Raw genomic sequence first — 244,250 nt, 5'->3', positions numbered from 1 at the left:
TATGGATGAGTTTGTATGCATGTGTGCTGGTGTGCTCCGCTACTTATTTCTCAGAGTTTGAGCCTCTTTTTTTTCGTTTCCATTTTTGGAGGCACACGTGCTAATGTCTGTGCATTAATGCGAGGAGGCTGACTGGAGAGCGTGAGCCAAAGGCATGCTCTTAATGCGCGCTCATTTGTTTATGTGAACGTGCTCAAATGTGTGTACGTCTGGTTTTTGTGCGCCAAATGCATGTCTGAGAGAGTGTGCGTGGGTGGTGTTGGTGTTTGACTGTGGAATATGTGCATTGTGTGTGTGGGTTGATGGATGGGTGGGTGGCTGGTATGTGTGTATGCAGAGATCAGAGAGCTCTGTTTGTTTTTGTCTGACTCCGAGAGGGAGACATACAGTGCAGACGCAAGCAGAGAGGGGAGAGAATGGTGAGGAGATGGATGCTCACACACACACACACACACACACACACACACACACACACTTAAACGCACAACTGGTGCAGTGAGCCATTTCCCAAACGGAGGCATCAAACGGGTACGCTTTGATTAAACAAACATCAGCTCGCATTGAATCCAATCTGGTTTGGCTCCATTGGTTTGGTTTTGTTTTGTCATTGTAGAGTTAAAATGAAATTCAAATTGATTCTTTTTAATGCACATTTCTGGGGTCTCATGTAATAAACTTTATACATGCACAAAAAAATCCATACCCACACATGCCAGTTTATGAGTATAATCAAAAGGTGTCAGATATATATATATATATATATATATATATATAACTATAGATGGAATGCACAAAGCTTTTTATTATGCATAGCCTAATTTGCTTGCAATTTACACATGCATTATCCAGATAATATCTTCCTACTGCATTTAAAGCCGCCATGAAATGACAATTCACCCTATCTATTTTCTAAATGCATATAATATATATTATTGTGTATGATTCATCTAAGCTAGAATGTTAGGTTTTTCTTAAATATCTGTTTGCATGGAAAACATATCATGCACATATCATGCACATTTCAATGCCTATTGAACAGGCCCCTGCTGTTATTGTGAATCATTTTTGTGCAAGTTATTCCAAAATGACAAATGTTTTTTTTCAATGGAATGAAAAAAAAGTTGCTTTGAAATAACTTGCTTTGTTTCCAAATCCAGTCATTTAATGCTAATGCATCCTCTTTACAGTCGACTTCAAAATTGGAGCCAAATGTAAAATTTAAACCTGGTGTAGAACAACCAATTTTAATCATACAATCATATTCAAGTTGTTCAAATCCTGCCCTACATTTTGGTTTCTTATTAAATATTCCAATTCAAACATATTGTGGAATTAAAACGGATTGCGAATGCCATTTTTATATTGACTTTAAGACCAACCAAAATAAATGATATCATCATTTACTCATCCTCAAGTTGTATGGAAGTCAATGGCTACAGTTACCCACATTCTTCAAAATATTGTCTTCTGTGTTTAGCAGAAAAAAGGAAATTTACGACGACTTGAAGGGGAGTAAATAATGAGAGATTACTTTTTTTTGGTGAACTATCCCTTTAAATGTCAAGTGAACACAGCAACATGTTAACACTGTGTGTGTGTGTGTGTGTGTGTGTGTGTACACACAAGTACCATTCCACTGTCCAAAAAAGTGAAAAATATTTGTTAGATGAAAGATTGATGGTGGCTTTGTCTTGGACTGTTCCTCATTTCACCTTTTGAAATACAACGAGAGAGAAAAAGCTAACCGCTGTCGACATCTCTTCATCCTTTTGGAATGTACATATAAGGAGCTGAATCCTCTGATGTACAGCTTGATAAATCTTTTTTTTTTGTATAATGTTGGACACGCAGGGAGGGACCAGGAGTTTTTTTAGGAAGCAGCCAGCATGTGTGTCCACGGTGGCTGGATTTTGTGATGTTTTCGACTCATTAATCACTTCTTAACATGTTCTGCTCAGTGACGCATTGGTGAGATTTGGTACACAGTGTGCGCTGAACTCTGAACCCGATGAACTTGAGTGGAATTACCCTGTGTAGAAGTTTAACCCCTGACCCGCACCCTTTTGTGCAAGATCCTTTTAGTTCTTCAATTAAACTACATGTATTCTGAGTAAGAATCATTGCATTTTATTTTTTATTGCATCATTGCATGCTCTTTTTTTTAATGTTTTTTTTTTTTTTTTGCAAGGCGAACCATGTATATTTGTTTTTCTTATCTTTTCTACTCCATGTTTTGTTCTGCTTTAGAATAGTGCGTGGCCATTGAGATGCTACAATTTTTAACATAGACCGTAGAGTTGTAAAGAAACATTGTGAAATGTACAATAGCTAGGATCAAGAGAAGTGCTGGGAAAGGTTGAGGGCAGCTGAAACTAGCTGAAAGCGTTTTTACTGTTTTGAAATGTCATTTTTAAGGGATGAATGAGTTTGAAGGAGCGTAGATGTAAGGAGTTAGGGTCTTCATGCACTGCAAGCTTTATATTATTATGTTTTCTGTCTTAAAGAAATAATTTGTTACTGAATTAGTTTGCTGGTAAAGATGATCTTTGAATGATGTTGAATGGCACGTGGATGAGCACCACCTGGTGTCAGACTTCATAAATGCTGCAGGTAGAAAAAGAACTGCAATGCAGTTACTTCTCCTGGCCAAAAAGGGACAGCAAAGGATTTAGAAAAAAAACTTGTAATTTGACTTGATGATTTTAATTCTCATTTTTGATGTTTTATTTAATAACCCCTGAACAGGAGAAAATGTACACAGCTGTGTTTAAAATGTTTCTGAACTGCCAAATACAAGGAAATGTTATTGCGTTTATTCCGAACTAAAATAAATTGTTTCAGCGAATTTTACCAATGTGACGATCAAAACAATCAATACATAATATGACACTTTATTAACAAATGACCAATATGGGGAATTGCGAACAGCTATCACAAACTCAGTATTTGACACTGCAATTTTTATGTGAAACTTTTCTTTATAATTAAATTCCTATTAAAATCCTGTTTTTTTTTCTTTTCTGTGGGAATCTGCAGAATGAAATTAAGCATTGAAAAATGTGTTTAGATGGAGCTTAGAGCACTACAAATGTATATTTTTTTGAATATATTAAATTCAGTTGTATTTATTTTACAAGAGAGAGGGAATGTTCATAGTTTGTCTTAGGGGTCTTCAATGGAGGGTCTGCAACCCTGTTTTTATTTTTGTAGTGTTGATTGACTACAAAATAAAAAGCTAAAGATGTTCAGCTAAAATTGTATTTGTTCTCCCACATTAATTTAAATAAAATGGATCTTTTATTTTTAATACAATAATTAATAGTTATTTCTTATTTTAATGTCTTTGCAATATAAGCGTCAGATGTAAATACATTAATATGGTAATATATATATATATATATATATATATATATATATATATATATATATATATGCATGGCCAGGCTTAAAGTGTAAAAACACTCAGTTTTATAAAATATGTAAAGGGGGATCCATTCTCCGTCTTTATGAACAGCAAGGAGTGATTGGTCTGAAAATAATTGAAGACCCCTATTTTCGCACCTTCAGCACCCTCTCTCTACCTCTGATTCGATTGAGAAATGGGGAGTTCCCAATCTTTTTTTTTTCTTCTTTTTTTTTTATTCTGAGTTTTAGGGCTGGTTCACACAGAACACATTTTTGCATTTGATGTGAATCATTTTGAGAAAATAGCCCTTACAGGTATGTATTGTAATTGAAATCTACAAACACAGCTAGATAAAGAGTAATAAAATGTGTATTTTGGAAAATTTCTTTTTTACTTGTCCAAAAGATGTTATGGAAGCCCAAAATGTGCATGAAAAAAACGGATTTCCCTTGTAGTATATTAACTTAAAAACACGTCTCAATGTGTTTTTAGGTGCAAGAAAGCATTCTGTGTGAATGACTTAACCTATACAGTGTGTGTGTATATACAGTATATATACACACACTCCACCTCAGTTATGTGGAAAAAGTAGAGGCATGTACACAGGAAAAACAATGAAAGATGCAATCAAAAGCCTCGGATGAAGACATACCTCTCTTAAACTGTTATCTTATACATTTTATGTCTATCAACCTGTTAATCTCATTTCACCTTTCCAGTGTTCTCTTCCCCCAGTATAAACATACCTCTATGCCTCTGTCCCTCTGCTCCATGTACATTTACTTCACCCTTCTGTGCGCTTCTGCGCTGCCGGCAACCTCAAAGACTTTACAGATTTCAAACATATTGCTCTTTGTATGTCCCTGCCCACCAGAGACCAATACATGTGCGTGGATCTACCTCCCGACACCTTCAGCCATACCTCCCTGGCCCCTGTGCCCTAAAACAGGTCATGTGATGCAGGAGACGCCTCGACGTGCTGCTGTTCAGATTTGTCTGAACGGTGTTACAGGAACTAGATGTAAATGGTAGATTCATACCTCACCAGGGGCCGGGAGCTCCGACCGTCAGCATGGCTCCGGAGAGCATGTCTCTGGTGTGGCCGCAGGGATCCTGCAGCTTTTTTATTTTCCAGTATAGATATATGAATATACATATATAAATACAAATCTATATATACTGTACATAGAAACACTAATGAAGTTTGATTGTTAGTTGTGCACTCACAGCATGAGATGTTATTCCCCAGAAACCTTTTTGGAAACAAATGCAGTAGCGTCTACTGATATCAAAATACCCGTCACCCCACCCCGAGTACATGCCAGTGTTTTCCTGTGTTCCAAGTGCCAATAACTTTGTGTATTCCTTAACTGTGACCCAACGAGAAAGAAAATTGCACATTAACTACTGTAAAAAAGAAAAGATAAACAAGAAAATACATCTTAATAAAAAAGGTTTGTAACAAAGAAAATTGTGTTTGACTTTTGTTTTAATGTGTGACTTGGTCGTTTTAAAGCAGTTACAGATGACCTTTTTCACATTTCCGGTTCTCAGAAACAGAAGTCCTATGAGGGTCCGTTTTCAACTAAAAACGGACTTATGCGTTTTTGGCCGTTCATTTACACGGCAACGGCGTTTTGGGCGCCTGAAAAGTAAACTTTAGAAATCGGGGTTCAAAGTTCAAGTTTTTGAAAATGATACCGTCTCCATGTAAACTACAAAAATGTGAATTTGCGCATCATTTTTCGTCAGAGTAACATCGCTAATTTCTGGCGGCATTATACAGTTTTTAATCATTTTCGTGGATCCGTGAAAAACGTTTCTGCTTTAAGTAGCTACATCGTTTCCATGACTTTCCCAAAGAGGGGGGAAAAAAATTAAGGGATTAGAGTAGTCAGACGAGAGAACGATGTCAAAGTTGGTGTCACTCTCTCAGCCGTTCTGTAAGAAACCCTGTAGCTACAGCTTAAAATGTTTAAATTAAAGTGTTTTTTAAACGAAAATATTAAAAACTTTACTGGACTTGAGACATTGATAAAAGTGGAAAAGCGTCATCGCAGTCTGAAAAGGGTCCATTGGATTTTATATTGCGTGATATTTATCGTTATTGTGGAAGAAACTAGTATCGTGATACATTTCCCTGCTATTAAGTTATTCCATAATGTGGTGCATGTAATTTAAAAAAATGACCTGGAAAAAATGAATGGCATGTCAAAGTCATAAACTTTATTCAGGGACCATTTGAATTTATCAAGATGCCAAAATAAAGGCAAAATTTGTATACAATACAAATGCTTACAAAACAAGTGACAAGGGCATTAGACTTTTGAAATGCAATTATTTGTATGCAGGCAGCACTGAAAGACATTACTTTGCAAATAAAAGACAATCAAATGTGTTCCAAATCTCCCTAAAAGGGCATATAAGAGGTAATAAGTTTTAGTTCATTGTTCCACATTTTTAATAGCAGTGAGTACTAAAATATGTTAAGGCTTAGAATTTTCAAAAAAATCTTACGTTTGAAGTTGGATCTGATTTTATTTACTTAATCATATTACAAGAAACAAGAGAATACTGAAATGTGTCATATTCAGAGAGGAAAGCATTTACACTGAACATAATACATTCACCCACAGGCACACGTAGTGTCTCAGATCAGAGGGCACACTGGAAACAACTCATTGGCACGGAGGATAGCAGTACAAAATGTTCATTAGCACACCCACAGAAGGGCACAATCTGAGCTCAAGTTCAGGAATAGAAATATCAAGTGATGATCCTAACTGGGGGGTCCGATCAGCTCTTTTAGGGATGTTGTCAGTTAATATAGCTGACTTTCAGTACATGCATCTCGCTGCAATTAAAAGAGCAGTTAACAGCATTTTCCTTTGAAAAATTGAAAAATGACAAATATATTTATATATAATTATTATTGGAGTAATGAGTTTTGGAATATCACTTTGGCATGCAGTGAAGGATTAACCCACACCATCAACTGAGACAAAGAATGTCTATATGTCCAAATGATTCTATACACATCTCCACAGTAATATGAAACTTCACAGTCCTATGTATAGTAATCTCAAAAACAATGCATAAAATTCTATTTTAAAATATGGGGAAACTCAAATATTACAATAACCAAATCATAGTCTAAAATATGGGAATGCCCATAAAAGCAGCACATCCATGAAGATTCATGAAAAGTGCAGGCAAATTAGATTATTTTTCTGTAAGCAATTTTCCATAAGCTCAGTCAAATAATGCAATAAAGTGTCAGATTTATCCATAAAGGAAAAGCAAACAAACATGTAAAATGCAAATGTTAAATAAAGGTGTGACTGTGCTTTAAAACAATTTAAATAACCCTACATTTCTTGCTATAATTTCCTTTTCCAATTGACAAACAATTTCCAAAGTACACCATCATAGGTTGTTTGATGATGGTTATTTGATGACTTCAGAAACCTTTCTATCATGACAATACAAATCTAGAGGGCGCTATGAGCCAGCATTACTCATTGTGCTTGAAATCTGAATCAACCAATAACAACATTTAAATTGTTACATAATTGGTAAACATATTTATGGTCAACCTCTTTCACTGGCATTTATAATATACACAATTACTATGCTGCTGTAAGAATCAAACATATAAAAATATAATAAGGCAATATCAAATTCCTCATCCCCACTTATACTCTGTACCACAATAAAACATAAGAAATATAATAACTGTTAACTTCCATCTCAGCACTAGTGAAATTCTGGAAAAGACCTTCCAGTCAACAATAAGTCCGATCCAAAAGCAGCGGGAGAGAGTGAAATGCTGAGAGCCAGAAGACATATGGATTAGATGAAGACGAGAAACGACTATGAAAAATAACTGGGATCTCTTTCTCACAAAGCTTCATGGATGCTGAGGTGGAAGAATCATTGTAAAATTCTTCTGTAAGCTTTTGGCATGATGGAGGGCCAAACCGAAGAAGAATCTGGTTTAAATGGCGAAGAACAAAATGAGCACCATGATCAGTATGATTACAAGAACTCCGATAGCACACCACTGTCTCCGACCTGCAACACACAAAACACATGATCCAAGTCAAAATCTCACACCTATCTCATGCTCGTTTCTCAAGCATAGCAAAATTAAGATAATTAAAGATATAAAGCTTGAAAAAAATCGAATGCTTCCTTTTAGGTCAGTAAGATGTTTTCGTTAACATGTTTTATTCAGATAAGATATTAAAATCAAAAATGGCACTAAACAGTTTTGCACTGTTACAAAAAAAAATCTATTTTTAAAAAATGCTGTTCTTTTGAATATTTTTATTCGTAAAAAAAATCCTGAAAAAATGTATCACTGTTTTCACAAAAATATTAAGCAGCACAAATATTTTCAACATTGATAATAATAAGAAACACACTAAAGACTGGAGTAATGATGCTCAACAGGAATAAATTACATTTAATTGTTTTTGTTTTTTATTGTAATCATATTTCACAATATTCCTGTTTTTACTGTATTTTTGAACAAATAAATGCAGCTTTGGTGAGCACAACATCTTTCAAACCTTTGAATGATAAATATAACAACATTTTAGGCTGAAATTACATACATTTGCTGTGAATGATATAAAAACGTGAGAAGTAGAAGAAGACAGAATAAGGAGTAAAAGCACTCACTGCTGGTCATGTGTGAAACCTTCTCCATTTTCTTCAACACTGAGTCCATTCTAGAACCGGTCTGGTCCATCTCCTCACTAAACTCCCCGAGCATACTAGGACAAAAAGCACACATGCCAATAAAAATAGACATTGAGTATTCGAAAAATCAACATGCTAGTGTTTCTGTTTATTCTTCAATATCCTACACTGCCTGATCATCCAGCTCATCTCCTATCCTGCTGGACATGTCCTTCAGGACACGGATACTGCCAGTGACCAGCTCCAAGTGCTCATCCTGGTCCTGCATGATCAGCTGCACAGAAAGACAAGTCGGGAAAGTTATAACGTGAAACGAATTGTGGTATTTTAGTTGCCATGAAATCAAAATGGACAATTCTTGTTTTTTAATGGAAAACTGCAGTTTTCAAAATCTTTTTATTCATGTGCCCTTGTGATCTTTAATAAAAATAACTCTTGCAGCAACATCTCCTCTCTGATGACATGTTTACTGGTGCGAGGGCGGGGCAACCTGTCACTCACATGAGATCAACCAATAGCAAACCACAACGATCCAACCATCCAATCAATTCCCCGATTGACAAAATCAAGTCCTGCCCTACATTTTTCTTGTCCAAGAAGCCGTTTCACTCTGATATACGTCACAAAAGAGAAGAAAATACTATCACAACTTCCAATTCATGCCATTACAAAGCTGAAAAGAGCCAGGATATTTTTTTTTTTTTAAATGACTCAAGATTGTGTTTGGCAGAAAGAAGAAAGTCATATTCACCTAGGATGGCTTGAGGCCGAGTAATCTATGGGATCTTTTTTATTTTTAGGTGAACTATTCCTTTAAGTATCTGAACTACTTGGCACTATAAGGTCACATTTCCTTGTTTTCGGTGAAGCTTATAAGATGCTCTTTGGAATATTGTCAAGTAATGCTGGATAAGAAAATAATATTTTCACAGATAAAAAATGATTTTACCTGCTGCTGTTCCTGTTGCTCCTCAATGTATCTGGAGTTTGCAGACACCAGGTGAGGCTCCAGACCGGCGTAACGATCCTTTGCTGTGGCCCCCAGCAGAGCCTGTCAGACACGGATGCAAACATGACCATATGAATCCATTCAGAGTCCTTTTAGTGAAATAGTGAATGAATCACTCACCTGTCTGTTTTTCTTCTCTGCTTGGGCCACAGCTGAGGGACTAGAGAGCTGCTCCTTCATCAGCTACACACAAAAACACACTCATGTACATGACAAAAACTAAGACTACACCATATAATTATATATATAGAATAGGGGAGTGATTGACACCTGCACAGAATTCCGTGTTCGCTCCACAAAGTCCTGCCTCTCCTGGAGTTCATGTTCCCCTAAACGGAACTTTCCAGGGTTTGCCTCCACAATACCTGATACTGTCAAGAATTATAACGAGTTCTGCTTATACATTACCGTTGAAAAGTTTGAGATCAGTAGAATATTAAAGTATTTTCTTTTTGAAAACTATACAGGCTTTTAGCACCTTAATCTCCCTTTTGCTAAATTGAGGTATAAAGGCACACAGTATTTGTGTAACATTCCGTCTACTAAGGTGTCGTCATTCTGATATTTGAAGGCATCATTGGGCTTGGGTTTATGGCAGGATACTGATGGTTTCATGCAGGTCCTCTAGGTCCCAGTCGATGGCCCTCAGGCAGTTTCGGAGTTCATTGGTGCTCCAGTCCAGCTCATCGCGACTGACGGGTGTTTCTTCCTGCAGCAGCTCCTCCCAGCGCTCAAACAGCCCCTGTGCTTTAGACAAGGCCTTCTGCACCTCCCTGCCAGAAAGAGGATTAAACTGTCAAACCCTTTCTACTTCAAAGGATTGAAAGGTGTTTATCAGAAGCAAACAACTTTTACAGAAGCACTACGCCGGTGGTAACGTAGTTAGGCTACTATCATGTTGGGGTGATGTATATGATTACTTTGTGGTTTGTATCTGTAACTTACATTAAATGAATGACAGAGCAACACAAACACATGCAACATAAATCAGTGTGTTTAGCCTACACTCCAGTCAACACAAGCCATTACTATGAAATGTCTCTGGCTTCTTTAGACATAATTCAACCTTCCTGATCACTAAAACTCAACTAAAAACACTCCTATGTTTTGTTTATTAGGGAAGTTTATAAGTAAAATCACATGGAAACATTAATGAGGTGACAATAACTGGTAGTGATGAAGATGCTTCACTAACACTTAAATTAACCTGTCAAAATCAAACTCGTGTCATTTAGACAAAGACGGAAGACAGACATTAAGGCAGGGAAGAGGAAGAAAACTTTTCTTACCCTTTAACCACGAAAAAAGGATCCTCCATCGACATATTAGCCCCTCTGTTTTAGGAGCTGCGTGAAGTCAACGGCAAGATGGATTGTATACGCACGCATTGGTTTTCAAAATAAAAGCCCTTAAACTCTAATCAAACACGTTCCACTTCCGATATTAACACTTTGACCTTTTTCACAGACTGTGATGATGCATTTTAACGGTCATCAGCATCGTAAATTATGCAAAGTTTCTGAAAAAATATTTTCCTTCTAAAAAATGTATGTACATTTATAACACTATTCTTTGTATTATATTACCTTTGCACAGAGGTGGACAAAGTAGCCTACACAACTTCCTTACTTGAGTGAAAGTACATTTTTACTTCGGTAAAAGGGCAGAAGTACTCGTTTTTAAAAGTACTTAAGTATAAAAATAAAAAGTCTGTCAATGCTTTGTTTTATTATTGTTACATTACTGTATGTAATACTTACAGTATTATGCCTCTGATATGCCTGCTTACCTACCCTCATATCAATATCAAATTTATTTCTAGAACACAGTTCCAGTTGTGGGATTGAATGTGAGATTGTGCACTCAATTTAGCTAAACAAAACTGTCAAACAGTTTAAAGAAATACAATTATAATGAATTAAAATGATCATGTAAAATAATTAAACTGCATTCATTGTAAGTAGTCATTCATTAACCAGCAACTAATTATGCTTTATATTTCATAATATATTATAGTAAATTTAGACTAAAGCACACTGGTTCTGACCAAAATTATTCATAGTACTAGTCAAACTCTAAATGTCCTATTTTTATGTTAAAGAAAATATCAAAAGCTTAAGTCATCTTAATTCATAAGCACAAGTTTCCAAAATACTAATTTTCCTCATTTATGTAAAATAAAATGAATGCAATTTGTTTTGAGTATGTTATCAGTCCATCCTAACAATAATAATAAAAATTCTAAATATAAAAATTATATATGCCTTGCCTTTGGCAAGCACCACTAATAAGTAATAACAATCTGTAATTTTGCACAGAATTAAAGCACTAATGTCTTTGAATAGCCTACTTGATTGAGAAAACAATGCTTTTCCTGTTTGGATCAGTTGCACGATGCATTACCTCATCTGTGGCTAAGCAGAAATGGCATATTTTTAGCATTGTTTGTCACTTATTTCCAAAACAGGGTTGTTAGTACACCTATGTTGCAGTCCTGACCTGATTCATAATTAATTTGGTTATATAACTGGCCTGGATGTGCTTGACGCTCAAGGCAGTAAATATGCTAGGCTAAAGACGGGTGGTGGGTGACATACATTTTTGCAAGAGATGTGTTAAAGGATTTCCATATGGTTTTTAATGCCAGCTATAGGGTTAAATCCCTGACGTCTGTCCCCTCTCCTCTCCTCTCCTCCCTTTCCTTTTAGCAACACTATTCTCCTTCAATTCCTCCCCCACCTCTTAAACAGTCACCCTTTCCTTCCTGTCTCCTGCCTTCCTCTCTCTCCACACACTGTTTCCTGTTTCACACACACACTCCACCTCCTGTGAAAAGCGTAAAGGTTGGTTGTATTTGTCAGGGCCACATTTGTGAGCAGTAAGACAAGGTGAAAACTGACTTTAGAGGACATCTCAAATAGTTTTGTCTATTTGAAAGACAGATTAGGCTGAAAAGATGTTTTGCGTTAAATGTCAACGTTTATTTCAGGGTTGGGGCTTAGCAAATATCATTATGTACATATTAAAACCATTGGGTCAACGTGGTTCACATAAACCCAATGGTTTTCATGTGGAAATGATGATATTTGCTAAACCTCAACCTTACCCCTTAAATAAACCTGTTGACAATATTGTGGTGCCCTCATTTATGTAATGAAACCAGTGTGATCTCAGGTGCAAAGAGCGCTCGAGGGAAGAAAACAAGGGTGGACCTAAATGGAGCCTGATCACATGGAATGCAGTTTGTCAGAGAACTGTAATAAGGGAGCTATTTTTAAAACGCGGTAGCTTGAAGGTCCTCATGATTAGTCACTCTGTTTACAAAACTGGTTTGTAATGTGATGCCCTAGTGTTTTAATAAAATAATATTTCCTCCCTCTTCTATTTCTCTGTAAACACATACACAAAAAAGACTATCACCCATGCTGAGCAATAAATCAAAATAATCCGAATGAGATTTGTTGCCAGAAATGCTTACACACACAAGGAATTTACAGCAGGCACACACACACACACACACACACACACACACACACACACACACACACACACACACACACACACACACACACACACACACACTCGACTTGACAAATGTTTTTTCAAGCATATCATTTAAAAGTAATTCTCTGTACAAAAAGTCTGCACACCAACAACATCTTTTGATTTCGACATAGCCAGCAGGTAGTCCTTTTTCTATAAATAGAACACGCATTTGCTGTGAATAACAGCTGCATTCTGACCTCAATCGCTTTGCTTCCTAGTTACGCTCATGTGAGCAGAAGGGGGGGGGGGGGGGGGGGGGGGCTGTTGGACCGGTGACAAGTCCAAATATGGTGCGCGGTGACATCATCACTGCCTTTGCTGAGGCTGCGGGAAGCTGCGGCACGTCACGGCTTTTCCACTGCGAGTGCGCGCTCCCCGGAGTAACGACGGATCTGCCAAATATGGCAATAGAACGTGACGTCGAGCAAAGTGAAAAAAGTGAACTGTAAACACTGGGGGCAGATTGATAAAAACTCTCAACATGAATGTTTCAACAAGAAAGGCGAGCCTGTTAGGCAATTTCAAATTGAAAATACCACATAAAATAAATAGCCTAGATAATACACTATAAAAAGAATAATACAAAACAAAAGCCAGTTAATCAGGAAAATGATGCACTTAGTTATCATTTCCCCTACACTTAATAAATATTTCATGTATTCATTCACATGCCATTAGTATAATTACATGAGATCAATAAGTAATGATTATTTGAAAAACAGATACCTGAGGTCATGAAGCAGCTTTTTTTTATTTATTGTACTGGCAGACATCTGATACAGTGCAATAATGACATGATGTTTGTGATGACACTTTGTAGAGCAGAGCTATTAAGACCCATGTTGCCAGATCTCATTAGAGCCCCCCCCCCCTCCCCCCACAAATTCATTTTTACAAAACAAGCCCAAAATAATTGTTTCCAGCTTTTGGCTACAAGACAAAACGTTTTTTTTATTTGGATTTTTTAAACATCACATTCATAAATGTTTTTTATTTTACTAATGAAAAACGTTTACGTTTTGTTGACTGAAGTAAGGCTGTAATGTAGACAGTATTAAAGACTCTTTAAATAAGAAAGCTAAAGGGTTTAAGATATAAATATTTTTAATATTTCTAAACACCATTATTCTGATTTTAATATTACTACACAACAACCCACCCCCCCTAAGGATTTTTTTGTTCTTTTTTTCTGCTTTATGGTTGCATGTAAAATTGTATATTGTTCAATATTTGCATTTGAACGAAAGTACATGTATAATTATGTTAATGTTCATTCAATAAAACAAGTTTGTTTTGTGCTTCATGGTGCAGGCTGTGTTTATCAGTGAAAATGTCTTTATTTAATCATTCTGATTTATTGCTGCACAATCACATTTAGCTGCAAAGACAATATATTAGCTAAATAATTAAAATAGCCTACTTAACAAATGTATCTTCCCCCTCACACCCACACCAGGGTTATTATATTAAAAACTAAAACATTTTATTAATTATTATTAATTGAAATGAACCTAAAATAAAAAAAATGTAAATACTAAATGTAACATAAATGTTGCATTGGCAAATAATTGTAATAAGTTTAAGTTTTTAGTACATAATACTAAAACAGCACTGATCCACACTGCCACAATATAATGCATGTATTAGGCCCTACCTTACTCTTCCAAGCTTAAAGTTGCGTATAACAAGCGGACATGGCAACACAAAGCATATGTTGACTTGATACCTCAGTGCTGTGCCAATATGACGTATGTTGACAAGACGGGAGGGCGTGTTTTTTACACCCAGGGGAATGGAAACTCTTTACGTCACCTAAGCGCAGATAAAACACCGCCCTGAGAGGAGAAAACTTTTAGTTTTACAATCCACCGCGAAGACCTGAAAGCGCAGACGTTTAAAAATAGAAAACAAGTCTAGAACTAAAATATCCTGATACATTGTAAACACAATGGACGTCGAGGCAAAGAGGATCATGGCTCTTTCTATTAGTAAACTGTATTCATTGAGAACCCAGCGCGGGGGATTGAGACTTCACCGGAGTCTCCTGCTCTCCATGACCATGAGAGCCGCAAGGGACATCTACCACACCGCGCAGCAGCTCAGAGACGCGGAGGAGGATCAGGTCGTCCCGTGCACCCCGGAGGAACCCATGGAGATTACTAAAGAATCTTCTCAGACTCCTATTGAGGTCGCAATGAAGCCTCAGGAACCCAAAGACACTCTAGCAGAGGACAAAGAGAACCTGTGCGCTTCTGAACGGCACTCCAGGAAGCGCCGCGGTAAGACGGCGCTCGAGCCTGACTTTCTACCTCTGAAGAAGGCAAGAATGGACACGGATGAGGAGAAGGAAAATCTCCAAAGCGAGGTTTTGAGGACTAATAATGGAAACAGCTGTCGCCAGGCTGAAACCCTGACAGCGTTCACAACAAATCGAGCCATCGGGGCGTGTTGAGCAAGGCGCACTTTGGATCATTCCGAGAATCGATCTCCCTTGAGGGGAATTTCGTGGACAAACTGGTTCATAACCAACTGGTTATGCAGCCTGACACCTGTGCGGTCGGCTCAGCTCGCCATAAGAGCTCCGAGAGAGGCCAGGATCAGCAGGAATACAGGACAGGTGGTGGATACTATGATCCCAATCGCATTGGAATCACCCGAGCTGCTTCATTGTTCAGTGAGAGGAGTCAGATGACTCTGTTGAATCACGTATGAACTGGGCTCTGATGTCTTCTATCCAGCCTATGAACTTTACAACCTCAAATAAGATCTCTGACGGTGTATGACAGAACACAAGATGTTTATCCGAGTTTGATACTTGAAAATGTCTTAAATGCCAAAACGTGTTAAATGTCACTGTTGCACTTATCAATTGCACAGAAGAATATGTATTGATAATTCTAATATAAGAAGGGCATGATGGACTGATACCATATGATGTTGATTTCAGTGTTTACTGTTTGCAATAAACATGCAAATGTTTAAAAATCATCATGTTGTACAGATTTCATTTTGAAGAGCTCAGAAACATCTAAACAGACTCTTGATGGCTGAAGTTTATGCTAGTATTTTTGGATTAAATTAAGAAGTTATATTATATTTTCCCCCACACATTTTAACAAAAGAACCATGATTCTCCAGCTTTTTACTTTAGGATTAACAAATATATATATTATAGAGATCACACCCACAGAAAAGCTAGCCAATAGACCATAACTAGAAAAAAGCTGATAAAGTATAGAATTCTTGTTTAAAAATACTTGTATTCATTTATTTTATAGTCTATATTTATAGATTAATTAGACTTTTCCGGACCTGGAAATCACAATTTTTAGACACTATTTCCTTGATATTTTCCAAGTCCTACGGTTATGAATTAGTTAAGGTTTTTTAAACAGATCATCTCAGAAATATGTGACTATAACTCACACAATATTTCATCATGAGGTTTAATGCTTATCTCACTGATCCTAAACCAAATCTTTTGATAAAACATACAGCTCATCATCTGTCACTCTTGTGTGGGCGATAAAAAGGCAACAGCTGGAAATACTACAGTAAAGTGTAATTTCCCTTCATTAGTCAGCAAGATATGTCCGAACATGTCCATGAGTCATGAAATTCACTTTTCCCTTGAACACACAGATAAACATGTTTGACTAGTGGCCAGTGTCAAGACTATATAATTGTCGAGCTTGAAGTCCCAGTTCAACTGGCATTACAACATCCGAAACTGACATCAGTAGAGCACAATGAGAAATAATTAATGCAAGAGAGTGAAACTAGAGTCCACAGGCCTAAGAGCATGAATTTTAATCACTTCTTTATGTGTTAACACTGTTGTGTCTTAAGCTCTGGGTGGATATACCTTTAATAAAATGTTTCAAACTTAATTTTTTTTTTTTTTAAGATTTAGCGTGACACAAAAGCATGCGATTAGGATCTAAATTCATATGAATATGAGTAATTGCTCTGAATATGTGGGTTGTGGGGGTGGATCTGAATAGGTGTGCATGTAATTTCAGGTAGGACGTTTTGGCACCACAAGCGTGATGAGCAGACACGAAGTGAAATTTTCAGGTGGAGATCATTTGAATTCTCTGCTGGGTAACTGCAGTGAGATAATTGCTCAGGATGATTAATAACTGAAACTCATTTTATGATGAATCACTGAAACCTAGTTCAATTCAGATTGTGTGAAACCTAAATGAATCTGTTTGATGTGGTCATGTGTGGACTAGGTGGATACCTCAAACAGGTTTCTGATGCACTAGTTTCCTCCAGGGTGGTCTTGATGTGGGTCTTTGACCTGACAAATGAGGTGGAGGGGGAAATTATGGAAATGGTGATTTTGGCCTGTCGAAATTATATTAAAAATCATAAAGCAGTGTCATAATGATGGACTGATATTAAAAGTATGCTTAACAGTTAACTTTCAATAAACAACATAAAACGTTCATCAAGCCTTTCTTAAGATCAACCATTTAACCCTGATAAAGAAATAAGAGAAATATTATTTTTAATTTATAAGATACATCATATTTCTAACATAATTTTTTTATAAGACGTACACATTTATTACTTATAATAACACTACATATATATATATATATACAACGATCAGGAGTTGTATCTGTTAATGCACTGTGAACTAACATGAACATTGTATTAACTAACATTAACAAAGCTATAAATGCTGTGATGATCATTGTTAGTTTATGCCTTAACTAATAGTAAAAAAGAGAGATTATTGTAAAGTATTACTAATTGAAGCAGAGAAGGGCAAATCTTTTTTAAACATGCGTATATATATATATATATATATATATATACATATTTAATATTTATATTATTTATAAATAGAAAAAATATTTGCTCTTCTCTGCTTCATGGTGACTAACAGTTAAATTAAAGAGGAAGTATGAGGGTGTTTAGATGCACAGTCACCAATTCTTCGCTTCCTGGGACACTCGTACTTGATATTTAACATGGAGTCATTGGGTTAACAGCCCAGATCCTTAATAATCTGGCTATCAACACTTCCTGAACAGCTGTCAATGTGTGGCATCATTTCCCCCAGCTGAAACCTGATTGAATCCTTTTCAGATTCTCATGTAGGTGTGAACGCACTATCAAAGAGAGGCTTTTGTCTTCTACAAACATTCATCAATTGTTGTGTACAAAGACACACGTTCACACACAAACTACAGCCGTGCATCTGAAGACAAGAGATGGGTTTAGAATGCATTCTCTCTGTTTTTTATTCAGGTTCTTTAGGAAGAGGTCTGTTCGGAATTACAAAATGCACTGGTAGAAATAGCAGAGAGATACAGAGACAGAGGAAGAGAGAGAAAAAAGGGTGATTTTTCATAGCCAGAATAAATGTGTAACATCACCAGGTTCAGGCAGCCTCTTTCACAGCTCAACATCAGCAAAAAGGGTTTTGGAGTTCTTCTTAAATCAGAGTGATGTGCAGTCCCTCACACTGAGAGTTACTGAATATCTTTTAACCTTTTTTTTTTTTTTTTTACCTTTTTTTTATTCTGTAATACATTTCCACAGCATGTAGTGTGCTCACCTCACCCACGATTCTCAGAGAACAGTTGGCAATAGAAACAAACAAACATTCTATGAGTATTTATCATTTATCGTCTCTTGTATTATTTTTTTCCCCTCTTGGTGCTCTTTTTTGTCTTTTTAATTTTTAAAAATAGAAGAAAAAAGGAACACATTGCTCATAAAAACATCTAACTATATTTATATATTTATACATATATATACTCTTTTTCTTTATATTTCTTTTTATATTTTAGAATTCCTGAAGTTGACTTTTTAACCCACATAGTGGCATGCACATTGCACATGCAAATCAGTAATTAAATACCTCTCTTTATCATGGCCTTTTTTTTCTCTTTAAACTTCCTCTTTTGCTTTTAAATGGTTCAGGTCAATAGTGATATGGATGGCGGGTGGGATATGAGTGATTCAGGAGAGATGGGACGGGTTTGCGGGTGTCATGGTGACAGTGGCTGCGCGCTCGCAGGAACTCATCACTCGCACATTCACACCACACGCTTATTTCCCCTTCGACACATACGAGCGCTGTGAAGAAGCACACTCCGGCTGACGGTGGTAAAAACACACTTCCTGTCTTGTGAGACGCTTCCTTTTAGAGAACCCCAACATTAGTTTCTCTTTTAAGTGAAATCTGTTCGTTTATTTGCTACATGTTTTTTAGCATCTATTCTGTCTTAGGCAGAACAATTAGTGCACTTAAAGGGATCGTTCAGCCAAAAATGAATATTCTGTCATCTTTTACTATTACTATGTTTCTTCAGTGGAACACAGAAGAAGACATTTCAAAGAAACACAAAATAACATTGGACCCCATTGACTTTCATTATCTTCTTTTGTGTTCCTGCGGAACACAATGTCAGACAGATTTGCAACTACATTTAATAAGTAAATGATGACCTTTTTCACTTTTGGGTGGACTGTCCTTTTAAATGTGTAATAAGTATGATTTATGTTTTAATTAATGTAACTATGAGCATTACTAATAATACATTTATATGCAAAAAATATTTCTTACATATTATCAATATGATATCAAATCAGCAATGTGTTTGAATGAAGAAACCATGACATGCATAAAGAACGAGAGGAAATGAAACAGTAAGGAACATGGAAATGCTGAAGAAAGAGGATGAACACACACTGTTGCAGGAAGTTTATGAATGAGATATACAAGAGTTACAGAAGAGAAAGAGATAGATAGGCCCAACAAAAAAAAGTTAGATAGACAAGGACAGACAGTGGAGGTACAAACATGATGACTCTCTTCGCTTTCGCCGTGGCTTTGTTTCTACGGTCATGTAACGGCGATGGGAAACTGTTCATTGTAAGGCACTAAAAAACGACTTGCCTTCAAATCAGCTCACGGACAAACGCGCACACACTCGCAGTCGACCGTCCCACTGTCACATGGATGAACCCAACCCTTCCGATCTTCTGGAAAAAGTGGCAATGGATCCATGCCCAATCTCGGATTGGGATCAGATGAGGATGATAATGAAGTATGCCATGGTAAATGCTGAGCAGAAATGGATTGGCAAACCCAGCACTAAATTACCCAAGGTGCACAATATCATTAGTATCCCTTTCTGATGTTTTTTTTTGTTTTTTTTTTGGCATGCACAATGCCTGTGCTGGCCACAGCTGTGCCTCAAGTTCTCACTCTCATACATACAGGGAAAAAAACTACGTTACCCATCACCCCCCTCCCTTTTCTCCGGTTCCCCCACACATTAGCATGCACACACATGTAATTCTGTTCTGTACAAAGGGAGACCACAGGAAGTGGTGTAGCTACATAGAGGGTGACTTGTTTTGGCAGCACTCAACCATTGAAGGAAAGCCCTTATTTCGTATGAAACAGAAAGAAAATACAGCTTTGTTCCACTAGGACGACACAAAACAAAAAACACATGCTCAAATGCAAGTGTGTTGTGTATCTACGATGGATCACTTGTGTGTTGCAAACTGAAAATGGCTTTCTGTTGGGACAGAAAATGAAGATGCGAGTCAAAACATAAAGCAATAAAGGCATTGACACTGAGAGCAAAAGAGGGTCAGAACCAAACTGATGAACAAGCAGAGCCAAAGAATGATGCACCAGTCTTAGTTACATGCATAAACCTTTAGAGGGACAGCTCACCCAAGAATGAAATTTCCGACATAATTTATTCACTCTCATTTATTTAAACCATTATGACTTTATTTCTTCTGTGAAACACAGCAGGAGAAATTTTTCGAGGTACAAAAAGGATGCAATATATTTAACATCACCAAACAGAAGCTGTTTCACTGGATATACACCAAAATAGAAAAGATGACTGCAATTTCTACATGAAAGCTGTAAAGTCTTTAAGCCCTTTAGGTAACTGGATCAGTTCAATTTGTGAATAAACCATTCTGACAGGTTTGTGAACTGGATCAACTGATTCATTGAAAAGATCTAAATCATTAAGGTGGATTTTAAGATATTGAGCGAATAATAACTTGTATTTCAGTCTGTTTTTTACACAAACCTATTGTATGGCTTATAAAAATGAGAACACTGTCCCAATTTTATATTTTATGGTGCTTTTGTGTCCTTTTAGAAGCTTAAAAGCCTCCGTCCTCATTTATTTTAAGTGCATAGAATAGAGTAACCAGAATAATTATTTAACATTTCTCCTTTTCTGTTATACAGAAGAAAGAAGGCCATAATAGTAAAGAATGAGATGAGAGAGTAAATCATGTCAGAAGTTTCATTTTTGAGTGAACTGTTCTTTTAAAAACCACAACCTTCTGCTATCTCTTTTTAATCAATAAAAAAATCAAATCCTATTAATAAACTATCGATCCACATCTTGAGCTAAAATGGAGCCGCATTTCAAGTGTTTTCAGCAAAAGAATTCAAGACCAAGATAAATTCTAAATGGGCTTTATATTAACCATGCAAAAGGTCTAACTAACATTCATGCCTGACAAAAATAAGCCTTCCTGTCCTTTTGCTAAAGACCTGAGAAGTAGAACAATCCCTCCGATGTTCGATGCAACTCTCTAAACGAGCAAGGTGAGACAAATTAAAAAATGGTTGCCATCCACTTGAGGAAGCATTGCTAAGAGAGACAGAGAGCCGAGATGGACACCCTGACAGAACTCGGTTGTCATTTTCCTTCATTACTCTCAGAGTAACTGGGATCTTCCCCCATCATATAACCGTGCCTCCCTGTCTTTAAAAAGCCCAGCAGACAGCGCAGACATGGGAACTTGTTAAGGCGTATTGTGACTGAGTCCATCACATTAAGAGAGAGATAGAGGGTAGAGGGAAGAGAGGCAGGGGAAGGGTTAGTGTGCGACACTAGAACAGAAGGCACTGTGGCTCTGCAGGTTCATCTGGACCCATGGGCATCAAACCTGTGGCTAATTGGGGGCCAGCTGTGGGTAAATGTGGGCCGAACATCAACAAACACCCAGAAAACAGTGGTTCCCTCCCTAAAAGTCTAGGATATGGGTTGGCAAGGAGAAGGGATTAAACAAGAAGACACTTTTGATGTTTTTAAACTTTTTTAAAGAAAAGAAAAAGTCCCTTGTACTGCGGATTTCATATGATTCTGGGACAGAAGATGAGACAATACAGAACCGCCCAACTGACTTCAAGATTAGATGAATGAGGTGAACTATTCTGAGACACTTTGATATTTTTATCTGAATAAAGTGAGATTATGAGACCAACTGAATCCTTACGGTTTCATATGCTTACTGCTTTAAGAGAAACTTCTGCATCTTTTTAAGCAAAATTACAGTCAGGGTTTCTGATCTTAAACATTCCATAAAGTAAAATTATAAATGAGATCTCTTCAATTCTTACTCCTAAACAGCAATGAGATAAAATTGAGACTTTTGGAGTTTTTCTCCTGAGAAAAAGATCTCACATGCGTCTCCTCTAGAGTTACAGAAAAACGATTTCAGAGGATGCTACCCACATTTATTTTATAGCTCTATATTCATACAGCACAGCAACAATTGTCTCATTTGTGATTTTTTTTCTAGATTTTTGGAGAAACATCTGAGACAAAGTTGATACTTAAACAAAACTGAGAAATACACGGCTCCTGAGCTATAAAAGTGTAGCCTATGCACAATAAAATCCTTATCTGCAGGGGAAAAAAACCCTGTTGTAATGGGATATTTAATAAACATTTGGTCTTTTCTGATGTTTTTAGATGGTTGGATGGGTGTGGGTCAGCTGGACAGATTAAATGACAGTAGGGGAGGCTGAAAAGGCCGCACCTCTACACCCCTGTGAGATATACGTTTGGCTGTATCGTTGTATCCTGAGCAGAAGGGGGAGGGTCTCAGATTGAGCAGGCAGCCAAAGATATGACAAACTGCCCATGGCAGGGAACAGGAAGGCAGGGTGGAAGAATCGTTTCCAGTTACGTGATCAAAGACTATCCAGGTCAAAATCCTCAAAAAACGACTGTCGAAGGCGAGCTCCGACAGACCTGCTACGTCACCTACTGTCTGGGAACAGTTTTGCAAATGTAATAGCGCCCTCTGGCGACTGTATTTTCATAAGGGATCGTTTGACCATAGTCTAGCCTGGCTAAAGCTGTGTAACAGCACCACAACATGGACAAAAAGTAAACAACAACAACAACAACATCATCGCCCAAAATATTAACTTGCACTTACTCTACATTAGCTGTGAAATAATTTAAGGGGTACAAATCTGACCTTCTATAAAACAATTTCTCCTGATCACACTGTTGTGTGACCATCTTTTTCTGTCAAAAAATAAATATGAAATGGACCCTGAATTTGTCTGAAAAACTCTGACACGAAAACTGTCCGAGGGTCTCCTGAATGGCCTGACTCTCTCTTTTAAAACATTCATGAGCTCTGACCAAAACTATTCACTACTGATAGGAATATTCTACTCAGCTGAGGTCACAAGTACGTAAACTTCAGGATGCTATCAGGAGCGCACGCTTATAGACTTCAATCTGTGGTGAACAGAACCAAAAACAAACACAAAGAATTCGAAACAAGATGGCCACAACAGACAAAACTCTTGAAAACAAGACAACAAAGTCACATGACCACTTCTATCTTCATCAGCATCACCGTCATCTACATCAATTGCATTAAGATAGTTTTCATCATTATAAGACTATTGTTATTGACAATAGCAAATTAAGCCTTTAGAAAGGAGAACATCTCTCACCCCGTTTCTCTTTGTTCACAACCATGGCTGACAGAGCTGTAATGAGGGAGGTTTCACCATTCAGGCTAGTTTTTAGTGCAATCCAAAGTAATTATAAACAGTGCAGAACATCATCTGGGATCTTCAGATGGAAATAACACCTTCAGATCTGTCTCGCTATCTATAAAGGTCTGCTTTAACGTCTATCTATAAACTCCATCTGCACATAAAGGTCTGTAGACATGGCAAGAGCAACAGGGAGAAAACGAGAGAAAGAACTTCCTTAAACTTAATGGAAAAAAGAGAGCTATCACCCCTCCTTCCCACAGTAAATCTTCTGTCTGATATATATATATATATATATTTTTTAAATCATTCATGCAAGTTTCCATCAGATTTTAGTCCAAAAATATCAAAGAAAGCTGAGCAAATGCAACAGAATAACCAAGCTCCAAATGTTAAAAAAGAAGAAGTAATCAATTGAAGACATTCTGAAGAGGAAATAGTCTTTCCGTCCCTCCCTCATCTGCCGTTTCATTCTTTTTCCGCTGTCTTTTCCTTTATCATTGAGTGGCAGTTTTATGGGCGGGGTTTCGGTGGGCCACACCAACCCGCCTCCTCCCGCCTGCACTGAGTCCTTTCGTATGCCACGCCTCTTCGACAGTTAACCCCTCCCCCAGGTGATGAGGTCACTCAGCGTCTTGAGTTGGTAACAGTAAACGTAGATGATAAAACTCATCGATATTGGCCAGCACATGGGGCTGGTTTTGCAGTAGGTAGAGCTCTTGTTCACAAGAAAACTTGCTTTTTCTTCAACAATGTCTATTTTTTTTCTTCCCTTTTTATTTTTTTTGGGTCTTTTCAAGAGGCATAGATGTGAGGGGAAAAAAGAGGGTTCTGGCTTGATTTTCAAACTTCATTTTTTCTTTTCTTTTTTTTCATTGACAGATGATGTTGCTCATTTTTTCCATCGTGCAAGAAGCAATTTGTCTTGCTCAGTCTGGAGTGGAGCGTTCAAACACAACGACTCTGATCTTTAAAGTTCAGTCCATCTAAACGCAACCACCCCATTTATCTCTCGTATGCTCCCATTCCCTTGCTTGCTGAGCAGCATGGGCAACATAGTCTAGAGAGCAGGAGAAAGCAATAGAGAGAGAGAGAGAGTAGGGAAGCTTGATGTGCCACTCCAAGGTTTAGAGTCTCACGATGGCGCAAAAGCACCACTTGCTTTTCCTCTTCCGTCCCCTCTCTCCCTGCTGCGGTGCATAAACATCTCGGTTTGAGTTGAGCGGCGCCCCCTCCTGGTCACCCTGCGCACTAACACCAATCATCCTCGTCCGTCTCGCTATATTGTTCGTGCAACCCCTTCCGGGGCCCACGGCCATTTGGCGGCCGGTGTGGGCCTGGGTGGGGGTCACGCCGGTGCGGGGAGGGCGAGGAGGAATGGTAGCCGTTCGGCACACGGCGGGGGTGTGAGGGAGCCCCGTGACGAGCAGTCCTTGGGGACCGGGGGTGCGGGTGAGAATGAGGGTGGGGGTTGCCCTGCGATAGACTCTGCTCGTAGGCAGGTGGCTCGTGGTGCCGCTCGTACTCATAGTCCTTATCATAGAATGGTCCATCACCCTCCATGCTGTCCAGCGGCGGGCCCCAGCGGCCGTGACGTGGGGACCTGGGTGACGCATGCCTGGGGGAGCGCGGGGAGGCGTGCCGGGGCGAGTCGTGCTGGGGCGAGGCATGGCGGGAGGATGGACGGTGGTAGGGCGGTTCGTGATCTGGTGGAGAGAAGTGTCGCGGGGAAGGGGAGCGGAGTCGACCCTGGCCCGGGGAGCCGTATGGAGGCTTGCGGACGGCTGGGGAGTAGGTGACATGAGGACGAGGTGTGGATGGGGTCTGAGGCAACTGCCGACGGCCACGCCGGGGGGTGCTGGTCCCCGACGTCGAGGGAACGGGGCTTCCGCTCACAGAACTACTGCCCTACATGAAAATTAAAACAAGGCAAATAAAAAAACACCACAAAATTAACGTCAAACAAAAGAGAGGAGCACACACCGGCAAGAGGTGGAGGAGGAGGAGGAGAAAAAGAGAGAGAGACAAGGAAGAGGAAGCAAGAGAAAGAGAGAGAAAAAGGTGTGTGGAAACAACAACAACATCAATAAAATCAGAAAGAAACAAACCGGCAATGAGGCAAAACAGCAGACACAGAGAAGCCACGAGTCACATCGAGAAAAATGGACATAAACCACAGTGATAAAAGAAGATAAACAAAAAAATAACACAAGAAAGAGAAACTGATTTCAGTAAGCAGTCATGATAAGGTCACAGGTGAGCATATGCTGTCTGGTTACTGTCCACATGGACCCACACCCGTGTATTCTAGATACTCTAAGTTTCATTCCTCTGGCTTCTCATGGCAGATTACTGTAAAGATCTAAACCACGAACATATATACATGAAAGTTCAAAATGACTACTCATGGTTATGACTTTAAAGGGGTCACATCATCAAATATCTAATTTTCCTTTACTTTTTTATAAAAAAAAATAAGGATGTCGATCGATTAAGAAAACGAATTAATCGCACGGGTTTCAGAAATTAATCACGATTAAACTGCACCTATGATTAAAATGTGTAATAATTGTAAATATATTTTTTTACAAATTAATGGTGAAATAACATAAAGACAGTATTTAAAATATTCAATATTTAAAACATTAATGGCATTTAATGGCATATTTTTACTAAGTACTATGAATAAAGGTCAGTATCACTGATATCAATAATAATACTGATGCCTCTTGTTTAAAGTTTGCGTTCAACAGCCTTATTTTTTCCACCCAAAAAAAAAATAAAAATAGTTTGACAAGTTATATAAACATACTTTAGCTCTCAGAGCGCAAAACTTCCTCCAGTCCAAAAAAAAAACTATGTACCGAAAATAAACTGCAGCAACTTGTTTCAAAATGCTTTAGTACATGGCTGTGTTTAGCTCTCCTTAAGGATCCCAATATAAGGAAACAGAGAATTTTTTATTTTTTTATTTTAACTGTTTAGGTGGCACATTTCAGCACAGATTGTTTTGTGAACCTGATGCAATGTGCAAAGTGGCTGTTATTGAAGAACAGAGCGGTGCAAAATATATTGGACCTGACAGCAAATCTGCAACTCATAAGTGCTGTTGCTTAATTTCTAAAGATCAATATGACATGGCCCCTTTAAGTAGTATAGTGAAATAAGTCAAAAATATCAAGTTGAATTTGTGTGTAAATATACGAGTGGTATTTTAGCGAGTGTGTGCACCCCACCTGTCTGTGCCCTCTCCCCTCACTCGGTGAGCGGGACCATTGGCGATCAGATCTGTCTTGAGGATGACGGTGGTAGTCACGCTCATGACCGTAATGCTCTTTATCCACCGAGCTGTGGTGGTGATGATGATGATGATGATGATGGGGGTGGCGACGGTCTTTTGCTCGACCCCGTTCTCGTTCTCTCTCTTTAGGTGGAAGGTCAACTGACTGTGTAGTGGTACTAAGATCTGTGCCCAGTCCTGCAAAAGACAACACAGAGAAATGAGACGAGATGTGTAAGAACACAAACCCTCGATATGAGTCGCTGTCATTTATTAGGGATTATAAGGTGGTTTCAAATGACATGAGGGTGAGTAAATGATTATTTATTTTTGGGTGAACTATCCCTATTGGTCCTGTAAAGCAAACTTTTATTCATTTGTTTTTTTGGCTATTTTTGTATAATTAGAGCAACAGAATGTTTACAAAAAACCCAAAACAAAGTAAAAAAATTTCAATGAATGAAATAATTGATTTTTAAATTACATTATTCATCAGAAAAGTACATAGACCCTAAAAGGAACATGGTGATTGGAAATAAATATGAGATGGGCGGGAATGTCAATGCTTTACGCAGTCATTAAAATACGCTGTTATTACTTTTTAGCTTATACATTGTATTGTGTATATACTGTATATACTGTTATTATAGGTTATTTTCTTTTTTATTTTATTTGTATTTATTGATTTATTGTATTTATTTTTTATATTTTTATTTCGTAATTTTTGCTGCTGTAACACAGAAATTTCCCCACTGTGGGACGAATAAAGGTTTATTTATCTATCTATCTATTTTGTGTTCTCTCGCAAATGTTTTGTGTTCCACGTGAAACTCTGCATTCATAAAAGATCTCAAATGTTTTGTAAGAAAACGCAATGTTTCTAGAGGGACGCAAAACTTTTGTAAGTGAACGCAAAAGCTTTGAAATATATTTGTTACTCCCATCTCCTATTTTTTCCATCACCATGTCCGTTTAGAGGCTCTGTAGAAAAGTGAGATAAAACTGAAAGAAAAAGCCAGTTCTAAAGCCATAGAACTAATTCAATAAAAAAACAAGAATTGCAGTGACTTTGTTTAATTGCTTATTTATTAAAAATTTTAAGAGACTTTGGACAAAATAATCAGCTAAAGTAATACATTTAAATAATGTAAATATTGTCAATAAAGAGAGATGGGTTGTGCATGACCTGTGTCTGCATCTGTATAGCGAGCGAGGGATCTCTCTGAGGTGCGGTGACTGCGGTCTCTCTCCCGGTCTCTCCTTCGCGGACCGTGTCGGTGATCCTCTTCTGACACCACCCTCTCCAAAGAATAATCGTCCAATCGTACGCCTCGACCAGAACGTCCGTGGACCAGTGAGGATGTAGAACGGCGTATTGGACTTGTGTCGGTGATGGTCTACAGAGAAAGAAAAACAAAAGATAGACAGAGAAAAGGAAGAAAAAATGGGAAAGGACAGAAGTTTACATTGATATGGGTTTTCGTAGAAAAACTTAATTAAATGCAGTTTAATTGAGTGGAAACATCTGAATGTAACCAGATTAACACTCAGTACATTCCACACCCACAGAAAAAAACAAACAAAGCACAGGTATATCTGTCATGCTCAACAAAGACAGAAACAGAAATAGAGATCAACAGGAAAAGCGAAGGAGATCTAGATAGAAATACAGAGATAAATGGATATTCTGTGATTGACAGGGAGTAAAAGAGAAAGATAAATAAGCAGACAGACAGCCAGAAATAAAAACATACAGATAGTTAGATAAATAGATAAATAGACAGACAGATAGATAGATTGACAGATATAGATAGATAGATAGATAGATAGATAGATAGATAGATAGATAGATAGATAGATAGATAGATCATGCCTTACATGCACTGCAGCCTTTCTAATACAAGCGGAAACATTAAATACTCAATGCCTTTCTCTGCAATCGCTGAGCACACAGAAGAACCCGATCCAGCCAAATAAAGTTCAGCACATTCATCAATGCACACACCCTAAGGCATGATGGTCAACATGACAGTCGGTAGCACGTGTGGACGCAGTCATACTTTGGAACGTTACGCTCTTATGCGTCTAAACATGATCTGAAAACTGAAATAACCCTTTACGCTCTTCTTTTCACTCACACACGTAATGCTTGATGCCATGCACCTTACTGAAACATGCTAACAACATGACCGTTATTAGCAGCAGCTTTTTTTCTGTTTGAAATCCATGCGTCAAGAACTACGAGACAGCAAAAGCTCCCCATGTCCACAGGACCAGAAATACAGAGATGAGATACAAACAGACACAAACACACACACACACGCGCACACACACGCACGCTTACACGCACACACACGCACGCACACGCGCACACATAAACACACACACACACACAGGGATACAGGGCTGCATAAGTGGACACGATAAAGGTATAGAGACACAAACACACACACACACACACACACACACACACACACACACACACACACACACACACACACACACACACACACACACACACACACACACACACACACACACACACACACACACACACACACACACACACACACAGGGATACAGGGCTGCATAAGTGGACACGATAAAGGTATAGAGAGAGAAAGGTACAGCAACGGGTAGAATATACAGAGGGAAAACAGGATGGCATGAAAGAGTTCAGTGTGACATCAAGACGTAAAGAGAGACGCAGACTTCTTAAACAGACAAAATGAAAGAGGGAACAAGGGAAAGCATGGAGAAGATAGAGAGAGAGGCAGAAAGCCAGAGACGGTACATACACTGAGGTTACTTCCTCGCAGCCTGTGTCTCCGTCGCTGTTGAATAGCACACAGACGATGTGCAGAACAGGACACACGCATGAGACCACAGGGACGATACACACAGAGCACAGCAGAGAAAGTGTGTGAGGAAAAAGAGAGAGAGAGGGGAAGGTAAAGGAAGAAAAGAGGAAATGGAACAAGGAAGGAAGGAAGGAAGGAAGCAATTGGGCAGGAGGAAACCATGGGGTTATGGGTAAAAATGAAGACAAATTCAATGTGCAACATGACAGAAGAGACGAGAAAGATCCCAGGAATGAGACATTGTCAAAACAAAAGGAAAGGGATCGATGGAGTTTGTAAGAAATTAAAAAGATTATTGAAAAAAAAAAAAAAAAAGAGTGTGCCACAGGAAGTCCATAAAAAAAGGAGTGAGACCAAAACAAAGGAAGTAATAAAAACCAAACAGGGAAATAAAGAGAGAACAAGAGCAAGTAAAACCAATAAAAAGAATAGAAAATATAAGAGGAAATGGTTGAAAATGGAAGCAAGGAAAAGGGAAATAGGAAACCCAGAGGCATTATGGGTATAAAAAGGAGACAGAAAAAACAAGGATTGAGGAGAGATTAAAAGCAAAGTGGAGAAGAGAGCAGAGTAAGAGAGAGAAATCGTGATCCCCATTTTAATTTAGAGCAAAGAAACACAGGCATTGACAGGAATGGGTTGGGGAAGGGGGAGGGGGAAGAGGAGGAAAAGGAAAGAGAAAAAAGACAAAAATTGAGCGAGTGTAGAGGAAGATAGGAAGCACACTAACACACTTACCGCAGCAGAATGCACACTCTGTGGGGCAGAGCAGTGTTAGACAAGAGTGAGTCACAAGAACAAGAACCACATCTATGTTACAGCTTACACGGAACGCACAAACACAGACTTTGGATCCTCACACTTCCTGGTGTGCACTGAATGCATCACACTTCCAACACACAAGTGAACATATATATATATATTATTACTAGTTTGTGAGGTTTCTACGCTTAGCTCACCTTCACACACACATTTTGGAACACATGCGGGGACACACGGCTCCCTCACACTTAGACAAAAGATCTGATACACACTTGGACAAAATGCTCAATCCAGACACATCTCCAGAGGATAGTCAACCAAGAGATCATGGGGTTTATGTAAGGGTGAGAAATGCTGTGTATATTTATGCATTTTATCACAATAGTAGTGTAATTGCTTCTATGTGATGTGTTTTGGGTGTATGTTTGCACAATCATATGTTGTGAGTGTGTTACTGCCTCCAGAGGTTGATTTGTGCTAGTGTTTCAAAAGGATCGGCTGAAATATATCTGTCCGGTCAGGAGGTCACAGGAGATCGGCGTTAAGTGTGCAATCCAGTGCATATGTTGCACATCACATTTTTGCACCTTTTTGCATCAATGGGGTGTCTCTTAAATTCAGTCGATTGGTTGCTTCCATATGTGAACTGTCCTATGGCATATTTTAACTATGGATTTAAAAAAGCCTTTGTAAGTTAAAAAGTTATTAAAAGCTGCATTTGTCTAACATTTTAAACATGAATTAAATCAACAGTTTTAAATATTTAAACGTTAAAAAAATAGCAATATTGAATTAAATTGATCAAAAGTGACAGTAAAAACTTCTATAAATATTAAAAGAGATTTATTTTTCAAAAAAATACTGTTCTTTTGAACTAATAATCAAAGAATTCTTAAAAAAGTATCACCGTTTCCAAAAAAAAAAAAAAACTCTTTTTAACATTGATAATAATTGCATATTCAAATGATTTCTGAAGGATCATGTGACACTGCCGACTGAAGTAAGGATGCAGAAAATTCAGCTTTTCCATCACAGGAATAAATTATATTTTAAAACATAATAAAACAGAAAATAGTTTTTTAAATTGTAATAATATTTCACAGTATTGCTGTTTTTATTATAATAATTTTTAATTCATCAATTATTCATCATTCAATTTCTTAATTTATCATATAATTACTTTTTAAAGCTAGAGGTATCCATTTTATAATTATGCACAAACAGGGCTGTTTTCTTATGAGTTGACCTATTTCTGTCTGACGTGTCACTACCTCAAATCCAGCTCTGGCAGCAGCACACACCACCAGACACACCAAGGTTTTCCTGAAAGGGAGCTAGGGTGGTATGATGATGCTGAGAACACACTCTCTCTCTCTCTCTCTCTCTCTCTCTCTCTCTCTCTCTCTCTCTCTCTCTCTCTCTCTCTCTCACACACACACGCATACATGCATTCACACAGCCATGCAAGTAAGTGAAGGTAAGGGTGTGAGCCACTTATCCATGTGCCCTTTGACTCTTGACAAAGACATGCTAGCATTTATTGACATGTTAGCATCACAGCACACCAAACTATTTGAAGTTTGGTTCCCCCCACCAAAGCGGTCAAAGGCTGTAAGCTGGATAACTGACTAATGACGGATGTCGGGAATGGATGATAACAGATAAAAGGTGGAAGGATGAAATGGGTGAAAGGATGGATGAAAGGATGAAGGTGCTCACTTGGTTGTCTGCTGAGAGGCGTGGCATGGAGATGGTCCGCCCACGCCCTTCCATTGGGTGATAGGGCTCAGTGTCCGAGTAACCGTCCCCAACAGGGTCAATCTCTCTCATTTCTACCGTCTGCAAAACAGAGCAACAGCATGTGGGCCGGGCTGATGCCTGCTTCACCGGCCTACAGCTCTATCGGGTGTGAAACTGGACCCATGAGGGATTAAACCAGTAGAGGGCGATGTCATGTGCAAAAGTGCTTTGAACTAAAGATTAGCACACTTGAAGTAGAGTCATTATTAGCCATTACCAAATGAGGCATATCACCAACAGAGTAAAATAAAGGAACAGCTTCACACTAGTCTCTGATTATCGGCCCATATTACAACTTATTCCGGCCAATTTAGGCAGGAAGGGAGTCTGACTGATATATAAAGTGACAAACCAATGTTTGCTTATTGAATATAATGTTTAAGGACAGGTAAATCTGAAATAAGATAAAAGCATGAAAGTAAAGCACAAAGATATCACATTTATTTACTACTAAGCATGCCAAAAAAATTAAAAAAAATAAATATATATATATATATATATATATATATATATATATATATATATATATATATATATATATATATGTTTGTAAAAAACAAAGCGCCTGTTCTGGTTTATATAACAAATTAATTTTACAAACATTTTAATATAACCTATTTTTGAGGAAAGAAAAAGAAATTGGGTGATTTCAAATTTGGTCTATAAAAAAGAAATGTAAAATAAAAGAAGACAAATAAAACATCAAACTTTACGCATTACGCTTTACAAATATTTTAACATCACTTATTTTGCATACATATGCAAAACAATGAGAGAAAATAAAAAGAGATTCTGTTGTCAGGATTGGTATATAAAATAAATACATGAAATATATATATATATATATATATATATATATATATATATATATATATTATTCATAATAATATATTATCCATAATATTATTAAAAAATAAAATAATTTTTTAAAATAAATTGAAATAAAAGAGAATAATTATAGATTTGGGGTTTTAATTAATGGAAAAACAAATTAACATTACATATAAATTAACCTGTTTTGCATATATATCCAAAGTGATAAAAAGACATAGATTGACTTTTTGGTCTTAAAATTTCACAGTAAAAAGGTCACAGCTCTCGTTTATAGACTTCTTGTAGACTGAGACTAGGTGCACTAACCCTGTCTGATTGCCCACTACTGGTTTAAGAGCTTTCCAACATGCTCTTCAAGCCTACAGCCGTTTATTCAGAATCTCCTTTGCTTCATAGTACTAGGATGAGTGACTAGTGCAGGGAAACATCATGGTCGGATGACTGCTGAGCTACAGAGAAGAGTCACACTGAAGGAGAGATGAGAGTCTGGAGGGGGTTTGGTACGATCCAGCAGACAGTGAAGCAGCAGCAAGCAGTGAATCACCCCCGCAGTCTGGCAGAGGTGGGAGGGTCTATACAAATGTATACGATGGGCAGTAAAGTTCAGCAGAAATATTTATCAGATAGATAAAGAAGTGAGCTAGAGACTGACAGAGACAGAAGAGGTAGAAAGAGTGATAATATGAATGAAAAGTGTGCCCTAAAGCACCGAAAAAGACAATGGTTGGGAAGACAGTGATTGGCTGAAGCACACGGTTCTTGGAATACCGAAGGCTGAGAAAAGGCCAGAAACCGATTCTGCTGATATAGTCACAGCCACTTTGTCGAGTTTCAATCGGCCAGATAAACTCCTGCTAAAAATTCAGATTCAGATCTAAACAAGACAAAATCACCTTTCTGATTGGAGGATCTCCGGTATTACCTGTGGATTATGGCGGCTGTTGTGATGGTCATCAGGATACGATGGCCTGTCAGGGTTCCAGTTTTCCGGAACAGACTTCTGGAACATTTCCTGGGCATGGGATGTCACCCAAGATTGGCTCTCAGTCATTTCACCCTCTGGAGGCCTGGACCAGAGATAGGTGTTGGTTGGCTAATTCTCTCACTCACTCTCACACACTTACATAAAAGCAATTTTGTACATACAAAATATCTTTTGCAGACAAAAATAGTGCAGAAACACTATTACAAATGTATATATGTATTTACAGCAGAATTAACATAAAAGCCGATAGACGTATATCGTAGAATTGAAACATAATGTGAACAAAGACAGCTGAGAGAAGGTAAAACAAAGAAAGAGCAGAAGTGCAGCCTATAAGGAGAAGAACAAAGACAACAATTAAAGCAAAGCTAAGAAGTGAAGAAAGAGACAAAGAGTACCAGTCGACACAAGTGAATCTCAAAAAACTTGCCAGGTTTTAGTAATATTTTACCCTAAAATTATAATTAAAACTAAAAAATATATTTTGAATACCAAAATCAAAGTCTATTTTTGTACAATAATAATTGTAGAACTTTGACATTATTTTCATGACTATTTAACATTTAATTTAATTCTAATATATTTATATATAACTGTTGTTCTGGTTTATATAACAAATTAATTTTACAAATATTTTAATATAAACTATTTTTAAGGAAATAAAAAGAGATTAAGTGATTTCAGATTTGTTCTATTCAAAAGTAATGTAAAATAAAATTAAGAAACATTACAAATATAACATCAAGCTTTACACTACAAATTAACAAAACAAATATTTTAACAAACTTATTTTGCATAAATATGCAAAACAATAAGAGGAAATAAAAAGATCAACTTTTGTATGATTTGAACTTATCAACTTATGCAGACTTGGCATTCAGGTTTGGTATATAAAATAAACAAATATATAAAAAAAATTGTATATATAAATATAAAAAAATATTTTATTTTATATATGTATATGTTGTGATTTCTTGGATGCTTTTGAATTTAGAATTTTGTATAACAGAAAATGTTTTTTTATTTAAAAAAGAATTAATAATTATTTTTTTTGATTTCAGTATTTTTATTTACTGCAATACAATTATTTATTGTATACATTTTTTTTACAATGAATTTTAGATTATTTGTATAAAATTAATTGCTTTAAAAAAACATGACTTATAAAAAGAGTAATCAAGATGCTACTCACAGGCTATTGACAGGTTCCTGCGGCAACTCTGGGAGACCGTTCACCCCCGGTCCCCCTTCCTGGTTCGGGGATGGCTCCAAGCGCTGAAACATTAATGGCGTTCGGTTCTGTGTGAGATACGAACATGGCCTGCAGCTGGGATCAGACACACTTATGGGATATGGGGTAACACACACAAGCCACCGTGCATTACACAGGTGGTGGGGTACCAGACAGCAGAGGTCACCCAGAGGGCACCATGGGAAATGGATTTCTCCTGTTCCCTCGTCAACCTGAATGGAGTAGCCCATTGGGGCTGTGCTGTCTAGGTAGATGCTGATGGCTCAATGCATTTCCATCCAACCCACCAAAAGATATGGGTGGTAGTAACAGTTTGGGCGTGCTACAGTGAAGATCTAAGGTTCATACTTACAGAACTACAGGTTCTGGGTGGATGATACATAAACTATGAACACTAGAAATCTCAGAGACCGTGGTAGCCCAAAGGTTACACCAAGAACCTCCCCTCAACATCCATTAATGAACAAATCGGCTGAACAAACGTGTCCACACGGAGGGAGAAAAGATTCCATGTTAGTGACTGATAAATCAACCTAACCGATCAACGGATGGAGGAAAACAAGACAAAACAGAAGATTACACACACACACACACACAAAAAAAGAGACCAACAGTGGATCCAAAATGTCAAAACGAATAAAAATAAAAAGGAATTTTTGAATTGAAAAGAATTAGACAGAAGGAGGACAGTTAAAATACAAACAGGTTTACAGACAGGCATATAGAGACATCAGTGATGGATATAGAAAGTGAGACAGCCACAAACGCGCTGCTGATGTTGAGAGGGCGGTGCTGAGGTACAAGTGCAGACAGGTAAAGAGACAGACAGGGATTCAGGTGAGGCAGGATACAAACATATATTAAGACCATTCCCTGATGCCAGCAGAGTGTCCATGCTCCAAGTATCACTAATTCAATTTCTATATGGACAATGATAGGCAGAAACAATGGACACTGTGCCTGATCGGGATGGGACCATTTCCGGGGAACGGGGCAGGAGTGACACTGACAAAAGGCCATGTTGTATCATTCATCATTGCAAAATTACTTAATGTGTTTTTAAGCATGCTCTAACTCTGTAAATAAAATGTGAAATGATCATCCAGATCTACTGTGTAACCAGTTTGACTGTTTTCATGCCCTAAAAGCACTGAAATATTAGGGGAGTTTGCATGAAACTCTTAGTGCTCCATGTGGGAAGTGACATAAACTGTGTATACTGGGTCGGCAAGATTTTTAAAGAAATTAATATTTTTATGTAAAGTTAATGTTACAAAAGTTTTTTATTTCAAATAAATACTTCTCTTTTGAACTTTCTATTGATCCAAGAATCCTGAAAAAATGTATCACAAAAAGTTTAAGCAGCACAACTGTATTCAAAATATATAATTATAAGCAAAAAATCTGTATATTAGAATGATTTATGAAGGATCATGCTAGTACTGAAGACTGGAGTAATGATGCTGTAAGCTTTTCAATCACAGGAATAAATTACATTGTAAAATATATTACAATAGAAAACAGTTATTTTAAATTGTAATAGCATTTCACAATATTACTGTTTTTACCATGGTTTCGGTCAAATAAATTGACATTGTTGAGCATAAGAGCATATTCTTTTTAAATAATTTTTTAAAAATCTTACCAGCCCAAACTTTGGAATGTGTACATATCTAAGGGCTAATTTCAGCTTAAAATGTGTGAAGTGTGAAGGATGCATTGGCTGTGTCTGAAACTGCAGGCACCTGCCTATCTGTGAACAGTTTTCAACCATGTATTTTGATGCATATTCTAAGATCACATAAAAACTGCTGCATGGAAGCACCAATATGCAAATAAAATTTCCAAAATGTGCATAAAAACGGCAATGCTCACTTCAAAAAATTAGAACTTATAAGTTAAAAAATCATATAAAGCCAATAAGTAAGAAGGTAGCCATATTTAAGATACTTGTGTGTGGACAGGCAGGAATTTAAAAAAAAGTGCGGTTACCAATGTTGATTAGCAAAGTGAGGAAGTTTCCTCTGCAATGTTAATTAGTGAAGCTAATCAACTGCAAACTTGGCTTAATAGACTACATGATTGATTAGCTCGGAGAAGAGTAGCAAAAGGTTGAGAAACCAGAGCAGACTTGGCATTTGTTTGTTTGTCTGAGGTGGTACCTGCTCCTCACGAAGCGCCTGCAGCTTTTTGGCCTTGCTCTGCCGGTAGTACTCCATTATCATCATGGCGGCGTAGATCTTGCCCACTGTCAGGTCTGTCGCTGCTGAGAGGATGAAAAAGTTAACCTGCACAATTAGACCGGGTTGGAATGGGACCCTGAGCCGAGGGGGGAATGGGAGTTGGAGACAAGACATGCCACAAAAACTAAGGTCTAGTCTCTCAGACCCATACAAAACTCATCCACGACCTAAACGTAAATGAACCAATAGAAGTTCTTCAGTCTCAATCTGGGTCTGAGAATCTAGACAACAGGTATACAACAAAACTTATACATATATAATGCCCCCAAAAAAGCACTTGTGCACACTAGTCACAGTTAAACATGTATGAATATTACTGCATTGGCAACAAACTGTCAAAGCAAGTGGCATTTGCAAACAAATGATGCTAGAGATTTTCCCAGAACTCATTTCCAAACCAATTTTTGTTTACTTTTTGCAAAATATTTTGTTCAAAGACCATGCTTTGCGTTATCTTTCTTCAAAATAAATGCCACCTGTTGTTTTGTTATCAAATGCAATGAAGTTATTACATGTTTAGTGTGGCTTAATAGTCCAAATACTTTTTTGGGGCTACTGTATATACTGTGTACTGTATATACACAATTTACATTATACACAATATACACTATACAAAGTACACTGTCAAATACAAAACACCACTGAGCTGATAGTCTTTTCACAGTCAGATCCTCATTAATGAAATAACCTCTCATTTTACTCAAGGACCTTTTACTGCTTCACATTTCTAGGCTGTATTATGTTCCTACAGGGGACTCAAGAGCCATTTTACTATGAATAGATGCCATGAATGAGGCAAAATTAACAGTACCTTAAGAGTAAAATATTTTGCAAGGAGCTCAAATTTTTCATCAATACTCTGCAGTGGCATCCAGAGGTTGAATGAGACATATAACATACATTTGAAAATATTTGAGCTGCCACAAATGACAAAAAAGCAATCCCTTCACATCAAACAATTTCTTGTTAGGTCAATTTCATAGTAAAATGGCATGAAACACCCAAATGATTGACAATAAAATATATAAATAAATTTAAAACATGCTAAATTTTCAAAAGAAAACATACCAAAAGAAAGCATACAAAAGCATTTCCAGGCTACTTATTTATTATCTACTTTCTATAGATTATACAAACAGATTTTCATACTGTAGTATATTCTGGTCATCATATCAAACTCTAAAGTACCTAACATCTTTTAACACAATCAGATATGAGGTACTAACTCGGGCTAGTTTAAGAGGCTCTGTGATTTGGAGGTTTAGCCCAGCTTTGTGCTTTACACATGCTGGAGTGAAAAGACTTCTATAGAGGATCCATCTATAGCGATGCACCCCCTGATAACAGGCAATTAAGACAGAAGATAGGAGAAAGGAAGAGAGAGAAAAAGAAAGAGGTTGGGGAAGGAGAGGATATGTTATGTAGAAGTGGGATGACTATGTAGAAGGCCTAAATTTGGATAGCGAAATGGATGTATACTATTCTAAACAAACTACTCGAGTCACATTGAATATCTGATGTGAAAAAAATAAACTTTATGAGCAATAAATCTAGCTAGGAAGCAGGATGGTTTTAAATAGAAATAATATGGAAAAGCATGGTATTCCTGATCTAATAACCAGTGTAAGATGTCAGTTTGTCATGTGGGGACGGGAGAAAGATTGTGAGGTTGTTGCCTGATCAGAGGGTGCTGAGCGGTGTGGGCTGAGAGAAGCTGTCCTCTGATGAATTAGTGATCTTTGATTAGTTGTTTTACTCTACAAACCCATCTGCAACTTACACTTGTGTGGCGTTACCAGCAGATCCAGGTTCTTCTGGGAGAGATTTGGCCAAATCGCCATCATTTCCTTACGGAGCTCCGCGTCCATCTGGTGTTTGTCTGCGCCTCCTGAAAGTGTGTGATGTCAGGGCAGTGTACATACACACACAAGCAAACACATACGTATAGATAAACAAAATATGCAAATACACCAAAAGAACAAAAAATACAAAAACATAATTATAATCACATTCATTCAGAAGATGAGGAACATTCAGGAAATGTTGTTTTAGTTAATATTTGTCATACTTGGAATGTTTTTCAAAAGAAACAAAAAAAGAAAATGCATATCTGACTCAAATCAGTTTTAAATGTTTGTACAAATAAAATAAGAAAGTTAATAAAATACAGTATACAAGAAAGAGGGATGTCGTTCTGTACCCTTGGCGATTTTGATGTCCAGAGCTGTGCGTATCAAAGCCATCAGAGTAGAGTTGAAATGCACCGTGTTATCATCAGCAACCGGGAGGTCCATACGTAGCAGTCTCTGTGGAGAGCCAATCAGAGGGGATGAGGGCGGGGGTGTGTAAGTTAAACCTCCAGTCAGATGCTTTGGTGGACTAATAAAAGGCTTGGGGAGCTCAGCAGTCTGTAGCCTAAAAACAAACTTCTAGCCATACAAATTTCAGTAGATTAAGCTGTTAAACAGATAATTTGATTGTAGTTTTGACTTTCTTTTGATGCAGTGGTTGTGTACAAACCATGCATCATGCAATTAATTTTCAGGTGATACTCATACAACCACACACAAAAAAGGGAGATTTCGTTGACATCTGTGAGAGCAGTTTTCTTAGACTGACAAATGATTGACCAATACACATCCTGCAACCTTGTAATGTGTGAATGAACCATTCACACATCTTATAGAACATATACAATACATACACATCAATTAAGTAACTTAATTGGAGCCCTCACAGATAACAGGAGCAGTATCACACAGGATGTAGTTCCTCAGTGTTCCTCTGCCAGTGAAAAATGATCTCAGATCAGGCATAAATATCACTCACATAAGCATCTCTTGTTTGAGAATGCCCCTTGGTTTGATATACTGTATCTAATGCAAATTAATACATTTTAAAGTACTTTTTAGAGCCATTAACAGTAAGTTACTGACCCCGAATCAGCTGGCAAAGGCTGAGGAAACAAATATAAGCTAAATTTGACATTTATTTTAAAAGACTACTGCTAAAGAGCTCCCCCTACCTGTTGGAGGTTGTATATTTTGGACAAACCAATGAATGAAAGGGCACCTAAAAACAGAGGTTTTTAGATGCCTATTTCCATGCATTGGATATACCTTCATGGAATTGGAACACACAAGCACACCACATGGCATTAGTGTGAGAAAGTGAGCATGTGTGAGCCTGTGTATACGCGTGTGCCCATTTCAGACCAGTCCGTCGTTCCTTGGAGGTGTAAATACCAACGAGCATGAGCCGGGTTCCAGTGGTGGGCATGCAGAAGCGCATGCAATGCAGCAGGACCCCAAATAGGAGTTTAGTGGCGATCCGCCCTCCCAAACGGTCCCGGCCCACCCGAACATCAACCCATACTTCATGCAGCATGCAGTGCATGCACCCCCCCCTCCTCCCTCCCCATCCCTCACAGAACAAGAGCAGTGCAGCCGCGCAGAGAGAGTATCATTTCATCTTTTATTGACCACTTGTATTTTTGGGTTAGTTTAGCATCTTTAATTGGGTGATTTCTCATAGGGTTAAGAGATATTTTGCATTATTATTATTTTTTTTTCTGATCTCTCGATGCAAAACGGGTGCAGTTTTTTTTTTTTTTAAGGTCAGATAAGGGGTGGCATTCCCTACAGAGTTAAAGAGGAAAAATGGCTGTGTTGTACACCGAGAGGTGTAGGACTGGATTAGGGGCAACAGGTATAGAGGTTAGTTCACTTCAGACTGGAAAGCTATGAGATATGCACCACATATAAAAATAATGAGAAGGGGGGGAGTGGTGTGCTTGGCAATGGATAGAGAGAAAGTCTGAGAGGAGAAAGAGATGAGGGGAAATCAGAGAGTGAGGAAAGTGAGAGGAAGAGGTAGGAGTGAAGGGAGTCTCAGTAAAGCTTTGAGAGCTTGTAATTAAATTGCACTTCAGAAAATATCTACTACATTAAAACTGTCCATGCTGGCATAGAGGAAGTCCGTTCAGTGGATCTTAGTCAGTGTAGACGCCAGTTGTAATTAGATGTAAATTATAAAAGTGGAAGTACTATCTGTCCAAGTACAACCGTATCGCTGTGTACAGCTGATGAAACATGCAGTGGACAAAAAACTCCAGAAAACTATTACTTGCAAAAATATTGTATGTGAACAGGAAGAAAACGCATGAAATATGATGTTTCCAATCTCTGACTGAATGGTCACATGAGAAATCAAGTAGTTTTTTCCTCACTCTAATTTTAGCTCACTCTGTCCTCAAAAACTTCACTGTTCAAAAGTTTAGTTTTTTCTAAAGAAATTAGTTAATTTTATTAAAAAAAATTAATGATATATACAGTATTATACTGTATATAAAAAATATCCTCAAAAATATTAAGCAGCACAACTGTTTTCAGCATTGATAATAATAACCAACATTCTCTTGAAGACCAAATCAGCAAATTAGAATGATTTCTGAAGGATCATGTGACACTGAAGACTGGAAAATCATATTTTAAAATATCAAAATAAAAAACAGCTATTTTAAATCGTAATAATATCTCACAATATTACTATTCTTATTATATTTTTGATCAAATAAATGCAGCTTTGGTGCATATAAGAGAAAATCTTACCAACCTCAAACTTTTGAACAGTAGTGTACACGACATTCACTATGCAGAAAATAGTGAATGGCGTAAGAGAACAAATTGTTTTTGTACACAGTACAAGCATGAATTGTATTGAAAAGAGACTACACAGATATACATCATGGGACATTAATTACAGTCTCCACCTGCAAAACGACAGAGACAAATAATATTTTGTATGAAAAAAAAAAGCTAACAACATGGCTCTGGTTTCATTCACCTCAAACTAAACATCATCATCTAATCTGACTAAGGTCCATGGCCTATAATAAACATGTAATGACATGTAAAATGGCTGGATGTAACTGTCACATGGATGCATTCAGATTATTACTATTTGCATAATTAAGAAGCATGCTGACTAAAGTGAAGAAGTGAGAGAGAGGGAGAAGGAGACAGGATGTAAAAGAGAGAGAGAGAGAGAGAGAGAGAGAGTAAGAAAGAAAGAGAGAGAGTAAGAAAGAAAGAGAGAGAGAGAGAGAGAGAGAGAGAGAGAGAGAGAGAGCAGGAGAAAGAAAGGAGAAGGATGCAAAGATGTAGTGGCTGAAAATGCAAATTGGTGGAATGTGGGGGGAAAGAAAAGATAGAGTGAGAGACAGTAAGACAGAAAGAGAGAGGGGAACGGAAACAGGTCAGAACTGCATTGACAGAATCAAACGAAGGACAGGTGGGAAAGCTTATCTGTGATTCTAGTGGATTTGCTGTAAAAAATCAAAAGGATAAAGTGGGTCTAAAGACTCCTAAAAGCTTTGTGATCCCACTAGCTGAACCTACTGAAGTGTTATCTGCCGAACTCATGGAAAATATACTGGACATCTGTAGACTTTAGGAATCATCCACTGGAGGGAGAGACGCAGAGGACCAAAGGCACACAATCCTTCCCAGTCCTTCTGTACACGCACACAGTGAAACATGTATATTTCTGTCTATATGATTCATATTTGTATTTAAAGTTTAACACGGGCTCTATTTCTGCAATGAACATGGAAAACATAATGCGAAAATTATACAAGATTCCTTGTTTTCAAGTTAAAGTCAACATGAAACGGCATTCAAAACCCATTTTACTTCTGCAATGTGATATTCATCAGTGAAACTGTATATTCAAAGAGAACAAAAGTTTTAGGCGACTTGATTTTATTCACTAGGAATTCATTTGAGTTGTTGCAGAGGAGGAACTACTAATTAACATTTGATGAAAGATTATGAAGAAAAACTTTTTGGGGTTCGGAATAATACTGCATCAATGAATAAGACCTGGTAAGTGCATTAAGAAACTAAATAGGGTCTATTTCGATTTCATGTTGATTTTAACAAATGTCTAAATTAATAAACACATCATCTCTTACAATAAGACTGCAAAAAAAAGTTAACAGATGCTGTTTTGCAACAAAATCATTTGCATCTGCATGTGAGGGAGTGAGTATTTGAGTACGGTGCAGAAGGGCTGGCAAGGTACCCTCCGTTCCCGCTCTCCAGTGGATGTGTGCGTACGTGTGTGTGTGTCAGCTGGCTAACACTTTCACCGGTACCCCACAATGTAAAAAGAAAGATACAGCAGCTCACCAACACCAACACTAACAGAAAAAAACGGACAGCTTTGATTGGCTGTGGCGCACCCACGGCGGGCTGCTGCCGCTAACCTTGTAGGCGACCCGAGCCGGGCACCTCTTTCCCAGGCCTAGCGGAGGACACATGTGCCTGAGCATCTCATACATATCAGTGTAACTGATTCTGCCGCTGTAAGGGGGAGTGGGGTGGGAGGGGAGGGGTGAGACCCCCAAAAATGAAACGAGGAGAATGGAGGGGGGGGGGGGGGGGGGGGGGGGGTTGGTGGTTGGGATAGGAGGACAACGAAGGACGAATAGAACAATGGACAAGAAGATAAACAATGGAGGGGGACAAACCGGAGGATGGTGGGATTTAAACCAAAAAAGGAGCAAGGAGGAGGAAATAAGAACGGCAAGAAGGAAAAACAAAGACACATAGGTTATTGTTTTGGTCTGGGCGAGGGGCGGGGTTTTGAGAGCGTGAGAGCTCTTGATTGGCTGGAGGTTAAACAGGAGGAGGGGAAGCTGGTTTTTAGTCCTAGTAAAAACACTGTTCTATGCGATCGTAGGACGGTCCCATAGAACTGCAGTGGGGCTTCAAACAGGCAAAGAAAAGCTCCGCTGCTTGGTGGTGAACTATGGCAGTCACGTCAATGCAGTCCTCTGATCCCCAACCCTCACTTCGTCCCCAAACAAGAACAATGCACACTGTTACACCCAGTTTGCCAAGGCATGGTTCAACAGCAAGCAGAAATAAAAAATAAAAAACAAAAGGACTGATTCGTTCGATTGTGTTTTTTTTTTTTTGGCTGTTAAGAGTGATTTATTCCACAGAGAGGTACGTACAGACTTTGCTGTCGATGGCAGTGCATGTCATGCTTCTAAAAAGGTGTCTGCATTGTCCTGCACATTCTCATTTGTCATATCAGAATGCATACAGAGATGGCAAATAAAATAACAAAAATGAATTTCAAGTAAAAGAAGAAAAACTGTGGAGAAGAGTAAAAAAAAAAGAAACTGAAAAAAGAAAACATAAAAAAAGAAAAGCAACATTCATTCCAGTCTTCAATGCGAGCAGGTGCTTAAGTTTTTTGTTTAGTAGGATCCAAACCTTGCAGGCCACCCTATGAGGACATTTCTTGCCTAAGCCCAGTGGGGGGTCGATAACCCGCAATAAACTGTACATATCCTTATAATGAATGCGCCCGCTGCAAGAAGAATACAGGGAGGTTAGAGAGGGGGCAAACACAGGAAAAGAGAGAAAAAAAGAGAGCCAGAGAGCCAAAGAGGAGATGGAGAGGAAGAAGAAAAAAATAGTGAAACAAGAAGAGGAGCACAAAGAACAAGAGAATAAAAGCACACATATCCATTGACAAATCACAGACCAAACCCAGTGAAGTTGTTCCACTGCCTCAAACCAAGAGAAAACCAGATCATTCAAAGGACAGCCCAACCGATTTTAAGCTATAAAAAAGATGTTCAGGTCATACAAAAGACTGTAATCTTCCTGGAATGGACACTTTTCACAAGACTGTGATGATGAATTTCCACACTAATTGATAAATAACAATAATAGATTTGTTAGCAATATTAGCAAAATTAGAAAGGTTAGATTTTTGTGATTGTTTTGATGAAAAATCAAAAGGATAAACAATGTAGATTTATAATCACAGCCTTCTTTGAACATATTTACCAAGGGTGCAAATAATTCAAACCAAATATTATAAACTAAATAAATAAATGCATATAAGCATGCTACAACCATTATAAATAAATAGTCATTTACCTCTTAAGACAGTTCTCATGCTATAGTTTACTTCTGTAATAAAAACCTGGAAATGTGAAAAGGGGCCATTGTCTTGGATAAATTTAAACATGCATGTGAGGGTTACTGTAGCCGAGATTTCAATGCATGTCAAAATCCAGTGCAATAAACCCCAGCTATATGCATGTGAGTGAAATAACCAGAGAAAAACAACAACAAAAAATTGGTACAGCTGTCCTTGAATGATCTTTAGTGCTGTTCTGAATCGTCCCCCTATCACGGTGCGGAGTAAACGAATCCACCGATATGACCGTGCACATGAGAGGCTCACTCATCTTTACGAGTCCAATGACTTAATTGAACTGCATACAGTGACAGCTACGTGGCCTTTACAGGCAAAATACATGAGGTGTATTTTGTTAACGTTTGTATGCAGTGGCAAGTACAGAAATAAGCTGCGACAGCTTGTCTGTGAAGATGTTTGCCATGCACACCAGAGCCATAAAGATGGGAGAATTAAGTCATTGTGAAGTCAGAATCTGCCATGCACAGGGTCTTACGTTCAACTCTCTCTCTCTCTCTCTCTCTCTCTCTCTCTCTCTCTCTCTCTCTCTCTCTCTCTCTCTCTCTCTCTCACTCTCTCTCTCTCTCGCTTATATTCTTTTAAATTACTTCCTCTGATTCTTGCTGTAGTTCTTATACACATATTTTTTTTATTTTTTTTTCTTCTTGAGCTTCTTCAGACCATCTCCATGCGCTCCTGCAGAACAGCACTTGAGAATGAGGCAAGCACTGGGACGGGGGGAAGTGGGAGACACTACTGACTGGCTAGACAGAGTTTGTGCAGTTGGTACAATCAGGCTCATCTACATATGTGACAAGAAATCAGACTGCAGTGGTCACATAAGCCCTAGGAGGGATTTAAAGACAAACATTGGGGCATTTTGAGAGATTGAGATTCACTATTTGTGACAGGGCTTTATCTTGAGTGACCATGGACAGTGTTTTGGGACGTTTTGGGGATGTTTTCAGTAACAAATGACGTAAAAGCTATGGAGAAGAATGGTTAGTTTTTAAGTTAGTTTGTGTGCACATATCTTTGATACAATAATATTTAGAATGTTACAGTGTTTGTTAGCTTGCAGTAAGCATGTTTTTAAAAATTGTTGTTATTATGTGTTGCAATTGATTTAGGATTTATATTATACAATTTAAAGGAAAAATCAATGCTTGCACGTGTGTCTATTAGGCCTGTTTACACCTGGTCACTTCATGCGTTTTCTGTGATCGGATAGCTATCCGATTACGAAAAGACCAGGTGTAAATGTCCTCCGAAATGCATTCGAGACGGATTTAAATCCGATTGCTCAAACCACATCAGGAGGTGGTCTGGGCAGCATTACAGATGAAACTGGACAAATGTAAATGCATCTGATTGTTGAAACCACATATGTAAATTTTACTCCTCCAAACAATGCTAAAAATAAACATGTGAGAGCGTGTTATTGGCTATATGACATGTTATAGCCACATATGACGGCACTACTGCAACACGCATCGCCGCAGATGAGCGGAGTATCACTTTATCAAGCCAACGTGCAAACTACCGCAAATAAAACTGAAAGTAAGTGGCAGACGCTCAACACAATCATCTTCATTAAAAGTAAAGAAACTAAATGATCTTCTGATGTCGCTCTCTCTCTTATTGCAGTCTTTGATTTTTAAATTAGCTTATGATCAATTAAATGCAGCTCATATCTGTTGCTTTCGGTGACGTGAACTCAAAATTAAATCTGCTCAAAGCGAGGGAATTGGAGATCGGATTTATATCCGTTTTGCGAAAACACATTTATGTGGCCAAGTGTAAATGGAATCGTTTTGTTAAATCAGATAGCTATCCGATCAGTAAAAACGCATGAAGTGACCAGGTGTAAACGGCCCTAAAAGAATACGAGCATCTTTAAAATGCGTTTTTGTTAGAAAAGTGTGTGTGAGATAAAAAGTTGTGCGTGCAACTCACCAGGCTGCTGGGTCGTACTCTGCCCATATCCTGACATACTCATCCAAATGATGTGGACCCAGGATGGAGGAGTCCCTGGTCAAGTACTCAAAGTTATCCATGATGACAGCAACGAAGAGATTCAGCATCTAAACACATAAACAGACCGCCCAAAAACATACATTAATCAACTATTAACAGTTTTGAAGCGAAAAATAAAAAACAGATGCATCTCTGAGAGAAAAAGTAAAATGTTAAAAAATCTGATTAAAATGGTCATGAACTGGCTTTTTTATTATTTTGTACTGTTATCTGTGCTCCACTAAAAGCATTAGAAATGTTTTTACCTAAAAAAACATTTTTTTACCTTCTATGATTGCTATTTTCTACCCTGCTTTTGAGCCTCGATCCTGAAACACTGGTTGTGCCGCATGGAAGACTTGGAAGTAACCGCCCACTGCTATTATTAGGTAATAGTTTTGCATATGTAAAATAGATTAAACCAATTAGGTCCCAAAGTTTGAAAGGACAGCTGAGTGCCCACCGATGTGAAAATCTGTGTGTCTGTTTGACAGACTTTATCCTTCATCCATGGACGCTGTTGTAATTTCGGTTAAACGTACACATATTAAGTACATATCAAATGATCTATAACAAAGCAATAGTAAGACAGGATAAACAAAAAATGTTTCACAGATGTGTGTTGAGTTGTTCCTGTCAGATCCAATACAGAAAAGCACAGCTTCTTTTTTAAATTTCAGTCTCTCAGCAAATCCTGCATCGAACTGTGTCTTGATTACAACGAATCCGAAGTAAAATGTAGCGAACAAATGGACAGCTTCTTACTAACGCGATCTGGAACTGTATTAAAGATAAACTTCAACTACGCAATCCTTACGTTGGGATCTGAAGGAAGGAAATGCAACGAATGAGTTTTTCCACAACCTGGCACTGCACAACGTCTTGCCATCCCCGAAGCCATCTTTATCGCTTGTTAGCTCTAGTAACCTAGCGTTAGCGTGTCTCTGTTATTTACCTACTACATGGGATATGGGATTTGTTGGGCAGGGCTAAAAAGTTAACTTTAAAATAAAGTTGTGGATCTTCTTTCACGGCACTATGACGTCATAATTCAACACTTTTCAGATCTTGTCTTTTTCTGACCTTGGTTTCAATAAGCTGTTTTTGGAATAACAAGGACGTTTTTAAACTTACAGGATATTTTTATAGTATAACGACCTCTTAACTGTCAAAAGATCAAGGAAAATTTGAATTCTCAGTTCATGACCCTTTAAGGTAAAGGAAGGAGTAAAGAAACAAGTGGAGGTTGTTCTCACCAGGAAAGAACAGAGGAATATGAAAGAAACAAAGTATACATAGGCAAAGTTGCTGCCGCACTCTGGCCCTTCGTTTCCAGATTTCTCATCACACTTCTTTCCTCCGAGACATGCCAGCATGATGTCATGCCATGCCTCGCCAGTGGCACTCCTGTTACCAAAACACACACATGCATGATATTAAAAAAAGTTTTTGTTAACTGATTAAAAAATATATTATATATACTATTAATAAGAAAACCTTAAAAAAAGTTCTATCTTCAAATTAAAAAACTGAAATGAAAACTAATTAAAGCTAAACAGAAATATTAAAACAATTAAATGACAAAAAGCTGACAAAATTACTAAAACTTAAGCTAAAAGTGAAGGATTTGGTGGGAATTTTTTTGGGCAAATATTTTAAGTCTTGCTCCTAAAAACAAAATAGAAACGTTTAATTGTAAGTACTAAAATTACTAAAATAAAAATAAATTAAATCTAAATAGAAATGTAAAAAAAATGATAAACACCTGACAAAAACACTATAACTTAATGCTAAAATAATAATAATAAAAAACAACAACAAGCTAATTCAAAATAATAAATTCTATAATAGCAATACTAAAATAACACTGGTAAAGACTCTGGATGGACCTGAAGAGGAGCATTAGGGCCATGATGAAGGTTCTGAAGTTGTTGTGTTCGTTGATCGCACTATCTTCCTCTTCTTCAATATTCAAGTTCCCAAACAACTAAATCACATCACAGAGAAGATATAAAACTTGTGCACACATCACGACATTCACAGATGTGATATCCCAGCAACCATATGCCATTTAAATGTGCTGATAGATGGCATATTTAAGTTTTATTTTGTCTTCATTCAGTCCCTCCAGAAAAACGCGCTTATGCGATCACATGATTTAGTGCATAATCAGCTAAAGTACGCATATTTATGCGGGGGCCGCATTTTTTCCAAATACGCCGCACAAATTGCAGATTTCTGCCCAAAATATGCGGGGCTTGCATGATTTCATAATCCCCGCATTTTCGTTGCAAAAAAGTCACATATATCTTAGCAGAAAGTTGAAAAATGTTGCATTTGCTTCACGCAAGAGCAGCCATTTCCCCCTGTTGCCATGGGAACATTATGAAGTGATGTAATTACGCGACGTGAACATCATGGAAAAGCTGTAAAACAGGAGCACACTTTATTTTTTTATATTTTATTTATTCATTTTTACAGAAGTTGTAGCATATTCCTTTTGTAAAGCTACAGAACTTGTTCGACTCATCAATGTTTTGTAAGTTTGATGTTTTTATAAGTCTGAAATAAAACAAGATGAGAAATGAAATATTCCAGCACTTTCTGTGATGAAGTATGCTTGCTTATCATAGGAAGTAATAAGAAATGACTCTTTACATTAAGGTAGTAGCCTAGTGAGAACAGGGTGTTGGGGAATCACTTTTTTTTTCTCTTTTTCATCAAACCGCAGTTTTTGCAAGTTCCCACAGTTTTTGCAAGTTCCCGCGATTTTTGCAAGTTCCCGGAATTTCATCGCATAAAATTGCATAAATATCCTGCATATTCCATTGCATTTTTTAAGAAAACGGGCCGCATAATCAAGGATTTTTGCCCGCAACAATCACAAAACAACTCGTTTTTCTGGAAGGACTGTTCATTTAGTTCTTTAAAAACTCAGTGATGTTAGAGCTCATTTTAAACAGAACAGCTATTACCTGCATGCCAATGATGGCATAGATGAAGAACAGAATTGCAATGAGCAGACACACATATGGCAGAGCCTGTAAAAAGACAAAAGCAGCATGAAAGGTGGAAGAAATTAGACAGAATTTTGATTGTTGGCAAACTGTGAAATAGGTCGAGTGCATTTGTCTCTATGCTTTTATTTAAAAGTTACAAGACCACAAGAATTTATAAAGAAGTATTACTTCTCTACAATCAATACAATGCATCTCTACGATATTGCATTAAATTATGCACTGCAATGATATATTTTTTTTGTTAATATTTGGAGAATTAATTTTAAAAAAATGTTCAATTCAATAAATAAGATCAATTTGTAGAATGTTCAGATGCCAAACAATTAACTACAACATTCAAAATAATTTCAAAGAATTAATTCACTCTTTAAATCCCTTTAAGGCAGGTCAGTTGGTTATGCTTTTTTATGTATAGATAAAAGATCTCTTCTTTTTTTCACTCTTTTGGCATCATAATCGGTGTAAAGGTTTCGGAGTGAAAAATGTTTGCATTTATCTTAAATCTTGTTCCAAAGTCACATTGGATTTGGTTTTGGCATGAGAATTAGTGTGGATATTTTCATACCTTAAATGACTGAACAAAGGTCCAAAGCAGAATGCGAATGGTCTCGCCCTGCCTCAAGAGTTTAATGAGACGTGCTGCTCGGAAGAGTCTCAGAAAACTCAGGTTTATAAAGTTATTCTGGGGAGATTAGATTGAGACAAATGTAGAAACGGAGACAGAGGAGAATGTTCCAGAAGAAAGTGGAGAATGTAAAAGAGACAGACAGAAGATATAGTAGAGAGATGTGAGGTAAAGTGAAGAAAAAAATCACAATCAGTTTACTTAATGATAACAAAACAGTTTTTAGTAAAAACATTTAAATAATAATAATTTAGAAGGAAAGAGTGGGTTAAAGTAATCAATAAACAAATATTTTGCATATAAATGTATATAAATATACATAAAGTAATGTATAAAATAAACTTAAAATGGGATTGACAAAAAAAACGAAACAAAAAAATATCACTAAAAAATTATCTAATTAATTCAGTAGGGGCTAAAAAAACAATCACTAAACTGTAACAGTCATCATCCAATCATATATTAAAGCATAAACTTTTTTTAATCAAATGCACTGATCTGTTGAGACAGGCAAGCCACAGTATGGAAGCAGCCCAATGCACCGTATTATTTAGGCCTTAGCAAGTTCAGGCATAAGGAATAGAATACCAACAACATTAGCCAATGGGGATTAGCTGCGTTGGTCATGTAATTCTCAATGGTCCAATCCACACACAAAGGTCATGCCAACTGTGTTTTCATGGCATTTTAGAAGTACTTAAAAATTCACATTATCAATTTTCAATTTTAACACTTTCCCCGCCACTTATGGAAATTTCTGTAATTTGTGAGGAAACGCTTCCCCGCCATTGACAGGCTTTCCGTGTTTTCACTGTTATACAGTAGGGGGTGCTATTACACCTCTTATGAAAGAGTACTGAATCTCTTGATCAAAACACTCTTGAAGGAGATGCAGAAACAAGCAATCTCATATGTAATCATATGCACATGTAAAATAAAAATGCGATCACCCAAATTAAACGGCATATAAATCAAAACTGCCTAATGATACTGAATGAAATGTTGACCCAGGACGAGCTAGAGGAATGTGCAAGCATTAGGGGAGTTGATGGACTCGATCTACTCCAGCTATGTTTTGATTATTGTTCTGAATCAGATCTGGATGTAGTCCACATGATTTTCTCATCTTTTTGCTCAAAATGTTCCTTTTTTTAAATGACACGTAACCACATTCAAGTGTTGATAAAAAGCTAGGATAAAAAGTTGTTTTTTTGTTTAAAAGCAAAGGGTCAGTTCATTCTTTTGATATACTGCATGTTCAGATATTCATCCAAACAAATAATCTGGGGGCCATGCTATTTTTGTGAAAATTATCAAAACTGCTGGTGGTGGCTAGCAAGGCAGGGAAAGAGTTAAGTACATTTGATATAATCAGTCAGCAAAATGTTGCGTTTAGACTTGGTACAATAAATAATAATTCTCAACTGTGTGGACAGGTTATTGAGGATCAATCCCCCATTCCAGCATACACATATTTCAATGAGTGAGATGCAGAGGAGGAACTACAGTAGAGCAGAACAGGCGGATGAGTCGAGAAAAGGAGGGAAGAAATAAGGTAATGAAAGAAAAGTCATCATGCAGCTTTTGCTAAAGTGCATGGCATTCAGTGATGATATGGCAACGACTGTGACTAACTGTGCAAGTGTAAAGGTATTTTTATGTGTAAAGGCATCTTTATGTAAAAACAAAAACTAGTGCTTTTATTAGTCACTGGATAAACAGGTAGATTAGAACTACAAGGCAATAAGAGCAAGAGTCATCTAAAATGAACTGTCTTTAACCTCTTATAGATACATTTAGGTAAATCAACTTGTCAGTAAAGTTGCTTTAATTTACTAGATACTGTATTTGCCCATACATGGTTAAATATACATATATATATTTTTTTTATTAGGGTGGACAGTATGACCAAACACTTTTATGAGTAATTTTACATCATTATGGTAATAGTACATATAATCACAAAATAGTTATTTAGAGTTATCCCGTTCTGCAAAAACAAAAGCTGTGTGGATAAATGTATCACGATATACATACTGACGAATTTTAACCATCATACCACCCAGTCCTATTTTGTTTGAGCTTTTTTTATTGCTAATAGAGTTTATGAGCATTTATGTGAGCAGCTTTCCAACTGTCAAGCATCTTTGGGGTTGGGGGTCATTATACTGGAAGCACATGCTTTGAGGAAAGAAGGGAAGGAAGAGCGAGGAATTTGGGGTAATGGATGCAATAGTAGCTGAGAATAAATTACAAACCAACCGGATTCTATGTGTTGTTGCAGTAGATGGATGCATTCATGTACAGTGAGTGTGTGAGGGGTTTGGATGCGTACATATGAGATGGAAGATATGAGAGTTTCATAGTGCATTTTTTGTTTGTTTTGGATTGGATGGGTTTATCGCCAACAAATCAGAGGAACAAAGAAAGCATGTAAAAAGATAAAACAGGAATAAGTCGTTATGGATACAGTCAACAGGCTGATTAATCAAACACAGGTACGGTGGGCATTGATTCATTATCAAAGCTGTTCCAGTGGCCGAACCATGTTTTACTGCTTTGACAGGACAGTAAAATATGAGGATTATGACCTAAAAAGCATTTTTTTATGCTAAATACCTCAGGGGCTGTGTTGTTATTGTTAATTAAAATTAAAATTATTTCATTAAAAAGTCTTTTGTGATTGAAATTAAGCTAAAATTATAAAATATTTTATTAAATTATACAACTTTAGACGAAAAACTGAAACCTGAAAAGCGAAAATTATAAATGTTATCTTGGCAACTAACTGAAATATGTTTCAGTTAAAGTACTAACATTATTAAAAATGAAATAAAAAATACAGCTAAATAGAAAAATGACAAGCACATAATAAAATTACTAAAAGTGAAAACGAAAATGAAAATGAAAACTGAAGACAAAATACAATTTATTTCAAAATATGTATAAATACTGTAAAAGTATAAAAATAATACTGCTCAGGGGGAAGTTGGAATAAGAATCCACATTGTGTAATGTGTGGCCACTGGGAGAGCCCACAAACTTCAGTGTAACACATCAGAGTAAAGTGTCTGTCTAGTTTTTATAGACAGAGCACCCAAAAAGCACAGAGAGGAAACAACACCAGCACAAATACACACTCAAACACTGACATTCACACACAAAACCCAGTACAAATACACACAACACTTAACAATAGCATGAATACATGATGTGGAAGACTGAACGGGTAAATATTCAAGTAGACAAAAGTTTTAACATTTTGCTGACAAACAATTTTACAAAATTAAGTTTGAAGTGTTGCATTTAAACCTTCCTCATTAAACGTGTGTAATAATAGGTTGATGTATTAAACATGCTATATATTCAGTACTTAAATATTCATGTGTGTTGGAATGCAACTTTTTACAGTCACAAGAAAGGGAAGTTATTGTAAGAGATACATTAACAGGGATTAAAATGAGTATTTATGTACAAGTGGATAAATTCACATTGTCCATTCAATTCCAACATGAATCAAGATGCAATCTGTATTTGCTTTCTAAACTTGTCTAAAAGTACACTTACCCCAAACTCTGTCACTAAAATATCTGTGATGCTGCCGATAACGGACACAAAATCAAAAATATTCCAAGCGTCTCGGAAATAATTCTGCAGAGAAAAGGAGAGCGTGAGTTAACCAATCATGTCAGAGTTCTCCAGGAGCGAGGACCCATATTTTACCCAATCCTGCAATGACAAGACTATTTAAGAAGTATAGCCAATCAAATGCCTGTCACCATGGAGACAGGCAGACAAGTGCATTAGATGTTTTTTATTCCCCAAACACATTTTTCGAAAGGGGTTAGGGAAAGAAACGTTTCATAAATATCTCAGGTCTAAAAAAGGAACAGGATGTATGAATTAATAATGGGTGATATCTTTAGATTGTGCGATGAGTACTGCTAGGAAGAGCAGGATGTATGAATGTGATCAGTGCGACTTACTTTGATACCAAAGGCAATGATTTTCAGAATACACTCCATGAAGAAGAGTGTCGTGAACACGATATTCAGGTTCTTCAGGACTTTATCATACGCCTCGGAGGCCCCGTCGTACTGGAGACATAGAGTAATGAAAATGTAGACCCTGGATGTACAGACATGATTGATGCTAGGGGAGGAAGAAGAAGCTCGTACCTTCATCATAAGGACAACTGTGTTGAGCGCAATGAGAGCCATGATACTGTACTCAAACGGAGGTGACACCACAAACTGCCACATTCGGTACTGAAAGCTTTGCTTGTTCTGAGGCATGTGGCGCGTTAGAGGTTTGGCATTTATAGCAAAATCAATACAGGCTCTCTAGAAGACACAGAACAACAGAAAACAGTGAAAGAATTATCTGACATATCACGTTGCATGTTTGTTGCAGTGGAAAGACAAGTGAAAAGTAAAACTGTGCAGCAGTAAAACTGACTATTGCTCATAGCTGATTTTTTACATTAGCATGTTGTTAAATATAAGAAATGTGTGTGCACAAATGTAATAATCTCAGTTGAGACGATTATACCCCAGAAACACAGTTTTATTTACATGAATAGAAAAACTAGGTTTTCTGATGATGTAATTATTCATGCCTCATCTATGGAATTTTATCTCAAACTGTAGAAAAGTCCAACAACATCCAGTGAACAGTTCTTCTGCCAAAGCAATTGTCTGTGTCTGTGCTTGAAATGTCTGATGCCCATATGTACAAAAAATATTGTTTATTAAATTATTATTATTATTTTTTGTGTGTGGCTCTCTCTTGCTCGGTCATCTCTTAGGCTCATTCCTAGTTGAAAGCCATTGTGTTTTCATTTTCGCTGTCAATCATCAATAACCTGTGTGAAGTCACTGTTTTCGCTGCTCTTGTTTAGTCTAACCTTTTGCTAGCGTTGTTCTAACTATGACAATCTCGCGTCCCTTTTCATTTGGAATTTTTGACCAGGAAACGATGTATAGAGCCACAAAGGCATAAGTCAAAATTGTACTAAACCGTTCGATTCATATGGATTAGTTTTCACTGTCTTTAAGAACTTTTTGAAGCGTCAAAGTGTTAATTGCATAGACTGCCAATGGAGGGACAGAAATCTCTCAGATTTTATTACAAATACCTTAATTTGTGTTTCGAAGTTGAACAAAAGTCTTACGGTTTTGGAACGACATGAGGGTGATTAATTGATGACAGAATTTTCATTTATGGGTGAACTAACACTTTAAATAATAATAATAATAAAAATAATAGAATATGTTTATATATATTTTTAGCAATCTACTCCTTTTTAGAGTTTGCAATAAAATTGACAATTTCACAGATGAGATTTTCAAAAAACAGAACAGTCAATATTTAAGTTTATAAACACATTTTACACAAATGGCTATTGCAACTTATGACTCAAAATGAGTCTGAAAATGTAGGTTGAAATACCACATTATTTATTACATGACATTATTTACCATTGAACAACTTTTTAGCAATGAATACAACTAAACTCTGTCCACAATCTCAGATATAATTTTTTCTCGGATGCAATTGAAGGATTTATAGGATGTTGCCTGAAATTGTGTTCAAAATTAGGTATGTTAGTTTGGTTTACTCATGTGAATAAAATAGCAATTACCTCATTCTTTTCGAGGCTGTAGTCCTCCATCATCTTGTCTCCTTGCTCCTGGAAAGTGATGATGATGAGAGCTACAAAGATGTTTACGAAGAAGAAGGGGAAGACAACGAAGTACACCACGTAAAAGATGGACATTTCCATCCGGTACCCCGGGCTCGGGCCCTGGTCCTCATAAGTGGAGTCCACAGAATGCTTCAACACTCTGAAAGAGAAAAGAAAGGAAGAGGCGATGACACCAGAGATGACTTTAGCGCTTATTTGTGAGTGAATGCCAACTCACTGCGGCCATCCCTCTCCAGTGGACACAGTAAAGAGAGTAAGCAGGGCCCAAAGCACGTTGTCGTAGTGAAAATCGTACTTCTTCCACTCCCGCTTCTGCGATTTGACCTCGTTATTACGCTCATACACCAAATATTCGCCCCTGAAACACAAATACACATGAAAAACTCAAAAACTCAATTTTTTCACAGTGATGGGTGAGTATAGGGCAGTTCACACCAAGGTATAACTATTACGTTACAACGATAAGTATAACTATTAAGTTTTAGTAATTGTTGTAATTCTATAACGGTTATACAATGGTAACGGCACAGAGGAACGAGAATGAGTTTTTAGAATGAGTTCAAACATTTAAAGTGGCAAATGACAGCACATGCTTATAATAAACAGACTGCTATCATGCAATGGTGTGGATGCTAATATGGTTATCGATAAAGTTCTCTTTATAGTTATCATTGCTTTGAACGGACCTCACGTGTATTACTGTGAACCATGTCGCCAAATTTATGTCACTTTTGGAAAACTGTTGTATGCAAAATTGTGATTTTTGACTAAAATCATCTTTAATTGCAGGTCATCTCTCCTTACCTGCAGTCACGGGCGAACTCTTTGGACTCGTCGGTACAGTAGAAGAATCGTCCCTTAAAGAGCTGCACGGCCACCACAGCGAAAATGAACATGAACAGCATGTAGACAATGAGGATGTTCAACACGTTCTTCAGAGAGTTTACTACACAGTCAAACACCGCCTGGGAGAAAGAGACGTATGAAATTAGCATAGTGCTCTAATTTAGCAAACAAAACAGGGGAAATCAGGATGATGCGATAACATGTATCACAGCTGTGTAGGTGTATGTGTGCGTTTTTGACTGTACTTTTAGTTTAGGAAGACGTTTGATGGTCTTGAGTGGACGTAGCACCCTTAGGACCCTCAGAGACTTGATAACACTGATGTCTTTCCCCTTACTGCTCCCCCTGAGGAGTGGAGGCAAACAACAGGACATTAACATGCTGTACAATGAGACCGAAAGAGTGATAAGGACATTTTGAAAGACCGTCTCCATCTATTTCCATCACATTTTACTTCTAGATCATTCTTTGAGCCTCCATTTTACTCTTAATGTAGAAGATAGTTTAAATATCACCATGCAACAGTTAATACTATTATATATATATATATATATATATATATATATATATATATACTGTATATATATAATATACACTAATTTGTTGTGGAATGCTTATTATCAAAAATCTTTTTCTTTTTTTTTCTTCAGGCAAGTTTTCACAGGCCTTCAGATTCTCAACCATCGATGGTTTTTGGTTTACTTGTCTTCTTCTCTGGACATTCCAAAAGCATAACACATTCAAGTAAGTATCAAAACTGTCAGGCATTTTTGGGTGCAATGCCCAGCCAAACCTCTTTCTTTCTTTCTTATGTTTTTTTAGCTGTGTTAGAGCAGACAAGGGAATGGAGGTCTGGGATATGGAGGCTGTTTGTGTTAATTGTGGGTAACATGACGAGACTGAGGGGTCACTGAGATGCAAAAGGCTAGCGGACTTGAGTCCGACTGTATCTTGTCCCTAGAAGAACTTTAGGAAGCTCAAACGAGGAGACAAAGACAAGTTACAAGGACATTTCATTGCATTCAAACCGATAAGGGAAACAAAAGGAAAAACTGTCAATAAATTTCCTGCCATTTGGATTTTTACAAGAAAATGCTTGCCATTTCGAAGAATTTTTGACCAGGAAACTTGATGTATAGTGCCATAGTCTGTCTACACTGGAAAGCAAAATTGATTATCCATGAACACGGATCAATCAGCTGTAAGATCAAGGTAAAAAAAAAAAATCAGGGGGAATTAAATGGACTTTGCATGGGTTATAAGCAGTATGTATGTATATATATATATATATATATATATATATATATATATATATATATATATATATAAATTACATGAAAATAAATGAATGCTTGGTAAATAAATAAAAACAAACAAATTAAAAATAAATATAATAAGAAAATAATGAGGTTAATAATGGGTTAATGATGAGGTTATTTAAATATATAACTAGCAGGGCCGGCGCTTCGCACACACACATCACGCACTGCGCGTAGGGCACCAAGTGCTTGGGGGGGCATCAAAAAATCTGGGTCGTGAAAAATCATCACAATAGGCTACTAGTATAAATAATAAATAAAATGTCTAAAGCATGTTAATATACAAAAGCAATACAAAAGTAATTTTGAAACTTGGGCTGTTTAAGATGCAGTTAGTTTGTTTGAGAAGAAAAGGAAGACCGCTTAGATACGCTTTTTCGTTGTTGTTCTATGCGAATAATGCGGTCATTTTCAAGAGGTTCATAGGCCAAGGCCCAAGGGCGACATCTGTTGGTGAAACTGCAATTAGGAAAAAAAAAAAACTACATGTCTACATGATATATGTGTGTGTACGGTGCATAATTATTTTGTATATATAAATACACACACATATGCATGTATATATTTAAGAAATATTTGCATGTATATACTGTATATATTTATATATAATTTATATTATATATACATTTAAATATTTTATATATAAATAACAAATATTTCATAAATACATACATGCAAATGTGTATTTATATATATACAAAATAATGATACACAGTACACACACATAAATCATTCATGTAGACACAAACTTTTATTTTGGATGCGATTAATCGCGATCAATCTTTTCCCAGCCCTACAAATTATGTACAGAATTATTATATTGTGCCTCATCGGACCTCTTTTAAAGGTCAAATAGAGTTTTGAATTTTAAATGTTCCAGTGACACATAGGCCTATATAAACCTAACTAAGAACCTAACTAAGAAATTCTAAATGGTTGTTATTCCTCGGGTGAGTGGGTGGGTGAGGGGGTGTCGAGTGGAGAGAGAGGGGGGGGGGGGGGGGGGCACCACCAAGCATTTGTGCTTAGGGCACCCAAATGGCTAGCGCCGGCCCTGATAACTAGTGCTGTCAAATTGTGATTAACCGCATCTAACATAAAAGTTTGCGTTTATATAATATATGTGTGTGTATATATCATATTAAATTTATATATATATAATATATATAAATATGTGTGTGCGTGTCTGTGTGTATATGTATATATATATAGCATATATATGCATCCGTGTATGTACACACAAATATTATATATAACACACAAATAATCACGATTAATCGATTTGGCAGCACTATATATATATATTTATAGTAAAAAAATGACATTTAACATTTTTCAATAAAGTTATTTTATTTTAGACAGATGGTGAAAAAGTGTCTGGAGTAGAAAAAGTACTGGTGTTTCTAGTGTCTATTAAATGATAATGTTAGTGAACTTGCACCCAGTGTAGACATTCTTAGCCATCAAGCATGAATCCTTATTGAGCCAAGCTCAGTCTTATGAATGTGGCAGAGGTATTTTTATTTTTTGTAAGTATATACACAGGTCTCAAACACAAACAGAAGTGAACTCTTCAATCAAGCGGCCAAGACAGCTGTCTTTAACAATGAACTTCCAGGCAAGTCCCAGCTGAAGACCAGCCAGCTCATGACAGATTGATTGAGTCGGAGCATTGGAAAAGGTCCAGGTTACCAATAATCAATAACTCGCTCCTGACTGTGCTCAGAGAAAGGTGTGCAGTACTGTAAGCTGTGTACAAAAGTGCAATCTCTTCTGTAACTTTGTGTTCAGACGTTTAGGTCCACAGATGGACCCGTTATAGCCAATGTAAGTCACGGCAGAATAAAACAAGCAGTGGAATGGAGAGAACCAGAGTGGATGAGCAAAGAGGAAGGGAGGAGGATGGATTGTCAGGAAGGGAAAAAGAAAGAAAGAGAGAGAAGCCATCACGTGAGCTGGACGGTAGCCGTGCGACAATAAGGATGGGAGACTTTACCGAGAGAGGCTCCTGTTGATCACCAAGGCGTAGACATAAGAGAGGTCAGAGACAGACAGCGGAAGAAAGAAAGAGACAGAAAAGAGAGGAATACACACACACAGAAAAAGAGAAAGAGAGACAGAAAAAGAAACAAGATACTGGGAGTGGTTTGCAGAGGAACAACATCAATATGAGAGACAGACAAACAGAGAAAAAGGACCAAACCAAAAAACTACAGCGAATGATTAAAAGAGTTGAAAGCCCCTGTGTTCATATATTTAAAACTAAAGATCAAGTCAAGTCAAACAAAATTAAAGATGCACCAAGCAATGTTTTACACATATAATAGGACTTTTGACACATATGTTAAATCAAATTATTGCAAAATTGATCACGGCTGACAAATTCACCTGAATTGGTAATTAAAAAAAAAAAAAAAACTGCTTTCGTGTGATACAACATCCCCTCCAACATTGGTCAATATTGAAACTTTGCTTAGTGAGTCTTTAAGTAATAACAATTCTATAGACATATAACTGACCCTTTACCAAGCGCTGCCAACTTGGTTACCTTTATTCGCTCACACAAGCTTTACAGAGTTACATAGGAGTGAATTGGAGTTTTTCATGAATTATTTTCATATTTGTTTAATAATGCCTCTAAAATGTTGGGGTAAAACTATATATATATATATATATATATATATATATATATATATATATATATATATATATATATATATAATCCTCCACAGCCGCATATTAGTCAGCAACAGTTGCTAAGGTGAGTTTTGCCAGTAACGCTGGAGGCAGGGATTAGCTAAGGGTCTAGATGAAATCTTTAAAACTTTAGAAAGCTGTTGAGAGATCTGATAAACAAGTAGTGTACAGTTCTAAGATAAGATGATATCTATCTGTTCATTTCACAAACAAGCTCATTATCTGATCAAAGATTTATATATATATATATATATATATATATATATATATATATATATATATATATATATAAACAGCTTTCAGAATCATAATAATACATATATGATCATATTTTATTATGTAATATTATAATATACATATAATAAAATCTAATTATATTATAATAAAATATTATACAAATATTATAATAAAATTAATGTGTACGGACCTGCTAATCAAATTTAGCTGCTTTATTAGTGATTAACTCATGCTCGCAATTGCCCTTACACACACACTGTCTGTTGCTCTTTGCTGTATTGACTCTGACTGAATCATTCTCATACACTAACCCCTGCTAGGTATTTGGCAGGTCTTTACTCTGGGCCTGTTCCCAATCAATAACTAAGGATCCAAACTTGTCACACTTATAGATTAGGACAACCCACTGCAGTAGTAGAGAATCCTCCCTCTGCCATGCCAACTCTGAGAGCAGGGGGAGATTCTCGCCACCTTAGCCCTGAATCAGCACACAGTGTCAGACACTTGAGCCAGAATGGAGGTGGAATCTGTAAATGACTGCAATGGAGCCAAAATGGCCGCCACACCGCTGTCGCCTCAAGGTGGCAGTGTTCGACGGTATTTATTTAAGTAACTTTCAAGCAGCACATACTGTACAGTCCAAAACCCAACACAGACCTAATTTAACAATCCAAACTTCCAGCGCCGATTTGTTTACATGCTTCACAGGTATAGTTAATAACTTCATTCTTTATTCTATGAATGAAGGTGCCAAAAGCATAATCATTTGTTGAGTCATTTTGTTCTTATTGTGAGACTATAACAAATGGGAAAGCCTTTCCTCCACCAAACCAAGGTATTCTGGGTAATCAGAGATGCTTGTGTGTCATATGACCATGCCTATACCCAGAATCCATTCATTTAGAAATATTAAGCAGTGGAGAGAACAAGACTTAAAGCAATAGTTCACTCAAAAATAAAATTTTGTCATTATTTATTCACCCTTATGTTGTATCAAACCTGCAAGATGTTTTTTTTAACCATGGAACACAAAATAACATACAGGTTTGAAACAGCATGACAGTGAGTAAATAATCACAGGTTATAATAAACGATATAACCTTTCATTTCATATGTGCGTGAGTGCGAAAGAGAGAATGAGATGAAGGACAGAAGATGAACAAACGTCAAAAACACCAATTAATGAGAAGCAACTGTCAACCTTGGAGTCTTCTTTTCTTGTGTTCCTTTATTTCCTTTACCATATCCTTTTATATATCTTGTTCTCTCTATCTCTCCACATCTCTTGTGGTCTCTCTTTTTAACTCACTTTGTCAGACTCAACAAATGGAGGCCCAAATGATAAACAGCTTGACAGCTTGAGTCGGTCCAAGGCAGCTTAGTGCTAATGGAGAGGAGGAGAAGAGAGGAGAGGAGAGGAGAGGAAAGGAAATTGGATGGGGAAGAATTGTTTTGAGGAATGATAACGAAAAGACACAGGACAGAAACAGGGTTGAGAGGGTTCATTTAGATTAGGGTCAGGGGAGGGGAATGAAAACTGGGTGTTATGTGTGGAGTGATTTTTAACTCAAAGCAGGATTTAAACATATCGGGCCATGTGTACTCGATCATATTGTACGGCCTGATAGGTTTCACTACAGGCATTCAGCTAACAGTCATTCATATCAGCATACCATGTGAATTCTCTTGGCAAATATTTTAGTACAAACAGGAGAAAACAAATTGGCTACAATTACTCTAGTTACTCAATTACCTTAGTCTTCTTCAGTATCACATGATCCTTCAGAAATCATTCTAATATGCTGATTTGGTGCTCAAGAAATTTCTTATTATTATCAATGATGAAAACAGTTGCACTGCTTATTTTTTTCCAGGATGTTTTTATAAATAGTAAGTTTAAAAAAAAGAAAAGTAAATTACTGATTACAATTTTGAACGGTAGTGTATATATATATATATATATATATATATATATATATATATATATATATATATATATTTTAAATACAATAATTAGCTTAAATCTCAAATCTGCATATTAAATTTGAGGCCAGTGCATGTATGCTGATAGTTTGACTGATGTAAATAATCATGTCCATCTTCCTCAGTCCCTAATTTGTATTGCTTGTTGGGGCCAATGTTGCTTGTAAAGACGTTTCGATAGCAAAGTGTTAACAATGACAAAACAGTATGACAAACAGTGAAGCAAATGACAACTTAAGACTATTTCAAAAGGCTCTTGGTTAGCTAGCAAGTTGCTATTTAGAATGGATTTTTTTAGAATTCATTTTTAGCATGTGATTTGAAGGTGATTATTTATTTTAAGGTCACATGTTATGATGTTGGCTAGCTGGGCAGCTGAAAAAAGAATTTGAACTGAATGCACATGCAATAATGTAAACACGTGCAATCACACATAATAAACAGATAGATACCTATACCACATCAAAAAGGATCTGAAACTATGCATTAGATATTTATTTACTTACCTATTTTATTTTGCTATTATTATTCCAAAGTCTTGTTTAAAAGTGTGCAGATACATTTAATGCCACAAAAAAACAGTGTTATGCCATTTATGAAACCCAGCAAGGGGTGTTCCCTTTCAAGGGAACTCGAGCTGCGTTTGAGACGCGGTGGGAACGCTCTGCGTGATTACGTCGTGAAGCACGTGTAAAATCAGTCCAATGGAAGCCCGCTACGACATAGGTGACGTCATAGACCAGGAAACTATAAAGCAACCCTGAAATCAGACCGCGATAGCTTCTGCACCTTCAGCAAGCGCTCTCTGTATATCTGTCCTTGTCTATTTATTGTTGTCTGTCAAGCCCAATATATCTATCATTATTATGGCAAGCAAGCAAGATTATAGACGGTGTGTTGTTCCCTGCCCTCGTTATATACGGGTGAGGACACACACATCAGCTTTGTGTTGCTTGTTTGGGAGTGGAGCATGCTCAGTCAGTCCTCGAGGGGGCTGATTGTGAGCATTGTATGAGTCTATCTATGAAGACGCTCCGCTCTCGCCGATCGTTCTTTGAGGAGGACGGTACGGTTTGCGCTCCCCGCGCGGGTCCCGCTGTTGCCTAGACACGGCGGCGACTCGCATTTTGGGGTTCGAAGTCGGATCTGACAGCGTGGGTTGGGACGGGCTCCGCCCTATCTCAGCTTTCACCTGCAGATCCAGTGTGCTGCGATTTCCAGTTCTGAGGAATTGGTATCGTTAGTGTTTTGTTAAGAAAAAGTGAACAAAACAAATAAAAATATTAAGAAAAAGGCAGATGTTTGATTTTTCAATAAATAGGCAGCTCATAACTCTGTTGAATAAAGAGGAGCTTTTAAAAGGAGGCTTTTCTAATGCTGTTGCTAGTTAAATATTCACTGGACAGCTGAACATTATGAGAGTGAAAATAAAAAGAGTTTATTAGATGAAATATATCTAAAAAAACAGGAAAACTCTGTATCTCAGCCTCCTCGTCGGGGACTACTGGTTTTTCCCTATCTCCACACTGAGGTGTCGAGATCGTGGAATAAACCGGTTTCTATTTTATGTGTTTAATACCCAAACGTCTAACTAGAGTAATGTTATGGGTATTAAGTATCATGGTATGACAGTGCCTTGGATTATAGAGACGCTTGCGAGCTTTCTCTCTCCCAAGTCGGCGTCATCATTTTTAACCCCGACGTTACCCACCAGCCATCTTTAATAATAAATAAATTTTATTAGGCAGTACTGGTGGGTAAAGTATTTAAGGACATAGATGAATGTGAGGATGTCAGCATTGACTCTATTCGAGAATATATATATATATATATATATATATATATATATATATATATGTTTATATGTATACGTTTTTCTGATAAAAAAATAAAGAAAAAGAAAGATAAAAATGTCTGTTCTTCTGGACGCTCCGCTTTCAAGAAAACTAAACCTTTCAGCGGCGTTCCAGAGGTTTCTTCCTCACCAATCTATGTTCCTGAAACTGGCATAGAGTACAAAGAAGAAGACCTGATGCCGAGGCTATCAGGCTTCTAAGGGTGGTCCCCTCCGGGTTAGGGACGGTTTTGAGAAATCGTTTCTCCTCGGCGCCCTCTGGGGTGCGACTCTCTGAGGAGTGTCGCAGCGCTGCCAGTTCGGTTGTTCCCTGCCGGTTCGCCGTTCAGGGCACCGAGGTGTCAGCGTCCCCATACGATCCTCCGAGGAGGGTCGTAGAGCAGTCAGTTCGGTCTCCCTGCCGGTTCGCCGTTTCAGGGTGCCGAGGTGCCTGCTTTTTCCTAGGATCCTCCGAGGAGGGTCGTAGGAACTAAGCTAGTTAGAGGTAGGCAAGATCTGAGGACTGTCGTCATCTCTAATAAAGCTTAGACAAGAAGTCCTGTCGAATAAAAAAAAAAGAAAAAAAAAGAGGGACGGTTTTGAGAAATCGTTTCTCCTAACGGCGCCCTCTGGGGTACGACTCTCTGAGGAGGGTCGCAGCGCTGCCAGTTTGGTTGTTCCCTGCCGGTTCGCCGCTTCAGGGCGCCGAGGTGTCAGCGTCCCCGTGCAATCCTCTGAGGAGGGTTGTAGAATGGTCAGTTCGGTTGTTCCCTGCCGGTTCGCCGCTTCAGGGCACCGAAATGGTTGTTCAATCAAATCCAGAGGCCAGTCTCGAGAGACTGGTTCTCTTCTCGGAATTTCTGGCAGCGTGGAAACTTCTGCCAAATATTTCTCTATGGGTCCAGCACATAATAGAAAAGGGTTACAGAATTCAGCTCGGTTCTCGTCCGCCCTGATTTCAAGGAGTCCTCCCCACGGTGGTGGACTCACAGCAGGCTCTGGTAATGGAGCAAGAAGTACTGACACTTCTTCGAAAGGGAGCTATAGAAAGGGTTTCTCCTCCCAGCAGAGAGTCAGGGTTTTACAGCCGTTACTTCATTGTTCCAAAGAAGGATGGAGGGTGGCGTCCTATTCTAGACCTGCGGCAGTTAAACAGCAGGGTTCAGAAACTCAAGTTCAGAATGCTTACACTCAAACAGATTGTATCACAGATTCAGTCCGAGGACTGGTTTGTCACAATAGACTTGAAGGACGCGTACTTCCATGTATCTATCCATCCTCATCACAGGAGGTTCCTGAGGTTCGCTTTCGGGGGCGAAGCATACCAATATCGGGTTCTTCCATTTGGCCTAGGTTTATCTCCCCGCACTTTTACAAAATGCGTGGATGCAGCTCTGGCTCCGTTGAGACTCCAGGGCATCCGCGTATTAAATTACATTGACGATTGGTTGATTTTAGCTCAGTCAGAGCAGGTGGCAGTTCAGCATCGAGATGCTGTTCTGTCCCACATAAAGAGTTTGGGGTTGCAGCTAAACACCAAAAAGAGTGTGCTCCTCCCTGCTCAGAGGACCACTTTTCTAGGTGTAATTTGGGATTCGACCACAATGCAGGCACGCCTGTCTCCTGCTCGTATTTCTGCGATTCTCACAGCCGCAAAGAATGTGAAACTAGGCCAGTCACTCACTGTGAAACAGTTTCAGAGACTGTTGGGTCTTATGGCAGCTGCGTCCAACGTTATTACTTTTGGCCTTCTGTACATGAGACCCCTGCAGTGGTGGCTCAGGACCAAGGGGTTTTCTCCGAGGGGAAATCCGTTCCGCAAGATCAAGGTCACGGGGCTATGCCTTCGTGCCTTGGCCTTGTGGAAGAAACCTTGGTTCCTCGCCCAGGGCCCAGAGTTGGGGGCTCCTTGTCGGCGCGTCACGCTTTCGACGGATGCTTCCCTCAAGGGATGGGGGGGCGGTCGTGAGTGGCCGCTCGGCGCAAGGTCTGTGGCAGGACCATCAATGTTCCTGGCACATAAATCGTTTAGAGTTGATGGCGGTATTTCTAGCACTCAAATATTTCCTTCCAGACCTGAGAGGCCATCACGTGTTGGTCCGCACAGACAACACTTCGGTGGTCTCCTATATCAACCATCAGGGGGGTCTTAGGTCACGTCACCTTTGCAATTTGGCCCATCAGATCCTCCTATGGGCCCAGGGGAAGTTACTGTCGCTCAAGGCGGTATATATTCCGGGGCGTCAGAATGTGGGAGCAGATATTCTGTCGAGACAGGGGCTGAGGCCCGGGGAGTGGAGACTTCACCCAGAAGTGGTGGAGTTCCTGTGGGAAAAGTTTGGTCGTGCTCAGGTAGACCTTTTCGCATCATCAGATTCAACCCATTGTCCCATGTGGTTCTCTCTAACGCACCCAGCTCCTCTAGGTCTGGATGCTATGGTGCAGGTGTGGCCGAGGCTGCACCTGTACGCTTTTCCCCCGATATCTTTGCTTCCGGGGGTTCTGGAGAGGGTTCGCCGAGAAGGGGCTCGTCTGCTTCTAGTAGCCCCTTATTGGCCGACCCGAGTTTGGTTCTCGGACTTGGTGTCTCTTCTGGACGGCTCCCCCTTGGAGATCCCAATCAGGGTGGACCTCCTGTCTCAGGCCGGGGGCACGATATTTCACCCTCGGCCGGAGTTGTGGAAACTGTGGGCCTGGCCTCTGAGGGGGCCAGGCTCAGGGAGACCGGTCTTTCGACCGATGTTGTAGAAACCATTCTTCAATCCAGAGCTCCTTCCACGAGAAGGCTGTATGCGCTAAAATGGAAACTTTTCACCACGTGGTGTGTTGAACGTCAGTTAGATCCTGTTAACTGCCCTGTTGGTTCAGTTCTTGATTTTCTGCAAGACCGTTTCTCGGCCAGGTTATCTCCTTCCACCCTAAAGGTTTACGTGGCGGCTATATCTGCCTACCACACCACTCTGGGGGGTACTTCTATTGGGAGAAACCCTCTAATTACTCGCTTTCTCCGTGGTACATTGAGGTTGAGACCTGCACTGCACGCTAGAGCACCGGCTTGGGACTTGGCCATTGTACTCGAGGGTCTGGCTTTAGCTCCCTTCGAGCCTATCGAGGAGGTTTCTGAAAAGTTCCTCACTCTAAAGACTTTATTTCTCCTTGCTATCTCATCTATCAAGAAAATTAGTGATTTTCATGCTTTGTCGGTTGCTCCTTCATGTCTGGAATTTGCACCTGGTATGGTGAAGGCATTTCTCTACCCCAGGCCGGGTTATATTCCTAAGGTCCCACTGAATGTTGGGGGCCCAATAGTGCTGCAGGACTTCTATCCTCCACCCTTTAATACCCCTGACCAGGAACAGCTTAACCTGTTATGTCCAGTCCGGGCTTTAGATGCCTACGTTCACAGAGCTGCCCTGTGGCGTAAATCTGAGCAACTATTTGTTTGTTTTGGGTCACTCAAGAGAGGATGCCCTGCATCTAAGCAGGTTATGAGTAAATGGATAGTCGAGGCTATTTCATTGGCTTATGAAGCGGCCGGACAGCCTTCACCTATGGCTGTGCGGGCCCATTCTACTCGGAGTATGGCGGCCTCTATGGCCTTAATTTCTGGAGTTTCCCTTCTTGACGTGTGTAATGCGGCAGGATGGTCCTCTCCGCATACATTTGTCAGGTTTTATGACCTTGACCTCTCCACTCCTGGGGCGAGGTTGCTTGCTTCTTAGTGTGCGCAGGACCTCACACAGAACGGGCATTTGTCACTATGGCGTAGTGGGTATAGGGTTCCCACCGCGTCTCAAACGCAGCTCGAGTTCCCTTGAAAGGGAACGTCTCAGGTTACGTATGTAACCCTGGTTCCCTGATAGGGAACGAGACGCTGCGTTTGCCTGCCATACTTCCTGCATGCCCTGATCGACTTGCTTCAGGTTTTTCAGAAGCTATCGCGGTCTGATTTCAGTGTTGCTTTATAGTTTCCTGGTCTATGACGTCACCTATGTCGTAGCGGGCTTCCATTGGACTGATTTTACACGTGCTTCACGACGTAATCACGCAGAGCGTTCCCACCGCGTCTCAAACGCAGCGTCTCGTTCCCTATCAGGGAACCAGGGTTACATACGTAACCTGAGACGTTTCTTGTATAAACATATCTGGCCTATGGGGCTGAGGAGGATGTACACATACTAGATCACACATACACAACAGACACTTAAAAGAATAACCAAAAAGGGTTAAACAAGAGTAAAAATCATTCCACGCTCAAAGCCCCATCAGCAGTGTTCATTTGCTCTTCTTTCTTAGTGACAAGCTGATCTTCCCACTCTGGGGTTCAGTTTTATCCTTCAACCACTCTCTTTATATCCCAGGCTGCTCCTCCCCCAGGCCGTGCATAGGAAAGAAACCAGAGTACCTGTGGCAGGATGGGCTCTCGCTGATCCAAACATGGAAACCGCCTGGGCACTAAAGGGCTACAGGTGCCTGGAGACCCCTCACCCCCACAGAGCCCCAAAGGGCACAAAACTACCCTTCTCAGCAGGGGGGAAGTGTGAGGGGACAAAGTTATGGTGAATACTTGGTTGGTGGAGTAATGACAATGGAAAAGAGCCCTGAAACTCCAACAGAACAAACATTTTGCCTATGTTTAACCAATTCTGTAAATTACATATCATGGTAGAGTTTCTATAAAAATCTAATAACCAACTTACTAAATAAATAAATTAGTGTACTAGTAAAAGTTGATTAGATTTATGTATTTATTTAGTTATTTATTTTATTAGATTTAAAAAAAACATAAAATATTTTTTTTAATTTTACATTGGGTCATGGCAGAGTTTCTAAAAGAATAAAATAAAATCAATCAATCAATAAACTTTATTAGATAAAAAATTGATTACATTAATGTAAAAAAAAATTTAGAACGTTTGGAACTCACGTGTGAGATAAGTGGGGACTTTAAGAGAAAATTTTGAGACACATTCAGTATCTGAGATTTGAGCAGAATTCTCCATTTGCTCAATTTGGATCATTTCACTAAGATCCCATTTGTGCATTTGTTGGTTTTGACTGGTGTTGTTTTAGAGAATCTAGTGTTTATGTATTTATTGAAAGTCACGGTTAAAGGAGGAAACAAAGAAAAGTTGTCTTAGCACCAGGAGGAAGGACAGAGTGTGAGATGAGATAAAAGATGAATGGTGAGGGACGAAAGACAGACAAGCAAACAGAAGTGTCGGACACACAGTATAATGGAGGGAAAAAGTTTGTGTGCATCACATAGAACTAATGGTAGGAGTTGAATGGGAAAGAAATAGGGCTGAGGCAAAGAAGAAAGCTGGGGGAGCTCATTGGTCAAAGAGAAATATAGAGACAGACAGGCCAGTCCTGACAGAAAGTGATTGTTTTTTTGAGCGTGAGTGTGTGTAAAGAGAGAAAGACCTTCATCTTCGTGTCTGATTGAGTGAGACAGAATGCAAAGTGACCAAAAGAAAAAAAAATAGAAATAGAGAGCTGAGAAGAAGAGCATGCAGTGCTGACAGGAGAAGAACAGATGAAGAGACCAAGAGAGAAAGAGGCAGAAAGTATTAAAGAGACTCCAAGCTGGCAGTAGGGCAACAGGGTGAGAGAAGAGAATATAAGGGGCAGCAGGCAGCAGTGTGGGGCAGGAAACGGAGGAGCAAAGGGCACTTACGTGAAGGCAAAGGCTACCAGGGCACCACTAACCACTACAAAGTCCAGAAAGTTCCACAGGTCACGAAAATATGAGCCCTCATGCAAAACCAAGCCTAACACCACCATCTGAAACACAGAGCACAGGATTAAAGCAAATAGATAAAATGACACACTAAAAAGCCACCGCACAAATCATCTCGTGCACACTTTACCTTGATGAGCATCTCAAAGGTAAACACACCCGTGAATACATAGTCAAAGTAACGCAAAACCTGGAAAAAAGAAAGCAAATGCATTGAAAATGTTTGCCATCAAACACAGTCTATTCAAGAACAAAACAACCAAAACAAAACACATCAAATCAATTTAAATCTGAGTTTTGTCCAGCTTGTACTAGCTGTTAGGACTAGCTGTTGGTTGCACTTGTTGTCCTGCCCACAGAGAAATCTTATTGGTTCAAAATACTGCAGATGTCAAACATCCAAAATATTTCTGATTGCTGGTTGTAGTTTCAATATGGGCAAAACATTTTTTTTACTTCATACAATTTTTTATTAAAAATATTTATTTGTGAAAGCACAGCTTGAGACAATGTTAAGATCTCATCTAAAACGTATTGGTCTAAATCTCATTGGTCCAAAATACTGCACCACATAGCTGTATGTTGAACGCCTAACATTGTTCTGTTTGGTGGTATTTTCAATTAGGCAGAACATTACTTCTAGAAAGGTTAGAAAGTTTCAACACAAAAAATATTCAGAACATTAGTCTTACGTTGTTTCGAGGTGATTCTGGCGATACGGGATCTTCAGCCGCTAATGCAATACTGCTCATAGCGATGACTGACAGAATACACATCTCGAAATAACGTAGCGTCAGTATGTAGTGACAGCATCTCCGGAACCTGAAAACCCACATTGGTTATGATAAGTAAAATTTCCTTTGCACACATGCACTTACACACTTGAACACACACTTACGGGTTGGTTGTGGATAGAATGAAACAGGAACTGAAAGGGGGAATGGGTTTGGGTCCGTCTTCGTCGCCACCATTGTCTTCTTCCTCTTCTTTCTTCTCTCCTTCCTTAGCCGGCTCTGTATTGGCATTTTTGTTTACTGCACAATGAAGGGAACGTGGGAAGAAAGAAACGCTCAGAAATCCACAAACATATTCAAGTATAAAACAGTCCAACATCAGCTTTTAAACATTTATAATTGTCTGACCATAAATGCATAATGTCACTTATAGATAGGCTTGCACAGAATCTGTGCCCTTAGAATTCTGCAAAAAAAAAAAAAAATATTATTTCATGCTTATTTGTTTTTCCTTATAATAAATATCTAGTTCAGTAATAAAACTCTAGAGGGCGCAGACCAGTGTTGGGAGTAACGCATTACAAAAGTAATGCATTACAGTAACATATTACGTTTTGCTGTAACGCAGTAGTGTAAGGCATTACTAATCAATTTTCAGTAATATTTTACTCGGTACATGTTCGGTAAGGCTTGCGTTACAACAGACTTTTAGTTTTAATTGTAAAACAAACAAACAAAAAAAAACAGCAAGACCGCCAGACATTAACGAATTAAAGATGCAAGTAGGCTAAATTACCTGTTCGTGGTCAGTCAATAGCTGCGTGTGGTGTCCAAGTCTGTAATTAAAGACTAAATGGCAGCGTCTTATATATTTGTATAGCGATTTATTTTTTACAGGAGTGCCGTGAGGTATGATTTCGGCCTCTGTGCTCGCGCTGGCCAGTGGAAAAGCAGCTAATGGTGAAGATGGCATGAAGAAGATTATACATTCGCGAGATGGACGTATGAGCATTAGGCTATTCGTTCTGTGTTTTCTTTCTAAACAGTTAGGCTATGTTTATGTGGTATTTTTCATGTTTTCATCACGCAATCATGTTTTTGATGCCGTGGTGACGCGTTCATGTAAGGGCGGCGGCGCTGCCGATAAAGCACCTAAAAGCTGTCACAAAGAACCGGCAAAAGCAATGATTATGAATATGTCAAATATAGCAAGGAGACCTGTTGATTGTTTATTAATAGAGTCAAGATGAAGTTGACGATGCTGACTCGTGATCTTCGCAGTAAGCTAGTGAATGCACCAGAGAGAAATGAACATTTCATTTCATAAGCAGAGAGCAGTCTGTTTTCTTTCGTTTTGAATTGTTCTGTTTACAAGTAGACATTTCAATATAGATATATTTTTCAGGTCCGTAAAATTAATACAAAACGAAATTCACTTTAAAGAAAGGCTTCGTGTCTTCTGTGTAAGGTGTCTGTGAAAGTTTTAAAGCAGTATTTTAGTGCCGCTTCAGAGCGGTCGCGTCCGTAACGGAGAACTGTCACGTCTGTAACATTGTTTTTTCCTCATAAATGCGAACACGAAAAATAAAATAAAATGAATATTTTATGTTCTGTGGAGAGCCAACCCTTCTTAGTAAGATTTGAACAGTGTAATTCACAGAATTACAACAACAAAAATCGTTGCCTCCTAAAAGTTAAAGATTTTTTTTTGTCACATGACTGTCGATTTCCCTAATATTAAATATAAAACGCATGTGTAGACTGATATTTTTCTAATGTCTGGACTCCTTTCTGGGAGGAGCCTATGGATAAACAGACGTTTCATTTAGGCTAATGCATTTTCTGAGAATTTATATAATTATATAAGTTTTGACTGCAAGTCTGCAAATGTCATGTTCATAATGCTGGAATTCCCAAATTTTAAATAATTTATCCTCAACTAGTTTTGTGGTGTAGGTCTACATATTTTATAATGTTAAGTTAACTTCAAATAATACTAATAGTAACTTAAAGATGCGCTAGCATTGGATCTGGACGGTATGGATAACGCTGGGAGTTGGAAGGGGTGTGTCGCCATTCTGCAGGTTTGTGGATCTGAGTGTCGCGATTTCGGTTTCATATCGCATATCGTTACAGCCCTAGTCATTTTAGAATGTTAAGTTCTACTTCTGTATAGTTATTTTGGTGAAAGTAACTCAAAAGTAATACAGGAGTAATGTAACGCATTACAATTCTGAGACAGTAATATTGTAATGTAATGAATTACTTTTAAATAACAGTAACAAGTAATATATAATGTATTACAGTTTGGAAGTAACTTGCACAACACTGGCGCAGACTGATTGGTCCTTTACCTGCAGTCTGCAAGCAATAACATCTTTGGCCTCTGCCGATCCTGCAGCCAATGAGATTGCTTGCTTAACATTTACAAATTCTGGTCTGGGTCTGTTGTTTGCTCTAAGCTATAGTCCTGCAGCGCACTATCAGAGTTCCTCTAATACCCTCCACCTCCCCCAGCTCCACCTGTCTAGATCTGCTACAGAATTTATGTTTGTCTATTTATGCAGCAGCAGCATATCTTACATCATTACACCAGCGTGTCTGTGTATCTATTAGCAGTACCAAGTCCATACTTGCTCTGCAGCAGCAGCAGATCTAGTACGCCAAGACCAAATACATTAACATTGCTATATTCATGAACATGCTAAAACTATTTCGAGAGTTGTCATGATTGAAATGTAATTTATTTTCTAATTGCAATTTCTATATTTAAAAAATGATTAGTGTATTAGTATATTTCAGCAACCAATGTCAAGCTACATATAACTCATTTGACCACATTTAAAATGTAGTTTTTCTTTTTAAAAACAATACAATAAAATGTGAACAAAGGTGTATAGATTTGGGCCTAAGATTTACTAAGAGATAGTTCACACACAATTTCTTTTTTTAAATGTATTCACCCTCATGTTGTTATAAAACTGTTATAAACTGTTTTTTGTGCATACAATAAAAGCCAATGGGGTCAAAAACAACACTGGACTATTGATTTGTATTGTATAAATATTAAACAAATTTATCAAAATATTATTATTTATCAAAATATCTTCTTTTGTGTTTTACAGAAGAAAAAAGCATATAGGCTTGGAAAGATAAGAGGGCGAGTAAGAAATGATGAGAGTATTTTCATTTTTGGGTAAACCATCCTGTTAAAAGTTTAAAAGTTAATCCTCCAAAAGTTTTCTGTAATCACACATGCACATCCCTCACCTTGTAACTTGGCGTTGAGTGAGGGGTAAATCGGGGGCATATCTATGGCAGTGTGGTCGAGTTTGCTGGGGGTTTTGGTGGAGTCTGTCAGAATGAGACTGCTGTCATGGAGATCTGGTCCACGCAGGTTCAGCAGATTATTAGCCTGCTCTGAGTCACAGTAGGGGTCATAAAGATCAGGATCAGGGTCATGGATGGCCATCTTGCTGCTGTTTCGCAGGTTGTCCAGATCCTCACTGTACTGGCTCTCCGTGTGAGATAGACCTTGCTGGATTGGACGAGCCAACGATAAACTAGCCTCTCTTAAAATAAATAAATAAATAAAAACAGGGGAAGACAGGTTAACAGCTGAAACAACAGTTATACTGTAATTAGCTGCTTAGATTTAGAATTATTTGTATATGCTGAACAGTGTTATTTTAGTATTATTAATATATTATTATAGTTTTTATTAATATTTTGTAGTCATATTTATTTTTATAATTTCTGTTTTCATTTTAGTCAGTATTTTTGTTGCGTGTTTTTGTCATTGTTATTAGTTGTTGTATTTATACATACAGTTGTGGTCAGAATTAATGACACCCTTGGAAAATGATCAAAAATGATCAAAAATGATCAGAAATGATCAAAAATGGCTGAAAAAAATAAATCTGCATTGGTTATACTTTTGATATTTCATTCAAATAATGTGAAAAAATCTAACCTTTCATTGAAGTAAAAGAATTGAAAGTGTGGAAGAAATCACATTATGAAATAAATGTTTTTCTTCAAAACACGTTGGCCACAATTATTGGCACCCCTAGAATTTTTTTACGAGTAAAATATCTCTGAAGTATATTCGCATTAATATTTACCTTTTTTTTTTTTTAGCACACCAGGGTGACTAGGATCATGACATTGTCTAGCTATGACTTCTTGTTTCACAGGAGTTAATATGAGGAAACACAAAGACCAAATTCCCTTAATCATCCATCACAATGAGTAAAACCAAAGAATATAGTTCTGATGTGCATCAAAAGATTGCTGAGTATCACAATGGAACTACAAAAGGGACCGGATTCTGTGGTCAGATGAAACAAAAAAAAGGGCTTTTTAGCAGTAAACCCACCAGATGTGTTTGGTGCCAACAGGGATAAAAAAACAAAAGTATTTAAAAGCAAAAAGTATTTAAAAACAGGGAGCCAATAATTATGGCCAGCATGTTTTGGAGAAAAGCATTTATTTCATAATGTGATTTACCCCCCACTTTCCATTCTTTTACTTCAATGAAAGGTTAGATTTTTGCAATTTTTTACAGACATTTTTGATCATCTTTACCAGGGGTGCCATTAATTCTGACCACAACTGTATATTTATATATATATATATATATATATATATATATATATATATATAAATATATGTGTGTGTGTGTGTGTGTGTGTGTGTATGTGTGTGTGTTTAAATATATGTATATAAAGTTTTATTTCTTTTTATTTCTATTTTAGTTTTATTAATGTTCAAAGATTTATTTAAGTTGATTCACGAATATGATGCTTGTAAATGATTCACTGAACAAAATAATGATTCACTGATTCAATTAAATTCATCAAGTTCCTGTGCAGTTTCAAACGAACACAGATACACAAATTTAGCACACTCACTTTCTAGCTTGATGCTGTCGACTCCGTTCCCTATCCCTCCTTCCATCTCCATCCCCATGGTTTCCATGGCGATGCCTCCTCTGCCTCTTCTCTTGGCCCTCCTCCCCTTCTCCTCCTGTCTCTCCTCTGCTGTGGTGTTCTCTGTGTCTCCTCCCTCTTTCTGCTCCATCTTCATCCCTCCTTCTGTGCTGGTGGTGTCGGGGTCGCCTGTGTTCGCCTGCACCCTCCACGTCCTCGCCTCCTCTCTGGGCATATTCGCACCCTGCCTCTCCCAGCTCTGGGTGGTGTAGGGACTGTCGGCTGGAGTGGGTGTGGTGGTGGTGGTGATGATGATGACTGTGATGATGGTGGTATCGGGGCTGGTGCTGCAAGTATTCTTCACCCCTCTGCTGGTTTAGCTCCTGGGGGTTTGGTTCACCCGGTCGGGGCTTGTTGGTATTGTTGTTGCGGTTCTCCTGAGGATTAACAACTAGTGGGCGGTCCAAGTGGGTCTTCATGTCAGTACGGTTGCGGTAGTTCATCTAGAGATACGAAAAGTAGATTTGATCAATTAAAAAATTTAACTTTCCTATGAAAACGAGTGGTAAACTTACAATCAAAATTGACCGATTTAAAATGTTACAAAACCAGTTTTATTGTGAACTGGGAAAGCACCGATATTAGAATAATGGTCAATATAAAATGATTTACATATAATGTTAAAATTGTATATTATTTTATCTAAATAAGCTGTTTTAACTAAATAAGTTAAATAAAACACTAAAAACCATTTTAAATGCTGCAAATGAATTTAGGGATCACAACATTATAACGTACAGCATGATAAATGGATATTCTGAGATTTGCTAAAGATTACACTTAACTGTGTACTTAACAGTGCTACTGTTCAAAAGTTATGGGTGTCAAGAATTGAAGTTTTATTACAATTTAAAATGACTGTTTTGTATGTTAATATATAATTTTAGCAGTCATTACTCCAGTCTTCAGTGTCATATTATCCTTCAGAAATCATTAAATATGCTGACTTCTTGAAAACTGTTGTGCTGCTTTTGTTGTTGTTGTGGAAACCATAGAACTTTTTTTTTCAGGATGCTTTGATGAATAGAAAGTTCAAAAGAACACTATTTATTTGAAATAGAATTTTGTAACAATGTTAAAGTCTTTACTGTCATTTCAATCAAATGAATGCATCCTTGTTGAATAAAAATGTAATAATTGAATAATGGAATAAAACTCTTTCTTTCTTTCTTTCTTTCTTTCTAAAAACGTCATCATCACAACATCATCCCTCTTCGTTCGCGATCTATGAATTGTCTCTGACCTTCCAGTGATCTTCTGCATCAAGTTCATTGTAAAGTGCCTCTCTGCTGGTCATCAGATTCTGTCTGCGAATCTCGCTTGTGCGCTGCTCCCACACTGACTTAGAACCTTTCGAGTTCTTCTGCTGCTCTTTACTACAGAGTGAAGAAATAGAGACAGACAGAAACAGAGAATGATTTTAACCAAGGGAGGAAGAAAAGCCTAAGATGTCCTCCCCTAAAGCACCTATGAGCAATGACCCAGGGTGGAAGAAAATGATAGTGTTCCTTAGTCCCCAGCAAGAGAACATGGATGGCTCATGAATTCTGTGAGGGGGGGGGGTGACAAACTGAACAATAGCATTGAGCACTGAGACATGTTCAGACAGACAGACTGAGAGAGGGAGGCAGAGATGGATCGAGACCAAAACAGCGATACAAGCAGCTCTGTGCTTGCAGTGCTGCTGTGGAGGAGACAGTGTGTCATCACAGCCAATGATACCTCAGCCTCAGTGTTACAACACAAGACTGCAGCTACAGCAGCAGGTAACATAAAAAACCATACAAAACATGAGGAAGGCAGAAAGCAAAAGAAAAAGGGATACAGAACAAAAAAATGAGTAAGTAAATAAATAAATACCAGTCCAGTAAACTGTCTGTGGCATCGATACGTTCAGATTTTACTGTAACTCTGAGGAGAGGGGGGTGAAACAAGGAACATAAAAACAACGCTGCCACAACTATCACAGAAAACAGCTGACTAAGCGAACAGGCCTCACAGGGTCCCGTTCACTGAAGGTACTGTACCTTGTTTGGTTAGTCAAACATTTTAAGGGATGACTTTCACACTTTTTAAAACAAGATAAATGTAAAACTTCTCAAACCTGCTTGCTGGCAGACTAACTGTTCCAAATTCCAGGTTTGTGTCAAGTTATCCTTAAACTTATCTGACTAACCACAGTCAAGTTATTAACATATTTATTTACTAAACAAAAATATATAGACTAAATGTATATTTTCACTATAAATGTGTAACCATGTCCTAATCAGACACAATAAAGTGATGACAGTAAAATCTCATTGGTCTTAAATCTCCATGTAACGGTGTTAAACATCAAATATGTTATGCTTGATTGTTTTACGATGTTCAACATTTTTTACTTTCAGTGTGGAAAGACAAATGTTATCACTGAAAACTTGTCGCATCATGCCTGGTTAGGTCATAGTGTAAGTGTTAGTTGATTATAACATACACACATACACGCACACACAAAAAAATGAAAACATTATTGACCATTTTTAGTAACTGAATGAAGAATTTAATGAAGAACCAAACACCTTATAGAAAAACCCACGTCACAAACAGATACCACACATACAACTGTAGTTCAACTGCAAATGTAATTTATAATATGTGTTTTGAGGCATGCCTTAAAAAGACTTATATAATCATATGCATTTTCATGGTATTTTTCTAATATTTTGGTCTATTTTGGGGGTTTGGCAGCCACTGTTCACTGTCTGCATTACACACACAAGGAAAATATCTATTTGTTTGTGTTCTTTGCAATAAAACAAAGTCATATGGATTTGGAACAACATAAAGTTGAGTAAATGACAAATATTTCCAATTTTGGGTGAACTATCCCTTAACATTAAAAACAGAAATGGTCCTAAGGGGGTTTCAAACTATATGATCAAGAAGGTTTAAGCAAGTCTGCTGGAAAGTGAATTAGAGTGGATTTACTCAAACAAGATGATAAAGTTAAGCTGACAGGCTAAGCTAAACTCAGCTAAGCTAGGCTTTAAGCACTTAAACTAGCTTATGGTACCAGATCAAATTCCTGTGCCATAAGACAAGGCCTCTTACAGTAATAAAGTTAAAGTGTACTATATTATGTCAGTTTGTGACATTAAAGCTGCTGTAGGTAAATTTTGTAAAAAAAAAATATTTTTTACATATTTGTTAAAACTGTCATTATGTCCTGACAGTAGAATATGAGACAGATAATCTGTGAAAAAAATAAAGCTCCTCTGGCTCCTCCCAGTGGTCCTATTGCCATTTGCAGAAATACACCGCTCCTTGTCAGAAACAACCAATCAGAGCCAGGAGGAATGTCTTAGCAGTGGCAATCACGCGCGTGTACGCGCTGATCACCCCTCTCTTGCACAGCGCGTACCGTCGTTCAAACTCAAGATTGCCGGTGTGCTGCAGCTGTGCCAATGGCGGAGAAACAACCTAAACTTCCAATTTCTCGCTGCTCATAAAACAAAGAGGTAAAAGGAAAAAGACCGATGACGATAAATAAGCGAAAAAGAAAGAATTAGACATAGCCTATAGACTCAGTGTCAAAACTCTAGTAGCATAACATGTAGATAAAATGTCCCGCACTGTGCTAAGCAACAATTGAAACCTTCTAATTCACTGGCTTGTCATGTTGCTGAAATAATGTACTAGCAGACCTTATCTAGCATTACATATCGCTAGAATAATTACTTACATACTGTAACGTTAGTCACCATTATATTAACGTTATCTTACTAGCTATTTATAACTTATAAAAAGAGTGCAACGTTATAAAGTTACATGTATTGTAAAATACATAATGATTTGAGGACCAAGTTTGTAGTCAAAGTATGGGCAGGCCATAGTCAATGTAAAGCATATTGTTGATGTTTCGTCCCTATTAGTGAATGTTCCATAACTGTTTATAATCCGCCGTCATCGGTGGCCCTGCTTACTAGCCTGCGCATTCACGGCAGGCTCCGCTGTGGGGGAGGAGCTGTGGAGGGAGGGCTGTAGCGCAGCAGAGAGCAAGGGGGTAGGACCTGTAAGTTGTGCTTGTTCAAATTTTCAGGCTAAGTCAACGTTTTCTCAAAACTCCCTACTGCAGCTTTAATGTGAAGGTGTATTAGTATAATTTGCATATATATGCATATTCATGGTATTTACGTGTCATTGAGTGTAAGAGGTGTCTTGTAAGAATTTCACCTTTTGATCATGAATATTTATGAAAAACTGGTTATGGCTTCATTGCTATGGTGTGTGTGTATCTCTGACCAAGCTATTACTTTTGGGCACAACATTGGCAAAATTTGTCCCCTGAATTCTGATTGTTCGATCCACGGCAGTCATTATTTTTGCAATTCACCTTTAAGAAAAGTAGAAGTCAAAAGAAACATACCCAAAAAGACAGATAGGTAAATTTGTGTGTGTATCCGTATTTGTAAAGGTGTGGATTTTTAGTCTGTAGAGTAACTCACGCAGAAATAGAGAGGTTGGCAGCAGACAGTGGGCTCACTTCTGCCACTTCTTTTGCTTTCTGGAGAGCAAGCTTTTGTGATGTGGCCTCCTCTTCTTGTTGTTCATCCTAGAAAATAAAAAATAAAATAAAAAAAAGTTCAGTTGTAACAGCCGCTAACCACTGCATGGCATATAAAAATTAGCTAAATGGTTCTGGGGATAAGTTTACATGAATCTGAGACAGAGAAATTGTGTTTAACCTTAGTTAGTTCCTGAGCATTGGCCAGGTTGTCCACAGCGATTGCCAAGAATACATTCAGTAGTGTATCTGAGAGGACAGGGTTAAGAAACAACAGAGAGGACTTGTGTTTTTTGCGTCTTGTCAGATTTCACTTATCATGTGATGAGAGTAAAGAGAGATGACTGACAAGAGGATGGCAGATTTGGTGCGTAACAGATCCTGAGCACCATTGACAAACAGTGTTGGGGAAGTTACTTTTAAAAAGTAGTGTTTGCTCGTTACTCGTTACTTCTTAAAAAAGTAATCCGTTACTTTACTTAGTTACCCCCTTTGGAAAGTAACTTTTTACGTTACTCGTTACTTTTACGTTAATTTTATGTTGCTTGACTTTGGGCAGAATCAAATATCTGTTCCTAAATGTGTAGGCCTACATAAAATTCTACTATGAACTCTACTTAAAATCTAGGAAAAAAAAGTAGAAAAAAGAGAGAAAAAATATATTTTTATTTAAATAACACTTGAAAAACCTGTATAAACTGAACACCAAAGAACAATATTAACTATTGAGCGGTGGTGACGCGTTCATGAAAAATGTCACAAAGAACCGGCAAAAGTAATGATTATGAATATGTCAAATATAGCAAGGAGACATTTCAATTGTTTATTAATAAACAAGTGTTTTCTTTGTAAGTGTCGGCTACAAAGATCAAATTGAGATGCTGACTCGCGATCTTCGCAGTAGTGAACGCGCCAGAGAGAAATGCACATTTCATAAGTATTCCTTTTATATTACATAAGCAGAGAGTAGTCTGTTTTCTTTCGTTTTGAATAGTTTTGTTTTAAGGTACACATTTCAAGCTTTCTATATATTTCTCAGATCTTTGAGGCAAGTAGCTTACACGCCGAGTTTTGGTTAATTTATGAGACGAGCTCAGTTCACGCGCCGGCACGGAGCTCCTGAGAAGTCCTGATTATATTGCCTGCTATATTTACTTCTTATTTATTAAATCCAGACAATTGGTTGATGAAACATTGACTAAAATTAACATACAATTAATACAAAACGAAATTCACTTTAAAGAAAGGCTTTCTACAAAAACAAACTTAATGAAGTGGTCAAAATCATGTCTGCCCACTCCATTTGTCGTCCGATTGCGCATCTTATGATCTTACTCATGCTTTTCACTTTTCATATAATCAACATAGATGAAATTAAACAAAAAAAATTATTTTATTTAAACATAAATATAAAACTGAATAGTTTTCTTTAATGACTAGGCTACAAAACGTAGGCCTATACACAGTACAGAGAAATTTAATATCGGAGCGGGATTTCAGCGAACGCTGTCTTACGGTAAGGCCGTGTGTCCACCAAAGCGTTTTTTCACGCAGCTGGTGTATAATTCCAATTGTTTTCAATGGGAGCGCCACGTTTTTAGAATGCCATGAGCGTAACGAGGCGCTGAGCGTGTATTTAACGCTCAAGCACTCAGCGCCCGGCGTATTTTACTGGTCGCAGAGAGTTGAAAAATGTTCAACTTTGGGTAAAAAGCTGTGCTCATCACTGTCACTTTTTACCCAGCCGTCCAATCACAGTGGAGGAGGGGCGGGACAAATACCACACCGACCAACTGTCACAACATTCTTTCTGTACAACAACGTCAACCAGCAGAGCTAACTGAACAAAATGAATGAAAAATAAATTTTTAATATGAAACAAATTATCTGCGAAATCAGTTACAAGTAAACTGTGCTGCGGATATTCTGTATCATAGCAACGAAGCGTCTCAACTGAAAAAACACTGCGCTACCAAAACGCTCTCAAGCGCCCACAGCTAGGCGTTTTCAGCAGAGCGTCTAGCGATTTCAGCTGTCTAAAAACGCTTTGGTGGACACACGGCTTAAGCATGTGGGGGGAGAGGTACGAATATTATTTTGCTTGATATGCCAATCCTTAATATTTGGTGTTTTAAATACATGTTTAAGGTCTCTGTGAAAGTTTTAAAGCAGTCTTTTGGTGCCACTTTCAGAACGGTCACGTCCGAAGAACTGTTACGTCCATAACATTGTTTCTTTCCTCATAAATGCGAACACGAAACATACAATAAAATGAATATTTTATGTTCTGTGGAGAGCCAACCCTTCTTCATCCGGGGTGTAGTATTAGTTTTGGTTTGCGCAGTGTAATTCACAGAATTGATTGCTGTAAAATCTGTCCCTGGGAAAAGTAACGTTGTGCGGAATTGAAAAAGGAACTACGTTTCGTTACCAAATTTTCAGTAGTAGCGCGTTACATTACTTTTTACCCGAAAAAGTAGTTACGTTACTTTAACGCGTTACACACAATACTGTTGACAAATATCTTATCTTGTGACATCCCAAATCCGAAGTTCAGTTACAGATATTCCACTACAATAACTGCCAATTCATCAGTTCACATCATGTAGTTAGACTTAAAAAAGTCCTATAAATATTTATTTCAAATAATATATTTCAATATTTCAAACTGCTGTTCCAGCACTTTCTACTCACCAAAGATTCCTGAAAATTCTTTATTATGGTAAATAATAAAAGCAGCAAAACTGTTTTTAACATTGATAATAATAAGAAATGTTTCTTGATCACCAAATCAGCATGATTTCTGAAGGATAATGTGACACTGAAGACAGGAGTAATGGCAGCGGAAAATTCAGCTTTGTCATCACAGATATAAATAACATTTTAAAATATATTAAAATAAATTATAATAATTCACACTATTACTGTTTTTACTTTTTTTTTATCAAATAAATGCGTACATGGTGATGACTTTTTTCAAAACATAAAATGTACCAACCCGTTATGTAGTAACGAAAATGCTAGTGTGTTTGTAAGTGAGAAGGATACAGTTGCCAAAGAGTGTGAGGACAATGAAGAATACGGAGAAGATCATTCCTTTGTCCACCCCTCCCTGAGACTCAATGCCATCATACATCACCACGTTCCAATCTTCTCCTGTTAGAATCTATATAAACATATATATATATTATATAAACAGGTGCTCTTGAAACACACAAACATGGTCTATTTTATAACATAAAATGTAAGTTCTTTTAAGAATAATTAGCTATTTTCTTTATCTGTATGTGCCTAAGAATGCTGTATATGTAGGCAGATTGCAAGGTTTTTAAGCTATTGTCAAGCTTACATAACCTACCTGAAACACTGTCATAATGGCAGCAGGAAAAGTATCAAAGTTTGTGGGAGGAGTGCCTTGCTCAAAGTTAAACCTGGCAAAAAATAGAAAAAAACATCAAATGGACTTTTACAATGATAACATGCTATGCATAATAATTGATTGTCTGTATCTAACTGAGAAACTGATTAAGAGATTTGGCAGCGAAATGTATACTGACTGTCCACCGAACAGCTGCATGCCGAGAAGAGCAAAGACCACGATGAAGAGGAAGAGAAGGAAAAGTAAACTGATAATGGACTTCATGGAGTTCAGAAGAGACACTACCAGATTACGCAAAGACGCCCAGTATCTGAAAAAAACAGAGACAGAGGAAGAAATGTTGTAAACACTTAAATTCTAACATAATTTATTCCCCTGCTGTTGCTTCAAACTGAAGATTGATAAATGGCTTAAATTCCAGTATTTTCTTCGGACAAATCCATCATATGGTTTTAGAAGATGTGGAATATAGCATTTGGACTACTGCTTTGGTGCTTGAAAGCCCCAGTTTCCAATGACTTTATGACTTTACAATGAATGTATGGAAAAGAGCATGATCTCTTTTTGTATTCCATGTTGAAAGAAGTTTGGAGACGTGAGGATGATAATTTTTTTTGTGCAATTTTACAACTATTCCTTTAATCTAAACAAACCCCAACTGAAGACATGAAAAATCAGCAGTGTAATCTTGTTCTTGGTTCAAATCTCAAGAGGGGGACAACACAAAAACCAACAAAATGATGGGTGACTCAGAGATTGAATGAAAGCAACAGAACGCACTTGGTGACTTTGAAGATCCTAAGCAGTCGGAGAGCTCGTAACACGCTGATTCCAAAGGACGTCCCTGGCTTTACCATGGCCCAGAACACCTCAAATATGCTGCCAACGATGACCTGAAACACGTACACAGTCAAATCCCAAAACAAATAAGGAATACTCAAAGGACTGGCTAACAAGGACTTAAGTCTGCATCTAATGTAGGTCAGCAGCTTGTGGAGGTTAAAAACAGAGGCAGAGAAAAAAAAAAAAAAAAAAAAGCGAAAGTGAGACTTTAAATGGGCCAAGAGAGAAGGGCACTCACGATACAGTCGAAACAGTTGAATGAGGAGTGGAAATAAGGGCGCGTCCCCAGTCCGTACATCTTAATCAGCATCTCTGACATAAAGAGGCCTAGGAAAATGAACTCAGCATAATCTGGAGAAAAAGAGAAAGAGAGATAAGACAGAAAGTGGGATAAAAGGAAACAGAGGCAAGTGAGAAGTTTATTGACAGCAAAAGTAGAGGAAACTGAAAACTATTTGAGGAGTGAAATGGACAATGGACATAATGCTGGCCAGATTCAAAAATAAGTCTGCCACTATAACAAATGTACAAACAAACAACTCACAGAGGAAGTCTGACAGTTTCTCGGGCTGATCGTAGTGTACGACGGCCACGCACAGTGTGTTGAGTCCCACCAGGCTGAGGACGGTCCAGTAGAACGCCTGAGTCTTTACAATCTTTCGAATGAAGAAGCGAAGACGGCGCTCTTTCTTGTTAAACGGAGTTCCGTCAACCTTCCCGCTCTTTATGCTCGCACGAGCAAAAGGCGACCCTGAGTACATACGCACATAACATTGGGACAACATTCAGATCACTTCCTCTGTGTTACAAATTAAAGAAACATTAAATAATCATAGTTGCTTTCCTATATGATCTGAATGATTCTTACCAACTGCATCTCCCATGTGGTCTTCTCCTTCTTCTGGATTTAAAAGATCAGCTTTGTTTTTCTTTAATGTGGGCCTGCGACGAGATCCTGTGCAAAAACACATTCAGGGAGTGTGAATTATTACTGCATTGTAGGCATTATAGCATGTTTAAATTCTGTGACTTTGTTTAGCATGCACAAAATAGGAATATTCATACTGTCACCGGGGCCATTGTCATCCTCAGCGAGTATGACCTCCTCTGAAAAAAGAGACAGAGAGAGTATTGAAAAATGCTTGATGTATACAAAATTTTAAGTTTCCAGTATTTTTACATGCATTTTCTTTATGCAGAAACACGAACAGGTCCAAACTAGTATACACTAATGGTTACATTCTGCAGATAATTCAGGACATTAATTTACATCTATACATTTGTTTATCTGTTTTATGCACAGACCTGCTTTGCAGATCCATTCCAGATATCCATTGAGTTCTCTCTCTATTTGCTGCTGACGTTTCAGCTTGAGGAACTCGCTCCTGTTCTCCACACGCTCTCTTTCTTTCGCAAACTCGCTGGGGGGAAACCAGAAAAAATAAAAAGAGACAGACAGAAAGATACCTATATAGTTAGCAACTTATTAATCAAAAACAAATATAGGAACAGTTACATTTTATACAAATGACGGATGGAGGAACAATAGATAGAACAGACACGATAGAACAATAAATAGGTAGTATGATTGATAGAACAATAGAACAATACACAGATAGAACGACAGATAGACATGGGTATAAATAGACATACAGATGAATAAAAGAACAATCAATAGACAGATTGACAGGTGACACACAAGACAATAGATAGATCGATAGATAGATATTACCCTGAAAGGACACCCAACACCAGATTAAGCATAAAGAAGGATCCTATGATGATGAGGGGAACATAGTACATCCAGTTCCATGCACTCCCTAAGGCATCATTGCTCTGTAATACACATATATTTATCAGATATATTGTCATCTAGATCCAATTTAAGAAAATGGAATCAGTGTTAAATCATTGGCTTTTACTCTTACGTAATAAAGCATGTCTGTCCAACCCTCCATGGTGATGCACTGGAAAACAGTGAGCACGGCAAAAAGGACATTGTCGAACTGTGTGATGCCATAGTTTGGCCCGATCCAGTATCCCATACAATTCGACCAGTCCGGACAGATTCGAGCACCACAGGGCTGTTCGTCAAAAATCTCAACTGAATAATGTAAATGCACAGGTTTTGGTAAAAGATATACAATTCAAAGGTTAACTGATTTTCTTTTGTCTTTGAGAAAAGCTCACATGTGACATTGTCGTAGCATGTTTCGTGGAATTTGCCCATGTAGAACTCCAGGCCAATAATGGCAAACATAAGGATGGCCACAAATAAGAGCACGCCAATTTGCAAAAGTGGAATCATGGCCTTCATGATGGACTTCAGCACCACCTGCAGGCCTGGAGAGTAATGACATTATTGCATGTTGCACAAAGAGCTTTGTCAGACATTGATCAATTTAGACAGAAAGAACACTCACTTGGAATTCCTGACACCAATTTTAGTGGCCGCAACACTCTGACTGCTCGCAATGTCCGCAGGTCTAATTCTGACCCCACGGAGGACAAGATACTGGAAAATAGAAGAAAAAAAACAGAGAGAAAGGAGACCAAAAAATAAATAAAAAATGAATGTCTGTTCATTAAACCTAACAGCTTTAATCTACTTTATGCTCTTATATTCGTATTCAGTCATCTGTTTATCAGGATGTTTTTTTTTTAATTATGACTTCTTCACATCTCTTTCAAAGGGAAGTTTTGTCATATTATCTCATTTATGGGGAAAAAGTTGGACCCAAACAATAGTACAGTCACATGCATACACACTAACCTGAGAAGAGGTCAATAGCAGGTAAATAATTGATCACACACTACTCTGTTCTCACATCACACACTGGTCTGATCATCTGATCTTTAAAGGCCCACTGAAGTGCCTTGAAATGTGCAGCATTATTCAATGTGTTGATGTAATTTCCACTGAAACAGCATGACAGGGCAGGACATATCGAACAGCTCCTCCCCTTTTTAAAATAGCCAGTAGCGTTTAGTTTATATCACAGATCGGCCAGAGCCGTTGAGCTCGATTAAGCCTTAGTTTCCTCCTAATCTCTAACCGTTTCTCCTCCTAATCTCCTCCATACCTCTTTAAAATATAGCATTCTATGCAGAATTCAAATGGGTCTGATACGTTTTCTGGTATGGGTTGACTCGCGCATATGATCCGCTCTGTGCTATAGTGTCTCTGGACCATAGTGTCTCTGGACCGGAGCAGACTGTGTGCGCACTGTGGCGATTCGATTAACCCTAACATGAAACCATACTTAATTTGCCGCAATGGAAAGCATATTTACACTGTCTGAATAGTTCCATATCCCCAATATAGTGCACTTTCCATTTAGAAAATAGTAAATGTGTGAACAATTGACTGATTTTCACCGCAGCTTCAGCATCTATTTATAATCTAGGGGGCGGGATGCTTTAGATTCTAGAGAACATTTGATTGGACAGAAAATTTTTTGAGAAGCTGAAGTGCAGAGTGATGTCATCAAAATCATTGATCCATATTGATGCAAGTGAGAGACTGTGGGCCCTATCTTGCACCCGGCGCAAATGACTTTGTACACTGACGCATGTATCATTCCTATTTTGCACCCGCGCAAAGCGGACTTTTCCCTCCACAGACACACGTCGGTTAACTAAGAAATACACTTGCGCTCCCCGGGGCGGTTCAGCGCAAAGAGGAGGCGTGTTCCGGCGCAAACTTTCCCTCATGCTATTTTGCTGTTCTATAAAAACAATTGCGCCACTGACCAGAAAAAAACTAGTCTAAAGTCAATGGCGTGTTGGGTGTACATTCAGATGCTATTTTAAGCGCGCATGCTTGGCCATAAAACAGAGTGTGAACAACGCGCATACACTGTAGATGATTCTCTCATCTACACAGATGCATTTAACTTTTTGCAAATGATACATTATTATAAGGAAAGATATTAAAACACGAGGGAAATCATTGTTGTGTCCATGACGATGGGGAAAATAGGCATAAAGCTTACACATTTACCCAAATTATTATATGCATGTTTAACCGAAGCTAATTTGGGTGGGTTTGTCCCAACCCCAATGTCACTCTCTTTCTTTTACGGCCCTGGCGAGAACATCGATCTCCTCGGCTGAGAACCAATTCTGGTAAATGCGTCATTATAATAGTATTGCGCCATGGAACAAGCGCACCTCGTTCATCATGGTCTTAAAGGGAATGTGATATAAAGCTCTTATTGGTTTGTTTCGCGTTACGCCCAAACCACACCTATGAATAATGAAGCTACTTCAGACCAACCCCTTTTAGATTTGCGCCAGGCGCAAGAGGCATTTATCCTGCCGGGAAAATAGCAACAGCGCCGGGATCCGCCCACAAAGTTACTTGCGCTTTGCGCTTTGACACTTGCGTTTCAGATAGTTAAAATAGGGCCCTGTAAGTTTTAAGTGTTTATATCTTCTAAATGCGAATTTTGTTATTGTTTTGGAGCACACTAGCTTATAGGTAACCGCAAGGCTAACATATTCGTTTGTGGGTGGTTTAGTCTGACTTTCTTCCTTTGCTGTAAGCTCCAGATCCGTGCCTTGTCCTAGACACTATTGGCCTGTTGGATGGGAAACAATTTTTCGGAATGCATTTTAACATTGTTTTCATTTAAGAATAGTAAAAATTATTGAAAATTTAGTTGAAAAAGTGTTCTCTGTATTGAGAAATGCATACAAATGGGTTTAAAATTATAGAAAATTACATCTGTAGTCAAAAGAAAAAGTTATAGTTGAGCAATGACACTGAATTCAGGATTTAGCAGGTAGCCCTCCTTTCTTGCTCTTTTTCCAACACCTTTCACTCCCTTCTGCTGTTGCCTATATATGCAGCGATGCCAATGTTGCTAAGAGCTCATTTATTAGTGGTTATGATCTAGAGCGCCAGCCACTGGCTCAGTCAATAGGACGTTAACTGCTCTGCCATCACATGCAGCAAACACCTACGTAAGCTAAAAGAAAAGAGAGAGAATGATTGGATGGATGGACTTAAGCAAGACTGGACAGAATGCAGCAAACTTGTCTCCTGACTCATTCTCTAATGTCTTCTGCTTTTTCAGCTCTTCCTGTTAAGCCATTCCATTGGCAAGAACATTGTGACTAATTCAATCAACGATCTGAATCATATTATTTTGTGATGTCACATGGTGCAATAATGTTTTGAGAATGAAGATGAGATGGCGCCAACCCTATATAATAAGCGTATAGGATCTGTCTCGAATATTCGCAACCAAACCTAAATTGAAAACCTGATCACAGATCAGCAGGCTGTGCCCTCTTTGAGCAAACCCAACTGAGATATTTGGATGAAACGGTCAGTAATTCATTTACATATATCTGCTGTCTCACGTAACAAATAACACCTATTTATGACCCATCTCGTGTGATTCAATAAGCCTGAGACAGATGCAAATCTACATTCAACACTTAAAGAACGGATCTGAGATCAGGACTAAAGTGCTTCGGCTGCTGATATAAGATCAGTTTACATTTTATTTTTGTGGAACAGTGAATACTTAGATGCGGGAAGGAATAAACTGCCTCTGGTCAGGCGGTGAAGAACACTTTATGTACAGTAAGTGCAGTCAGGATAACAGAGCACCGCTGACAGCGCTCATATCCTACTACACACTAAAAGGCCTGCGGTATTTTTGATGGAAGATTGGACTGACGTGTATGTGTGTGTGTGTGTGTGTGTGTGTGTGTGTGTGTGTATTAGAGGGGGGAGTGTGTGCAAGTCTGAGACAGATGGAGAGGGGAAAAGAGTGTGTATATGTGCAAAAGTTTGAAAAGAAAGGCTGTAGCCCCTGCGCTCGGGTTAGAGTAGAAGATAAAAACTCTCTGTTGTGAGCTGTCAAAGAAAGTGCCTTTCATAGGATGTTATTTTGTTATCATGTTATTGTGAACAGAATACTAACACTAACAGGCCAATACTGAAATAGGGACAATTTATGATTGAAAAATAAAAAAAATTGTTAAAATTTTTTTTCTAAAGAACATATGTGAGTATATAGTGGTTGGCCATGGAAAAACATGATTCTAGGGTATTGTGGGTGTGATTGCTAGTATGTTCTGAGTGTTTTTTAGCACATTGCTATTTGGTTGCTAGGTAGATGCTTATTGGCCCAGTCAAAAAAGCCAATGACAACTCATCTCCAGTGATATACAAGGCGGCTAGCTGTAAATGTCAGTTTAACTAACTTAAAGTAACTTACTCAGCAGGATTAGCTTTAAACTGTTGCTCTGAATAACTAGTTACAGCATCCTTTGTGACAGCACTAAAAATGCAACAAACTAGCATTCGAGTTCACTTCAGTGTTATTTTAGTATCATTAAGATACTATTATGGTTTTTGGATAAATTCTTATTTTTATATTCTCATTTTAATTTCAGTTAATGTTTTATTGTGTGTTTTGACATTTTTATTAGTTTAATAAAATTACAGTATGTTTATATAGTTTATGTTTAAGTAGTATGTTTTATTATATATACATTTTATTTTAATTCAGTAAATCTTTTATTTAAAGTATTTTTTTATGGTTTCGGTTAGCTATAATAACCCTGGTTCACGTATTTGAGCATGTTTTCGACCGCTAATAAGCTCAACTTTATTTGAACATTCATTCAGAAAGTTATATTTGGTAAAGTTAAACATAAACTTTAGTGTATTTGGTTTCATTCAGATTACACTTGTGCTCACCTCACAGAACACGTGACTGTGTCCTTCTTAAAATTATTCTACAATATTTATAAATATTTTTAACATGTTAAACTGAAAAAAGTATTGTTAACATTGACAGCACTTTATATATATATATATATATATATATATATATATATATATATATATATTTATATATATATAGTTTTTTTAAATAAAGTAAAATTCCACTTATTTACAATCAGTTATGTGCATTTCCCAATATATCTAATATTGAAAATGTCTGAAAAAGTATTGTACAATATTAAGAAATGCACATAAAATTGTTAAAAAATATATATCTGTAGTCAATAAATAATGAAACAAAACAAAACTTGTTTCTTACCCAGAATTATTCTTATATGTTCATTAAATTAGTAAGGTACATTAGTTACGATACTTTGCAGCCATGAGCCGCTGCCTACAATGGTCTGGATCCTTCAACGTGGAAGCAACTCACTCCCGCTAAACGTTTACTCTTTGAATTCTTGCACCCAGGATCAATACAAGTCGACACCATTATGACTAAAAGTTAGCTAAGAAGTATTTGCTACTAAAGCAATGTGGTGTTTGACTCTGCTCAAGCTTATCCATATCAGACTGGTGGGAGTGGCCATAAAAGACAAAATGCCCAGTGCATTATGGGTGTTGAGGTTTCCCTACTGATTTGGCAAAAGGGAAGACAACAGCATGTTTTCTCTAGTTTGGTAGCACCGATTTCAACATTTTCTTCGCCATTCTACTGTATAGGCAGCCAAGTTTTATTGAAAGCCCATTTTGCCAGAGGTGAACTGCCAAATATTTCTCACAGTGTTTCATGAGGTAGTCACTGCCCTCTCTCTCAACACCAGTGGGAGAGTCTTGTGAAGGGAATAAAGTGTGATTTGGGACACACTGGTGAGAAAAGATTGAAAGACACACAGTTAGCCCTGAGAATGACAGAGCAACAGAGAGAGAGGTAAAGAAAAAGAGAAAGCCTCCCGGCCCCAGGGAGAGGACGATGACAAGGTGAGATGGAGGAAGGGACTGAGGGATTCACAGGAGCGTCAAGGCCTTCGTCTGCTGGGGAAAACCTGACAATCAATCAGAGCACACACATTGAAGAAAGGACTTTCTCTTTTTTACTTTTTCTCCTAACAACAGTTTATCACTCCTTCTCTCCTCTATTGCACTGTAGGTGTTGTGTTTGTAACGTAACTTCCACATAATAATCAGAAAATTAGCACCCTTGAAAGACATATCACAACCCACATATGAAAAATCACTGACAGGAAGGATTTTCTGATTTGGAGAAAGGGCGTGGCTATGTCTGGTAGAAGTTAGTGAAATGGCAAATATTGTTTAGAGTTTATTTGTGTTTGATAGTACATATTACGTTAATATGTGTGTGCTTTAAGAATGTTTCTAGGAATAGATTCTGTGTTGTCTTGCTCATTTACTTAAAAAAAATAATGAAGATGTGGATGACGGTCGTGGAAGTCTCTCTCCAACATCACGCCACCAGGTCTCTCCCCATTCACGGCATCACCATAGCAACCGGCGATTCCTCTTTTACGGAATCTCCACGGTTACCAGCCTTCTCTCATTCATAACCGTTGCCACAGCAACGGGCCCTCTGTCATTGATGGAATCTCTGTATTGCCGCAGCAACCAGGCCAGGAGTGAAAGATAAAGTGTCCCCTTTCGATTGTTCTCCCTTCCCTCCCCCTTTTATATGGTGAGAATTCACTGACTGACCACAATGTCATATTTATCTGCAGTTTAACCATTGACTACATAAAGTCCACCTCATTAGCACGTCCTCTACATGTTGCTGGCACCAGAAAACAGCTGGATCCTGCAACAAAACGGCGCAGGAATCCTCCAGCTTTTCGTTCGTGCTGAATGTAGGTCACCCTGATATGCAGCCGAACTCTACATTATTCAATGCTGTACACTCAGGCCGGGGCATCTGGGAATACAGTGCATTTGTGCGGTATGTGAGGGTGTTTGTTTGGGGAGTGCGACAAGGATCTGGTATCACAATCTATTTTCTTGTACCAAAGTTTGTAAAATAGGCCTCTTGTTAGTAGTGGAATAGGTTTCTTCTTTGTTAACTTCTCATATCGGGCTTCTGTGTGAGAGTGTGATCTGATCAGCATGGCGACAGACTGCTGGAAGAGTCCGTTTTCACCACTGGGAAGATGATATAACTTAATTCTTAAAAATTATCAACCGTTCCTAAATGGTATTCTCCTCCTCCTTGACTTAGCTTTCTTTCTTATAGTCTCTTAGTCCTTGATAATGCTGATATCCCCATTATTATTCCTCACACTTAAGGTTATGGATTTAGATTAGCCCTTAACTCTCAGCATTACACCTGAATGCGTAACTTGAACTGCACTATTTGTGCTACAGACATGAATGATAGCCACAGTCACGTTTACTGGATTACAAAAACAAACGTTAGTGACAGCCCTAGTTTCCACTAAAATTTAAGCAGCAGCACATTTGTTTTCAAAATTGATAATAATAATAAATGTTACTTGAGCTACCATTCAGCATATTAGGATGATTTCTGAAGGATCATCATGGTAATGATGCTGATTCCATCCATTTATTCCATCACAGGAAAAAATTACATTTTAAAAAATATTAAAACAGAAAACAGATCATTTAAATTGTAATAATACAGTGATGTGAATAAGTTAGGACACCCATGCTAAAGTTGCCTAAAAAGAGGAATAAAAAAATCATCTTTTGGAAATTGATCTTAATGCCTTAATTGGAAAAATGAGGAAAAATCCAACCTTTAAGGACACCAATTTTCTTTGTGTATGAATAATGTATCATAAATAAATAAATGTTCTTCCTTAAAATACAGGGTAGAGATTGGCACATGGGGTACTTTCCATAAGATCATCATTCAATGCAAATCAAACCAGCTATTAGGCTAACTGAAATAAAACCATGCCAATCTCTAGGTATGGTGAAGGGTGTGTGATGATGTGGGTCTATTTTAAATTAGTTAAAAGGCCAAGGGAACTTTATCAGGATGCATATTATCCTGGATCCATGAAATAACTGGCCTTTAAAAATAAAAATCTGCCTGTCTCTATGGGAATTTAACATAGGGGTGTCCTGACTTATGCACCCTGTATTTAAAGGAAGAACATTTATTTATTTATGATAGATTATTCATTCACAAAAAAAATGGTGTCCTTAAAGGTTGGATTTTTACTCATTTTTTAAATTAAGGCATTAAGATCAATTTCTAAAAGATGATTTTTTATTCCTCTTTTTAGGCAACTTTAGCATGGGTGTCCTAACTTATTCACATCACTGTAGTTCCTTATTACTGTATTACTTATTACTGTATTATTACTTTTACTGTATTTTTAAATTAAATAATACAGCCTTGGTGACAATAAGATACTTCATTCATTCAAAAACATAAATAAAAGTATTTTATATTACATGCACAAATATTATAATATTTTAAGCATAATATTCTATATTTAGAATGATTAAAAATTATTTTGATGGACTGATTCAATTGAAGTACTTGAGATTTAATGGGAAAACATGTTATGCGTTATTACATAGTTAGAGAGTAAATATCTGAATCTTAGGGGCAAATTAATTATTTATTTTTTGTTAAATTCTGGCACTGGTTGTTACTTTAGGCAAAATATTTTCCAAAGTTTCCAAGATTACTGGAGGTTTACAAGAAAATACTTTCAAAACAATTTCAGTGTTACTTGCCATTTCTTTGTAATTATTTGTGAACTTCACTAGCAATTTCTGAGAGAAAATCCTACATCAAAATTTTTAAGTGAACCCTCAGATTTTCAGCTGACAGACAATATATCCTTAAATATCCATTAGACCTATACTGAAGGGGCGACCAAGTAAAATCTAAGGACTAGAATATATACATGTTTGCTCCTTTTGATCTCAACACAGCTGATGGTCACTCCCTCCCCCTCTTCTCATCCTCTCCGCTCCTTGTTACTAAGCACCCGCGTTTTCTCTGCATTCTCACGTTCCCCCTACCTCTCCCTTACCTCCCTCCTTTTTTCCACGAATGCTTTTTTCCCTAGTCCCCCTCTTGCACTGTTACATTTGTGATGAAAGAAAAATGAGGGTGAGAGAAACATGGAAAACCTCTTTCACCCTTTACAACTACACAGCACACTGATGCAGTCTCTCTCTATTACACACACACACACACACACACACACACACACACACACACACACACACACACACACACACACACACACACACACACACACACACACACACACACACACACACACACACACACACACACACACACACATACACATACACACACACACACACACACCGTCTTTTACTGAGAGCCTTACTTTCTCTCTCTGGCTTTCTTATGTTGTCCTTCCCACCTGTCTTTATGTGGCAACCAGCATGTGTGTGCCCGTCTCAAGGACAAGAGAAAGAGCAACTTCACCAGCACACACAAGCAGAAGGTGTATGTTAATGTGTGCAACATGACGTGTGTGTGGTGAGAGAAAGAGAGATAGAGGGAGGTTTTCTACCTATGTGGATATTGTACCACTGCCATCATTTCCATTATCATTATTGCACTGCAGTCATTGAGAGAAAGACATCCTTCCCTTAACCTCCATATAGGGCTTAACCACACACTCACCCTGAAACACACTTATTCTAACATCAACACACACTCACGCACAAACACACTCCACTCAAAGTGCATCTATTCCTGAAGCACGCTTTTAACCGGGTGTCCGGTCGGCGCAACGGTACCGTTACCACAGACATAAATTCCTGGACATGTTCTCACAAAAGATCGCTACTTTCTGTATATGTTTGAACATATGGAATTTTCATAGAGAAAAAGTTAAGTAGAAGGTAATTTCAGAGGAAGAGCAAGTTATTACTTTATGTTTTAATATTATGGAGGCACATTTTATCTTTGAAATAACATGCACAATTAAGCATAATGCTTAATTTAACACACTTTGATGGGGTTTTGAGTGAGTACACTCACAAAATGGTGACAGTGTGTACTGGATCAAATAGAAACTGGACTAATTGCACACAAACTGCAAATAAATGTTGTCTTTTTTTAACAAATGTTGTCTTTTTTTATCAATTGTGCCAGAATGCTGTTCCATGTTGTTCAACTCAATTTAACCTCTCATCTTGGTCAATATTAATGTTCAAATGTTACTCTTCTCCATCATTTTAAAATAAGCAGTGTAGACACAGGGAGACGGCAATCCAAAAGAGTGTGAGAGAGAACGATAAAGTGAGAAAAGCAGAGAGTGGTGTCGTCTCTGGCCTTCCACGGTTCTCTCTTATTACATAACATTGCTATGGAAACAGCTGCACATGGCAGTGCTAAGGTGTGTCCAGAAACTGAGAAATCTTCTACAGGCTAAACCATGGTGTTATTCTCTTGGTCTCGCTCACTCTCCTGCTCTTTTCCTTTCTGTCTCTCTTCGCTGTGTGTGCCAGTAGTGAAGTCACAGATTGGCACAGAGCAGGCAGCCAATAGCCAGCGCAGTCACGACTCAGGAATCTGCCAAGTACATTGGCAACACGAGCGCAAGCAATGGCAGTGGTAATGGAGATTGTGATAGGGAACTAATAACAGTACTGGTTCAAAATGGAAGTACTACTTAGTAGTACTAAGGCTGGGCGATATGGCCAAAAAAATCATATCTCTGTTTTTTTTTTTGGTTGAATGGCGACATATCTCTGTATTTTATATGTTTTCTACATAGATAAAAATTATTGTATTTATTTAAAAATATGTATATTTCACATCCTACTTAATGTTCTCCAACAAACAATGTTCATATTGAAGGCTATGAACAATAAACAAATATGGTGAATGTAAACATGCAGGCCATGCTATTTAGACTATTATGTGCAAAAAAAGACTAAAAATGAAAATAAATAAAAACAAAAGCACAGACAAATTATATTAGGCTTGATTAACCCATTACAATAGTCACTTTTCAGTTACTGCTATCATAAAAACTCACTTACTTGTAGGTTTAAAATTTCAAATATAGCACATTTATTGTCCAACTACAAATATTTTAGCAATATGTATATTTTAGTCAGAATTATTACTGTTTGGCGCTCGTTCACCAAGTCTGTCCGTTTAGCGGAGATTCAATTGCATAAGGCTTGTCCTCTCCTGACAACAAAATGGAAATATTTGCATGACTTTCTAACATTTACAGAGAGAGAATATACCTGTGGCACTTAAGTTATGCACTGAGGAAAACACCACAACTCAAACGCATTAAAACAGCGCATGTATCTGTCAGAGCATCTAAAGGGGCAAGCTGCTTTAATCTATCCGTGTTAACTATATCTTATGAGTTATTATGAAGCCCTTGATATAAAGCACGGCTCATGTTTAGGACAAAGTGGATTATGCACCTTCCCCGCAGCAGCACACTCTGCATCCTCCGCTATTTTTCAGATTCGCTCATATCAAACTGCAGTACAGAATATAGATATAAGCGCTATTGCCTCATTCCATATTGTTTATAAGAAATATATCATTCAAACTCGTTATACCCCCAGCCATACTAAATGGAGGAGAATTAATTAAGAACTACAATAAAATTCAATTAATAAAACACTATTAATTTATTCATATTATATATGCATATAATATATCATATTTATATTGTAAATTACATATGCATCAATTTTATATTCAAGTCTTTTCATAATGTACCAACACACATTTACTGACTTTTAAAAAGAAGCAAGTTCCTGTCGTTATTTGTCAACTACTCAAATGTAGATTCAACATGAGCTCTTCCAGACTGTCCGCTGTGACCAGTGACCGCTCTGTGACCAGCAGCAAACTCTGCTCAGAGGTCATGAGAGTCTGTCACTCCGCTGTCAAGCTTCATTGACATCTTGATGTAAAATCCACGAGGTGAAACTAAAATGTAGAACTAGAGTTTTTGAGCTGATGGAGAGGCACTCGAGGGAGTACTGCAACCACAGCCCTTGTCAGAAGTAACATCCTTTTTCAACTGACACTAAAGAGCATTTCAGACACTAAAAACGGACGACCACGGGTAAATGTTTAAAGGCACATTGTGTTGGAATTTCTCCCATCTAGCGGTGAAATTGTATTTTACATTCAAATTAATTGTGCTCTCCAGCGCCTCGCTTTTTCAAATGCGTGTTGCATCTACGGTAGCTGTAATGTACCAAAAAGCTAGGACAGGATGTCTCCTAATTGCACTTCGTCGAGTTTTAACGAAAGCCCGTTGTGGAAACGCGTTGGCCTAGTACTTTTTGATCCTCTCTGCTATTATAGTTTTTCAAGATGGCGGAACGACATGGAATCCTCCGTGGACCTACCCGTCACATGTATATAAAGATAATAAATTCTTCGTTTACAAGGATAAGTCAGATAATTGGCAGAGGTATTTGTACACCATTGAGGACATATTTATGAATACAAATATTGATTTTAGATAATAAAATACCTAAAAAACTACACATTGTCCCTTTAAACGTGAGAGGAAACAATGAAATGTAACGACATCAGTGTCTAATATTCTGTTAATAATTTTCAGACTAATTCTAACTGAAGTTCTTATATTTTTATTCAAAGACAAAGCAATTCTGATTTCTGTGCCAGTTGAAATGCTGAAACAACCTCAAACTAATGTAGCAGCTGATAGCAGCCAGGTTTCATTACATCATAGTCATACTACAATCATGTCAACTCTCGGAATAGTTTTAACAAGTTATTGAATATGGAAATGTTAATGTATTTGTGATGCGATCTGGGAAAACCCGTCGGATGTCGTGCTGGTACGTTTTCAGTAAGGTCTAAAAATAGGTTGAATGTCAGATTTTTTTGTCAAAATTGGGTTTTCATTAAAATTATTATTCTATAACATCTTGTCTATCATCTCTGAATATATAATGGCAAAATTCACTAGTTTAGTGCAGAAAATAGCGATTTATAGTGGCAAGCTGAAAAGACTATGTCTTTCTCTAAGAACACGCCTGTCGGTGGAAGTGAAAAAAAAGAAGATTTTTTTTTTTTAAATTCACCACTAAAAAGGCAATTCACTTATCAAAATAAACCACATAACATCTAAAATAAAGGTATATCAATGCGCATTTTCCCACCAGCCCTGTGTAAACTACAACGCCATGCAATTTTTGTTTTGTTTTGTCTTTATCCAACATTATCTTAAGATCCGGAGCGGAGCACAAGAGAACAACGGAGTCTGAAGTAGCTGCTCGCTTAAAAGATCTTGCTAGCAATCGCCCAATTTCAAAATGGTTTATATAAAATGAATTTTTAGTTCGTAAGCTTTTGAATGATACCTAATCTATGATGATTACTAAAATATGTGAAATGAAAAAAAGGCGTTAAAAAAATAGCGCCAATCGTCCTGCTAGCAGGACGTGACAGTTAATTAGACCTGTTTTTCTCAAAATTCCGTCATAGCGATCAGCCGACATCAGATAACCATAAGTTTTGTTACCGACAAATGATGAAATAAATAAAAACAGATTAGGGAAGGGCTTGAAACCAGCTTTAATATGGTATCAAAACCTGTAATAAGTAAAATTTCACCATGTGATGTGTTTTCCCAGATCACATCACATTTGCTCTTCGTAGGACTAGATTTGCTAAGCTACTGCTACTGAGAGGTAGCAGTAGCAATCTTATTGACTGCAGGATCAGCTTGTGACCAATCAGCTTTCATGAATGAACTATTCATTATTTTGTCCTTTTCAGAGCATTATGACTGACATGTCCTCACATTTTTAGAAATAGCTAATCATATTTAAAGAGTTGTGTTTTGCATGGCTGCAGAATAAGGAAAAAAATGGGTCTGTGAAACAACTTTAAGACCAAGAAAAAGCTTCTGCCAGCTGGTAATGTTGGCAGTGGACTGAACAACTGTGCAAGCAGTGAGCAGTAATCCTGCTATGGCTAGCGCCCATTACCTGACTGTCATCAAATGAGGACTACTGAGTAAACATCCCATCACAATATTTATATTAAAATTAAAGTGGAAAGGTATTTCAGACGGTTCCTATGCTGCTGGGTCATGTTCTAAATGTAAATGGTCTAAATGTAAAGGTATGTGCTGGTAAAACATAAATAATGTTAAAAAAAAAAAAGAAAAAAAAAAAATATATATATATATATATATATATATTAATTATATAAAATATTTAAAAGATCTTATTTTAATTAAAAAAAATACAATGAATAAACTATTTTAATAAAATAAAACCATAAAACAAAAATAAAATAAAATAAAATGTTTTCTTGGACAGAAAGAGAAAAAACACACAATCATTTCATCCAAAAGTGACACAACATGAAAGTACGCGTGCGTGTTTGTTACAGTAAGTAAAGGTATGTATGAGTCTGTCTGTAAATAGAAATCAAAGCTACAGGAAGCAGCATGGAGGAGAATGAATTGTATCATCAAAGTGTAGCTCTTTCTCTCTAACACAAACACACACACAGACACACAGACACACACACACACACACACACACACACACACACACACACACACACACACACACACACACACACACACACACACACACACACACACACACACACACTGCTTACATATGTATCCAATATGCACACACAGCAGTCGACGGTGAGTAAAACTGTGTGTATTGAGGATGTAGTTAATGATTAGCCATGTTCAGTTTCACAGCTGCTTGTGTGTGTGAAGATCTGGCTGTGTCTAAAAGCGGGGCTAGTTGATTGATCATCTGCAGTAGTGAAAAGCAGGTTACTGCAGCAGCTAACGAAAACACACACACCCGCTCGCCCTGCTCCATTACGTTCCCTCGTTCTCATTCTCTTCCCTTCCCCCTCCACCCCTATCCTCCATGTTCTAGTTTTTTTTCTCTGCTTCTTACCATCATTTCTTCTTTCACTAGTTTCTGTTGAAAAGACGAGCACTGCTGGTCAACAGTGCATGGTGTGTTTTGGATGCTGGTATATTGGTAATCTTACCAATCTTTTTAAAGGGACAGTTCACTCAAAAGTAATTCCATTATCATTTACTCACCTTCATGTCATTCTCAACCTGCATGACTTCTTACACTTAAAATTTAGTTACACTACCCTTCCAAAGTTTGATGTCGGTAAGATTTTTTAAATGTTTTTGAAGGAAGTCTCTAATGTTCAAAAAGACTGCATTTATTTGATCAAAAACAGTTAAAACAGTAATATTGTAAAATATTATTATAATTTAAAAATAATGTTTTGTATTTTAATATATACTTATAATTTAAATATAATTTAGTCCTAAGATGCAAAGGTGAATTTTCTGCATCATTACTCAAGTATTCAGTGTCACAAGACCATTCAGAAATCCTTCTAATATGCTGATTTGCTGCTCAAGAAAGATTTATTATTACGATCAATGTTGAAAACAGTTGTGCTGCATAATATTTTTGTGGAAACGGTTATACATTTTTTAGAATTCTTTGATGAATAAAAAGTTAAAAAGACCGGCATTTATTTGAAATAGTTTTTTTGACATTATAAATGCATTTACTGTTACCTGTTTGATGTGTCCTTGCGGTGTAATGCGTCCTTGCTGACCCCTTTTGAATGATAGTGTGTATAAATATATATATATTTAATGGAATGTCCATGTAGCTGTTTTATACAAAGTCAGTGGTAATGGGGACAAATTTGTTACCATTCACTTATGGAAAAGAGCAGTTTGGACAAAAACAGTTAGACTTTTGTGTTCCATGTATGAAATTAGGCAATACAGGTAAGGAACGACAAGTAAATGATGACAGAGATTTCATTTTGGGTGAACTAGTCCTTTAGCTTAACCACCAAGCCTCCCTTTGTCAATCATAATGATGATGCTAGTTGACCAGCATTTTGCCAACCAAACCAGCACTAACCAGCATAAATTAGCTTTTCAGGATTTTCACTCCATCGTGGATTCTTCAGCCTCTCATCTCCTCCTCCTCCAGTCCATATATCTTTCCACATCAACCAACACCGAGCTCTCTCTCTCTCTCTCTCCTTCTCTCTCTCTCTCTCTCTCTCTCTCTCTCTCTCTCTCTCTCTCTCTCTCTCTCTCATTCTCTCTCCTCTAATTTTCCAATATTTCAAAGCCCAGGGGAATGGAGTAATGGAGTCACATGACCCTGCCCTTCTTTAGAACTGCAATACTACAACACACCCGTCTGTCTCTCTCTCTGCGCTTCCCTGTGAGGTGACATTTCAGTCGTGCCCTGATGGTTGCTCCCTAAGGTGCTGCTGTGATCTGCCCTGTGTTTGAGAATCCGTGTGTGTGTGTGTGTGTGTCCTCATTAAGGCACGAGGGAGCCAGCGTCCAACCAGACCTCTGCTGTGTATGTAGTGTTGTTTCACACAGATTGCACACTATTTTTCTCTAGGCTAATTTAGGCCATGCGAAAAGTATATATTTTAGCATACATGTTACAAATAATGTGCAGTCAACCAGTCATAAGGCAATCTACAGATAAATCATCTATTTTATATCCAAGTTAAGAGCTTAAAAAGGCCATGAAATGCTTAATAAAACAGACAAAAAGTCTGCTTTGTCATGTCTAACTGCATGTAAAAGTAAAAATAATGAATAGTGTAGTCTGTATCATGAACAAATGACTTTAAATTAATCTATCAAAAAGAGCTACTCCAATTTTAATGTTCAGTACTTCACTAGACATACAAATTATTACACAAAAATAATCAGAACTCCACCATCGACCAAAAGAATCAAGTATTCCAGAGAGTCATCTGTTTATATTGACTCAAATATAAATATAGCAGCTCAAATTATATTTAATTTGGTCTCTGCAGTTTGTATACAAGAGCAATGACATCAGACACCATGCAGTGAGTGTTTTTGTTTAACTCACCCCGTGAGCACCACTACAAAGTCCATCACGTTCCAGCCATTTCTCAGGTAGGAGCCCTTGTGGAAGGCAAATCCCAGCGCAAGAATCTTAATGCCCGATTCAAAACAGAAAATAGCAATGAAATAGGGCTCTGTGTCATCCTGTGAGAGAAAGAAAACACACAGTGCTTGTATTTATTAACAAGTGACTCTCAAATTGTCCTGTGCATACCTGAACAGAAAGGAGCAGATGAAATAATGTTTATATGGCAGCGTTAAACTATTATTTTACTATATGTGTGTGTGTGTGTGTGTGTGTGTGTATCTGATATTCCCTACATTATGGGGACCAAATGCATGGTTTACCCCACAAGGATAGTAATCTAAATGTTACCAGTAAAGTTGACCTTACGGGCACTTTTTTGGTCCCCATGAGGAAAACAGGTTATATATCATACTAAAATAAGTGTTTATCTGAAGTGCACATACTGTGAAGTGCATTTGTAAAAACAGTATAAAAATCAAGTAAATAAAGTTGTAAATATTGTAAAAATGCAATAGAAGTCTATGCAATGTCCCCATTTAGATAGCTAAGTAAATGTGTGCGTGTGTGTGTGTGTGTTGCACTTTACCAGTCGTTCTGACAGTGGAGTTTTGTCTCCATCTGGTAAGTGTTGTTCAAGAGCCAGTACGATGCAGTTGGCAATGATGGTGGTTAAAATCATCCACTCAAACGGAGTAAGAGGCAAAGTTAAGGCTCATATCAAACATATTTATATTTCCAAAGTATTTTTTACGATAATATTAAAATCACCTTGCCACCATAAAAATGTATGAACTTTGCAATGTTACAAAAATAACCAAATATAATGTCAAAATATTATTTTTATTATACTATGATACTATAAATTGTATTAAGGAATTAATATAACAACAACAAATCATACACATAATGTTGTCCGCTTGCAGAGTTTGGATAAACCATGTGCGTTCAAGTGTAAGTGATACGGGGCTGTAGGCCTGGGCTCACACATATACATACAAAAATAAACACACACACGGCTGCAGGGCTGTATAAAACAGATGAGTGTGGACAGATTCAGCCAGGCTGTAATAGAGCACTCATTATCCAGTTACTGTGTGACTCTTTACCAGCTGCCACTGGCACTGATACCACACACACACACACACACACACACACACACACACACACACACACACACACACACACACACACACACACACACACACACACACACACACACACACACACACACACACACACACACACTCTCTCTAGGCACTTGCCATAACCGCTGCATGTCATGTATGTGACATACAGATAAGAACTTATACAAAAACACATGCAGTCTGTGTGATGTCTGCTACTAGGGCTGGACCCGGATATTCGAATATTCGTTCGGTGTGTTGGTGTTCGATTTGAAAATGTGACATTTGAATATTCTTTTTTTTGTTTTTGCACACCTGGCATCCCCCTCGAAACGGTTCTCATTCGCGCTTGAATATGTTTTACACTATAAAATCTGGTGAAATATAATACTTAACATATAACTTCGTTATATCTACTTAATAAATATATTTGCTTCTTCTTGGACTAGTAAATGTTTCCTGCAACGGGAGTATTCTCTGACTAGAGCGCAGAACAGCGGAGTTTGTATGGACAGAAGTGCATGCATGAGCTTGTATTTTGGGTTAAGCTGCGTTGCTTTGACATTGTGGAACATAGAATAATAGAAACAAAATGTATTATCCTTTTTACCCTTATCAATCTAAATTAATCTACAGCTACATATAGGAGACTTTGAGATTTTACTGGGACGTCGCGTTTATTTTTCGTTTTTCTTTATTTAAATTTCGTTTTTCTTTATTTAAGTTTCGTTTTTCTATATTTAAATTCCATTTTATTTATTTAAATTTCATTTTTATTTATATAAAAATCTTTTTTATTTATTTAAATCTACCCTACTTTGTCAGTGAGAAAAATATTATAAGACTATCTTATTAAAAATATTGCTTAAGTTAAAAGAGTAAAAGTAAAAAGTGAAAAAAGTAAAAAGTGTGTGTGTGTGTTTTATATCACTAGCGCAGTGTCCGTTCTCGGAGCATATAAGCCCTGCATGCGTGAGGCGCGCCGCTTCTTTATTTAAATCTACCCTACTTTGTCAGTAATTTGTTAGTGAGAAAAATATTAGACTACATTATTAAAAATATTGCTTAAGTTAACAGACCTGTGTGTGTTTTATATCACTAGTGCAGTGTCCATTCTCGGAGCATATATAAGCTCTGCTCGCGTGAGGCGCGCGCGCGCATCCAGCTCGCGCTGTTCTGTAGTTTATTAAAATTTTATTAATTCTGAACGTGTCGCCTGTCTATCTATATTGGACCAAATACGACACTGCACTCCCTTGTGAAGTCGTTTGGATAAACGGTTCTCGAAATAATCAAAATGCAACGGACAGACAGACATAGGCTAGAGATTCCGAAGCTTCGAATATTCAATGTTCATTTCTACCGAAGCTTCGAAGCTCAAAAAATGGTATTCGGACCAGCCCTAACTGCTACACACTTTGGTAACATTGTAAGATGATTAATTACATGGATAAACATGTTTGCATTAAACTATATGATGACACACATAAATCTACATTCAAACAATTATAAGGTTAATGAAACTATGATACTATATGGACTGTGTATATTTAATATATTTCAATACATTGCAAAAACTTTTTTTAAAAATATCCAAACATATTTTTAAAACAAGATACATGTACTCAAGACGTTTTAGAAGATATATATATATTTTTAAGTATAATTATTAAAAATTACTAATAAACATTTTTCTTAACCTACTGATTATTCTTAAACATAAAACTCAATTTTGTAAGATTTAGGCTAAATATAATATAATATAATATAATATAATATAATATAATACAATATAATATAATATAATATAATATAATATAATATAATATAATATAATATAATATAATATAATAAAAGTGTTTGTTTGCCACCAAGTGTTAGTTTTCCTACATCTTAAAAGTTTTAGATTTACAAATGGGGACAATCTTTTTAGGATGAACAAACAATGTTTTTGGTGATCACATTAAAAATAACATAAAATATAATAAATAAATATTTAAGCTTTGAACTGCTGGGAAAAGTTGTGTGAAGCACTTGAAAGTTTTTAAAACGTGCTTGATTTTCACTCTCAAAAGGCTGTACGAACCCTGAACTGAATAATGTAAAAACAAAATGCTTCCACATTTGGTCACAGTCTGGATATGCCTATGAACATGCCACCAGAATGAACATCAATCTGTATGTATACTGTATGTATATTCTTCAGAAAAGAGCAAACACAGACCTCTTAGGGACAAAACCTCACATCATGACTAAGTCGTTACACACACTCATGCTTATTCAGAGCTCATTGAAATCACCAACAGACAGTTAGCTCAGGGCTAACAAGGTTAGCAGTACAATGCATGCTGGGAGACTTAAAGTGGTATCTATGGCAACCACTCGAGCGCTGAAGTGAGCATGTGCAGAGCGGTTGTTCTGAGAAATGAAATGCGAGCATTTGTGCAAACCCTTCACGGCAGAAACCGCAGACAGAGATGCTGCAGAGTGCTGCACACTAAACTGCTAAACAACTGAAATCGTCCTGTCTCATTTCAACAGGCTTCTTCTCTTGTTCTGTTACTGTAAGGGTGATTGAGAGAGAGAAGGAGAGAAAAATAAGACAGAGAAGGACAACAGTGAAAATGTAGATGTATTTAAATGAGGAGGAAAAGAAAAGGAAAGGCAGGGAGAGCTGGCAACAGAGAAAGAGAGAGAGAAGAGCTGTGAAATGGAGAGTTGGCCAGTATCTGAGAGAGTCTACTGCATCTCTCCATCAGCAGTTTAAATGTGTATTAGACTAATAAGAGGTAGTGATGGTGCCAGGTCCCTCTTTCAATCTCTTTTGCTTTAATTAAAAAGGCTGCGCACAACCAAATATATACAATGTTTTCCTTCTATATTCGGTATATATATTTTGTCTCTTCTTCTCAAAAACATACACGCTTAGTTAGCTACACATTAATAATAATAATCTTTTCATAAAAATAATAAAAATCTTTTTTTTATCTTAATCCTTAAAATTCATCTTAAATTACATTTGGAAAATTTATTCTTGTTTTAAGCAGGAATCTAATTTTTGTCCCCAATGGGAGGCTTTGTTAGATTCAGCTAACCTATAAAAGGCAATTTTTTACTTTAAATATAACTTTTTTTTAAAGTGTCCTTGAAACCTTCCCATGACCAACTCTTCTTGTCCCTACTATCCCATCACGTCACACACACTTACACACTGTACACTCCCTCCCATACACACTGCATTATTAAGCATCAGCATATTAACGCTCGACTGCTCACAACTAAAAACTCCATATTACATTATCAGAAAGCAATCCAGAGGAGAGTAGAGTCGTCTAATACAGTCAGTTAGACCTCCAGGCTTTAGAAACTTTTCATGGGCATCGTTTAAAGGACAACGAGTCACAAGACCTGCATTGTCTGCACCTCCCATTACGTCATTGTGCATTCCTTTATTGAACTCAACTTTGTCATATTTGTAACAACCCTTGTTGCCAAATGAAACTGACAAGGACTGACCTTTAGTTACGCACCTTTAGTTTGTGTGTGCAAATGTTTAATCTGAACAAACCAAGCTCAAATGAACACTTCTGCCACTTCCTGGGAGAAATAACAGTGAGAACTTCATTGTAAATTTGACCTTTGAGTTGACAGCACTTTGTTAGTTAATGACAAGAATTACACATCTTGAAACTGCATGGGTTTGATGGACATATAGGTGTTGGCCAGGGTTTTTCTATTTTGTTTATTTTTGAGGGGTTTCTGCGCTCTAGATTTGAGCTGACTGTGTGCTTTAGGGGGAAACAGAGCTGATGAGATGCAAACAACTCAATTGAAATAAAACAAACAACCTTACAAATTGAATGAAAGAATCCACAAGACTCAGCAAGGGCTCTCGCCAACTCCCATTTTCTTTGGCACACCGTGGTCTTCCTGTCTCCATCTTTGCATTTTCCTTTCCTCTACGATTGCTCAGTTTTTCCTGCAGAGGGACCTGAAGTGAGTGTATGTGATCCATCATGCTAAAAAGCCTTCAGTTATGAATTCCCCCTCCTGTTCCATATACGCTACACTAAAAATAGATACATGACAGATTAAAGAGTCTGCTCCTCTCCTCCTTGAAACCCATTTCTTTCACTCTGACGCTTTCTTTTTCTTTATTTTATTATTTGTGACGTTAAATTCTACAGCATCCTGCTGCGTTCGGGTCTTTAGAGGTCTAAGTGACTCTTGATTCACAGAGATTTGTTCGTTGCTCCACTGTCATAGTGCCCTCTTCTCTCATTTCCACTCTCTCTCACTCTAACGCACTCTCCATAGCTTTCTTCCTCCATCATGGATTCCTTTAATGGTTTTCATTGCGGTAAGCCTGTGTTAGACACTGAGCTGACTGCTGGATGCTAACTGCACGCTCATGAGGGCTGGTTTACTGATGCAATATGCAGAAACATCCTGATTCGGCAGCTGGAGTAACATTACATTCAAAACCAACACACTCATGTAAACAGTCTGCTCTAATACATCTAAAACAGGGATAGTTCAACTAAAATTTAAATGATGTCATTAGTTATTCACACTCATATCATCCCAAACCTCTGTGACATTCTTCTATAGAGCACAAAAGATTTTTTTTTTTAAATGTCCAATGGCCAATGTTGGTTTGGACCCCATTGACTTTCATTTTATCAACAAAAACAATGAATATCCCTTTACGTACTGCTCTAGATTCCACTCTATATTGAACAGAGAGATGGTATCAATACTCATTGACATTAGCAGGTAAAATGTCTTAATTAGTTTACATTTACTGTAAATCTGTTCAAATATGAAATGAAATCAAATTAGAAAATAATCTAATTCAAAATCTAAACTAATTTCCCCAAAGTTCCCAAATTTTAGCATGGTAATTTGTGTGAGCATGTGTGTGTGTGTGTGTGTGTGTCTGTGTATGTATGTATGTATGTATGTATATATATATATATATATATATATATATATATATATATATATGAAATTAATATATAATATATTACATTATAAATATAACTAATATATATGTATGAAATGAACTGCAACCCTGCAACTAAAACAAGCTCAGTTTTATTTTATTATTTTATGAAAACTGACCCAACGCTGTTTGTTGGTCAGATTCCACTGAGTAATCTAAACAGCTGGTGATTTAAACAAACGTGTCTCTGCTTTACATAGAAACAGCAGCACACACCATCCACCTGTGAGATGGGAAACATATATGTGTTTGCTGCCAGTGATCATATTGATCTATTCTGGCTGAGAGTTTGTGTTGTGTTGTGATATCGATATAGATTGTATGGAAAAAAACATTCTTAGGTTTCAACCACAATTGCAAGCTGTACTTCTTTACAGCTATGATCTGTGTGCCTGAAATATTAATATAATGACCTGTTTACTTTCCAGAACCTGCTGGAAATTGAGCAAAAATATGTTGTAATAAATTCTGTACATTCTGTAATAGTGTAAATGAGAACTTCCCTTACTGCTCTCCATCTCTCTCCTGCCTTGTTCTTCGAATTTTTCTATACAAACATTTGTGGTTTTATATTCTTAATCTGTCCTTTATCTCACTAACACCATCTCACCCACTGATTTGTTCAGCATCTCTTGCAGTAGTGCTAAAGGTTAGTTAACAGGATGATTGCAGCTCTAATGTGCAGGGATGTAAAATATGATTCATACTCGATATGAATATAGCAGTGACCGTTTATTTTTAAGCCCAATTTCTGTAAAAGCACATACTTTTTGACTATAAAAAAGTCAAAGATCATTGACCATGAACGGAGATACAGTTTATGGGGAACTATATGGCGTAAGTTGTTACATTGGCTTTCAGCAAAATGTTGATGACAAAACAATTATCAAGAACAAAACAAAATTTAATCAGCAAAAATGTTAAAGGTCATACAAAAAAATTAAACTAATGTTTTAGCTAACAGAAATTGATTAATATTTTTTTTTAAATAAGTCTCTTATGCTCACTAAGGTTAAGGCTTTTACTGTAAACAGTAATATTGTGAAATATAATTGCAATTTAAGACGACCATTTTTTATTTTAATGTATTTTATAGTGGAATTTCTTTTTTGTGATGGTAAAGCTGAATGTTCAGCATGATTACTCCAGGCTTCAGTGTCACATGATCCTTCAGAAATCATTCTAATATGATGATTTGGTGCACAAGACAAATTTCTTACTATCAATGTTGAAAACAGTTGTGCTGCTTTATATTTTTGTGGAAACTGTAAAAATGTTTTTCAGGATTCTTTCACTCTAAAACATGCTGGGTTGATATATATATATATATATATTAATCCCAACAGTTGGGTTTGTCCATATTTGACCCAAACAACCCTCCCATTTTTAGTGTTGATGGATAGAATAGAAATCTTTTGTAACATTATATTCTTACTGCTGAATAAAAGTATTAATTTTCTACAAATCTTACTGACCCTATATTTTTGAAATTTTAAGAAAGTATATAAAACGCATGACAATTTGACAAAAAAAATGACAAGAAATGTGAAAGTTTAGTGTGGAGGACAGAATTTTTTGTGACAACTAGCCCCACTCTCCCCAATTCTCTTCTAGCCTACCCTTGTGTGTGGACAGGAGAATCATGGGTGTAAGTATACAGTACGTTTCAGATATAGCAGACATTCACTCAACATTTCTGTCAAAAGTTTTTTCTCTATTTTCATATTTGCAGTCTGTCCGTCATTTTGATATGCCTCCTTTTCACTCACTCTCTCCATTTTAATTTCTCTTTCATTCCTCCATTCATCCTTCAGTCTTTCTGCATAATCTCAGTAAACACCAAACTCTCCTATTTCTTTCACTTCCTCTTTGTCTCTAGTCTTTAAACGTCAAATCCGGCACCTTTCACACCCTGACATCTGCATGTTTCTCTCTGTCGTTCTGCCCAGTATTGACAAGCTTTTTGTTGCTTATTCCACCCTGTTTTCTCTTCCCTACTCCTCGTCTTATCTTTTATCCTTCCCTTTCAGCCTTCCTTTCCCTCCTGCATTTCATTCTCTCCTTCTTTCGCTCTCGTTTGAGAGTGCTGCACATCAATCATACAATCTTAATTCAGTCAGAGCGCTACTGCCGCCTCAGCATTTCTGCAAAGAGAGAGAGAGAGAGAGCGAGAAGATAGAGAGAAGAAAGAACATAAACAGTGGCAGAACAGACGGAGAGAGCCCCTAGTGAGAGAAACTGAAATGGAGAGTGTGAGAAAGAAAGATGGGTGTATAAACAGAGAAGAGGGAGAATGAGAAAATGGGAAATGCGGAGAGGTGTCGGAACTGAGGGTGGAGGGGGAAGAAGAGATGCAGAATTTTTTTTTCTGCTTGTCCTGTGAGTGGGCTTCAGGAAGTAGATTATCATCAGATGGCTTAAAAACATTCAACCACGAGTGCGATCATGTGTTCGCATATCATACAACAGACATGATAAATACTCATTTTCAGACCACATATTTGTAAAAAAAAAACACACAAAAATTAGGGTGGCCAGACTGAGTGAGTTTTGAGTCTATCTGTTTTTCTATCAAAAATAAATAATAATAAATTAAAATAAATTAAATTAAATTAAATGAATTAAAAAAAATAATAAAACAAAAACAAAACAAAAAACAGGTAATTGTTTGTGGATCCAAACTAGCAACTTGCAAGCGTAAGATGTTTCAATAGGATTTAAACTTTCAAAAAGGCAATAAAAAAAGTTTGATTAACTTCTGTGAATTTAATTTTAGTGTTATTGCTGTCATCACTCAAACATTTACGGAGCCCTGCACATGACATGCAAAGAAAAAAAAAGGTAAATCGTGCGCACAATTTACTATTTTGTTCCCTCGATTTATAAACCATGCGCACGATTAACTCATTTGTTCCATCGATTTACTAATCGTGCGGACGATTTACTAATTTGTTCTCTCAATTTATAAATCGTGCACACGGCAGCAAATCAAGGGAACGAAATAGTAAATTGTGCGCACGGTTTAGGGGTTTAGGGACAGAATAGACAGTTTGTACATCCCTAAATAAATTAGAATTATAAATTAAATCCCTTAAATATTATCAAAAGCCTGTAACATATAGTGTACTTTTGATTTTAGCACCATTTGGCCTTTAGAGCAGACACACTGTATATGCTGTCCATATATTTCCGGCATGAATTCTGTCCACATTGGACTACATGCATTACATTACTGTGGCCAGGCACTGAGAGTTCTTTCTGTTTTATAAAGCTTCTGTATTGATCGTAGCAACAGCAAACGCATAATATGCCACCGAGCACAACCCGCCACATTGTGGCTACATCAGCATTACTTGACTTAAACATATCAACACTTTTCTTCTTTTAAAGAAGCATTTGTGCACTAATTGCATGTTTATTGTACTTTGGAGCTACAGAACTGAATGTGACCTGTATTTGTATTACATATTTCTCCATGTCAATACCCCTGCGTTGTGCGATCGTCAGAGAACACTGTAACATTTTGGCTCCCGGGCTGAAATGAACTCTCTGAGCTTCAGCCAAGTGAAGCAAGTGCTGATGGGATTTGATGGAATGTCAATGGCCCAATGCAATCTGGGAGATCTACTGCTAACCGGTGGGGCGCACCTGCGTATGAATGTGTATGTGTGTAAGACCCGCATGTCAGCAAGGCCAGGCCCTGATAAGAGAGGCTAAAAGCTTGCAGTCTCAGCACTGCAACTTCTAAATTGTCCCATGGGAGATTTAGGACCCCGGGGGGAAAGTCAGAGCTTGCACAACCCAACCTCCGAATGAAAAAACAAAACCTCTCCCCAATCCCCTTCTCATTTAGAGGAGTGAGAAAAATGCTTGGGTCAGAGGGAAAAGGACTCACGGATCAATGAGGGGTATTGATAAGTTAAGACTACAGCGCGTTTGTTGATAAGGTGTATCCGTGTTCTGAACAATCCACTGTGACCCGCAATAACCCCAGTTATGAAGTAAAAAAACAACATCTGTGTCTGATAACAGTAATATTTTAACAGCAATTGTTACAGATTGAACAATTAACGATTAAAAAAAAATTGCATTCATTTTATTAAAAATTACAAAAAATTATCCTGAAAAAATAACTACTCCATTACTACTAATAATATCAAAATTATTATTTTAAATAATATTTTATAATTAATCACAAAATTATTTTTTTATCATAATTTGATAACCAGATTTTATAGAACCATTTTCTATTAAAGGGGTCATAACGATTTCTTCTATTGACCCTGTCTAAAATGATCAGTTTTTAAGGGGCGGCTCCTTTAAGGTGCGAGACAATGGTGGAGGATTTTGGTCTGCAACAGATCCCGAGCGTCATTGACAATTATCTCATCTTGTAAAATATGCAGTCAGTAGCGCGTCTCCCCATATACACAGAGTACGCATGATCATGAATTCGGAAGCAAAAGTAAAAAAGCATGCACACATTCAAATGCGACCCCACCCCCAGTGTTATCGGTAAAACCAGTGCTGCCGCAAGTTTATATACCGGTGTTAAAATTTCCTCACGCGTGGAGTATGTCAGAAACTGAACGCAGATCTGTATACTGTATCAGTGTAGACAGCATCAGTGATTATTAATGGGTTCAATTTGCTTTTGACGTCAAATGTCAGGCGTAAAGCAACTGAATGCCAGTGGGCGGGGCCTATGATGCAATGATAACTATTCGTCGATGTCTTGCTCTGAAGGAAGTCATATGAAAATGCATTTGCCTGTGTGATGTCACAGATCCCGCAATATCCAAACGAGCTGTTTTTGGAGCTCAAGGCAAATGTGATTTTTAATGTCATGACCAGGGTCCGAAATTAACACCCGCCAAGCGCTAAATGTGGGTATATTTTCCGTTTGGCGAGTAAATCTCAAAAGGCTATCCACCACATTGGCAGGTGAATGTTCCGGAAGTTCCGGGAGTCTCTCGCATATTGATAGCGGCTCCATAATGCCCGCAAATCTCCCTGAATGTAGAGCGAGCGAGAAAGAGCGGGCACATACTGAGCTCCAAACCGTGTAGAGCTCGCACGGCAGAGAGGGAGAGAGCGAGAGACCTTGCGTGTGTGTGCGTTCGTGCCTCAAGAAATGTGTGTGAACCTTCTTTACACCTAAAATAGACCTACACTAAATATATTTTTTTAACTTAAATAACTAACAAATTAAAATGACAAAAAGAAAACACTGAATCAGTTTGAAGCTTTGAAAAAACTGCTTTTTTTTCATCAGCTTATGTTTTTTTCGTCAAATAAAAATAGCAGGCCTACCTCAATCCATAGCTTGTCTAGTTTTTACTAACGTTACTTTACTAAAAAGTAACGTCAACATGATGTGGGGTTAGTCTGGGTCTCCGATGGCACAGATGTCCCGGGAATACAGAGATAACGTCTCGCTAGAGTGGCCAACTTCGGAAAGCGCCTTTCATTTGCTTGTGGATGTTTGCTTCGCCAGTGATATTGCATTGTACTTGGACTAGGCCTACTGCTTTATTTTAAAACTGCGTAGCATATTTTGCAAAGTCCCACACAGTAGCTACTTCTTTTTGCTTTCTTCATTTTGCTTGCTCAGCGAAATATGTCTTTCGGCACGTGTGGTTGTGCGTGTCGACGCACCCCGTGATTTAACAAATATAGGCTATATACTGTTTTATTACCATGCAGCAAACAAACAAAAAAGCTATATATATATATATATATATATATATATATATATATATAGTTTTTTTTTACTTTTAAACCGTTTAACTAATAGTATTTATCTGTAAAATATTTTACTTTCGGTAAAGTATCTGATAGTTTTACAAAACCTTCAAATGTACTGTTACGAGCACTAGTTCCATGCTCACATCTTCCATGTCTTACTATTTGTTGCTCTGTTTTGACTTATATGTACTCTTATTCGTTCAACATAATACCTTATCTCAATTAAATGTACTGAAATTAATGTATATGTGACACAAAAAGGCTGTTTATTATTTTGGCCGGTAAAAAATATGCTTGGCTGGTGGATTTTTTCATCTACCAGTCCCCGTGGCAGGTGAGCCAAAAAGTTAATTTCGGACCCTGGTCATGACCCACAAAAATGTGTGAAATCAACACTTATTTAAGGAATCAAATTTCAAAACCAAGATACAATTGAGTACAATTGATGCTAATATGAATTTAAAAACACCAGGTGTTCAGATGTAGAAACAAAGGAAATCTGAAATCCACTCTATATCTATAAATATATATATATATATATATATATATATATATATATATATATATATATATATATATATATATATATATAATATATCTATGTACAATAGATATTGAACACAGATTTTGAACTTGTACATACTGTACGTTCAAAAATATTTTTTTCTTTGATGTTCTGGTTTTAGCGCTCCACATAGAACACAGTGTTGAAATGTCCTTACATTAATATAATCAAATAAAAACAGCTTACAGTGCAACATCAGGCAAAGTCTAGATCTCCTAAAAATAATCAACAGTGCTTAAACAAACCACACACACAGGTGTGGACCAGGCACTGAGTCACCCTTGAATCATGATGGACACAGAATTAGCCACATTAGCTATTTACACTCTGTGCACTATATATGGAACCAGATCATCATCTTGGGGACTTGGTCCTTCCCCTATGAAACCCTGTTTTTCACACAGTGGCCTATTTGCATCTCTGGAAAAAGGAAAGTCATCTGTCAAAGTCAAAGTCATCTCTGTCATCTTTAGGGAAAGACTGTGATACTTGCATGTGATTAGGATGACCACCCGTCCCGCGTTGCGCGTGCGCGCACAGCGTTTGAAGCCCAATTCATTCGTCCCGCAAATTGAGACCGTGTCACGCATAATCAATGCTTGCTCAAAAAAAAAAGTTGGTCGCTCTATATCCTCGAGCCCCAGGCAGTCAAACGAACATTGCTTGACAGTTCAATACGCTACTGTTGCCACACCCACGTGACACACCCCTCAGTTGAACTGCTGACTAGGTTGTAGTCAACTTTTTCGTTGTTGTCATGACAGCTGGGAAGGAACTTTTGGATGCGCGCTTTGCAATTCGAAAAATGGAGAACAAGATTGTACAAGTAAACAAGAAATGCAAGTTCAAGAAGAAACCTGAAGGTAAGAAACCAAGTTATGTAAGACCCCATTTGTCTAAGATGAAGTTTGATTGATTTTGAACATTGTTGGACTATCTACAGGGGTGCAAATGTGTCACTTTTAGGAAACAGTAGCCTTTTAGGTCAAAATATGTCATTGTTTTGCATAGTATTGTATCTTGGCACCTTTTTGTATTATTGTCACCTTGTGATGGTGATGGGTTTGCACTCCTCTGTCTATACTGGAAAACCATTTGGAAGCTTATCATAAAAATGAATGTTGCTTTAATTCTGTCTCTTATCTTTCTTCCTTATTTGATTCAGATGCTGGTGAAAAGGTTTGAGTCCTAAAGGTGTCCCCAGAACATTAAACAGTTTTTTTTTTCTGCGCCTGCATTTACTAACATGAAGGTTTTCCATCCTTCCTCCCCCTTCTCGTTTCGTGAACCTCTGGAGTTGTGAGTTAAGACTTTTTTTTTTAACTGTTCCTGTGGTGTAGAGCAACTACAATTCCTGTTAATCCAATAATTTAATATTATTATTTATTTAAAGTGAATAAATTGTAGTGAAAAATTAATAAAATTAAATAGCTAAAGTAAATCGTAAGTGGAAGTGCATCTGTCAATTCATTGAATGTTCAAAATATTATGAATCTTTATTTAGAAAAAAATACACATTGGTTGGCCTATTCATGAGCATACATCAGCAATTACATAATGTTTAGGGGAATAGGGCATTATTAATATACCATGTAAGGTGGTATGTGCTAGAAATGGGTAAACCACTATCAGTCAGTCTGCCCGTGGGGTGGGGGCACCGCCGCGCCAGGCAGTGTCCCACATTGTCCCTCAGAAACATACCCCTTGTCCCCCCTTGGGCTTATTAGCAGGCAGTCACCCTACATGTGATTGCTAAATGTCATTGAATCAAAGGAGCTTTGCATTAATTAACAACTTTTTCACTGTAAAAAAATTATTTATTACAGTTGTAAAATACTGTTTCAGTTGTTCTACTTCAAAATTTCACATTTAATTAAATGTGTTACTTGCAGTTTTATGTATATATTGTGAAATTTACTAGCAACTTCTAAATAAAAAATGTTTCTACATGAAGTAGTTTTTTTCTTTTTTCTTTTTTTTTACAGGAGTTCAGGAGTTGGCAGCACCTTTGCAGATAGTTTAATGCTGGGAGTAAGATGCTAAGAAGTTGATTAAGTTAATTCAAGTGCCCAGAATGTGAAAAATCATGAAATCATTAGTTTGGCAATACTACAGGATAGGAGTGTAATTAAAGGACTAAGAGATTTCCCAACTGTCAAACGGTTAATTAAATCAGGGCTTGTGTCTTCATGCAGGAGTATAAAAGTAATTAAGAGGACTCCATTTTACAACTTTAGAGATATTTTTTTTTATTACCATAATTCGCTGGATGCCTGAAGCACGGTGACCACAAGCTTGTCCCAGTTACTAGAAATAGAGCCTGACTGAAAAATTAATTAATAATAAAAATAAAAAAAACACTGACGACTGACAGAGAGAAGAGTGTCTGCAAATGAGTTGTAACCCAATTAAACTACATTTTATACTGCAAAATGTCCCGCAACTGATAATCACAGCTGAGATTACTAGAATACGCAACTTGTTTAGTACGAATGCAATTTCAGAATATTAAATCTCAACACATTCATGGAGGGATTAGTGGATTGAAGGTCTGACCTCTGGGATCTCTAAAGACACTTGACACATATTGATGACTGTGACTGTTCCCATCAGAGTATTAGCTGCTGTTAGGGATGTAACGATTCACTCAACTCACGATGCGATACGATTCACGATGCTGGTTTCACGATACGATTTTCTCACGATTTTTTTAACAAGTGATACATTTAAGATACCCTACTATAAATTAAAAAGTTTCCCTTTTATTATTTCTTAGACAAAATGCTGCACATTTCTTTTTCATTTTAAAATATATTTGTCAAATAAAAAAACTACATTGAAATTTAAAAAAAAATCCCTTCAAGGTTGTTTCAACTCAGTCTTTCTGTCTGTCTGGTCAAGAGGGTGGACATTGGCACCTTCGCACACTAAGTAAAAGACTATGTAAAATTAGTACCACATTTAGAGGGGTTTTAATTTTGTTATAATTTGTATCATTACACTAGCAAAAGTTAAAAAAAACCCCACACATTTAGAAAAATATGCCATAGCCATCAATAAATTATATATATATATATATATATATATATATATATATATATATATATATATTTATATTAGGGCTGTCAATCGATTAAAATTTTTTAATCTAATTAATTACATACTCTGTAATTAATTAATCTAAATTAATCGCATACACAATCTTACAATGTTTACATGGTACAATTTCTGGTAAGCTACGTTTTTATTATTATTGCTTGACACAAATTTCACGATTTCAATTTAATTTAATTATTGGGATTTGATGCAATATTGACTCATTTGGATAAATATTAGGTACACAAGATAGGCATTCATTTTTCTCAAGAAAAAAAAAATCTCACCCAATGCTGTAAAAATACAGAGAGCCATATCAGCTGGTAGTATTTAAGGTTAAAAATAGCTCAAATTAAATATAATGTGTGTTTATTACAAATAACACCTTTGATATAAGTAAAAATATAATACATACGTAATATAGTAGTAGGCTACATAAATTTTGAAAAATACTCTCTATAGCTCTTTTTTATAGCCAACTATAACATGCTATATATGGTCATGAAATGGCTTTCCTGAGGTAACTTAGGGCTAAATGTTATGTGACATAATTGTTCTCCAGCTGTTTTATTGACCTCTTTTCGCGGTTGAAAAACACTGATTGATCGAGGAATATACATTTCGGTAAGTTTTAGGCTGCCCTACTGTATCTTTCAACATTGGTCATTCGTGTTTATTTACTATTAGCTAGAGATGATCGGTTCACGTGCCGCTATAGGAATCTGTCATGTCACATTTACAAGCGCCAGAACGGTATTGTTTGATTTTCGTAATAAAATTAACAGAATCTGAGAGCTGAGATTTTTTTAATATCATAAGTAACGTGCTCTGTCTTGTCTGTTTCCGTGTCCTCTCTTTGGTGCGCGATTTTTCTGTGCGTGAGAAAATGGTTGTGTGACGTGAGAGCGCGTGAAAAGTTACAACACACACACACACAAGCGCGCTTTCTCTCAGACACACTCATCGACTCACTCACACACTCCTGGATGCTTTGCATTTAGGTGGTACTTTAGAGTTTGACGAACTCCGTTTGTTATAAGTAAATGTTCCAAACAATGATCCAAGCAGCGCGTTCTTGTCTCCCTCCTTCTTTTTACACGAATGCTAGAACGGCTCCGCAAAGGTCAAAACGGAATGGATTAATCTGCGTTATTTTTTTTAACGCGTTATTTCTTCTCAGATTAATTAATCGAAATTAACGCGTTATTTTGACAGCCCTAATTTATATATATACAAATATATATCCATGTACACATTTAGAGAGATAGTAAAATAAATACAACACCTGGTTGCCACGGAAACACTGATGCACCTTGTGATCTCCGTGGCTCTCGCACTTGTCGTAGGCCTATTAATGCCTTTTACATGAAAACGGAGGTGACTTGTGCTTCTCACGGTGGTGATTATTATTAGTCTACGGAAAGTCAAAATGCCGCCACACCTCCGATTTGAATGAGTCAACATCTACGCTTGCCGTCGCTATGTGTTTGACAGCGCGTGCACACCAGTCTATGGCACACACTGGCGCGGCGCGAGCGGAGCAAACCGAGCGTTTTCAGTTCATTCCTATGGAAATTGAGCCTGGCTCACACAAGCTCAAGTTCCATGAATGAAGTGAAAACACTCGCTAGCTTCACGCCAGTGTGTGCTCGCTGCGTTTGTGCCTGCTGTAAAGTGAGGTTCACAACTTCACAGTAGGCTACAGTAAACGCCCCTGCTGTTTAAAACGTGTATCGCGATTCGTTTAACATTTCAACCGACTTGAATCGTCACACATTTTTATCGATTTTCAACCGGTTGCGAGTGAATCGTTACATACCTAGCTGCTGTCCACAAACATGTGCAACCAATATGTTTCGAAAGAATGCCACAGAGATGATCAACATTATCTTTAAGCTTCTCTACTGCATTTCAATATTTTATTCACATCATCAAGTATTGTGTCTGTTTAAACAAAGTAGTTTTGACAAGAAGATTTTCACAGTGCTCCACAGAGCGAGCATTTTAATTGCATTCTGACTAAAATTAGATCTGTGTGAACTGTAAAATGTATTTAACAGCACGTGTGTGAATAAAAAGTCAGTTTTGTCAAATTTAAGGTCATAATTTATGGGTTACTTATGATAATAACATTTTCAATTATCATTTTAAGAGGTCTTAAATTTGAGGCCAGAAAACGGGAATCGAGATACGGCCTAATGTGATTTTTTACAATGATTTACTTCAATAAATACGAGTGCTGCAGGTTCAAAGTCAAAACGCTGCATGGTTGCTTATTCTACAGACTCGCGGTTTCAGAGCAGTTCGCAATCAATTAATACCATGAATATGATTTAAGGTTAATGAATTTTGAAAATGTGTACTTTGCTTAACTTTTGTATAGTAATATGTTTTAGATGTTTGTAAGCATGCATATTTGATCTCCCTTGTATATTTGAATGAGACGCTGGAAGAAGTAAACACTTGAAAAAATAAAATAAAATAAAATAGTCCCAGTGTATTTTGGCCTTTGTTTATAAATAAAAGTCCTGCATTATGCAGAACATTTTATTGGTATTTTGTTACAAAATAAACTTTATCTGGCAGTTAATTTAATGTTTAGAATATACATCATTTTTATAATTACTAAATAAATACAGTTTGAAGCAGAAATATTTTTTAAAAGTGTCGTTTTTGTATTCAAACTAATTAAACCATTTTGCCAGTAAATGTCTCCTTGTATCTCTTTATAAAAAAAATATTTAATACATTTTCATTGCTCCCCTAAAGTTCTTGATGCGCTCCTTTCTAAAATTAGGAGCACATGTGCTCCTGGGGAAAAAGTATGCGTCAAGCCCTGCTTCAATGTTCAAAACAATCCTGAAAAAAATGTATCACGGTTTCCAAGCATCACAACTGTTTCCAACATTGATAATAATATGAAATATTTCTTGAGCTCTAAATCAGCATATTACAATGATTTCTGAAGAATCATGTGACTGGAGTAATGCCTGCTTTTCAATCACAGGAATAAATTTAATTCTAATTTTATAAATATTACATATACTGTATATACACGTATATATTAAAATATAAAACAGTGATTTTAAATTGTTAAAATGCAGCCTCTGCATTTTTACCTTAAATTGTAAAAATGCAAACTTCTTTACAAAAATGTTTGATTTTCCACCAGATGAAAAAGTCTGATCACTTAGAACAGTAACCGGCGCACACCTCTCCTCACAAGCCACACAATTTGAAGAATAGATTATGTCAATAGCACAAAAAGTATGAGATGAGTTATGCTGAGAAATATAATACTATAAATATTTCACTAATAAACCAGTTTATGGCTTAGATGATATAATGGACAGATATAGTTCAATAGCCTGATCCCAGCATGCTGTGACCCATGAACTGCAGACTTACCAAAATCACTGTCCTCATTACCCCTGTGCCCTCCAGCACAAGACTTAAAGCTCCAGTAGGTCACTTTTGTAAACAAATATTTGTTAAAACTGTCATTATGTCCTGACAGTAGAATATGAGACAGATAATCTGTGGAAAAAATCAAGCTCCTCTGGCTCTTCCCTGTGGTCCTATTGCCATTTGCAGAAATACACCGCTCCCGGTCAGAAACAACCAATCAGAGCCAGAAGGAATGTCTTAGCAGTGTCAATCACTCTCGTGTACGCGCTGATCACCCCTCTCTTGCACAGCGAGAGCGCGTACCGTCGTTCGTGACTCTCCTGTTCAAACTCGTTCATCCAAATGAACGAATCTTTTTTCGAGTCATTTCGTTCATTCAACGAACGAAATGACTCGAAAAAAGATTTGTTCATTTTGAACGAGTCTTTTTTGGAGTAATTTCGTTCATTCAACGATCGAAATGACTCGAAAAAAGATTTGTTCATTTTGATGAACGAGTTCGAACAGGATTACGAACGTGCATCACAGAACAGAGCAAGGCGAGCATTTGTGCTTATAAAACTTAAAGTTTTGTATTTATTTTTGAAATGACCGATCGTTTCGCTAGATAAGACCCTTATTCATCGTCTGGTATCGTTTAAAGCCCTTTGAAGCTGCACTGAAACTGTCATTTGGTCCTTGAAACGTTTGTGTCCTATTGAAGTCCATTATATGGAGAAAACGCCTGGAATGTTTTCATCAAAAATCTTCATTTCTTTTCGACTGAAGAAAGAAAGACATGGACATCTTGGATGACATGGGGGTGAGTAAATTATCAGCAAAAGTTTTTTTAAAAGTGAACTAATCCTTTAACGTTATCTTACTAGCTATTTATAACTTATAGAAAGAGTGCAACGTTATAAAGTTACATGTATTACAAAATACATAATGATTTGAGGAACAAGTTTGTAAGTCAAAGTATGGGCAGGCCATAGTCAATGTAAAGCATATTGTTGATGTTTCGTCCCTATTAGTGAATGTTCCATAACTGTTTATAATCCGCCGTCATCGGTGGTCCTGCTTACTAGCCTGCGCGTTCACGGCAGGCTCCGCTGTGGGGGAGGAGCTGTGGAGGGAGGGCTGTAGCGCAGCAGAGAGCAAGGGGGTTGGACCTGTAAGTTGTGCTTGTTCAAATTTTCAGGCTAAGTCAACGTTTTCTCAAAACTCCCTACTGCAACTTTAATCCCAGGTTACATCAGGAAGACCGATGTAGTAATTAATGTAATGTAAAAACAAAGGTCAAAATATTTGGCCATTTTGAGTCACTTCTTTAAGCATTAATCTAACAATATTTAATAAGATTTAGGTTTCTCAAGTTGCTCAAACTTCACATTTTCCTTTTCAAGTATATTTATCTCACATCAAGGATGCTTAGATATTTTAAATGGAAAACCAGACAGATACTGATTAGGAAAATTAGTTTCTGCCGTGCATTTAACTGATGACTTTTATCCAAACCATCTCCACTTGTAGTTCACTAATTGCAGGGCCACTACTCCTACACTAAGCTGGGGTCATACAACCGACACAAAGGCAGAGCAGTGACCTAACTGTGCAGTTCATGAGCCACTCCTGCTAAGGACTAAACCTGCAATCTTTCTGTTACTGTACCATCTTAAACACTGGCTATCATCCCCTTTATTGTTAAGATGACAGTGGATTATGACCTCTCACCTCTCAGTCAAACACCACATGTACATGAAATCAACTTGCATGTATCATACACATTGCTCCCTGAAGGATACATGGAAAGCTGATGCCGCTCTCTCTCTCTCTCTCTCTCTCTCTCTCTCTCTCTCTCTCTCTCTAACAGACTTCCCCTCTTCACCCCCATCTTTAAAAGGTATTGTATACTGCATTGAGTGTGCTTGCATCCCCTAGACAGTTCCTTCCATCTTCCTCTGTACGTGTATGTGCTGGCTTCGTGTGCTACTGCAGGGGTAGACCCACCGAGTTACCATGGTAACCAAAAACAGCTATTTAAAGTCAGAATCAATAGCAATCATCAGACCATGGTGATTTTTACATCAGACTTGCGGTGTGTGTGTGCGTGTGTGTGTGTGTCTGACTACAAACTACTAGCATGCATCCTAATTCATGTATACATTATACATTCAACCTATTTGTCTCACTGGAAATAAAATCTCCAGCATAGCTCATACAACAATGCATGAATATTATAATTCTTCTTCCACATAAACATGTTGAGGACAGAGGCTATATATTAATATATATATATATATATATATATAGAAGACTGTAAACCCCTTACAGTGATACAAATATAATCATAGATAATATACTAACACTGATCTGTACCAATATTTGATATAGTTATACAGTAAAATATTACTGCATATCTGTACAGTTCCTCTGTTTCTCATTCATTGTCATTTAATGCTTAGATTGCATAATGTGTGTGTATTTTTATGAGGGCAAGAGGACTTACTAGCACACACTTAGCTGTGACTTCTCACTAGTGCACACTTTTATTTCAGAGCTGTTTGATCTATGAGAGGAGGCTGTCGCACCAAATCACATGTTAGCTCTGTCAGAACACACCAACCTGGTCAAACCTGCATGAACACACACAACACTACGCATAAATGGATGACTACAGCATCTGCAGGAAAGGAAAGTCACAACTGAGATCTCTTTAATATCTCAAAATCGCTCTCCTAGAGAACACCAAGATAAAATGGAAAGCAAAGTCTTCTGCTTCTCAATTTTTCTTGAGTATCCTTTAGTTTGACAAGAAATTCTCCGATACTATCTCAAACCATGCTCAGATGTCTACAGGTCAAAAACTCAAACATTTCATATCAAATACTCCAAATTTTATCACACAAAAATTAAAACAATAAAACAAAAGCAAATAAAACAACTCTCACATAGCGTCAAATGCCAAACTGTAATAATAGGTTTTAAGACTAGATTTAAAAGCAGCAAGTGTCTGAGCCTGTCTGATGTACAAGGGCAAATTGTTCGAAAGCTTTGGTCCAGCTACTGCAAATGCTCTAACTATCTATCTATCTATCTGCAAATGCTCTATCTATCTATCTATCTACTGCAAATTAATTGTATAACTTATACTTTTACTTTATATAGACATATGTTCTCATGTGTTTCCAATTTTATTTCTCTAATGGAATTATAAGAAAATTATAAAAAGCTGACACTTTTCTGTTATAACCCATACCTGAGGTACGCTAGAGCAACCACTTGGGGGACTTTATGAATTGCCTCTGTTTGAGCTGCAAATTCAGTTTAAGTCCTGATAATGTTTCAACTTCAAAATACATTCCTTTTCCTTAAAACATACAGAACTGTTCAGAAGATTAGGGTCAGTAAAAGTGTGGTCACATTAGCTGACCACATTAACTGAAAAAGTGTCAATTTTCCCTTGTCCGTAACGTAGAGGTGTTTGAAGCACTTTCAAACCAAGCAACTTTCTGTTGGTCAGTCTGGTTAATTCACAAGAACTTGAACATGAGCACAGTCTACATGGCAAACTTTTTCACCCTCACACGAAATTCCTAATTGTGAAGAGTCTGACTGGAATTAATTTTTGCCGGAGTTTGACACACACACGACATTTGTACTTTTAAGGAATAGAGAATACTCTGAGAATGAGAGAAGGATGTGAGCAAGGATGACAGATAAACATAATAGATACAGACAGACAGACAGACGACCAGACATACAGACAAAATAAAAAAAACATTAATAGAACAAATGATAGAAAAAATGATAGCTAGAATGACATCTGTAAATCATGACATAGAATGATATACAGAAATAACAACGAATTGGAACGATAGATAGATAGATAGATAGATAGATAGATAGATAGATAGATAGATAGATAGATAGATAGATAGATAGATAGATAGATAGATAGATAGGTAGATAAAATTAACAATAGAGCAATAGTAAGGAGGATAAAACTAACTATAGAATGAACGATGCTAAAATGATAGATAGAACGGTTCAACAAATGCAAGCATGATCGATAAATAGAAAGATGAATAGAATGACAACACGAACAGTAGAATGAGAAATAGAATGATAAAATGATAGAATGATGAATGATATAACAAATGATGACAGATGGAATGATAGATAGTACAGAATGGATAGAATAAATGGATGATCGGCTCTATATTAATGCAAACTGATTTGAATACACACACAGTCTCTTCCTTCACCTCAACTAATTTTTCTTTCCCTCCTCACCCTAGCCTCTCCCTTTTTCCCTGCTCTCTCAGTTTCTCCGCCACTGTAATGCCAAATCACACTGTCATCAGAATAATTATTATCATTACCCTCCCTTGCATAAGCACTCCTATTAGTATCCTCTCATTAATGCAGTGTTTTAATCACAAAATAACAATTAGGCTGAATATCTATTTGATCGATTCAGGGCACAGATAAAAACATGGCTCCTGACCAAGTACGGGGGCAATATCACAGTACCTCCAGTCTCATTCAGTCATCAGAGGTGGCGGAGGGTTCGTTTTCTGCCACGTACTGAGATGTTCTTACAGTCGCATGGTTTTATAATGAGAGGAACATTAAGAAGAGGAGAGGAGCCAAAAGCGAACATGACAAAGAATCAGGAAATGCTTCACAGCACACACTGTGATATTTAACAGGACTGCTCATGCCCAGTGGGCAGAGAAACGCCACCGATATAAAACCAGATAAAAAGAATTTATAAAAAGAATGTGGGATACCTGAGGCAAAGGCACTTTTAAATCACATGGAAAAGGGGCATGGGTACAAAACACACATAAGCCTGTAACATGAACAAACTTGCTGCAATCATGGTGCCTGGTTGAAAGGCCAATAAGTATCATAGTTGATAGAACAGAAAAGCACAGAAGAGGCTGTTAAATAAACAAAACAACAAAACCAGCAGCATCTGCTCCCTGTTTTCCTTTCTTCTGTATATCTCTCTCTTTCACTTTGGGGATCTTACCAAAGTGGGCTCACAACATCCCTGTATACCTAAAATACATTAACTAGCTATTTGTCATCGCTAGAGATTACTGCAGCACTGTTCACAACCTCAGAGCCGGAGCTTACTGTTGTTCCCAGATCTTTATAAAATACACATATATATATATATGTAGATCCTGGGAAAAACCCCACTCTTTACGTATCTCACCACACTCGCAGTTTTATGTTTCTGCTTATGTAGAGCTCGTGGAGGTTGTGATGCGTTCTGTGGCCAGACTAAATAAATAAATATATATATATATATATATAAATATAAAATATATCAGCTGGCCACAAAATAAGCAGGATGGTCCCCGTCAAAATGAACTAGACGAGAGATTCCTGCAGCACCGTTCACAACCTCAGAGCCGGGGCTTACTGTTTTTCCCAGATCTTTATAAAAAATATATATGTAGATCCTGGGAAAAAAACCCACTCTTTACATATCTCACCACATTCATTATATGTTTATTCGAATGTGGTGGGTGCGAGAGAGCCGGGTTATGGCAAGATGCCGCAGATTGTGGAGGCTTTAGCGAGCTATCGTTCTCCTGATGCGGCATCTTCGCTTTAAGCCCCGGCGCTGCCCAACAAACCGTGCAGGGACACATCTGCACTGGTTGGCCGGGCTTATATGGTGGCTGGTCAGGCTGGTGCGTGCCTGCACTCTATGGCGATTTTGCAGGCGTACCAGGCTGATCTTCTTAAAGATCTAAATGAGGCAAATATTCCTGTTGGCCGCTCCGCTATCTCCTTCTGGCCTGTTTTCCAACGCTGTCACTACAGTCGTTGACAGGTTTCAGGAAGCGGAAAAAAAACAAAACAGTCGGCGGCATTCCAACGGTATTTCCCTCGCCACTCTAAATCAAAGCATTGCCTCTAGAGCCCCTCTTGCGGGAGCTTGGCAACAGAGGAAGCACTCTCAACCGAAGTCCTCCAGCCAGAAGGGTGACCTGAGGGCCGTCCTTCAGGCGAAGAAGGCTTCGGGAAAGAGGTCCTTAAGGTCCTTCTTTCAAGATTTTCATGTCTCCATCCTCCATGTCACAGGAGGTTCCTGAGGTCGCTTTCGGGGGCGAAGCATACCAATATCGGGTTCTTCCGTTCAGCCTAGCACTCTCTCCCCGCACGTTCACAAAGTGTATGGATGCGGCTCTGGCTCCACTGAGGCTTCAGGGCATCCGTATACTGAATTACATCAACGACTGGCTCATATTGGCACAGTCTCGATAAATGGCAGTTCGGCATCGAGATGTCGTCCTTGGCCACATTCAGAACCTGAGGTTGAGCCTCAACACTAAGAAAAATGTGTTGGACCCAGCTCAGAAGACTACTCTTCTGGGCGTGGTATAGAATTCGGTTACGATGCGTGAACGTATGTCTCCCGCTCGTATCGAATCGATCCTGGCCATGGTGTCCGGGATAAAGCTAGGCCAGGCCATCACTGTAAAGCAATTTCAAAGACTGCTGGGCCTCATAACAGCGGAATCCAACATAATTCCTTTGGGCCTGTTTCACATGAGGCTCCTTCAGTGGTGGCTCAAAGCCAAGGGGTTTTTCCCCAAGGGGAATCCGTTCCGTATAATAAAGGTTACGCGCAGATGCCTTCGTTCCCTATTAATATGGAAGAAACCTTGGTTCTTGTCCCAAGGGCCAGTGTTAGGGGCGTCGTGTCGCCGGGAAACTGTTTCGACAGACGCTTCCCTCGCTGGCTGGGGCGCGGTCTCGGACGGCCGCTTTGCCAAGGGTCTGTGGCAGGACCATCATCATTCTTGGCATATAAATTGCCTAGAGATGTTGGCTGTGTTCAGGGCTCTGAGGAGCTTCCTCACAGACATCAAAGGTTACCACGTCTCAGTGGTAGCTTATCTAAACCGACAAAGGACACTCAGATCGTGCCCTCTATCCAGATTGGCGCATCAGATCATTTTATGGTCCCAAGGGAAAATATTATCTATAAGAGCAATATATGTCCCGGGGGTTCTGAATCAGGGAGCAGACATCCTGTCGAGGCAGGGGCTGAGGCCCGGGGAATGGAGACTCCATCCAGAGGTGGTGGAGTTCATATGGCGAGGTTTGGACCAGTGGAAGTGGATCTGTTTGCGTCTTTAGGGGCGTCCGTCCCACTGTCCACTTTGGTTCTCCCTCACTCATCCAGCCCCGCTGGGGTTGGATGCCATGGTACAGGCCTGGCCAAGGCTTCGCCTGTACGATTTTTCCCCCGATCGCTCTGCTCCCGGGAGTCTTCTTCTGATTGCCACGTTTTGGCCAGCCCGAGTATGGTTTTCAGACTCAATTTCACTCCTGATAGCTCCGCCATGGCAGATTCCTCTGAGGAGGTGTCTGTTGTCTCAGGCGGAGGGCACTATATTCCATCCTCATCCAGAGCTGTGGAAATTGTGGGCCTGGCTTCTGAGGGGGCTCAGTATCTAGATGCTGGTCTATCATCTGGGGTGGTCGAAACCCTACTTATCTGTAGGACTCCGTCTATTAGGAGATTATATGGCCTCAAGTGGAATATTTTTCTACTTGGTGTAGAGAACTTGAGTTAGGCCCAGTTAACTGCCCAATGGCTTCAGTTCTGGAGTTTCTTCAAGATCGTTCTCTGCGAATCTCTCCCCTTCCACACGTAGGGTGTACGTGGCTGCCATTGCGGCGTTCCATGCACCACTAAATGTTGGGCCTTTAGGGAGGCACCAACTGGTCATACTATTTCTCCATGGTATTGGAGGATGAGACCGACAGTCAGGTCCAGGGTTCCTTCCTGGGACCTGGCGGTGGTTCTCGAAGGGCTATCCCTGGCTCCCTTCGAATACCTCCAGTCGGCTTCGCCTAGGACCTCACGTTCAAGATAGCCTTTCTCTTAGCTATTTCTTTAAAGAGACTGGGAGGTCTCCAAGCCCTGGCATTATCGCCAGCTTGCTTGGGGTGTGCCCCCGGCAGAGTTAAGGCCATCCTGCATCCGAGACCCAGCTATGTGCCTTAAGTGCACTTTATCATGGCTAGGTCCATGGTCCTGCAAGTATTTCATCCTCCACCTCATGTGTCGGCAGAAAAGGAGAGGTTCCTTGCTCTGCCAGTCAGAGTTCCTAGTATTACCTTGAGAGGTCCTCTTCTTGGAGGAGGTCGGACCTACTGTGGTGTGTTTTGGATCACCTATTAGGGGCTCCCGGCTATACAAACCATAAGTAAGCCGACAAGGTGCGGAATTTGCCTTCACCATTGACTGTTAGGGCTCATTCTACTAGAGGCATGGCATCCTCTAGGGCCCTCCTTTCGGGAGTTCCCATCAAGGAGATCTGTGAGGCAGCTACCCGGTTGTAGATCGGTTGGGCTACCCCACACACTTTTGTTAGGTTCTATAGTCTGCACCTCCCTAGTACGCCTGGCACACACGTGCTCTCGTCCTAGCTGAGTGCCTGAATCCGTTTCACTCCGGGGCAGGCCTGTTTTCGGTGTGTGGCCTAGTGGGCAATCGTTCCCCAAAGTGTCGATTCTCGACTCAGTGTTGAGTTCCCTCGAAAGGGAACGTCTCGGGGTTATGACTATAAGCCTTGTTCCCTGAGAAGGGAACGAGATACTGCGTCGTTCTGCCACGCCCCTCGAGGCCTTAGAGCGTCTTGCTTCACCGCGGAGCTGATGTGTGTGTGTGTCAGCGTCACTTTTATGCATCCGGTTATGCCGTTACATGTTACGTCACGACGCAACACCAATCAGGATTGGATTAGTTTCATTCTTACTTCAGAGGCGCACGCTAAGGGAGCGTCCCCAAAGTGTCGATTCTCGACGCAGTGTCTCGTTCCCTTCTCAGGGAACAAGGGTTATAGTCATAACCCGAGACGTTTTCCGTTCTTATGCTTGTTGTTGTCATCTGTTGACGTTGTAAAAGCAGAATGTGATGGTTGGTCGGTGTTGTATTTGTCCAGCCCCTTCTCTACTGTGATTGGACGGCTGACAGTGATGCGCGCTGCGTTTTACCCAAAGTTAAACATTTTTCAACTCTCGGAGACCGGTGAAAAAATGGCGATCGTTCAGCGCTTCAGCGTGAAATAGGCGCTCAGTGCAGCGTTACGCTTCAGACGTTTTAAAAACACAGCCTCCCATTGAAAAAAATGGGAAAAATGTGCCAGCCGCGTAAATAAGCGCTTTGGTGGACACATAGCCTAATCTGACGTGCAGGTAAGAATTCATCAGTGAAGAGAAGATATGTCATTACAAGAGGAAGGGGAAGTTATTTTGGTTAAAGATTACGAGAGCAAGTGAATTGAAAAAAATAATGATGTGAACTAATAAATAATTTATAATAAATACTGCAATATTCCACGAAAAAACTGGAATTGTCCATTATGATTTCACGGTGACTTAAACTCTCAAGTCACATTCATGTTCACATCAATTTAAATATTGCACATCATGCAGCAGTCATGCAGTTACAGCAGTGGTACAGTATAGATCACTTGTGTGGAATTGTTTTTGCCCTTTTTGGAGCATAATATCTTCGGATCCTGTTATGAAAAAAAGCATATTTTTGTGTTCAATAAAAGAAGAATGTCAGACAGGTTTCTAACAACATGAAGGTGAGTAAATGATGACAGCACTTTCAGTTTTTTTGTGAACAATCACGTTAAAGCCGTCGATAAAATCTGAACTTTGTCTTTAACAATAAGTAAACTAAAGAGGGAACATGGGAGCTCATAAGGTGAGACTTTCCTTACAGTGACAGCAGTGACACTAAGGCCATACAGCTACTTTGGACAACAGCCAATGGCTCACGTCCAACACATCATGCCAGACAATGGAAAGAACTCTTGAATCTCTCTTTCTCCCTCTGAACGATGAGGGTGATCTGTGCCCACTGAAACACACACACACACACACACACACACACAAGAAAGGAATGTTCCATGTTCAAAGCAGCTATCAACTATGACAATCTGTCAATTACCACGGACCAGAATTTAGACTTTTTTTGTCCATTACTGAGAAGAAACAAACAAAAATTGTTTACAGTGATGCAATTGAAGTCTGCATGTGTCAAGGCGCATATATGCTGTTGCAACCTCTATGCAATACCGTTTGCTCAAAAGATTGGGGTTGGTAAGATGTTTATGTTTTTGAATTAAATCTCATACTCTCAGAAAGGCTGATCAAAAACACAGTAAAAACTGAAATATTGTGAAATGTTACAATTTAATATAACTGTTTAAATCCATTTAATTTGCATATAGCGCAGGAAGATTAGATTTATATTGGTTTTGCGGAGACACATTTATGTTGCCAAGTGTAAATGGAGCAATTTTAACAAAACAGATAGCTATCCGATCAGTAAAAACACAAAAAAGGGCCCATTGGAAACCTGTTCTTCAAAGTCGAATTTAAACCTGAAAAAAACATTCTTGCTTGCATAAAGGATTCTGACAAATTGAAAACAAATTTGATGAAAAATTGCTTTAGAAATATTAAATGGCTCTATACAATGTCTATGTTATCCATTATGAATATTAAAAATATGTTTATGTGTATTAATACATATGGGGGGGGGAGGGGTATGTGGGTTATGGCACAGTGATTAACTCGTAAACTTAAAAATGGTACTTCATGACAAAAAGGTTGCCGATCACTGTTATATAACACAAGGAGATAACTGATAAATACACAATATTAAATTATAAATTAAAAATCATCGCTAAAAACTTCTAATGTAAAGTATAAAATTAATATTACAATTAACAGTATTACTAAATTACATACAATTTAGGCAAAATTAAAAAACCCAAATTTCTAGTATTGTCCGATATGGTACTTGCATATCAAGCATCTCTAGAGAACAATTAACCCTCTGGGGACTAAGCTCTTTATGGTCCGTTTTCTCTATTTTTACATTTGGGCTTATAAACTATATGTTATGGAGATGGAACACTATGTGTTTGGTATCTATGGATTCAGAAGACCCTAAGCTAACATAAGCACACCTGTAATATGTTTATAAAGAAAGTATGAGTGAAAATGTACCATAAACTAGAGAATTTCAAAAACGGAAATTTGATTTTTGGCATTTATTTTTCTGTAAATCACACATCACAACACTAGTGAACAGTATTTGAACAAAAAATATATTTGTCAAAGCCTTTGCTTGACAGATATGTGTAATTGTTAAATAAAATGTGTAAAGAACAATGAAAAATTTAACTTTATTTACAAATAGTCCCAGGCGTTTTTCTTAGGAATGCTTAGAATTTTCTAAGCAATGCTTTCTCCTCGTCACTCTCCAGTAATTGTTCCAGAGCTTGTTCCACCGTAAATCGTTTACTGCTTGCCATCATAAAAGTGCTAAAAAAATAAATAATGCTAATTGTATGTGTATATATTATAATTGTTCTGTCTCTCTCTCTCATATCCCTGTGCGCTCTCGCTCCGTAAAGCCTTGTTTATACTCGACGCGTCCGTTCGCTTTCTGTCGTCTCTGCCACTCAACGCTGTTTGCGTAATAGTATATAGTACCACCTCTTGCAAGGCTACAGAGTCCTCCGATTAGCTAGAATACGTCATGGTAACCTTCCTCTGATTGGGTAAGAAAAATATTCCTCCATCGGCAATTTTTCCATTGGTTGTTGCTCGTGAATCTGCCAAACAACATCGATTTCATTGGCCTTTGATGAAGTGGTATTGCGCAACAAGGAAGTGTGTATACAAGCCGGGTAAGTTTGTTATCACTGTTTTCAGCGGAATCTGAGGAAGACGGCAAAAAAGACCGCACCTCTCTATCATTAATAGTTTTTAAGATAATTACACATTTGTAAAAGTATGTCATTTTGGGCGGTACCGCCCAATCCGTCCCCAGAGGGTTAAACTCTTATATCAAATATCAGTCTCAAATCTACTGAGATCCAATCAACTGCAACCTGGGTCCAGCCAAGCGTCTAAATGTGGTTTAGCAAAGCATTATGGGAGCTGCAAAAAGGTTATGATCTCAAAGCTTTCTTGGACTTACTTCCTTCTAATAGAAGGGCAAATGCATCAGCAGGACAACAAAATTAATAATATTAATAAAAAAAACATTATTTGGTATTCATAAAAAAGACCTTTTACCAGCAGAGGGTACCTAAAGGTTACGGCAATAAGGAAGGAAATGTCCAACTGGGAAGCAAAAAAGAGCATTTCAATATGAATATGTGTGGGAGAGTGTGTCTGTGTGTGTCTAAAAGGGTTACACAATAAACATGGTCATTGTGAAGTGCATTGTGACGTTTTCCTTACTCTTTGAGTAACACTCAGATGCACATTTACACACACAGACCATTAGATGCTTCTTTGCTCAAACTATGTTGTATCCCTTCTAGTCTGCACTGCAGCGGAGAGACAGATTGTGGTCTCAAGCCAGAGAAAAGCAATGGATTTAGTGTCTGGTATCTGGTATGTGTGTGTGGGTGTGCGAGTGTGAGCATGTATCCTTTTCTTGTGTGTCTCTACGATTGCACACTGGAGCGTGAATGTCCCACATGGTGTGTGTGTGTGATGCCATAGGCTGGTGCTGAGTCCTGGCCCGGTTCCTTTTTCCTTTGGTCTCCTGAGGAGATTGATCCTACAGAACAGGTGTCACTGTTTTAGCTGCCTTAGTTCATGTGCGTGTACTTGTGTGTTTGATGCCACAGGCTGTGCCGCCCTACCAAGTCTCCACTCACCCAGCAATGATCCCTCCACTGTGTGTTACTGCTAATGCACAATCTCCATTCAGCTTGGACACGAGGCCAAAGTGTGAAACCAGCCGAAATATTTACAAACCCCTGTTCTTCTGTTATTACACGTCACTGCATCCATCCTTGCAAGGACTGACTATTATATGTGACAATGGCATTGTGTTACTAACATAAGGTAATTGAAGCAAGAAAAAAAAAATGTTTAGGTCCCATTCAGGTTTTTATTTTTTTTATTTAAGGGGACCTATTAGGCCCTTTTACAAAGTCTTAATTTTGTTTTTAATGCTTGAGTGTTCAAAAAACATTATTTTTCACACATTTACATCGTTGCATGCAGCACCTCTCTTACCAGTCTGTCAGTAATACTCGGGGGTGCGTTTCTCAAAAGCATTGTTAGCCAACTATGGTTGCAAGTTCAGTTGAATTGTGTTGATTACAAAGGAACTTGCGACTATAGTTGGTTTCGAGAAACCCCTGTTTAATTCCTGTCTCTGCTCCACCTTCCGAAAAGGGCAATGTGCTCTGATTGGTCAGCTGGATTGGTGTGTTGTGATTGGTTAACTGCTTTGATTGTGTTTCGGAAATGTCACGCCCCTTACCCTAACCCCGAGTTTAAGTACACTACTAAAGCAACTCAATCAGGCGTAGGGCTGTAGCGATACACTAATCTCACGATACGATACTATACACGATATTCAGCTCACGATACGATATATATCACGATATTCAGCTAACGATACGATTCGATACGATTCGATATAATTCGATACACTTACATCATTTTCTGAAAGATTTAAAGGGGACAGAGTGAGTTTGGTGACATCTTGTTAGTGTTCCATTTACTTGGATTGAATTATTTGAACTGAAAACTAAAAACTTGATTGACACAATATATGTCTCTGACTGGACAAGTTTAAGTTATTCGTTCAAGAGCTGTGAGTGATTTTCTCTGCCTTTTGTTGTTTGATTCACATTAATGGCTCAATCGTCAGCAGGTTTATTAGACGCTGCCCCTTTTAGACCGAGTGCAGATCTAATAGGTGAGTGATGCACCATCATTTTATACTAACTATTTAAGTCCATTTAAGAGATAAACTGTTTAAGTGAATAAACTGTGTTTCAGTGAATCTCAGAGCTGGTCATTTTTATATTATTATGTATATTTGATAGTTTAGATGCGCACATGAAGCCCAAAGTTAAGTAGCCTATACTTTTCTTCTCTCGTTGCTGTCCATTTCGGAGCGCCTAGTGAACAACTCTTGCGCAGATGTTTGTGCTTTTTATAGCTCTTTTAATGATTAAACGCGTCCGCAATTTAGCAACAGTAGAGACTGCATTTTACAACAATCACCGATCGTGCTGATTCTGACGGTACGTTTGGGTTTTAGGAAGAAATTACAGCGCATCACTGTGAAGGGAAGGAATTCGCTCTAGAAATAATGCAGTTAGTTTGGTTTCATCTCAAATATCTTCTTTTTATAATCTCTGAAAGCCGAAATCTAAAATAAAATTAGAATATTATCCCAGATCTAAAGTGTAACCACGTTTGAATGTTTAATTCTGTCCTCATCGTCAGTCATTAAGCAGGGCTGTCGTGTTGTTCGCGCTGTGGCTCCGCGTGAGAGACTCGTTCTCTTCTGGACTGCGAATAGCAAACACATCACAGACAAATGGTTTAATATTATTATATATAGAACTGGCTGGCGAGATAAACATGTTCAAGATTACGTCTTTATATCAATAATAAATAGCCTACGTGTATTTTCTATTTTCTCCAGTAGGCTACCGACAGCAGAACCGAAAACGACCGAGCTTTAAAGCGAATAGGGGTAAACACGGGGGATTTGAATGGGACTTCCCTTTCAAGGGAACTCGAGCTGCGTCAAACGCTGTGGGAATGCCCCTGCGTTGTGCGTCATGAAGCACGTATGGAATCAGCCCAATGGAGAGATGGAACGTCATAGGCGGGTGACGTCATCGACCAGGAAACTATAAAGCACCCCATAAACACAAGCGCAACAGCTTTCTGTGCCTTCAGTCGCGCTATATGTCAATCAGTCCCTGTGTGAATATTGTCTGTCTTTATATACTCTGCACCACACAAACAATTTATATATATATGTATATATATTAAGAGAGATATGGTGAACGAACAGCAGTTTAGGAAGTGTGTCCCTCCCTGCTCGCGTTATTTTACGAGTGGGGATACACACGTTCTTTGTGTTGTTTGTTTGGGAGTGCAGCATGCCCAGTCAGCTCTCGAGGGAGCTGATTGTGAGCATTGCGAGCGTCTGCCATTAAGGACGCTACGCTCCCGCCGGGCGCTCTTCGAGGAGAGCGGTTCGGTGCGCGCTCCCCGCGGTTCGGGTCCCGCTCTTGCCGAGGCAGAGCGACGACGTGTATCGTGGGGATCGCAGATGGATCTCTCAGCGGGGTTAGAGACGGGCTCTGCCTTATCTCTCCCTTCACCTGTGAGATCCAGTGCCTCAGTCACGTGTTCGGAAGCACGCGCTGCGGTTTGCTCCGCTCGGGCTGAGGCACCAGTTATAAATAAGGAAGATGTGGAGGATTCGCCACCTTACACTCCCGAAAGTGATGAGCTAGTGGAGGTATTAACAAGAGCTGTAGAAAAACTCAGCATTGTATGGCCAGTGACTAGACAGGAGTCTGTTTCTAAATCAAAATTAGATGAGAGATTTTTGCCGTCACGAGTGCAAACCTCCACGCCGGTGTTTGCCGTTTTTTCCCGATCTCCACACTGAGGTGTCGAAATCGTGGAAAGAAACGGTGTCATATAGAGTGTTTAGTCCCCAGACTTCAACATATTCTAATATTGTGGGGGCAAAATCATATGGTTATTCGGCTATGCCTCGCGTGGAAGAGACGCTTGCGAGTTTTCTCTCCCTCGAGGCTGCGTCATCTGTTAAGGCACCGGCATTACCCACCAAGCCTCTTAGAAATATTTCGGTTTTTGTGGGTAAAGCGTATTCGGCGGCGGGTCAGGCTGCGTCATGTCTGCATACTATGTCTATTATGCAGGCATACCAGGCTGACCTGCTGAGGGACGTGAGTGAGAGTGAGGAGGTCAGTGCTGACGTGGTTTGCGAACTGCGTCAGGCTGCTGATTTATCCCTGCGCACAACCAGAGAGTCGGCCAAGCTAATGGGTCGATCTATGGCAGCTCTGGTGGCCGCCAAGACATCTGTGGTTAAATCAGACAAATATAAAAGAAAAAGAAAAAGCTTTCCTTTTAGAGACTCCTCTCTCCCCCCTGGGTTTATTTGGCGATGCTGTAAATTCTGTCATCGATAAATTCCAGGAGAAGGAAAAGCAAACAACAGCTTTTAAGAAATTTCTCCCTTTAAAAATTCATGTCCCTGGGGCTGCTGAGCTGGAGCAGCCCCGGCCGTCTGCGAGCTCATCATATAGGGCGCTGAAGCATAGTGTTGCGTCTCGTGCTCCCCCTGCTGGACAGTGGGCTCAGCCTTGTATATTCACGTAGACTTTCGAAAACCGGGACATATTCTTCGTAGCCTTTCGAAAACCGGGACATATTCACATAGCCTTTTGAAATTTTTTTGAGCCTTTTGTATATCATAATTCTTATGAGCCTTTTGTATATCAGGGAGAGTTTATAAATTTCCCGGGACAGGTTGTTAAAAAGAAGAACAATCCCGGAAAAACCGGGACGGGTGGCAACACTAGCTACAACAGTTTCACAGCGATTTCAATATCCTAACTATAATTAGCCTATTGCCCAATCATATTTCGGCTATCATGAGATATCATGTTACAGTTATAGCCTATAGGCTGTGAACTAACATGAACAAACAATGAACAGCTGTATTTTTATTAACTAACATTAACAAATACAGTAACAAATGTATCGCTCATGGTTAGTTCATGTTAGTCATTAACTAATGTTAACTAATGAACCTTGTCTGCATTGTTCCGTGAACACAGCATGCTATAAGCCAACTTCCTATAATAACAGCCAAATAGTCACAAATCTCAAGTTAAGTATTAAATCAACCATGCATAATCAACTACGACACACTCACACACATATTGCATATCAGTGTCAAATGCATAATTTACACCACGTCTGGTGCAACTTACGAAGAGTAATAAAACCAACTGGCCTACTCACGTTCTTAATACAGCTGAAGTTGACGTTTTTGGGATTGGAATCTCATGAGTTTCTCTTTCCATTCGTTTCTGAATAGGCAAAACCGAGCACGTCGCATCGCTATAACTTTACCGAGATGCTGCGGTCAGAGCGGCTCAGCGGGAAACCCCTTTTTTGTAAACAATCAGTCAAACTTTCGGGAGTTTTTTTTTTATAAGATTAGCCTATGAGTCAAACATTGCACTTAAATACACATCAATAAATATATAAATACTGCACGTAAATTATTATTATTAAAATAATTTATTAAATGCAAATTGGATGGAGGGGGGGGCACAGGAGCTCTCTAGGCGGGCCCGGCCCCCTAAGGCCCGCCCATAGCGCCGGCCTTGGGGGTTGCGTCCAATTTTAGACCTGCGCCTATTGAATCGCTCGGTAGGGAAGCCAAAATTCAACATGCTCTCTATCAAGCAGATCGTGTCACAAATCAGATCCGAGGACTGGTCTGTCACGATAGATCTAAGGGACGCCTACTTCCACATTTCCATCCTTCCACAACACAGGAAGTTCCTGAGATTCGCCTTCGGGGGCGAGGTGTACCAGCACAGGGTTCTTCCGTTTGGCCTAGCTTTATCTCCCCGCACTTTCACGAAATGCATGGACGCAGCATTAGTGCCCCTGAGGCTTCAGGGTGTTCGTGTCCTCAATTACATCAACGATTGGTTGATTTTAGCTCAGACAGAGCAGATGGCGGTTTGACATTGAGATGTCGTTCTCGTTCATATCAGGAAGTTGGGGTTGAGGCTGAACGCAAAGAAAAGTGTATTATCTCCTCAGAAGACCACTTTTCTGGGTGTCGTTTGGGTTTCGTTTCGATGCAGGCGCGACTCGCTCCGACCCGCATCGTTTCGATTCTCTCAGCTGTGAAACAAGTAAAGCTAGGCCAGCTACTTACTGTAAAACAGTTTTAGAGACTGTCGGGTCTGATGGCAGCAGCGTCCAACGTTATACCTTGAGGCCTGTTGTACATGAGATCGCTACAGTGGTGGCTCAGTACCAAGGGATTCTCCCCGAGGGGAAATCCGCTCCGCACCGTCAAAGTCACGCGGCGCTGCCTTCGTGCTCTGGTCATGTGGAAAGAAACTTGGTTCCTATTCAAAGGGCCTGTGTTGGGGGCTCTTTGTCGTCGCGTAACGCTAACGACGGATGCTTCCCTCACAGGGTGGGGGGTGGTCACGAGTGGTCGTCCAGCCCAAGGGCTGTCGCAGGACCATCATCTATCACGGCTTATAAATTGTCTAGAGATGTTGGTGGTGTTCCAGGCTCTGAAACACTTCCTAGCAGACCTGAGAGGTCATCATGTGTAAGTTCAGTGAGACAACACGTCGGTGGTCTCTTATATAAATCATCAGGGGGGCCTGCGGTTTCGCCGGCTTTACAAGTTGGCCCGTCAGATCCTCCTGTGGTCCCAAGGGAGGTTACTATTTCTGAGAGCAATGTATCTTCCTGGGTATTTGAATGTGGTAGCAGACTCCCTGTCGAGACAGGGGCCGAGGCCGGGGGATTGGAGACTCCATCCTGAGGTGGTGGAGCTCCTTTGGTTGAGTTTCGGTCGCGCCAAGGTGGACCTATTCGCTTCCAAGGAGACCACGCATTGTCATCTGTGGTTTTCCATCAGTCATCCAGCCCCTCTGGGGTTGGACGCTATGGTGCAGCCGTGGCCGAGGTCACGTCTGTTCGCCTTTCCCCCGATTGCTCTGCTACCTGGAGTTCTGGAGAGGGTTCGCCGGGACGGGGTCAGCCTACTATTAGTAGCCCCGTTTTGGCCGGCCCGAGTATGGTTTGCGGACCTGATTTCTCTCCTGGACGGCTCTTCCTTGGAGCTCCCCGTCAGGAGGGATCTACTCTCTCAGGCGGGCAGCATGATATTTCACCCCCGCCCAGTATTGTGGGCTTGGCCTCTGAGGGGGCCCAGCTCATGAACTCTGGTCTCTCAACCTAGGTTGTTGAGACCATTCTTCACTCCAGAGCTCCATCCACGAGGAAGCTTTATGCCTTGAAGTGGAAACTCTTCACTTCTTGGTGTGGAGAGCACCTGCAGGACCCAGTTAACTGCCCAGTGGGTGCAGTGCTGGAATTCCTGCAGGAGCGCTTCTCCACAGGGGTATCCCCCTCCACACTAAAGGTGTATGTGGCGGCACTGGCTGCTTACCACGTCCCTTTCAGTGGAGTTTCTCTTGGGAGACACCCGCTTATAACTCGTTTCCTTCGTGGCACACTGAGGCTGAGGCCAGCAGTTCGTACGAGGGTGCCGGCCTGGGATCTGGCCATCGTATTAGAAGGTCTTTCCGTAGCTCCTCTTGAACCTATCGAAGAAGTTCCTGAGAAGTTTCTCACGCTTAAGACTATCTTTCTTCTTGCTATCTCCTCACTAAAGAGAATCGGAGATTTGCAGGCTCTGTCGGTTTCACCCTCGTGCCTGGAATTTTCCCCTGGCATGGTTAAGGCTTTTCTGCATCCTAGACCAGGTTACGTTCCCAAGGTCCCTACTAATGTTGTTAGACCTACAGTTCTGCAGGCCTTTTATCCTCCTCCATTTCTGTCATCTGACCAGGAGAAAGTTAATTTACTCTGCCCTGTTAGGGCGTTAGACGCCTATGTCCACAGAACTGCCCTGTGGAGGAAGTCAAAACAACTATTTGTGTGCTTTGGGCCACCCAAGAAGGGGTGTCCCGCGTCTAAACAGAGAATGAGCAAGTGGGTGGTCGAGGCTATCTCACTTGCCTATGAGTCGGCTGGTCAGCCTTCACCTTTGGCTGTACGAGCCCACTCTACCAGGAGTATGGCGGCTTTAAAGCCTTACTGTCAGGAGTTTCCCTCAGTGACGTTTGTGATGCGGCTGGATGATCTTCACCGCATACTTTCATTAAGTTCTACGACCTAGACTTAAGTTCTACCCCTGGGGCACAGGTGCTCTCGTCCTCTGTGCGCTAGTTCTCACATGGCGGTCACTTGGTCCTATGGCGACGTGGGAATTAGCGTTCCCACAGCGTTTGACGCAGCTCGAGTTCCCTTGAAAGGGAACGTCTCGGTTACGTATGTATCCCTAGTTCCCTGATAGGGAACGAGACGCTGCGTCATTCCACCATACTCCCGGCATTCCCGCTAGCGCTTCCTTCAGGCCTATCAGAAGCTGTTGCGCTTGTGTTTATGGGGTGCTTTATAGTTTCCTGGTCGATGACGTCACCCGCCTATGACGTTCCATCTCTCCATTGGGCTGATTCTATATGTGCTTCATGACGCACAACGCAGGGCCGTTCCCACAGCGTTTGACGCAGCGTCTCGTTCCCTATCAGGGAACTAGGGTTACATACGTAACCGAGACGTTATGTATCGATACTCGCGGCTTAAAAAATCGATACTTTCTTGGGAAAAAAAATATCAATTTATATCGCAGAATCGATAAAATTGTTTAGCCTTAATCAGGCCTCGCTCCTTTTTTGTGTATAACTTGGATGGGAATTATTTAAATGCGGGATATTGTGACATTTGTGCTACCGGAATAAAACTCAAGACTACAATCAAGGCGTTTCAAGGAGTTCAGAAACAGTGCCTACTAATATAGAAAATAACTCCCTTTCGAGTGAACTTTGTGATTTGTAAATTGTAAACCTTCTTCAAAGAAAGTTGAAAATGTAAAAAAAAAAAAAGCATAATAGGACACTTTAAAACTAAAACTGAAACAAAAATAAATTAAACAAAAAATAATGTTGAAAACACAGAACGACACAGAAACGAGACCACAAAAAAATTATAAAAATGTAACAAAATTAACATGAAAATATAAAAAAATAAAATCTAATTCAAAATATTAATAAAAACTATAAAATAATATAAATACTAAAATAACACTGCTCACTCCAAAATAAAATAAAAAATGTTTCAATTAAAATAATTCTTATATTTTGCATAAAGAAAATGTGAAAAAGAACAATTTGCATGAATTGGCATAAAGAAAATGTAATTATTTTTTTTCGCCACCTTTTCCTCCAAAATGGTTCTTAACATGGAATCTTTGCCTAAAGTTTATTGAGCAAACTTTACTATAAAGAACCTTAATGGGTGTATGTGACCCGGCCCGGGACACTATCTAAACTATATATATATCAATATTCTTAATAGTGACTCTTACTTTCTCAATTTAGTAATTTTTTATTGTATTACATTTAAAAATGTAGTAAAATTATATTTTTCATTTATCTTATTTTAAAGACAGTACAACTACTACCATAAGTAAATTAAGTGTATCTACTTTACGCAAATCTATAAATTAAATTAATATTTTTTCAGCATTACTGTAGCGTAAGAATAAATAATCTTTGCAGTTAGGAAAAGGATCATTTGATAGGAAATATGCTTAACTGTCATTCAAACGTCAATATGCAAAAAAACTTTAAAAATCCTAACATAATATTGTTATTCTTAATTTTCTTAACATTCTTATATTTATCTTTTAATTCTGGGGTGAGATATGACTAATCAAACTGATCTTTAACTGTAATTTAAAAAAACTTCCGCCCTGCTCTTAAAATGAACACCATGTGCTTGGTCTCTATGATGCTATCTTTGGTCAAGTAGCTACAAATCTGTTTCACTTGCATCACACATGCACATATACACGCACGTCCAAAAGGACAGAAATGAGTGTACCTCCCCAGATCACTCTTTTTCCATTCTTTTACCGTTTCCTCTCACATGCTAATGCCCAGTGAGTCCAACAGAACCCCAGGAAGCACCACCACCATACAGACAACAGAGAGAATGAACAGATGGTCTGAGAGAATCAGAGAGAGAGAGAGAGAGAGAGAGAGATGGCAAAAGGAAAGGGGAGGCGTAGGAGCATGAGAGTATGAGGGAATTTTTTTACTGGCACTCATACAAGCAAAGACCTTATAAACTCATCATTCCGACAGAGTATTTTTAAAACAGTCTAACACCTCTACCATCGCACTGTTTTACCAAACTATTTGCACTCGGATGAATAAAGAAGTTATAAACAGCCAGCCAACACACTGAGCTAAGGAAACTGACCAACAGAAAGTTTTGCTGCTGACTAAAACCAAACGGTGGCAGAGAAGGACTGTTATCACAATTGCTGCCCTGTTCTTGAATAACCTCTACTCTACAGAGATTTCTAAACTCAACAGCAAGTTACATTTGATATCTCTCCAAGAGATGGAGTATACATTAGTATTAGTACCCCTTTTCTGTAACAGTAAAGCTAATATTAGAGAAATGATCGTACACCTTAACTCATGGCAGTCTGCCAATCATGATAAAAGAACTGATCAATTAAAGTCTCTTAAAAGTTGTTATTGCATTCCCTTGATCCATGTCTTTCCACATAAGTGTATGCACAGGGAAGAAGAATAGTGTTGGCCTAGTCGATGTCCCAAAAGTTGAAGGTTCAATGTGAAAGGGAACTTTACCGATTCAGGGATCATACTCTTTAACTATTGCATCCTTTAGCGAGCCTTCAGTATATAAGGAGACTTTTCTTGTAAAAAGTGTTCTGCAAGTACCTTTTAATGTAATAAATTTGGTAAATGACAAGCAGCAGTAAAGAATACATGAAATCTTTAATGGACAGTTCACAAAAAAAAAAGTTCTTCCGTGAAACAAAAAAGGATATTTTCGAGTCTCAAGGTCTTTTGTTCATACAATGAAAGTCAGTGGGGTCCAATCTTTTGTGTTCCACAGAAGAAAAAAGGTCATTCAGGCTACTTAATAAATTGTAATTTTTATGTGAACTATCACTTTTTGTCTTCAAAATCAATGGCCTGGTTTCACAGACAGGGCTTAGATTACACCAGGATTAGGCCTTAGTTTAATTAAGACATCTAAGTATCTTTTATAAACGTTAAAACATTACTGGTGTGCATCTTGAGAGAAAACAATGGCACTGACATATTTTAAGATACGTCAGTGCAAGTTGCTTTCAGTTAAAACAGCTCAAACATGCATTTTTGTCCAGAACCAGGCTTAAGCCTTGTCTGTGAAACCAGAGGAAAATGTATTATCTTACTGACTTCAAACTACTTGTGTTTTTTATGCGCATTATAATTTTTCACAATTCGCTACTCTCTGTCTTCATGTAATCTGGACTACCAGCTCAATTCTGACTGAGCCACCACTTGATGTGGTTTACTCAAAGGCAACTTCATCTCTCTCCTTGTTTTTTCGCTCCACACTGCAAGGCTCCATTAAAGCTCATATGCTGACATCAGCAGCCCCCCTCCACACTCACACAGGCACTCAAACAGTCACTTGCACACTCCGCCAATCCCAGCCAGCGGGAAACCACGCACACCCACTCAGCCGCAGGCCTCTGAACACAGACCTGCACACGTAACACATGCTTACACATGGATATGAAAACACATGCACATCAGGCCTGGCTCCACAGGGGGGGCAATGCGAGCCTAGCCCACCCTGGCAACCACCTCCCTCTTTTTTGGATACAGTACTGGGGTAGTACCATGGTACTTTAAACTCATGGTTTAAAAATACTCCAAGATGTTCTATAGAAAATGTAAAAGAGTGGGGTACAATCTCCTTAATATTACAGGAATAATATTAAAGAATATTTATAGACTACTTTAAGTGGGAAAAAACATGTTCAAAATGTCTACATTAGCTTTACTGAACAGTGAACATAACTCATCCAAAAAGAAGTTAAGCCCAGGAATGTTTCAAATGGTAACAACATGGTGCTTTCATTTACCACAATACTGAGTTTATCTTATTTACATACTACTTTAAGGTATTTAAAAAAAAAAAATACCATGGTATTAGAAATGGTATTTGTCCTAAAATCCAAACCAAAGGGAAATACTATGGTACTTTATTAAAAAAAATTTTTTTACAAAAACTTAGAGAAATCTGATGCTGGGACTGTTGCTCAGCATTTCAAAATGGTCTACAACCAATGATAATTAACTAAATGTATATAAGTAGCGTTGGAATATTAATCATTACATCCTCTGTGCTTAATTATAATGATATGGATAAATAATTAACTTACATTATAGAGATGTCTAGAAGGAATGGAGGCAGCCTCAAGCAGGGGCCAGTGAAGGAGCCATCACTAACCTATAACATATTACAAATCTGTACCTGTTCCCAGGGGCCCTCGTATCTGGGTTTAGAAAAGGATATGGCCATTCGGTGATCTTTTTGGCGTATTTTCGAATTATGTTGTCTTCACTGAAGAGAAACAGAGAGCGGTTGACCGTCAGGCAGTTCTGTCGGACCGGAATCGGGTTGTAGAGGGCCATGGTCCGGGCTCTCTGGGCCATCGATTGCTTGTACATCCTCTGGGCCCCTGGCGGGCCGCCCTGCCTACTGCCGCCGCGGCCGGGTCCCCCCTGACCGGAGCCCCCGCCGCCGTATCTGGCCGGCACTTCGTCTCCGAACCGAGCCATTCTGTAGACACCAAACGCCAATCGTTACGAAGCAGCCGAGAAGGGGGTGAAGTCTCAGGGTGACAACACCACATTACACCCCATCCGCCTCAGCACAGAGCACACAGACATTCAGATCTGATCTTCATGGTTAAGAAATGTCCATCATAAAGCACCAAACAAGATCAGTGGTTGGGGAAATGTGTGTGAGAGCGTGTCAGCGCCAAAAAGGGACTCAGATAACGAGATTGATGGATGGATAGATGGATAATGTCCTTTCAATGGTGCAATCAGCTCAACAAATAGTCAAACAAATAGTCAAACATAAAGAGATAAAATGTCGACGAATTATCTTCCTCAGGAGGGTGGGATCCACATTTTAAGAAGTATTTCCCGTCTCAACAGCTCGGTGTGGGTCGTCTTGCCATTTGCAAGGTGTACATACAGATCCTTTTAGCATAATTGCGTTAATAAATTACATGTAAATTAGCATCAACTATATCAGGTCTAATACGTCTTTATGAGGAGTTGCATTGTTGTTGTTTTTCACATCCACAAGACGAAAATAGAATAGAAAAATGGTGAAAACCTTTTAATTATTAATTTATTTCTGTGGTATCCGCAATGTTTGGTATACTATGGCAATATTCAGACTCCCCACCGCCAAACTCTCGAATTACAATCGCAAATGCAGACAACGGGGCTTCCCCAAAAAAATCCACACCTCGGTCACATTTGTTGATTTTAGTAATTTAAGTGTATCTGCTTTTTTAGAGCCATATCGGTCCTATATGGTGGGCGTGAGCGCGCGCTGGGAAAACAAAAAACACCATGTCAAGATATAATGATGATCTCTTGCGGCTTCTCCCTCAATTCCTCACTATAAACAATTATCATCTATACTCCAGAACTCGTAGACAAATCCAAAACGCGAAAAATCCGACGGTGGTCGTTGAAATGAGCATAATCAGTTTTGGAGAGGCGCCGGAGCGCGTGGATTGAAGCTCGAACTCGCATCTTCTGTGGTAACCGAGAGGAACCAAGAGGCACCCATCGCCTGAAGCCCCCTAAAAAACCTCCGCCTCGAGGTTTTTCTGTCGCCTCAGTGGACGACGACCGATTATTTCGGATTTAAAAGTTTTATTTTTGGCGGAGAAAATGAAACGGAGACGCGGGGTCTCGAGCGCAATCCTCTTCAGATCAGCTGACGGGTTTAGAGCATCTGATCAATTTAACGCTCGTGCTCAAGCCTTGCAGCACATGACGCGCGTCCCCGTAGCGATTCGCTTATCCTCCAGCTCACTCCTCCTTATGGCCAAGACAAGACTCAACCGAACAGTGCGTGCCATTTTGCTACTTCTCGCAAACCGTGTGAGACGAGACATTATCCAAAGGCGATGCATGGATTCATATCTCTCAATACGTATTGTGTCTGAGTCATACACTTTTCCGGAAGAGGGAGTGTGTACTTGTTGACCAAGTATGGATTTGTGGGGACTTTACACATTAAATGTTACTATAATTGATCACTGAACTGAGAAATGTACGGTTGAAAAATTAAACAGTGGTTACATGAAAATTTCAATAGTTCTGTATATTTTTTGTAGGTCATTAAAGTGTATAATATTAATATACAAATCTTTTGGACCGATTAAAATATGTAAATGTGCACATAATATAAGTGGTGGTACAATGGAATACACATTTTGTTACAGTAGCATAAAACATCATCAGGAAACACACTACACAAAAATAATGCTATAAACATTAACTAAACAATATGAATGCAACATAAAACACTCCAATGGACACTATTTTCAAAAAGTTTGTGGTCAGTGAGTTTTGTTCTTTTCTATTCATCAAATCCTAAAAAAAACCCCGAATGAATGAATCACAGTTTCCACAAAAATATTAAGCAGCACAACAGTTTACAACATTGATAATAAATGTCTCTTGAGCAGCAAATCAGCATATTAGAATGATTTCTGAAGGATAATGTGACACTGAATACTGGAGTAATTATGCTGAAAATTCAGCTTTGGCGTCAAAGGAATAAATTACTTTTTAAAATATATTCAAAGAAGAAAAGAAACAGTTATTTTAAATTGTAATAATATTTCACAATATCACTGTTTTTCCTGGATTTTTTTATTAAATACATGCAGGCCTGGTTAGCATAAGATACGTCTTTCAAAAAAATATTACCAACCCCAAACGTTTGAATGGCCATGCACAGTATATAACTAATAATATAAATAAGAAGAGACAGTTTAAATAAAATTTAAACAATTGTGATGGTTTAAACAGAATTCTGGGAATGTCCCATTGCCCATAAACTATAAAGCGATTTACTTTTTAGTTATTTTAAATATATAAGTTTAACATTTTCTTTTACTGCATGCAAAACTATACAGTGTCTTATAAACATTTAAATATAATTTAAATATTTTCCCTAATTTTATGAGGTAAGTTCCACTGTTTTTTATATAGTAAAATTAGTAAAATTAAATGCAATGTCCTTTAAATATAATTTTTGAATATGATAATTAGATATTTTTAGCATATATGGTAGATAACTTACAGTACAGTTAACCAATAACACGTTTTTACATAACATTGCAATGTGATGCTCTCTCTCTCTGAACAGACAGTTTGTCAGCCTGAAAAGACACTCAGGAGAGAGTGTGTGTCCTAAAAACACTCTGCTCATATCATGCCCATCTGTCCACCTGGCACCAGCCTCTGAAATGCCTTTGGTTGCTAATTCCCTGGGTTTACTCTCCAGCTAAACTTGCTGAGAAAACGTGTCCGATTTCCATCTGAAGACAGCTGGTGGCATACTAAAGGGCTGTGAACTGAATTTGGAAATGTTCTGTTTAAAGGAATGCGTAATATTTCCAGTGAAAAATCAACGAGCGCTCTAAGTTGACGCTGTCCATGGTGCTGAAACTGCACTATCCCCCTGCACTGAAACTGCACTATCCATGGTCCTGAAATCAAAGGACAAACTCTGTATAAGAAATAAAGCAGTGCAGGTACAGCATGATTAGTCAGCGCACTTGTTCCGGGAGCTTTCGAGTCAAGCTGCCCATAATAATGCAATAAAAGGGGAGGATTCCCGCTGAGGAGGTGGAGTGGTTGTCCTGGTAGTGGGCGAGCGTGAGTGTCAGTAAGGGGCGTGGATGCGCAGTCTGTAGCGTATCTGCCGGAGCGCCTGGTGTAATGCAACAAAGATGATGAGCCTCCGCGTTGAGAGACATGGTTAATTAAGGCATAATGCATTCGCTTGGGGAGACAATTTGACAAAAGGTTTTATAACACAAAGCACAGAGGGAAGAGAGAGAGAGACAGAGAGAGAAATCACCATTGCAGCACACTGCACATAGGTGACTATTCACTGCTAGCCTTCAGCAACAAATTTTATAATTAATTTCTGAGCTCTGTGTTGTTGTACAGTCCAATTTTTTACATTTGCATCAGAAACAGTTCAAATGCAATAAATAGGGCAGACAATTAAATCAATGTTTATATATCTTGTGTGCATTCTGTGCAGCATGCGTGTGTGTAGATGTAACAGCATCCTATGTGTTCCTGTTTTTCTGACTGAGCCGTGAGACTGAGTCGTGCTGGGGCCCTGATGTGCACCATTGTCATTCAGACCGCGTTCACACGGAAACCCTGCAGGAAGCACCCAGTGCTCCCCCGCATTCTCTCTCTCTCCCTCTGGCTTGCTTTTTGCTCTCTCTCTCTCCCCGGCCCGCTCCTCTCCTTATTCGTTCCATCCTTCCACTTCCTCTCTCACTGCGCCCATCCAGCCTCAAGTTCAGCAAGAAGCAGAGAGAATGAGACATGGAAGTCGGGAATGCAAATATGAGTGCGTTTGTTTTTAATGGTAAGACATATAACTCTCCAACCCCCTGCTCTCTAAGCTCTGGCCCTTCAGGAATATACAGGGTTACAAGATTGTGTTTTGACTGAGCATAGCATGAAGCATGATAACCCTTACATCTATCCACACACAAGTAAGCAGTGAGCATCCGATCTAATAGGAAAGCAGACAATTAATTATTAGAAAACAATAAGGTTGGGATGGAGCATTTTGCATTCGCTCTCTCTTCCTACCAAACAAAGTAATGGATACATTAATCAAAAGAGTTGGAATTATATGCTGTGCCACTAGTCATGTTGATGTCGTTTTATATCACTTTTCAGGTGCATTTTCATTTTAAAATGACTGAAATAAGTCAGACAGCCTGTAGAGCGCATGAGGATGCACAGAAAAGCACCACATGCCAATAACCCATGAGTCTCTGAGCAATAAAGAGCGCGTATGCGGAGACGGAGGGGGGGCTACTATATTTAACCCGGGCTAGCGAGTGCAATAGATTCATCCTCAGCTTTTCTCGGTGTATGGCAGCAGGAGGTTTGTGTAGCCTCTTTACAGGCTGTCTCAAGAGGTTAGAATATGCTCGAGAACTCGCTTACTCTACTGCTCTGTGACTGCAACACATTAGAAAGCACCTCGCTCACCCACAGCAAGAACAAATGCCCCAGCTTGGAGGTGTCAATCAAAGCAATCAGATGTGACAAGACTACACTTGTGGCAATAGATGCTGTCATTATAATCCCAAGAACAAGTTGCTCTTATGAAGTCTTGGAGGAAGAGTCGGAGAAATACTCAAACTTCACTCTGATGCTCAGCCAGGAGGGATTTGTGTTTAAGGGACAATGTAACAATACAGTGGCCCAAAAATGCATTTAGATACTAAAAACTGCATGAATTGCATTCCAGCAGAACATAAAATATCAAACCAATTAGCATCTGCAAGAAACATTTTTATAAATTTATGTATAATTTCTTTTACTTTATTACTGTTCTTCATTTTTAGTGGCTATCAAGTCATGAAACATCCAGCAAACAGTGTCCAAATACTATTTATCTTCATTGAACATTACATCTATTGTTGTCATTACAACTCTTCTTTCTTTTGTGAAATGTTTGTGGTATATTATAGCTTTATTATATATTTGTGTGTCTACAATTGCATACACATGTGTCCAGTTATCTGCACTTGAGTTTTAAGGCTGAGCCAGTCTTGAGTTCTGTCCAGAAAACGATTCTATACTCAATGATTCATAAACCTAAATAATTCATAGTGGCCATGCATAATAGCCCAGCTCTCATTATTAAACTTTGATCTGTTTAACTCTCTGCACCATCTCCAAGTGTAAGTATGAGGGTGTGGATGTGTTTTCCTAATACAGCTTTGGGACTGGGAGACCATCTCTTTTGTCGTTTTTCTCTTCCATTAGTCTACACTCTCCAACTCACTTTTCTGTCACTTCATTCTTCTTTCTTTAATTCAAACTGCAAAATGTACACACACATACACATCATCACCAACCTGACAATGCATTACCCAGAATTATATCTATGCACTGATGCATGCTGGCCTGTCTTCAATTGGTTAATATTTTATTAGGCAATACATTAAGTACCAAGGTGCTTCAGTACAAAGAACGGTTCCGCTCTACAACTTCCAAATGATCAGAAATGATCTTTCTGACCTAGAAAACAACGTTTGTTTTACATAGATAAACATAGATAACCCTATTAATATATATTTGGGATTGTTCACCCAGAAATGAAGATTGACTGTATGCCTTTCTTTTTTTATATGGAACATAAAAGAAGAAACTTTAAAATATATATATATATTTCTTCTTATATATATATATTTGTATTTTTTCTTTGTGCTATAGGTTTGGAATAACAAGGAAGTGTATAAAAAGTGTGAATATAGAATGACAGAACAATCTCTTATAGACACACATTATTATTACACATATAAATTTTAATATTTACTAAAACATAATAATCAAAAAGTTATATTTGTTAATATTATTTAATGGACTTGAGCTAACATGAACTAACAATAGATAGTTGTATTTATATTAACTAACATTAATAAAGGTTACTAAATGTATAACAAATGTATTGCTCATTGTTAGTTAATGCATTAATGTTAACTGATGAGTTCTTACTGTAAAGTGTTATGCAAAAACAGACATTTACACATGTATTTTTAAAGAGTCGTCTATGTTTATGCGCGTTTTTTGTACATTTTTGGCTGAACTTTCCTTTAATATTAAATTTGATTCATTTAAATATTAGTTTGAAATATGAATTGTATACTTTATTGTGGTTTGTCTTCTTCTTGAATCTGTCACGCTGTGTGATGATTCTCTCGTATCAGAGCAATCTCTTGTATCGAAGCTTAACTAAAACCTTGACCCTATTGTTTTTGCTGCCTTTCAGATGCTGATATTCCAAAAATAAATGGAAATCTGACATTTATTATGTTATATAAAATATCTTGTCTTTATCTGCATCTTTTTCATCCAGTTCTTAGGCCAATGAGGTTAAATGGATAGATTCTTTAGAGAGAGAGAGAAAGAGAGAAGGATAGCAGAAGAGGGAGAGTTTATGAGTGGGGGGGAATTAAGTGACAGAGAGAGGAATGGGAGAAGAGCCACAGTAATTAGGAGATTGGTCTTTTTTGGCTGTTCTGTGTGTTTGCAGAGGGACTGAGTGTGTATTAATTAATGAACTGATTGATGAGGGGGATGGAGGGAGAGAGCGAGAGGTGGAGAGAGCGAATGGAGGGGTGAGACTGCACTGCTGGCTTCAGCTAATGGCCTAAGACTGTTGTGGAGTAAGCAGTCTACTGAGGAGGATCAGCACAGGATCAACACACACACACACACACACACACACACACACACACACACACACACACACACACACACATACACACACACACACACACACACACACACACACACACACACACACACACACACACACACACACACACACACACACTGAGTGTTTGCACATACTGTACTGTATGTGCATAGAAACATCTACAACATAAAGACACTTGCATTTAAGCTTAATTTGCATAGTCGAGAATCAAAGGGAGTCGGAGCAGCCCGCTCCCCGCTGAGATAATGGGCCTTCTGAGCCTCTGACAACATCCAGGATGTTTGAAATGATCGTTGAGTCGCTGGGACAGACTGAACAGTGACCAATGGCCTTATTCTCTCACTGAAGTACAGACAAGCTCATTGTCCTGATAGGATATGATCCAAAATCTCCACTCCAAATGCAAAGCCACATATCAACATAACTGCATTTTTCTTATATTGAGGCAGGATAGTCTTGGTTAATTAAATGTAAATCGTATTCAGTTGCGACAGATCTTTCATTCTATAATGTACATCCAAGTGTAATGGATTCAGGGCCGTAACCACAATAGGCATTGAGGGGGATATGTCAACCCCCCAATTGAATATTCTATCATTTACATGTACATCATGTAATTCATAAATCAGTGTGATGAGAAAAGAAACATTTTGAGCTTTCAACATTAAACATGTGAATAAGAGTGATTGTGTGCATATTTTAAAATAAAATATTATTTGCAAATAGTTTTACCATTTTTATTTATTCCCTTAAATTCATTTGAATCCATTTAAGGGTTAGTTCATCCAAAAATGAAATTCTATCATTAATTACTCACCCTCATATCGTTCCAAACCCGTTAGACTTTCGTTTTGTCTTCGGAATACAAATGAAGATCTTTTTAATGTAATCTGAGAGCTTTCTGTCCCTTTAGTCAATAATGCATTAACATGCAATGAGCAATTCATTTGTTACAGTTTTTATTAATCTCTGTTAACATTCGTTAACAAAAATGCAACTGTTCATTGTTAGTTCATGTTAGCTCCATTAAATAATAAGAACAGGTACAACTTTTGATTTGAATAATGTATTAGTAAATATTGAGATTAAGAAATTAATTCATTTTCATTGTTAGTTCATGTTAACAAATGTACACCATTGTAAATTGTTACCACAACCTCTGTTTGCACGGTATTTGCACTGGATTTACGTTAATACGTTGCCAAAAGTGACCTGTACAGTCCGTGACATGGAATTAGAAAAAAAATTCAGAGGTGTGAACATGAACGCTGGGTCATTCAATCTATCACCCCTTTTTATTCTTAATCGGTCAAGATATGGCTGGTTAATCAGGCACTGCTAGCAGATGCCGCAACTACACCATCTGGACCAAAAAATAATCTTTCCTTTGATAGTCATTCAAAAATTAGCCATGTATTCTTGAAATATATATTTTTGCAAGCAAAATAATCGTTAATATTTCATTATGGAGTAGATGATCAGCAATTTTTAACACTGTATCATAACCAAGATGATATAAATGCTTACAATTAATTTGGTACAAAAGGACAGATGAAAAAGTAGACTAAAAGACAGAGAGAGGGAAAATGAAAAGAGCATATCACAGGCAGGAAATGATGTTAAAAGCAGAAGGTGTGATCAAAGGTGGATGGGAAGTTATGAGTAAGCAGGAGAGACGGTGAATGAGTCTGGCCAAGAGCGCTGCGACCACGTCAGCCAATCGATCCCTCTTTCCATTTCTCCGACCCTCCTCCCTCCATCCATCCATGCATCTAGCCAGTGTGCTGAGCGTTGGTTTTTTCCTGCTACTGCAAATGGCAAATCAGCCCTGATTCATCACTGAGTGCCTTTCAATTAAAGTGAAAACACTTGGCGAGAGAGAGGGGGAGGAGTCAAAAGATCTGAGTTAGAGAAAGGTGGAAATGGAAAGGGAGGGGAAAAAAGAGAGAGATATTGTGTGTGTGTGCATTGCATCAGTGTCCTTCCGGCATAAGTAAATTGGAGTTTTTTATCTCAACATAAAAAAATAAAAAAAAATCCTTAAAAAAAGAATTTCTGGTTTTATTGTGCACAATCCACCAGTGCACATTATGTCAAGAAAAAAATTATTAAACTGAAATTGAATTAAAGTAGCAAACGGGACATACAATTAGAAAATTAATGTAAGGAGGTCAATTAAAATTATTCTAAATTCAGAAAAAGTTATTTTTGGATGGATGGATGATGGATGGATGGATGGATGGATGGATGGATGGATGGATGGATGGATGATAAATATTAGAAAGACAGAAGATAGATGGATAGATAGATAGACAAAAGAAAGAAAGAAAGAAAGAAAGAAAGAAAGAAAGAGCAAAGGATAAAATTAGTGTGTAGAGAGGGAGATGATTAATAATAAGATACAACCTATTTTCAGTGTCCTTGTTCAGAGAAAGCAAGAACATGAAGCAAGGTGGGGATAAAAAAACAGAGCACCCTCATTGTACTACAGGCTGCTGTAAATATGTAAGTATGTAACACAGATCGATGTGTGTAGCAAGAAACTGTATTAAGTTCAGTCTTGTGTTTGCATACCATTTTATTTCATGGGGAGAGAGACAGAAAGGGTGTGTGTGCCAGGGAGAGAGTGTGTTTGTGCTTATTAGCATGAGCTTGTGTTGTGCAGAAGACTACGAAACTCGACTGATGATGAAACGACTAGTTAAGTCTGTTTTTCCACACACGCATAAATCGGATTTGACGCCTTTCATACTAAATTGCACTACTACCGACTCACCTATTCTATGTGTCCCTGTCCCATTGAAGAAAGGAAATCATATGGGTTTGAAAGCTGGAGTAAACAATGAAAGAATTTTATTTTATTTTGGGGTGAACCTTTCTATTAGCATTTACTTTGTATCTATTGCTTTGATATCCTTTTTTCGTTTTGTGTGTTTGCATTTGCCATCCGCACTCTGCTGAATCTCATTTCCACTCATGCCGTTAGGACAGCGTAAATCACACTCTCTGAGCGCTTCATTGAGAAAAGAGCCAAGCTCAAACTGGCAGCTAGCCAATCAGGAAGAGTGACCCTGAGAAGACATGTGAGCAATGGGACGCATGGCTACTCAGACAAGCTGGAGCACTTAACGGTGACGCTATTTAGAACTGAACACTGGTGACATGGTGGCTGCTGGGAATATGGCACGTACTGTATATAAACACTGATGCATTTCATCAACCACAAACCTAAGAGCTGCAGTTTTTTGATAACTTTATTCAGTTGATGAGTTAATAGTCTAGAAATAGAGAGGAATGGAAAAGGCGAAAATGACCAAATGGTGCCTCTAAAAAATGACAGAAATACAGTTAAAAAAGGGGTGGCTCATCCCCCAAAAATTTCAAATTTAATGTTGTTCCAAAACTCCTTTTTGGAAAACAAAGCGTTTTATTTTTCGCAAATAAAAATGGAAGTCAATAGGGTCCAATGTTGGTCCCAACGTACTTCAAAATATACTCTTTTGTATTCTGCAGAAGAAAATTAACATTCTGTCATTGTCTGCTCATCCTGATGTCTTTTGAAACCTATATGACCTACAAAAGGAGTAATTTATAACAGAATATCCAAAATTTCTTACAATGAAAGTAAATGGTGAACACAGCTGCCATGCAAGGTTTTCCGTAAATAACTTTAATTTTGGTTTTCCATGATAAGTCAAATTTAGAACAGTATATAGTTTAAGAGAACTTTGAATATAGTGCACATGTCTTAAAAACTAAATGTATGATGCTTTTCTTTTGGTCTTTTTGGAGCTTGACAGCGCATACTCACCATCCACTTTCATTCAATGGAAAACAGCAGCTCAGATATCATGCTAAACGTCTCCTTTTGTGTGAAGGAATGAAGTTAAACAGGTTTAAAATGACATGAGGTCGAGCAGTTTATTCACAGCATGAGCGACATAAATTGTTAGTGAAGTCCTTTCTAATGGTGGATCAGGTTTTCACAGCCTTTTACTGCTTTCACTGCAACCGCACAGTGATCAGAGAGAATTCAGGCCCAGCACATGGCAATCATACTGATTAAATCCATTCAATCAAACTGATAGACAGAGCTTGTCAAAATGAGTTGTAACACTACTGCTGTAACGATCATCACAATGGTATGTGTCGAGGCTTAGAGCTAGAGAGTGGGCGAGAGACGAAGAGGAGCGAGTGCTTGAGTGAATCAAGATGGGAGATCCCCTCAGCTGTGGGTGATTACAGGGTGACAAAACAGTAGGTGGGGCTGCAGAAATCTAACAGCACTGTCTGCAGTGCCACCATGTATCTGATATTGGAAGAGCAGGCTAAAAATGTTACCAGGTTTTACAGCTCCCCCTAGTGTACAGCTCATGGGAGGAAAGTTTGTGGATTTCAATCATTTACTCAGGAAATGTCTAGCTTAATGCTTTGAGGTTGGCCTCAAACATTGTTTTGTCTCGTCAACAGCCATTAACAATGCCAATTAAATGTATAACTTAATCGAGGCATATATAATGAGGGTAAAAGTACAGAAAAGCTGATGTTAAATTCACAACATCCATGCTCTACATTTTAACAGCAAATGAAAAAGGCCTGTGTGATGATAATTACGTTAGTCACTAAATTCAAACACTACATATATCTTCTATACATTTTTTTATATCATCTACAACATACACAAGATAATAATGGAATAATATAATATAAATGTAAAATTATATACAACCGTTCAAAACTTTGGGGTTGATCAAAATAAACAAAAACAGTAATATTGTGAAATATCATTATAATTTAAAATAACTGTGTCTATTTTAATATATTTCTAAAATGTAATTTATTCCTGTGATGGCAAAGCTGTATTTTCAGCATGCCATTATTCCAGAAAACAATTATTATTATTATTATTATCAATGTTGAAAACTGTTTTGAAACCGTGATGATTTTTTTCCTGAATTCCATGATGAATAGAAATATCAAAAGAGTATTTATTTTAAATAGATTTTTTTTTTGAAACAATGTCAATGTCTCACTGTAAATTTTTTTTTTAAAATACATTAAATATATAATTTTTCTCTAATAAAATCTTTGTTTGGATACTTTTTTTAATGTCCATCTAATTTTACTTTTAAGATGGCAAAATGCCTCAGGTGAACATGAAAAATTACCACACAAAAAAAACAATGATAAAATAAATATATACAAACATATCTGCCTGGTTCGCTATCTTTGTGGGAACTCTCATAGATGTAATGGTTTTTATACTGTATAAATTGTATATTTTATCCCCTACACTTACCTTACCCCTAAACCTATCCATCACAGAAAAACTTTCTGCATTTTTACATTGTCACAAAAAGCTACACACACACACACACACACACACACACACACACACACACACACACACACACACACACACACACACACACACACACACACACACACACACACACACTTAGAAGCTAAGATATCTTCATCGTTTACAGTGCAGTTGAATATTTTACCCAGGAGAGGGCAGTAACTCTTACGTTACAGAAAGGGATGACAGCTTGTTCCTGAAGCTGTGTGTGATGTAAATATATCTAATAAATGTATCCATACTGTAATATACCCAATAAATATCTATGAATTACCTATGGTTTTGAAGTTAAAGCATTTGTGTATCTTGTGAAATCTGCAAGGATCTAGACAAATTGTGACAACAAAATATGAACGAAGGGCAATAGAAAGCAATAGACCAATCTCTGAATATGAGAGGGAAGTAAAGCACTGTCATAAAGACATTTTATGGCATAATATCCATTGAGAAGATTGCTGTGAGCGTGTTAGTCTCCCAGCACTTTTCTTGAATAAAAAGCTCTCTTTGTCTGACTTGCTTAATGAAAGTGCACTTTTTTTAGTAAGAACTGGACAAAAGTCAGATTTTTTGGCTTTAACATCCTTTACTACACATACTGTAGTATTACTTGATAACATAAATATATGACAATGGCTATCTGCAGTTTATTTGACACCTGAAAATAAGCAATACAGTTCAGATTGATGTGGAAGCATTTGAAATAAAATGTACACTGGGTATTTGTTTCATGTGAAAATAAACATCTACATGCACTGTAAATAACACTCACATTTACCTTCAGAAGCCTGATTCGCAGACCCCATAAAACATAACCATTTGTGTATTTGTGTCATATTTGTTATTAGTCAGGGAAAAAAGGAAGTCTGAATGGGTGTGAATAAGGGTCAGACACTCCAGCCCCCCAGAGCAGATTTTAGCTGACCCTGCTGTGACCTTTGGGCCAGCAGCAGATGGAATGAGATCACTGGCTGCATTAGCATCTAAATGGCTCAGAGAAACGACAGAGGACAGAGACATAAAATAAGGTGAGTTCTGCCCTGCAGATACGAATAACAAGAGATACACAGAAAGACACACAAACATAGGTAGAATTTGATCTGTTTTCACAACTGAGTCCACTTTCATGAACTACAAAAGATGAACTACACAAGAATATATTTTGAAGAATGTTTCAGAACTGGTTTGTACGCAGCCCCTAAAATTACATGCATGGAAAAAAATATGATTTGGGAGGAAAAAATATACTTCAATGTTTTTGCGTTCGATCACAAAAGTTTTGAGTTCCCCGAGAAACTTTGCATTTGCTCGCAAAACATTCGAGTTGTATGAAGGAAGCGCTTGACTATTTTTGTGAACTTTATAATAGTTTTTTATATTATTATTCTATACTCCCTACCACATTATGACTCTCCGGTTTTTGCCTACCACACCGGAAAAGGATTTAAAGTCATTTTTTTAAGCACCAAAATTTCCCTTATTTAGATGGCAAAATGTGATTGAAATTTAAACCGCACAATTATCTACCATAATTGGGATTAGATCGAATACCAACAATCAAATAATTAATAAATAATTGTGACAGGCCAAATTGTATGGACAAAAAATTTATATAAATTCTCTTTTTTGTGTGTTTGCAGAAGAAAGAAAGAACAACAAGAGGGTGAGTAAACAATGCCAGAATTAAAATTTTTGGGTGACTATATCCTTTACAACTGAACCTCTCCTTATGATGGTCATTTCATCAATTCAGTTCAATGTAAGCAGACTCAGACAAACCAAGTCAACATCAAAATCAACCCTAGGATCACACTGTCAAACAGTTCTGCTTTCTCTCTCACAAGCATAGACAACAAGCTCACCTCTGAGATCTCATAAAGACAGTATGGCACAAATGCATAATTGAGATTCAGGAGGTGCAGTCTCAGGCTGGGAGAACACCGTGGTTTGACAGGATCCCAGGCTTAATAAATTGTGCCTGAAAACCAGACAGTGAGCTGGTTTACGACATAGATGCCTTAATTGAAGTAATGCATTTGCGGACTATTTGGATCCAGCCAAGTAATTATGTAGAGTAATGAATTTAAGGCAGAGACATAGTTGCATGAAAACTGCTGAGGTGTATTTGAAAGTTCAATAACAACAAGAAACCCGAAAGGAATTACGATTTCCCAACCACACCAGAAAGTGATCAATATACACGCACACACACAGACATTGGAGAAACTGGGTCCTTAGGGACGCCTCTGTCTGGAACAGGTCTGCCACGCTTGGCAATCAGCCAGATTGATGCAAGATAAAAAGAAGAAAGTTGGAATGGGGGACCAAAGGAAAAAGAAAGAAGGGATGGATGGAGGGCGAGATGAAGGTTTAGTTAGACTGCAAGAGAAGGGAAAATGGAAATAACCTAAGAAAAACAAACAATAGCTCAGTGTTTAAGAGGACACTCAGCTGTCTTGTCGTTTGTCCTCGTTGTTCTTAATGCTCAATCTGTCTCCCGTTTCACTCCTCCCCTTGTTTACTTCATTTTTCATTCTTTTACTTTCCATTTTATAATTTCCTTAGGTGATGTTCATCTATTGATCCATTCATCCTCTCACATGGACTAAATATAGGCTGCAATGTTTCTTTGTTCATTCTCATACTGTTTATCAAGGTGGAAACTTTTCATTGACTTCTATTGTTTTTATATGAAGATAATGATATTTTCTATACTCTTTGCCTAACTCTTCCAGAAACCATGTACTTCCTCTTCCTTGAACATACATTTGTTCTGCCCTTACTAACCGGTCTTAAAACTAATGCATTTAATTGTTTAAAAATTAAAAATAAATGATATAATATCTGATTGCTATCATAAAACGAGCCTTAAATCTTGCTCTGCATATTGTCTTTTCTGTCAAATCTGCATGAAAATCAACAATCAACTTTCTTTTTTTTCACCCACAACTGATTCATGCACAGGTTTATGCTGCCTCTGCAGATTAAAAAGGCTTAAAAAACGCTTTGTAATATAGATAATATAAGGCTCTTCAAATGCGACTTCAATAAAAAAAGATTTTTGCCCAGCCAAGCACAAAAGTGTTTTCTCATGAATGAAGCACAAAAAAACTCTGTTTCATCTCCTATGTTTCATCTTATGGCCGGTATCCAGCTGTGAATCTCATGCTCTCTTTGTACAATAAGTTCTCCTATTATTTCTCCTAACAACTTTTTTTAGTTAATGATCTGTAAGAATGGAGCTTCATAAATACTGTTCATTGATTCAAGTAAATTTTTTGACATTTGGGTTTAAAGTGTTTTAATTCTACAATATATGGTGTAAAAACGTTTGAGTGCTTCAGGTTGAACGGTGGCTACTGCAGTTGAATTTTCCTATTGGAAGTTGTGGGTACCAGCTAACCATGCCCTTGCCTACATAGAGATGCGTCTCAGGTGCACACCCCACCCCCCTTTTTTAAATATTACTTACCCCAAACTTTTGAGACATAATATATTAAAGTAAATGTGCAACTCAGTAAATAGTGCAGATATCGTTATTGTACAGTTAATAATTGTGGCAAAAAAAAAAAAAAAACATTGCAAAAATGTTCTCACATATAGGCTAAGGAAAAGAATGATCATAAAATCCATAACATTTTACCAAGGTCCACTCGATTGGAATTTTATTCCCTCACCACTGGTATAAATCAACATGGAAATTATTTGCAGGAAGCTAAATCAGGAAGTCTCTACATTTGCATCTGTTGCCATCCTCTCAGTCTTTGGGAAAAGGACTGCAGCTGCCAAGATCATTCTAGATGACATTGAATCATCAAGCACCCTCACAACTGTAACATCATATTCCACAAATCATCCAAGTCTCTCTGACTTAAATCAACGCTTTAATTCATCGCAGCCTTGGAAATGCTAAAAAGCCAATTTTATGGGTGCTAAAAATAGCACAGCTACCCTATTTATGTGGCTTAGGTCTGTCTTGCCAACAGAAACTGTGGAAGCGTCCGCACGAAAGCTGCCCCCTTGTCACACTGCCCGCTGATCTGTCCATACTTGCTGCCAAGAGTCTCTGTATAAGACTCTCTGTGTGTGTGTGTGTGTGTGTGTTTGTGTTTGTGTGTGTGTGTGTGTGTGTGTGTGTGTGTGTGTGTGTGTGTGTGTGTGTGTGTGTGTGTGTGTGTGTGTGTGTGTGTGTGTGTGTGTGTGTGTGTGTGTGTGTGTGTGTGTGTGTGTGTGTGTGTTACAGTCTATATGTAAAATACTCCAAAGCCTGAGCATCATGTTTTGATTTTCAGCCTTTCATTCTAAACCTAGACCACTGAAATATGAAGTGAAGCAAAGATAAGGGGGAGGCATGTGGGACACGGATGAAGGTATGGAGAAGAGATGCAATACACAGCTAAGCAACAGCTAAGTGTTTTTTTTTAATCTATTTAAGAGGCTGTTTTAATATAGCACTGCTCTAATTGAGAGCGTGTGAGAGACATACCCCATGTTTATGGAAAACACTGAGCACAAGGCAGTGGCTAAAGAGAAAGAGGGAAAGAAACTAATGTATGTTTTTTTATATGCCTTGAGAGAATATGAGGAAAAGGCTTCTAATTTCAAGTCTCAACAGTAAGAATGACCTACTGTCCCAGGGACAATGTGAGAGTGTTTCAGGGCAGTTCACAAAACTATCCTAGTATGGTATTTTACTTTTTATATTATTATAATAATATTTATTAATTATATAATTAATACAATTTGTATTTTTATATCACTAAAATTATTTCCAGGCTGACATAATGTTCTCCAGCATAATTTGAAAATGATCCAAAGAGCTTGTGACTCAACGGACACAAGAACATCAAACATTTGACCATATCCACAAAGGAATTTACATGGTCAATATCACAAATAGACTTGAATATGAAGATTTTCAATGTGTTGAACATATGTGTTGCATAGCTGGAATGAGTTTAGTGGTGTATCTTATACATGTGAGTGTTTGTTTGTGCATTTCTCTACCACTCTGCTGTGTGACAGACTCCCTGGGCCCATATTTAATTACAGCCAGAGACAAGAAAAGGAAAGTGAAAGAGAGAAGAGAGTGAGGGGAAATGAGTGAAATGAGGTGAGATTGCATTTTCTGTCAGTAACCTGTTATCTCACGTCTCCCCGCTGCTACGGCTGCCAGAATGAGTGGGTGAGCAATGAGTGTGGAAGCCTCCACACCCCTAAAGCGCAAAAGAAATCGTGACTGGATTTCACTGCCACTCTGTGTTCATTTTTGAGCAGTCCCACCGTGACGCAAAACACAGAAACAAAGACATGCTCTTCTACACACCAGAGACCTGCAGCATATGACAGTTTTTGTGCTAACAACGTCAAAGTAGAAAAGAACATAGTCTTTCTAACATGAACTATATTTAGGTAAAATGATTTACCCCTATTCCCAGAAACAGCTATAAATATGTGATTTATAGCAATTCATTCATTCACTGACAATGAGTTGGAAATACACTCACCTAAAGGATTATTAGTTACACCATACTAATACTGTGTTTGACCCCCTTTCGCCTTCAGAACTGCCTTAATTCTACGTGGCATTGATTCAACAAGGTGCTGAAAGCATTCTTTAGAAAATTTGGCCCATATTGATAGGATAAGCATCTTGCAGTTGATGGAGATTTGTGGGATGCACATCCAGGGCACGAAGCTCCCGTTCCACCACATCCCAAAGATGCTCTATTGGGTTGAGATCTGGTGACTGTGGGGGCCATTTTGGTACAGTGAACTCATTGTCATGTTCAAGAAACCAATTTGAAATGATTCGAGCTTTGTGACATGGTGCATTATCCTGCTGGAAGTAGCCATCAGAGGATGGGTACATGGTGGCCATAAAGGGATTGACATGGTCAGAAACAATGCTCAGGTAGGCCGTGGCTATTAAACGATGCCCAATTGGCACTAAGGGGCCTAAAGTGTGCCAAGAAACATCCCCCACACCATTACACCACCACCACCAGCCTGCACAGTGGTAACAAGGCATGATGGATCCATGTTCTCATTCTGTTTACGCCAAATTCTGACTCTACCATCTGAATGTCTCAACAGAAATCGAGACTCATCAGACCAGGCAACATTTTTCCAGTCAACTGTCCAATTTTGGTGAGCTCTTGCAAATTGTAGCCTCTTTTTCCTATTTGTAGTGGAGATGAGTGGTACCTGGTGGGGTCTTCTGCTGAGTAGCCTATCCGCCTCAAGGTTGTGCGTGTTGTGGCTTCACAAATGCTTTGCTGCATACCTCAGTTTTAAACAGTGGTTATTTCAGTCAAAGTTGCTCTTCTATCAGCTTGAATCAGTCTTCCCATTCTCCTCTGACCTCTAGCATCTACAAGGCATTTTCGCCCACAGGACTGCCGCATACTGGATGTTTTTCCCTTTTCACACCGTTCTTTGTAAACCCTAGAAATGGTTGTGCGTGAAAATCCCAGTAACTGAGCAGATTGTGGAATACTCAGACCGGCCCGTCTGGCACCAACAACCATGCCATGCTCAAAATTGCTTAAATCACCTTTCTTATCCATTCTGACATTCAGTTTGGAGTTCAGGAGATTGTCTTGACCAGGACCACACCCCTAACTGCATTGAAGCCATGTGATTGGTTGATTAGATAATTGCATTAATGAGAAATTGAACAGGTGTTACTAATAATCCTTTAGGTGAGTGTGTGTATAAATATATATGTGTGTGTGTGTGTGTGTGTGTGTGTGTGTGTGTGTGTGTGTGTGTGTGTGTGTGTGTGTGTGTGTGTGTGTGTGTGTGTGTGTGTGTGTGTGTGTGTGTGTGTGTGTGTGATTTTTGCTATTCTGTTTGGTGCTACTAGTGCCACTGAAATACATCATATTGATGGGCTGTCGGGCTCCAATTATAATAAGTTTGTGAGAAGCATGTTTCCACTAATCACAACAAAAGAATATAAAAAGGCTTTCACTTCACTACTACCAAAACATCCTTGCCAAACATACCTTCACCACAGCTGTTTTGCCTTATTAATGTTTCCATCTTGGTCTGAGTTTGTTCTCTTCCCATTGCAGATTTCTGTGTCCCCTAGAGCTCAAAGTTTCCACATTCACTAACTGCTGTCAGGCACAACCACACACACAGGGTCCAAAAAGAAGTAGGGACCATCACTATGTCCATCAATGTGTCCATCACTGTGGCTCTAACATAAACATCCTCTCCACACACACACCTTCCTGACCTGCCCTTTATTCTCAGAGATATGATAGGAGATTCATTTTCTTGAGTCACAGTCTGAGAAGACATGCTCCCTGAAAGCTTTAGAGGAGGCATGGAAACAAACTAGGTCTCACCAAAACGTTCCAACTCTGGTTTATAAAATAATAATAATAAAGATGAATGGTGTGGGTGTATTTCGCCATCGAAATGTGGACCATTGTTGACATTTCATATGAAACAAGGTTATACTGTTGCTAATTTCAATTCATAGGACTAGAATTGACATTAAACTACTTAGTAAACTTAAATGTCATCAGATGACTAAACATGCCAAAACACAAGATTGGTGCTTTTTGATGGACTTTTTTCGAGTATACTTTAAATTAACAAACAAAGTCATCAAACCCAAGACATTTTTAAAAAGTAACATATTATTTAATACTCACTCCCATTGTTTTCGTCGGGCTTGTGGAGTGCTCTGCAATTTATGAGACTGGTGGGCTTTGATGACATCACGGTGGTCCACTAGGCCACCTCTCCTTCTGACAGGAGGAACCAGAGAATCACTGGGCATCAAAGAGTAAAGTGTCCCATCCATCACCACGGTTTGCCCTCCATTCGTTTTGCTATAGTCAAAGATGTCAACCTGGCATGCTTCATCACTCATGTCATACACAGTATGATAGTAGGTGGGGTTGGCACAAACACTGCTCCCGCTGGTAGGAGGATGACATCGCAGTTTGTGGCCCTGTGGCTGCACTCTCCCACCCTTTCGCAAGGACGGCGCTCTCTCCATGATGATTGAGCTGTCTGCATACATGGGAGACAGCATGGCTCTATGGGGAAAAAAGTAGAGAGGTGAATGTGGTTGCATCTGAAATCGCATAATAGTATGTGACAAAAGAAGTATGTCTGAATGCACAGTACTCATAAAGTAGTAGACAAAAGTACCCGGATGACCTACTACTTCCGGCGAGATTCTGAAGTGTGCATACGATGGACACTTTACTATCCCATGAGGCCGCGGGAGAGGATTTATGAATGGCAGTGAAGCGACGTAACTAACGCTGGTCACATGATAATGACAACATGACAAATGAAGAACATCCAGATTACATTCATACTACACATACTAATACTATATAGAACATACTTTTTTAGCGGTCGTAAAGTAATTACTTATTCATAAGTACCTACTCAAGAGAGTATGCAGTTTCGGACGCAGGCTGTATTGGCAGAAATTATTTTGGTGTGATTTTTTGTTGTTTTGTTGTCATTGTTGTTTTGAAGAAAATGGATATTTATATATAAATATATAAATATATTTTATCTTTTATGATGAGTATAATGTTGAATTTAAAATATGGTTTTCTATCATTTTACAGATTGTATCAGTAGAATGATTTATCCATAAACGTAAATGAGCATAAAATCTATCCTTCTATTGATTTATAATGCATACTATGCTATTCATTTATGAAGCTGTTGATATACCCTGTTTGTATAATAATATTATACAATAATAATAGTTTGCAAGCACACTTGGCAATAAAGCTCTTTCTGATTATGATTCTGATTCTGATTCTGATTATTATTATTATTATTATTATTATTATTATTATTATAGTATTGGTATTTCTATTATTAAAATTTTTGTAATAGCATTTTTCAATTTTTTATTGGAAAATACGTGTTGCGATGTTGTTCATAATGCTTCAAATATACTGAAAAATAACTGAAAATAAAAAATTTGGTATTGAATACATTTACTAGTTATATCAGGAGAACTACTTATTCATAAATATAAATGAGGATATATCATTTGATTGATTTCTTATTGCACTTTATTATTTTTTTGTTGAAAAATACTTATGTTGTGATGGTGTTCATGATGCTGTAAATAATAGTAATAATACTGACAGCAACCAAAAAAAGAGGAAGGACAGTGAAGGGTAAAATAGGTGACATGTTATCAAAGGAGAAAGGGAAGCAGAGGGAAGAAAAAAGCACCAAGGGAGGTTTAGTTAAAAAAAAGGCTGCACAGATGTTTAGAAAAAATTGGAATAGACCAACGTCAGGTAAAAATAAATGATGCACTCCAGTACTACGATGTGCTGACGGTGCTTGAAGAATTTGTCCACTGTGACACGGGAGGTGGAATAAAGTAATTTAAAGTGACACATACACACGCAACACTTTCAATAACACACACGTACATAAGAAAACAATTGCAGAGCTATAGACGGGTGTTTATACTTTTGGGATTTCTGGGGCTCTTTGAGATGCAGCAACACAGGCCAATAACACCTCTACACTTTTGTTTCCGAAAGCAAAGCATTGAAATGGTGTCAAATGCTGTAGTGACCTTCCCCAAAGTACATAGATAAAAAGAAAGGCACAGATGGAGTAAAGCACGGGAAAAGATAAGCACAGTCCAAACTGTGAATGGAATACATTCACACTACAATCCTTATTGAGGCTGTGCTCTTTGTTGACAGGCAGGATTTGCTGTCAGGGAGTGATTAGGGACACAGCTTGTCTCAATGATCAGACACTAAAGATGGAACTAACTAAATCTGCCTCTTTATTTTTGGCCAATGGAGAGCAAAGCCATTGCAATTAGCATGCCAGTTCCAACAGGGAATATATTCAGTGAGGTGAAGGAGAACCAGAAGACATCCTGAAAGGCCTTCACACATTTTAAGGTCCCGTCCTGGAGACTGTCAGCATTGTGACATTCATGTTTTTGTATTTTTAGTTAGGAACACATATCTTCCTCATTTAAAGGGTGTGATGCATTGGCTGCTTCCTGGACAAGACAAAAGAATCATTCTTTGCTTTGTTTGCTAAACCGACAATACCATAAATCTTACTATAATGGCGAGGTAAAGCATAAACATATCCACAAAAGGCTGTAAGATCCAATTTTGGATGATTTCATTTTCATTATTGTGTGTTACAGCAAGTGGCTGTTGGTGTGGGTTGGTTCTCCATTGCCCACAGACAGCCTCACCATTGTGTGGGTGTGTATGAATACATGCAATTAGGGTGACATTTACAAAGTTCTCCAAAACCACAAAAACTTACCCAAAAAAAAAAAATAATGGCCATCAGAATCCCTACTCAAAGATGTCAAGTATCAAATTCTGGAATACTTTTACTGGATTGAACTAGATTTTTTAACTCTCCGGTATATTAGGCAATTTATATGGCTGCAAATGACAAAAATTAATTGAACTGTTATCAGAAATGGTTGATGAAATTCATTGTCAGCCAATTCTGCTGCTGATATGTGTATTGTTTAATAGAAGGACAAAGGAAAATGTTTGAACATACAATAAAATGATTTGCTGCATTTAGTACCCTTCAGAGCATAAATAATATGCTACCTGCTGAGTAAACACTGGCTGAAAGCCATCACACAACAGCAAAAGGCTGGCAGCAGAACATCTAACAAATAGAAAAGTCCCGTGTTAAACAAGTCCAACAATTCACTGCTGTTTTACCATACTGAATATATAAGGCAGTAAAATCATAGTACATTGATATATTCCATGGTATTTACCTTGTACTCCAAGGTAGTTTAAGAGTATAGTATTACCATGGCAAATTACCAATATCATGGTATTTCATGGTACGTTTCAACCAAAAATGCCCCAGATATTTCAGGTAAAGGTGTAGATAGATAGATAGATAGATAGATAGATAGATAGATAGATAGATAGATAGATAGATAGTATCATTTTATATTTTACATTATATTAATTTTATATTTTTAAAGAATATATAGGCTATACATTTTAATTATTTGTATATAGGGAAAAATATTATGTATAAACATCTTTATGTAGGCTATATACAGAAAAAATAAGCGATTTTGAACAGAGAAGAGACAAAACACTTTCCACGACACTTACCAGAAAGGTTTGTGTTTTTTCTGAGAAGATCCTGTAATCTGGACCCGTCCGGATCACCTGTAGTTTACAACTAACAAAACTAACAATAAAACTCCACAAACTGAATGGTCCGAGGTCCGTTTTCTCAGAGCAGGAGGTCATTTCCATCTTCAAGCTCGGAGCATTCTGTCTTTAAGTATTTTTCTTGGACCAAACAGATAATTTGTATTTTCTCTCAGTGTAATATTGGTATTCCTGTAAGGAGTGACAGCTCTCAGCTCTCGAAGGCTCTCGAGAAACGACTCTACGTGGCTCTACTCTACCCGCATGCACTTGTACGAAGAGTCTCGCGCTCTGTGAGCGTAACGAATACGTGACTGTAATGTCGCGCGGACTATAACTACGCGTTTTGTTTGCTGCTGCTGCGCGATGGGTGAGAGACACCGGTTGTGTAATGTTTCATTCCTTCCGCAGGTTTATTATAAGATGAACACATTACTATTCATACGGGAAATATAAATGCGAATTTCACTAATCAGTCGTTGGGCTACGTAAAAATAAACATCCACAAACAATAAAATGTCATTCATGATAAATTATAATTATTTGGTTGATTTAACATTTTATAGATTATGAATTAGCCAATAAGCTTGATCAGACGTGAGAGAGATAGTCTGAATTGTCAGATGACGGTAAAATGCTGACTCAACGTCTTACTCAGCTTTGACCATTAGTGAAACATTCGTCATAAGACATTTGATAAAATTCGATACACAAAAGCTTAAATAATAAATAATGTTTCTTATTTTAATCATGCTTAATTGCTCGTGTTTTTAATGTCTAAATGTATATAGAAAAAAACAGAAATCATAGGATATATTTGCCATCAGAACACATATCATATAAATAAATCATATAATAGAATTACATTATAATCTTGTCAGAAAAGTGCTTAAACCATAGTGGTAACATAGAATAGGTTACAGACACTTTTTTGCCCTGGTTGTTATAAAGCCAACAATCAAAATAATAGACTATGCACATTGCTCCTCTTAATAAGAAATATAACAATACTTCCAAAAATGCCAATTCATGAGTTGCCAGTTGGTCCTTTAATCCTCTAGGCTTGAGCAGAATCCATTTTGGACACACTGAGAGAGAAATAAATCTGGCACGTCTGTACGGTGCTGTATATCTGTTTAGCAGCGGTTTCTTACAACACACTTGGAAAAACTAAATCTAACTAAATAAAAAGCTTATTAAACTTCTGTCCACACATATAGTTGGAAGCAGCAGCAGCATGAATACATTAACATCAATCTCTAAAATCTCACCTGCTAGTTATGCACATCAAAGCGTCCTACTTAGCACTAATTACTTGTGTATATATATATATGAAAGAATACAGTCACAAAGAAATGTTTAAAACAGTAATTTATTTCTCAAAATCATTCAAAGCATATGAACATTTTAGCATAGTGTGGTCAGTCACATACATAAAAATCGGTGAGCAAAGAGACAACTTGAAAAAAGGTCAAACAGGAGCTACACTGGTCAATTTGACAGCCTCTGATTGGCCAGCTGGGCTGATGAGTGTATGTCCCTGTGTTCCAGAAGGACAGTGGGAGGATCAGCTGGTTCTCATGCCGTCCCTGCTGAGATATCTCCCTGGGTCTGGATTATTTGTTACCACGGTGGCGACATGGGCTGCGGGTTCTGCAAATACGACATCACGACAGCCGATATGGACAGCCTGAAGGAATGAATACATGTTTCATTTGACGTACAATCCCAGAAGCATAACATTTGAGAAATTCTTCAGGTAGACTAAATGTTTATGTTGATCAATTAAAAAAACACACAAAAAAACACTAGAATTAATTATGAGGATGACAAATTAGCATAAGCAACTCACATGAAGCTGCTCATCATTTGTTTAGTGTCTTCTGAGCTTCGTGAATTGGCGAAACTGATGAACGAGCAATACACTGCAATCCATGCACACCATTTAAGCTGCCAAAATACACAAATGAAAAACAAATTTGACATTACATAATCACTGCGAATCATTCTGCTCATGTTTTAATCACATACAGTGAGCATTCATGAAGTAAACAGCAGCGTTGACAAACAGGAGTTTGTATATGAGAATGAGGTCACCTTGAGCATCAGGCCACACATACTGAAGATCATGCCGAGCAGGTTCATGTAATCCGGTGTAGGATCTTCCAATGTCGGGTTCGTTTCGGTATTGGGAGGCTTGTAGCTGTTAAACAAACACAATACGCCTTGACTATTAATAGTCTATGCTATTACTGCTGTCTGTCATTTAATCCAGCATCGATTTTATAAAAATACACAGAACACAAACATCACATGATTTCATTAGAGATAGCCATAAAGACATACAGTATCTAGTTGAACAAACCGAAATAAATGAAGCATTAAGTTAGATAATAACATAAATATGCAACGATAACGATACAATTGCTGTCAGTAATACATTAGCACTACTTAACATTATTTAAATAATATTTATACAATTTAACAAGTAACATTAATAAAATGACTATTTAATTTAAAGTATATTATTAGGTAAAACCCATACATCTATCTTGAGTGAAAATCTGGTTTAATCTCTACTATTCATTAGCCGAACTGCGGCTAACAGTGATGCTAACGAGAGCCAATCACACCTCTCATCATAGTAAATTAAAAAATTGTTAAACACAGACATAATACTCACCGAAAGATCTTATTCGGTCGTCTTGGGTCTGCCATGTTGTTTAGGGTCATATTTTAAAATCCTAATAAAATGAAAACTTATTTGAAGGGTTTAAGATCAGCACGTCAGCGAACAGCTGACCTGTGAAATTCTACTACGCCTCACTGTGTTGTATGTAAAGCTGTATGTGGTGCACTAGCACCCCCTGCCGCCAAGGAGTGTTAATGTAGGTGTGTGTGGAAAATTCATAACAGTGGTAACAATTTATTTGAGTCTAAAAAAATTATTTATAGACAAGTTATTATTAAAATGCAAATACTGTTAAGAAATAGTGGTAAGTGTAAGTGCCACAATTAATAAATTCTAAATTTCAGTCTATTAAAGAAGTATAGTGCATATGTTTTGCATTCCATGATATAAAATTATCAAACATTTTTAATATTTTTCATTTCAAGATAAATGCATAAGTACAAGAACACAAGAACCATTCAAACATTCGCACCATTACATTTTATTTCTTTTCGGAGGATAAAATACAAAAAACAACTTATTTTAATAGACAGCAATTTGTCGACTTTAAATTCAATGACATTTTACTTGTTTCTTAGTCTTGTGAAACCTCAAAGATTTTTTTTAAATCCCTTGTGCACAATGAAAAGTCTTGCAGTTGATGTTATTTATTCACAGCTGACCATAAGGATGTTGAACTGTAAGGAGTCATTGTTCTTCTGACAGTATTTGCCTTTATGGGTCCTTCTCTTGTAACGCCGCAGAATTCATCTCAAAGAGTTCAACATCCCTCTCTGATTCTGTGGACACCGTGTGCCTTTAATAAATAGATAAATGATCAATATTTCACATTGGGATCTTATATCAATATGCAGTATTATGGAATTTAATATTTGTTGTTGCGGTATTTTGTGTGATTCAGCAGAAAGCAATTTTGGCATCCTTATTTACTGGATATGATCTGATACTATACCTCCCCTCCTCTATATCCAGAATGTTCTCTGGAAGCTCAACGTTGGTGGTCTCAGGCAGCAGGAAGACCACACATCCGCTGAAAACTGCAGTGGCAGCAAACACTAGAGGCGGTGCAAAGCGCCACATGTCCTCCAATAATATGACCATGGGGGCGAGTGCACCCCCAATACGGGCTATAAAAGAGGTGTAGCCCAAGCCGCACTGTCTATAAAAGATACAGAAAAGCAGAGTGAGTTGCTTCATTCCAAAGACAAGAGGTAGCTCATAAATATGGATTAAACCAGGGGGTTTTCAAACTGGGGTCCAGGGACACGCAGGGGGCCGCATGGGAGTGACAGGAAGTCCGTGGAAAAGGAAAATCAATAATAATTTGTTAAAAAAATAAATAAATAATAAATAACATAAATTTAAAAAAAAAAATAATAATAAAAAAATGCTGTCACCTCTTCCCATTGTTAAAAGACGAAGAAGACGCGAATCTACTCTGCCCTGTGAGGGCTCTCAGAGTCTATTTGGAGCGTTCTGCCTCCTTCCGGCAGTCAGAACAGCTCTTCGTATGCTTCGGTGGCCGCTCCAGAGGTTTCGCGGTCACGAAGCAGAGACTGTCACATTGGATAGTTGATGCTATCTCACTGGCTTATGAGTCTAAGGGCCTCCATTGTCCCATAGGCATCAGAGCTCATTCCACGAGAGGCATGGACTCGTCATGGGCATGGTCGAGTGGAATACCAATTGAAGATATTTGTGTAGCGGCCTGCTCGTTTTATAACCTGGAAGTTCCCGCTTTGCAAGCAAAGGTTCTTTACGTATAAATAATGTGTCTAAACACAATTTCCACAACTATAAGGCCCGACATCTGTCTGGTCCTGTGTGAACCTGAACTACAGTTCTATATACCATATAAAGAAGGAGCTTGGCCCTTATAGACCTATATATTTGTCCCTATATGAGGCTCATTACTCATCTGGCCTCTATTAGGACTCATAACTTTATAACCTCGGTCGTTTGGCCCTAGGCTATATTAGAAGTTTGTGAGCACGAACAGCGTTTTGAAAGGGGTTCCCATAGCGTAAGCTAAATTACACGAGAGACCTCTCGAAAGTAGTAAAGTAAGCTCGGTTCCCTGGGAGTAGGGAACGAGTATTGTGTAACCCGCAGTGCTACTGTGCTTTGATCAGGGGATCTTTTCAGTCGATTTAACCTGAATTATATGTCGAACATGGGGGCTTCTATAGCTATAAGCCACGCCCATACTGGCGGGCTCTGACGCGCTCTGGCACGAAGGGACCTGATTGCTTCGGGCATCTTAGCTGACTCGCCATAGGTTCGTGCAGTTGCCGCAGCACAGCCAATGAGCGCGCTAGACGCTCAGCTATACGTCTGCTGTGCATCTGCACTGCGTTTTAAAAATTTGGCATCAATATTTTTGAGAAAAGGAGTTTTCTCATAGCGTAAGCTAACTTACGCAATACTTGTTCCCTACTCTCAGGGAACCACGGTTACATTAGTAACCGAGGTGATTTCTAAAAATGTGACTTTACAGTCCTGAAAATATAGGAAAATAGCAAATTATTTCACTGACCCCCCGGAACTTGAGAACTGCTGGTCTACACAGACGAAAGACCTGTCTAGGCTCTTCCCAGTATGGGTTGTGTCGAGCCATTCGTTAGTCTGGTTGTTTGATGAGAAAAAGATGAAATGTAGTTACAATAAACGAGATAAGAATCCGCACATCGGCTGCAGCAGCGGAGGACTCTTATTCTGCTGCGCGGTTCTGAGGAAGAACTGATGACGTAACAGTTGATCTTCGGCTGACAAATCAGAGGAAAGTGGCGTTTTATTCCCGCCCACGTGTAGAAATCGAATATTCAAGCTGTTTATTAATTTTTCTACCTCAGAACGAAAAATCAAGCTGAATTCTTGTTTTTCATTTTTTGGGAAAAAATGGAAGAAAAAAACGAAAAAGGAACTGTTTTCTCATTTTTCTACTTTCAACATTAAATCAAAAAACGGCTGAACGAATTATACACGGATTCATCAGGAACAAACTGAAAACACAGAGTAAAGAGGAACAAAATCGAAACAGTTTTCGTGAATCCGTGTGAATGGGGATCATTTTGACAATGTTGTTGTCTGCATGCAAAAAACGCACGTTTTTAGTACATCATTGTCGTGTAAATGTACCCTTAAAATTTCACATATTTTTTTTTCCGTTTTCAGCCCACCAAAATGCTGTTGATGTGTAAATGAATAGCCAAAACGCATTAAAAGTTTTCAGTTTTTGTTGAAAATGGTGAAGTGTAAACTGGCCCTAAACACACAAGATAACAAGGGCTGGAACAAGGAACAGGTGTGGGTAATGAATTGCTATGGAGACTAAGAGGGTAACTATGGAAACAAACGAGGCAGCAATGAAAACTGTCTCATTGCGAAGGCTGCATCTTCCGGAGGTTACATTTGTCAGCCGTATACGTCATCAAGGATGTCTAATTTCTGAAAAAGTAACTATTATTACGTTGACCGTTATTCCTTGTAAAGCATAAGATGTTGCATTTTTATTATGACTTTGGGATGTAATGTTTACTTTTAAGAAATGAGACTGACAAATGCGACCTCTAGAGGAAGCAGCCTTTGAAATGAGACACAGCTAAATAAAACAGGAACTAATCACAGTAAGTCAAACAGCAGGAACAATAAAAACAAAAATACACTTCAAAATAAGAGTCAACAAAAGACAGAGTAAACAAGACAGGAATTGAAACAGAAATAATCTAACAAACTAATTTTAGATTTATAATATTAAATTTTCATTGTATAAATTTGGGTGTTAATAAAAGATTGACGTCTTTAAAATTTTAGGATGGGGTCCCTCACACGAGGATGATCATATTTGGGGATCCGTGGCATATGAAAAATTGAAAACCCTTGGCAATAACATTTGATCTAAAATAACATTTTAAATATAATTTTATCTAAAACTTTACAAGTGCTGTATTTTTTAAAATACCGGAGTACTGTAGGGTAGAGCTCAGATGTGTACAGGAAGGCAATGGTAAAGGCTGCCTCTGAGAATCCCTTCCCAATAACTGCAATTCCTGTACGCACTACAGCCAACTCTGCAAATGAAATGGCACAATTCTTCAGTAACTCATATATCAAATTCCACCATCAAATATGGCAAAGAGGTTAAAGATAAAGATGCAGCAAGATAAAGAATGAAGGAGTACCTGTTGGGATTATACTGTTTAGTCCAATCAGAGCTCCTGCTATAATGAGTGACCACGCCTGGCCGTTTCTCCGTCCAATCCGATCCAGAGTGAAGTAGGTCCCAACCTTAGCTGGGACTTCAATGACTCCATAGACAAACTGTGTGAGATAAATGTTCAGACCAAACCCAGTGATGTTGAAGCTGATGCCATAGTAGGTAAAAGCAACTGCAAACCTGTCAAATATAAAGATTGTTTAAAAAAAACAGCTATTGACTTTTATATCACAATGAAGAATAAAAGGTCCTCACATACCAGAAAATCCCTGACAAAAGCACAATTTTCCTCAGTTTCGGTGTCCTCACTAGATCAAGGTAGGAATGATCCTTGTCAGAGACCTCAGAAATGGTGATTTTATTTAAGGTCTATAGTAGATGACAATGAGATTTATTTTTATTTCGTTTATAATGAAGAGATAAAGTGCTCAAAATTGGTTATAAAAAATAATGAAAGCTCTGCTAAGTGTGTTTACCTCAGTTTCTAGTTTATGAGTGTGCTTTCCATTCATCTTAGCACACTGAGTGAGATACTTCTGTGCCTCTTGTACCCTGCCTTTGGTCAACAGCCATCTTGCTGACTCAGGAATCCACCTTTTGAGGTGAATTGCAAAGGAGAAAAATAATCTTGTAGTCATGATGCACATTAAGAGGCCTAAAAAGATTCTGACAAATCTGACAATATTTTCTTCCTTTTTAATTGTTTGTATTTCAAATCCGACCATTTTTTTCTGGTCCTGTGACCATTCTTTCACTTGCAGTTCCACCACTCACCACCAGGCAATTATGCCAACAAGGCAGGGTGATGTCACTACCAGGATGAGGTGGCGCCAGTCCCTGATGAGATATGCCAGAAGAGCCAGAAGCATGTTCCCTACACTCCATCCGAGACTGATGATGGTACCAGTAAATGTGCGATGTTTAACGTCTGTCCACTCAACACCTGTAGAGTGAGCAGAGTTCATCTTAGAGTCGGTGAAAACAATACTGTGAATAATCTGGTAGAGTTTTAACAGGGATCATTTCAGATTATGTCTTTTATTCTAAGCAACATGATACTTTCTCAATCTATTTTACTTCCAGAAACTAATTGAAAAATACTTTTAATTAGCAGGGATGTATCAAATTGATAACAAGTGAAAGTAAGACATTTATAATGTCGCAAAAGATTTCTATTTTGAATAAATGCTGTTCTTTTGAACTTTCTATTCATCAAAGAATCCTAAAAAGAAAATCCAGAATCCAGAAATATATTAAGCAGCACAACTGTTTTCAACATTAATAATAAGAAATATTTCTTGCACATGATTACTGCAGTCTTCAGTGTCACATGATCATTCAGAAATCATTCTAATGCACTCTAAATGCTGAGTTGTTTCAACCCATGTTTGGGTCAAATATGAACAAATCCAAATGTTGGGTTTAAAATTTTTATACAAAAATGTAAACCAACAGTTGGGTTTTTCCATATTTGACCCAAACATGGGTTGAAACAACTCAGCATTTTTTTAGAGTGCATTAGAATGATTTCTGAAGGATCATGTGACACTAAAGACTGAGTAATGATGCTGAAAATTGAGATTTAAATATATTTAAATAGAAAAAAATGTATTTACGTTGTTATAATATGACTATTTACTGCAAATAAATGCAGCATGAGCATAAGATACTTCTTTAAAAAAAATCTTACCAACCCCAAACTTTGGAATGGTAGTGTATATACTTTTATATACATTGGACAACATGCACTGATGAATAATTCACAATAAAGTAAATAGGATCAGTTTTGATCATGTTGATTAGAGAGACTGAAGATTAAAGAAATGATAAATTGATAGATACACAGGGCCACTGTGGTGATAGACATCCCGGTCAAGGCAAGTCCGCACAAGGTTCTTGCTATGGCAAACATCACGTAAGATGTAGAAAAAGCCTCGACAATCCCAAAAATAGCACTGACCACAAAGGACACCTGAATCATTGGCTTACGACCAAACCTGTGGAATGATTTGAAAAAAATATTTAACCACACATATCCTTAACCACACAGGATATTAGACCATTTTATAAGAATGAAAATCACATGGGAAAATGTCTCTTGCTCTTTACACAAATAGCCTGAGGTAAGCAGTTTTAGATGTGGGTTTAACTGTGACGTTCCGTGACAAATAACGAGTATAACTTGAGAAAAAAAACTCTATTGTGAAAGCAAAGAATGATTATGAATATGTACAAATCAGCTATGCAGAACAAATCAAGGGGAGTTAATAATTTTTCAACCTCAGACATGTGAGTAAAGACACTTTATTGTAGTAAAATCATGTGACCAACTTTGAGCCTAAGGAAACTCGGATATGGTCCATGGATCAAAAAAATTGTAGAAAATAATTGGTCATAGAAAAAATAGCATGGAACAAATTATTCTAAAACATAAGATTGATAAAATGAACATACTTGTCTGCCAACTGGCCAAACACAACAGCACCGATTGTCACTCCAATGAAGAAAAAGGTGGCAAGGGCTTGGTTTAGCTTTTTGTCGTCACATACCAGGTCCCACTAGAACAGAGAGACAAATCACACCTTGATAAAGTCCTTGCAGATTTCTTATGTCTTTGTTAGAGAACATATGGGTGAAATAAAGTCCATGAACTGCATTTTCATCAACTTATAAAACAGAGCCGTGATTCTCAACTAGGGGGTCTCAAGATGGCTGACAATGATTTATAATATGACAAAACATGCTTTAAAATAAGCTAGAACTGCTAAAAATCAAGTTGCAAACTGGAATCGTATTTCTTCATTTAAATAATTCCCTCAACAACTCATATTTATTTAAGAACCAGGCTTTTCATGGTCTTGGAAAACCATTTTCAATGCGAATTAGTTCCGATTAAAGTCATGGAAATTTATATAAATGAATAGGAATTATTCTAGTTATGCCAAACTAGAAATGATCATTGTGAGTAAAATCCCCATAATCACGAAAGTATAGAAAACAAACATTTAAATTCATTGGCAATAAAAAGTGTAAACCCTGATTTTTATGGAATTTAATTTTTTTAACTATTAATAATTATTTTGTTAAATTATTTTAATATATTACCACTCTAGTTTAAGTAAATAGAAAAGTGTAAAAATGAGCAGCTTTGTCATTACATCAGAATTACAATACATATACACACACACACCTATATATATATATATATATATATATATATATATATATATTGGGGCCTTTCTAATGTTGTCTTTGACAATGGGGGGCCTTTGAGTTGAGGGCCACTGAAATAGAGGAAAGTGCCTTGTATATTCTTACCTCCGTAGCAGTTGTTGTGGTGAACTGTGAGTGGTCATATGCCCATCCGTGCTGGCATGGCACCGACACATTTGATCGGTTTCCATACAGTAGGGACAGGTCAGCATTAGGGTTAAAGTCCAAGGGAATAGGGTACATCTTGCAGGAGCTGTAGGAGCCATCTGCATTACGTGGGATGGCAAAAGCCAGAATCTGTGCCAATTCACTGTCCTTCTCTGTGCCACCTACGTACCGGCCGTCCAAGTGAGGCAGGGCACAGTGGTGGGATGGCACACCTGAGATGAAGTTGTGGAGCAGGAAATGCAGTGGAAGGATGACCCGTGGGAGCCACAGGATGTATAGAACCAGAAACTGGAACTTGTTGAAGCCACCAATTTCTTGAAGGACGTCCTCAAACCTCATAGCTGAAAGTTAGATAAGCTACCAATGATATCCGTTTGTTTCTTTTGCGAATGCTCGTTCTACTCACCCATCAGAATCGAGATCTTCTCTATGAAATTTGCTCTTTTCTAGAGACAAACTTGGTTTGGTCTACAGTGAACGGCGAGTGGAGAGTAGTCTGAGGAGATGAGCAGTGCTGCTATATGTTATCATAATACTGTTCCCTGTCACGCTTTCAGGGCCTGAATGAGACACAAGAAGGTCTTTGTCTTGTAAACTCAAGAAAAAGAAGAATCCCAGGCCTTAAAAGTTCACTATCCCTCACCTGACTAGCCGGAGAGAGGAAAAGGAAAATAAATTAGTTCCACAAAAAAAGCACAAAATGATTCTGTGATGAAGTAAATACCACAGAAAAAACAAATGTAATTTAAGTTAGTTCAGGCAAGAATTTAATAAAACAAAGTAAATTCTAATTTAAGATTGTAGAAATTAAAGCGTAAATATCAGTGTTATAAAATTAAGTAAAAACAATTCAACTTTCTGATTCTTATGTTCATGCACTGGTGCATTAATAATTAATAAGGTTGCATTTTTACTGTTATATATCCAGCTATATTCACACTGTTTTATCATTGCTTTTGTTATTAGGTCTAGTAACTTGCTGTTTTGTGACATCTGGAGTTCATTTTACTCAAAATGACACATTCATACTCAAAAATGATCCAACACATGTTACCGTTATTGTGTTTTGTGCACCAACTATTGAGCTCTCATGTGTTTGGCTGGGTACCACAATACTGTAGAAATGTTGTCCACACAATATCTACTGTATTGTTTACTTCAATATTTTAAGGACATTATATACTTTAAAAGCATGGCTTAGTTTAGTGTTATACTGATGGAGTTAAATGTACATGACACAGATTATTGCAAGGTAAACTTGCAATAATCTGAGTAGAAATTATTACTCACCAAACTCTAATTGGCCAAGTTAAAGTCACTTATTTTCTTAATTATACTTAATTTTTTACTTAATTCCAAATATGTGAGTTACTTAAAAAAATCTGTGTGCAAAAATGAAGTGTGTATATTTACAACGCGTAACACAAGCGAGTTGTCTGAATTCATTTTCGTAAATCAGACATGTACCTGCAAAAACTGAAATGTTTTCAAAGACTGGGAAGAACGTGGAATGTGTCACTTGTAGAAAAACAACAACATAGCACAAATTTAGACTTCATCAATTTATGCTCCTTGTTCCAACAGAAATCTCACTTAACATCTCACCATTGTAGGAGCAAAAGAGGTGAAAATTGTTCATTTAGAAATAATCCGTATTGACAATTATTTATAATGTGATTTCTGCCATGCTTAGAAAATGAGATAACTCAGTGTAGAACCCACAATATATTCCTTTAAGAAAACTAAAACCCAAATACTTCACCATTTCCTTTGTCTGATAAAAATAAAGAGGTCTCTGCAAGAAATACTGAAAAGAATATATACAAGCATACAGCAGTATCATCAAACACTTATCACAAGCTAAAGACAAGGCATGCCCATCATCACAAGGTTTACAAAGAGGGCCGAGCTGGAGACCAGAGGAAATTTGTGCATTTGTCCTTGGATATGTGGCATATTTTACAATGTTCTGTGTGTCTGGTGGTTTATAATAATTTGTGCTGCCTAAATACACATAATATACTGTATGATTGATTTAGATGTTGTAAATAATTATACATTATTATTGTGTGTCAAGGGTCAAAGACAACTTGGCATCTAACTAATAATAAAGTACACCTACAAAAACATATTGAATTAAATATGCACAACAAAACAACACATATACAGTATAGCACCGATTAAGCTAAATGTGACATTACCTCCATTATATTCCAAAAAAACTTCCAGTAAAGTGAAAGATCTACATTGTTTACCCTTATAGTACAACATAAAATGATTTGGTGGAGAATCTTAAATTAGAACTATAGCCATTCATAGATTAGGAAGAACATTAAATGAATTAAAAAGGTTAATTTTGGTCAATGGGGCCGATTACATGTTGAGGCAATATGTTCAAGTAATTGAGAAGAAACAATCCCAGTAAACAGCAGTCACAGTGTCTTATCTGGCTGCAGCTGTTTTGTTGCTTGTGCTTTTTTCCCTTTTCACGGGTACTGTGTTCTTCGAATGAGCAGAAGCTTTGGTTTGATTCCTAACAGGTGTATTGGTGGGTTGGTTTGGTGATGGTTTGGTGTCCTTTGCAGGACCACTGCAAGTAGTAGTCCTAGACTTCAGTGGGAGATCCACAGTGGTACGGAGGGCAAACGGCTGCTTGCGAGATTCGCTAACTGCAGTTCGTAGGGGTAGCCTATGGGGCGAAGGACTAGCTATACGGGTTGAAGAGAAAGTGCAGTTTGTGGTGCTTAAGCTGCGACGAGACGAAGCCGGAATACAGGAGAGAGGCATGCGATTGCTTCCACTTGGCTTGGTAGAACAAGATAATGTTGATTTTGATCTTGTGTGAAGTGGTGGAGCACTTGATCCTGACTGTGGTTGTACCTTTGACCTAAGGTGAATAAAACAAAATACAATTTAATTTACCATATTCATACTTTTGGTATACTTTCAACTGGATTGTGTAAAATTCTGAATGAAAGAAATGGCTCCCATTACATTCTAAAGTTTGAATTTAAATGTTCTTCATCTTATTTGAAAACTGAATTGGATTTTGAGTTGGAGTTGCAATCTAAAAAAATTCAAATTCAGGGCATTCTCAATTTGATTCTAAATGGTGCACAACCCTGGCTGTCAAACATGTTTGAAGTGAACTTACCCATTGCTTGCCTTTTGTTCTAATTTTGCATTTCCAGCTTCAGGTTGGATAACAGGAGCCACTACTACTAGTTTAGTTGAAGGCTTTCTTATTGGGGTAACTGGTCGTGGGATCCTGCTGTGCCACTCTGTTTTGTACTTTTCCTCAGCCTTCTTCTTGAGTTTCTTGACAGAATCATCAGATACGTGAATATCTTCCTCTGAGCCTGTAGTAGAAAGAGTCTCTGAAGGTCTCTTAGGCTCGTCTCCAGAAGATAGTGAGGATGAAGTCCTTGAATTTAGTCTCATCCAGCGGCCCTGACGTTGTCTTTCTACAGCTTGACGGGCCAGGTCTTGCTGCATGGCTCTTCTACGCAGTTGCTCTTTGGTGGGCAGGGATTGTTCAGATCCTGGCTCTTCTTCTGGGACTAGGATAGGAATTCGACTTTTGCTCCTTGGTTGTGGATGTTTAGAAACACTTTCAGGTACTGTGTTCTCCTCTTGATATTCGTCTTTTAGTTGTGTATCCTGTTTGGATTCAGTTGATGAACCTTGATGGATGGGTTCCCAAGACTCTAAGAGTAAAGGAACCACAATACCTTCCCATTTTTTAGGAGTCTCATTTGGCAAAAACTCATGCAGAACACTGAGTACCTGAGGTTCCTCTGTAAGAGTCTGAGAGGTCACTTCAGACTGGACACATGTTGCAACTCCTCCTGGCTCTTGAGAAAGGACTGACTTGTCCTTTATCCGCTTGGATTGTGATTTGTCTTCAACCTCCTCTAAAACTTCAAGAACCTGTGCACCACTGGAAGACATGACATTCAGATGGGTTGTCTCTGCAATGTGTACAAAAGTTCGCTCCACTTTGGAGAAAGGGGGTGATGCAATTGAGGCTGAGGCCACCAAAGCTGTTGAGACAGTTACCGGCAGTTTAGATGTTTGTATGGATGGGTCAACACTGATTGCATCAGGTTGCCTTGCATCTGAAGACCTCTCTGCCTGCTTTATGTCCTCCTGGACCTGTACCTCTAGTCGACCAACCTCATCCAACTGCTCATTTTGAGGGGCATCAGAACCCGCCACAGCTTGATCCACATCCGTCGCATCTATAACATTGGGAGACTTCTTTGTGTCTCCTGGTGAAAACAAAACAAGGGTGTTCGAGACGTCCTCTTGGTCAGGATCTACTTCAGCAACAGAACCCGGTTCTTTTGGCTCCTTGTGTGGATCATCGGCAACTAAGGTTGAAGGAGCCCCATCTTGACTACGTTCAGTGCTTTTTTCGCTTGCGCCACTACTAGATTCACTCTTCGTGACATCGTCATCTCTGGGTCCCTCATCTTGCGTTTCAGGCGGTGTGGCTGTGAAGGCCCGTCGCTGGTGTAGGCTTCCTGTAAGCATGACGGTGAGGAAGTCGGCTCTCTTAGCCTGCAGTTTAGGAAGGATATGAAACATCTCCTTCTCAGAGGATGGGGATTTAGTCCTGTAGTCAGTAGGTGATAATAGAGGCTCACTCGGGGTTGGGCCCTAAAGGATAACATAAAAATGCTAAAGTTACAATACTGCCATATTGGTAAGGCAGTGTGAGAAAAATTATGAGAAACAACGAGATCCTGTTCAGTGAGATATTCCTGGAAAACACTTTCCAGCAACACATACTCACTGTATATGAGGACATACTGTACTTCATAACTGAGTTAACATACTTTTCTAATCATTTTATTAATTTCTAATAGATAAAATCATTGCTATACTGTACATTATACAACCACACAATACAACTATTTTTTTCTCAAAGACTTTAATTATGTTTCAATTGTACACAAGCTTTTTAAGATTGTCTAGATTACATACATAAAAAAGGCACAAAAATGTGTTAAAGAATTTTCCATTTTACAGCAGCCAGTCATATTTTGCTTTTTTTTCAAGTGTATCCAACATACAAGTTTTCTATACAATACATACAGACTAAAACCAACCAGATAACATGCTTTTATGTATACAGTATTTATTTAATTTCTCTTTCTTAGATATATAGGTACAATTATCCTATCATTTAAAAAAAGTTTAAAATACATGCTTAACTTGGGAATATTACAAGCATACTGTACAGTGTAATTGTGATAGAAAAGGTAATACCCTTATTGTACATCAATCTAACAGATCACTGCCCATTTACATTACATGGCAATACCAGACTGTCATTGTAAATAAAATCTTGCTCTTAAATGACTTGCCTGGTTACATAAAAAGTTAAATAAAACCTTCTGCAACTTATTTTTACACTGTTATTCAACAGCACACACTTTTAAATTAGCGCTGTTACCATTGACACAGTTGTTTTTAATTGCAAATATACTGAATACCTTAAATATTGACAACAGTCGGTGCTTGTATCAGCTCCTTCAAGAGCTTGTTCTGTGTACAATGTTGCTTTTCAGCTGTGTATCGGTGTCATCATAGTAGAGTTCATTGTAGTTCAAGCGAAGCTTCTCACAACACCAAGCTAAGATTATCACTCCCTGCAGACATAATTATGCACCAAACGTCCTTGATCCATCACATCTAACTATAAACATTTTATATAGAATGAATGACCCTGCAATCAACAATATATCATACAACATGCACATTACAGCTATGATACAGCATTTCCCTCCATCCTAAAGGTGTTATTGTGACAAAGGCATTGTGTAAAGGCATAAAGTAAAACCATCAAAAACTCATTAGAGCAGCTTAGTAGGATGTGATAGACTAAATTAATTTCTTTTTGGTATTTCAGAGCATCACATGCAGATGTTTAGGTAGGAATAAAATAAAAGGCCTTAGAAAATGTTGTAAACAGTACTTAAAATTAAAAGAAAATCTTTTACAAAAACATATGGGCCATGCTAACATTTTGTAATGGTAGAAAAAAATTATACTTTAATGCAAATTTATTTGTCAATTCAATATTTTGAATATTGTCAACTGAATATTTTGCTTTAAAAAAGACAAAGGAATTTGCTCTGTTGATCACTTAGTATGTAAATCAATATACAATTCATGGAAACATAAAGGCATAACATAAGCCATACAAAATTGTCTTAGTTTCACTTGCTTTCATGGACCAACTTCATTTGTTAGTCATGCAAAAATAAGGTTTTGAACTGCAGTCTTTCCAGTACTTCCCAGTCAACAGACCTGGACAGTCTCAACATTTCTTGCACCGTTAATGTCGGTGACATTACTGTAAAATTACAGCTAAACATATTGATGTAATCCAGGCAAAAGCAAATGTGCAAAATAAGTGCAAGAGTTAGCAGCCTGTTTGGGTATATAACAGTACATTCATGTGAGAAGCCATGACTGTGACAGTACCAGAAACATACACAGAAACCAAGTCATTTTTGAAATGTATAATTTCTGTTCTAATACAATTTCAATATTCACTGACTGAAGATGCACAATTCAGAAAATTTAATCATATAAAATTGCACTATACGCTTCAAAACTGACTTAAAGGTATCTAGTGGTGAGGTTACGAATTGCAACCCACAAAAGTTACGATGGCCGACAGGAAAATATGTCATCGTCTGAGACAGCAGAGAGTAGCCAGTTCAGCAATGAGGTTTCTTTACAAGGATAAATTAAGAAATTATGTTTACTTAATTATTCAGTAAAACTGCTCATTCTAAGGTAATACACATATAAACGGTTCATTAAGTAAGGTCTTTATACACCACTGAAAACCTCTTTTTCAAGGTAGTGACGAAACGCACTCTGTAGCGATGTTTGTTCGCTGTCGGCTACGGTAGAAACATGACGACACAATATGTCGACCTCCATGAAGGGGTTGCCCGCGGTTATGAGAATATAAATGTCTCATTCTAAGGTAATAAAAACATAACGGTTCATTATGCAAGGTCTTTATACACCACTGAAAACAATGTTTTAACTATTAGTTATGGATCTTATATTGCATTTCTGTCAATAGATCCTCAGAAATATTACACAATGCACCTTTAAGTTGTATGCTTGCGTGAACAAATAACAGATTTTCTAATACTCTTTTTCTGAATTCCCATGTTTCTGATATATTTAAAAACACTTCTTTTGCAACAAAAAAACTGTTTAATTTTTAGTCTTGTATTTAAAAAATATAATCAGAAAATTAAAAATTAAAAATCTAGAGAAAGTAATGGTTTTCTAAACAATTGATGACCACATAATTTTTCTTTTCTGACAAAAAAAGTATAAATACATTTTCCATCAACTTTCAAAATCCAGGCATGCATCTTATGTTATATTGCCAAAAATCCCTGCCTACAACAATAACACTCCAAGAGCCATTTAGCTTTCAAGCCTAGGTTGTTTAAAACAACTTAAGCCACCAACATCCATAAAATGAAGTTTATTCAATGAAGGTGCTATTTAATCACTAAATGTCTAATGTACATAATATTTCCTAGAATATGCCCTTATTTTCATTTCTTTTTTTCAGTATAAACACTAGTGGATTTTAATTGAGAAAATGACAATCTTGTACCCCTCAATTCAAAACCACCGTTCACATCTTATTGCAATCAATCACATCGCCAAGGAAACAGCTATGGCTCCAATTCAGTGTCTTTTTTAAAGTGCAATAGTGAGAACAGTACACAAAAGACCCTACAGCAGTCTCAAACACATACATTTGCTACTCAATAACATACAACACAAAACTGTGCATCCAACCCAAGACTAACTAGGAGGTATTTAATGAGATATAATGCATACACAGTGGATTCAAAGCTCTATGCACATAAATATATGATTAAATAAGATTTGAAAGCTTTTATCTACACACCTTCCTTAACACGTAAAAAAGATGCTATTTAATGGAAACTGCTTTCACACACACACACACACACACACACACACACACACACACACACACACACACACACACACACACACACACACACACACACACACACACACACACACACACACACACACGCACACACACACACACAAACACATATATATATATATATATATGTGTGTGTGTGTGTGTGTGTGTGTGTGTGTTCTTTCATTTCCTGTATGACTGACACAACAGCTGTCTCATTTATCTCATATTTCGTTCGTAAAAGATAACTAGACTCCAGCATGCCACTTCATTGGTTATAAAAGCATAGACATATTATTCCCTTTTGCTCCTATGGTTCCATTTTACATTTAAAACACTTTCATTCAACTTGCATAACATCTCCTTTGTGAGGCCAAAGCACCTTTCGAGGACAGAAATTTTTTTTTTGTAAAATTAAAAGCCTGTGTAGGTAAGTAACATTATGTACTATGGATGATGGCTTGGAACGTGTTTGATAACTTAAATTATAATACTAAAAATATTAAAAGAAGACAAAAAAACACCAAGTTTTTCATGTTTTTTTGCATGGAAGACAATGAAAAAACGTGCATATTAAAGGCAGCGGTATGTTTCAGGTTGACCACAGCTGCAAATGCAACACATGCAACTGAGGTACATGAATAGCCACAGCAGATAATGAATTTTGGCTATTAATATCTTTATTAGTCGCTATATCTATTGTGATTTTTTACTCACAGAGTGATAAAAATGACTAAAGCGTTTGTTCATAACAGGCAGAAAGTGCGAGATATGAACAGCGTGTGTAAAAGCATGGCATTCCCTTTAACACGTCGTTACCTTCTTACAACCATCTATAGTTTATTGCATCAGAAAAGACTTCATCTTTCCCCAAAAAATAATTCATCATCCTTTAAAAAAAAATAAAAGCCTTTCACATCGGTGTGTGAGAAGAGACTACATCAGCTCTCCTCAGCTGTTTTTGTTCATCAGTTTGGCCAGCATCTGCTGAATCTGCACGCGGGACACGTTGAGCATGGAGTGCCTGCTGCGCGGACTTCCAGGAGGCTGCAGGGGAGCGTGACGCCTCGAGCCGGATCTGAGGTTACCGTGAGCTGGGCTGCTCTCGGCCGACCGGCTGCGCTGGATGAAGGATCCTCCGGCGTGAGGGTACTGCTCAGTCTCCAACGTCGAGGACGAGAAGACGTAGGAGGCGAGACGTCGCAGCTGGTTGGAGCGCGGGCCCGTGTGAGGCCTGTCATCATCCAGCTGAAATAAAATGAGAAAGAGCAAGCGTTGAAATTCACGAGCTTAACAGAGGATTTGTATTTGTAACATTTAAGACATCTCCCCAGTCGCATGCAGTGAGGAGAACGCCAGACACTCAGAGGAAAGAGAGGAACGGGCTCTCTTTACACAGACCTACAATGGGTTGCCTGGAAACAAGTTTTCACAAGAGACAAAGCTAAAGGGATAGCTATGTTTTTTTCTTTTTGGTTGGGCAGCCAACAGTGAGAGCCTCTATTCCACAGAGGCTGTTCGTTTGATGCAGATCCACCTCTCAAAAATGTGCCACATGTGACCATGTATAAGACAATGAGGAGAGAGATTCCAGACAAAAAGTACTTTAACCATTTTACCGATCGGTATCAAAACACCGTCGTTGTAAATGCGGACAACTTAAGGAAAATTAATGGTCAGGCACACAAACACAAACACACATGGATAAAAATGGGTACATATGGATAAAATGATGACAAACAGAATTCAAATAAGAAAAAACAATGAGCAAGTTCATCAAACAGGTACAAAAGGGACTAGCCTAAACTGTGCTTACCGCAAACACCTCTTTCACTCTTCTTTTGTGGCTCCAGCAGCAGCCTTGGTATTTTCTCCGTGGGTGAAATCAACGTGTCATACGGGATTTTGAGCGAAAGGCCAAGCAAAGGCAGTGGGTATTTAAAAGGTGAAGACTGCTGGAAAAGTGAGCATCCTCATCTGTTTTGATTTGAGGTTTTTGCTATCATACAAAAGAGACAATCCAGCAATCTCAGTTCAGCTTGAAAAGGCTGTGACTGTGTTTACAGCCAAACAATGTAAGGGGCAAGTTATTCTAAACAGAATTTAGAAAAATGCCCCAGGATTTTTTTCTCTGCTATATTTCCTCATGGGTAAATGAGAAGAATAAACTAGCTATAAACTAGCTAACTTTTAAGATGAGCAAAACTGCTGGTCTACTATATGTCATCTGGCTCACCCTAGTGGTAAAGAGTGTCTGAAATCTTCTCACACATTTTGTTTTGGATTATGAGGGATGACAAACATTAAAATATGAAAATGAATAACTTTATTGTGAATTAGTGCAGAATTTTACTGAATGGTTTAGTGCTGAGCGTCCTAAAAACACAAACAACAGTCAGGGTTGAAAAAATTTGTAGAAACGCTCAGCAGTAGACCCCTCATTTCGAACGCATTCAAAGACACAAACACAGTATTGAGGTAAAAAAAAAAAAAAAAATGGGTTTCTGAAGGACAAGATATAAGCAGCCCCAAAATCTAATTAGCAAAGATTTTTTGTTTTTCCTGAAAAACTGCTGAAAACAAACCCGGATATTTCTGAAGATTTAAGAAATCCAGTAATTTTATTTGGAAAGGAAAAAAGAATAAAAGAAAAGAAATTTGGGCCATGTACACACTGCAGCTACTTTTAATCCCATTCTGTTCATATTGAGTTCAATTATTTACAGGAGTGACAACCGAATTAAACAAGTGAAATAATTTCTAGAATATTAAATAGGATAGTTCAGCCAAAATATTATTATAATAATATTTAATAAATATTAAGATATAAAATAATATCATTATTTATTCATCCTCAAATCAAATCAATCAAACCTGTATGATTTTCTTTCTTCTGTAGAACATAAAAGACAATATTTTGAAGAATGTTGGTAACCAACCAGTTTTGGTTACCATTGACTTCCATTGTATGGACAAAAAAAAATTATTTTAATAATAATAATAAAAAGAAACAAAGAAATATAATTTTGAAAGGACATTACGGTGTTTAAATTTTTGGGTGACCAATCCCTTTAAGGTTGTAACAACTGAATTTGATTTAAATCCATGTAGTGCGATCAGAACTAAACTGAGCAGTTAATGCAATAAAATCAGCTTAATGAGCATAAATGATTTCTTAACAAATGGCACGGTAATCAGTCATTAACACTATTTGGTATCCATGTTTCTTGTTTACAATCGCAGGGTGTGAAAAAATCACTATGGCTACCTCAATATCACAAAACTGTAGTACGAAAGACTCCTTATTCTTTACATATGAAAATGATACCTGATCAAAGCTTTGTTTACCTGACCTTAGATCAGTTTGAATACCCCCTTAGTTACGGCTGAACTTCTGCATACAAAAGTTTTCCAAAATACAAATCATGAACAAAGAAGAATCATTACATTGTAGCAAATCATGTGAAAACCAAATGTTTGATGGTCAGAAAAGAAGAGATGAGGCATGAGTCTGTGTGTCAGACAGCGAATTAAAGAGAGAGTGACAGATGGAGAGAGAAGAAAGGGAGAAAGAAATAGGCACACACCCTGTAAAAAGTCGAGATAATAGCACCGCCCAATCACAAAGCACTGGCTTTATATAGATTAAAGTTGGTTTTAAGAAAGATATGCTATTTTAAAAATTGAAAAAGTGCTATAACGGGACTCAAGCTAAACCAAGCCTCCTGCACATGTCTCTGGAACCAGTATTTCATGTTCGATCTTGAACAAGTGGAAAGTGAACAAATTTCTAAAGGTACAAGAAATTCCTGAGGTCATTCTTTGTGTGGTGGCTGAAAAGATCAGGCTCTACATTTAAAATAAGATTGAAAGTGCTCCAAAGAGGATTATAGGTTGGTTTAGTTATATTTTTTACACAATTTATTACATACATTTAAATACAGATACATAACTAGGGATGTTACCGATATGAAAATTATGGCTGATGCGATGACCGATAATTCTTTATATTTGAAAGCAGATAACCGATACATTGGCCGATAATATTTTTGAGAGCCTGATTACAAAAACAAAAGTCTCACCATTAAAAGCCATGTCCCAAACACACAATTATAATGATGTTCTCATTATAATTTTATGTAGCCTATATGACAGACTTGTACTGCGCATTTTACACTTCTTTTTTGAAGTGATTCCAATCATTTTTCAAGCAATTCAAAACCATCATGGTGAACAGTGGACATCTGAAGTGTGTCAGCTGAAGGATATAATCCATTATTTACTTTAATATATTGGCAACATTTTCTTATCGAGCCGATAAAGATACCATTAAAAATGAACATGTACAGACCGATAGCGATATGGTGGCCAATTTATCATGCATTCCTATACATAACTGTCCAAAAATTTGGGATCAGTAAGAATTTTTTGTTTCAGTCTTTTTTATGCTTTTTATTTAAACAAAAATACAGTAAAAACAGATGCACTGTGAAATATTGCTACAGTTTTAAATAAATGTTTTCTATTTTAATAGATTTCTCATAATCATCGATGTTGAAAACAGTTGTGCTGTTTAATATTTTTGTGGAAACCATGATACTTTTTTTCAGGACTCTGATGAACAGAACAGGAGATCAAAAGGATTAATGTGAAATAGAAATCTTTAATATTATAAATATCTTTACTTTATTGATCAATTCCTTTCTAAATAAAAGTATTAATATCTTTCAAAAAAAAATCTTACTGACTCCAAACATTTGAATGGTAGTGTATTTATAAACATTTTTGTATTGCATTTGTATACAATTTTTGTAAAACATAAAATATTGTAAGTAATATGTTTTTAAAATAATATCATTTTGAAAATATATGTTATTAATTTGCAAGCAGAGAAGTAACAAAATAGCAAGATGCAATATAATATAAAGAAATTACAGTAAAGTGTTCCTGCCATCTGATATTTCACTATCATTTATTTCATTATTAGCTGATAAAATCCAGTACTCAGCTGATAAAGCTGGTTTGTGAAAAAGCATCCTTTTCCTGATCTAATTTTAAAAAAATTATCCAGACCATTTTTCTTCAGCATCTCATGAGCTCGAAAACATTGCACCCACACCGCATCCAAATAATGATACATGTAAAAAAAAAAAAAAAAAAAAAAAAGTGTCTGTAAACAAACAAATTATTATAGCGCTGCTAGCTGGACCTCATGATTTCTTTACCAACATCAAATATTTTCAGCCTCACTCACCTTAAACCCACCAGTGCACTCCATCTTTAGGCTAAGAATGTCAGTGCAGGTTAGTCAGGATAATCTTACCTGTCTCTGAGGTCCGTTGGATTCTGACTCTCTCCGCCGTGGCCGTCCGGAGGGCAGCGAGTGACAGGGTGACTGCACAGGGCTCTCCGCTGAGGTTGACTGGCCTTTCCCGCTCCTCCTGGACGCCTCCTCCTCCGTAAGGGGCAGCATGCCTCGTGTCGTCCGGTCACCGTGTGACGTCTTGGGCCTGACTGACGGATCTGTCCCTCTATGTCTCCGCCGCTCTTCTCCTTCCTCCAGAGGGCGTAATTCCTCCGGCTCCTCATCCGTGGTACCGGATGTGGTGGGTTCGGCTCCTGGGAGGTGGTGGAAGTCTCTGAGCTCCGTTTCTTTGTCTATGATAACCCACTCCTTGCTGTCAAAGTCTTCCTCTTCCGCGAGTGGGACGGAGCGAATGAAGGCATTGCTGTGGGCTTCCTGGTCCACTGATGCAGAGGCCTCATTACGACCACGGTCTCCACGACAACCGTCGATGGACAGCATCTGAGCAGGCTGGGAGGAGTAAACATGCCGAGACGGAGAACCCAGGATGTCCATTCGAGAGCTGAGAAAGGAATAAATAATGAATTTATGATGCTAAATGACGCAAAAATATGAAGAGTATGGATGGGCAGTATGAGCACAATATTATATTTTATTTCAGGAACAATATATATATATATATATATATATATATATATATATATATACACACGTTATTTTTGCTGGAAAAATCTAAGAAAAAAATATGGTAGTATAAATATTTTTTCCTTTGATTTTCCAGAAAAACTGAGACAAAAATATTTCTTACGGTAGTATAAATATTTTTTCCTTTGATTTTCCAGCAAAAATAGAGTGTGTATATATTTTTTATAAATAACGTGTATATATTTTTTTCAGGAAAATCAAAGAAAAAAAATGATTACACTACCGTAAAACCAGTAAAATTTTTAAATCTTATTACAATTTAAAATACCTATTTTCTTTTTTATGAGATTTTAAAATGTAATTTATTCCTGTGATGACAAAGCTGAATTTTCAGCATCATTACTACAGTCTTCAGTGTCACATGATCCTTCAGAAATCATTCAAAAATGCTGATTTAGTACTCAAGAAACATTTTCTTATGAATATCACTGTTGAAAACAGCTTAATATTTTTGTGGAAACTGTGCTACTTTTTTGTCCTGGATGCTTTGATGATTAGAAAGTTCAAAATAACAGTTTAAAAAAAAAATTGAAATCTTTTGTAACATTATAAATGTTTTACTGTCACTAAATAAAATTATACATTTCTTTTTTTTTTTTTAAATCTTACTGACCCCAAACTTTTTAACAGTAGTGTATGAAATAATCATGTTGTATTGCCTTTATTTGAATAATGCAGTGAATTAAAATTTCATCAATGAAAATAGCCTACTCATTATATTATTATCTTTTTACATGTGGAACTCAATAGATAGAGGTAAGTGCAAAAACAGCATCACAAGATGTATTATGAATCAAAACAGTCAAGCTAATATTATAAAACAGATAGTTCGTTATCTAACTTCTGACTGGTTGAGTCAATACGAAAATTTCGACCCACCGTTGTCCGTAACCATCCCGTCCATCAGCGGCAGATATGCGATCAGATTCAGGGCTGTTAACCCGTCGGTACCTGAGTGAGTGCACCTGCATACCCGGAGAGTCCAACCCTCCCCTTTGTGGCGACACAGGACACACAACCCGGCTACCATCTTCCTCTTGACCTCCCTGCAACATAAAATAAAAAAAACGGACTTATAAAACTTCAAATGGATTTTAATGTTTAATTGGTTTTAAAATAAACAAAATTGCTTTTTAAAATATGATCATGAAAAGTATTTGATTGGATTATATTCATTGGAGTGCTCTGCACCTTTCCAATGTTAATCCTGAGTTTGTTGCGATTAAAGTCTGTCTCCTCCCATCCATCTGCGTCAGTGGGTAACTGACTACCATCAGCTGGCCGGCCAGAGGGAATCGGAGGGGCGTTTTCTTGATCGCTTAGGTGTTCGTCCTGCACAACATCATCTGTATTTTCCCTCTGAAGGTCACCAGGCATCTGGGTCACATTTATGACCCTAAAGGTTCAAGAATAGATCACAATCAATTTCAATTTAAAAAAAAAAAACAAGTTGACCCTGAATGACTTTAATGTTTTGGGAAACCTACTTGGGTTAGTTTAAAGAAATCTGTTTATGACATGCTTCACCTTTATAGAGTCATTTTCTGTAAATATCACTCAGAGCTTTCAAGAAGAAGCATCAGAGGGGGAACTCCTTTAAAAGTCATCAGACGTTTTTCTATTTCATAGTAAAATGTTCTTCATGTCCTGGAGCAAAACAACAACTCTGCCTTTCCAGAACTGCAATGGACTAAAATAAGTGAGTGACATTTCCTTCAGAAGTGAGTGTTCTCCTCTCTGAACATATAAACCTACTGAAAACAAACCACAATGTTCAAAGAAGCATTGGATGTTTGTGACTAATAAATCAGTTTGCAAAATGTATCAGTATGCAAATAACAGTAATTAAGAAAAACAAATAAGACAACACATTCAAGCTTGTCCCTTCTTTTTTTCAGTTGATTGAGTATTTCAGATGTTAATCATGCCTTTCATCCATCTGTACGGCTTTTATGTGACAATGTACGACAAGAAACAAAATCCCTCGAGAGGCTGCCTGTGAATTAGTGTGGGTTTTGTAAAGTGTGGTGCATTTGTGTGTTAGTGTACATGAGGATCTTTGGATGGATGGCTGGATGGAAGGCTGGATGGATGGATGATGGATGGATGGATGGATGGATGGAAGGCTGGATGGGTGGATGGAAGGCTGGATGGATGGATGGATGGATGGAAGGATGGATGGATGGATGGAAGGCTGGATGGATGGATGGATGGATGGATGGAAGGCTGGATAGATGGCTGGATGGAAGGCTGAATGGATGGATGGATGGATGGATGGAAGGCTGGATAGATGGCTGGATGGAAGGCTGAATGGATGGATGGATGGATGGATGGATGGATGGATGGATGGGGTCACACGTCCACAGGCATAAACACATGACGTGTGATGTGTTCACATGTATGCGGTTCTTACCCAACCATAGCCGCTGTAGGCCGTGTGTTCTGCTGCGCTGCTGTCGGTGTGGTGGCAGACATCATGGAGTCCGTCCCACTTTTCTCCCAATCATATGGCTCATTCTCTGTGATGATGCGTTCTTTCATGCTGTTCTCAAACACTGACATCAGGAGCTGACACAGAAAAGACACCTTAGTAAAGACTACTCATATCTGTATGATGAATTGATCCATGTAATTCTTTTACATTGTTATATAATGTGAGATATAGTAGATGTACAATATATAAAATAAATGTAAAAAATAAACAGTCAAATAAACAGGAAAAACTTTTTAATATTGAAATAACAATATAAAAGTCTATTTTAGTATTATATTTGGTACACATCTATTTAATCAACATAATAAGATATAAAGATAGTTAGATTTTCAATTTCTAGGTACCTGATAGTCTGGTTTGGTGTAGTAGTCAAGGGCTAAAACATGCTCCAGGAAGACATTAAACTCTGATGGCATGTGTTTAAGCAGCATCCTATGGTCATAGCGCTCCTTTATCTGACCCACCTGCTCCTAAATGATGCAGATGACAACAGTACATTTCAACAATGGTGGTCTGATACAAAATAAAACCTAATTTCAAGTAAAAAAAGATATAACAAACACTGATTTTCAAATCAGGCAAGGAAAGTCAGAGCACCTTGTCTTTAATTTTTCTCCACGGCAGCTGCCCAGCAGCAAATTCAACCAGCATGTAAAACAATGACCATAAGTCATCATGGCGACCCATTTCCTGTAATAAAAAAACACACACAAGAATTCCATTAAAATGAATAGGTAAATAACATAAGATTATTGTATATCCTGTAAAATACATTGTTTGATGTAAATACATAAATAGACAGACTAAGCACTTACTTTGTTTTTATGTGCATTCACAGATGCATATCTAACAGTCCCTCGAAATCCTGCAACAGTTCTGGGCTAAAAACAGAAATGTATTAGGAACATTTTATTTTTGCATTTTATTTTCGTCTTCTGTAATACTTAGAATTTTCTATATATATTTATGTACATCAGAACAAACCAGACAAAAATATTCCTGTGTATATTTGCATTATTAATTTAATTTCTGTTTTAGTGGTATTGTAGCAACAGTAGAGGGATACACACTGCACAACACACACTCTACTGAACATAGTGTTCCATTCTTCCAGAACATTGAACAAGCAACGCAAAAGGTAAACACCTTCCGTCACTTAAATTTACCTGTGTGTCTGTGCGTGCATTAGTGTGTATTAGTCCCAATGGGAATTTCTTACAAACCAAATCAACTACTTTATTTTTGATTAACTAAATGACATGACAAGTAGGAACTGTTTTGCCGAACAAAGTTACATTCAATTTGGATGCAGTTCATTTTATCTTACAGTGTTCACTCTTTTACTGACAATTATAGAAACTGCACTTTTGCTGAACTTAAATGCCAAACTCTCGTAATGCATTTATATATATATATATATATATATATATATATATATATATATATATATATATATATATATAAAAGCTATAAATGAAAAAATATGAGGTCAGATATAAAGCAAAGATGAGAACTCCATGAAGTCACTCACAATGAAAGTCTTTCCATTGGTGAGTGTGGGGAGAAGGGAACAGATGGAGAAATACGTCAGACATGCACGTCATAACTTAAAACCCCAAACGAAAACTGCAAAAATAAGACAAGATGGTCAAACAAAAGTAAAAGCAGAAATAATGTCCATTTGCACCAGGCAAAATTATACAAATGACCCCATGCAATGTCCTTCAAATGTTGTCAATAAGAAAATGTTAGTATAACAAATAAGTTGCTATATTTAAAAAATGGGGTACAATTTATAACATTTATAAACATCAACAAATATTAACAAACATGCATGGCAGCATATGACTCTGGACCTTCATTTTCTTATTTATACTGTCTGCATTTTAAAACAAAGGCAACATATACAGTTCTGAGGACACCAAAACTATTTATAATCCTAAAAATGATTTTTTTAGGATCTCATAAATATGAATAGATACCACAGATTGGATAAAAAAAACTTTTGCATTTAAAGTGAAGAATTTTCTTCAAAGTAAAGTTACAGTCTGGTTTTACTGTAAACCTGTTTTGTTATTTGTTCAACATTATAAAGTTATTAATTGATCTGGAGAGGTAGTTTTGGATCAGCCTAAGCAAAATGTTCAATCTGCTGCAGGAACAGACAACAACTCCTGAAGGTTGCAGGAGAAAAACAGAGCCAAACCACTTTAGTGCTGCAGCACTGCATTGCCCAGGTGAGTGAGTGAGTGAGTGAGTGAGTGAGTGAGTGAGGATAGATAGATAGATAGATAGATAGATAGATAGATAGATAGATAGATAGATAGATAGATAGATAGATAGATAGATAGATAGATAGATAGATAGATAGATAGACTAAAGGATGACACAGTTTCCTGCCTGAATCAAAGTGCAGCTGACTCAGCTGTGCAGAAAGGAACGGCGAAAGAGAAAGAGGGAGAAATAGAAATAGAGAGAGAGAGAGAGAGAGAGAGAGAGAGAGAGAGAGAGAGAGAGAGAGAGAGAGAGAGAGAGAGAGAGAGAGAGAGAGAGAGAGAGAGGGAGAGAGATATGAAAATATTAAACTCTCTCAGGCTGAACCTGGGGGGCATTGCTCACTGATGCATGCAGTCTTATTAAATATTCATACCGATGCATTAAAACCTGCGCTTACAGAGAAATAGAGGGATAGTGTGAAGGATGGAGAAGAGAGGAACACGTGCGAATGAAGAGCTCTTTGTGATGAGCTAAAAGAGGAAACAGCCCAGTGCCTGATTCAGAGAGCTCTGTAAACATCTCATGAGCTTTCAAGCTCATCTTTCTGCCAGCCTGCACTGTTACAGTGAATATTGCTTTTTATTGCTTAAATAAATCTAGGCGCTACTTAATAAAACCAGACCTTTGGGGTCAATCAAAAGACAACTTAATATCATGGTTGGATTGTAACCAATAATATTGATTGACAGAAATGTCATATTTCATTGCAATGCAAGAAAGCACAATAACACATAAGCATTATTAACCAGTAAATATTTAAATTAACAATGAATAATACTGAAAAGGAATTAAACTGTGACATACCGGTCGGACTTCTCCATTGGTGTTTGTATACTGTCGTGCGAGCCCAAAATCGAGCATGTAACATTTCCTGTATGTTGAAGGCAGCCTTCCCATGGCAAAATTTGACTGGAAAGAAAATCCATACATCCTTGATAAATAAAATCACTTCTGGAAATCAAATGACAGTGTTGCATTATCCTATTATTAGACACATGATTACAAGGCAATTACATTTTCAGGAAAGTTATTAGATATTACCGGTTTGATGTCTCGATGGAGAAAGCCAACAGAGTGAATGGCTTCAATGGACTCTAGAATCTGTTTTCCCAAGCGGAGGGTTGTGCTCATGGTAAAGGTGCCACGTGGCTGACTTCGCCGGAGATCTGCAAGGTTTCTACCCTGAGAGTGATAATGAAGTGTAAGTGAAGCCCTCACACCTCCATAACACCAGTAAAAGGCCGCTTCAGTATTTGAGTGAAACCAGCATGTGATGGTTATCTATGATGTACTATAAAATGTTCCACGGACTCTCATCGAGCAATGGTGATTTTTCAAATGAAGGATTACTTATTTGCATTGCTGTGTATGAGCTTTGGTTTTATATGCGCCAACTATATAATGAAAGGGAGTTGTTTACCTGCAGCTGCATGACGACATAGTTGAATTTATCATTTCGCCCACAGCCTATGAACTTGCACACATGGTTTTTACCTAAAAAGAAAATAACATTAACATGTGCAAGTAATTTATATAAAAAAAAATATGAAAGAATAGCATTATTAGTCAAGCTGATTAAATGTCCACTTGGCCAATAACCAATTTCTTTATATGCCATTACATGACAACTTGTACTTCTTTTTTGTTTGTTTTTTGCTTCTTTCTGATGACTAATGGCCGAACTGAATCATCAGAATGTGTGTGTGTGCGTGTATAGCTTCACATGTTCGCAGTCACGTAGGCTGTGTTACTGCCGCTTCATTCACAGTGCTAAATATACAACATGCCACGCACATGGTCCACTCTGATGGGATGGTCAGACTTTACAGCTTTTAATAAATGCCTCAGTCATGATGATGTCAACTAAGTACTGTATTAAAATTATACAATGCGACTGGCATACAACTTAATCTATGAAGCCTTTGAAACACAGCAGGGCTCGATTCCAACATGTTTTCTTGGGAATACTGTCTTAATTGTGGAAAGAATGATAAGTTAATTTACTTTTCATCCAATGAGTCCTCTACGTGTTTTAACTAACCAAATCATCCTCTAGTCTAGGAAGTTACATAATGATGGGAAAAGTTAACAGCCCAAACATCAGTAAATATTAGCAATGGATATGATAAATTTGCAGAAAGTCAGTTTGGTAATTTAAGAATGGTTTTAATAGGTGGTTAAAAATATACATTACCATTCAAAGGTTTGGGGATGGTGGGATTTTTAAATATGTTATATGTCTCTTGTGCTCAACAAGGCTACATTTATTTGATCGAAATACAGTCAAAACAGTAACATTGTGAAATATTATTCCAGTACAGCAGCCATTACTCCAGTCTTCAGGGTTACACGATCCTTCAGAAATCATTCTAATCTGATGATGTATGAATTCATTTCTTATTATCATTAATGATGAAATCAGTTGTAGAAAACCATGATATACTTTTTCTTAGGATTCATTGACGAATAGAAGGTTCAAAAATCAGCATTTATCTGAAAAAGAAATCTTTTGTAACATTATAATGTTAATGTTGTTTTAAAGGATAGTGTATACAAATGTATTTGATTTAACATATTCTAAATTGGTATGCAATTTGTAGACAAACTTCCTTAAATTACAACACAAGAATACAGTTTTTAGGAGATCAAAGGGTACTGTATAACATGAATGACCCTGTGCATTTCTGTAGGGAATTTGTCTTCAGTAATCGGACAACGTGATATCTTGTCAATGTCAAAGTGATGTCGATGCTGTACGAAAAACCAAGAACTAATGATGACCATGTCTTACCTTGTAGTTTCTTCAGAACTGCCACCTCCATCTTCAGGACTTGTTTGGGCTGTTGAGCTGACTCCACTTTTAACGCCACATTCTCCCGAGTCAGCAGGTCCAACGCCTCGTAGATTTCCCCGAACCCCCCTCCTCCTATCTTTTTCAGCTGTATATCAAAAAGGAACACAACAAGATGTTATCTGATTTTTTTCTGTTTAATTTGGTATTGATTTCAAGAATGAGCTGGGAAGCCTAGAGTCAGAGAAACAGTTGTGATTTCCTCCCAATGTAAAAGTTGTCAATATTCAATGATAAAAATGCACGCAGCCTTGCAAAGTGTCTTTTAGAAGAAGTATCTGGGAAACATCAAAAAGCACTTCGTAATATTTAAATTTCAAAGTGCGTCAATAGTACCTTTATTTTACTCTCCTGAGATATTGATTTCAATTCAGACTAAAACAACAAGCTCGACAAATAATACTGTAACAGAATCTCTTCTACATCTGCATGTTATTGTAGATGTGAATAATCCTTGTTTCATTGATAACCAATCTAGAGGGCACATCTATTGATCAGGGATACACAATAGTGCAGCAGTCCCACTGCAGAACAAACATTAGTCAGCTTTGCATAAATTTGTCGCAAATTTCATATCCGCACCATACAGAGTAATAGATTTCCATAAGACAAAGGAGAAAGCAAGCAGAAGATTTGTGATTTCAAATGACTTATAAATCATCATGTCTATTTGATGGTCTAGTTCTCTGGTGGTTCTTGAGTCCATTTACTTGGACTTGAAGTGATCAGTCATGTGAGAAGATTCTCTTCTCCCTTGTACTGGGAATTCTGGAATTTTATCTTTGTGATGTCTTTTGACAATACAGTCCCAGTGATTTGGGTCAAAAGAGCTTTACTGTTACATAATCTACTAAGAGCATAGGAGAAAAGATGGGAAGCTTTATCTATTCTATATGTACCCGCATACTTTTATTTGAGAAGCCCACATCATTTTACTGAAAATCTGCAACTTAACATGATAAAAAAAAATCCAGGACAGTTTGATCAATAAAAATGTAAAAGAAGAGCATTTATTTGCAACTTTTTTACTGTCTTTACTGTCACTTTTATTTTCTACTTTTAATTTCTTTAAAACCGATTTTTTTATCCCCCAAACTAATTAATTAAAGTTATGTATTTTTATTTATGTTAAAAATAGTTAAACAGTCAAAATGTCTGAAAAAAATCTTGCAATATGGGATTCAAAATTTTATGTAAACATTGAAAGTAAACAAAACATACAGGTTTTTGAGAAATGTATAAGAAAGAAACAATTTTTTGACACATGTTTAATATTTAACATTTAACATGTTTAACATTTCTAAACATTTAAATGTTAAGAAACATTTTTAAACACTATATTTAGGTCAAATTAGTGAAAGCAAAACGAATGTTTTATTTTGTTTTGTTTTATTTTGACCATTACACCTGCACTTTTGTTTAATTCAATGTATTAATTTTTTTGTAAAAGCTTGTGCAATTTCTGAGTGAAAATTGTTTCTACACCCAAAACAATTCAGTGTGTGCGTGTGTGCGTGTGTGTGTGTGTGTGTGTGTGTGTGTGTGTGTGTGTGTGTGTGTGTGTGTGTGTGTGTGTGTACAAATGTCATGTATTGATCTTTTGAAAACCTACCACTTTCCATCGTTCTTTGACCATGCAATTTGGGGGCAGAATGTCCTGCTGCTCTGCAGTGCCGTTCATGTTGGCGTTGTCCTGCAGAGCTGGTGCTAGGCACTGCAACCCTGAGAGCACTCTGGCAGCCCCCAGCTTAAACGAGCCATTTATCTGTGAAAAGCCACCAAAATGTGTTAAATCACTGATATTGCCATTTTGCCGACGTGCTATTGGTCAGTTGAGCTGGCTTCTACATGCATTGCCATCAAACTTCAACAAATGGTAACATTCCAAAGATAAGCTTTGGAATGCCTGATTTTAAAAAGAAGTTATGAGATAGAACACCAATTTATTCCTGCGGTTATTTACTGATACATATTCAAGAGGCAAAACGCTGACATTAAAGTCTGCTTTGAGCGTTATAATGTTACTATGCTGTTAGCAGACAAAGAAAAGTCTACTAGGCACATCCATTGACCCACATACTTTTTGACCCAAATACCTGCGCAAATAAAATGGCCACAAACAGTGGAGGTAATAACTAGAAAACAAAAAAAGTAATGACACCCCATAAACAAACAGTGAGGATATTTCTAACAGCACATACTATTATACATAGGCCAAGTAGCCTACGATGTGCACTAACAGGGGATACTAAAACAGTTCCATTAAGTCTGCTGGGCATTTCTGATACGATTTAAAAAGAAACCATTATGAACGCATCTAAAATATTCATTAAAAGCCTTACAACTAAGCATTTATTAAAATAACAAATGTAGCTTTTTTTCCCAAAAAAAGGGGGAACATTGATATTAAAATTCTGGCTAATATGGGTAAGCCAATAATTATTTTAATTATATTAAAATTCTATACTATTTTGTATAAATTAATTAAAAATAAAACAGTAAAAAATGGTCATTTTTAAATATAACGTGAATTCATTTTGAGACTGGTTAAAGATTGCATTTAAGTGTTATTAAGTTGTTAGTGATTTTAAAGGTTAACTTTGTTACTATTACAAAAAGGGGAACAAACATGCACAATTACTGTAAATATCCAGTATCAGCTAATAACTGATATATTGTGCATATCTAAAATAAATTATTTTTTTAATTATTTAATTATTTACACAGAGTGCAACAGAATTTGGTAAGATGTCAAAAATAGTATCCAACAATGAATATGTTTGTGTTCAAAAGCAAACAAACTTCACACATAAAGTAATTGCATACATTATATGACATATAAGTATTGAGTCAAAAAGCACAAATATAACAATTATAGATTATATAATAACAATTCTAAAAATAATCAGTATCGGTAAAAAAACAACAACAACAAAAAAAACAATATCGGTCGATCACTAATTCTAAAACCAGGTGATTGACAGTAAACTGTTTTGGTCATTGGATTCTTAAACAACACTGTCCCGCTACTTTTAAAATTAAACACCAGCCTCTTAACACAAATGAAATTCAGCACTAAAATGAGAGACTCTACATGTTTAATGCAGTATAGAAACTTTACTCCAAGGTTCAATTTTGGAGTTACCTTCTTTTAAACTTAGGTTAAGAAAGATGCATATAAGAACCCAATAACATGCTATTTGGCATGCAGCACCGTTGTTTTGTTGGTTAAACATGCAGGGCCTAGCTCGGCTCAGATTCAGTAGCTCAATCGCTAACTCATGCCCAGCCCAGCATCCGTCAAGAGCTGCAGTCTCCAGTGCAGCATCTTAGAGAAGTGCTCTATGGACAATCTAGGAACAAACTGCACTATGATTCATTCAGGTAGACAAAGTTCAGCCAAGAACAGTGACAGAGCGTAATATTGCCAACTCATGTGCCAAGTTACTGACACCTGCACTGATGTACCCTTGATAGTTGCAAACAAGGAGATTCGTAGAAAACAACTGGAAGATGGCAGTCTGAATGTTATACAGGCAGTTACAGGGATGAATGATGCTGTTTACGAAAATATAATACATTGAAATCATGTTTGGGTTCGAATTCACATGAGTTGGCAAAAGAATGTGAGCAGTGAAGAGTTTAATCACTGTGTTGGTTTTTGAACACTGAGATACAACTGAAGTTCATCAAGCCAGCATTTCCACACCCTTCAGTGGCTGGTTATCAATGGGCTCTTTAATAGCTGCAGTATATTGTTGTGACTATAACAGCCATTGTAGATGCATGAAGCTATTCAACTTGTTTAGTCCATTATAGCGTTACTTTCAAATCTCTTCAATTACAGCCAATCACCAATTTTAATAGAGTGCACTTTTTCAGCGCCATTGGTTCCGGAAGTATTTTTGCCATCAATAGGGATTTATAAAAAGTCTAATTTAAAGAGTTATAAGCCATGAACCAAATCAACCAGCTACAAGGTGAATGACAACATCGGACAAAAAGTCCAGGCCATTTTTAATGTTTAATGAAGGAAAGAACTACAATCCCATGAAGCAATACAAATGACATAATCAAATAAAAACATGAGAAATATCAAACTAGGGATTTATAGATGTTGATTATACTGTGGAAATAATATATTTTATTTCAAAATTTTAGAGCATAAAGAGAGTGCTTAATTGGAGTAGGCAGGCACTAAAAAGATATTTTGGCAGGATTTGCTGTTTCAATTCAAAGGTGGGGATTTCTTTGAAGAATCATGGGTAGTGTAGCTTTTCACCCGGGAATGTTATATGTGATTATTCAACAAAATCAGTTGAAATAATGTGGGCTGATCGCTTTAAAAAAGGCATATACCATTGATTAGCAATCTCATAACTCACATTAGATCTTTCTTTAAAGGTTTATAAGTGATCATTAAAAATATATTCCCCTTTGGAGGAAATGAATGAGATTTTTACTTCCGGAACCCTATTATTGCACTATTTTGTGACTATATTTTGAGATGATGTCAAATTTTATATTGCATGAGAAACCTCAATGTGTGGAAATGCTATTGCTTCATTCCCATAATAAAGGGAATCCACTTTAGGCCAAAGGACAGATGGATATTCTTGATAGTTTCTACATTTGCTGTTATCTACCCTCTCCCTTATGAGCGACTATCTAAAAAGCAGGTCCCGAACAGTCTTACGGGTGTTGTTCGCGCACAGGCCGTAATGCTGGCGAAAAAGCTAAAGCATTCAAATCGCGCAGCTTGTATTCCCACTAATCTGCGTGAGTTTTTTTTTTTTTTTTTTACATTTTCATTCCAGGGGACCCATGGGATGTGAGGTTACGGTGAGCGAAAAGCAGAGGGGGTTTCATTCAGGTCACCTCAATTAGCAAAGAATAATCATTTAAATTCCTCTGAATCCCAGGGAAGGGAAGCATCAACAGCCATTTTGTGATCAAACTCTGAGAAGTGAAGTGCAGCCACATGTCCAGGAAGGGAAAGGGGGGAACTATGAAGGACGGTGTAACTCTCTCACCATGTTCACAAATCTCTTCAATAACCTTACGTCTCTGACAAAAATCTTGCAACTGACCAATTTAGTCGACACCAAAACCCTCCTTTGCCAGCCTACAAGCCAGAAAAACAAGAGAAGAGATGGATTATACTTAGCAAGCAATTGGTTTTGAGCACTTTGAGCTGATAAAGTGCTTGAAATTATGTTCCGGCTGTTTTGTTTTCCTTCTCTGTGCTAGTTATCAAGGATTTGGCACATTGGTCAGTATTGATACAGTCTCAAACACTCAGCTGTTCCTCTTTTGACTATTATGACACTCACCGTCCATCTTAAGGCAAGCGTGGGTCAGAGATAAACTGAATCCTTAAGAATGTCACAAAGGTCAGTTTGCACTCAATGTCCCAGAGAAAGGTGATACATGCATAATTGAATCATAAGCTGATGCGCAAAAGTAAAAATATGTCTTTGACTTGACATTACAAAAAGACATCGCCGTTACGAAAGCCCTGTGAACTGAAGAAAACACAAAACACACTGATGTGCAACACAGTGGAATGGACACAGATACATACACAAGTTACAACACACCAGGACACATATGGGCCAGTGAGAAAAACAAGACAGTAAATACATATAATGCTTTTATAAATGCATAAATGTTGTGTTCAAATGCATAGGGGAGAGTGGGGGTAAGCTGTGCCACTTTTGTTTTAGGTTTTCTGAAAAAGATGAGAAGCATCATCTATATTACAGGGCCAAATAAATATTAATTCACAAACAAAACAGTCATGTATTCAACATAAATAATTTATTATCAATTTTGTTTTGTTTTTTAATAATGTACAATCCCTTTCCAAACTCTTTACTTCACATTATTCACAGTTTTTAAAGAAAAGTTTAATATTCTGTACATTTGTTTTGACATAAAAACATAAAAGTAATTTGACCTGCCTTGTAGAAAATGTACTTTGACATGCAAATACTGATTTATAATAAATAAAATCGTCACTTTTCTTTCAATCACAGGGAGACGTATATGATGGACCCTTTCAAAATATTGTAATACAAAAAAATGTGAGGGTGACATATCTTACCCCATTCTCCCTTATGCCAGAAAGGTGGAGTAAAGTTTGTAAGAAATGTACAATGTAAGTTGTTTTTTTTTCCACAAAAAGACGATTAAACATTTGTTTTACGTAAAACTAACATTTCATTGCAAGCCTTACTCCAGATTATTTCACATGCTTTAGTAAAACAGTAAAAAGCAAATGCCATATTTTAACATATATTTGGAAGTCTCTCTCCCTACCTGGCACACAGACTACGAAAAGTCAGTCTTTTCCGTCGTTTTGAAATCTTCATTTGGGACCTCACAGTGACACAAATCATCAGCTGGACCTTTCCTAAAACCATAAACCGCCTGACTCCTGCATTTTATTAATGATATTCCATCTATCAAAAAATCTATCTACGTGCTAAAATTAATAGCCGTTTTACTAAGAAAAACGCGAATGTAGAGTAACTTAATACATTCTTCAATAACACTGACAATGCACTGCAAGCCAGTGGACAACCACAAAAACACCTACTGGAAGCGTAGTTGGTTATCTAATCGTAAACATCACGCCTATAAAATAAAAACCATGCATATTAATGACACAATAAGTCCAAGGTTAAAGCAAATATACAAATTTGCAATAAAGCTCTTTCTGATTCTGATTCGGAAATCTGGCACGAGACAGGTGCTCTAATTCGCCGTATAAACAAGCTCTATGAAGTATCATATTGCAATCATCCTAACGACAGAAAATTAAAAGAGTATATACATGAATGCTATTCTATCCAGATATTCGAGACATCCAATGAATTTTGATAAACAAACGGCACAGCTCTCACAGAACGCAACTGTCCGCAACATCCTTTGCGCTGGTCCGCACTGCAGCGCGTCAAACACCCATGCAGTGACTCTTCGCAATCTGGTAGAGGACGCTTTGTGGATAAATATTCATTACGTTACGTTCGTCTAGTACAGCTACGTGATTGGGTAATTGGCCGACGCTGCGCTAGTAAACTAACGAATCGTGCTAGGAGGAATGCTTGACTCATGAATATTAATTACGTCCCAGTCAGCAACGACAGCATGACTTAATTGTTATTCATAAGCTAATTCTTCGCCGTAGTAGGATTTGCTATTTCGCCTCCCTGCTACACCCGTTGTCAATGTTCATTTTGTATAGTTACATAAACTAGCCTACTCAACAAAACAAAATTAGAGAAATCTTTAGATTAAAAACACCCGAATTATTCAGACTGAATAGTTAACTAGGCCAAAAGTAAAGATACCAATCCAAACAGAAAAGCATCCAAACAGAACTACACATCTCAAACTGAAGCCGATAAACAACACCGGGGGTTCAATAAGCCTGTGTTATTTCAGCAAACGCATATAATAAGCTTTTTTTTCCTTTTTTTCCTAGAAATTCAAAAATTATTGGCAGACATATGGATGCAGTTGGTATTCCTACGGGGGCTGTTTTAAAATGACAGCGGTTCTCGAATAGGTCATGGCCTGGCATCACAGAACCAGACATATTGTGCCACAGCGAAATTGAAATATAAGGCGTTTATTACCTGCTCATTTTCTTATGTACGGAGGCTCATAACCTCTTTCCCCGCGTCAGGATACTCTTTAAACCTCTCTCCACCATTGCTAAGGATGCTGGATGCTCCTTGCTTTGCTCCCCACCCGTCTGGATCCCAGCATCAGCACCACACATCACTCTTCCTCTCCGACCTCCACCACAGCGATGCTGATGCTCCACACACGGTATTCCGCTCTCTGCTGGTGAGCTCTTGATAGCACATTATAAGCCCGTGAATAATGATGTTTAGTTCTTATGGAACACGTTAGGATATCAACGACTCTCTCTCGTATATTATTATTACAATAATTTTTTATTTGAATTGGTATGTGTACAAACTTTTACTCTGGGGCAATCCTTATTGGTCAGGCCATGTAGTGCACTTTTCCCAAAACAATTATAAAAACACAAACACTATTTTAAGCTTATATATATATATATATATAATATTATACACACACATTTGATTACAAAAATGACTCTATGTTTGAAAAATCAATATTAGTGGCCACATAGCAAAGTATATATAATAAATCGTATCAAATATTGCATACATATAAAGATTCTGAGATACAAACTGTATTTATATATTTACAAATTTTAGGCGAGTTTTTAGTTTCATGTCAGTTATACTGAGTCAAAGACAGGGTTTGAGAAGTTTTCTGGCTCTTCCTCCTCATTGAAGTCTTCAGGACGAAGATCTCTTTCAAACATCCGCTGTAAAAGTCCATCCACAGTTCTGGATCCTGGAAAAATAAAACATATATATATATATATATATATAACATAATGCAGAGTTTGTTTACCATCCTTCAATACTTACTCTAACAATACTAAAAATGCATTTGACAAGACTTAAATAATAATAATTAATAATAAAACAAACAATTAATAACAATAAAATAATAAAATACTTCTTGAAGCAATCTTGAACATGAGGGAGGGCTTCTGTTTGCCAGCTTCAGTAGAACCCAGGTCATTTTCATTGCTTTCCATTGCATCTACAAGACCTGTGTCCATATCATCCCTAACAAACAAACCTCCATTAAAACCCAAAATCAACAGCAACAGGATACTACGCTGACACGTGCATGAAACATTTTTATACATCAAATAACAAGATATCAGGTCTAAATGGCACATACTGTTGGACATTAAGCTCCAACTCCTCTATCTTTTTCTCCAGAGAAGTCTGCAGGTCACTTTTGTCAATTGTGTATTCCACCAAGAAGGCCTCCAAAATAAATGCTACAAAAATACTGGGGGGAATTAAAAAATCTCACATTATGCATATCTTTCTTTCAAAGTAAAACACAACAATAATATTCTAGTAGACTCCACTCTTACTTGATTATAATAATGACGACCACAATGTGAAAAAGGACAAAGAATATTCTGGCTGAAACGTGTGTGACTGCTGTGAATCCGCTGGCCAACAGTGCAGCTGAGTTAAGGGCAAAGCAATGCATGAAACTTATGCTACTAGAAATTTCAAAGACTTCAGTCTACAGTTTCACACACTTGATTAAGTATTATACTTGTAGCAAAAATAAATTTTGATCTGTAGTTGTAAAGGATATCATGCCACTGATTAACCACAGTGAGTTCTAGCAAGACAATGAAGGAAGAGATCACATTATTGAAGTTGTTCTTGCAGTAGTTGAGTTTAGCAAAAGCGGTTCCTTTAAGGAGAGGGTTTCCACAGTACTCTTGATCAGGACTTGTAGAGTTAGGTTCAAAAAAATGAACTTTTCCTTTAAATAATTCCATGCCAACCATAGCAAATATGTAATAGACCACCTGTAGGGGGACAGCAGTGGATTTATAATAAATACACAGGTACAGTATATTGATTATGACGGTGACAGCAACCACTGCTTCATCAGGAACACTTTAATAAATTTGTATTTTTATCTAAAAGTAAAGCCCGTCTAATGCATGCGATAGATATACACATTATCGAAGGTTTGGGGTCAGTACGAGTTGTTTTCATATTTTTGAAATAACTCTATACGCTCATCAAGGCTGCATTAATTTGATCAAACCTACAGTAAAACAGTAATATTATGAGACATCAGAAGTTAAAATTGAAAAAACAGTTTAGAAAAGGTTTCTGTTGTAATATATTTTAAAATGTAATTTATTCCTGTGATGGCAAAGCTGAATTTTCAGCCGCAATTACTTCAGTCTTCAGTGTCACATGATCCTTCAAAAATCATGATTTCCAGGATTCATTGATGAATAGAAAGTAAAAAAAAAGAAAAGAAAAACCATTTACAACTGAAATCTTTTGTAACATTATAACATTTGTAATATTATCTTAGTCAAGTTTGACTCATTTTAATGCATCCTTGCTGAATAATTCTTATTACTTCATAAAAAAAAAAGAAGCTTACTGACCCCAGATTTTTATTTGGTATTGTAAGTATATACAGTATATACATATTAGAAATATTATTGAAACATAGTTTTGATATTTCTCAGTGTATGCCTATTACCTTTTACTCACTAAGTACACAAAGATACATTGAAGAATGTTTTTGGGGTCAAAAACAACAGATAACCCCACTGTATTTATTGTATAGACAAAACCACAAAGAAGAACGTCGTACAGGTTTAGAATGACATGAGGCAGAGTACATTTTGACAATTTAGAGTTTTGGGTGAACTAATCCATAACAATCTGTAAATACTCACCACTATGAGTTGGCCAAAGGTAAGAATAGTTGGTCCAATTTTAATAAGCGTGTTGATGATGGCTCGAAATCTACGAAGGAAAGTTTTTAGTTTGGCAAATGAATAAAAGGTGTTTTCAAGCACAGAAATCACTTGTTTTTTTTTTGCATTTGACTGAAACTCTCTCACCTCTTTATGGAATCCACCAAACGTATGAGTCGAAGGACTCGCAAGATAAAAACTATGTCCAAGATCTGACGACTCGTGTAACCTCCAGCTGCAAACATTAGGATAAAGTCAACAAGACTTCTTAAGGGTATGTTTATATCAAACTTAACCGCTCTGATATAACACTTAGAGAATGCAGAAATGTGTCGATGTCAAATACAGTGTAACAGTGATACAAAAATATATACATAATAACCCTCCCAGTGCTTTATTTAGTTATATCCACATGTGCACTTACAGTGTTTGAGTGCTGAGTTAATGATGGTGCCAAAGAGTGCAGAGACAACAATGATAGTGTCAAACCTGTAAGAGATAGAGTTGATTAAATTTGGTTGCATGTTCATTGGTTACAGGTGATGTTATGTGATCAAATTCAGTGAGCCATACAAAACATAAAGTGTTCCTCACCAGTTCCAGAAATGATGCCGGGCGAAGAACGCCCGTGGCTCCGTAGAATACAGTTTGAGAATGATCTCCAACATATAAAGAGCCAGAAAACCCCACTCAGCATTTGATACCACAGGGTTCTCCTCATCCAGACCAATGAACACAGCATTCACCAGAATAATCAGGTCATAGACATACACAAACATTCTGAAACACAATTCAAATAGCGTTGTTGTCCAAAAAAAATATGTGAATATATTAGTGTCAATGCAAGATCCACATTTTGGGCTAGATTTACTAAACAGGGCCAGTGTGATGAAATAAAAGTGTGAAGAGAAATGAAGGTTCTGTGGGAGATCTAACACGGATGCAGCCAGCAAATTTCCATAATGACCAATGCAATCAATTTAGATTGGTGCAAATTAAAAATATCATTGCTTGGCAAACTATACGTTCAGAAAAAAAGTATTTTTCTGACATTCCAAATAAATGAACAGGAGTGGATACAATTCTCTTCCTCTTCCTTCTTTCTGTTCTCCACGGTGTCTCCTCCTAGCAGCAGCTATAGCTGCTTTTCCACCATCCGCACAAACCGCTCACTAATTAACCATGCCATTGTACGGATATGATTTCATTTTCCGCTGTGGGGCTGATAACGGAGCTCTTTAGAATGCAATACAAATGTGTCAGTCCATGCCTTGGTAAAGTTTACAGACGAGATGAGATGTTTTAATTTTATAATTAACTTCGCTCAAATAGCGCGATTGGCCAGCTTCAGAGAAACTGGCAGGCAGGAAACAGATAAGTGACCAATCCTGAATGGCGACGTTCCTTCACGCATTCTACCAGCACGGATCAGCTCCCACACACTTCAAGATGATCAGGCCAAATCATTTCCCAGAAATAAAAATGAAACTATACGGTCAGACACTTGAACAAGTTAAAGTTATAAGATATCTAGGGATATGGATTCCAGGCTCACTTTCAAGACGCATATACAGAAATTGTTTAATATTACGAATATATTAAGATGGAATGGGGAGAGGAATGAAAGGAATGGAATGGGGAGCTGGTCAAAATTATTTAGACGTATATATAATGCATTGATCAGGTCAGTAATCAATTAAGTATGTATAATTTAGGGATATCCATCAAAATCCTTCATTAAGAAAGTCGAAACAGTTCAGGCACAATCATATAAGAATATGCCATGGGGCTTTTAGATTCTCTCCAATATCAGCGTTACAGGTGGAGGTAAAGAAAATGTCCATAAGTATAAGTAAATTGAAATTAACAATGAATTATTGGATTAATATGAAAGGGCACACATCCAGTTCAGGAAATACTAAAAGAGTGCTGGGAAAAACAAGAGAGAAAAGCCTCATTTAGTATATGCGATTCTTTGAATATGCAAATTAGCCCCGCCTCCACTCACACACACCCCAACTCAGAGATCCACTCATTGATTATCACACCTTGACATGATTGGTTGCAAGGTAGTTTGTGACATAAGAAACATCAGGGATTTCAAACTGGGTTTTTAAGACCGTCTTTGGTTCACTGCAGATTTAAGGAGAAAATACTCAGCAATGGTGTTTGCACATGGTTTGTCTTAACGCATATTAAAAACACCACATAGAGATTTAAACAAATGGCCTACATTATTTTAAATACATCTAGTCAGTGACAGAGTGCAAGCATATTCTTCTAAAATAATTCTGTATTTTAAGCTTTAGAATCATGAATATTTTTATTGTATTATACCACCTTTTTGTTAACCTTTTGCCATATGTCTTGGAGCATCGCAATAATATCATATCGGGAGTTCAGTATCGTGTGATGTATATCGAATCGTGACATGAGGGAATCGTTATGCTCCTATTTTTTGGTTTTGGTTTTCCTTTCCATTGATGCTTTACACTCCAGTCCAGTTGAAATAAGTGAAAAAGCCACAGTCACAGTCATGTCAAGCGCAAAATGGGTTAAGACATGCTTTTTTGGGCATTAAATAAAGGCACAAATACCAGTAAATTGACTACTGCAAATCTTCTGAAAGGGAATCTCTTACAAATGCTTATCCAATAAGTTCAGTCCACGCAAAAATAACTGTCCACGCCTTTTCATTGCTAATTTTTTACTGCACTTTATTAAATATCCTGACAGTAGTTTTTTAATGCCAAAAGAGGGTTTGTGCTGATGCAAGCTGTTAGTAAACCTGGCCCTTTGTGTCCACATACCTGTGATGAACCATGTGGCGAATGAATCTGCTGGCTGAGGAATTATACAGTGAGGGGAAACAGATTTGAATGGGGTGCGCCTGTGACTTTACTGTGATCACCTGGATACTTAGAAGATCAGCCAGCTGGACAAATGCAAACTTTCCTGCTCAGAAAAAAAGATCAGAGGGGGAAAAAGGAGAAAAAGTCAATAAAACTGAAGTCAAATAAGAAATAGGAAAGAAAAACCTATCTGACCTATGTGTCCTTTATTCTGATCATCTAAGACGCTCCAGAGCAGTTCCCGGTGAGCAATACTGATTTTCGGCTTGGCGAGTTTAACCAGAAGGTTCCATTTGGCCTGGGCCACCACAGGCTCCCCACCTTCACCCCGGGGCTCCTGAAGCAAAGAAAACGCCCGACACATCTTATATCTTCTGGCCTTCACCAGCTGCCGCACTTCCTCCTAGAAAACATGAAAGAAATCAAGTCAGTGTTCCACTACAGACAGACAGACAGATAGACAGATAGACAGATAGAAGTATTTTTACTGGACAGAACAATAATATTCGAGAGGATCTATTATGCTCTTTTACAAAGTCTTGATTTTGTTTTTGGGGTCTACTAGAATAAATATTCATGCTTGAATGTTCAAATAACAACTTATTTTTCACATATTTCACAGTAGTGCAGCACCTCTCTTCCCAGTCTGTCAGTAACTCTCTGTTTAGTTCCATTCTAGTATAAAGCCCCTCCTTCCAAAAAGTTCAATGTGCTCTGATTGGTCGGTTGGACCAGTGTGCTGTGATTGGGTAACCACTTCGAGCTTGTTTCAGAAATACCACGCCCCTTTCCATAACAGTGTTAGATCTGTGATGGGAAAAAACAGCATCTCTTGGGCATGGCGACAACACACTACTAAACCAGTCCTTGCCCCCTTTAATTTGTGTATGCATTGGGTAGGAATTACTTAAATGAGGAATATTGTAACATGTATGTTTCCGGAAGAAAACTCAAGACTACAATCGAGCAAGTGTTTACTGATATAGAGAATAACTATAATAATAATAACCCTTTCAAGAAGACTTTGTGCTTAGTAACTTTGCAGATCTTCTTCATGCAAACAGCAACGTTACACAATAAAGAAAGTTGAAAATGTAAAAAAGCATAATCTGTGGTATTTAGTTAAAAAATTAACTGACAAATAATATTAATTTTAATATGATATTATTATGATATTTAAATGATTTAATTTGAATAAAATACAGTTTAATTTAAGAGTATTTTATTATAAAATACATAACTTCTTTAAAATGTGAGAAATAAAAATGTGCATGTTGACGGAGATTTTTTTGAATACCTTCAGGTACTTTTTGTAGTTATTGTAAACGACAGCCAGAAAGAAGGACATGAAGGTATAGATGTTGATAACAATATATAAAATGAAGAAAACAGTGAAGAAAACACTGTAGTTGTAGGCCGGCATCCTACAAAGAAAACATAAAAACATCAAATATTATAGAAGCATTTGTGTTGTGTACAATGCATGCCTAATGCATATTATGGGTGACTGATATCTTTTATACTGCAGAATATACAATTGCACACAACAAAGATTCACAAAAAAAAGCTTAAAAGGAGAGAAAGAAAATGCAATAGCTCAAGACTTACATGACATCAGGGCTATTAGCAGTCGTCACCAAAACATACAGATCGAAAACAATATCCAAATAGTTTGTGAAATATGGAGAACCATCAATGGTAAGAAGGCCCCTGAGAAAAAAAAGATATAACAAGCAGTTTAAAAGGTTATGTAAACTACATTTCAATGGACACAATTGAGATGAATGGAAAAACAGAGGTATAAATGGATGATACTTTATTTAGGTTTACCTTTTCCCAAATAATTTAAGAGCCATGAGAGAAAAGACCAACACGCTGAACATGAATAAGAGAAAAACATAGGAGATCTGAGGCAGTGCATTCCGAATACTTCTGAACGCCCTCCGCAGCTACAGACACAAACAGAAGGATAAAAAAAGAAAGAAATGGGTCTGGAGGAGAGACATTTGTGCCCAATAAACATACACTATCATTCAAACTTTGGGGTCGGTAAGATTTTTAAATGTTTTTAAGTCTCTCATGCTCACCAAGGCTGCATTTATTTGATCAAAAATACAGTAAAAACAGTAATATTGTAAAATATTATTACAATTTAAAATAACAGTTTTCAATTCTAATATATCTTTAAAATGTAATTTATTCATGTGATAGCAAAGCTACGTTTTTAGCATCATTACTCCAGTGACACATGATCCGTCAGAAATCATTCTAATATGCTGATTTATGCTAAAGAAACACTTATTATTATTATAAAAATTTTGAAAACAGGTGTGCTGCATAATATTTTTGTGGAAGCCATTGTTTTGAGGATTCTTTGATGAATAGAATGTTCAAAATAACAGCTTTTTTTTAATTATAATTTTTGTAACATTAAATAAGAATGTCTTCACTGTCATTTTTTATCCATTTAATGCAACCTTGCTGAAAATAAATTATTTTTTCAAACATTTTTTTTTTAAATCTTACTGACCCAAAACTTTCAAACGGTAGTGTATGCTTACGCCAGCTCTTGGACAAGAGTAACTAACAGGAAAATTAAAATTACTGACAACATTTCATCTTAATTAAATACAAATCAAATACACAAAGTATAAACTATAAGAAAATATATAAAATGTATGTGTTTATTGTGCTTTGATTGTGGTTTTCTTACTTGTCGTCCCTCTGTAACATTGACTAACAGAAGTGGTCTCAAGACCCTTGACCATCGGATGGAAAAATAGCCTGATGTTTTCAGTGCCCCATATATAGTCAAATCTATGAAAGAGAGCTGTGAGGTGGGTAAAGAAAGATAATGAAACAAAAATTGAGTGACATTTAAAATCTCTCAAAATGTCCAGTTATGCAACACACACATAAAACCTCTCCCTGACTTCACTAAATGTCTACTCATAGTCATTGAACGCCACATTTCCTGGAGATCCTGCAGAACTGCTGAGAATGACAAAACACGGGCTAAAGTTCATTTCACAACATTGTTATGAGCACATTCTCAGCATTTTCACATGTTTGTACAGACAGAATACTTTATAGGTATATATATTATATCATATAAATAATGTATTATAAATGTACATTAAGTGTACCTGTAAATAAGATACAATTCAAAACTATGCATTAGATGCCTACCGTTACAACGATTATGATGCAGATATTTTTGGGATCCTTCCAGAATTTATCCTTTGGAATGACTTTGGCATAGTGTACCATCCGCACAGTAAATGCAGAGAGACATATGATTTCAATTGTAGAAGTCGCCTATAACACACACACACACACACACACACACACACACACACACACACACACACACACACGCACGCACACACACACACACACACACACACACACGCATGATGTGTTATGTTTAATTGGGACATTCCTTTTACTTAATGATTTTTATACTGTACAAACTGCATATTCTATCCCCTAACCCGAACCATCTCAGAAAACTTGCAGAATTTTTAGATTTTCAAAAAACATCATTTAGAATTATTTATAAGCCGTTTAAATAAACACAAGTCTCCAGGAAATATCCCATTGTGTCATATGGACGGTTGGCATGGATTCCAGGATGTAATAAAAGTCGTAAGCAAGAAAAAAAAAAGGTTCAATGTGGTTCTATGGTAATCAGCTAGAGATACAGAGCATTCAAGAAATATTCAACCACCCATTCACAAATTTACACAAGGTCTGAAACGAATTACAATTGTGGTCAATGATTAATCCACTGCTTTGCTAAACAATTTGTAAATGCAAGTTATATTTCCATACATACCCATATAGGAATTGGAACAACAGCAGGATCCTCAAAGAGAGCCAAAGAAAGATTTATGATGATGAACACATATACAAGTGTTTGCATGAACCAGTGATTGTACAGCAGGTACAGCCTGTGGAATATTTTACAGATTTTATAATATACAACCTAGTCAAAGTTATATAAATGATTGTTGGAAAGTCATCTCTTACCTCACAGCCTGTGATGAAGTGTCAAAAAAGATGTTCCTGTTATACTGGGCATCTGACACATAGACAGTGGCAAGGTCGAATTTCTAAAGCACCATCAGCAAACATCAGAGAAAAAGGAAAGAGAAAAATGTGTTTGATTGGCCAATTTTAATCACTTTCCACCTTTTCTTTTTCATTTTAAATGAGAAGCACATGGTCTGACATTATTGTAGTCTGTCAATTAACATATGATGTCATAAAATCTGTATTTAACAATAAACAGATCAAATACTTTGCAAAAGCTGTGAAAAGCTGGTACAGAGTAGGACATATCAACTAACTAAAACTATTTGATGCTATAACCTCCCTCCACACTACACCCCACTCAAAAACCCTTTGAAATGTTATATGTGCATGTTTATTTATCTAAACAATTACTCCGTGCATAATTGAATTTGTATGGTAACAGACACTCATAACAATCAATTTCTTAACAAACCAGAAACAATTAATTGGTAAATAACTTCTAATATGTATGCCAAATATTTCCAGTGCTTCAGTTGACACTTTTTTCAAGGGGGCACAATTTTCCAATGCTTTCTTGACAAACAGGATACCAGATGTGTCTCTTATTCCATAAACGATCCTGATTTAATGTTGTGATAAGTAAAAAAATAAAAAATAAAAAAACTTTCTATACCAATAAACCAAACAATCAGTGTGATCTATTAACTTTTTTTTTAACCATCCGTTTTAGATTGTACAGTTTGCGGCACATTGATGAGTAGGCTACGGGTTTCCAAGAGCACCATCCACGCACGCAACATACCTCTGTCATCTCATCTGAAACGTTACTGGAAACATTATTTCCTCCATTGGGTAAACCTTCATTCTTTGATGAAGAATACTTTGGGTTTTCGGTCTCGGACATTTTCTCTATCCCTCTCTATTTCCCTGTCCTTACGCAGCAGATCCCTTCTCGAAAAAGTTGATCTTGCTAAACGAAGCAAATTTCCTAATCATAGTATGGCGAAGGCCTCTCTATTAACAATTCATGACCCACGCCTTCGTATATTAAAAATGACCGAGCAAGACCAAGTTAATATTTAGTAGACAAGCCATCTCACCAATCAACCTGAGCATGTTATTAACCCGAAGAAGTCCCGCCTTCCATTGGAAAGAAGCCTTGCGTTGATAGGATGAACGCTCTAACTAATTAATATTCATAAGATATGACCTCGCCATAGTAGGATTCGATTGCTTAAATCCCACATATTACACACGACACGTACGTGTGGTACTTTAATCTCCAAATAAACAGTTCTTGGGCGAATAATATACATTTTATGAAACATCAAGAACACACACACATATATAAAGTGTATACTGTTTCTTTAAACAGAGTTTGCAATGCGGCGTATTTTTGTGTCATGTGACTGAAGCCAGCGGAAATAGCGGAGAGAACAGCCACAGGCTGGTTTTGTAGGGACATCTGGAAGACAACACCCCAACGACTGTCTTATACAACTCAGAAATGTACTCTGAGACCTCAACAGAGGAGGAACATCAAAGCATCGTATAATTTAGTGTTAATTGAACGTTTTTCAGTAGGCTGCCTATAACTATTACCTCAAATAAACATTGAAAGAGCCTGTACCACAAAAAAAAAGAAACCAAGGACTTTTAAAACTTTATATAATATTTATTCTATTTTAACAAAAGTGATTTTTATAAACGTCATAGAGTGAAAGATCAATACAAATCTATATAAATAATCTATGAGGATAATCCTTTAGTGCTCATGTTGAATAAAAAGAGAAATATAAATGATTTTAATTAAATGTGAATAATTACACATTTTTAGCTACATTTCAAAGTGTTTTGGCAATCATTTACAGTTATAGCCTATATATATATATATAGTAATTTTCATAACCCTATGAATTCACTCCCAATGCTAAAATCCATTGTACCATTATGCATTGTAAACTGACAAATGTTGATTAAAAAGTTTAAAAGACAAGCATCGTGATCAGGAAACCGTTTCAAAACTTCACAAAGGTTTTTTGACAAACGGCCAGCTATGATTTCTAAAGAGATATTCATATTTCATCCACAAAATTGAAACATTTATTTATAAACAGTGCCTAAAATGGGTTTCATATTCAACCTCTGTAAGAAAATATTATGTCAAATTAATCTGGGTAGAAGAGGGTTCGTCCTGATGGAGGAGTAAGCTCCGATGTGCTTGATGATATTGGGTTCAACGCTGTGTGCCTTCTCACCTGGCGTCGACCTGGCTATCTTGTACAGCACCATGTCTTTTGCATTACCCCTAGCACAGACAGCCTGGTCCAGGTATTGGGCGACTCGGATGGAGGCATTACCTGGGTAGAGCATAGCAGGGGTGCAGCATTCAGTGGCAGGAGACACAGCATACAGCTGGGGTGAGAGCCGTCTGATCTCCAGCAGATAGTGCCTCCCTGCCAGCTCAGACACGGCCATTATGTAGAGAGTTAAGAAGAGAAGATGAAGAGGTGAGAAGGTAAAAGAAAGAGGTGTACAGTGAGATAACAAGAGGAGGAGGATTGTAGCCCCAAACAGGCCGAGACCCAGCCATTCTAGAATGCGATAAGGCTCCGGATTCCAGTATCCCTGAAGACGTTCCGGGTGATAGAGCTTTACGTATAAAGTATTGAGGGCAAATCTCCGCGAGAGTACGTTTTTAATCAACGGAAAGAAATCGGTCAGCGGAAGCGCATCATCCTCCAGGACGACGACGTTTTTTGGCCTCATCAAGTCCCATCCTTTCCGCAGGCAGAAAACATAATCTCTTTTCTCCTTCTCGAAGATGTTGGTCACATCTTTGCTGTTCCATTTCTCATCAGGTGAACGTCTAACAACCGGGAACTCTTTCTCCAGAAGCAAAGCATCCTCGTTCAAAGTGGGACCACTTTCGACATCACAGAGCATGACCTCGGCACATGGTGTATCGCCACATGCCTTAAGGAGGGATTTGAGCTGTTGTGCCACCTGTAACAGGTAGTGATAGTCCCTCCCCTCTGTTCTTATGGATGTCACTATGGTGATCAGGAGATCTGGTTTCTTAGCATCCGTTTCCAAAGGGTCCTTCAGGCTTTTCGTAGAGGCAGCACTCTCCCAGAAATGCAGGGCTTCCTGACCTTTGGCGTGGCTTTTTTGTAGTGATGCCTCGCTTAGTGAATCAAGATAAACACTCTTTAAAAAATAATGTGAGTAAAGTAGACGATGGCAGCATATAGGCAATATCCCTCCAAAGGTTAAAACACACAAAACCAGCCCTTGAGCCACTGGGCTTGACCAACGAAAATGCTTGCCGGTACATGTCCCCCATCGAGGCATCTGTGTCTGTTTAAACAGACCACAATTCACTTCTGTGACAGTTCACTTCAGTGCCAAGGTGACGATACGTTGCACAGGAGGAGGATCCAGATTTGAGCCAACGTCCAGACAAAAAATCACTGTAGGACTCACATATGAGATTATAAACTTCTGAGATATTTCCAACTTGTATCTATAGGCAAAAGAGATAAAGGGAGATATAATCTTTTTTTCCCTTATAAACCATTAAACGTGATTTTATAAAATTCTGGGTGATTCCATACATTCAATATTGAAATTATTTTTTTTTTAGATACAGTAAACCCTTAACACATAACCTACATTTTTTAAATATTCTGCCAAAACATATTTATTATTAAATAATAATAGCCTAAATATTGTCAAAATGTGATGTAGCCTACAGTAACGTTATACGAGTATAAACGTACTCAATGTGATTCATGTACTTAACTTTTTGATGTGTTATATGATTTTTTTAAATAATATAATATAAAAGTTAGTGTCAGTATTTCATATTATATAGTCTTGCGACACTCAAAAGCCACTCTTTTCATGAAATGACCCATCTTTCTTTGAAAAAATAACTAACGTCAGGTGCTGGCAATTTGTGTGGTAGAAAACATGTCAGCTTATCATAACAAGAAAACAAACCCGGAAGAATCTTATTTAACAGTCTGTAAATGCCCCGAAAAGTTAAATAAGAAATGAAACAAGGAATAAAGTATTTCAGCGTTTCTACCTCTCAGAATGTGGATGTTTAGCACACAGCGACTAGACGACAGCAACCGAAATCAAAAAGCTTGTCAAAACATCACTCGAGTCAAGATGACCAACGTACTACGTGCAGCTACGCGCGTCAAATCGTGTCCACATATCGATTACGCCGAATACGTATTACTGTAACACATGGAAAAAATGCGCATTTAATTCACGGGGAAGCAATGTTAACCGTTTCTTAAGGGATAGAACATTGAATGGCTCATAAAGCTGAATCTTCTATTGATTCAATTCGCATTCAGGGCGGGTTTTTTTTATGTCTGTGTGTGTATTTAAAAAATAATCGTAGCTAGAGCTCAAAAAAGGACTGTGATTGGTTCATCATAGCCAGCGCCGAGTAAAGTAACAGAACACAAGTGACAATCCTTCAAGCGCTCACCACACCAGACAATGGCCCTGTCCCAAACGGCGCACTTCATGCGGACTTTCGGTCTCGTGGACTTAAATTGCGCGTGCTCGCCGAGTCTACGAGTCCGTAGGCCGTCCCATTCATGATGTCTATGGTCCCATTTAGCATTTTAACGCTCTGAAGTGTGCTCAGCAGCGCCCCCTTTATACCCTTGAAGCGGTCTTCCGCGAAGCCCGCATAGATACCGAGATACCGGCTCCACGCACTTTAACTATGACAGGAATCCTTGCGAAATGCCAATCACAAAACGGATGGGAGGAGATTTCGCTCACTGACTGTTAACATGGCTTCAGTTGTTACTTACAGTTTATACAAACATTATCGACCAGTGGTTGATATCTCAAACATAATAATAGCGTGTTAAATAATACGATCGCATTATGATTCATTACATAAATAGAACCGAATGTCATGGCTTTACTGAGTCATATAAACGTAGTATGAATATTGAAACCTATACATTTTTCTTAAACTCATTTACATTTTATTTTTGTGTTAAAATTGAACATTATGTATTATTATGTACAACTGTATTGATCATTTACATAAACATGACATATATTCTAATGCCAGGTGGCATATACAATTATAGAACTGTAAAAGCAGGCTGTGTAGTTCACATGGACATAAGATTTGGGAAAATAAAATCCTGTTCTCGATGCTAAAGACTGTATTTTTTTTTAATGATATTTGTGATATTTTTCTAATAAAGGGACTGATGAGATGACCTTTTAGTTTATTCAGCTCCGACGTCTGAGCTGAGACCTTATTCCTGTTTCCGGCGTGACGATCGAGTCTGGCCCTGTCCCAAATGGCACACTCCAGACTTGTGGACTCGCAATAAGGGCCCTATAGGTCTGCACTACATGACGTCACCGAAGTGTGGACTCTGAGGAAGTCCACAAGTCCGGAGTGTGCCATTTGGGACAGGGCCAATAGATGGGAGCAGTGGCGGCCTTATGCATCCAGGGGCCCCTTTCAATAACTAATATGGGGCCCTACCCATATAAAACATAAACATAATAGAGCAGAAAAAGCAAGGATTCCTGTTGGTTTGCATCAATGGTATATTTTTTTATTACGTGCACTTTCAGCTTCATGAACAGGCAGCTCAACATAGAAATCATCCAACCTTATTTGATTAAAACTATATACAATTATACAGCTTTTTACGTTGGAATAAGCCTCGCCCTTTCACCGACGGCAACTTCTCTGTTTAATTGATTAGCGCAGTAGGCTATATTTTCAGCTGTCTGGGCTGACATAAACAGCTCAAACATCCCCTTAACTTAAATTATTAACAAAAGCACAGAAGAAAACGTGTCTGACTGATACTGAACCGAACTTATCATAAATAAGTTACAATGATGGGCTTCGCCTTATTTCAGCACCGTGGACAGCTGAGCTCACCGGGCGGCGGGTGTAGATTTCACCTGAGCTCTTTTTAGAAATCCACCCTTCTGTGTTTGAGTGCTGAGAATGCCCTGAAAAGTTCATCTTTGTCAGCAACGTAACGGCAAAAAAGCAAAGGTATAAACAAATAAACTAACGTTACCGGTATTATACTTCAGATCACTTAAGCCAGGGATGGGCAACTCCGGTCCTCGAGGGCCACTGTCCTGCAGAGATTAGCGTCAACCTTAACAAAAATTATTTTTTAGTAATCCAGAAAATATTGATTAGCTTGTTCAGGTGTGTTTAATTAGGGTTGAAGCTAAACTCTGCAGGACAGTGGCCCTCCAGGACCGGAGTTGCTCATCCCGGACTTAAGCCGTTGGCGGGGGCGGTAAACGTCGCCATGGTAACCGTGAGTTCGACAAATCAGGATTGTAGCTAGTGTAGTATTTCTCCAGAAGATCGCAAATAAAACACGTTTTTCTTAAAACAAGGTTGATTTTATACTGACTTGTGGTTTTTATAGAGCAGAAACTTTCGTTTCACAACCTCGTACCTTGTGGTCAGTCTACCTCGGATGGTTTAGAATATGGCTGAAAATCAATATCCTACGGAGAAAATGAATGGGGTTTTTGCCGGTGTTTTGGGGGCCCCCTTGGAGGACGGGGCCTGTTTCAGTTAAAACGGGTGAAACATGGGTAAGGCCGCCTATGGATGGGAGTGTAAGGTAAAAGACGGTCTGAAGTGAACCAACCATCTGATGCGGGTTAAATGTTCAAGAGGTTTTTGGTATGTTGAGTTTCGTGATAGTATATGCAGATAAAAATAGGGAAGTAACTAAGCTGTGCAATTGGTAAAGGGGAACAAGTACGTTTCCTGTAAATTACAGTCATGTTTGTCAGTCTGAAAATGTTTTAATTTGTCTAGTATCATCGCAGTAGTTTCAGCATTAACATCTCAATAAGTAGGCTACATAATCACCTACTAAAAACTTTCAAGCTTACAGGTAAAGCTTGACACTTCTGATGTGTGAAGTTGTGAACGTAGGCTATTAGGCCAAAAAAATAAGCTGTTGAATGAACTTTATTAAATTATGGAAAGCTTTTCGACGAAAATGAATTAGATTTTTCCAACAAAATCTAATTTGTTTGAAATTATTTGTTGTACTCTTGTTGTATGAACTTAAATTAATTTAGTTATTCCTGCTAGATAAAGTTTTGTCAGATTGACAATATTTAATTTTTGCCCTGCCTAGAATCGCCAACATTATAATTTTGGCTAATTTGACTCTACAGTTATTTCCAAAGATAGGAGCTACTAGTGTTCAGTTTAATTAAAACCACTTTTTTTCAGAGTAATATTGAATATTATTTATGCAGGTCCGGAAATGAGGTTTAATGAATGTTTGGAGTAAATTAAGAGCCCACAGCCCTAAATTAAACTCAGTCACCACTCTTCTGCATAATGGTAACCAAAAAATTCAAAAACATTACAGAAAGTCTTCTAAGTTACTAACATTACTGAATATTAAACATTAACATTAACTAACAACATCTTTTCATTTACAGAAAAACACATAAAATAACACTTTAATCCCTAAATTTACCCTCCTAATGCAGTCCCTTGCAAAGCATGCTGGGAACTACAGATCCACTGCCCAGTTAGTTGTCAACAAAAATGATTCATGTAGTTTCCTCACAAATTAATTAAGTAAACTTCAGTTTTAAATATATTAGGTTGATTGAACACAATTAAATTAAGTTGTGACAAAATATTAAACAATTGTGTTACTCTTGCTTATTTTAATTAATTAAATTTAACAAGAGGCAAAAGTTGTTTTTTTAGGCTACTAGGTACTACAATTTAATAAAACATACTAAAGCCTGGATTTTTCCTCATAACCACCCGGTAATAAAATGAGGCATTGCACAGAATTAAGCCTCACTTGGATAGGCTATTGTAAGAAATATCTAATTTATCACTCAAAAAAATCTATGAAACTGAATCCTGGGTCACGCTTTGACAAAATCTAAACCACCCTTGTAACCAGATCGATGACTTCTTAGGAAACATGTTTCACGAACATATTTTTAAATGTTTCATTTTGCTAATAGTCTTCGACATGGGTGCTTGACTGTCAACATGGCAAATGTTGAGATAAAAATCTTTCATTTTAAAATATCCTAATAAATTTTGCTCAGTTTATTGTTTCCCATATTTTGCATTGACAAGGCCTATTGATCACCACCATGAATAGATAAATTGGTTGGATTAGAATATACAGTAAGATGTTGTTGTTATATCTACAGTATGTTGTTGTATGCCTTTGGCCTGTCAAAAAAAAAAACAATAAAGAAAGTTGCAGTGGTTGTTTGAAAGACAACAACCAACATCACTGTCAAAAATGAATGAGCACAAATGTCTGTCAAGAAAACAGCAGCCATTGGTGAATGGCATTGGTGTGCACATGGTGGGTCATGTAATGCATCAAGATGAATAGGTCTGTCCAGCCTCTTTCAGCCTCTTAAATAAATAAGCATATCCTCAGCATTTCTGCACATTCATTTTACCTGTGCAGAGAGGACACTCAGGAGAACAAACATGGCATCCAATACAGGGCAAATGGGCTTCCTGCCCAGCGGAGCGGCCTTATTCTGCACCATTCCCGACATCTTCTACCTAGTAGAAGCTTGTTGATTGTTGAAGATTTTATTCAATTAATTTAATTTGATGTAAATTCAAAAACTATTGATTAGTGGTACCTACACTGTATAACAATTATTGTTGGTTAAACTTAAAAATGTACAGGTTGCCTTCAAAATTTAAGTTCATTGGACTTAAAAAATTTAGTTAATACAATGGAGTTTGGGTTACAAAAAATATTATGTTATCTGAACTACATAAATTATCTAAGTTGATTTGACAAAAGAAAAATGTTTTGCTAACAAATAAGGCAAGGCAAGTTTATTTATATAGCACATTTCATACACAATGGTAATTCAAAGTGCTTTACATAGAAGAAATTAAAATAATTAAAACAGTTTAGAATAAAAAATAAATAAAATACAGTAAACAATGGTAATTCAAAGTGCTGTACATAATGAGAATATTTTTGTACAGTGTACCTTTATTTGACAACCATCACTGTGAGAATTCATCCTGGAGAATCTAGCCTCCTGATTTATTTTAATTAACAGTCATTTAAAAATGAAAACAAATATTTACAGAAAATGTGTACAATTATGTAAATGATTAGAAAAATGCATTTGGTTAATCTAAAGACTATACTGTTACATCCAAGTTATTTAAAATGATTTGATTCATTATTGCAAGTGCATACATATATACATAAAAACTAAGCAAATCTGTAATCTTCAAAAAAATTCAATAGGCCACATAAATGTCAGAATATTTTTCGTTCTATTTTATTTCAATGTCATTATTTTCTCTTATATCCAATTTAGATGTTTACTGTTTGATATTCATGTACTATTTCAGGAAAAGTTTAAAACAATTAAAAAGCAAAGATATTCACAGGGGAAAGAGAGTTCTAATACTTCATCTATTTAAAAAATATATTGGTAACACTTTACAATAAGGTTCATTAGTTAACATTAGTTAACTACCTTAGTTAACATGAACTAAGATTGAATAATACTTGTACAGCATTTATTAATCTTAGTTAATATTTATTCCAACATTTACTAATACAATATTAAAATCAAAGGTTGTATTTGTTAACTTTAGTTAATGCACTGTAAACTAACATGAACAAACGATGAACAACTGTATTCTTATTAACTAACGTTAACAAAGATTAACTAATACAGTAACAAATGTATTGATCATTGTTAGTTCCTGTTAGTTAAATGACAATAGTGAGCAAGTTTTTTTTGCTTTTTCTTTCGGCTTGATTATTGGATCTTTTATAAAGAACTTGTAATGGCGATTTGTCCTCCAATTTAACTCAAACAAGAAATCAAAAGAAGATAAACAAACTCAAAAGGCCACTGAGGCACTGAAAGATCGAATCTTACGCACGGGCACGGCAAAAGAGTCCAATGTCCAGGCAAGCATATCGTTCATGCGGTTTATTTCCAATAAGCAAGCGTACAAACAAATGTCGTCTGCAGCCTCTCTTACCCTGTAAGTATGTGTGTGTGTGTGGTAAAAAACCAACAACCTTTCCCAGTGCCTGCCTGTCCTAAATGTGACCACCATTATATAGATGCAAACAGGTGCTCAATACTTTCAAAATAAAAGTCCCAAAAAAATACTCAAATTAACCAAAATAATAACATTAATATTCTGTATCTAAATCAATAAAATAATCATGCAAATTATTTAAGGTGAAACAAAATAAAGTAATTAATTATTAAGTTAAATTACAAAACAAGGAAATGGCTCCAACACTCCGGCCCCTAATTGTGAAATGTGTAAACCCACAATTACTTTTCTTCTTGTAACGGAGCTATTCTCTAGATATGCCCTAACTATAATACATAAAGTCTTCTGGTCTTCTTCCCGTGGCTGTCTGGAAAAGAAACAAACAGAAGGAAAATAGAAAAGAAGAGGGAAAAGAAAGAATACATGTCCATGATGCTACACTGTCGCCTCCAGAAGCAGACAGATCTTCGTTATAGGTCTCTCCAAGATACTGGTCTTAGTTCGGAGGAGCACAGAGCGAACCAATCCTTTGGAGTCTGACTTAGTACTCAGGACTCGGCCCATCATCCAGGATCCTCTCGGTGCCGTGGCAACAGCAATGATGACAATATCCCCAGTAGAGAAACTTCTTCTTGGTATAGCCCATTTTTGTCTTTCCTGCATTAGAAGTAAGTATTCGAATGTCCATCTTTTCCAAAAAAGTTCAGTGATGTACTGTACTTGCTTCCATCTTCTCCTGATATACAGGTCACTCTATGCGAAGAGTCCTGGTGGGAAGATGGGTTTTCCTTTTAACAGAAGAATATGGTTTGGTGTGAGGGCCTCAAGGTCATTAGGGTCATCTGAGACCTTTGTAATGGGTCTGTCGTTTAGTATTGCCTCTACCTCACAAAACAGCGTCTGCATGCCTTCATCGTCTAAAACCTGCTGCCCAAGAACCGAAGTGAGTATGCTTCTTACTGAGCGGATCAGACGCTCCCAAACACCACCTTGATGTGAGGCTGTAGGTGTATTAAAGCTCCATTTAATCCCATCTTGAACCAAAGCACCTTGGATTTTTGCATTATTCAAAGCGGCAAGACTTTGCTTTAACTCTTTGTATGCTCCAATGAAATTCGTGCCATTGTCTGACCTTAGGCTGGACACCGGACCTCTTCTACAAATAAATCTCCTCAAAGCATTAATACAGGAGTCCGTATCTAAAGAGTATGCCATTTCCTGGTGTATTGCCCGACTGGTCAAACAAGTGAAAAGCACTCCATACCTTTTTAGAAAGCTTCTTCCTCTTTTAACCTCTATGGGGCCAAAATAATCAACTCCCACATCCGTAAAAGGAGCCTTGTCTGGCATAACCCTCTCTTCGGGTAAGTCTGCCATCTTCTGCTCTCCAAGTTTTCCTCTATAGCGTCTACATGTTGTACATTCTGCAATTATTTTTCTTGCAGCAGAGTTGGCATTGATTATCCAATATCTCTGTCGAAGTCTGTTCAACATGTGGTTTCTACCAGCGTGTCCTAGTTGTTGATGGATGTGACGTAAAATCAGCTGGGAAACATGCAGATCTTTGGAAAGGATAACAGGATGTATAGTGGACAGTATCTCTGCCTGTCACGCGGAAGACCGGGGTTCGATTCCCCGACGGGGAGCCAACTCTGTTTGCAACAAAGGTATGGAAACGTCTAGTTTCATTGCAGATATACTTGAGGACGGTTGTGCTATCTGTCCAAAACACTGACCTCTTAAGCGGCCACTGTAACTCTTTCTGAAGCATTCTGTCCATTCGGACAGCCAGAACTGCTGCTGCGAGCTCCAGACGAGGAATGGTGACTTGCTTCAGGGGTGTAACTCTAGTCTTTCCCACAAGAAATGAAACATGTACTTTGTCAACAACTTTCAGTCTCAGGTAAGACACCATACCATATCCAACTTGACTGGCATCTGAAAAGTTATGAATTTGTGCTGTTACAGATGTTCCAAAATCAGGTGGTTTAATGCAGCGATCCACCTTGAATCCACTCATTTTTTGGAGATCCGTTAGCCAGTCAGACCATTGCTTAGAGAAGGAAGGGGGTATTTGTTCATCCCACTTCAAATTTCTTCTACAGAGCTCCTGTAACATTAACTTAGCTGACATGATAAAAGGACCCAAAAAACCTAATGGATCATACAGTGAGCTGACCACCGACAAAATACCTCTTCTGGTATGTGGCCGTTCCTGTACCGAAGTCCTAAACCTAAATTTGTCAGACTCAACACACCATTGCAGACCAAGTGCTCTTTCAATAGGAAGCTGGTCCGTGTCTAAATCCAGTTCTTGTGTCTCTGTTGCTCTGATGTTACTTGGGATTGACGTCAACACAGAGCGGCTATTAGTCACCCATTTTCTGAGACTAAATCCACCTTTGTCACAGAGCACAGTCAAGTCCTTTGCAATTTGAATTGCATCTCTTTCTGAGGCTATGGATTTCAGGCAGTCGTCCACGTAGAAATTATGACGAACTGTACTGATCACTTCATCTGGAAAATCCAACGCATTGTCCTCTGCAGTTCTTCTCAAGGCATAATTTGCACAACTTGGGGACGATACAGCTCCAAACAAGTGTACCTTCATTCGATGTTCCACTGGTTCTTGATCAGTATTGCCATTAGGCCACCAAAGAAAGCGAAGAAAGTTCACATGTTTATCAGGCACCTGTACTTGATAAAACATGGCATGGATGTCAGACATGACAGCAACATGTTCTTTCCTGAACCGAATGAGGACCCCAAAAAGAGAGTTGGTGAGATCTGGACCCTGCAAGAGCTGACAGTTTAGTGATGTTCCTTTGTATTTGGCTCCACAGTCAAACACAACCCTCAGCTTTCCTTTAGTGGGGTGATGTACTCCGTGATGGGGGATGTACCAGACTTTTCCATTCTCTTGTTCCAGTTGGTCAACGGGTACCACTTCAGCATAGCCCTGAACCAACATATCACCGATAAATGAGGTGTACTCCTCCTTAAACTTATCGTTCCTCTCAAACTTCCTCTTCAAACCTTGGAGGCGCTGTTCAGCAACACAGCGATTATTTGGTAAGACAGGATCTTCTTCTCTGAAAGGTAAGTCAATGCAATAATGTCCATTTTTCAATTCTGCTGTACTACTCACAATCTTCATGAATTTAACGTCCTCTCTTGACATTTCCAATTGCTCCTCTGATGTTTTTTCGTTAAAATCATGGTTATATTGTTTAATGAGCATTTCCTCCAGATGTTCCACAGAAATACGATTGGTTGTAACAACAGAGCAGCCAGTCTTTACTCTATTGCTACCTCCACCTCGAAGCGGTCCATTAATTACCCAGCCAACTCTTGTTCGAACTGCATATGGTCCTTCACCTTGACTGTTAATCAGCTCCAAGGGTTCCGTCACCTTTGCTGCATCTGTTCCAATGAGCAAATCCACATTTGCATCCACATTATGAAGCTTTATGTTCCTCAAGTAAGACCATTTAGCCACATCCTCTTGTCGTGGAATGTTCAACTTTGACACTGGCATAATCTTTTGAGTTAAAACATTAGGCAACCCAATAAAATCATTAGTATCCATGCCAGACACTTCTAAACCAGACAAAACAGTAGTACTCACAATTTTCTTTTGACCCATTGTCCTTAATAGAATGTTTGCTGGTTTTCCTCTTAGGCCTAGTCTCCTTGCCAAATCAACAGTGCAGAAAGTACCTGAACTCCCAGGATCCAAAAATGCGTAGGTCTGAACCACTGTATTACTCCTCTTGCTTTTAACCTGAACTGCAACAATTGAGAAGACAGCATCATCCTCTTCACCGGCCCCTATATGACCGCATGTCTGTTGTCCAGTTGACACACTCAGTGGAAGGCTCACAGACTCCTGTACTTCTTTGAATGATGTACCCTTTCCCTCAATGTGAAGGACTGATGGGTGCTTCAGGTGACACACACTACAATCCAAACGACTCCTACAGTCTTTGCTTGTGTGACCAACTTTTAAGCAACCAAAACAAATTCCATTTTCCTTTATGAAACTTATCTTGTCCCGGTGCATCTTCAACTTAAACCGTGAGCATTTATCCAGAGCATGATTGTTCTGTTGGCAGAATAAACAGCATTTAAGATTACTTTGGGCAGAGGGGGACTTGATCTTATCGTCAATGTAGATCTTATCTCCTTCTTTTACTGAACTGACACTGGTTGCAAAAGTGCTTCAAGTTCTTCTCTGCTTTGCATGACCAGCCTTGGAGGCTTTAATGTAGCTGGTAGGTTGACAATCCTGTATGTTACCAAACAGAGGGTCAGAGACAATTCTTACTTGTTTTTCAACAAAGGTCACAAGGTCAGTGAATACAGCCCTGTCTCCACTTTGCTCCTGCAGATCACATGCAACATTTCTCCATTTTTCCCTTAGCTTATAAGGCAATTTCATCACAATGCTTCTGAGGTTGGATGGCATGTCCAACTCCTTCATATACATAATTTGCTGTGTTAAATTCGAACAACCTCGAAGAAACAGAGAAAATGATTGTAGTGCTTTCACATCCTCTGGCTTAATGAGAGGCCATGTAAGAATCTTGTCCATATAAGCAGAGGCGATTTTGTGCCTGCTGAGGAGGCAGGTGCTGACAACTTTTCACCAGGTCTCTTGGCTGACCCTTGGTGTACTGCTCCAAAAAGTTCAAGCAATCACTCATATTATTAGTCTTTTCTTCTACACAGTTTTCAAAAGCTCTAATAAAAGTTTGAAACTGAAGGGGGTCACCATCAAACACAGGAATATTTCTCATTGGCAAAGCAGATGCTAAATTTTGCTGAACCAACAATGTGGTGATGTCGTTCTGTCGTTGCATAATGCTCACAATATCATTCTGGGTGTTATCATTGCATGCTGGGTTAAGATAGGATTGGCGTCCTATTTGTTGAGCATCATGAACCATTGGTGTCCTTTGTGTTTGGGTGTCACTTGTTGCAAGTCTGGTGTCTGTTTGTTCCACTTTTTTAGGTCTGACAATCAGAGCATGTGACTCAGGGTGAGATTCACTGTGAATATTCTTTATGTTACTGTGTTCTTGAATGAAATGATCAGCGTGAGGATTCAGGCGGCCTGTTCTTGGCTTGTTCCTTTCATAATAGGAGTTCATTCCGTCAGATCCTTTAGAACCACACTTTGAATTCATTTCCAGCACATGAAGTTTAGCATTGGCTGCAGCAAGATCGGTTTCCAGAGCCAACTGTTCCTTTTCCTTCCTTAATTCCTCTTCTTTTGCTTCTAACAAGTGTTTCCTTTTTAATGCGGCCATGCGTTCCATAAGTGCTGCCTTATCAGCTTCTGTTTTTATCCTTGCAGATGAAGTTGAGGATACTCTTGATACTTGAGAGTGTAATCTGGAATTATTCTCCTTTACAAATGAGATGTTAGATGCACTGTCTTCAGGATTAATCCCATCAGAAGTTACACTTTGGTTGTCAGGATGTTCAGCATCGATATCAACTGATGGTACATATGGGTGAGCAGCTTCAGACAACCAGCCCTTTACTTCTTCAGTGAAATCACAGAACATGGTCATTTTTGTAAGAAAATACTTATTTTGTCTTTGAACTTCACTCTCTGGCAAATTCAAATTCAAGAAGGATTCATGCATGTTATTAGCTTCCTCATAACACTTAATGCATTTTCCCAACTGAGATTGCACAGAGTTCACATTATCAGTGGATTCCATCAAGACACGAATTTGTTCCATGTACTTCTTAGCTTGCTTGCATTTCAAAGACCTCTTTTCTTGGCACGTTTTTGCATAAAATGCCAACCCTTTTTCGGTGAACTTGCCGCTTCGTTTTACAGAGTGCGTAGACAGAGCGTCGCTCTTCACTCTTGATGTGCTAGATTGTTGCGACATTGTTTCTTTGTTCTCAAATCCCTTTTAAGTCCAGCTTAACTTTCACTCAATTCATTCACAAGTAGCACGGAGAAACATCGTGTGTTGCATTGGGACGCTTCAATGACATAGCTTTCTTATGAATGAATGTGGCTGTCTCTGTCGAGGTATTGCGCAACCGCTACACATCCTCCAAAGTCCCTCAAAATCCTTTAAAACATCCAATATTCAACCTCGTGCAGTGAAACAATGAATCCAACGCTCCAATAGCTAAGCCATCTTCCAATACAGCTTCATAGTAAACATTTTTCACATACCGACTGTTGAACAGCTTTGTGTGATGTCCGTGTGCCACCGTCTTTCCAGGCAACGACGTGGTTTTCAACAACATACTCCACAATCCTCCTTCTTGTAAGTGATCCAAGCTTCCACAAAGTCCATCGACATAAATCTCCACATTAAGGTGGGTTTTTTTACTTTTGTAATGGCGATTTGTCCTCCAATTTAACTCAAACAAGAAATCAAAAGAAGATAAACAAACTCAAAATCAAACGGCCACTGAGGCACTGAAAGATCGAATCTTACGCACGGGCACGGCAAAAGAGTCCAATGTCCAGGAAGCATATCGTTCATGCGGTTTATTTCCAATAAGCAAGCGTACAAACAAATGTCGTCTGCAGCCTCTCTTACCCTGTATGTATGTATGTGTGTGTGTGTGGTAAAAAACCAACAACCTTTCCCAGTGCCTGCCTGTCCTAAATGTGACCACCATTATATAGGTGCAAACAGGTGCTCAATACTTTCAAAATAAAAGTCCCAAAAAAATACTCAAATTAACCAAAATAATAACATTAATATTCTGTATCTAAATCAATAAAATAATCATGCAAATTATTTAAGGTGAAACAAAATAAAGTAATTAATTATTAAGTTAAATTACAAAACAAGGAAATGGCTCCAACAGAACTCATGACTCTTTTATATAGGACTGAAGCCTTTGCGGCAAGTGTTGATTATATAGAACGTGATACGTATGATTTTGAAAATAATGTGAATCCAGAGACTAATTTGTTTAATAATATTAGGAACTCTTGTCAGTATTACACTGAAGAACAATTTGAGGAGGTACAAATAGAACAGGCATTTTCTTTTATTCATTTCAATTGTAGAAGTTTATCGAAACATTTTTCTGAAATCAAACATTTTTTGGAGACACTTAAAGGAAGATTTAAGTTAATTGCTTTATCTGAAACATGGATAAAGAAAGACAAGGAGGTTAATCTGGAATTAAAGGATTATGATTTATATGTTACCAACAGAGCTAATAGGACTGGAGGGGGAGTGGCCCTCTATGTCTATAATGAATTGAAATGTAGACCAGTTAAATGCATGACAACAGCCATTAATGATATAATGGAAAGTGTGGCTGTAGAAATAGAATAAGAACAAAATAAGAATATTCTTGTTGCATGTGTATATAGAAAACCAGAATCAAAAATGGAAATCTTTATAGATAAATTAGAAGAAATGATTCATGGTTTGAATAACAAACTAAATATCGTAATTTGTGGAGATTATAATATGATCTTCTAAAGGTAGATTCACATATACAAAACTCAGATTTTGTTGAGACAATATATAAAAACGGGTTGTATCCATTAATAACGAAGCCTAGCAGAATAACCACAACTAGTGCAACTTTAATATTTACAAATGTTTTGGATAATAACATTATTAGTGGGTTGGTAATAAATGATATAAGCGACCATCTGCCTATTTGCAATATTTGACTATAAGTTGCCAAAAAAAAAAAACAGTATACCATCAAATATATAAAAGAAAAAGGAGTGCTGATCATATTAATAAGTTTAGGAATGATTTAATTAATCAGGAGTGGAAAGAGGTGTACACAGATGATGTGAATAATGCCTATAATTATTGTCTTAAATGTTTTCTTACACTGTATAATAAGCATTGTCCTGAGATCCTATGCAGATCTAAACAAAGGCAAAATAGTAAACCTTGGATAACAAACGGATAAAAAAATGCCTCTAAAAAGAAAAATTGACTTTATAAGGAGTTTATCAAATCAAGAACAGATAATGCGGAAAGACATTATAAAAAATACAAAAATAAGTTGACTGATATATTGAGACAAGCAAAAAAGGACTATTATAATCGAATGTTACATGAAAATAAAAAATAATTTAAAGGCTACATGGAATATTCTGAATAATGTAATTGGGAATTAGACTGGACGAACGGAACTACCTAAATATTTTGATAAGGATAATAGGGAAATAGATAAAAAAGATGAAATGGTCCATGAACTAAATCAATTTTTTGTAAATGTAGGATCTAGCTAAGCAAACGAAATATCAATATCTAATGATCAGTTAGGGGGAGTCTGGAAAAGGGAAAATAGGATCATGCAGTCAATGTATCTAGGTGAGGTGACTGAAAATGAAATATTATCTGTGGTTCAGAAGTTAAAAAATAAGACCTCAACGGATAGTAATGGTATTGACATGAAAATAATAAAAAACACAATTGATTGCATTATTAAACCATTACATTATATAATTAATTATTCTTTTACAGAAGGAGTTTTTCCAGATAGTATGAAAATAGCTAAGGTAATACCTTTTTTTAAAACTGGAGATAAACATAATTTTAAAAACTATAGACCAGTATCTCACCTACCTCAATTTTCTAAAGTGCTTGAAAAACTCTTTGTTAATAAATTAGATAACTTTATTGAAAAACATGAATTATTAAATGAAAATCAGTACGGATTTAGGTCAAATAGGTCTACAGGCTTGGCTATCGCGAAAATTATTGAAGACATAACAACCGCAATAGACAAAAATAAATACACAATAGGAGTGTTCATTGATTTGAAGAAGGCATTTGACACTATAGATCATCAAATTCTTATTTCAAAATTATATACTTATGGAATTAGAGGAGTTGTACTGGATTGGTTAACCAGCTATTTACAACAACGACAACAATATGTTGAGTTTGATGGTCATAGGTCAGAATGTATGAATATTGAATGTGGACTTCCACAAGGCTCAATTTTAAGACCCAAACTTTTTATTTTATATATAAATGAGATTTGTGAGGTTTCAAAAAAATTACACTACGTATTATTTGCAGATGATACAAATTTATATAGTTCAGGAAATGACTTGAAAACTTCAGCTAATAATATTGAAGATGAAATGGTTAAACTAAAATTGTGGTTTGATGTAAATACATGATCTTTAAATTTGAATAAGAAGAAGTTTATGGTATTCAACAATAAAAGAAAAGAGGAAGTCAGGTCATCTATAAATAATGTAAATATTGAGAAAGTGTCTGAAATTAGATTTTTAGGAGTCACCTTAGATGAAAAATTGACGTGGAAAAGTCATATATTGCATGTTAAAAATAAGATGGCAAAAAGCCTTCTTATTTTGAATAAGTTTAAATACAGATTACCGTATAATACAATGAAAATGTTATATTGTTCAATGATTTTGCCTTATTTAAACTATTGTGTAGAAATATGGGGAAATACATATTATAGTAATATTATGCCTTTATTTATTTTACAGAAAAGAGCCATTCGCATTATTTTCAAAGCAGGATATAGAGACCACACAAATACACTCTTTATTAGGTCAGGATTGTTAAAACTTAAAGACATCGTAGAATTACAAACTTTATTAGTGATGTTTAAAGCTAGAAGTAATGCTCTTCCACATGACTTACAAAAGTTATTTGTTTTTACTTCGGAAGATGTAAATCACAGACGGCCGTATGACTTTAAACATCTAATAGCACGAACAAACCTGAAACAAATGTGTTTGTCTGTTGCTGGAGTAAAAGCATGGAATCTTCTAAGGAAAGACTTAAAAAGTTGTAAAAATATTTTGGAATTTAAAAAGAGTTATAAAAAGAAACAACTTGAATTATATCAAACTGAATTTTGAATTGGACTGTATGTGGTCAATGTATAAAAGTTTAAATAAATATCAGATATGTTGGAGATTGGGTGATGGTGGAGGGAACAGTGCTAATGATATCTATTATGTATGTTAATACATTTTAGGTGATGGTGGAGGGAACAATGTTAATGCCATCTACTATTGATGTCTATAAAGGGGGCAGATAAATATAAGAATATTATTCTTCCATCTGCTCCTTTCTGATCATGGAAATGTAAAGGAAATTTCAAATGAATTGTATGTGATTGGTGTAAATAATGCATTTTCATGAAAAGAATAAAGAATAAAGAAGAATAAAAGAAGATAGATGGGAGTGTAAGGTACACTGTAAAAAATAATCCTGTAAAAAAACTGTAAACTACTGGCAGCTGTGGTTGCCAGCATCATACTGTAAAAATATGGTGTGTTACTGTTTTTAAAATTAACAGCTAAATACCGTTTTGTCAGCTACAGCTATATGCTGTTAAATTACAGTTATATACTGTAGCTGACAAAACGGTATTTAGCTGTTAATTTCAAAAACAGTTACACACCGTATTTTTACGGTATGATGCTGGCAACCACAGCTGCCAGTAGTTTACTGTTTTTTTACAGGATTATTTTTTTTACAGTGTAAATACCTTTAAGTATTATGGTATTCCGCCATGTTTCTCACTGACACGCCCCAACTCATAAACATTAAATAAAATCCCAAGCTTTCAACTCGTATTAACGACATTGTGGTGGAGGTCATGTGCAACTCGTAAACGATCTTTCCGACATGGCTTGAACGCACCATTACATTTAGAGCCTTTGCCCTCACTGTACGCTTATCATAGTAGTTGTGTAGTTGTGTTACTACCCATTTCTGTTATGTGGATTACAAAAGAGAACAACACAACATTACATAAACTTTTAGATTTATTCTCATACAATAGATAGACTTTTACAATATGCCTTAAAACAGGCATACATAATTACATATACATATATACATACATACATACCTTAACTGTTCTTAAAATACAAATATACTCTCAAGTCAGGTTTCTGTGAACACTATCCCATTATTTTATATCAAAACAAATAGTTTATAAAATATATATTAGAATTTGATACTTTTGGACTGATGGTTAAAGTCTTTTTCTGCACAGTTTTCCCAGTTATTTTACACACCTCTTTTCTCTGTGCAGCTTTGGTCCTCTTTTAAGGATTTATTCCAATACATTTTTCAATTAAAATGATTTGCAGTGTATAATTTTGGTTATCTAAAAATGTCAAACCAAAAAGTACTGGATAATTAACTGAAGACTTGATATAAACTGCACAGGTCATACAGAGTGCATTTATAGTCAGTGGATTCTAGCATGAGGATAAATGTGGATCTTCTCCTGATAAACTAAAGTTATGTGTCAGTTTGGAAATGTGAGCTTTGTTTTAGTGAAACAAAATGCAGACATATCTAATATGACATATGTTTGTGTGCTATGCAATGAACAATCCAGAGCTGATTCAATGTGCGTCTTTATTCTTCCATACTCCATTAACAACTGCCCCCGAACCGGGGCCGACCAACGTCACAACAGGATGCAAACCATATATGGCATTTTACCGTAACATCTCCCTTTCTTTACAACGTTACCACACTTCAATAAGAACCCCCTCCATGAATTAACAACTCGAACATGAGTGGTTACTAAACCAACTTCTGCTGTGCATTCCTAGAACTGAACTGCATTACTTGTGCATTAGTCTGTCTACACCACTAAGGGAAAATCACAAGTCCAGTCTCTGTGGTGGACGTGACTCACAGCCACTGCGCGTAATGGTCAGGGTTTCGCGCTGGGCAGGCATATTACTCATTGACAGCTTTTGTTCTTGAACTTGCTCTGGCACATTTTCCGTGCTGTCCGATGTGTCGCCCTCTCTGATTGCTGTTTCACCGTCGCTGGCTACCGAGCCCTGACTGATCCCTGCTCCTTGGTGATTAAACTGGGCGGAGCGCTCAGCCCTTCGCAAATCCACACGGTTGCGCCTGTATAATGTGCCATCCACATCCACCACATAAGACCGCGGATTCACTTTTCCCAGACACTGGCCTCTCCGCCACCGTCCCGTGCGGTCTCCAGGCAGTGGTTTCATTCTGATGTGTTCACCGACATTAAGCTCTGGCAGGTCTTTGGCTCTCGCGTCGTAATGGAATTTTGCCATGCGTCGTTTCCACCTTAGTTTCTCCGAAACTCCTTCGACCACCTTGGGGAAAAGTAAACTGTTTGTCATGGGAAGCCCCGACCTAAGTCTGCGTGACATCAGTCGTTGAGCAGGACTGCTGTCCAATCCCTCAGTGGGCGTGTTACGCCAGTGCAGAATTGCTAGCCATGGATCTGTTCCGTCGAGTTTTGCCCTCTTACAGAGCGATTTCACAATCTTCACGGCCGATTCTGCCTTTCCGTTAGATTTTGGGTGCTGGGGAGAGGATGTGACATGCATGAATCCCCATTGGGCCGCAAATTTTCTAAACTGTTCACAAGCGAATTGCGGCCCGTTGTCGGTAATCACTTGATCTGGCTGGCCGTAACGCGCATACTGCACTTTGCAGCGTGTAATGACTGTGTCCGCCGTCAGATCTGGCAACTGATCAATTTCCCAGTAATCTGAGTAGTGGTCCACTATGATCAGAAATTCTCTGCCACCATATGCATACAGGTCCATACTAACTATTTGCCAGGGGCGCACAGGGATGTCGTGGGACATCATCGTTTCCTTTTGCTGGTTGTGCGCGTACTCGTTACATGCGGGACAGTTAGCCACAAAATCATTTATCTCTCCTCTCATGTTGGGCCAGAACAGCGTTTCCCTCGCCTGTCTGTAACAGGCTTCTCCTCCAATATGAGTGGCGTGAATGCGATTGAGCATTGCTGCTCTCAATGCCTTCGGTATAATGGCACACTGACCTCTATAAAGCACACCATTTTGAATGTTCACTTCATCTCTGAATGGCCAATACTCGCGCACCAAGAGCGACGCGTTTTCTTTGCGTTCGGGCCAGCCAGTTAGCACAGTCTTTGCCAGCTCCTGCAACGCGTCGTCAGCTTTGGTCTCGGTCACAATTTGACGGAGACTGATGTCTGTCACGTTGAGATGTAGGGCTTGGTCTATGAATGCGAGCACAGCCTCGGCGCTGTCCATGGTACTCACGTGTTGTGGTGGTCCGGGCTCGTTGGACACCTGCTTGTCGAGAACTGCCCTGCTCAGCGTATCACTTATGTACATCTCTGGACCGGGTTTGTACACAACATTCAGGTTGTAGCTTTGAAGCTGTAATAACATGCTTTGGAGGCGTTTGGGAGCATTAAGAAGTGGTTTCTTAAATATTGTCACGAGGGGTTTATGGTCGGTTTCAGCAGTAATTGTCTCCCTGCCGTACAGATAGTGATGAAACCTCTGACATGCGAACACGATACTCAAGCACTCCTTCTCAATTTGGGCATAATTTTGTTCAGTTCTCGTAAGCGCTCGAGAGGCGAACGCCACAGGTTGTCCTTGCTGCTGCAGACAACAGCCCAAACCGTTCTTGCTGGCATCGCTTTGTATTGTCACTGGCTTGTTTATGTCGTAATACATCAAAACGGGCGTGTTCGTGATCATGCGTTTTATTTCTTGAACTGCCTCGTCGTGTTTAGGGAGCCAGTGCCACGCTATGTCTTTGTCCAGAAGCCTGCGAAGCGGCTCGCATACCTCTGAAAGCCGTGGGAGAAACTTGGCCAGGTACGTCACAAATCCAATGAAGCGCTGAACT

The 244,250-nt window shown here is 37.8% G+C and overlaps 8 protein-coding genes across 12 annotated transcripts; 1 reads left to right on the top strand and 7 right to left on the bottom strand.

Moving 5' to 3' along the window:
- Positions 1-5,610: 5,610 nt before the first annotated feature.
- On the bottom strand, positions 5,611-10,548 carry stx10 (syntaxin 10). The gene is made up of 8 exons (XM_077203680.1): positions 10,412-10,548; positions 9,726-9,895; positions 9,393-9,487; positions 9,243-9,305; positions 9,063-9,164; positions 8,281-8,387; positions 8,093-8,187; positions 5,611-7,480 (listed from the first exon to the last, which is right to left on the bottom strand). Exons 1-8 carry the CDS (start codon positions 10,444-10,446, stop codon positions 7,404-7,406), a joined length of 744 nt encoding a protein of 247 aa, XP_077059795.1. The 5' UTR covers positions 10,447-10,548; the 3' UTR covers positions 5,611-7,403.
- Positions 10,549-14,338: 3,790 nt separating this feature from the next.
- ier2b (immediate early response 2b) lies at positions 14,339-15,656 on the top strand. Its single transcript, XM_077203679.1, has one exon. It carries the CDS (start codon positions 14,617-14,619, stop codon positions 15,118-15,120), a length of 504 nt encoding a protein of 167 aa, XP_077059794.1. The 5' UTR covers positions 14,339-14,616; the 3' UTR covers positions 15,121-15,656.
- Positions 15,657-24,246: 8,590 nt separating this feature from the next.
- cacna1ab (calcium channel, voltage-dependent, P/Q type, alpha 1A subunit, b) lies at positions 24,247-171,346 on the bottom strand. 3 transcript variants are annotated; one of them, XM_077203675.1, is made up of 51 exons: positions 171,255-171,346; positions 167,784-168,173; positions 147,741-148,007; positions 105,300-105,405; positions 104,690-104,829; positions 88,449-88,540; positions 88,216-88,368; positions 87,954-88,129; positions 87,758-87,861; positions 87,331-87,446; positions 87,091-87,132; positions 86,894-86,980; positions 86,570-86,776; positions 86,264-86,376; positions 85,963-86,075; positions 85,361-85,492; positions 85,162-85,234; positions 84,852-84,969; positions 81,985-82,052; positions 81,745-81,851; positions 79,121-79,171; positions 78,504-78,636; positions 77,183-77,703; positions 75,540-75,841; positions 72,434-72,569; positions 72,228-72,357; positions 71,666-71,725; positions 71,473-71,579; positions 57,968-58,067; positions 57,681-57,841; positions 57,094-57,234; positions 56,814-57,015; positions 55,348-55,512; positions 55,156-55,266; positions 54,737-54,820; positions 51,110-51,226; positions 50,500-50,565; positions 49,414-49,511; positions 48,781-48,931; positions 47,465-47,592; positions 44,791-44,887; positions 39,705-39,810; positions 39,285-39,392; positions 37,424-37,527; positions 35,202-35,308; positions 33,947-34,091; positions 32,110-32,229; positions 29,566-29,601; positions 27,954-28,164; positions 26,724-26,965; positions 24,247-25,395 (listed from the first exon to the last, which is right to left on the bottom strand). In XM_077203675.1, exons 2-51 carry the CDS (start codon positions 168,167-168,169, stop codon positions 24,739-24,741), a joined length of 7,497 nt encoding a protein of 2,498 aa, XP_077059790.1. In that variant the 5' UTR covers positions 168,170-168,173; positions 171,255-171,346; the 3' UTR covers positions 24,247-24,738. The 3 variants fall into 3 exon arrangements, with proteins under 3 accessions (XP_077059790.1, XP_077059792.1, XP_077059791.1); XM_077203677.1 differs by lacking the exons at positions 29,566-29,601; positions 79,121-79,171; positions 167,784-168,173; positions 171,255-171,346 and having other exon boundaries at positions 24,247-25,390; positions 35,202-35,284; positions 147,741-149,358; XM_077203676.1 differs by lacking the exons at positions 29,566-29,601; positions 79,121-79,171; positions 167,784-168,173; positions 171,255-171,346 and having other exon boundaries at positions 35,202-35,284; positions 37,424-37,524; positions 147,741-149,358.
- A 1,441-nt stretch (positions 171,347-172,787) lies between these two features.
- wdr83os (WD repeat domain 83 opposite strand) lies at positions 172,788-174,139 on the bottom strand. The gene is made up of 4 exons (XM_077204324.1): positions 173,980-174,139; positions 173,394-173,499; positions 173,149-173,246; positions 172,788-172,986 (listed from the first exon to the last, which is right to left on the bottom strand). Exons 1-4 carry the CDS (start codon positions 174,027-174,029, stop codon positions 172,920-172,922), a joined length of 321 nt encoding a protein of 106 aa, XP_077060439.1. The 5' UTR covers positions 174,030-174,139; the 3' UTR covers positions 172,788-172,919.
- Positions 174,140-174,449: 310 nt separating this feature from the next.
- On the bottom strand, positions 174,450-182,183 carry slc22a7a (solute carrier family 22 member 7a). Its single transcript, XM_077204323.1, has 10 exons — positions 181,523-182,183; positions 180,659-180,762; positions 180,047-180,201; positions 178,979-179,147; positions 178,681-178,798; positions 178,464-178,573; positions 178,170-178,384; positions 177,950-178,058; positions 174,941-175,147; positions 174,450-174,784 (listed from the first exon to the last, which is right to left on the bottom strand). The coding sequence occupies exons 1-10, from the start codon at positions 181,922-181,924 to the stop codon at positions 174,703-174,705; spliced, it is 1,671 nt and encodes a 556-aa protein (XP_077060438.1). The 5' UTR covers positions 181,925-182,183; the 3' UTR covers positions 174,450-174,702.
- Positions 182,184-183,132: 949 nt separating this feature from the next.
- ttbk1a (tau tubulin kinase 1a) lies at positions 183,133-211,043 on the bottom strand. Of its 3 annotated transcripts, none has more exons than XM_077203708.1 (15): positions 210,869-211,043; positions 204,838-204,990; positions 203,166-203,313; positions 201,795-201,868; positions 201,416-201,556; positions 201,179-201,283; positions 198,913-198,978; positions 198,695-198,787; positions 198,442-198,567; positions 198,017-198,171; positions 196,795-196,999; positions 196,483-196,649; positions 194,917-195,460; positions 184,740-186,247; positions 183,133-184,472 (listed from the first exon to the last, which is right to left on the bottom strand). In XM_077203708.1, the coding sequence occupies exons 2-15, from the start codon at positions 204,904-204,906 to the stop codon at positions 184,028-184,030; spliced, it is 3,846 nt and encodes a 1,281-aa protein (XP_077059823.1). In that variant the 5' UTR covers positions 204,907-204,990; positions 210,869-211,043; the 3' UTR covers positions 183,133-184,027. The 3 variants fall into 3 exon arrangements, with proteins under 3 accessions (XP_077059823.1, XP_077059825.1, XP_077059822.1); XM_077203710.1 differs by lacking the exon at positions 210,869-211,043 and adding an exon at positions 209,547-210,215; XM_077203707.1 differs by lacking the exon at positions 210,869-211,043 and adding an exon at positions 208,259-208,344.
- Positions 211,044-211,173: 130 nt separating this feature from the next.
- On the bottom strand, positions 211,174-221,551 carry LOC143711751 (two pore calcium channel protein 1-like). The gene is made up of 19 exons (XM_077203674.1): positions 221,290-221,551; positions 220,482-220,564; positions 220,288-220,402; positions 219,639-219,767; positions 219,163-219,279; positions 218,280-218,398; positions 218,058-218,159; positions 217,747-217,873; positions 216,645-216,852; positions 216,408-216,552; positions 214,192-214,377; positions 214,022-214,086; positions 213,745-213,832; positions 213,577-213,646; positions 212,460-212,679; positions 212,227-212,317; positions 212,025-212,138; positions 211,794-211,906; positions 211,174-211,625 (listed from the first exon to the last, which is right to left on the bottom strand). The coding sequence occupies exons 1-19, from the start codon at positions 221,389-221,391 to the stop codon at positions 211,507-211,509; spliced, it is 2,313 nt and encodes a 770-aa protein (XP_077059789.1). The 5' UTR covers positions 221,392-221,551; the 3' UTR covers positions 211,174-211,506.
- A 590-nt stretch (positions 221,552-222,141) lies between these two features.
- pgap4 (post-GPI attachment to proteins GalNAc transferase 4) lies at positions 222,142-225,242 on the bottom strand. The gene is made up of 2 exons (XM_077203745.1): positions 224,581-225,242; positions 222,142-224,013 (listed from the first exon to the last, which is right to left on the bottom strand). The coding sequence occupies exon 2, from the start codon at positions 223,839-223,841 to the stop codon at positions 222,651-222,653; it is 1,191 nt and encodes a 396-aa protein (XP_077059860.1). The 5' UTR covers positions 223,842-224,013; positions 224,581-225,242; the 3' UTR covers positions 222,142-222,650.
- Between the last annotated feature and the right edge of the window lie 19,008 nt (positions 225,243-244,250).

The sequence above is a fragment of the Siphateles boraxobius genome, unplaced genomic scaffold, assembly GCF_051911475.1.
Source record: "Siphateles boraxobius isolate OS27281-9 unplaced genomic scaffold, OSU_SipBor_1 5, whole genome shotgun sequence".
Lineage (NCBI taxonomy): Eukaryota > Metazoa > Chordata > Actinopteri > Cypriniformes > Leuciscidae > Siphateles > Siphateles boraxobius.
This window is presented reverse-complemented; position numbering and strand designations above follow the sequence as displayed.

What these genes read in the sequence shown, in the direction of transcription:
- slc22a7a (XM_077204323.1), bottom strand. Translation starts at nt 181,924, where the DNA reads ATGAGGTTTGAGGACGTCCTTCAAGAAATTGGTGGCTTCAACAAGTTC. An exon ending in TTTGGCCAGTTGGCAGACAA is followed by an intron (nt 180,202 to 180,658) that starts GTATGTTCATTT and finishes ATCATTCCACAG; the next exon opens with GTTTGGTCGTAAGCCAATGA. An exon ending in TATCACCACAGTGGCCCTGT is followed by an intron (nt 179,148 to 180,046) that starts GTATCTATCAAT and finishes CTCACTCTACAG; the next exon opens with GTGTTGAGTGGACAGACGTT.
- stx10 (XM_077203680.1), bottom strand. Translation starts at nt 10,446, where the DNA reads ATGTCGATGGAGGATCCTTTTTTCGTGGTTAAAGG. An exon ending in GGACCTGCATGAAACCATCA is followed by an intron (nt 9,488 to 9,725) that starts GTATCCTGCCAT and finishes TGACAGTATCAG; the next exon opens with GTATTGTGGAGGCAAACCCT. An exon ending in AGCAACAGGAACAGCAGCAG is followed by an intron (nt 8,388 to 9,062) that starts GTAAAATCATTT and finishes CTTTCTGTGCAG; the next exon opens with CTGATCATGCAGGACCAGGA.
- LOC143711751 (XM_077203674.1), bottom strand. Translation starts at nt 221,391, where the DNA reads ATGTCCGAGACCGAAAACCCAAAGTATTCTTCATCAAAGAATGAAGGT. An exon ending in CGCCACATGGTTCATCACAG is followed by an intron (nt 214,378 to 216,407) that starts GTATGTGGACAC and finishes ATTGTGTTTCAG; the next exon opens with AATGTTTGTGTATGTCTATG. An exon ending in TTGGTGGATTCCATAAAGAG is followed by an intron (nt 213,647 to 213,744) that starts GTGAGAGAGTTT and finishes TTTCCTTCGTAG; the next exon opens with ATTTCGAGCCATCATCAACA.
- ier2b (XM_077203679.1), top strand. Translation starts at nt 14,617, where the DNA reads ATGGACGTCGAGGCAAAGAGGATCATGGCTCTTTCTATTAGTAAACTG.
- pgap4 (XM_077203745.1), bottom strand. Translation starts at nt 223,841, where the DNA reads ATGCCTCGATGGGGGACATGTACCGGCAAGCATTTTCGTTGGTCAAGC.
- ttbk1a (XM_077203707.1), bottom strand. An exon ending in TGAATGCACATAAAAACAAA is followed by an intron (nt 198,788 to 198,912) that starts GTAAGTGCTTAG and finishes TTTTTATTACAG; the next exon opens with GAAATGGGTCGCCATGATGA. An exon ending in GGAGAAAAATTAAAGACAAG is followed by an intron (nt 198,568 to 198,694) that starts GTGCTCTGACTT and finishes TGCATCATTTAG; the next exon opens with GAGCAGGTGGGTCAGATAAA.
- cacna1ab (XM_077203675.1), bottom strand. Translation starts at nt 168,169, where the DNA reads ATGCTGTCTCCCATGTATGCAGACAGCTCAATCATCATGGAGAGAGCG. An exon ending in CTCCACTGTCAGAACGACTG is followed by an intron (nt 104,830 to 105,299) that starts GTAAAGTGCAAC and finishes TTTCTCTCACAG; the next exon opens with GATGACACAGAGCCCTATTT. An exon ending in AGGGGAGAGGGCACAGACAG is followed by an intron (nt 25,396 to 26,723) that starts GTGGGGTGCACA and finishes ATTTTCATGTAG; the next exon opens with GGCAGTAGTTCTGTGAGCGG.
- wdr83os (XM_077204324.1), bottom strand. Translation starts at nt 174,029, where the DNA reads ATGACCCTAAACAACATGGCAGACCCAAGACGACCGAATAAGATCTTT. An exon ending in CGACCGAATAAGATCTTTCG is followed by an intron (nt 173,500 to 173,979) that starts GTGAGTATTATG and finishes TTTGTTTAACAG; the next exon opens with CTACAAGCCTCCCAATACCG. An exon ending in CAAATGATGAGCAGCTTCAT is followed by an intron (nt 172,987 to 173,148) that starts GTGAGTTGCTTA and finishes TCATTCCTTCAG; the next exon opens with GCTGTCCATATCGGCTGTCG.